The sequence below is a fragment of the Ambystoma mexicanum genome, chromosome 7q, assembly GCF_040938575.1.
Source record: "Ambystoma mexicanum isolate Mex_15411 chromosome 7q, UKY_AmexF1_1, whole genome shotgun sequence".
Classification (NCBI taxonomy): domain Eukaryota; kingdom Metazoa; phylum Chordata; class Amphibia; order Caudata; family Ambystomatidae; genus Ambystoma; species Ambystoma mexicanum.
The window spans coordinates 1,119,737,745-1,120,026,102 of NC_090941.1; the positions used below are offsets into that span (position 1 = coordinate 1,119,737,745).

At 49.8% G+C, this 288,358-nt stretch overlaps 1 protein-coding gene and 1 pseudogene across 1 annotated transcript; both read right to left on the reverse strand.

The window, feature by feature from the left end:
- Positions 1-26,786: 26,786 nt before the first annotated feature.
- On the reverse strand, positions 26,787-209,460 carry SMPD1 (sphingomyelin phosphodiesterase 1). Its single transcript, XM_069640538.1, has 6 exons — positions 208,253-209,460; positions 101,379-102,145; positions 89,433-89,604; positions 58,495-58,571; positions 56,800-56,945; positions 26,787-32,164 (listed from the first exon to the last, which is right to left on the reverse strand). The coding sequence occupies exons 1-6, from the start codon at positions 208,460-208,462 to the stop codon at positions 31,755-31,757; spliced, it is 1,782 nt and encodes a 593-aa protein (XP_069496639.1). The 5' UTR covers positions 208,463-209,460; the 3' UTR covers positions 26,787-31,754.
- LOC138528819 (Kruppel-like factor 18) lies at positions 168,652-178,719 on the reverse strand (annotated as a pseudogene).
- Positions 209,461-288,358: the final 78,898 nt, after the last annotated feature.

A 288,358-nucleotide genomic window follows, 5' to 3' on the forward strand; every position in this document is an offset into this window, starting at 1 on the left:
TGGATAACTCTTATCGGGTGGGCGTCTACGCCCTTCCCTCTACACCACACGTCATTGATGACACTACAAGTACGACGTCTCATTGGTTACAGTGTCTATAGGACCCTAGATTACATGGTCCCTTGTGATTGGGCAAGTTACACCCCTAAACATAAATCTCCATTTTAATTAGCAGCTTTAGAGTAGACACTCAGGTGCCTAGTGTCCCAAGAATCACCCTTCCTCCCTTCCATCAATCAGTGTTTTAGGGCGATGTGCCAATTAGTTGGTTGGGTATGGCCTCAGATCTGTAGTCTTATCAGGAAAAGTTATGGCATCCCCTGGTTCTGTATGACATCAGGCGGTGGTACATTTTCGCGCCTGTCTGGTCTCGTGTTGGTTCACCGTGAATCTGCTTCAGTTTCCAACCTTTTGTGCATTTAATTCTGTGTGCGCTTGGCCACCTGCATGTGCCTCTCTTATCTTTACCTTCACGGGTGGGCTGGTATTCTCTGTAGTTGGAGTCTCGTGAGCTCATGCTCACCTCCCCTTCTCTGGTTGACCTCGATCTCCCAGGCATAAGCCTCTCTTTGTTGAGTTTCGATTCTGCTCCTTCTCTGGTCTATGCTGGGTTTCTAAACTCGGCCTGTCAGGCCTTTGGCCGCCTGGGTACATTTCTGCTTTCACAAAATGGAGTCGCACGTGTACATTGTGCAGTATTGAGGTAGATATATGGTTGGCGCTTGCCGCTCTACTCTTCTACTAGGCATTGCAAGCAGTATGATTTCTTAGCCTCTTGCATTTCAAGCTTATTTACACGCATTCAGCAGGGTGGTTGCTTCCATCTTGTTTTATGGCACCATTCTCTTACGTTTTAACAGTGTCTCTCCCCTGCATCCATTATCATTATCCTTGCAGTTACTAGTACTGGCATTTGTGCTTTCAGTAGCCAAGTCTGTTTGTTCTCGGGCTGCTCGGGCCCTTGGTTTATTTTCATTGGCCTTCCATTAAGGCTTTAGGGGTCTCCTTGTGGACCGTGTGCAGGTATTCCTCATTTCGTTTCAGTGGCTGGTATGGCTGTCTGATAGGGTATCGTGCTGCCCAGGGTTGTCGCTTTATGGCTGCTTCACCCGGTATTGATCTCCTTACGTACAAGGGGCAGAGTACCAGTGCGGCTCTCTGTTGGTTCATTTGCTCCTCATACGTCACGTACCACGGCGAGTACCTTACTTGCAACTCGCAATGGGGGGCAGGGGTGCAGGTCATATCTGGGACCTCCTCTACCTATGGATATCATTCCTCTGTTTGCAGCAGTGCTTCATCACTCTCCCTATGGATATCATTCCTCTGTTTGCAGCAGTGCTTCATCACTCTCCCTATGAATATCATTCATCTGTTTGCAGCAGTGCTTCCTCACTCTCCCTATGGATATCATTCCTCTGTTGACAGCAGTGCTTCATCACTCTCCCTATGGATATCATTCCTCTGTTGACAGCAGTGCTTCATCACTCTAGCTACTGGCGCGATTCCTACCCCTTGGAAATAGGCTGTGGTTTCTCCACTTTTGAAGAAGCCCCACTTGAACCCAGCATTGGTAGTGAACTATCACCCCATTTCTCTTCTTCCGGTCCTCCTGAAATTGACAAGCTATTGTTACTGCATAATTTCCTAATTTTCTGGAATCCCAGCATCTCATTCACCCTTGTGAATCAGTTTTTAAACCGCTTATAGGTACTGAATCAGTGATGATTTCCATCTTGGATGATCGTGCGTTGCTTCAGACCGCAGCGAGGTTGGAGTTCTGATTCTCCTAGACCTCTCCCCGGCCTTTGATACGGTTGATTATGAGATTCTCCTGCGCTGTTTGGAAAACACAGGCATCTCTGGCTTTCCGCTCACAAGGTTTTTCTATTTTCTCTCTGATCGCTTTCAAACTGTGTTCCTTCTACCTTTTCAATCTGCCCCAGTGGCATTGACATGTGGTGTTCCTCAGGGTTGTGCTCTGTCGCCTCTTCTTTTTAAACTGTATTTGCAACCTTTAGCTGACCTTATTGCAGACCATGGTGTGCATTTCTAGATCTATGCAGAGGATACGCAAGTTTTTTCTGTCTGAACTCCACTATAACTGATACGCCATCCAAATTACGACATTTCTGTCCTCTGTTGGTGATTGGATGCTTAGGAATTGGTTAAAGCCGATTGTGGACTAAACAGAGATTCTTGTGGTCGGCTCCTCCAATTATAATTCATCTTGGAGATATGACTATTGGCCAACTTCTCTCGGACCTTGTCCTACTCCCAGTGAATCAGTTAAGAGCTTGTGGGTTAAACCTTTCCCCTGCGACTTTAGATAAGCTCAAATCTCCTCCGTCTGCCATGCCGGCTTTGCCAAATTGAAGGTCCTGATGAAGATGTTGCCTTTTCTTACTCCTGAGTCTTGCGTCAAGGTAGACTTCCATTATGGGGTCCTTTAATTACTGCAATGCTATCTACCTGGACCAACCATCTTTTCTGGTCCAATTTATGCAGATCCTGCAAAGGTCAGCAGCTCGACTGGCTCTGGGGCTTTGAGGGTCTTCTATGCCAGCTCAACTGGCTTCTGAGAAAGGGCCCGATAGATTTTAAGATACTTTGCATCACACACCATGCCATTTACACAGCCGGTACAAATTATCTCAGTTCTAAGCTGACTCTTTACCGGCCCACCAGAACTGCTCTTCATCTTCACAAATTCTTCTGAGAATTCCAAAATACAACAGTGTTTGGGCGGGGGGACGCTCTTTCTCAGTCCCGGCTCCTACTCTGGAATTCTCTTCATGCCCATCTCCAAAATACTGTAGACCATTTTCGATTTTGTAAGTTTAAAAACACATCTTTTTAAATTCCAGTAGTCTCCTAAATTGTTGGGTCTCCTAAGGCCTAGATGTCTTTTGGCATGAATTTGTGAGATGTTTCTTCCTTTTGTTGGAAGTAGACTGCATAAGAATGTGATGTCACTGCCCTATGTTGGGATGAGGACTGCACATGAATTAGTGAGATGTCTCTTCCTTTTGTTGGATGTAGACTGCATGCGAGTGAGATGTCACAGCCTGTGACTGCACATGAATTAGTGAGATGTCTCTTCCTTTTGTTGGATATAGCTTGCATATGAGTGAGATGTCACAGCCCTACGTTGGGATGTGGACTGCACATGAATTAGTGAGATGTTACTTTTTGGATGTAGTCTGCATGTGAGTGTGATGTGACAGCTCTATGTTGGGACGTGGACTGCACATGAATTAGTGCGATGCCTCTTCCTTTTGTTGGATGTAGACTACATGTGAGTGTGATGCCACAGCCTGGGACTGCACATGAATCAGTGAGATGTCACGTCCTTTTGTTGGATATAGCTTGCATATGAGTGAGATGTCACAGCCCTATGCTGGGATGTGGACTACACATGAACTAGTGAGATGTCATGTCCTTTTGTTGGATGCAGACTGCATGTGAGTGTGATGTCACAGCCTGGGACTGCACATGAATTAGTGAGATGTTACTTTTTAGATGTAGACTGCATGTGAGTGTGATGTGACAGCTCTATGTTGGGACGTGGACTGCACATGAATTAGTGTGATGCCTCTTCCTTTTGTTGGATGTAGACTACATGTGAGTGTGATGCCACAGCCTGGGACTGCACATGAATTAGTGAGATGTCACGTCCTTTTGTTGGATGTAGAGTGCATGTGAGTGAGATGTCACAGCCTGGGACTGCACATGAATTAGTGAGATGTCACGTCCTTTTGTTCAATGTAGACTGCATGTGAGTGAGATGTCACAGCCCGGGACTACACATGAATTAGTGAGATGACACGTCCTTTTGCTGGATATAGCTTGCATATAAGTGAGATGTCACAGCCCTATGTTGGGATGTGGACTACACATGAATTAGTGAGATGTCAGGTCCTTTTGTTGGATGTAGACTGCATGCGAGTGTGATGTCACAGCCTGGGACTGCACATGAATTAGTGAGATGTCACGTCCTTTTGTTGGATATAGCTTGCATATGAGTGTAATGTCACAGCATGGGACTGCACATGAATTAGTGAGATGCCATGTCCTTTTGTTGGATGTAGACTGCATGTGAGTGAGATGTCACAGCCCGGGACTACACATGAATTAGTGAGATGTCACGCCCTTTTGTTGGATGCAGACTGCATGTGAGTGTGATGTCACAGCCTGGGACTGCACATGAATTAGTGAGATGTCACACCCTTTTGTTGGATATAGCTTGTATATGAGTGAGATGTCACAGCCCTATGTTGGGATGTGGACTACACATGAATTAGTGAGATGTCACGTCCTTTGTTGGATGTAGACTGCATGTGAGTGTGATGTCACAGCCTGGGACTGCACATGAATTAGTGAGATGTCACGTCCTTTTGTTGGATATAGCTTGCGTATGAGTGAGATGTCACATCCTTTTGTTGGATGTAGACTGCATGTGAGTGTGATGTCACAGCCTGGGACTGCACATGAATTAGTGAGATGTCATGTCCTTTTGTTCAATGTAGACTGCATGTGAGTGAGATGTCACAGCCCTATGTTGGGATGTGGACTACACATGAATGAGTGAGATGTCTCTTCTTTTTGTTGGATGTAGACTGCATGTGAGTGTGATGTCACAGCTTGGGACTGCACATGAATTAGTGAGATGTCACGTCCTTTTATTGGATATAGCTTGCATATGAGTGAGATGTCACAGCCCTATGTTGGGATGCGGCCTACACATGAATAAGTGAGATGTCACATCCTTTTGTTGGATGTAGACTGCATGCGAGTGTGACATCACAGCCTGGGGCTGCACATTAATTAGTGAGGTGTCTCTTCCTTTTGTTGGATATAGCTTACATATGAGTGAGATGTCACAGCCCTACATTGGGATGTGGACTGCACATGAATTAGTGAGATGTTACTTTTTGGATGTAGACTGCATGTGAGTGTGATGTGACAGCTCTATGTTGGGACCTGGACTGCACATGAATTAGTGAGATGTTGCTTCTTTTTGTTGGATGTAGACTGCATGTGAGTGTGATGTCACAGCCTGGGACTGCACATGAATTAGTGAGATGTCACGTCCTTTTGTTGGATGTAGACTGCATGTGAGTGTGATGTCACAGCCTGGGACTGCACATGAATTAGTGAGATGTCACGTCCTTTTGTTGGATGTAGACTGCATGTGAGTGTGATGTCACAGCCTGGGACTGCACATGAATTAGTGAGATGTCCCGTCCTTTTGTTGGATGTAGACTGCATGTGAGTGTGATGTCACAGCCTGGGACTGCACATGAATTAGTGAGATGTCACATCCTTTTGTTGGATATAGCTTGCATATGAGTGAGATGTCACAGCCCTATGTTGGGATGAGGACTACACATGAATTAGTGAGATGTATCTTCCTTTTGTTGGATGTAGACTGCATGTGAGTGTCATGTCACAGCCTGGGACTGCACATGAATTAGTGAGATGTCACGTCCTTTTGTTGGATGTAGACTGCATGTGAGTGAGATGTCACAGCCCGGGACTACACATGAATTGGTGAGATGTATCTTCCTTTTGTTGGATGTAGACTGCATGTGAGTGAGATGTCACAGCCTGGGACTGCACATGAATTAGTGAGATGTCACGTCCTTTTGTTGGATGTAGACTGCATGTGAGTGAGATGTCACAGCCCGGGACTACACATGAATTGGTGAGATGTATCTTCCTTTTGTTGGATGTAGACTGCATGTGAGTGAGATGTCACAGCCTGGGACTGCACATGAATTAGTGAGATGTCACGTCCTTTTGTTGGATGTAGACTGCATGTGAGTGTGATGTCACAGCCTGGGACTGCACATGAATTAGTGAGATGTCACGTCCTTTTGTTGGATGTAGACTGCATGTGAGTGTGATGTCACAGCCTGGGACTGCACATGAATTAGTGAGATGTCACGTCCTTTTGTTGGATATAGCTTGTATATGAGTGAGATGTCACAGCCCTATGTTGGGATGTGGGCTACACATGAATTAGTGAGATGTCACGTCCTTTTGTTGGATGTAGACTGCATGTGAGTGTGATGTCACAGCATGGGACTGCACATGAATTAGTGAGATGTCCCGTCCTTTTGTTGGATGTAGACTGCATGTGAGTGTGATGTCACAGCCTGGGACTGCACATTAATTAGTGAGATGTCACGTCCTTTTGTTGGATATAGCTTGCATATGAGTGAGATGTCACAGCCCTATGTTGGGATGTGGACTACACATGAATTAGTGAGATGTCACGTCCTTTTGTTGGATGTAGACTGCATGTGAGTGTGATGTCACAGCCTGGGACTGCACATGAATTAGTGAATGTCTCTTCCTTTTGTTGGATATAGCTTGCCTATGAGTGAGATGTCACAGCCCTATGTTGGGATGTGGCCTACACATGAATAAGTGAGATGTCACATCCTTTTGTTGGATGTAGACTGCATGTGAGTGTGATGTCACAGCCTGGGACTGCACATGAATTAGTGAGATGTCAGGTCCTTTTGTTGGATATAGCTTGCATGTGAGTGTGATGTCACAGCCTGGGACTGCACATGAATTAGTGAGATGCCAAGTCCTTTTGTTGGATGTAGACTGCATGTGAGTGTGATGTCACAGCCTGGGACTGCACATGAATTAGTGAGATGTCACGTCCTTTTGTTGGATATAGCTTGCATATGAGTGAGATGTCACAGCCCTATGTTGGGATATGGACTACACATGAATTAGTGAGATGTCACGACCTTTTGTTGGATGTAGACTGCATGTGAGTGTGATGTCACAGCCTGGGACTGCACATGAATTAGTGAGATGTCCCGTCCTTTTGTTGGATGTAGACTGCATGTGAGTGTGATGTCACAGCCTGGGACTGCACATGAATTAGTGAGATGTCACGTCCTTTTGTTGGATATAGCTTGCATATGAGTGAGATGTCACAGCCCTATGTTGGGATGTGGACTATACATGAATTAGTGAGATGTCACGTCCTTTTGTTGGATGTAGACTGCATGTGAGTGTAATGTCACAGCCTGGGACTGCACATGAATTAGTGAGATGTCCCGTCCTTTTGTTGGATGTAGACTGCATGTGAGTGTGATGTCACAGCCTGGGACTGCACATGAATTAGTGAGATGTCACGTCCTTTTGTTGGATATAGCTTGTATATGAGTGAGATGTCACAGCCCTATGTTGGGATGCGGCCTACACATGAATAAGTGAGATGTTACATCCTTTTGTTGGATGTAGACTGCATGTGAGTGTGATGTCACAGCCTGGGACTGCACATGAATTAGTGAGATGTCACGTCCTTTTGTTGGATATAGCTTGCATGTGAGTGTGATGTCACAGCCTGGGACTGCACATGAATTAGTGAGATGCCAAGTCCTTTTGTTGGATGTAGACTGCATGTGAGTGTGATGTCACAGCCTGGGACTACACATGGATTAGTGAGATGTCACGTCCTTTTGTTGGATATAGCTTGCATATGAGTGAGATGTCACAGCCCCATGTTGGTGTAACGCTCACCTGATTCCCACGGAGGCGCAGGTCTGGCTTTGCGTGCAGATGGACAGGAAGGGCCCTCTACTCTGGCTTCTCTGGCTCGCAGGAATATTCCCCTGTGCGTGAAAAGGGAGTATTACCTACTGACTGAGTTATGCTCAAACCTCCCACTCTCTTCCTACCCTCCACGATACCCTTCCACGATTCCCCGTGAAGTCTCACCTTAGGGTCAGGAAGGATGAGCTCTCCATCCTGTTTCTGATGCAGGGGCGCGTTGAAACCCAGTTACTTCACTGGATTGAGGTTTGATGGGAGTTCAGGTAAGCTTGACTATTCAGGTAAGGCTCTGTAAAAGTTCTGTTGCAAGTTCAAAAGTCCAAGCTTAATAATAATGTTCATTGTCTTTTTGCAGCAAGCGCTAATGCTTATGTCTTTTTTCCCCTTAGGGGCCGGGGTTCGGAATGCCGGTGATATTGCGCCGACCCGAAGTGAAACGTGCAGTTCCAGTTCCAGTAAATGGCAGGTAAGTTCTGGATGAGCGCTCGGGAACTGACTTTGCATACGCTCATTCAATGTCCTTGTATTTTTTCCCCATAGGGGCCGGGGTCCGGAAAATGCCTGGAAGCGGCAAGACCCGAAATGAAATGGGAATGACCCAACAGGTAAGTCGTATTCCCTTCCTTCTCTCACCTCTTATTCTTGTCTTTTTCTCTAGGCTCTGGGAAGTGGCTGTGTATCCGGATGATCGCTGCTGAAGATGGAGGAACCCAGGAAAGGTGAGTGAAATGCAGCGCTGCAGCGATCGTAACAAAATGCTTTTAAAAATAATGTCTTCCCTTTCAGGATCATCGGTGATGTCTCCGTGGTGCAGATTTTGCTGGTAAGGTCTCTTGTCTCCCTTTGCAGGTGACCCAGGATGCTGACAGGCGTGGCTGAAGTCCAGATGCAGGAGTTGACACGGTGAGCGTCCAGCTGCGAGGAGCAGAACAACGCGAAGCGTGAGTTGCTGATCGGGTGTGGTTTAAATAGCTTTGGAAGAAGTTCCAAGTGTGTATCCTTCCTCTGATCAGGTATGTATCCTTCCCTGACCACACCCGGGTGGAAAGTAATCCCACAGGTAAAGTAGTTCCATTCAGGCCTCAAGAGGGCCTGATGTGGCAGCATGGTCTGCATCAGGTAAGTGCACATTAAAACACTTGAACACATGTCTAGCTTTATGAGCCTGGCGCCTAAGGCGCCAGGACAAGGGTCCAACATGAGCCTGGCGCCTAAGGCGCCAGGACTGCGTCCAAAGGGCCCCAGCTTGGGCCCGCTGGCACTCCCCTGGGGGAAATGATGCCTGCCTCTGGGGTTGCTGGGTCGGACCTGGCTCCTTGGAGGTAGGCATCATGACAGTTGGGATGTGGACTACACATGAATTAGTGAGATGTCACGTCCTTTTGTTGGATGTAGACTGCATGTGAATGTGATGTCACAGCCTGGGACTGAACATGAATTAGTGAGATGTCCCGTCCTTTTGTTGGATGCAGACTGCATGTGAGTGTGATGTCACAGCCTGGGACTGCACATGAATTAGTGAGATGTTACTTTTTAGATGTAGACTGCATGTGAGTGTGATGTGACAGCTCTATGTTGGGACGTGGACTGCACATGAATTAGTGTGATGCCTCTTCCTTTTGTTGGATGTAGACTACATGTGAGTGTGATGCCACAGCCTGGGACTGCACATGAATTAGTGAGATGTCACGTCCTTTTGTTGGATGTAGAGTGCATGTGAGTGAGATGTCACAGCCTGGGACTGCACATGAATTAGTGAGATGTCACGTCCTTTTGTTCAATGTAGACTGCATGTGAGTGAGATGTCACAGCCCGGGACTACACATGAATTAGTGAGATGACACGTCCTTTTGCTGGATATAGCTTGCATATAAGTGAGATGTCACAGCCCTATGTTGGGATGTGGACTACACATGAATTAGTGAGATGTCAGGTCCTTTTGTTGGATGTAGACTGCATGCGAGTGTGATGTCACAGCCTGGGACTGCACATGAATTAGTGAGATGTCACGTCCTTTTGTTGGATATAGCTTGCATATGAGTGTAATGTCACAGCATGGGACTGCACATGAATTAGTGAGATGCCATGTCCTTTTGTTGGATGTAGACTGCATGTGAGTGAGATGTCACAGCCCGGGACTACACATGAATTAGTGAGATGTCACGTCCTTTTGTTGGATGCAGACTGCATGTGAGTGTGATGTCACAGCCTGGGACTGCACATGAATTAGTGAGATGTCACACCCTTTTGTTGGATATAGCTTGTATATGAGTGAGATGTCACAGCCCTATGTTGGGATGTGGACTACACATGAATTAGTGAGATGTCACGTCCTTTGTTGGATGTAGACTGCATGTGAGTGTGATGTCACAGCCTGGGACTGCACATGAATTAGTGAGATGTCACGTCCTTTTGTTGGATATAGCTTGCGTATGAGTGAGATGTCACATCCTTTTGTTGGATGTAGACTGCATGTGAGTGTGATGTCACAGCCTGGGACTGCACATGAATTAGTGAGATGTCATGTCCTTTTGTTCATTGTAGACTGCATGTGAGTGAGATGTCACAGCCCTATGTTGGGATGTGGACTACACATGAATGAGTGAGATGTCTCTTCTTTTTGTTGGATGTAGACTGCATGTGAGTGTGATGTCACAGCTTGGGACTGCACATGAATTAGTGAGATGTCACGTCCTTTTATTGGATATAGCTTGCATATGAGTGAGATGTCACAGCCCTATGTTGGGATGCGGCCTACACATGAATAAGTGAGATGTCACATCCTTTTGTTGGATGTAGACTGCATGCGAGTGTGACATCACAGCCTGGGGCTGCACATTAATTAGTGAGGTGTCTCTTCCTTTTGTTGGATATAGCTTACATATGAGTGAGATGTCACAGCCCTACATTGGGATGTGGACTGCACATGAATTAGTGAGATGTTACTTTTTGGATGTAGACTGCATGTGAGTGTGATGTGACAGCTCTATGTTGGGACCTGGACTGCACATGAATTAGTGAGATGTTGCTTCTTTTTGTTGGATGTAGACTGCATGTGAGTGTGATGTCACAGCCTGGGACTGCACATGAATTAGTGAGATGTCACGTCCTTTTGTTGGATGTAGACTGCATGTGAGTGTGATGTCACAGCCTGGGACTGCACATGAATTAGTGAGATGTCACGTCCTTTTGTTGGATGTAGACTGCATGTGAGTGTGATGTCACAGCCTGGGACTGCACATGAATTAGTGAGATGTCCCGTCCTTTTGTTGGATGTAGACTGCATGTGAGTGTGATGTCACAGCCTGGGACTGCACATGAATTAGTGAGATGTCACATCCTTTTGTTGGATATAGCTTGCATATGAGTGAGATGTCACAGCCCTATGTTGGGATGAGGACTACACATGAATTAGTGAGATGTATCTTCCTTTTGTTGGATGTAGACTGCATGTGAGTGTCATGTCACAGCCTGGGACTGCACATGAATTAGTGAGATGTCACGTCCTTTTGTTGGATGTAGACTGCATGTGAGTGAGATGTCACAGCCCGGGACTACACATGAATTGGTGAGATGTATCTTCCTTTTGTTGGATGTAGACTGCATGTGAGTGAGATGTCACAGCCTGGGACTGCACATGAATTAGTGAGATGTCACGTCCTTTTGTTGGATGTAGACTGCATGTGAGTGAGATGTCACAGCCCGGGACTACACATGAATTGGTGAGATGTATCTTCCTTTTGTTGGATGTAGACTGCATGTGAGTGAGATGTCACAGCCTGGGACTGCACATGAATTAGTGAGATGTCACGTCCTTTTGTTGGATGTAGACTGCATGTGAGTGTGATGTCACAGCCTGGGACTGCACATGAATTAGTGAGATGTCACGTCCTTTTGTTGGATGTAGACTGCATGTGAGTGTGATGTCACAGCCTGGGACTGCACATGAATTAGTGAGATGTCACGTCCTTTTGTTGGATATAGCTTGTATATGAGTGAGATGTCACAGCCCTATGTTGGGATGTGGGCTACACATGAATTAGTGAGATGTCACGTCCTTTTGTTGGATGTAGACTGCATGTGAGTGTGATGTCACAGCATGGGACTGCACATGAATTAGTGAGATGTCCCGTCCTTTTGTTGGATGTAGACTGCATGTGAGTGTGATGTCACAGCCTGGGACTGCACATTAATTAGTGAGATGTCACGTCCTTTTGTTGGATATAGCTTGCATATGAGTGAGATGTCACAGCCCTATGTTGGGATGTGGACTACACATGAATTAGTGAGATGTCACGTCCTTTTGTTGGATGTAGACTGCATGTGAGTGTGATGTCACAGCCTGGGACTGCACATGAATTAGTGAATGTCTCTTCCTTTTGTTGGATATAGCTTGCCTATGAGTGAGATGTCACAGCCCTATGTTGGGATGTGGCCTACACATGAATAAGTGAGATGTCACATCCTTTTGTTGGATGTAGACTGCATGTGAGTGTGATGTCACAGCCTGGGACTGCACATGAATTAGTGAGATGTCAGGTCCTTTTGTTGGATATAGCTTGCATGTGAGTGTGATGTCACAGCCTGGGACTGCACATGAATTAGTGAGATGCCAAGTCCTTTTGTTGGATGTAGACTGCATGTGAGTGTGATGTCACAGCCTGGGACTGCACATGAATTAGTGAGATGTCACGTCCTTTTGTTGGATATAGCTTGCATATGAGTGAGATGTCACAGCCCTATGTTGGGATATGGACTACACATGAATTAGTGAGATGTCACGACCTTTTGTTGGATGTAGACTGCATGTGAGTGTGATGTCACAGCCTGGGACTGCACATGAATTAGTGAGATGTCCCGTCCTTTTGTTGGATGTAGACTGCATGTGAGTGTGATGTCACAGCCTGGGACTGCACATGAATTAGTGAGATGTCACGTCCTTTTGTTGGATATAGCTTGCATATGAGTGAGATGTCACAGCCCTATGTTGGGATGTGGACTATACATGAATTAGTGAGATGTCACGTCCTTTTGTTGGATGTAGACTGCATGTGAGTGTAATGTCACAGCCTGGGACTGCACATGAATTAGTGAGATGTCCCGTCCTTTTGTTGGATGTAGACTGCATGTGAGTGTGATGTCACAGCCTGGGACTGCACATGAATTAGTGAGATGTCACGTCCTTTTGTTGGATATAGCTTGTATATGAGTGAGATGTCACAGCCCTATGTTGGGATGCGGCCTACACATGAATAAGTGAGATGTTACATCCTTTTGTTGGATGTAGACTGCATGTGAGTGTGATGTCACAGCCTGGGACTGCACATGAATTAGTGAGATGTCACGTCCTTTTGTTGGATATAGCTTGCATGTGAGTGTGATGTCACAGCCTGGGACTGCACATGAATTAGTGAGATGCCAAGTCCTTTTGTTGGATGTAGACTGCATGTGAGTGTGATGTCACAGCCTGGGACTACACATGAATTAGTGAGATGTCACGTCCTTTTGTTGGATATAGCTTGCATATGAGTGAGATGTCACAGCCCCATGTTGGTGTAACGCTCACCTGATTCCCACGGAGGCGCAGGTCTGGCTTTGCGTGCAGATGGACAGGAAGGGCCCTCTACTCTGGCTTCTCTGGCTCGCAGGAATATTCCCCTGTGCGTGAAAAGGGAGTATTACCTACTGACTGAGTTATGCTCAAACCTCCCACTCTCTTCCTACCCTCCACGATACCCTTCCACGATTCCCCGTGAAGTCTCACCTTAGGGTCAGGAAGGATGAGCTCTCCATCCTGTTTCTGATGCAGGGGCGCGTTGAAACCCAGTTACTTCACTGGATTGAGGTTTGATGGGAGTTTAGGTAAGCTTGACTATTCAGGTAAGGCTCTGTAAGAGTTCTGTAGCAAGTTCAAAAGTTCAAGCTTAATAATAATGTTCATTGTCTTTTTGCAGCAAGCGCTAATGCTTATGTCTTTTTTCCCCTTAGGGGCCGGGGTTCGGAATGCCGGTGATATTGCGCCGACCCGAAGTGAAACGTGCAGTTCCAGTTCCAGTAAATGGCAGGTAAGTTCTGGATGAGCGCTCGGGAACTGACTTTGCATACGCTCATTCAATGTCCTTGTCTTTTTTCCCCATAGGGGCCGGGGTCCGGAAAATGCCTGGAAGCGGCAAGACCCGAAATGAAATGGGAATGACCCAACAGGTAAGTCGTATTCCCTTCCTTCTCTCACCTCTTATTCTTGTCTTTTTCTCTAGGCTCTGGGAAGTGGCTGTGTATCCGGATGATCGCTGCTGAAGATGGAGGAACCCAGGAAAGGTGAGTGAAATGCAGCGCTGCAGCGATCGTAACAAAATGCTTTTAAAAATAATGTCTTCCCTTTCAGGATCATCGGTGATGTCTCCGTGGTGCAGATTTTGCTGGTAAGGTCTCTTGTCTCCCTTTGCAGGTGACCCAGGATGCTGACAGGCGTGGCTGAAGTCCAGATGCAGGAGTTGACACGGTGAGCGTCCAGCTGCGAGGAGCAGAACAACGCGAAGCGTGAGTTGCTGATCGGGTGTGGTTTAAATAGCTTTGGAAGAAGTTCCAAGTGTGTATCCTTCCTCTGATCAGGTATGTATCCTTCCCTGACCACACCCGGGTGGAAAGTAATCCCACAGGTAAAGTAGTTCCATTCAGGCCTCAAGAGGGCCTGATGTGGCAGCATGGTCTGCATCAGGTAAGTGCACATTAAAACACTTGAACACATGTCTAGCTTTATGAGCCTGGCGCCTAAGGCGCCAGGACAAGGGTCCAACATGAGCCTGGCGCCTAAGGCGCCAGGACTGCGTCCAAAGGGCCCCAGCTTGGGCCCGCTGGCACTCCCCTGGGGGAAATGATGCCTGCCTCTGGGGTTGCTGGGTCGGACCTGGCTCCTTGGAGGTAGGCATCATGACAGTTGGGATGTGGACTACACATGAATTAGTGAGATGTCACGTCCTTTTGTTGGATGTAGACTGCATGTGAATGTGATGTCACAGCCTGGGACTGAACATGAATTAGTGAGATGTCCCGTCCTTTTGTTGGATGTAGACTGCATGTGAGTGTGATGTCACAGCCTGGGACTGCACATGAATTAGTGAGATGTCACATCCTTTTGTTGGATATAGCTTGCATATGAGTGAGATGTCACAGCCCTATGTTGGGATGTGGACTACACATGAATTAGTGAGATGTATCTTCCTTTTGTTGGATGTAGACTGCATGTGAGTGTCATGTCACAGCCTGGGACTGCACATGAATTAGTGAGATGTCACGTCCTTTTGTTGGATGTAGACTGCATGTGAGTGAGATGTCACAGCCCGGGACTACACATGAATTGGTGAGATGTATCTTCCTTTTGTTGGATGTAGACTGCATGTGAGTGAGATGTCACAGCCCGGGACTACACATGAATTACTGAGATGTCACGTCCTTTTGTTGGATGTAGACTGCATGTGAGTGTGATGTCACAGCCTGGGACTGCACATGAATTAGTGAGATGTCCCGTCCTTTTGTTGGATGTAGACTGCATGTGAGTGTGATGTCACAGCCTGGGACTGCACATTAATTAGTGAGATGTCACGTCCTTTTGTTGGATATAGCTGCACATGAATTAGTGAGATGTCCCGTCCTTTTGTTGGATGTAGACTGCATGTGAGTGTGATGTCACAGCCTGGGACTGCACATTAATTAGTGAGATGTCACGTCCTTTTGTTGGATATAGCTTGCATATGAGTGAGATGTCACAGCCCTATGTTGGGATGTGGACTACACATGAATTAGTGAGATGTCACGTCCTTTTGTTGGATGTAGACTGCATGTGAGTGTGATGTCACAGCCTGGGACTGCACATGAATTAGTGAGATGTCAGGTCCTTTTGTTGGATATAGCTTGCATGTGAGTGTGATGTCACAGCCTGGGACTGCACATGAATTAGTGAGATGCCAAGTCCTTTTGTTGGATGTAGACTGCCTGTGAGTGTGATGTCACAGCCTGGGACTGCACATGAATTAGTGAGATGTCACGTCCTTTTGTTGGATATAGCTTGCATATGAGTGAGATGTCACAGCCCTAAGTTGGGATATGGACTACACATGAATTAGTGAGATGTCACGACCTTTTGTTGGATGTAGACTGCATGTGAGTGTGATGTCACAGCCTGGGACTGCACATGAATTAGTGAGATGTCCCATCCTTTTGTTGGATGTAGACTGCATGTGAGTGTGATGTCACAGCCTGGGACTGCACATGAATTAGTGAGATGTCACGTCCTTTTGTTGGATATAGCTTGCATATGAGTGAGATGTCACAGCCCTATGTTGGGATGTGGACTATACATGAATTAGTGAGATGTCACGTCCTTTTGTTGGATGTAGACTGCATGTGAGTGTAATGTCACAGCCTGGGAATGCACATGAATTAGTGAGATGTCCCGTCCTTTTGTTGGATGTAGACTGCATGTGAGTGTGATGTCACAGCCTGGGACTGCACATGAATTAGTGAGATGTCACGTCCTTTTGTTGGATATAGCTTGTATATGAGTGAGATGTCACAGCCCTATGTTGGGATGCGGCCTACACATGAATAAGTGAGATGTCACATCCTTTTGTTGGATGTAGACTGCATGTGAGTGTGATGTCACAGCCTGGGACTGCACATGAATTAGTGAGATGTCACGTCCTTTTGTTGGATATAGCTTGCATGTGAGTGTGATGTCACAGCCTGGGACTGCACATGAATTAGTGAGATGCCAAGTCCTTTTGTTGGATGTAGACTGCATGTGAGTGTGATGTCACAGCTTGGGACTGCACATGAATTAGTGAGATGTCACGTCCTTTTATTGGATATAGCTTGCATATGAGTGAGATGTCACAGCCCTATGTTGGGATGCGGCCTACACATGAATAAGTGAGATGTCACATCCTTTTGTTGGATGTAGACTGCATGCGAGTGTGACATCACAGCCTGGGGCTGCACATTAATTAGTGAGGTGTCTCTTCCTTTTGTTGGATATAGCTTACATATGAGTGAGATGTCACAGCCCTACATTGGGATGTGGACTGCACATGAATTAGTGAGATGTTACTTTTTGGATGTAGACTGCATGTGAGTGTGATGTGACAGCTCTATGTTGGGACCTGGACTGCACATGAATTAGTGAGATGTTGCTTCTTTTTGTTGGATGTAGACTGCATGTGAGTGTGATGTCACAGCCTGGGACTGCACATGAATTAGTGAGATGTCACGTCCTTTTGTTGGATGTAGACTGCATGTGAGTGTGATGTCACAGCCTGGGACTGCACATGAATTAGTGAGATGTCACGTCCTTTTGTTGGATATAGCTTGCATATGAGTGAGATGTCACAGCCTGGGACTGCACATGAATTAGTGAGATGTCACGTCCTTTTGTTGGATGTAGACTGCATGTGAGTGTGATGTCACAGCCTGGGACTGCACATGAATTAGTGAGATGTCACGTCCTTTTGTTGGATGTAGACTGCATGTGAGTGTGATGTCACAGCCTGGGACTGCACATGAATTAGTGAGATGTCACGTCCTTTTGTTGGATATACCTTGTATATGAGTGAGATGTCACAGCTCTATGTTGGGATGTGGGCTGCACATGAATTAATGAGATGTTGCTTCTTTTTGTTGGATGTAGACTGCATGTGAGTGTGATGTCACAGCCTGGGACTGCACATGAATTAGTGAGATGTCACGTCCTTTTGTTGGATATAGCTTGCATATGAGTGAGATGTCACAGCCTGGGACTGCACATGAATTAGTGAGATGTCACGTCCTTTTGTTGGATGTAGACTGCATGTGAGTGTGATGTCACAGCCTGGGACTGCACATGAATTAGTGAGATGTCACGTCCTTTTGTTGGATGTAGACTGCATGTGAGTGTGATGTCACAGCCTGGGACTGCACATGAATTAGTGAGATGTCACGTCCTTTTGTTGGATATAGCTTGTATATGAGTGAGATGTCACAGCCCTATGTTGGGATGTGGGCTACACATGAATTAGTGAGATGTCACATCCTTTTGTTGGATATAACTTGCATGTGAGTATGATGTCACAGCCTGGGACTGCACATGAATTAGTGAGATGCCAAGTCCTTTTGTTGGATGTAGACTGCATGTGAGTGTGATGTCAAAGCCTGGGACTGCACATGAATTAGTGAGATGTCACATCCTTTTGTTGGATATAGCTTGCATATGAGTGAGATGTCACAGCCCTATGTTGGGATGTGGACTACACATGAATTAGTGAGATGTCACGTCCTTTTGTTGGATGTAGACTGCATGTGAGTGTGATGTCACAGCCTGGGACTGCACATGAATTAGTGAGATGTCACGTCCTTTTGTTGGATGTAGACTGCATGTAAGTGTGATGTCACAGCCTGGGACTGCACATGAATTAGTGAATGTCTCTTCCTTTTGTTGAATATAGCTTGCCTATGAGTGAGATGTCACAGCCCTATGTTGGGATGTGGCCTACACATGAATAAGTGAGATGTCACATCCTTTTGTTGGATGTAGACTGCATGTGAGTGTGATGTCACAGCCTGGGACTGCACATGAATTAGTGAGATGTCAGGTCCTTTTGTTGGATATAGCTTGCATGTGAGTGTGATGTCACAGCCTGGGACTGCACATGAATTAGTGAGATGTCAAGTCCTTTTGTTGGATGTAGACTGCATGTGAGTGTGATGTCACAGCCTGGGAATGCACATGAATTAGTGAGATGTCACGTCCTTTTGTTGGATATAGCTTGCATATGAGTGAGATGTCACAGCCCTATGTTGGGATATGGACTACACATGAATTAGTGAGATGTCACGACCTTTTGTTGGATGTAGACTGCATGTGAGTGTGATGTCACAGCCTGGGACTGCACATGAATTAGTGAGATGTCCCGTCCTTTTGTTGGATGTAGACTGCATGTGAGTGTGATGTCACAGCCTGGGACTGCACATGAATTAGTGAGATGTCACGTCCTTTTGTTGGATATAGCTTGCATATGAGTGAGATGTCACAGCCCTATGTTGGGATGTGGACTATACATGAATTAGTGAGATGTCACGTCCTTTTGTTGGATGTAGACTGCATGTGAGTGTAATGTCACAGCCTGGGACTGCACATGAATTAGTGAGATGTCCCGTCCTTTTGTTGGATGTAGACTGCATGTGAGTGTGATGTCACAGCCTGGGACTGCACATGAATTAGTGAGATGTCACGTCCTTTTGTTGGATATAGCTTGTATATGAGTGAGATGTCACAGCCCTATGTTGGGATGCGGCCTACACATGAATAAGTGAGATGTCACATCCTTTTGTTGGATGTAGACTGCATGTGAGTGTGATGTCACAGCCTGGGACTGCACATGAATTAGTGAGATGTCACGTCCTTTTGTTGGATATAGCTTGCATGTGAGTGTGATGTCACAGCCTGGGACTGCACATGAATTAGTGAGATGCCAAGTCCTTTTGTTGGATGTAGACTGCATGTGAGTGTGATGTCACAGCCTGGGACTACACATGAATTAGTGAGATGTCACGTCCTTTTGTTGGATATAGCTTGCATATGAGTGAGATGTCACAGCCCCATGTTGGTGTAACGCTCACCTGATTCCCACGGAGGCACAGGTCTGGCTTCGCGTGCAGATGGACAGGAAGGGCCCTCTACTCTGGCTTCTCTGGCTCGCAGGAATATTCCCCTGTGCGTGAAAAGGGAGTATTACCTACTGACTGAGTTATGCTCAAACCTCCCACTCTCTTCCTACCCTCCACGATACCCTTCCACCATTCCCCGTGAAGTCTCACCTTAGGGTCAGGAAGGATGAGCTCTCCATCCTGTTTCTGATGCAGGGGCGCGTTGAAACCCAGTTACTTCACTGGATTGAGGTTTGATGGGAGTTTAGGTAAGCTTGACTATTCAGGTAAGGCTCTGTAAAAGTTCTGTTGCAAGTTCAAAAGTCCAAGCTTAATAATAATGTTCATTGTCTTTTTGCAGCAAGCGCTAATGCTTATGTCTTTTTTCCCCTTAGGGGCCGGGGTTCGGAATGCCGGTGATATCGCGCCGACCCGAAGTGAAACGTGCAGTTCCAGTTCCAGTAAATGGCAGGTAAGTTCTGGATGAGCGCTCGGGAACTGACTTTGCATACGCTCATTCAATGTCTTTGTCTTTTTTCCCCATAGGGGCCGGGGTCCGGAAAATGCCTGGAAGCGGCAAGACCCGAAATGAAATGGGAATGACCCAACAGGTAAGTCGTATTCCCTTCCTTCTCTCACCTCTTATTCTTGTCTTTTTCTCTAGGCTCTGGGAAGTGGCTGTGTATCCGGATGATCGCTGCTGAAGATGGAGGAACCCAGGAAAGGTGAGTGAAATGCAGCGCTGCAGCGATCGTAACAAAATGCTTTTAAAAATAATGTCTTCCCTTTCAGGATCATCAGTGATGTCTCCGTGGTGCAGATTTTGCTGGTAAGGTCTCTTGTCTCCCTTTGCAGGTGACCCAGGATGCTGACAGGCGTGGCTGAAGTCCAGATGCAGGAGTTGACACGGTGAGCGTCCAGCTGCGAGGAGCAGAACAACGCGAAGCGTGAGTTGCTGATCGGGTGTGGTTTAAATAGCTTTGGAAGAAGTTCCAAGTGTGTATCCTTCCTCTGATCAGGTATGTATCCTTCCCTGACCACACCCGGGTGGAAAGTAATCCCACAGGTAAAGTAGTTCCATTCAGGCCTCAAGAGGGCCTGATGTGGCAGCATGGTCTGCATCAGGTAAGTGCACATTAAAACACTTGAACACATGTCTAGCTTTATGAGCCTGGCGCCTAAGGCGCCAGGACAAGGGTCCAACATGAGCCTGGCGCCTAAGGCGCCAGGACTGCGTCCAAAGGGCCCCAGCTTGGGCCCGCTGGCACTCCCCTGGGGGAAATGATGCCTGCCTCTGGGGTTGCTGGGTCAGACCTGGCTCCTTGGAGGTAGGCATCATGACAGTTGGGATGTGGACTACACATGAATTAGTGAGATGTCATGTCCTTTTGTTGGATGTAGACTGCATGTGAATGTGATGTCACAGCCTGGGACTGCACATGAATTAGTGAGATGTCCCGTCCTTTTGTTGGATGTAGACTGCATGTGAGTGTGATGTCACAGCCTGGGACTGCACATTAATTAGTGAGATGTCACGTCCTTTTGTTGGATATAGCTTGCATATGAGTGAGATGTCACAGCCCTATGTTGGGATGTGGACTACACATGAATTAGTGAGATGTATCTTCCTTTTGTTGGATGTAGACTGCATGTGAGTGTCATGTCACAGCCTGGGACTGCACATGAATTAGTGAGATGTCACGTCCTTTTTTTGGATGTAGACTGCATGTGAGTGAGATGTTAAAGCCCGGGACTACACATGAATTGGTGAGATGTATCTTCCTTTTGTTGGATGTAGACTGCATGTGAGTGAGATGTCACAGCCCGGGACTACACATGAATTAGTGAGATGTCACGTCCTTTTGTTGGATGTAGACTGCATGTGAGTGTGATGTCACAGCCTGGGACTGCACATGAATTAGTGAGATGTCCCGTCCTTTTGTTGGATGTAGACTGCATGTGAGTGTGATGTCACAGCCTGGGACTGCACATTAATTAGTGAGATGTCACGTCCTTTTGTTGGATATAGCTTGCATATGAGTGAGATGTCACAGCCCTATGTTGGGATGTGGACTACACATGAATTAGTGAGATGTCACGTCCTTTTGTTGGATGTAGACTGCATGTGAGTGTGATGTCACAGCCTGGGACTGCACATGAATTAGTGAATGTCTCTTCCTTTCGTTGGATATAGCTTGCCTATGAGTGAGATGTCACAGCCCTATGTTGGGATGTGGCCTACACATGAATAAGTGAGATGTCACATCCTTTTGTTGGATGTAGACTGCATGTGAGTGTGATGTCACAGCCTGGGACTGCACATGAATTAGTGAGATGTCAGGTCCTTTTGTTGGATATAGCTTGCATGTGAGTGTGATGTCACAGCCTGGGACTGCACATGAATTAGTGAGATGCCAAGTCCTTTTGTTGGATGTAGACTGCATGTGAGTGTGATGTCACAGCCTGGGACTGCACATGAATTAGTGAGATGTCACGTCCTTTTGTTGGATATAGCTTGCATATGAGTGAGATGTCACAGCCCTATGTTGGGATATGGACTACACATGAATTAGTGAGATGTCACAACCTTTTGTTGGATGTAGACTGCATGTGAGTGTGATGTCACAGCCTGGGACTGCACATGAATTAGTGAGATGTCCCGTCCTTTTGTTGGATGTAGACTGCATGTGAGTGTGATGTCACAGCCTGGGACTGCACATGAATTAGTGAGATGTCACGTCCTTTTGTTGGATATAGCTTGCATATGAGTGAGATGTCACAGCCCTATGTTGGGATGTGGACTATACATGAATTAGTGAGATGTCACGTCCTTTTGTTGGATGTAGACTGCATGTGAGTGTGATGTCACAGCCTGGGACTGCACATGAATTAGTGAGATGTCACGTCCTTTTGTTGGATATAGCTTGTATATGAGTGAGATGTCACAGCCCTATGTTGGGATGCGGCCTACACATGAATAAGTGAGATGTCACATCCTTTTGTTGGATGTAGACTGCATGTGAGTGTGATGTCACAGCCTGGGACTGCACATGAATTAGTGAGATGTCACGTCCTTTTGTTGGATATAGCTTGCATGTGAGTGTGATGTCACAGCCTGGGACTGCACATGAATTAGTGAGATGTCCCGTCCTTTTGTTGGATGTAGACTGCATGTGAGTGTGATGTCACAGCCTGGGACTACACATGGATTAGTGAGATGTCACGTCCTTTTGTTGGATATAGCTTGCATATGAGTGAGATGTCACAGCCCCATGTTGGTGTAACGCTCACCTGATTCCCACGGAGGCGCAGGTCTGGCTTTGCGTGCAGATGGACAGGAAGGGCCCTCTACTCTGGCTTCTCTGGCTCGCAGGAATATTCCCCTGTGCGTGAAAAGGGAGTATTACCTACTGACTGAGTTATGCTCAAACCTCCCACTCTCTTCCTACCCTCCACGATACCCTTCCACGATTCCCCGTGAAGTCTCACCTTAGGGTCAGGAAGGATGAGCTCTCCATCCTGTTTCTGATGCAGGGGCGCGTTGAAACCCAGTTACTTCACTGGATTGAGGTTTGATGGGAGTTCAGGTAAGCTTGACTATTCAGGTAAGGCTCTGTAAAAGTTCTGTTGCAAGTTCAAAAGTCCAAGCTTAATAATAATGTTCATTGTCTTTTTGCAGCAAGCGCTAATGCTTATGTCTTTTTTCCCCTTAGGGGCCGGGGTTCGGAATGCCGGTGATATTGCGCCGACCCGAAGTGAAACGTGCAGTTCCAGTAAATGGCAGGTAAGTTCTGGATGAGCGCTCGGGAACTGACTTTGCATACGCTCATTCAATGTCCTTGTCTTTTTTCCCCATAGGGGCCGGGGTCCGGAAAATGCCTGGAAGCGGCAAGACCCGAAATGAAATGGGAATGACCCAACAGGTAAGTCGTATTCCCTTCCTTCTCTCACCTCTTATTCTTGTCTTTTTCTCTAGGCTCTGGGAAGTGGCTGTGTATCCGGATGATCGCTGCTGAAGATGGAGGAACCCAGGAAAGGTGAGTGAAATGCAGCGCTGCAGCGATCGTAACAAAATGCTTTTAAAAATAATGTCTTCCCTTTCAGGATCATCGGTGATGTCTCCGTGGTGCAGATTTTGCTGGTAAGGTCTCTTGTCTCCCTTTGCAGGTGACCCAGGATGCTGACAGGCGTGGCTGAAGTCCAGATGCAGGAGTTGACACGGTAAGCGTCCAGCTGCGAGGAGCAGAACAACGCGAAGCGTGAGTTGCTGATCGGGTGTGGTTTAAATAGCTTTGGAAGAAGTTCCAAGTGTGTATCCTTCCTCTGATCAGGTATGTATCCTTCCCTGACCACACCCGGGTGGAAAGTAATCCCACAGGTAAAGTAGTTCCATTCAGGCCTCAAGAGGCCCTGGATGTGGCAGCATGGTCTGCATCAGGTAAGTGCACATTAAAACACTTGAACACATGTCTAGCTTTATGAGCCTGGCGCCTAAGGCGCCAGGACAAGGGTCCAACATGAGCCTGGCGCCTAAGGCGCCAGGACTGCGTCCAAAGGGCCCCAGCTTGGGCCCGCTGGCACTCCCCTGGAGGAAATGATGCCTGCCTCTGGGGTTGCTGGATCGGACCTGGCTCCTTGGAGGTAGGCATCATGACAGTTGGGATGTGGACTACACATGAATTAGTGAGATGTCACGTCCTTTTGTTGGATGTAGACTGCATGTGAATGTGATGTCACAGCCTGGGACTGCACATGAATTAGTGAGATGTCCCGTCCTTTTGTTGGATGTAGACTGCATGTGAGTGTGATGTCACAGCCTGGGACTGCACATTAATTAGTGAGATGTCACGTCCTTTTGTTGGATATAGCTTGCATATGAATGTGATGTCACAGCCTGGGACTGCACATGAATTAGTGAGATGTCCCGTCCTTTTGTTGGATGTAGACTGCATGTGAGTGTGATGTCACAGCCTGGGACTGCACATGAATTAGTGAGATGTCACATCCTTTTGTTGGATATAGCTTGCATATGAGTGAGATGTCACAGCCCTATGTTGGGATGAGGACTACACATGAATTAGTGAGATGTATCTTCCTTTTGTTGGATGTAGACTGCATGTGAGTGTCATGTCACAGCCTGGGACTGCACATGAATTAGTGAGATGTCACGTCCTTTTGTTGGATGTAGACTGCATGTGAGTGAGATGTCACAGCCCGGGACTACACATGAATTGGTGAGATGTATCTTCCTTTTGTTGGATGTAGACTGCATGTGAGTGAGATGTCACAGCCCGGGACTACACATGAATTTGTGAGATGTCACGTCCTTTTGTTGGATGTAGACTGCATGCGTGTGTGATGTCACAGCCTGGGACTGCACATGAATTAGTGAGATGTCCCGTCCTTTTGTTGGATATAGCTTGCATGTGAGTGTGATGTCACAGCCTGGGACTGCACATGAATTAGTGAGATGTCACGTCCTTTTGTTGGATGTAGACTGCATGTGAGTGAGATGTCACAGCCCGGGACTACACATGAATTGGTGAGATGTATCTTCCTTTTGTTGGATGTAGACTGCATGTGAGTGAGATGTCACAGCCCGGGACTACACATGAATTTGTGAGATGTCACGTCCTTTTGTTGGATGTAGACTGCATGCGTGTGTGATGTCACAGCCTGGGACTGCACATGAATTAGTGAGATGTCCCATCCTTTTGTTGGATATAGCTTGCATGTGAGTGTGATGTCACAGCCTGGGACTGCACATGAATTAGTGAGATGTCACGTCCTTTTGTTGGATGTAGACTGCATGTGAGTGAGATGTCACAGCCCGGGACTACACATGAATTGGTGAGATGTATCTTCCTTTTGTTGGATGTAGACTGCATGTGAGTGAGATGTCACAGCCCGGGACTACACATGAATTAGTGAGATGTCACGTCCTTTTGTTGGATGTAGACTGCATGTGAGTGAGATGTCACAGCCCGGGACTACACATGAATTGGTGAGATGTCTCTTCCTTTTGTTGGATGTAGACTGCATGTGAGTGTGATGTCACAACCTGGGACTGCACATGAATTAGTGAGATGTCACGTCCTTTTGTTGGATGTAGACTGCATGCGTGTGTGATGTCACAGCCTGGGACTGCACATGAATTAGTGAGATGTCGCATCCTTTTTGGATTAGGCAGGGCCGAGGTTAGATGGGTGCCAGCTGCTCACGTGCCTGCATGGCCACCCCCCCTTTATCACACTATTGCTTTGGCCCAACGTTGGGGAAATGACCAGTGCAGACCTAACACTGGAAGAGTTTACACATATCACAGTACATGAATAAAGACTGCCCCCTGCTGGTCTGCGCTTTAAGTCACCTCTTTCTCCACCAAAACGTGCACTGCAAGGCCCTTGTCATCATGTAAAATCACACATTTCACCAGACTATAAATGCAAACACACAACCTATGGCACACAACAGAGGTGCTCTCCTCAGAGGTACTCTGCCTTTCCTCGCCTTCCCCCAGAAGCTCATGGTATCCCAAGCTCTGGTTCTCTCTAGCTTGGACTATTGTAACAGCCTCTTTCTAAATCTACCTGCCTCTACTCTCCGCCCTCTGCAACTATTCCAGAACAGGACTGCAAGACCTGTCCTTGGCCTCAAGCCCTGGGGTTGTATCTCTCCAGCTCTGAAATCTCTCCACTGGCTCCTAGTGGATGCAATTATTAAATTCAAAACCCTCTGCATTGTCCACAAGGCTTTCTGGGGCCTGGGTCCAAAATACCTTCAGCTATCCCTCCGCAAATACCTCCCCTCTCGAGCTCTTCGCTCCTCTACCTCCAACTCACTCAGGGTCAGTCATTTTTCTTAGAAACGAGCAGAATCTGTCTTCGGTTGGGGCCTCCCTCTGGAACAGCCTCCCTGCCACTCTAAAACTTGAGGAGAACCATCTCCGGTTCCGGAAGCACCTCAAGACCTTCATCTTTTCTTCTGCCTTCGCTCCCCCTCTCCCCTGCTGATCTGTTCTCTCTTGGCACCGTGAACCTGGCCACCCTCTATCCTTCGGGCCCAGGTACCTGCTCATCCTGCCACCCTCCCACAATGCCTCCGGGCCACCCCTTGCACTGGGGTCTGTATCTGTACCCATACAGACCCCCTTTTTCTTCCTGCACTTATCAGATCTACCCTGTCTGCTGCCTTAAACATAGCACTTGCACATTGCTGGCTGCATTACCACTGTTTGTTGTCTTTATTATTTATTTATTGTTATTTATCTGTTTCTCCTCTGCTTCGCACTTTCCACCTCTCCCCCCTTCCATGCACTTTCCACCTCTCCCCCCTTCCATGCACTTTCCACCTCTCCCCCCTTCCATGCACTTTTCCCCTCCCCCCTCTCCCATGCACTTGCGTGTTCTCAATGTCACTGGGCCTAGTAAGATCGCTGTTTTGTTCTCACCTGTTCCCCTCCCTTGCCTTGTCGCACTCTGAAACACTTGTGTACGAGCGCGATAGAAATAAAATATCAATCAATCAACAGGTCGAATGGCTTTTTATTGCAAAGCACTAACAGAGTTCCACTGCCCACATCACAAGGCCAGCGTGAACACCTGTGTGCCTTTTATCTCTGTTTAGACGTGAAATCCATTCCACTGTAAATAGCGATTGAAATGTCAAATTGCTGTTATTAACCGAATTAAACGGCATCTATTATTGATAGATGCAATCATCCATTGTGTCCCGCTGTAGACTATTTACACCTGAAAGCGGGAGACCACTCACCCAGTCCAGACTTTGAAATGCAGAGCTTGGACCCAACGGTGTGCGCCCCGCCTTCTCCACAGTCGTCATCTCTGGGAGGGGCTCTTCAGATGGGGTCCCCGGGCCCCGTGCCAGCATACCTGTGTCTGGGGTTCTCGCTGCTTACCACTGGCCTTCTGGAACATTTCTGCTCTGGGAGGGAGGGAAAGAGAGGGGGTGGGGGGAGAGGGACAGGGAGAGGCAGAGAGAAAGAGGGAGAGGGAAAGAGAGGGGGAGATGAGGAGAGGGGGGAGAAGGGGAGAGAGGTAGGGAGAGGGACAGGGGGGCAGAGCGAAAGAGAGAAAGGGGGAGAGAGAGGGAAAGGGAGAGAGGTAGAGGCTTGTGTTTTCCAGTATTTTGATGTAAACCTGGATCCTGGCGGAATTTGTCCCACGATGGCATCAGCACACAGTCGGTGCCCTGGCATGGTGGAAACGGGATGGCGCCGAGTCATGAGTGGTGGGGATCCAGCGTGGAGCGGCAGGACAGATATGGCAGCACTTTGGACCCCATAGCCGGTGCCAGCTCTAGACAAGAAGCTCTAATGCTGTCTGCACTCCCACTGAGCCCCTGTCCCGCTCCGCTGCCCACTCAGCAGGGTGACGGACAGGACGCTGCCCGGGAAAGGCAGCAAGTGAGCGAGTGGCCAGGGAGCGGAGTCGGGAGGAACACTGGATTGGGAAACAGGCCTGCTGCTTACTCACGACCTGGGCAGACAAGGCTTCCGCCAGCAGAGCGTACAGAACTGCCCCATCTACGGGGTTTCTCATACACCCACTTCACCCTGGCCACCTACCCGCCCGCATGTCGGTTCCATGACAATGACAGCTGGCGGTAGCGGGCCCATCACGCCTGCCTAGTGTGCTCCTGATTTCAGTGTCACAAACCCTGCCTGGTGGCGACTGTCCTCTCCTTTCTCAAGGACAGAGGGCGACCTGTCATGTAACTGGGTCTTCGGGAGCGCAACCTCTGGCATTTGAGCAGGTTCCTGATGCTAGAACCCGGAAGGGACGGGAAGGGATGGAGTGAGTGGGAGTTCATCTGAGGTGCTGTTGAGTGCAGATCAGAAGCGCACACGCTCTCTGTGCGCGTAACATTCTAGTGGAGTTGAGTTACGCCATGTGGGGTGTGCGTTGCCAGAAGGGGACCCAGGTGGATATATTCCGCTTGGTTGCTTGTTAATGAGTGAGCACGGGTGTTTGTGTGGTGGGTCGGTCGATGTGGATACGCTGGCTCGGTCCCGTCATAACTCCAGTGCACGCTGCCAGAGGCAAGCACTCCGGGTGCCCTCCAATGCATGCTGCCAGAGGCAAGCGCTCCGGGTGCCCTCCAGTGCACGCTGCCAGGGGCAAGCGCTCCGGGTGCCCTCCAATGCACGCTGCCAGAGGCAAGCGCTCCGGGTTCCCTTCAATGCACGCTGCCAGAGGCAAGCGCTCCGGGTGCCCTCCAATGCACGCTGCCAGATGCAAGCGCTCCGGGTACCCTCCAATGCAAGCTGCCAGAGGCAAGCGCTCCGGGTACCCTCCAATGCACGCTGCCAGAGGCAAGCGGTCCGGGTGCCCTCCAATGCACGCTGCCAGATGCAAGCACCCCGGGTGCCCTCCAATGCACGCTGCCAGAGGCAAGCGCTCCGGGTACCCTCCAATGCACGCTGCCAGAGGCAAGCGCTCCGGGTGCCGTCCAATGCACGCTGCCAGAGGCAAGCGGTCCGGGTGCCGTCCAATGCACGCTGCCAGACGCAAGCGGTCCGGGTGCCCTCCAATGCACGCTGCCAGAGGCAAGCGCTCCGGGTGCCCTCCAATGCACACTGCCAGAGGCAAGCGGTCTGGGTGCCATCCAATGCACGTTGCCAGAGGCAAGCACTCCGGGTGCCCTCCAATGCATGCTGCCAGACGCAAGAGGTCCGGGTGTCCTCCAATGCACGCTGCCTGACGCAAGCGGTTCGGGTGCCCTCCAATGCACGCTGCCAGAGGCAAGTGCTCCGGGTGCCCTTCACTGCACGCTGCCAGAGGCAAGCACTCCAGGTGCCCTCCAATGCACGCTGCCAGAGGAAAGCGCTCCGATAACCCTCCAGTGCACGCTGCCAGAGGCAAGTGCTCCGGGTACCCTCCAATGCATGCTGCCAGAGGCAAGCACTCCGGGTGCCCTCCAATGCACGCTGCAGAGGCAAGCGGTTCGGGTGCCCTCCAATGCACGCTGCCAGAGGCAAGTGCTCCGGGTGCCCTCCCATGCACGCTGCCAGAGGCAAGCACTCTGGGGGCCCTCCTATGCTTTTCCCCAACATTGGTGTCCATGTCTGCTTTTTCCGACACAAGATCCTCTCTTTCCCAAAGCACCCTCATAGAAGCAGCCTAAGGAACCCCGGAGGACCCATACCATATCTGCCCGCCTGTCTGGTGCCCCGCAGCCTGAACACACCTGCAGAGATAGAAGCCACAACGCTCTACATATTGGGCAATTGTTCCGTCAACATTGAAAATTAAAGGATATTTCCACAAGTGTTATGAGGTTTGTCGGCCCCGCAAGGCGGATCATGACTCTCGGCCGCCCACAATCCCAAAGTGTCCGTCTTTATTTAAAGTGGGTAACAAAGACCTTCTTCAGGTGTCTAAATGGCCCTCAGGAGGTACTCACAGTGGCCATCTGGCTGCCTCATGATGGCGTGGGATGACCTGCTCCACTTCTGTGCAATTCATGGCAGCTCAAGCGCCTCAGTCAACTTCCTGAGGTCGGACCGGCCCACCACAAAACACTGCTAGCAAAGCACCTCTGAGTACTTTACCCGGCTTGGGTCTATTTGACCTAAAACATTTGATCAAATTTATTTGACCTTTTCTTCAGTTTACACTGTCCCCCCCACTTCCCCTCAACCTAATCTATACCCTTACCCAGCCCCATATATATATATATAATTAAATTTGACCCAAAAAAAAGGTAAAATAAAAAAATTTGATCAAATGTTTTAGGTCAAATGCTTTTAGGTCAATTATGGTAATACCCTGTACCCACCTTCAAAGTATGTTTTTATGACATGCCCACCCTTGACGTGTCAGCTGGTAATACTTTCATGAGGTCCACATGCCACTGCAAACAATTGCACGTAATGAGGTTGGCACACTTGGAAAGCCTCCACAATCTGGACTGCCAGTCCAAATGTGACCCAATGGAATGGGTCTGTAATTGAAAGTCAGTGGAGTCGTGCCAGTAATGTTAATACTAATCCTGTCAACCCTTGGTTGGTTCAGGAGATCTTTCAGATAAGGAATGGGAGAGGGGAGGTGAACACTGATCTCCCAGCAGAATTGGCACGAGGCACATACACAACACCTTTAGAGATCCCTTCCCCTACAGTTGGCACAAGATTCAAGTATCTGATTGGCCGGCATGCCCAAGATTCAAGTATCTGATTGGCCGGCATGCCCAAGATTCAAGTATCTGATTGGCCGGCATGCCGTGGTAGAGCCGCAGGATGGTCATTAGTTTAGGCCAGCGGTTCGCCGGCAACTCCTTCATCTGCACGGAGGCATCAAATAAACAATTTATCTATATATAAAACACTATAATATGGTACACAAATGAGGCCTACTTCTATAAAGGATGATTCAAAATATTATTAAATTATTATATATTAAACTATATGGTGTGAAGCATGAGGCGGTACCCTACGGCTCACCGGCAGCGGTCACAAGGCAGAGCCTCGCGGTTCCTGTTCCCAGAACGGGACGTGACCATCTGCAACGGGCAAAGATCAAGTCCAAGGCTTGACACCTGAGGAACTAAAATCCTGGCGGCTCCATGATCAGGCAATCAAATAATTAATTAAACAGGGATCAGGCGCCACAGAGGTGGTGTTGAGGAAGTACAGTTTGGAGGCAAGTCAAAAGACCCAGAGGGAGGGAATAAACAGTTGAAAAGGGGAAGTATCTTGTGAACAGGGCCATCATGAGGAAGGCTGGAGAATGGAGTCCCCTCCGAGGTGCTTGCCGTCTTGAAGCCCCTTTTGCACAGAGCTCGGTTGCTTCCTATATAGTAACACGCTTTCTAAATTCCATACAGAGTGCCTTTGAGGTTCTGTTAGAACTGCCTTGTCTTGGATGACCTGGCCGTGGTGTCCAATGGCCGGTCAGCAGTCATTCCATCCACATGTGCAGGACGCTGGTAGCCATGTTGGATGTAGCAGTCAGGAACACTGTATCTTTAGACGCTTCAGAAAGTGCTTTTGGCAAGGACCACAGAGTGCAGCAAGAGGTCCCGAGCTACAGAGGGGTAACACTTCTATAACATACAACCAAGAGACGGTGCTATGACCATCAAGCGTGAGGTGACGGCTTTGGGGTACTGTACATGTACAGACTGCAAGCAAAGGAACCAATCACAGCTTGAATGAGCACAGCTGACATGATTCTTGGCAAGCCTATCGTTCATCGGAAGGAGGCATCAGAGAATTGGGAATGAGGAATGATAGCTGGAGAGTGAAGAGAAACTCAGAGAAGCACAGGTGGGAGTGATATGGAAATGTATGCCACAAGAGAAGTACGGTCAAGAGTAGGGCGTTTGGGAAGTCCTCTGTTTTCCAGTTTGTGTGAATGGATACCATGAGTATTTTCAGCCCCAAACCTGAGTATGGTGACCATTGCATGAGTGGAACGCTGGTTATCTACCAGGTTAGAAAAACAAAATGGCCGCCCTTGACATTAGCGCATTCAGCAGAAACTCTTTGGCTTCCAGCTGCTCCGGCTCAAATCAAATCGCATTTCCTTCTCCAGGTCCTTGCAGAGCGCTGGGTCATGTGAGCGTCCCGTACGCAGCCGGCACATTGTTGACGTTTTGCAGGCCTGCAGACAGACCTCCTGAACGTGGCCCTTGTGGTGGAGGTACCAAAACTTCTGGAAGAGTGCATCGTCCCGGAGGAAGGTCTTCAGGAGGTTGTCCCAGTCAACTGGGAAGGCGTTCTTCAAGCCGAAGGCTGCTCGCGCGCCGTACAGGGGCTTCCACTGTGGGGTCGCTGCACGGTTGACATTGGCCTCTGTCAAGTTCAGGATGTAGGTTTCGTGATCCAGTACCATGTGAGAACTCGTGGTATAGTTTCCATCAATCTGGTAAACACGGTAACCTGGAAAAAGGAGCAGGAGAGAAGCTGTTACTATAGAACACATCTGTACCACAAAAGGAAATTTATCAATCATACAGTATGGGGGTTTAACACAAAAGAAAATGAAGTCTTCCCTGCTGTAGACAACATTACTGGCTGTTAATGCCTCCTTCTGAAGGTCACATGACTGAGCAATCCAGATCAAGCATTCCCAGCATCCTCTCCGGTTTTCCTAGTCCCACATAACATGTCTGATAGTGCTCCCCAGTGCTCCCCAGGCTAGCATTCACCCAATTTAAATATAGTGGGGGTGTGGCGAGGGGGGCATGTTCATTTCATCTGTGAGTTGCATGGAGGGGACGACTTCGGTTTGTACTTAAAGTTTCCCTCTGTGCAATTTTTAACTTTTCCAGCACTCAGTGGAAAAGGAAATAGTAAAATAAAGGCAAAAGCGCCCTTACACTTAACTTGTTCACTCCATTTGTGGCAGTGTACACATCTGACGCAATTAACGATTGGAGACGGCCCTTACAATGGATTCCCTTACAATGGATTCCTATGGAATCCGCCTGCTATACCAGATGGCAATTCGAGACGGATCCCAAAGGAGCCCAGTGATTTACCGCCAGCATGGAAATACACCATGGTGGTAACCTAGGGGAAGTGGCAGGGGGAGCGGGACTAGCAGGCGGACATGTTACGTTCGTCCTGCTCCCGAAATCCACCCTTTGAGCAGCAGAAAATCCCCATAGATTGGTCAAAAAGAACGTAAAGGGCATCACCAGGTTAACCACTATTTTTAGCGCGGGATTCGGAAAAAAGCCCCGGTGTAGTGTAAAGAGGTGAAAGGACGGAGGACTTTAAAAAGAGGCCGGTTTGTGCAAAGGCGGAGGACGCAGTGCAACACAAACTCTTTCATATGGCACGCAGTCCTAACCGCCCGCCTCACAGGCTGCAACCTTACTGGTCATGTACGGTGCTTTTCCCGGTAACCTTTTACCAAAGTTTCATTATTGAAATGTTCATTACATTTAGACGATGCATTCAATGGATTGTCACTTTTATTTCCTGCACTTCCCATTACACAAAATCCTGGCCTGCTCATGAATTCAACATGTTGCTGTTTTCACAATATTGACTTCCTTCAGTGTACCCTTTTAACAGCCCTTGCCATGTTTTCCATGTTACCTACCCTGTGCAGTTTATATTGTATTTATTTCAGATGTTTTGAGTGTTCTGTTTTTTAATCATTAATAAATATAATGGCAAGCGGTTACATGTCTTTATACAAAGTCATTTATAAAGAATCCACAAATATCGAATATTTTTTCTAACGAAAAATGTAATAGAGAATGCACTTTTCTTTTTGGGGGCGGGGGTAGGTGGAGGGTACCCCCCCTTATTTCCCACCCCTAAAAACCCACCCCAACCGTTTCCCAAAAATATTTAACCCTTAACCCCACCCCTAAATGCATTCTCTATAAAACTGTCCTAAAATATTCGATATGTTCTTTTCTCTATAACATATTCGATATAAAGACTGTTTACCATTGCAAGCCTGCCTCCTCCTGCGCAATGCATGGAAGGCCCTCGCAGGTTGGGCCTTCCTTCTTTCATGCCCTGCGCAATGCATGGAAGGCCCTCGCAGGTTGGGCCTTCCTTCTTTCCTGCCCTGCGCAATGCATGGAAGGCCCTCGCAGGTTGGGCCTTCCTTCTTTCCCGCCTTCTTTCCTCCTGCGCAATGCATGGAAGGCCCTCGCAGGTTGGGCCTTCCTTCTTTCCTGCCCTGCGCAATGCATGGAGGGCCCTCGCAGATTGGGCATTCCTTCTTTCCTGCCCTGCGCAATGCATGGAAGGCCCTCGCAGGTTGGGCCTTCCTTCTTTCCTGCCCTGCGCAATGCATGGAAGGCCCTCGCAGGTTGGGCCTTCCTTCTTTCCTGCCCTGCGCAATGCATGGAAGGCCCTCGCAGGTTGGGCCTTCCTTCTTTCCCGCCCTGCTCAATGCATGGAAGGCCCTCGCAGGTTGGGCCTTCCTTCTTTCCCGCCCTGCGCAATGCATGGAAGGTCCTCGCAGGTTGGGCCTTCCTTTTTTGCCCTGTGCAATGCATGGAAGGTCCTCGCAGGTTGGGCCTTCCTTCTTTCCCACCCTGCTCAATTCATGGAAGGCCCTCGCAGGTTGGGCCTTCCTTCTTTCCTGCCCTGCGCAATTCATGGAAGGCCCTCGCAGGTTGGGCCTTCCTTCTTTCCCGCCCTGCTCCATGCAGGTTGGGCTTTCCTTCTTTCCCGCCCTGCTCAATGCAGGTTGGGCCTTCCTTCTTTCCCGCCCTGCTCCATGCCCTGCTCAATACATTGAAGGCCCTCGCCCTGCTCCATGCCCTGCTCAATACATTGAAGGCCCTCGCAGGTTGGGCCTTCCTTCTTTCCTGCCCTGCGCAATACATGGAAGGCCCTCGCAGGTTGGGCCTTCCTTCTTTCCCGCCCTGCGCAATGCATGGAGGGCCCTCGCAGGTTGGGCCTTCCTTCTTTCCCGGCCTGCGCAATGCATGGAGGGCCCTCGCAGGTAGGGCCTTCCTTCTTTCCCGCCCTGCGCAATGCATGGAGGGCCCTCGCAGGTTGGGCCTTCCTTCTTTCCCGACCTGCGCAATGCATGGAAGGCTCTCGCAGGTTGGCCGGGGATCCCCGGGGATCCCTAACGTCCGGGGAAGGTTTTTTTTTTATGTGAGGTCGCCCAGTTGATATTTCTTCTGAACCCAGGAGGCGTCTGTGATCTGGGTAGCGGGGGCGGACAGCTCTGCCGATAAAGTGGAAGAGGCCCCGCCAGGATTAGAAGGTCCCTCCGCTGCTTCACTCCAGCACACTGGCTACCCCATCACCCGTCAATCAGATGTAGAAATAACCCAAACGAAACCCTGACGCTAAGGCAGTAGCCAAAAACAAGTTGCCCCGATGCCGATTTTAAATCAAATTATGAGACGACATATTGACTCAGCATTTTGTCCAAATGTCTGATTTCATCATTCCAAGCAGTGTCCTTCGTAAGGAAACAGGAGTATAGTCCCGATTTTAGGAATCCACCTTCTCTGCACAGTCGATATCTAAGTAGGATTAATTTTAGATTTGTGTTATCACTTTCATTTTCTATAAAGCAGATGTTGCCTCCTGATGAAGAGTCCATCCGGCACTGCTGGCAGAAACATGCAGAACACAGGGAACAGGCTTGCCTGAACTAAAGGATAATTCCATGCCAATGGTGAATAAGTGACACGCCCTGGAAAACTATGGACATTTCTATAATCAGGATTTTTCATAAAAGCTAAATCAAGATGTTGGCCGACTATTGATTTTTTAGTCGCAGTTTAGCGCGCACGGCCACCACTACCTATGCTTTGAACCGCCCGTGGAAGTTGCGTTGGACGTGCTCCGACACAGGAGGGACACAGGGACCGAGTGTGTAAAACATCTCTTTGTGACATTGTGGAAATGGAACACTATTTGCATGTTTAATGATTAATAAATTATATAGCAACTGCACCCGGCGCGTCATATGCTGCTCTAGCACTCTCTTCCACTCTACCCCCCTCTCCCACTCTACCCCCCTCGCCCACTCTACCCCTCTCGCCCACTCTACCCCCCTCTCGCCCACTCTACCCCTCTCTCGCCCACTCTACCCCTCTCGCATACTCTACCCCTCTCTCACCCACTCTAGCCCCCTCTCGCCCACTCTAGCCCCCTCTCACCTACTTTACCCCTCTCTCACACTCTACCCCTCTCGCCCACTCTAGCCCCCTCTCGCCCCCCTCTCGCCCACTCTACCCCTCTCTTGCCCACTCTACCACTCTCTCACTCTAGCCCCCTCTCCCACTCTAGCCCCTCTCTCCCACTCTAGCCCCTCTCTCACACTCTACCCCCCTCTTCCACTCTGCCCCACTCTGCCCCTCTCGCACACTCTACCCCCCTCTTCCACTCTGCCCTTCTCGCCCACTCTACCCCTCTCGCCCACTCTACCCCTCTCTCGCCCACTCTACCCCTCTCACTCTAGCCCCCTCTCCCACTCTAGCCCCCTCTCCCACTCTAGCACCCTCTACCACTCTAGCCCCCTCTACCACTCTAGCCCTTCTCGCCAACTCTGCCCCCCTTTTCCACTCTGCCCCACTCTGTCCCTCTCGCCCACTCTAGCTCCTCTAGCCCCCTCTCTCCGACTCTACCACCCTCGCTCACTCTGCCCTTCCTTGCCCACTCTGCCCCTCCTCTCGCCCACTCTGCCCCTCCTCTTGCCCACTCTGCCCCTCCTCTTGCCCACTCTGCCCCTCCTCTCGCCCACTCTGCCCCTCCTCTCGCCCACTCTGCCCCTCCTCTCGCCCACTCTGCCTCTCCCCCACTCTGCCTCTCTCCCCCACTCTGCCTCTCTCCCCCACTCTACCCTCCTCGCCCACTCTGCCCCCCACTCGCTCACTCTGCCTCCCTTGCCCACTCTGCCCCCTCTCGCCCACTCTGCCCCTCACTTTCTCTCCCTCTACTCTTTGTCCAATTTCTCTCCCCTCTGTCTCCCATTTCTCTCCCATTTCTTTCCCATTTCTCTACCCTCCCTCTCCTCTCTCTCCCGGTCTTCCATTTGTGTCCCCTCTCACGTCTCTCCCACCATCTCTCTCCCCCTCTTTTCCCCTCTCTGACTCTCCTGCTCTATCTCCCTCCTTTCTCCCCTTTCTCTCCCTCTTCCCCCCACTACCCTCTCTCTTCCCTCTCTCTCTCCCCACCCTCTCTCTCTTTCTATTTGAGTGACGCTCCCTGTGGCGCTGCGATGACGGGCGTGCACGCGGCGGCGTGACGTTGCACGCCGTCATGTGCAGTACAAATAAACGGGGCGTTTCCCAGCCGCATTAGTGCGACCAGGAAGCCCGAACCAAGACGGACATGTGTGCCTCAGTCCTTGGTGCCGGGGCTTGCGGTGATGCGCACGGGGGGCGCCAGTCTCCCCCAACAGTGGCGACGAGGATGGGATAAATGATGCCCGGGCCCGGCGGTGATCATCGGAACAATTTTTCACCGAAACAAGGTCGGAATAAAGACTTAGTTTCACGCCGCGGGTAGTGCGTTGCCCACGCGGCTGGCGGCCATTTTGTGCAACAGGCTGTGGGACTTCAAGATGCTCCGGTTTGAGCCCTGAAGCGACCCGAGGCCTAATTTTTGGAAATCCTGGTAGCTGACAGCTACATCTACACAAGGTTTTTCCTGAACAGTGCATCGACTCAATTTTGGGTTTTCTACGTCGAGTGGATGCCAGGAGAAGGCACATCTTGGCTGGGCCTGCATAACCCATTTGTCTTTTGGCACAATTTTTGGAACAGCTAAAGGCAGAGTGCCTTTTTCATCCCCTTCATCATCATCCTGGTGGCCCCACCAGCCTTCATCCTCTTCATCATCACAGAGGTGTGTTGCAAGTGACTGTATCCAGGGGTGGTCCATGCTGGGGGTCATTTTGGATTGGGTGTTTGAGTTGCGGCTCCTGGTCAACATTCTGGGGGTGCCTGTGCGCTCAAACTCATGAGTGACACCGAGGATCAGGACGGAGCACACAGTGCGGCGGCGCAGCTACGTCCTCGTGCGCCAGTGGCCCCGCAGGGTCGACAGCCTGCAATGCAGCAACCAGCAGCACCAGTAGGTGGTCAGGCAGCGGTTCCGGCTCTTCAACCCCCAATACAACCAGCTGCAGCACCTGTTGTTCAACAAGCTGCACCTGTCATGGCCCAGGTACGTGCACATGCTGCTCTGCAGCCCATCCCTGAATTCGATGTGTCGGGCCCGCCCTCCAGCTTGGGGCCGAGATGGAGAAGGTGGGTGGACCGCCTGGACATGTACTTCAGGGCTGCACATCTGGTTGATGACACCAGGCTGGCTACGATGTTATACTCGGCAGGGCCCTCTGTCCAGGAGACCTTTGAATCTCTGCCACAAGGGAATGGAACTTATGATCAAGCAAAGGCCGCCCTACAAGTGTACTTTCTGCCCCTTGCCAACGCGGACTATGAGCAGTTCGTGATGCTCTCTGCCAAACAAAAAGATGATGAGACCTTGGACACTTTTTATGGGCGCCTGAGGCGTCTGTCGCTCGCCTGTGCCTGGGGTGACGCAGAGGACATGATCAGGACCATGCTTATCCAGGCGTGCTCATCAGGCAAGCTTAGGTGCCAGGTGCTGAGGGAGCCCGGGATAACGCTCCAGCGCATCCTTGAGCTAGGAAGGTGCCACGAGGTGTCGGAGGCGAGAGCTGCAAGAATGGAGGCCGGGTCGCGCCCTATCAAAACTGAAGAGGTCTGCGTGATGTGGCGAGGGGGAAGTGGTGCCAGGAGGTTTGGCGGCAGCACCCGAGACAGAGCCGGGAGGGCAGGCGAGATTTGCCAAAAATGCGGGTATGACCTGCCCCACCAGTCAGAATGCCCTGCAGCTGGAAAGACCTGTGGACGGTGCGGGCTGCCGGACCACTTCTCAAGGGTGAGTAGGGCGACTATGCCCGTATTGGTGCCAAGGGGCCAAGGCCGGACTAGTTCCACTCGCCAAGGTCGGCCGTCCAATGTCGCTCAAGTGGACCAGAGCGAGGAGGAGGCCCAGGTGGAAAAGGCAGAGGAAGAAGACGAAGAGAACATATTCTTTGTCTCAAGTGTGGGGGTTCTAAGAAGCAGGAACCGACGACAACCAAGGTGCGTGGTTGAAGTGAACCAGTCTCCAGTCCCTGTCCTCGTGGACACAGGGGCGTCGGTAAACGTCATGGCCCGTGAACACTACAACGCCATGGATCAGCCGCCCAGGCTGGTCACACCCAAGGCCCGCATCTTTGCATTCGGTGGTGTGGAGCCCATCCCGCTGGACGGGGCATTCGTAGCAAAAGTAGAACACGATGGCTCTCACATCACAGCACGCTTCTACGTGACCCCAGTGAGTATGAATACTTTGTTAAGTTGTGCAGCGGCAGAAGCTCTCGGCATCGTCAGCTTCGCGTACTCCGTCTACCTGGAAGACATTAATGACTTACTGGAGAAGCATGATGCTCTGTTCAAGGGGATCGGGCGGATGGCCGGGGAGCCGATGCGGCTGCACATCGATGAGTCGGTGCAGCCGATCGCCCTGAAACATCGGAGGGTACCATTCCACCTCCGTGAGCAGGTCGACAAAGAACTGGACAGCCTCGTCGATCTAGACATCATAGAAAAGGTTGAGGGCCCGACTCCCTGGGTGTCCCCTATAGTGGTGGCAAGGAAGCTCAAACAACCGGGTGCAGTCAGGATCTGTGTGGACATGAGGATCCCCAACAAGGCCATCAAGAGGGAGAGGCACCTCACCCCGACGCTGGATGACATCATTGCGGAGGTGCAGGGCGCTCGGTTCTTCTCGAAACTCGACCTCCGGGCCGGCTATCACCAGGTTGTCCTCCACCCCGAGTCAAGGTATATTACCACCTTCACCACACACCGGGGATTGTATCGCTATAAGAGGCTGAGCTTTGGGGTGTCCTCGGCGGCTGAAGTATTTCAGAACATCATTCGGGGTGCCCTAGCTGATCTCGAGGGCGTCCTGAACATAAGCGATGACATTCTGGTGTTTGCAAGGACGGAGGTGGACCATCTGAGGCATTTGGCGAAGACATTTGAGAGGCTGCGGTCATTGGGACTCACCCTCCACAAGGAGAAGTGCGAGTTTCTACGCCCCTCCCTGGAGTTCTTTGGGTTTGTGTTCAAGGAGGGGGGGTGTCTGACCCCAAGAAGGTACTGGACATACAGAAGGCACAACCACCGGAGTCTGTATCGGAGGTGCGAAGCTTCTTGGGCATGGTCACTTACTGTGGGCGGTTCATCAAGAACCAGGTCTGAGCCTCTCAGGGCCCTGACAAGAAAAGTCACTATCTGGAATCGGGGCCCACAGGAGCAGGCGGCTTTTGATGACATTAGAAGCGCCCTCACGGCCGAGGACACTATGTCGTTCTTTGATCCTGCATTACCGTCGGAGATCATCGTCGACGCCAGCCCATTTGGCCTGGGTGCTGTATTGACACAGATTGACCGTGACGGCGGTGCCCGGTCAGTTGCGTATGCCAGCAAAGCACTGTCGGACGCAGAACAACGATACTCGCAGATTGAGAGCGAGGCGCTGGCAGTGCTGTGGGGATGCCGCCATTTCCGGCTCTATGTACACGGACTCCCGGTGACGGTGGTAACTGACCACAAACCACTGCTACCCATCCTAGCGGGGTCGTCATCCAAGCCACCAGCACGCATTGAGGGGTGGATGCTGGCTCTTTTGGAGTATGGTGGGACTCTGGTATATCCACAGGGGGCGAATAACGCAGCCTGGAGGAGGGGATCGAGACACCTGTGAGGAAGAAGCTGAGGAGCATGTCCGAGTCGTAGTGGAAGCAGCCACGCCGAATGCCATGCCTCTTCAGGAGCTGGAGACTGCGGCGGCACAGGATGAGTGTTTTAAGGTTCTGAGGCAGTCCATGCAGCAAGGCTCCTGGAAGTCAGCGCTCGAGGCCCTGGCGGGGCGCACTCAGGAGGCCCGGACTGGGCTGGAGCAACTATGGAAGGTCCGCGAAGAACTGTCCTTCTCAACATCGGGCCTGTTACTTCGGGGTGATCGGATTGTAGTTCTCCAGTCAAAGGTGGGCGAGGTGATTGCACTGGCGCACCGAGGTCATCAAGGGGCCGCCAAGACCAAGGCCCGCCTCCAGATGAAGGTGTGGTTCCCCGAGTTGGAACGCAAGGTGGATGACTTTGTGGCGGCCTGTGTCTGGTGCCAGGCAGCATCGCCTGTACAGCGGGAGCCAGTCATAGAGGTAATGCCGAGGGGGACCCATCCGTGGAAGGTAGTTCATGCCGACTTCGGGTCCACCACCATGGGAACCCACTTCCTGGTCCTGGTTGACGAGTACTCCAGGTATCCCGAGGTGGAATTCATGGAGTCCGTGGCGTTTGAGCACGTGGTTGTGGCTGTGGAAAAAGTGTTTGCGGCTCATGGGTTTCCACACACGCTGTGCTCGGACAATGGTGTGCCATTCCAGAGTGAACAGTTTGCAGAACTAATGGTGAGCTGTGGGGTGGTGCACCGGAAGATCACACCTCTCTGGCCTCGAGCAAATGGGGAAGCAGAGCGTTTGATGAGGACTCTCAATAAGACCTTTAGGATCGCCCAAGGACAGGGGCAGTCCCTACAGAGAGCCCTTTACCAATTCTTGATGGTATACCGCACCACGCCCCATGCGTCCACGGGGATGGCCCGACGGAGGCGCTGTTCAGGAGGTGTCCTCGAGGATTGCTGCCAGAGGAAGGAGAAAGAGAACCTGCGGTGATCGATAACCAACAAGTCGAAATGGACCGGCGAGTGAGAATTGAGCAAGAGAATGTGCGGAGGGGGCTTCGCCCACAACAGCTGGAGCCGGGCGATGAGGTCCTCATTCGCAATCGACATCCGCATGGAAAGCTCTCCCTGCCGTACGAGCCTGAGCCACTGGACGTTGTGGCGGTCCGGGGCTCCATGGTAACTGCGTCAGATGGCCGGTCTTGAAGTAACTCACAATGGAAGCTTCTTCAAAAAGCTTAGGGATCCCAGAACTGACCCACCTCCTGATCCGGACCTGGGAGGAGTCCCGGAGGACGAGGGAGACCCACCCTGCATGCCGGAGTCCCCAGCCCGGGGCCCGTCGGTGGACAGATCACCCGTGCCGGAGGCGAGCCAGAGGTACCCCCAGAGGGCTGGGCGAGGGAAACCTGCCTCACTGATTACGTGCTGGGACAGTTGGCTGATGATCCGAAGGGTGAGAACTGTTAGCTAAGGGGACCCGGGTGGATACTTATAAAGGCGTGTTCATGGCATCGGGGTTTGTGACTTGTTCTGTTTGCAGTGTTGTTTGGTTTGCAGTGTATAGTTGAATTGTGCTCGTTGGTTCTCTCTGAAAAAGGAGGAGTGTGGCGCTGCCCGATGACGGGCGGGCACGCGGCGGCGTGACGTTGCACGCCGTCGCGTGCAGTACAAATGAACGGGGCGTTTCCCGGCCGCGTTAGAGCGACCGGGAAGCCCGAACCAAGAAGGACATGTGTGCCTCAGTCCTTGGTGCCGGGGCTTGCGGTGATGCGCGGGGCGCCAGTCACCCCCAACACTCCCCTTGTCAGTTACACATTAGTGCCACCCCTATCACTGGCAGCTGCGCATAGAGAGGAAAACAAACCGAGCAGTTGTGGAGGAGGGTGGGAGAGGGGGTTGGTTTGTTGTTAAAGCATCTATTCAACTTTTAAAAAAAAAGAGAATGACTTTCATGGAACTAATATTGGAGGCTGGCTACGTTTAAAGGCTTCACATTGTTCATTGAAAATGGTCACGTACAGCATTGATTTTCATCATAACCTCCAGGGCTAGAATTCCACGGCGGACCGTCTACTCCACGGCCCTTCGGAATAACCCAGCCAAGGCCGCAGCTGCTTTGCTGAACACCTAAGAGGACGTGTAGCCACACAGAGATGCCCGCTGCTCTCTGTATGCCTGGGATGCAAGCTCCGTGTGCTTGAATCACGGAGTACACGGTACCCACACTGGGCTGGGGCTCATTGCACTGCTTACGCCCCTCACCCTAGCATTGAAAAGTTGGCAACATTGAAGCACACATACCGCTTCCGGCAGCAGGAGGCCCCGGAAGTCAGGACAGAAGGAGGAGAGAACAGAGCATGTCCAGGACAGGAAATTATTCTTTTATTCGGCCCGTTTGATGAGTGTGGTCAGGTGATTTCCCTGGGGTGATATGTGTACGATTACTCTCTTTCTGGGGGAGACATGTTCCACAATACGTCGAACAAACTTCTTCAAAGGTTCAAGCTTAAACAGCTAACAGCGGCCACACCTGGACTGCCTTCACATGTACTCAGTGTGACTGCATCATTAGCCACTTCCAACACAGGTATTCTTAAAAAAGGGGGGTGGGGGGAGGTTGGGGAGAAACCCCCAAAAACAATGAAAGTGTCAGGACAGGGCTTTTTTTTTCTCACTGATTCCAGCATTGTGCAGGTCTTCTTATAGAGTTCACTAGTGTTTGAGGCGCCCCCCATCCCTCACACTCTCAAACGGTACTCTCACTGGGGTGCCGATGGCTGCGCTCTTGTCAACGATGGGACACGACAACCTGTGGTCCTCCTTGTAGCTTCTGTAAATGTTGCCGTGTCCACGTCACAATTAGTAAATACCTTTGTAGCATCTCCTCAACCACAAGACAGCCCCACATAGGTTTGCCTTACCAGTGTCCGAGGCCAACCTTTAGAGGGCTCTATAATTTCCCTCTCTCCGGCTCTTCATTTCGTCCCTCTTCACAATCTTTCTACTCCTCTCTTCCTGCAATTTCTTGACGCCAGGTCACCTTTTCCTGGTTCCTCTTCGCATTGTGTATTCAACATGTTCGAGGTGGGGTCGCAACTTTATATCTGCCTTGGACTAAATATGCCCTCTCGTACTTTCCTGGTCTTTATAGCTACAACATTCCTAGGCTCCCGCCTTTCTTCTGCACTCTGCACTCCAGCCAATTCCTTACACTATGCTCTGGCCTCCACTTACTGACTCCCGCTAACAACCTCCAGATGGCTTCCATCTTCCTCCTGTTGACTACCACCAACCTCCTCTAGAGGACTTCCTCCCTGCTCTTGCTCTTTACTCTCCCAGTCTCATCTCAAATCACAACTGCCTCTCTCGTTTGTCTCGCCAAACTCCCACCACAATATCCTTCAAAAACGTCCAACTCACTTGAAACTCCTGCCACAATCTCCTTCCTCAAACACCCGCCCCTGTCTTTGGGTACTACCCAATTTGATCGAATTTTATTGATCGAAGTGTACATTTGGCCCATTTCGGCCAGTACCATTCGATCCATTTGATTCGATCCCATTGGCTAATCAATACCGAACATGGGTAGCAGGGGTGTCCTCCACTCCCCGTGTTCGGTATTGATGGCTTGGGGAGGTTGCAGGGGTGTCCCCCCGCTTCCTGAAGATTGGAAGTGGGGGAGGAAAACAAAAAAAGGGACCCTGTGACGTCAGATCTGTCCCACGTTAGAGGGGCAGAACTGACGCCTGAGGGTCACGAGAGGCAGCAGATGAGGAAAAGGTAAGCGGTGGGAATGTGGGGAGCATAGATTTGCAGAGTTTGGCTGCGGTAAAATTGTATTTGCGGCGAAACTGAATATGATCAATTCCGCCGCAAACAATTCTGCCACGGGCAAACGCAGATCCCAGTCTTTCAGCTGGGTTTTTTACACTCTAAAGGCTACTCCCCGCTTTGGTAATCAGGTTCTGGTGTTTGCACTTGTTGGTGATAATAACTGCAACCCCAGGATTGGTCCTGCTCAATTTAAAAAGCGTTGTTACACATGCAAAGGATTCACTAGGGGGTGTGTGGCCCACAGCTTTACAGAGCCCATCCGCCATCTTGGATTTCGGGATTGTGCGGGTCCGTCCATGTGTTTGGCATCTGCTGACCACAATGGCGCAATGTCTGCATCTGGAAGATTGGTGAATGTCACAAGTGCTGGGCTGTTCTCAAAATCATTGTTAGAGAAGCAGGACCTTGTATCGTTTGATGCCCGATTGATTTAGGAAGATTGCAGACAATAACACCAGAATTTCAGTCGCTTCTAAATACCCTTAAAGGGCCAGTGGTCTCCTTATCCAGCATGGTATTGTCCCCAGCCCAACGCCGGGGACTACGTCAGGGTGAACCCGGGATAATACCCCCAGTTCCATCATCAACTAGCTCTGGGAGGCACCCAGCTCCCTTGGCCACCCCGCTAGATGTCCCAAAAGTAGGCCAGGAGACTTCTTCACAGCCTCGATAGGTGTAACATCCAAATGTGTTGTAAACAAGTATGCTAGAGGCCCTTAGGGTTGCCATAGGCGGAACCTCCCGACGAGTAATAAAAAGGTAGGAGAGTGGTCCCCTGGGAACTGTAGTTCCTCTGAGCGTCCATAGGTGGAGCCTTCACATGCGTTATTCACAGGAATGAGAGAGTGTCATAAATTAGTGGAGACTTATGAGTATTTGCACCTGGATCCTGGTTATCAAAATCTATGTGATGGTTGCTACCCATGTGTTTGTATCCAGAAAGTGACACCCATACCCTGTGCCTGGGTATGAAATAAATGGTTTGATTAGATAGGTTATTTATAACAGCTTAATACCCAGAGGTTTCTGAGCGTGGAACTGGGGATGGCACCTGTGGTGCTCTGTGTCGTGGCGTCTTGCTTCCAAGGCAAGCACGTTGCCCCCGAGCTATCCTCCCGAGTTTGAATCTAACATATTAGATAACACTGTTGATTAATAATTGAACACTATTTACTCTGGACACGATCCAGAGATTGGAACGCAACACCTGGATAGGATTAGATGAGATAGCCATCTAATTGTGCTTACAAACTTAATAGGAAACGTGGAATGTTTGCCTTGGAAAAGCCAAACACGGGTTGATATTATAAGGGCAATTACAGTTGTTTGTACACATGTGCACATGAACGAAATCTTAAACTATTATTTGTGACCACTTCACACTACACTGTTAGGCACAGGGCAACAAAGTATCCAATGCAACACTCATGGGCTAGCAGGGGTGAAAGCGGGCCTCTGGAAACCGCCACGTGTTCAAGGAAGAGCTTGAATAAAGTTCCCCCGGACCTCCAAAGGTGCCATAGAGGTAGGACTAGGAGAGAGGTCTGTTGGGTCCCCCGATGGACCCTCCACAGGTGCCACAGAGAAAGGACTAGGAGAGAGGTGTGGAGCCATAGAGGTAGGACTAGGAGAGAGGTCTGTTGGGTCCCCCGATGGACCCTCCACAGGTGCCATAGAGGTAGGACTAGGAGAGAGGTCTGTTGGGTCTCCCCTGATGGACCCTCCACAGGTGCCATAGAGGTAGGACTAGGAGAGAGGTCTGTTGGGTCCCCCTGATGGACCCTCCACAGGTGCCATAGAGAAAGGACTAGGAGAGAGGTCTGTTGGGTCCCCCTGATGGACCCTCCACAGGTGCCATAGAGAAAGGACTAGGAGAGAGGTCTGTTGGCTCTCCCCTGATGGACCCTCCACAGGTGCCATAGAGGTAGGACTAGGAGAGAAGTCTGTTGGGTCCCCCCGATGGACCCTCCACAGGTGCCATAGAGGTAGGACTAGGAGAGAGGTCTGTTGGGTCCCCCCGATGGACCGTCCACAGGTGCCATAGAGAAAGGACTAGGAGAGAGGTCTGTTGGGTCCCCCCGATGGACCCTCCACAGGTGCCATAGAGAAAGGACTAGAGAAAGGACTAGGAGAGAGGTCTTTTGGGTCCCCCCGATGGACCCTCCACAGGTGCCATAGAGAAAGGACTAGGAGAGAGGTCTGTTGGGTCCCCCCGATGGACCCTCCACAGGTGCCATAGAGAAAGGACTAGGAGAGAGGTCTGTTGGGTCCCCCGATGGACCCTCCACAGGTGCCAGGTGCCATAGAGAAAGGACTAGGAGAGAGGTCTTTTGGGTCCCCCTGATGGACCCTCCACAGGTGCCATAGAGAAAGGACTAGGAGAGGGGTCCGTCGAGAAAGGACTAGGAGAGAGGTCTGTTGGGTCCCCCTGATGGACCCTCCACAGGTGCCATAGAGAAAGGACTAGGAGAGGGGTCCGTCGAGAAAGGACTAGGAGAGAGGTCTGTTGGGTCCCCCTGATGGACCCTCCACAGGTGCCATAGAGAAAGGACTAGGAGAGAGGTCTGTTGGGTCCCCCTGATGGGCCCTCCACAGGTGCCATAGAGAAAGTACTAGGAGAGAGGTCTGTTGGGTCCCCCTGAAGGAACCTCCACAGGTGCCATACAGGTAGGACTAGGAGAGAGGTCTGTTGGGTCCCCCCAATGGACCCTCCACAGGTGCCATAGAGAAAGGACTAGGAGCGAGGTCTGTTGGCTCCCCCTGATGGACCCTCCACAGGTGCCATAGAGAAAGGACTAGGAGAGAGGTCTGTTGGGTCTCCCCTGATGGACCCTCCACAGGTGCCATAGAGGTAGGACTAGGAGAGAGGTCTGTTGGGTCTCCATGATGGACCCTCCACAGGTGCCATAGAGGTAGGAGTAGGAGAGAGGTCTGTTGGGTCCCCCTGATGGACCCTCCACAGGTGCCATAGAGAAAGGACTAGGAGAGAGGTCTGTTGGGTCCCCCGATGGACCCTCCACAGGTGCCATAGAGGTAGGACTAGGAGAGAGGTCTGTTGGGTCCCCCTGATGGACCCTCCACAGGTGCCATAGAGAAAGGACTAGGAGAGAGGTCTGTTGGGTCTCCCCTGATGGAACCTCCACAGGTGTCCTTAAGAAGAATGAGAGACGTCCACTGCCCCCGTCCCCAGAGGTAGAACCTCCCCAATCATTGTAAGCGGGGGCCCCCGGGGCCTCCAGATTGGCAGCTTGAAGATGTGCTATGAATAGTCGTGGGCGAGGCCTTCTGACCTCCCTGGAGTAAAATGATCCTTCACACGCTCTCAGTGATTGCTAAGAGGATCCTTCACACGCTCTCAGTGATTGCTAAAATGATCCTTCATGCGCTCTCAGTGATTGCTAAAATGATCCTTCACGCGCTCTCAATGATTGCTAAAATGATCCTTCACACGCTCTCAGTGATTGCTAAAATGATCCTTCACGCGCTCTCAGTGATTGCTAAGATGATCCTTCACGCGCTCTCAGTGATTGCTAAGATGATCCTACACGCGCTCTCAGTGATTGCTAAGAGGATCCTTCACGCGCTCTCAGTGATTGCTAAAATGATCCTTCACGCGCTCTCAGTGATTGCTAAGAGGATCCTTCACGCGCTCTCAGTGATTGCTAAGATGATCCTTCACGCGCTCTCAGTGATTGCTAAAATGATCCTTCACGCGCTCTCAGTGATTGCTAAAATGATCCTTCATGCGCTCTCAGTGATTGCTAAGATGATCCTTCACGCGCTCTCAGTGATTGCTAAGATGATCCTACATGCGCTCTCAGTGACTGCTAAGAGGATCCTTCACGCGCTCTCAGTGATTGCTAAGATGATCCTTCACGCGCTCTCAGTGATTGCTAAAATGATCCTTCACGCGCTCTCAGTGATTGCTAAGAAGATCCTTCACGCGCTCTCAGTGATTGCTAAGATGATCCTACACGCGCTCTCAGTGATTGCTAAGAGGATCCTTCACGCGCTCTCAGTGATTGCTAAGAGGATCCTTCACGCGCTCTCAGTGATTGCTAAGATGATCCTTCACGAGCTCTCAGTGATTGCTAAAATGATCCTTCATGCGCTCTCAGTGATTGCTAAGAGTATCCTTCACGCGCTCTCAGTGATTGCTAAAATGATCCTACACGCGCTCTCAGTGATTGCTAAGAGGATCCTTCACGCGCTCTCAGTGATTGCTAAGAGGATCCTTCATGCGCTCTCAGTGATTGCTAAGAGGATCCTTCATGCGCTCTCAGTGATTGCTAAGAGGATCCTTCACGCGCTCTCAGTGATTGCTAAGAGGATCCTTCACGTGCTCTCAGTGATTGCTAAGAGGATCCTTCACACGCTCTCAGTGATTGCTAAGAGGATCCTTCACGCGCTCTCAGTGATTGCTAAGAGGATCCTTCACGCGCTCTCAGTGATTGCTAAGAGGATCCTTCACGCGCTCTCAGTGATTGCTAAAATGATCCTTCACATTATCCGTCATCTAATGTCTCAATTTGCTCAGCTCGTTCCAGGGAAAGGTTCCCTTTGTGTTGCCTTGTCTGGAGTAAAACAGTGCTGTGCAGGGATGGAGTATGAAAATCATTACTCCAAGCAAGAAAGCCAGAACCGTGGGCAAAGCAGAGAGGCTGCCTGACTCTGCAAGACAGCGTTCAGGGCTTTGCCAGTGAAGTACCTGTGTCCACCACACAACCACTGACCATTAACAGTGGTGGCATTACCATGGGCCGACACCTGCTACCAGTTGTTGCCCCCAGGGACGGTGTTGACTCATGGTGTGCACCACTGCTGCATGCACCCTGTGTGTCCTCGAGTCTGGGCTTACCTGACCCGTGTCACACAGCTTCATTTAATTGCACTTTCGTGTTTCATAACTGGGACAGATAAGCAAGCAGTGAAGGGGGCAGGCAATGAAGGGGGCAGGCAGCGAAGGGGGCAGGCAGCAGGCAGTGGAGGGAGCAGGCTGCGACGGGGTCAAGGCTGTGAAGGGGTCAAGGCAGTAGAGGGAGCAGGCAATGAAGGGGGCAAAGCAGTAGGCAGTGGGGGGAGCAGGCAGTGAAGGGAGCAGGCAGTGGAGGGGGCAAGGCAGTGGAGGGGGCAAGGCAGTGGAGGGGGCCACTGCGGGCAGCGGAGGGGGGCAGGCAGCGCAGGGGGGCAACGTGGGCAGCAGAGGGGGCGGGCAGCAGATGGGGCAGGCAGCAGAGGGGGCAGGCAGCAGAGGGGAGCAGGCCTGCAACCCCTCAGAGAGATCTACATGAATCCTGTTAATTCAGTCTTGGGTTCAAGGACTTTTCTATTCTGTGTACAACAGCTTTTAAGCACCTGCACGATGGTGAGGTTACCAGCTCCGAGTTATAATTATAATTGTTTTTTTATAATGCGCTTAATACCTAAGCGCGGACCCGGGATTCGAACCCGTGTTGCTCTGCGGCGTTGCCATGCTACTCGTGTCTAGTGTGAAGCAAAGTATGTGCATTTCGCTATATTGCAAAGAGTGTCTTCTATCCAGACGTGCTACTGTGAGTACTACACATATCTGTGCTTCTTTGATAAGTTATGTTGGCAGGTAAGGTGGCATCCATCGGGATTTAGTGCCCATGCAACTAGCAGGTAGAAGTGGGTGCTGTACATGACAGGGAATAGCTACAATCAGAGGAGGGATGGTGAGGGGGGCATAGGTAGAGACCAGGGCGGAGGGGTCGAGGCTGGTGAGCTTTAGGTGAGTCATCCTTTGACAATCAGGGTCTTGTGGTCCTGGGCTACAGGGCCAGGGACTTGACCCTATTGGGGCGTGGGGGAGACTGAGGACCACTCCCAACCTGCTGCAGGCAACCTACCAGGGAGTATGCCAGAGCCAATCCTACCCCATATTTAGGGCAGCGATTTGGGAGGACGCCTGTCCCTGAATCCCCTGATAGTGACGCGCATGTATGTAACCGTGGCACCACTGTGGGTCGCACCAGGGCTTGCAGCGCCGGATCTGGCAGAAGTCATCTCTCGTTTCTTACAGAACTGCCGGCTCCAGAAGGCAGTTCATCCCCAGCAGGACATTCTGTGGACAGCATCACCAACACCGAACACCTTTGATGATCTACGGGGTATCGGCACGCAGCACCCAATTCCCAGGACAGCAGGAAGGCGGCGTGAACGGCGTGAAACAACGGAACATGGCCTGCACAGGAACAAGGAGCTGGGCCATAGAGGGTTCATAAAAGCATTCGACTATGGCCCACCCCCTAGGGAATATGAAGCAAGAGATTGGCCCGAGAGGTCAGATGCCTGGGTATAAAAGACCTGCGCGGGCAAAGACGGATGAAGGGTGTTCGGGTGAGGTCAGGAGGAGAGGTGGTGGACTGAGTGTTAGGGAGAATTCTCATTCTATTGGAAATTTCCCTTACCTATAGAGTCCCCCAGCAGCTTTGCTGGATTTGAAGGGTTTGTTTTTTCTCCTGCCAGGATTGTGACTCTTTTTCCCACTCTTAGGCATGGTTGCTATATGTGTTCTAGGCTATTTTCTGTGTTTAATGTCTATGGGGTTTATCTCACCCTCATAGGAACCTTCTTTATCCACATGTGTTACACAGCACCCGCAGTGCAGTAACACAGGGGTGTCCTAGGGACCCCCAACCATAGACTCCATACCTTGGGACTGACTACTGTCTCCCAGGGCATGTAAAGTCCCCATTGACTTTACTAGTCAATCTTTATGAACTAAACCAGTACAACCCATCTTACTATGGAAGTACTGGAAAGGGTTAACAGTTGTTCCCTGGTGTTCATTTTCGAGAGGGTACCGTACAGTCCTTCTCTCAAAAGTTTCTGGCTGGTGGCAGGGGTTACTACCAAAAATATTCGACCGCAAATATTTCCCTATGGGATTTTCCCATTGTTCGAGGCTACCACTTTTACTGACAGCCTCTAATGAACCGCCGGTTTATATTTGTATTAACTTTAATCCAGTGTTTTTTTTTTTGCCAGAACTTTTATAATAATTCTTTCTCGTGTCTTTCTCTGTGATCCTAACCCATGTCGGGGATCTTTTGTTCGTCCTTTTGGCGGGCTTCTACCAAGAAGCCCTCCTCTCTGCGCCACTGAGTCTGGAGTAGACCTATTGTGTGGGAGGGGAAGTAGGCCCCCTGGACAGGGTTGCCTGAGCAACCCAAGTCGCACTCTGCCCTGATAAGCTGGAGGGTCTCCCGCCAGGATGACCACTCCACTGTGTGAGTGACAGCTAGGCTGTATGAATTGGGATCTTTTTGCATTAGAGCAGGGTCCTGAGAACTGGAAGAGCAAGACGTTGCCACTGGAACGAAGAGGAGAGAAGCCAAAGACATCTGCAACGACTGAACCACCGGTGAAGCCCTGCTGCAGCGTCTCACCACTTTTCTCCACACGACGAGAGAAGAGCTTCATCTGCAAGAGCCTTCTTCCCTTGAGCTGGTGGGGCCAACCAGTTTGCCAATCGCCGTCCAGGACCTGCCTTGGTCGAATCGCCAGTGCCCTGCACTCGGAGACTGGATAGCCAGGCACCCGTCCACCACGACCGCGATTTAAAGGAGCGTACCTTTTAATCCATTTCGGCATCACCGGGGCTGGCATCTTCCCTGGGCAATGCAGTAACTCGAACCGTCCTCCATGACGAGAGCCTCGCTTCCTCTGCTAGATCACCCGAACTGCAGGAACTACCAGGAACCACCGCCACCGCAGGAGCCGCTTCCACATTTTCAGGTACATTGTTCCGCCAGGCCCCCCGTTTCACGGGTATTGCTAAAGATGTTTGAATTCCTTTACCTACCTCCTGGGTTGGCCACCCCTATCAACTAACATTGTCTTTCACTTGCTGCAACCACCTTTTTGAATCATTTAACCAAGACTTGACTGAAGCTACAAGAACATTTTGCTCCCGGGCACTTTGCCCTGTACCACTGACTCTGGCACAGGCCTATTGACTCTGGCTAAATCTGTTACAACTGCCTTCTCTAGATTGCTTCTCACCTAGAAATGTGTTGGTGCACCTAACTCTTATAACCACCTTTTCCTTCCCTCTTTCTTTAAACTTGTGAAGTGCCATTTTGCTTGGGTTTTCACCTCAGTATTATATATCCTAAAGTACTGCCTTGCCTAAACTTGTTCACAATCTTATTGGGGAGTGTTGCTAGGGTGTCTAAGAGTATATTTCTGTATAACGTGTTCTTTCCCTCCCTTGTGAGAAATGGTTAGAGTGCCCTTTGTGTTTGGTTTTCACTGTGCCATTTTGCTCAGTTTTCACTCTTGCTCAAACCTGTCTACAATTTAATCAGGGAGTTGTGTATACTTTCCTTGACTGATTTAACTTGCTTTGATAATGGTGATTTGTATGTGAACATCAGAGTGTGTAAAATATATATATTCTTTTCGATACAAAGCTTTGGTCAGTGTTTCCTTGTTCCATAGTGCTGGAGTCCTAATGTGTAAACCTTGAATACTGCTCATCTCCCTCTTGAGGTAAGTCTGACTGCTTAGCCACAGCTACCAACTATATCTTTGTGGTACAGACTGATACCAGAGGGGATTTATTTTTCTCACCTGTAGTCCTAATCTGGTGTAGTGCTCCCTAAGGGAACTGCACAGGATTCTGCCTAACACTGAGAAACCACGCGGAGGAGAGAAACTGAGGCGGGTGCTGAGGACGTGGTGGAGCTTGTGGAATAGAGTGCAGGTCAGGTACTGTGTGTGGGAGAGAGCGTGGTCCAAAGTGCAAGTGTGGAGCGACCTGTGCAGGTGAGGGTTGGTGAGAGAGAGAGAAAGGAAGACATAGTGGAAGCGAGGGTGAAAAAGAAGAGCTAGGTGTAGAGGGCAGAGGAGGGACAATAGGAGGAGTAGGAGGGAGAGAAACATCGAAGGGACAGATACAGAGAGGGAGAGAGTAAGGGAAGGAAGACCAGAGTGACAGGCAGGACAGCAAGAGGAGAGAAAGGGAAAGGGGGAGAGCAAGCAGAGAAATAGAGAAGATGGGAAAGAATAGGAGTAGAGGAGAGACGTGGGAACAGAAAAAAGGAAGTAGGAGAGAGGGTAAGTGAGGGAGGGAGAGAGTGAGAGCAGAAGAGAGGGAGGTAGCAGGAGACTGGGAGCGAGACGGGGGATTGGAGGGGGAAGGAGAGAGGGGAGGGAGAAGGACAGAAGAGGGGGCGGGAAGAAGATGGAGCGGGGAGGGAGAGGGTGAGATGGAGAGCGAGAAGAAGGGAGATGACAAAGAGGGGAGTGAGAGGGGATATAGAGCGGGGAATCCAGAGTGGGAGGGAGGGAGAATGAGGGAAGGGAGAGAGAAGGGTGGGCGAGGTAGAGAGGAAGGGAAGGGAGAGGGGGGAAAGGGGGAGAGGCAGGGAAAGGGGGAGAGGGAGGGAAAGGGGGCGAGAGAGGGAGATGGGGAGGGAGGAGCTGGGAGAGAGAAAACGGGGAGGGGGAGGGAGCCAAATGGAGAAGAGCCCGGTGAAGAAGGCGGAGAGAGAAGGGATACGTAGGTGAAAAGTAAGTGAGAATGAGAGTACAGAGAGGAGAGGGAGAAACAGAGACACCTTTACCCTCCCTATCCAGAGGGGACATGGCATTGCTTGCACTCTTAGACACACATGTGCTCGCCACTCTACTCAGGACAACCACGGTTTAAGGGGCCTATGTGTGGAGAAGGTGCCCACCCAGGAGGTCTAGGACCCCTGTGGCTCATCAGAAGAGAAATACTCATTCTGATCCTGCCCACAAGGACAGTCCAGTATCAAAGTGCCAGGCAATTCTCCCGGAACAAGAGTGCCAGCATCCTTTGCGACTACAGTGCAGTTTGTGATCCTGGGCAAACACGTTGGATTCCGAACACTTGTGCACTTTAGAAGTGCATTCACGGGCATATTAAACACGTCGTAAACGAAGAGTTTGCCGTTTAATAGGCAGCAGTCTCTTATTTCAAAAACAATCAACGTGTGTCTGTCCTTCTGCTCCACGCCCACTTCCCTGACTTCGACTCATTCTCCAAAGTGGCCCTTGCGCTTGGGCCCCAGCGATGATTACGGGAGCCCGGCTTCCTTGTGCTATAGGCTGCCTGACAAGACGGGGGGAGCGCAGCAGTCCAAGTCTGATGCACGCCGCATGCCGGAAATACACTTGCATAGTGCCTGGGAGAAAGGTAAGCTTTGCTTTTTCTGCAAACAACATTTCTAACTGTCCGTAAAATGTGGGTCTGTGTGCGAGGTTTGGTGCAGCTGAACGCCTAGAGCCCCTATGAAGTGGCTACGGTTTGTCCGGCTGAGCCTTCAGAGTTACATACTTTGTACTATGCTGCCATCTAGTGGCCAAGTCTGCAATAGTGCTTGAAAAATGTTTAAATATACCACGAGTACTAGCAAAACGCTAAGCGCCCCCACAGGACTGATGATAGATGTGGCTTATATTGGGAAAAACCCCTGCCAGTTTTTCCTTGAATATTAAGTTCCAACAGTTCCTAGTTATACCTGCAAAATTAAGGAAATGGTATGACCCCCCGGCCTGACCCCTCTTTGACCTGACCAGTTCTGCACCGGTGGCCCCGAGCAGCACTTCACCCCCCCCCAAACCCCAGCATCAAAACCTGGCACTGCCACTGCTCAGGGCGCCTAGGCTTGTCTGGAAAGTCTTGTACCGTGTACCAGTCAACGCTCTCCAGACTGTGGCCTATGGGGTGGAGTATACGGGAAAAGTCATAGAGGTAAAAAGATGAACAGGTATATAAGACACGTGCCAGTCACAAAAAAGCCAGAGGGGAGATTCTTTTTGTTAGCTGGGGTGCACGATGCGGTCTAGCTATGGTGCATGATGGGATTTAGCTGGAGAGCATGATGAGGTGTAGCTGGGGTGCATGGTGGGGTGTAGCTGGGGTGTAGCTGGAGTGCTTGATAGGTTGTAGCTGGGCTGCATGATGGGGTGTAGCTGGGGTGCATGATGTGGTGTAGCTACGGTGCATGATGGGGTGTATCTAGGGTGCATGATGGGGTGTAGCTAGGGTGCATGATGGGCTGCATGGTGGGGTGCAGCTACGTTGCATGATGGGGTGTAGGTACGTTGCATGATGGTGCAGTGGGGTGTGACTCAAGTGTGCAGAAAGTTCACAGGGTACATTCCAAAGCTGCCTGCAGACCCAGGAGAATGGATTTGTGAGGCGACCGAGGCAAATACACTGATGACATAAAATGGAAGTCTGTGGCTGTGCGATGGATTTAAGATGCGCTCAGGGGACCCCTTGAAGAGGGAAGGCTTTTCATTATTTCTCTGACTAAACAAACACCAGTAATACCGGGACGGTCAAGGGAAGTCCAGGATGGGCTGTGTGATAGGTGAATGGGAGTGGCCATCTGGGGCAAGGAGGGGGTCCGATGGGGGCCCATCCATTGTATATGATGCAAACCTTGCCCCTCATAACTGTATGAAACATGTATTGCAGTGGCTGCCAATCAGTGGAGTCATTTATCTTAAGAGTATGTGGTTGAGAATTATGAATTACACCGATACTCATTATTGCAAAACACTTTGCTATGTATTATCTGACTAGGTAGTTCTCAGCATATTGTGGTGATACTTTTTTTACGTCTTCCACTCCAATATATACTGTTAAGAATCTGATTATTATTCTATTATTTTGACTTGTTATTTGCATAAAAGGCGTCATTGCCCAATGTAATAATACTCAATGTATCAACCTCAAAAGGATGAAGGGCTGAGTCAGCAGTGCCAGGATTTGAACCTGGGTTGTGCAGAACACAGATGTCTGAGATGGACACTTAACTTGATCCTGGCGTGGTCTAGTGGCTCAGTCGTTTACATTTGATCCATCTGGGACCGCTGGGTACTAAAGTGGGCTTCCTACTGACACATTGTTTGATCTTGGGCACATTGCTCATGGCCCATTACCGCAGTTCCTACATTTGACACATTCGAACAGCCTCTATGCTTGTGGAACGACCAGCATAACATATTACTAGTCATTAATATTGAAAGGATATTAGAGGTTTGCAATATTTGGCTCGCAAGATATTGAGACTACAACTCCCATCAGCCCTATCCACGTAAGTCAATGAAGGATCACAGGAATTGTAGTCCAAAACATGAGAGCCACAGGTTGCAGACCCCGGGTCTGTAGCCCACACCATCCAGAGTAAGTGTGTACATTAACCAAGCAAGATTTGGAAACTATGAAATAGCGACTCCAGAGTACATAGAGACACGTCCTCCTCCCACAGTGAACCCCCCTGAGCGTTCAGCCCATGGTGGGCAGAGCAATGGGAAAGAGGTTAGATTTGTAGGCCACATTGGTATAATGTTTCTCCTACCGCCCATTCCCCAGAACACCAATTCTAGCGACAGCCAAACCAAGAAGCACTGCCCATTGTGACCTTGGTGACAGATGCTTCCATTACTTGGGTGTCCAGGACACTCACCTGGATTCAGGTTGATGAAGGTTGTGACGCTCGGCGCTATGAAGGCCACTGACACAGGGCGGCTCAGTGTATCCTCATCATAGAAGACCTCAAACTCGTCCTTGTGCGTGTGCCCGAAGAACTGGGCAGCGATGGTGCCCTCATACCTGCAGAGTGAAAAGGGAAAGCATTACTAGATGAGGTGTGGTGGGTGGAGGCCTCCGCCCCACCACCGCTACTGCACGGCAAGGTCCATCCTAGCCGGTACTTAACACTTCACTGCCTATTCAAACATTCAATCTTGAGTGCAATATTCCACACCAAGGCTGCCTACCAACTCAGGAGTTTGGCACAGTGAAGGTGTTGCCTCCTTTATTCATTTCAGAGTCCCTTCCCACGAGGCGCTGCCCATATACCACCCTCACCTGGTACTCTCTTCTAATCATGGCCAGCATGGTCAGGTGGGTTCTCCTCCATTCATCACCTGTTCACCCAGGTCCATCCGGGTCCACCTGGGTCCATCTGGGCCCACTTTGGCCCACCTGGGTCCATCTGGGCCCACCTTGGCCCACCTGGGTCCACGTGGGCCTGGTCCACCTGGGTTTACCCGGGTCCACCCGGGTCTATCTGGGTCTGCCCGGGTCGGGTCCACCTGGGTCTGCCTGGGTCCACCTGGGTTCACACGGGTCCACCTGGGTCTAACTGGGTCCACCTGGGTCTAACTGGGTCCACGTTAGTCTGGTCCACATGGGTCCACCTGGGTCCAACTGGGTCCACGTTAGTCTGGTTCAACTGGGTCTAACTGGGTCCACGTTAGTCTGGTCCACCTGGGTCTAACTGGGTCCACCTGGGTCTAACTGGGTCCACGTTAGTCTGGTCCACATGGGTCCATCCGGGTCCACCTGGGTCTAACCAGGTCCACGTTAGTCTGGTCCACCTGGGTCCAATTGGGTCCACTTGGGTCCACCTGGGTCTAGTCCACTTGGGTCCACCTGGGTCCACCTGGGTCTACCGGGTTTCAATCAGCAACAGACCTGGGTTCTCCTTGACAGTGTTGTCCTTCGGTCCACGCCGCCTGCACCCATCCATTTGAAGCCAGTACCTGATCCCATTCCGAGCTTTAGGTTTTTAACTGACGGCTTCTTATTGACCCACCCAACATTCCCTTCAGGCTTGCCAGCTCCCCTCATACAACACTGATAGACCCCTTACCTCGCTGGTGCTGTTCGACCAATGCGATCTGCTCTTGTATTCAATGACAGGATGTCCTAGACACCCACTTGTTCATGCCTTCTGCCCCCCCTCCCCCCTGCTGCTGAAGTACCACCAAACCTGAGAACATCGGTTTCATTTAATAAAACCTCCTGTGGATCCTACCACTTACCTTTCGCTAAAAGCGCCTCCTGCTTGCCCCATCTATTGATGCGCTGCAGCCCGGCTTTCTTGGGTGCAGTCGCACTACTTCCATCTTTTGTCACTTAGCCTCTCCGGGTACCTGGCTCCATTAGTCTACAATACCATATCCTGCGTCATCAGCTGCCGCGTCACCTTCCTACTGGATCTCGCTGTCTCCGTTCCCTTGCATCAGGTCCCCCCTCCCAACTATCCCTTGGAAGTCCCCCTCTGTAGTGTCTTACTTGACTGCATGATGCACCCACCAAGGCCTCCTCTGCCCTCTCCTTCCCTCCCCTGCCACAGATTCCTCATTTCCCTTACCGGTTCACTATGCGGTAGTAATTCCAACTCCAGCTTTTCAAGCAGAGACCGGGGGGGATGTGGCCGATGATGTGGACCTGGAGAGGGAGAGAGAGGGGACATCAGAGTATGGTACCTACAACAAGCACTCACCATCGACTTTCCAACACATGGCACAAGTTCAGCATGGACCATCTCCACACCTCCAAGGAGAGGGAAGGACCCCACAGATCCCGCATAGGCAGGCAGTGCACGAGGCAGCGATACACAGCAGACATCAAGCCAGGACCCCAGAGATCCTGCATATGCAGGTAGTGCACGAGGCAGGGATACACAGCAGACATCCAGCCGGTGTCCCAACCGCCACGAAGAGGGAAGGACCCCAGAGATCCCGCATATGCAGGCAGTCCATAAGGCGGGATACATAGCAGACATCAAGCCGGTGTCCCAACCTCCACGAAGAGGGAAGGACCCCAGAGATCCCGCATATGCAGGCAGTGCACGAGGCAGCGATGCACAGCAGACATCAAGCCAGGACCCCAGAGATCCCGCATATGCAGGTAGTGCACGAGGCAGCGATACACAGCAGACATCAAGCCAGGACCCCAGAGATCCCGCATATGCAGGTAGTGCACGAGGCAGGGATACACAGCAGACATCAAGCCGATGTCCCAACCGCCACGAAGAGGGAAGGACCCCACATATCCCGCATAGGCAGGCAGTGCACGAGGCAGCGATACACAGCAGACATCAAGCCGGTGTCCCAACCGCCACGAAGAGGGAAGGACCCCAGAGAACCCGCATATGCAGGCAGTCCATAAGGCGGGATACATAGCAGACATCAAGCCGGTGTCCCAACCGCCACGAAGAGGGAAGGACCCCAGAGATCCCGCATATGCAGGTAGTGCACGAGGCAGGGATACACAGCAGACATCAAGGCGGTGTCCCAACCTCCACGAAGAGGGAAGGACCCCAGAGATCCCGCATATGTAGGCAGCGCATAAGGCGGGATACACAGCAGACATCAAGCCAGTGGATGTGCTTGCTGATGTTTACTGGAAAGAATTAAGCAGGGATCTGCAAACTTTGGCTCCCAAGGTAGTATGGACTAGGACTCCTATCAGGCTTAGCCAGCATGTTCAATGGTGAAGGATCATGGGAGTCACAGTCCAACACACCATGAGAGCAGCAGGTTGCAGACCTAGGCACTAAGATGTCCTTCCCAGGACATACATCACTCAAAGAAGAATTGTAGCTCACGGATAGAACCGGAAGGCTTTCTTGCAAGATGCACAGATATCACAAGAAGGTAAAACGCCCCCAGAAGCAGATTCGCTTTCGCTTTCCCTCCAATATCCGCCGACTTGGTCCAGGCCCCCAGCAGGTTCTTCTGAGTGTGAGGTCAGTGTGGTGGCTACAAAAATCAGAGCGACTTTGTAAAGAAAAAGAGGACATTGCCCCCTCCCAAATCTGCAAGTCCCTTCCCAACATTACACAATACGACCCTAACCGAGACCTAGCACTCAATGCAGAAAACAATGCCCCCAGCGAAGGCTATACCTAGAAGAGCCACACTGAGGGTCCTAGAAGAGCCACACTGAGGGTCCACCAAAGAGCTTCATCTCAGCTCTCAGGGCCCAAGAGCAGACTTGGCAAAGTCACTAGTGCACAGATGATGAAAGCAACATAAGAGGTTAATAAAAGAGGCGGGAGGCACTTTCGTGCCTCAGTAGAGGAAGCAGCCTCTAAAATGGCAAAATAAGTATTTGATATCTTATTAAAGCAGCTGATGGGCTCAATGGGCTACTGGCACCCCTGTCAGGCAGCCTTTTGTAGTGATCAACACCCTCTCCCTAAGGGAGAGGGTGTTGATCTCTGCATTTATTTTCTATTGGGTTGCCTGGCAGGGGACAGCGCCTCGCCTATTCAGCCTTAATGGTGGGGCTTCCCCTCGGCAGCTGGGGAGGGGCAGCGTCGCCATTAAGGCTGAAGGGGGGAGGCTGCTGGAAGCGGAGGCCGTTTTCCTGAAGACTGAAACTCACGGAGTTTCAGTCTTCAGGAAAACGGCCTCAGCTTCCAGAGGCCTCACGTTTCTCTCCACAATGGTGGCACCGGCCCACGGGCATCTCCTGCTTAAAGGCATGCCTCGCAGGTGCGGCACCACCATTATGGCTGAAAGGCATTTTTTTCTGGAGCCTGAAGCTTTCGCACACGAGCGAGAGCTTCAGGCTTCGGAGAAAAATCCTTTTCTTGTAGTGGCCGGGGCTGGCAGGGGAGATTAGTGGGCCCCACAGGGCCCCGCCTCAGATTGAAATTTCGGAGCCTGCCGGGGCAGAGCCCCAGCAGGCCGCGTCCCACTTAAAGCCCTGGCCGGTGGTAAAAGGCAATGTTGCCTTTGTGGGCACTTTTTTTTTTTTTAAAGTATTTATCTGATCGGGTGGCCACTACCAACCCCGCCCCCTCTAGACCACGCCCCCTCTTCCCCCAACTCCTCCCCCACCCGCACTTGTGGGATTCCCCCACCACATTTTTTCCATTTCCACCACTGCCGGGCCGGGACCGACGGATGGTCATTTCCCCAGACTGTCCCGGGAAAACCAGGACGTCTGGTCACCCTAATTTGTGTAGCACATCACCTGGCTCCGAGGGGAGAGGGCAGCCGGTCAAAACGCCTTCTCTCCGAAAGAACATGAGTTTGCGCTCAAGAATAGCTCAATAAGCAGGGGAGTTGCTAGGTCTGGAAAAGACCCGGGGCTAAGCTGATGTCGGAACTGTTGGGACTGGGGGCTAGCTAGTCTTTTGGCTGTAGCTCCTGAGATTCTATCCGGGGCTACAACCAAAAGACCAGGGGCTATAGCCCCCTTAGCCCCCCCCTAGCAACGCCCCTGTCAATAAGTAAGGACCATTTTGAGGTCGAAAGAGAGGACAAAGTCCATCGTGGAAATAAAGCTTCTGGACGTCTCAGCGACCCATACCCTGAAAAATTCTAAAAGGTTTGAGCTAACAAATATGCTGCAGCCTTAGACAGATCCTCAGAGCCCCTCCACGTCCTCAGAGCAGCAATGCCCGAGGGATACAATACACATAACGCCCGGCGCTGTGTGTTAGGCGCTTGAAATGAAACCGTGGGAACAAAAAACATGATTTGAGCAAGAAAATAAAGAGACAGTTCCATCACCTGACTTTGGACTTTAGGAAGGAGCACAGGACCCTCCTCTTCAAGGAATGGCTCCTCCCCAACACCGAGGTCCACACGCCCTCCACTCCCCATCCTACCTGAGACTGAGTGTTTCCTCTCCTTGCTGCCGACAGCCCACCCTCGCCCTCCCCTGTTAGCCCCTGGCTCCCTTGTATCCCTGCTCCCCTGTCTCTGTCTTTTCCCTTATGAAATAAATACCCTCAATAAATACCCTCAAAGTATTAACAATAGCTCTGCCTGCAGGGCAGGCAAATAATCTCGTACGAAAGCTTTGTAGAATGATAAAGTTCTTCTCTAGCAGCACACTGATCAGGATGGTGAAATGACTAGGATTGTCCTGGATTGACTATTTTAAGGCGATTTGACCTGGGCGCGCCTAAAACTGCAATAGGAAGCGGAATCCTGCCGCCAAAATGCTGTGCAAAGCTGAAGAGACACTGTGCCAGCTCACAGGCCGCAGCTGAAGAGACACCGAGCCAGAAGAGACACCGTGCCAGCTCACAGGCCGGAGCTGAAGAGACACCGAGCCAGAAGAGACACCGAGCCAGAAGAGACACCGTGCCAGCTCACAGGCCGGAGCTGAAGAGACACCATGCCAGCTCACAGGCCGGAGCAGAAGAGACATCGAGCCAGAAGAGACACCGTGCCAGCTCACAGGCCGGAGCTGAAGAGACACCGAGCCAGAAGAGACACAGAGCCAGAAGAGACACCGTGCCAGCTCACAGGCCGGAGCTGAAGAGACACAGTGCCAGCTCACAGGCCGGAGCAGAAGAGACATTGAGCCAGAAGAGACACTGAGCCAGAAGAGACACCGTGCCAGCTCACAGGCCGGAGCTGAAGAGACACCGTGCCAGCTCACAGGCCGGAGCTGAAGAGACACCAAGCCAGAAGAGACACCGAGCCAGAAAAGACACCGAGCCAGAAGAGACACCGTGCCAGCTCACAGGCCGGAGCTGAAGAGACACCGTGCCAGCTCACAGGCCGGAGCTAAAGAGACACCGAGCCAGAAGAGACACCATGCCAGCTCACAGGCCGGAGCTGGAGAGACACTGTGCCAGCTCACAGGCTGGAGCTGGAGAGACACTGTGCCAGCTCACCAGCCGGAGCTGGAGAGACACTGTGCCAGCTCACCAGCTGGAGCTGAAGAGACACCGAGCCAGCTCCCAGGCCGGAGCTGAAGAGACATCGAGCCAGAAGAGACACCGTGCCAGCTCACAGGCCCTAGCTGAAGAGACATTGAGCCAGAAGAGACACCATGCCAGCTCACAGGCCGGAGCTGAAGAGACATCGAGCCAGAAGAGACACCGTGCCAGCTCACAGGCCAGAGCTGAAGAGACACCGTGCCAGCTCACAGGCCAGAGCTGAAGAGACATTGAGCCAGAAGAGACACCGTGTAGGCTCACAGGCCAGAGCTGAAGTGACACCGTGCCAGCTCACAGGCCGGAGCTGAAGAGATACCGTGCCAGCTCACAGGTCGGAGCTGAAGAAACACCACGCCAGCTCACAGGCCGGAGCTGAAGAGACACCATGCCAGCTCACAGGCCGGAGCAGAAGAGACACTGTGCCAGCTCACAGACCGGAGCTGAAGAGACACTGTGCCAGCTGTACCAGCTCACAGGCCAGAGCTGAAGAAACACTGCCACCTCACAGGCTGGAGCTGAAGAGACACCGTGCCAGCTCACAGGCCGGAGTTGAAGAGACACCGTGCCAGCTCACAGCCCGGAGCAAAGAGACACTGTGCCAGCTCACAGGCTGAAGCAACACTGAGCCAGCTCACAGGCCGGAGCTGGAGAGAAACCGTGCCAGCTCACAGGCCGAAGCAACACTGTGCCAGCTGTACCAGCTCACAGGCCGGAGCTGAGGAGACACTGTGCCAGCTCACAGGCCGGAGCTGAAGAGACACTGTGCCAGCTCACCGGTCGGCACTGAAGAGACATGGTGCCAGCTTACCGGCCGGCGCTGAAGCGACACTGTGCCAGCTCACCGGCCAGCACTGAAGAGACACTGTGCCAGCTCACATGCCAGAGCTGAAGAGACATTGTGCCAGCTCACAGGCTGAAGCTGAAGAAACACTGTGCCAGCTCACAGGCCGGAGCTGGAGAGACACCGTGCCAGCTCACAGGCCGAAGCGACACTGTGCCAGCTGTACCAGCTCACAGGCCAAAGCTGAAGAGACACTGTGCCAGCTCACCGGCCGGCGTTGAAGAGACTGTGCCAGCTCACAGGCCGGAGCTGAAGAGACACCGTACCAGCTAACCGGCCGGTGCTAAAGAAACACTGTGCCAGCTCACCGGTCGGCACTGAAGAGACATGTTGCCAGTTCACCGGCCGGCGCTGAAGCGACACTGTGCCAGCTCACATTCCGGAGCTGAAGAGACACCGTGCCAGCTCACCGGCCGGAGCTGAAGAGACACTGTGCCAGCTCACCGGCCGGAGCTGAAGAGACACCGCACCAGATCACAGGCCGGAGCTGAAGAGACACCGCACCAGATCACAGGCCGGAGCTGAAGAGACACTGTGCCAGCTCACAGGCCGGAGTTGAAGAGACACTGGGCTAGCTCTCTGACCAGCGCTGAAGAGACACCGTGCCAGCTCACCGGCCGGCGCTGAAGCAACACTGTGCCAGCTCACCGGCCGGCACTGAAGAGACACTGTGCCAGCTCACCGGCCGGCACTGAGGAGACACTGTGCCAGCTCACAGACCGGAGCTGAAGAGACACTGTGCCAGCTGTACCAGCTCACAGGCCAGAGCTGAAGAAACACTGTGCCACCTCACAGGCTGGAGCTGAAGAGACACCGTGCCAGCTCACAGGCCGGAGTTGAAGAGACACCGTGCCAGCTCACCGCCCGGAGCAAAGAGACACTGTGCCAGCCCACAGGCTGAAGCAACACTGTGCCAGCTCACAGGCCGGAGCTGGAGAGACACCGTGCCAGCTCACAGGCCGGAGCTGGAGAGAAACCGTGCCACCTCACAGGCCGAAGCGACACTGTGCCAGCTGTACCAGCTCACAGGGCGGAGCTGAAGAGACACTGTGCCAGCTCACAGGCCGGAGCTGAAGAGACACTGTGCCAGCTCACCGGTCGGCACTGAAGAGACACTGTGCCAGCTCACCGGCCGGCGCTGAAGCGACACTGTGCCAGCTCACCGGCCGGCACTGAAGAGACACTGTGCCAGCTCACATGCCAGAGCTGAAGAGACACTGTGCCAGCTCACAGGCTGAAGCTGAAGAAACACTGTGCCAGCTCACAGGCCGGAGCTGAAGAGACACCGTGCCAGCTCACAGGCCGGAGTTGAAGAGACACTGTGCCAGCTCACCGGCCGGAGCTGAAGAGACACCGCACCAGATCACAGGCCGGAGCTGAAGAGACACCGCACCAGATCACAGGCCGGAGCTGAAGAGACACTGTGCCAGCTCACAGGCCGGAGTTGAAGAGACACTGGGCTAGCTCTCTGACCAGCGCTGAAGAGACACCGTGCCAGCTCACCGGCCGGCGCTGAAGCAACACTGTGCCAGCTCACCGGCCGGCACTAAAGAGACACTGTGCCAGCTCACCGGCCGGCACTGAGGAGACACTTTGCCAGCTCACAGACCGGAGCTGAAGAGACACTGTGCCAGCTGTACCAGCTCACAGGCCAGAGCTGAAGAAACACTGTGCCACCTCACAGGCTGGAGCTGAAGAGACACCGTGCCAGCTCACAGGCCGGAGTTGAAGAGACACCGTGCCAGCTCACCGCCCGGAGCAAAGAGACACTGTGCCAGCTCACAGGCTGAAGCAACACTGTGCCAGCTCACAGGCCGGAGCTGGAGAGACACCGTGCCAGCTCACAGGCCGGAGCTGGAGAGAAACCGTGCCACCTCACAGGCCGAAGCGACACTGTGCCAGCTGTACCAGCTCACAGGCCGGAGCTGAAGAGACACTGTGCCAGCTCACAGGCCGGAGCTGAAGAGACACTGTGCCAGCTCACCGGTCGGCACTGAAGAGACACTGTGCCAGCTCACCGGCCGGCGCTGAAGCGACACTGTGCCAGCTCACCGGCCGGCACTGAAGAGACACTGTGCCAGCTCACATGCCAGAGCTGAAGAGACACTGTGCCAGCTCACAGGCTGAAGCTGAAGAAACACTGTGCCAGCTCACAGGCCGGAGCTGAAGAGACACCGTGCCAGCTCACAGGCCGGAGTTGAAGAGACACCGTGCCAGCTCACCGCCCGGAGCAAAGAGACACTGTGCCAGCTCACAGGCTGAAGCAACACTGTGCCAGCTCACAGGCCGGAGCTGGAGAGACACCGTGCCAGCTCACAGGCCGGAGCTGGAGAGAAACCGTGCCACCTCACAGGCCGAAGCGACACTGTGCCAGCTGTACCAGCTCACAGGCCGGAGCTGAAGAGACACTGTGCCAGCTCACAGGCCGGAGCTGAAGAGACACTGTGCCAGCTCACCGGTCGGCACTGAAGAGACACTGTGCCAGCTCACCGGCCGGCGCTGAAGCGACACTGTGCCAGCTCACCGGCCGGCACTGAAGAGACACTGTGCCAGCTCACATGCCAGAGCTGAAGAGACACTGTGCCAGCTCACAGGCTGAAGCTGAAGAAACACTGTGCCAGCTCACAGGCCGGAGCTGGAGAGACACCGTGCCAGCTCACAGGCCGAAGCGACACTGTGCCAGCTGTACCAACTCACAGGCCAGAGCTGAAGAGACACTGTGCCAGCTCACCGGCCGGCGTTGAAGAGACTGTGCCAGCTCACCTGCCGGCGCTGAAGAGACACTGTGCCAGCTCACAGGCTGGAGCTGAAGAGACACCGTACCAGCTAACCGGCCGGCGCTAAAGAAACACTGTGCCAGCTCACCGGTCGGCACTGAAGCGACACTGTGCCAGCTCACATGCCGGAGCTGAAGAGACACCGTGCCAGCTCACCGGCCAGAGCTGAAGAGACACTGTGCCAGCTCACCGGCCGGAGCTGAAGAGACACCGCACCAGATCACAGGCCGGAGCTGAAGAGACACCGCACCAGATCACAGGCCGGAGCTGAAGAGACACCGCGCCAGATCACAGGCCGGAGCTGAAGAGACACTGTGCCAGCTCACAGGCCGGAGTTGAAGAGACACTGGGCTAGCTCTCTGACCAGCGCTGAAGAGACACCGTGCCAGCTCACCGGCCGGCGCTGAAGCGACACTGTGCCAGCTCACCGGCCGGCACTGAAGAGACACTGTGCCAGCTCACCGGCCGGCAATGAGGAGACACTGTGCCAGCTCACCGGCCGGAGCTAAAGAGACACTGTGCCAGCTCACAGGCTGGAGCGGAAGAGACACTGTGCCAGCTCACAGGCCAGAGCTGAAGAGACACCGCGCCAGCTCACAGGCCGGAGATGAAGAGACACCGTGCCAGCTCACAGGCCGGAGCTGGGGAGACACTGTGCCAGCTCACAGGCCGGAGCTGGAGAGACACTGTGCAAGCACACAGGCCGGAGCTGAAGAGACACTGTGCCAGCTCACAGGCCGGAGCTGGAGAGACACTGTGCGAGCTCACAGGCTGGCGCTGAAGAGACACTGTGCCAGCTCACAGGCTGGAGCTGAAGAGACACTGTGCCAGCTCACTAGCCGGAGCTGAAGAGACACTGCGCCAGCTCACAGGCTGAAGCAACACTGTGCCAGCTCACAGGACAGAGCTGGAGAGACACCGTGCCAGCTCACAGGCCGGAGCTGGAGAGAAACCGTGCCAGCTCACAGGCCGAAGCGACACTGTGCCAGCTGTACCAGCTCACAGGCCGGAGCTGAAGAGACACTGTGCCAGTTCACCGGCCGGCGTTGAAGAGACTGTGCCAGCTCACCGGCCGGCGATGAAGAGACACTGTGCCAGCTCACCGGTCGGCACTGAAGAGACACTGTGCCAGCTCACCGGTCGGCACTGAAGAGACATGGTGCCAGCTTACCGGCCGGCGCTGAAGCGACACTGTGCCAGCTCACCGGCAGGCACTGAAGAGACACTGTGCCAGCTCACATGCCAGAGCTGAAGAGACACCGTGCCAGCTCACAGAATGAAGCTGAAGAAACACTGTGCCTGCTCACAGGCCGGAGCTGGAGAGACACCGTGCCAGCTCACAGGCCGAAGCGACACTGTGCCAGCTGTACCAGCTCACAGGCCAGAGCTGAAGAGACACTGTGCCAGCTCACCGGCCGGCGTTGAAGAGACTGTGCCAGCTCACCGGCCGGCGCTGAAGAGACACTGTGCCAGCTCACAGGCCGGAGCTGAAGAGACACCGTACCAGCTAACCGGCCGGCGCTAAAGAAACACTGTGCCAGCTCACTGGTCGGCACTGAAGAGACATGTTGCCAGCTCACCGGCCGGCGCTGAAGCGACACTGTGCCAGCTCACATGCCAGAGCTGAAGAGACACCGTGCCAGCTCACCGGCCGGAGCTGAAGAGACACTGTGCCAGCTCACCGGCCGGAGCTGAAGAGACACCCACCAGATCACAGGCCGGAGCTGAAGCGACACTGTGCCAGCTCACAGGCCGGAGTTGAAGAGACACTGGGCCAGCTCACCGACCAGCGCTGAAGAGACACCGTGCCAGCTCACCGGCCGGCACTGAGGAGACACTGTGCCAGCTCACCGGCCGGAGCTAAAGAGACACTGTGCCAGCTCACAGGCCGGAGATGAAGAGACACCGTGCCAGCTCACAGGCCGGAGCTGGGGAGACACTGTGCCAGCTCACAGGCCGGAGCTGGAGAGACACTGTGCAAGCACACAGGCCGGAGCTGAAGAGACACTGTGCCAGCTCACAGCCCGGAGCTGGAGAGACACTGTGCCAGCTCACAGGCTGGCGCTGAAGAGACACTGTGCCAGCTCACAGGCTGGAGCTGAAGAGACACTGTGCCAGCTCACTAGCCGGAGCTGAAGAGACACTGCGCCAGCTCACAGGCTGGAGCTGAAGGGACACTGTGCCAGCTCACCGGCTGGCGCTGAAGTGACACTGTGTCAGCTCAACAGCCGGCGCTGAAGAGCCAGCCTTTTCCCCTAGCGGGCAAGTTGTCTTGGGTCACACATTTAGGGGGTGCATAATCCCTCAAGAAACCTTCTGTTTGGTCCATGCGTGCACGCTCCTGCAGATCGGGCAGCGTCTAGTGAAAAGGCGAGGGAACACTCTGCTTCTTAGGATTAAATCAATACCCGAGCTTCTTAAACTCTGGAAATCTGTAAAGACCCGGCTATGCTAGGAATAAGCTATCCAAGACGCCTCCAGTGCCTTTGTGTGTTGCTAGCTTCCTCCATCAATAGCGCCAAGTTACTGGAAGGTGGATACATTGGGCTCAATAAATCCAAATACACAGACATGGCCCCTTTAGAGTGTGGCTTATCTGGCTTACCCACATCCGGTCCCGTTTCTCCACCCTCTCACAGTGTGGCCACCTCCTGTTTCTCTGCTCCCTCACAGTGTGGCCGACTTGGCCACTTCCTTCCTCTGCTTCTCCTGCTTCTCTCACTGAAATAACTCCAACTCTATGGAATGCCTTCATTAATTACCCCACTGTCTGGAGGCCTCCGCCTCTTTTCTATAGTGTGGCTTTGGCACCAAGTGTTCCAATGAGAAGCGTAGTTGGTGGGTCTATTTCCCCACTGGTTTAGGCTAGTGCGATTGGCGAGTGCCTCATAATTCCACTCCCTACCCGTGTGCCTGCCCCGTGCCTTCACTGATGCTCAGGTCCGACGGTTCTCTAATAAATGAATTGGGCTTGTGTTCTGGTGTCGCCAGCCCGAGGGCGCCAACAGTCTGTCAGCCATTTGGAATCAGGCCCAGACCCAGTCCTCTGGCTGCCAATGTGTTCAGTAGGTTTCCTTGCTCACGGTCAGCGAACTTGTGCAGAGCATGTACGCTTAAACCGTGTTCTGTTGCTTTTTGCTTTATGTTTCTCATCGGGGTCGCTATCCGCAATCTGCAGCAGGGCTTGCACACCCTTCCATGGGTGGACATTCCAAATGTGGCCCAGAGCTCTCTGCAGGTCATCTGCTGGTCTTGTAATGTTGGCAAAACATCCCTGGGCTGATTTTCTTAGGACTTTTATCTGCTTCACATGTAAATAGTACTCTGCACTTCCCTTCCTTGATCATGAGTCTCGGGAGGATAGCTCAGGGGCAACACGCTCACCTTGGAAGCAAGACGATGCAGAGCAAGACAGGTTGGATCCCCGGGTCCACACTTAGAAACCAAACCTCTGGGTATTAAGCTCATTATAAATAACCAATTTTAATTATAATAATAATAATAATAATTAGAGACATTTCCTGGTGGAAGTTAATGGAAAGCCTCGTGGAAGAGTCAAGGTACCACCACCCTTACCTGATGGGGGAAGGAGTGTAAATAATGGGGAACAGAGCTAGCTAAAGCAGCAACAGGGGTGCAATGGTGGTAGGGAGGAATCCAGGCTTTAGTGAGACGGAGGAACAAAAGATCCAGGGTGGTGGGGAGGAATCCAGGCTTTAGTGAGACGGAGGAACAGAAGAGCCAGGGTGGTGGGGAGGAATCCAGGCTTTAGTGAGACGGAGGAACAGACGATCAAGGATGGTGGAGAGGAATCCAGGCTTCATTGAGATGGAGGAACAGAAGATCCAGGGTGGTGGGGAGGAATCCAGGCTTCATTGAGATGGAGGAACAGACGATCAAGGCTGGTGGAGAGGAATCTAGGCTTTAGTGAGACGGAGGAGCAGAAGATCCAGGGTGAGACGGAGGAACAGAAGATTCAGGGTGGTGGGGAGGACTCCAGGCTTCATTGAGATGGAGGAATAGAAGATCCAGGGTGAGACGGAAGAACAGAAGATCCAGGGTGGTGGGGAGGAATCCAGGCTTCAGTGAGATGGAGGAACAGAAGATCAAGGGTGGTGGGGAGGAATCCAGGCTTCATTGAGATGGAGGAACAGAAGATCAAGGGTGAGACGGAGGAACAGAAGAGCCAGGGTGGTGGGGAGGAATCCAGGCTTCAGTGAGACGGAGGAACAGAAGAGCCAGGGTGGTGGGGAGGAATCCAGGTTTTAGTAAGATGGAGGAACAGAAGAGCCAGGGTGGTGGGGAGGACTCCTGGCTTCAGTGAGACGGAGGAACAGAAGAGCCAGGGTGGTGGGGAGGACTCCTGGCTTCAGTGAGACGGAAGAACAGAAGAGCCAGGGTGGTGGGGAGGAATCCAGGCTTTAGTGAGACGGAGGAACAGACGATCAAGGATGGTGGGGAGGAATCCAGGCTTTAGTGAGACGGAGGAACAGAAGAGCCAGGGTGGTGGGGAGGAATCCAAGCTTTAGTGAGACGGAGGAACAGACGATCAAGGCTGGTGGAGAGGAATCTAGGCTTTAGTGAGACGGAGGAACAGAAGAGCCAGGGTGGTGGGGAGGAATCCAGGCTTTAGTGAGACGGAGGAACAGAAGATCAAGGGTGGTGGGGAGGAATCCAGGCTTTAGTGAGACGGAGGAACAGAAGATCAAGGGTGGTGGGGAGGAATCCAGGCTTTAGTGAGATGTAGGAACAGAAGAGCCAGGGTGGTGGGGAGGAATCCAGGCTTTAGTGAGACGGAGGAACAGAAGATCCAGGGTGGTGGGGAGGAATCCAGGCTTCAGTGAGACGGAGGAACAGAAGATCAAGGGTGGTGGGGAGGAATCCAGGCTTTAGTGAGACGGAGGAACAGAAGAGCCAGGGTGGTGGGGAGGAATCCAGGCTTCAGTGAGATGGAGGAACAGAAGAGCCAGGGTGGTGGGGAGGAATCCAGGCTTTAGTGAGATGTTGTAACAGAAGAGCCAAGGTGTTGGGGAGGAATCCAGGCTTTAGTGAGACGGAGGAACAGAAGATCAAGGGTGGTGGGGAGGAATCCAGGCTTTAGTGAGACGGAGGAACAGAAGATCAAGGGTGGTGGGGAGGAATCCAGGCTTTAGTGAGATGTAGGAACAGAAGAGCCAGGGTGGTGGGGAGGAATCCAGGCTTTAGTGAGACGGAGGAACAGAAGATCCAGGGTGGTGGGGAGGAATCCATGCTTTAGTGAGACGGAGGAACAGAAGATCAAGGGTGGTGGGGAGGAATCCAGGCTTTAGTGAGACGGAGGAACAGAAGATCCAGGGTGGTGGGGAGGAATCCATGCTTTAGTGAGACGGAGGAACAGAAGATCAAGGGTGGTGGGGAGGAATCCAGGCTTTAGTGAGACGGAGGAACAGACGATCAAGGATGGTGGAGAGGAATCTAGGCTTTAGTGAGATGGAGGAACAGAAGATCCAGGGTGGTGGGGAGGAATCCAGGCTTTAGTGAGACGGAGGAACAGAAGATCCAGGGTGGTGGGGAGGAATCCATGCTTTAGTGAGACGGAGGAACAGAAGATCAAGGGTGGTGGGGAGGAATCCAGGCTTTAGTGAGACGGAGGAACAGACGATCAAGGATGGTGGAGAGGAATCTAGGCTTTAGTGAGATGGAGGAACAGAAGATCCAGGGTGGTGGGGAGGAAACCCGGCTTTCGTGAGATGGAGGAACAGAACATTCAGCCGAAAGAAATGATTAAACACAGAGAGGGGTTTGCAAAAGACAGAGCAGGTATTCCACAATGGCGGCAGTGGGGAGGGGGGCGTATGTATGGTGGGAAAGGTTGGGGTGACCGAGTGCTTCTTTTATGGAAGGTAGCTGGCGCATGTGAGGTTAATCTGGGGTGGAGTAGGGCTTCTGACAGTTAATTAAACACAAACAAGCAAATTGGACATGTATTAAGTGTACAATGAGGAATGAAGTGGCGCACCAGCGAGTTAAGCTTAAGCATATACTATGACGCTAGAAATGGGTCAGGATATTCTTTGGTCATTGGGGGTATTATTGAGACATTAACCAGGTCTTCTTGCTTCAGGACTGTGATGAATCCTGTGGCGTCATCACTGAGTCCCAGCCTAAATTCTTCTCCCTTGTGGCCAGGGGACGGCAGCCGCTACCTGATCCTGACCCGGGGGAGGGCGTGGGGGGGGGGGTTTGAGGGAGGATCACATGGGAGGAGATGGCTGTCGGGGAGATGTCGTGACTCTACCTGGAGGGACACTGTATTCTTCCATTCTTTCTGAAGATTACCCTATAATAGCACATTTTCTGATGGCATGTAGTCATCATACCCATCCTCCCAATAGTAAAGTCCTTTTTTGCCAAACGCCCTAGACAGGATACCATTCATGCTTCCTATGTACATGATGCTCACTTAACATCTCCTGCTTATGTTGGTTGAAATGTGAACAAAAACCAAGGACAAGATAGCTTTAAAACGAGTAACAATTCTTTGGACTTCAATTCCCATAAAGCTGTTTGTAATGGGACGAAGAAGAAGCGAAAGGGGTTAATGTGGAGCAGAAGAACCAGCAACGTGCAGACTAGTTGTTTTAACTCTAATCAGCTGTGCAGGAGATTTAAAACTGGTTCGTCGTTCCATGGCATTAGTGAAACGGGAGAAGAGGGATGCAGAGTGAGCACAGCAGGAAGCAGACCTGAAAGCAGACCTACGTGAAAGAACTCTGCGGAGGAAAGCAGGTGCTTTCCTCTGAGATGGCGAGAGACAAGGAGAGCCAAGCGGGTGCCGCAGAAGGACAGTTTGCCAACCGGGAGGAGAGGCTGGCAAGGTCGTGGTCACGGGCAAACACAACAGTTTCACCAGCGGGTCAAGGAGAAGCTGTCAACAGAGCTGCGGGAGGATCTGAAAGGCGGGGAATGCTTTCTAAAGGCACGGAAAGCGCTGCAGCTCGACACCATGAGTCGGACACGCCAAACAACACCGGTGAGTCTTCCCAAAAACACTGTGAGCCCCATGGTGCACCGACAGGTGTTTAAGTTGGGAAGCATAAAGTTAATGAAAGAGAAAGATTGAATTTACACGAGTCCCCTTACGTGAGATGTTAATATCGGGAACCCCAGAGTTAATGCTGTGTTGAACCAATGAACTGCAACAGACCAATTTGCAAGGCAATAATTGTAAAAATCTCTATGTGACAAATCAATATAGGGAAGATTTGAACAAGCATTACCAGAGGTCAATGAATGACAACACTGAAGATGGCTATTAAACTTGAACAAGCCTCCATTACATGGGATGTCAATGTGGGGGAAGTTGGAATATGTGATACTTGAAGTTACTTAAGCACAACTGGGTTATACTTAAGGAAAGAGAGAACAGAGGATGCGAAGAGTGCACCAGGCGGTGAGACTTTGGGAAGAGAAAATACCTGGCAGAATAATACACCAGGGAATTTTCAATGCTCAGAGTACCTTTGGGAGAAAGATACCTAGCATGAGAGTACACCAGGGGATCTTCAAGGCCCAAAGGGGGATTCCTGACAGGGGCGTACACCAGGTAATCCATGTAGAGCTGATGAGCAGAGGAGATATTCTGAGAAAGGGTTCCTAGCAGGAGAATATACCAGGAGACCATCTTTGTGAATTGTTTGAAGGAACAAGATATTGAAAAGGGGGTTTCTGGCAGGAGGATATGCCAGAGGACCTTCTTTAATAAACTGTTTAGTAGAAGAGACATTGTACCATTCTTATAAAAAACTATCACTACTTGAAAAAGATACTCTTCGTCAACCTTAAGAAGGTATTGTGTAGAGGAGGCTTTTCCACTATTCTTGGGGAATTGTTGTTTGGGAAAGATAATCTTTGCATCATCCCTATGAACGTGTTTAAACATCAGTTCTTAAGGCCAAGAGACACTGGTCATCCTTAAAACCACCATTTGAACAAGACATTTATCATTTTATGCACGTGTCGAAGAGACATTTCAACTTCATTTAAAGAACTGTTGTCTGAAAAAAACATTTTCAACACTCCAGCTGGATTGAGTTCAGGGGAAGGGGATCATCCCGGATAAAAGAATTGGTTTGTTGAATTTATATCACACTGTTTATTGAATTTAAAACAAAGACATTTCCCTTGCACATTTTGCTGTTCATTTTTCCTGTGAGGGTCAGATAGGTTTTGCACACAGGGACAGTTTGTCTACTTTTGGCGATGAGACAAAGACAGATCCTTAGTTTTAGTTTCATAGGTAGGGAAACACTCTGTAGGATAAGGACAGGAAGGCCTTTATCCACAATGTCTACGGTTGAGAACATTACCACCTATGTCCGTCTGCCATTACTGACCCTCACAGGACTAGTGAGTTTAACCAGATTCTTGGGCTCACATCAGCCTCCCTGCCTTCACAGGGTGTAGAGTAGGTGAAAGACATCAGCCTCAATGGCTCTTTCCACTGTTTGCGGGTGTAGGATGGGTCTGATCCTTCAGCTCTCTCAGGTTGTAGGCTGGACCTAAGACTCCAGCAGCCTCACTGGCTTCTTCCACGGTTTGAGGGTGTAGGATGGGTGTGATCCTTTAGCAGCCTTACTGGCTTCTTCTGCGGTTTGAGGGTGTAGGATGGGTCTGATTCGTCAGCTCTCTCAGGTTGTAGGCTGGACCTAAGACTCCAGCAGCCTCATTGGCTTCTTCCACGGTTTGAGGGTGTAGGATGGGTGTGACCCTTTAGCAGCCTCACTGGCTTCTTCTACGGTTTGAGGGTGTAGGATGGGTCTGATTCTTCAGCTCTCTCAGGTTGTAGGCTGTGTCTAAGACTCCAGCAGCCTCACTGGCTTCTTCCACGGTTTGAGGGTGTAGGATGGGTGTGACCCTTTAGCAGCCTTACTGGCTTCTTCCGCGGTTTGAGGGTGTAGGATGGGTCTGATCCTTCAGCTCTCTCAGGTTGTAGGCTGGACCTAAGACTCCAGCAGCCTCATTGGCTTCTTCCACGGTTTGAGGGTGTAGGATGGGTGTGACCCTTTAGCAGCCTCACTGGCTTCTTCCACGGTTTGAGGGTGTAGGATGGGTGTGACCCTTTAGCAGCCTTACTGGCTTCTTCTGCGGTTTGAGGGTGTAGGATGGGTCTGATTCGTCAGCTCTCTCAGGTTGTAGGCTGGACCTAAGACTCCAGCAGCCTCATTGGCTTCTTCCACGGTTTGAGGGTGTAGGATGGGTGTGACCCTTTAGCAGCCTTACTGGCTTCTTCTGCGGTTTGAGGGTGTAGGATGGGTCTGATTCGTCAGCTCTCTCAGGTTGTAGGCTGTGTCTAAGACTCCAGCAGCCTCACTGGCTTCTTCCACGGTTTGAGGGTGTAGGATGGGTGTGACCCTTTAGCAGCCTTACTGGCTTCTTCCGCGGTTTGAGGGTGTAGGATGGGTCTGATCCTTCAGCTCTCTCAGGTTGTAGGCTGGACCTAAGACTCCAGCAGCCTCATTGGCTTCTTCCACGGTTTGAGGGAGTAGGATGGGTGTGACCCTTTAGCAGCCTTACTGGCGTCTTCCGTGGTTTGAGGGTGTAGGATGGGTCTGATTCGTCAGCTCTCTCAGGTTGTAGGCTGGACCTAAGACTCCAGCAGCCTCACTGGCTTCTTCCACGGTTTGAGGGTGTAGATGGGTGTGACCCTTTAGCAGCCTCACTGGCTTCTTCCGCGGTTTGAGGGTGTAGGATGGGTCTGATTCTTCAGCTCTCTCAGGTTGTAGGCTGGACCTAAGACTCCAGCAGCCTCACTGGCTTCTTCCACGGTTTGAGGGTGTAGATGGGTGTGACCCTTTAGCAGCCTCACTGGCTTCTTCCGCGGTTTGAGGGTGTAGGATGGGTCTGATTCTTCAGCTCTCTCAGGTTGTAGGCTGGACCTAAGACTCCAGCAGCCTCATTGGCTTCTTCCACGGTTTGAGGGTGTAGGATGGGTGTGATCCTTTAGCAGCCTTACTGGCGTCTTCCGTGGTTTGAGGGTGTAGGATGGGTGTGATCCTTTAGCAGCCTTACTGGCGTCTTCCGTGGTTTGAGGGTGTAGGATGGGTGTGATCCTTTAGCAGCCTTACTGGCTTCTTCCGCGGTTTGAGGGAGTAGGATGGGTGTGACCCTTTAGCAGCCTTACTGGCGTCTTCCGCGGTTTGAGGGAGTAGGATGGGTGTGACCCTTTAGCAGCCTCAGTGGCTTCTTCAGGACGCTCAGGGTGAAGGCTGTGTCTAAGACTCCAGCAGTCTCCCTGGCTACCTCTGCTCTTCTTAGGTCTAGGATGAATGTGATACTCCAGCAGTCCCAATGACTTCTTCCACTCCCTCTGGGTGTTGGATGGGTGCGAGACTCTCACATACTCAATGGCCTCTTCACACGCTCTTTTGCGCAGGTGAGACTCTGTAGGCTCCTGGAGTCCTTCCAGCTCTTTTTCAGACATGTGACTCGTCATTCTCCTTGCCACTCTGCACCTCCTCTCCAGGCACCAAGGGACCATCAACGGCTTCAGCACCCTTATCATTAACTTCCCAAGCTGGCTTGCTGTCTGTCTGCCATTACTCCCCCCCTCTTTGTTTATTGGTCTTTCTTAGCCTGCCTAGTTTCCGGCCTCTCTATAGGTTCTTGTGACATTTAGTCCATCCTGACTGCTCTGGAGCATTTGGGTGTGATGTTAATAGGGTTGAAGGAGAGAGGAAAAGATAAAAACCCTGTCCACCATTTTGAATTTCACTTTCCCCGTCTGCAGCAAGCAGTGCCTCTTCATCTCTCGCTCGCTCTCTTTCTCCTTTCAGCAGTGTGACCTTGGGCGGTCAGCACACATCCTAGCAGCAAACACTCAGTCAGTCGCTGCCTCTTGCCAGGTAAGGCGTTGCTTTTTCTGGGAGTTGCCACCGTGACCATGCATTTGGTAAATCATGTAGGCGGTGCACAGAGTATTTGTTTGTTAGAAAAGGAGATGCGCGGAATAATCCACAATGCACCGAGGCGGAGGAAGAACAGAGGCCGCGAGAAACCATCTGCTGGACTAGGCATGACATGATCCGTTGCAAAGGAGTCATGCACTTGTGTCCAATGGTGCCTAGACAGGTGGCTCCTTGCATGTGTCCCACTAACATCTGTAGAAGCTTGAGGCCATCGTGTGTGCCAGGAGGAGGTTTCAATTGTATTGTCATGGTGTGGATTTTAAATTCTTGAAAACACAAAAAAAACAACAGGTATAGCCACCTCATAGTGCCTGATGCTGTCCTTGGGCTTAATAAACTCGAGCGAAAATAGCTCTCCTTCGTACTACGGAAACTCTTTTCTTTTCTAATTTACTCTTTGCATATTATGTGTATGTCGACCGCTGCAATTCCTTTATGCTTTATATCTCCATAGATACAATTCTCAATTTATGTAAAAAAAAAGAACTTAATTCATAGCTTGTGAAGCCAAACTGGTTCCATGGCAAAACTGACTCCAAAGTCATAGAGTGATTACACGCCATTGCATTTCGGAGTCTGCTACTCCATCTTCATGGCTTATGACTTGGGTCTCTCCCCTTATTCGCTCCAACTTGCCACGTTGGAGTTCTGTGTTCCAAATTCTGATTATCTACGCCAGCTCCCAGTGCAACGAAGGCTGCTGCAGGACTCGCCATTTTAAACCCCCCCATAGAATTGCAACGTGGGCTAACACAAATATTTCTCCGTTTAACACTGCCCAAACCTCACGTGTCCTGCTTTCACTGCACCTATGTGGCAAGTCATGGAAAGTTAGGGTCTCTTCATGGCCAATGAAATGCTGGTCCAGGAGTGGTATGACCAACCATCATGGCAGAGGGGCCATTAGTATTGGACTACATTTTTCTGAGTTGTACGATGAGGGAGTGTACAAAATACTAACAGCGACCACCGTATGATAACCATGAATACTGCAAGGAAGTCTCTTATTCAGCATGGTCTTGGTAATTTGAATGTGAATCAGGCTACAAACACACTGAATTATTGGAATTGGTCAATGATTATTGGTGAAGGATCAATCCAACTGGCAATAGACTTCATACATAAGGCGGGTCGTGGGCAAAATGGGGGAAAACTACGCCCACATAGGTTTGACAAGCATATTCAGGACCTCTAGAGAGTCAGCAGGAAAGCCATCCCTGAGACAGAAAGTGTGCAAATGCATAGGTCAGATATGGCCTTACAGATTAAAAAGGTCAAACAGAGGTTAACAAATGTAATTATTGCGTATCGACATAAGCTACATCAAACTGATGGGGAATGTATGCTGGCCATTTTACAGGGGAAGAAGGAATCTAATGTTTGTGCTGTAATAAACGCAATGGAGGGATGTCAGGTTTTAATGCAAGCTAACCACATAATGGAAGATATTTGGGATTCAGCGTTTTACTCAAATTTATATGAAAAAGGAAGGGATGGAGGTTGGACTTCTCAATTACTGACATTGAGAGACTGATTGGGCGAACCAGTTCTTCCAGGGCAGGGCGTCCAAACCAGCTCTCTAACAAAATGTTTAGGCAGGCTACAGAAATGTGGGCTAATATCTTGCTCATATTATTTAGAAATATCATAGGTATAAAGAGTACAGCCAAATCCAGGAACTTGGCTCTAGTGGTTATAAATATATAAACAATGAAACAGATTGAACCCCTTAAATTATCAACCTGTGACACTATTGGACGTGGATTCCAAGATATTTTGTGCTTTACACCTGGAAAGGATTGAAAAATGGTCCCTGGACAATGGAATTCTGAACACATTTCAAATTGCTTTCAGAATAAATATGGGCACTGACTGTGGAGGGTACATAATGTCATTAGTGGAGAAAGTTGAATGGCAGGATTTACCCCAGCCTATATATGGGGTGGCCACGGGCCTATCCATGGCATTTGATATGGTGGACTGCAGACTTCGACAGATGAAACTACACAAATTGGGTCTTCCGGCCAACCTGCTAAGTATTTTAATTTACTTACATAAAGAAACATCAATACAGGTATGATTAAATAGCGAGGGGGTGCCGTCTGAACCCATTAGAATGAATAACGGTCTTCGGCAGGGATGCGTGTTGGCCCCCCACCCTTTTAATTTATATATGGCAGATCTGGGGAACCAACTTCTGAAGGCAGCCTTTCTATCACCTAAGTTAGGAAATCTGCGATTTAGTATGGGGAGTTTTGTTTGATCACTCTCCCATCGGTCTACAGAGACTAATGAAGGTATTTGAAGTACTTACGGTTAAACATGGACTGAGAATGAATCACGCTAAGATGGTGATAATGAAATTTTGCAAAACAAATCAGAAGAATAGTTTCTAATTCTCTATTAATGGAAATGTTTTAGCACTTAAGACTAACATGTTGCATTTGGGTTACCCAGTTACTGGCCACCAGTCAAAACCTTTTCTCAGAAACTAAGGAAGGAAAAAAAACCTCTAGATTCTCAAATGGGAAAACTAGAGAATAAATATCGCAAATCTTCTATATGTCCTGTTCTAAAGTTCTACATAGGTAACGTTATTCCTAAACTCCTATATGGTTTAGAGTTTATATCAATGTGGTTTATAGAGGAGCTAGAGTATTATGAAGCATTTATTTTGCGAAAGGTATTCCACTTCCTGCCTAGGAGCATACGTATTAAGGCAATTTGTTATCAACTAGGTATTCAATCACTGTACAGTAGAGTCTGCTGTTATCAGCAAGGTATTCAATCACTGTACAGTAGAGTTTGCTGTTATCAGCAAGGTATTCAATCACTGTACAGTAGAGTTTGCTGTTATCAGCAAGGTATTCAATCACTGTACAGAGTCTGCTGTTATCAGCAAGGTATTCAATCACTGTACAGTAGAGTCCTCTGTTATCAGCAAGGTATTCAATCACTGTGCAGTAGAGTCTGCTGTTGTAATCAGTAAGGTAATCAATTACTGTACAGATTCCGCAGTTATCAACTAGGTATTCAATTACTGTACAGTAGAGTCCGCTGGAGACAATTGGCTTCATATTACACACTTTTAAGCGCTCCTTCATATTCTCTCTATAATGAGTTTGGACTCTGAGTTCAATTGCGGTTTCATTGACAATTGCAAGAAACTTCTTGTAAAGATCGGAATTACAGAAGAATGCTTATTGGCCAATCCCCTTAAAGTTAAAGAGCAGGTAAAAAGATTGGACTGGATATTAACCATGGAAACATTAGCTGAGTCACCGCTTTATAAATACCTGGCTCTTTTACCCAAAAACAGACACCACAGACTATCATCTGGATAGATTTCTTGTCAAATTGTGCAGGAATAATAATCTAAGATTTAGATTGAATTGTGCTATTAATTAAGGAGGTCTTAACCATTAGAAACTGGATATCTCCTGAGCCATTGCATTGTAGATTATGTAACAGAAAAGCAACAAAAGGAAATCTCCATTTGTTACTATTCCTCCCGGCGCTCCTACACCAACGGATAATGTGTTTCAAAACATGTGTTTGAGAATTGACATCGGTTGATTTAGATAATCCGTGAAAAGCTATGCTACGGATTAAAGCTGGGTGGAAAATCTATGGCAATGAAAAGAGCGGTGGTTATATTCCAGCAAATGTGCGAGTTTTTAAAATGAGTAATTGATTTTATACTTTATATCATTGCAAAGGGATAATGTATGATATTATGTATTCTTTATGTATTTGTATTTTAAGCGGAGTACATTTTAATGCTCTGTTGTTCTTTTTTACTTCTTTTATCTTTTTGTAAAGGTTTTATTCTTTTGTAAATCATATACAGATAAAGGAAATAATGTGGCAAGTCCGTTAAAAATAAAAATGGGGTTAATTTTTGACAAAGTTGCTTTTCAGTATCATTTTGCCTCATCAAAGTGTACGGGGCGGCTACTTCGCTTACAAAATGGGCAGAGTCACTTCCAAGTACATCTCATGCTGGACGAAAATCCAAAATGGCCACCGGGTCTGCAGGCCGCTGATATCGGTCCGTAACAATTCTGTAGGGTGCTTTATCTTCTCAATGATTACAGTTACACAAAACCATGCAGGCCGACTATGGAGGAGGTACCCAGTAGAAGCTAGCTATTTGTTTTAATTGGAGGGGCCAATCATTTCCTATGAATGTGCAGAGCGACCAAGCAAGTAGGCCGGAAACAAAGGAGGAGGGTTCGTAGGGGTGCTCATCTTAGAATAATGGGCTAAAATGGTGCATTCTGCAGAATACTTTCTGTAAACAAATGGGTAAGAAGATGCAGTTTACAGTCACTTTCGTAGGGTAAAACGTGAAAAAATCCAATAGATGTCAAGTCACTAATAGTGCACAGAAGCATCTTACCATGCCATTTCAAGATGCCGTTGCTCACAATAGAGGCCATTATTCTGCCATTGTAAAAAAGCATGGTCATGCTGGCTGTGCCCATATATTCCCATGCTGGATCCACCAATACATTACAGTATTCCCTTACAGTATTCCCTAATGAGAACATATTCATATTTTCCTAGCCCATGAAGCCAGTATTGACACTTTAAGAAAACATGGTCATGCTGGTTCTGCCAATATATGCCACTATCCACGTGTAAGAATTCCAAAATGGCCGCCACCGTGATGCCCGAATCTGCCTGACCCTGTCTCCGAGGCTCCAGGCATCGAGGAATCTCCCCATTGGCTGTGCCCATCCACATCACTCACGCCCAATCACCGTCAGGCGGTAGCCGGTGGGCGGAGTAAGGCCTAGGAAGAAGGCCAACAGCTGACTGAGCTGACAGAGTGCCACAGGCGCTTCGGTGCCATCATGCTGGCCGCACAAGCGCCTCCACTTACAAAGGAACGTAGGTGAGTCTTCCGCATGCCACCCCAAAAATCCTTCCCTTGCAGCCCCCTGCTAGCAAGCCATTGGCCCCCCCTGACCCTTTCAAGTCTCAGGCGTAGCGTTTCACGTCACCTCTCCTGCGCTGCCCTCGAGCAAAAGTCTAACTTTTTAACAGCTTTACAACTATAATGGACTACCATGTTACACGGCCCTGATCCATTGTGTTACTGCCTGCCCCTAGCGACCTTGACCTATTGTGTACTGCCTGCCCCTAGCTGCCCTGACCTATTGTGTTACTGCCTGCCCCCAGCGGCCTTGACCTATTGTGTTAACTGCCTGCCCTTAGTGGCCCTGATCCATTGTGTTACTGCCTGGCCCTAGCGGCCCTGATCCATTGTGTTACTGCCTGCCCCTAGCGGCCCTGACCTATTGTGTGAACTGCTTGCCCCTAGCGGCCTTGACCTATTGTGTGAACTGCCTGCCCCTAGCGGCCCTGAGCAACAGCGTTATTGCCTGCCTGCCTGTACATCTATTGCCCACAAATGAAGCCCCTTGGCACACACCCCACAGCGCCTATGCACCTCCTTCCCTCATCCACCATCTTCATCATATCCCTCTCCCTTCTGGCCATCTGCAGCATGCCGCCTGCGCACCCAGACCAGCATGCTCACCCATGCCCCACTCCACCATCTGACCTCATACACACCACACCATCGTCTGCACTCCAATCCACACTCAACCACCGTACCAATCTGATCAGACATCACCCACTCCACCTCAGGCTCTGTAGACTAAGAACACGCACCATACCCCTCCTAGCTCTCCATAGCACTCCACTCTCCACACTCCTCAGGAACACCAGACTCGGCTCTCGCACCGATACATCAGTCGCCCAGCTTCACCTCTCTGACCATGCCAATTCCCCTAGCACCCATCACGTCGCCTCCATCACGCCCCAGCCTCCCACACCCAAACACGCACCCTCCACCTCCAGCTCACCCAACGCCAACACACACACTCCACTACCAGAATTAAGATGTGCACTCATCAATGTGTGCTCTGTCCATGCCCATGCCATCGAAATCAATGACCTTATCCCCACCCACAATCTTGACCTACTTGCCATATCCGAAACTTGGCTCCATGAAGCTTCCAGCTCATCCATCCACCTCGCCCTCCCACAAAACTATACCATCCGCAGACAGGACCGTAAAAACTCTAAAGGTGGTGGTGGCGGCGTCACCCTCATCTTTAAAGACACCCTTGCCATGAGAATGTGTAGTCAACAATGGGACAACAACCCTGATCGCCTCACCGCTAAACTAGCCCTCTCCCCTAACTGCACCATAAACTTCTTTATCACCTACAGACCACCAGGATCACCCCCCCCCCTGACTACCAAAAGCAACTCCTCCAAAACATAGGCAACAACCTCAAAAGCACAACCAAAAGCATCCTTCTAGGGGATATTAACCTTGGCTCATCTGACCCGAAGGACAAAGCAGCCGCTAATTTAGCCAAAGAACTATCACACATGGGGTTCGAACACAAAATTACCGCACCCAATCATAATAAAGGTAGATCCATTGACTGGCTAGCTGACCACAACTGCTCATCTGCCATCACCTCCATCTCGGCCCTCCCATGGACGGACCATCACCTCATTCAGTTCTCCATTCCTACCACGCCCACCCATAAAACTTTAACTCATGCCCCCCCCGCTAAAGTAAGAAGCTCCAAAAAACTCACTTCTTCCAACCTCGCCCCTCTCCTCGACATCCCTGAACTCAAGCCTCCATTTACCCATGACCCTACTTCTCTCGCCAACATCTACTCCAGTGCACTCACTCAAGCCATCGAACTCATTGCCCCTCTAGAAGATAAAAAAGGGAAAAAAATCAATGCACTGCAACTCTTGGTTCACTGAAGAACTATCTGACCTTCGCACCAAGAAACACAAAGCTCTATCCAGATGGCAATCAGCGCCTAACCAATCTTCTCTTAACGATTTCAAAGAGATCTCATTGTCCTACAAAAAAGCAATTTTTCACGCTTTATCCAAATCTTATAACCAGAGAATCGCTAATGCCAACTCCAAATCAAAAGAAATATTCTCCATATTCAAAGAACTCGCCACACCTGCCTCCAGCTCCGACGACATCATCAAGGATGAAGCATGGTGCACAGACATTCAGTCTGCACTTCTCAATAAAGTCAACACACTCCAAAACAAAATAGCCACCCAACGCAAAGCTCTCAACACCCCTACCTGCTCGCCCACACCTCCCACTAACAACTCTCTCTCACAAACACCCCTTTTCACTTTCAGAGAAGTCTCAGAGACGGAAGTCAAGGACCTCCTCAAAAAAATCAAACCTTCCACCTGCAAAGGGGATATCTGCCCACCCTCCTTAATCAAAGAGTGCTCAAAATCCCTCACCCCCATCATCACGGCTTTCATCAATGCCTCATTCGCATCTGGAACCGTACCACAATGCCTAAAAGAAGCTTGGGTTCGCCCACTCCTGAAAAAACCCTCTCTCGATCCTTCCTCCCCTAATAACTATCGCCCCATCACCACCGTCCCCTTCCTCCTCAAAATCCTAGACAAAGCTGCACACAACCAAATCCAACACTACCTGGAAACCAACACCATCCTAGGCAAAAGACAATCAGGTTTCCGCAAAAGCCATGGGACGGAAACTGCCCTTCTAGATCTAAAAAATCAAATTACCAAGATAATGGACACAGGCAAACCTGCTCTCCTCCTACTGCTCGACCTCTCTGCTGCATTTGACCTGGTCGACCACAGCATTCTCACATCTCACCTCTTCAACGCTGCACACTTCTCTCACAAGGCAACCACTTGGATCACATCCTTCCTTGAAGGTAGGGCCAGGAAAGTGTACTCAGACCAGGCCAGCGACCCCCCCCCACCACTATAAATTGTGGAGTCCCACAAGGGTCTTGCACAGCACCGGCCCTCTACAACTTATTCACCAAACCCCTCTTTGACTTATTGGACTCACTCAACATGGCCTACACAAACTACGTCGATGACAAGCAAGTTCTCCTCCCCCTCTCCGGAGACTACAACCAAGACTCAGAAGCCCTCCTCAAAATCTACTCCACCATCCAAACCTGGATGGCTATCAATGGTCTCTGCTTAAACGGAGACAAAACCGAAATCATCATCCTAGCCCCCAGCGAAACTCTAACTAAACTCAGCCCAGATTACTCTCACATGATTATCGACAGTATTAGCATACCTGTCTCCACTGCCGTCAAGACCTTAGGAGTCTACTTGGACGCCACACTCTCCATGACCAGACAAACCAGCGCCATCGCCTCAGCATCTGCTCTGACCACCAAACTCATTTATGCCATAAAACCCTACCTTACCACGCCCAACTGCCTCTCCATAGCCAGAGCTACTATAGGAACCAGATTGGGCTACTGCACTGCCCTCCTGGCAGGCACATCGTCTAAAAACCTAAGTAGGCTCCAAATAGTGCAAAACAATGCCCTCCGCGCTGCACTACACATCCCCAAAACTGACCATATTTCACAGGCCAGAAGACTCGTCCATTGGCTCCCAGTTAAGGAAAGAATCAACTTTAAAATTCTCACTTTCACACACAAGTGCATCAATCACACAGCACCCCCTTACTTATCTGAAACTATAACTAATAACTCCTCCATCCGTCCTAGAAGAAGCCATCACGCCAACCAACTCCGAGTACCCACTATAAGAAGAGCCAAAGCCGGCGGCATTGGCTTCCCACACATAGCACCTAAACTCTGGAATGCCCTCCCCAACTCACTCAGAGCAGAACCTTCGCTGTACTCTTTTCACAAATCCCTCAAAACTACACTATTCAACTAACTTCCTCCCTCCTTCACCTACACGTGCTCGCATACGTATGCTACGAAAGGTGCCCGGTAATAAAAATTGCTTTGTAACCATCTTCCTTCCATTGTAACCAGATTATGTCTTCATGTAACAGCGCCAGGATGCCCCCGGGCTGACGTGCGCTTTAAATAAATGTGAATAAATAAATAAATAAATAAGAATATACTCCTGTTGATTCTGCCCACAATGCAAGTAAAACATGCAATGCCACTGTAAGAAAACACATCCTTACTGGGTGCACCAATGTTGCCCCCAACCCCTAAGCCCCCAGAGCAAGAGCAATCCTCATATCTCCTCCCCCTACCACACACATGCTGGCTGCACATTGTCAGTGCCTCTTACTACCTACCCCGCAACCATGGCCCTCATCAACAACCTGCCCGCAAAAGAAGGGAGTTTCAACACTTACCTGCTATCGCCCTCAGCTCGCCACTGCTGCGTGGTGAGCCATACAGGTGGGGGAGCCAGAGCCAGCTCGAGCCTGATTAGCTGAGCCAGACCCAGGCATTTGGCTCTAGAGTGCCTTCGCGAAAGAAGAGCCTAATTGGAGCCGAGCTAATTATCAACTCATCTTCCATTACATTTGCAGAGTAAATTAAACTAGCACTGCGCCCCAGTGGCCGTTAAAAGTACTGCGTGCAATCATCTACTTTGTTTATCACTTGGCCACAAATTGCATGTTGGTGAAAAACTAAAGGTGCAATTGGACCATGTGACGCCTAGAAAGTGTACAAACAGAAAACCTGCTGTATATACTTCACCAATCTATGCTATCCTGGCAAATCACTCTGCTTAAATGAGTTCCATTTCCTTTGGCTGCCACAATTGGGATGGCTTAAAAAAATTATGCTGTTAAATGTGCACTGCACAAAATTCAGAACTTATATGTAGTGCATTAAACTTCAGCATTTGCTCCAAAGATAATAAAGACATTGGTCATTTATAATGCGCACACCAAAGGCTGAAGTATCCCTGTGCCTGCTCATTGCTCGGTCACGTATGTGCCATGTTTCGCTCCCAATGGAAAAGTGAAATTGATGATGTACTGCATTGTGTGATGGCCAAAAGGGTTCGTCTGGGTTATTTTTCTTTATTGTGTAATTACTCTTCCCCAATGCTATGGCCAGTGGCCTTGGGGTCTCCACTTACTACCAGTTAATGAATGAGGCAGTGGGAGGTGCCACTGGACCTGGGCGTAGGGGGCGTGGGGGGCTCGCCTAGACACGAGGTATTCCACCTGCCACACACCCCTCGGGTGTTTTTCCTCAATCTCCCCCATTCAGGACAAGCGGTTGCTGCCTGTTGTTCTCACGTGTGCTAGCTGGAAGACTGGGGATAGCTCCCTTAGGGTGTGAGCCTGCTAGAGGCTGTGTGCAATGAATAGCTCCACTCTGTGTGAACCAATGACATGTAGCCGACCTAGTCACACAGTTCTGCTGTGTGCGTCTAAGCCTTGAAATTACTGTTGCAAAACATGGAGGATTGTTTGGGCCAACATCACTTTGCATTCTGGTACATGTAGGGTTCCATTTAGGATGCTGAAAGTAATGCTACAATCAGTGTTTTTGTACAACATAAGCTTTTATATATTTGGCAGGTTGCTTTATATTGTGATTGTGTACTTTTCATTCATCCTTATGAAACAGAGCATTATTTTAGTTCCTTCCAACTCTACATTAACACATTTATTCCTGCTAGAGATGGGAAGATGTGTGGTTACATGGCTAAAGTGAAGACTGGGTTCAAATCCCACGTGACAGACAGAGTACGTGAACACATCACTTAATTTCACTGTGCCATATCTTCCAAAATTGGGATGCCAGGTATAGGCTTTCCTGTTATGGGGCAGGGAGGCGGGACAGCAGGTATGGGTTAATGTTGTGGGGGCTGGGGGGGAAAGGGGGGCAGGGAGGCAGGGCAACAGGTATGGGCTAGTGTTGTGGCGGCAGGGGCGAAAGGGACAAAGCGACAAAGGGAGGAGGATGGCAGGTTTTGGTGTTCCTGTTATGGGGGCAGGGAGGCAGGGCAACAGATATGGGTTAGTGTTGTGTGGGGGAGTGGGGCAGGGGGGAGGATGTCAGGTATTGGTTTCCGGTTTTGGGGGCATGGAGGCAGGACCACAGATATGGGTTAGTGTTGTGTGGGGGAGTGGGGCAGGGGGGAGGATGTCAGGTATTGATTTACCTGTTATGGGGGCAGGGAGGCAGGGCAACAGGTATGGGCTAGTGTTGTGGGGGCTGGGAGGTGAAGGGGAGCAGGGGGGAGGATGTCAGGTATTGATTTACCTGTTATGGGGGCAGGGAGGGAGAACAACAGGTATGGGTTAGTTTTATGGGGGGAGCAGGACAGAGGGTACAGGTTAGTGTTGGGGGGGGGGAGTGGGGCAGGGAGGAGGATGCCAGGTATTGGTGTTCCTGTTATGGGGGCAGGGAGGCAGGGCAACAGATATGGGTTAGTGTTGTGTGGGGGAGTGGGGCAGGGGGGAGGATGCCAGGTATTGGTTTTCCGGTTTTGGGGGTATGGGGGCATGGAGGCAGGGCCACAGATATGGGCGAGTGTTGTGGTGGAAGGGGGAAGGGAGGAGGATGCCAGGTATAGGTTTTCTTTTGTAAGCGATTGGGGGAAATGATGGCAGGTATGGGTTTTATATTTGAGGGTTGGGAGGCAGGCTATAAGGTATGCACTTGTTTCCGGCTTGGCTCGCATTTGGCTGTTAGACCCAAGCCAGGCCCTATGGCGTAACTCTGGCCCAGCTCTACACATGAATTCTTCGGCTCCCCCACCTCTAAGCCAGATGGCCCGCCCCTTACCCCCTGGATTTAGGGTGCATGATCCGGCATGCTATTTGGACACCGATGAAAGGACAGTGAGGCCAGACTGCCTACACCCCACCAGCCACTCCACATCGTGGTTTGCTGCTTTTGCATAGGGACCACTGCGCTCTGCAAGAAAAAAACTAAACTGTCCCTGTAGTTCCTGGATCCACGCTTAGGTAGCCTGGTCTTGCTGATGAGGGCACTGCTCCTTTCTGCCTCTTAACTTAGTGGCCAGACAGAAACAGTGACTTTGTCAGTAACTCCAGGCCAGGTAAGACCTGCTCGCCTAATTAAAAGTTGGCCGGCATCCTTTTGCCCCAATACACCAGCCGCAACCGATTTGATCGAGTTGTATATGAACATTTTAACCTTTGTTATACATTTCCACCAAATACAAATTGAAGAACCTTAAGACTTAATGAGGGGACATCAGAGGTTTCCTGCCCACCTTCTCCTTCTGGTCCTCCGCCGCCTGCAAGACCCGGATCAGCCACTGCAACTGGCCCGCAGGATCCGTGGAGTTGATGATCAGCCAGAAGTTCTCCTCTGGACAGAAGTTCATGTTGAGGGACACCAGGCGCAGGCCAGGCCGTATTCTCAGCGTATAGAACCCAGCCGCCCTGCAAGAAAAGGCACTGTGTAAGACACAATACGCCACCCGGAGACCACAATCTATACTGCCTCTCAGCACTGGACGATGGGTTGGTACTGTGGACCAAAGAGAACACGCAGACCTCCGTCCCGGTCTTGGGTCAGAAGAGAATAAGGTTAGAAAGGTACTTTCAAGAGTTTGTGAAAAGAACACGGGGCGGAGACTAAAAAAGACCGAAAAGGGGCGGGTCTGCCATGCCTTTACCCCCTATGATAGGCTCATGTAGACCAGGTTAAGCTCTTTAAAGATGGATCCTACTCTAAACTGGACAGAAGCTAATGCTTCTTCAAACTTGAGAGAACAGGGGGAGGGGCGAGAGAACAGGAGGAGGGAGTGAGAGAACAGGGGGAGGGGGCGAGAGAACAGGGGGGGGGCGAGAGAACAGGGGGAGGGGGTGGGAGAACAAGAGGGGGTTGAGGGAACAGGAGGGGGGTTGAGGGAACAGTAGGGGGGTTGAAAGAACAGTAGGGGGGTTGAAAGAACAGGAGGGGGGTTGAAAGAACAGGAGGGGGGTTGAAAGAACAGGAGGGGGGGTTGAAAGAACAGGAGGGGGGTTGAAGGAGGGGGGGTTGAAAGAACAGGAGGGGGGTGAGAGAACAGGAGGGGGTGGGAGAACAGGAGGGGGTGAGAGAACAGGAGGGGGTGAGAGAACAGGAGGGGGTGAGAGAACAGGAGGGGGTGAGAGAACAGGAGGGGTGGGGGTGAGAACAGGAGGGGTGGGGGTGAGAACAGGAGGGGTGGGGGTGAGAACAGGAGGGGTGGGGTGAGAACAGGAGGGGTGGGGTGAGAACAGGAGGGGTGGGGTGAGAACAGGAGGAGTGAGGTGAGAACAGGAGGAGTGGGGTGAGAACAGGAGGAGGGTGTGAGAACAGGAGGAGTGAGGTGAGAACAGGAGGGGTGGGGTGAGAACAGGAGGGGTGGGGTGAGAACAGGAGGAGTGAGGTGAGAACAGGAGGAGTGGGGTGAGAACAGGAGGGGTGGGGTGAGAACAGGAGGGGTGGGGTGAGAACAGGAGGAGTGAGGTAAGAACATGAGGAGTGGGGTGAGAGAACAGGAGGGGTGGGGGTGAGAACAGGAGGGGGTGGGAGAACAGGAGGGGTGGGGTGAGAACAGGAGGGGTGGGGTGAGAACAGGAGGAGTGAGGTGAGAACAGGAGGAGTGGGGTGAGAACAGGAGGGGTGGGGTGAGAACAGGAGGGGTGGGGTGAGAACAGGAGGAGTGAGGTAAGAACATGAGGAGTGGGGTGAGAGAACAGGAGGGGTGGGGGTGAGAACAGGAGGGGTGGGGTGAGAACATGAGGAGGGTGTGAGAGAACAGGAGGAGAGAAGAGAACAAGGGTGGAAACACAGAAGGAGGTGGTGGTGAAACACTACGAGAAAGGGTGATAAAGAAAGGGAGACTTCTGGAGCAGATGTAGGTGGGATACGCCCAGGGAAGGGGGCAGTAAGAAGGAAAGTAGAGAGTGTAGAGAGTTCAGCAAGAGGAAGCGTTGGAGGATGTAGTGGTAGAATCATTGGAGAAAGGAAAGGAAAGGAATTCCAGCCTGGGAAGGCAGAGCCAGAGAGGGAAGGCGCCGCAGATGCACTACAGGCCTGGTGGGCCCAAGTGGAAGGGAGGATGTACAAGCATGTGGGGGAGTGACGAGCAGCGATAGAAGTTAAGAGCAAAGGAAAATCTAGCAGACAAGACGGGGGAGGGGGAGAAAGAGAGAGAGAAAGAGAGAGAGAGAGAGACATGAACACGGCTAGACACATTTTAAGTGCCGTTAGAAGTGTGAGGTGGTTAGATGCCCCTTGGTGACTTTACCCCAGAGACCTTCACCTCAAGTTCCCACACTTTGATACAGGCTTCCTTATTCATCAAAAAGTCCACACACGTATCTGACACATTGCTGAACCTTCGCTACGGGCTCCAGCAGACACATTGCTGAACCGTTGCTCCAGGATCCAGCACATATCTCACACATTGCTGAACCTTCGCTCCAGGCTCCAGCACGTATCCGACACATTGCTGCACCTTTGCTCCAGGCTCCAGCACGTATCTGACACATTGCTGAACCTTCGCTCCAGGCTCCAGCACGCATCCGACACATTGCTGAACCTTTGCTCCATGCTCCAGCACGTATCTGACACATTGCTGAACCTTCGCTCCAGGCTCCAGCACGCATCTGACACATTGCTGAACCTTTGCTCCATGCTCCAGCACATATCCGACACATTGCTGAACCTTCGCTCCAGGCTCCAGCACGTATCTGACACATTGCTGAACCTTCGCTCCAGGCTCCAGCACGCATCTGACACATTGCTGAACCTTTGCTCCATGCTCCAGCACATATCCGACACATTGCTGAACCTTTGCTCCAGGACGTATCCGACACACTGCTGAACCTTCGCTCCAGGCTCCAGCATACAGTCAGTGTTTGCTGCTTGTCCCTCAGTATTAGATTCTTCCTGTAATTATTATTATTTGGGTATTTATGGAGTGCATTCCAATCATAGGGGGTGGAGAACACAGCAGAGGAAAGGGGACTGGGAGCTAACTGGGGAGGTGAGGTTGGGCAATTGGCAAATTGGCAGCAAGGGATCTACAAGCAACCAGGGGGTGGGGGGACAATGTGAAGCAGAACACAAAGTCCCAGGTAGGGTGGGGTGGGGAGTGCATGGTGTGTGGACCTAGGTGTTATGGAGGAGCCATTCTTTGAAGAGGAAGGTCTTGAGTGCTTTCCTGAACTGTAGAAGTGATGGGGCGAGTCTGATGTTGATGGGAGGAGGTTCCAAAGTTTTGGAGCGAAGGCTTGAATAGCCTTTCACTGTGTTCATACACTTGAAAGCATTTGCTCAGGTTTCAAAATAATTGCTCTATAGGCTCCCTGTTGCCACCACAAATTCCCCCCAAAAGACAACAACAAAAAAGATGCCACCACCTGGGGTAGGGCCTCAGGTGGGTGGAAATAGTGGGCGAAGCACCGGATGAAGCACCGGATTGACTGATCGCCCTTCCCTGGGTGCGAATATTGGATAAGCACTGGTGGCCCTAATGCAGTGTGGGTTTCTCCTCTCCATCTCTCCCTCATTAAGATAAACCAGAATACAAAGACTCTTGCTCATTTCTCTGAAACTGTTGTGATGTTTGTGCACTTGTAAAACATTCCCTGAGCCACTGGTTTAGTGCGATCTCTCGCCTCCTTCTCCTCACAGCCCTCACTGTTTGGACCTTGACTTCCGGTTGTGCTGCTGCCCGTCTTCACTGCAATTGCCCACTTTTTGGAACAGAGAACTTTTTGGGAAATATGTTGTAAATAGTGCATTTGAAAGCAGATTTGATTAGTAACATTGGCGATAATCAGTGTAGCAACTCAAGAAATGGACAAAGAAAGTGCCCTACTCTGCTCAGCAAAATCTGTTCCACAGTAGAGCCATGGGCTGGCACGTCGGGCATTGCCCTGTTGCCAGATAGGCCAGTCCCCTGGCACCTGAATTCAGCAGAAAAGCCCTCCCCTGGGCTCGCTTCCAGGCAGAAGGCTGGGCTGTCACGCGTAACTGCCAATATGGCAAAGGTGTGACCGAGCTGCCAGTCTTTCAGCTTGTGTATGTTTGGCAATTCATGTGTGCAACGGGCTTATAGTGGCATCTACATGCGTTTTAATGAGATGTTCAGTGACGCATGGAGGGGCTTGCGCAGAGGAAGCCTGATGGCAAATGCTGAACCCGATTTGCCGGACAGCAGGGGGAAGCTGGTTTTCTGGGTGCCGGGTCAGAGGAAGAGAGCGGGACTATGGAAGGGCGCCATGAATGAGAAGTTGCTGATAAGCAGCATAGAGCTGGAGCATGAGCTATGCATCCATCCAGGGATTCTACAGACCCTGCTCTGGCACCTCTCCTACCTTCCTCGGCTTGATGGGCTGCGATGGAGTGCATACAAGTGTGTTACACTAGATGTGTGACACCTGGCAGGCCTGCCCTGCAGACATGCATCGGTGCTCTGACGGGCTCGCTGATTGCCGCCTCTCACCAAGCGATTCCTTCTACAGCGCATCATCCTCTCCTGCTGCGTCTGCTCTGCTGGGCTTGCTTCATTCTTTGGAGGCCATTTTGTTTGGTGGTTCTCCTCTTCTGCTCCCATAGTGCCACGTGCCTCCGCAGCTTGCACTGTTTCCCTGGAGTCGGCTTCTGCTCTCCGCCGGCCAGGGGGTAGACAGACGTCCTTTTGCATCACATACATGCATAGACCAGGTACACAGACAGCGAGGAAGCCATTTTGATTAGCAAGAATGGTCCCTGCCACACAGGTGAACTTACTTTATTGCAAACATAAAGCATCCTAACTTGGTTATTGTTCCTTCTCTACATCAGCCACGAAGGTTCTGTGGGTGCCGGTGCCCCCAAACGCCTCACGGTGCAAGTAAGTCCCCTCCGTGCCATGCATGGCGCACCTTCGTCCGAGCACACCTGGCACAGTACAATACCATCTGGTATTCAGTAACTCAATGCATAAAGGTCTCAGGAGGATAGCTCAGGGGCAACACGCTCGTCTTGGAAGCAAGACCGGAGCAACACAGGTTCGATGCCCGGTTCCGCAGTTTGAAATCTTGGAGTATTAAGCACGTTATAAATAACCAATTACAATTACAATGTACATAGGCAACAGTGCTCAAAAAAGGGGGTCCAGGGTGGAGTGTGCAGAGGCTTGTGAACCATCTAAAATAAAGGCGGATATAAATAAATGCTCTCACCTATTCGATAGTGAACACAGTTCTGTGTTGTTGCCGGGAATTGGTCATGAAACCCCAGGTCTTCTCCTGCGTCCTCTCTGCGCGCTTCCTTTAGAAAATGGCTCAATTATGAACCACCTCGAGTGCCAATGCAAACGTAGGAACGGCAGGATTGTTTGCTCTTCTCGCAGAAGCAGTGTAGATGCTCCTATCAGCATTTGGAGAAGTGGAATTGCCACGTCAGCAGAATCTTGATATAGGATATGATATGATAATAACGTGCTTAATTCCCAGAGGTTTCCAAGCATGGACCCGGGGATCAAACCTGTGGTGCTCCATGTCACCTCGCTTCCAAGGCAAGCACGTTGCCCCCGAGCAATCCTCCCGAGACTATCAGCTTTAATTGCTCTGAACGACTTCAACATTTTTATCATGCAGCTTCCTGTATGGCCAGGTTCTGCAAACCTGCATCTCTCCAGATGTTCAAAACTGCGACGCCCATGATCCCTCACCATTGACCATGCCGGCTAGGGCAGATGGGACTTGTAGACCACAACATCTGGAGGCTGTAGACCCTTGCTCTAGGAAGCTAGCCGGCATATCAAACCACTGCTAATGGCGTCTCACCATGGAGTCCTTGCGAGGCTCAACTTTGCCGCGCCTCCCCGCCACATCAGGTTCGTCATTTCAGTATTTGACATAAATTCATAACTCTACCACTCAGGCCGGCCCTTTGAATCCTCAGCAGGAACAGCCTAGGCATGACTGTGATCAGTGTGCCATGCTTCAACAAACAGGCCATCTACACAGGCTGCGCTAGGTAAACCAGTTAGAGAAAGCTTGCTGTGGCGAATTTAAGCAAAAGTGGATGGGGAAGTGATCACAAACATGTGCATCTGGTGTTTAATTCAAATGAAAAGAAGTAGATTCACAAAAGAGATGACACACATGTTTTAAGGTTCATGTGTTCAAAGTTTAAACAAAGCAAAATAATCGTCATGACTAAAAGGATTCTATTATGCTATGTAGTGCCCACATTGTAGGGTTCATGTGTTCAAAATTCAATCAAAGTAAAATAAACACCGATACTAAAGAGATTCCATTATGCCATGCGATGCCAACACGTGTTTCAACCAAAAAGGCCGTCCTCATGGCATACAAATACATTTCACACTGGAACTGTAATATGCTTCCTGTAACATTGACTGTTATTTAACCCAAAACAGAGTAGGAGGAGTTGGTCGGAGCAAAAAAGCAGGAGGATGCAGGAGAGAAAAAAATATTGAAAAATAACGTTAGAGTGATGCATGTAATTACTAACTCTAGATGTTAACATATAAACAGATAAGTCAGGGCAGACCTTGTTGTGATTATGCTTGATTTGTTCTTAGTTGTGATTAGAAAGATTAGGAATTTGGAGATCCACGAAAACGTTTACTGGCCAAGTCAGTGGGCTGTAAAACCAATTAAGCAAATAACGTATGCTCAGTCTGAAGTTCTACACTGCCGATTTATTTGTGCAGTCGTAGTTATGCTAAAAAAGAGTGTAAAGGCTATAGTTACCTAACTCGGATTCAAGCCGTAGTTGTATCACGAATGGTGTGCTGCTAATGCAGCAAGCGTGAAATTGCAAGCACGTATTAATCGTGCTTTCCCCTTAATTTCAGCCGAAATCTACAAGACAAACAATACAACGTGTATGAGTTATTTAATATTATATACAGCCTATGTGAACTGGCAAGACAAAATGTGTCGAAACTAGCTTACCGGCAAGAGCTCTAAATATGCGTGCACAATGGCGGGTTGCTTCTAGAACACTGCAAGCATCGGCAGTGACTGGGGGTTACCGTAGTAACCACCTCTGAGGTAGTCAGGTGACGACCTGACGTGAACTGGTTGCTTGGTAACTGGTGCCAAGCAGGAAGTAAAGAAAATACTCATTCGATGTGCGCTTGTTAAAAACATGCACTCATTCTGTGTCTTGCAGTGGGACCGTATACATTAAAGGTGAAACTCTAACTTAAAGTGTATCAGAATTAATGTTGAAGTTACGTACTGTCACGGTATGTGACATGGAATAGATCCCGAATGCACGGGGAGTATGCATTACTAGAAATATAGTGCAGACATTGAATGTATTCATGTCTTAGCGGTCCATTAAGGAAATATAGTGTTTTTTTAAAAGATTACTATATCTTATGCGTTAGATGTATATGCCAGAATGAACATGAAAACTGAGCTAATGTGTGAAAAAGATAAATAGAATATAGAAGAGCAACTGATTGCAAGAGTTCACTAAACTATATATAAGCACCTAGGACTTGCCGGCACGTACTCCTATTAATCATGAGCCTGGTGGCGTGTGTCAAGGCATAAGAATGCAATATCAGCACAAACCAAAACCAAAATGGTTCCCATGGGAGCATAACAGATTCAGGTTAGCACAAATGATATAAGACCAAAATGGCCAGATAGTGGGTATATGAGCAAACAGCAAAAGACCAAATAATGGGACTAGTGCTAGTGCTAAGTCGGTATATGAGCAAACAGCAAAAGACCAAATAATGGGACTAATGCTAAGTCGTCGTATTAAATGCTGCACACGTTTTATCTGTAATGCAACTAGGTGTAAAGTGTATATTTTAAAACATAGAAGTGTCATGCATGCGGTTGTGGAAAATACTGGAAAGGATGTTATATCCAATGGGATTTTTGGGAATGGAAAGAACAGTAGATCTGTTAGGAGTAGTGATTAAACATCCAACATTGTATGGTCAACAGGGCAGTTACTGGGCATCATTGGTTGGATCTAACAAATTATACTTCCTATTGTATAGTGATAATTGTAGTGCACATTGTAGCAACAACATATACTGAGCACACAATAATCGTTTCAAAGTATATTGTTAATATGTACAGTAATTATTGAAGCTGAAGTAGTGGGTGATCCAAATCTATGGATGCTGTCAATATTAGGTAGACCTGTGACAAATGGGTTAATAGTTGACATTAAATATTCAGACTGAAAGTTAACAACATTGGTGAGTTTTGCATAGAATAGGTCATGGAAATAGTTTATCATAATAGACACTGGTAATGGTAAAGGTCTGTTGCCTATGGGAACCAAATGATATTAGTTCAATTTGCGACCAATTGGACTATCATAGTTTATAAAAACACATTCAGTTCATGGTCTTGGTTCAAGCCTAGTGACAGGCATCGAAGTTTGCAAATCATTCTTGCTTCCTGCTGCCGTAGGATCAATTCTCTGTTACCGCCTCTCTGATGTTGTTTGATGTGTTTGAGTCCGATGAATTTAATATCTTTGGTATTGTCCAGTTGATGATGTTTCTGCCAGTGGGAAGCCAATGGTAGTCTGACGTCCTGACTGCTGAGATTGTTTAGGTGTTCTCGAATCCTAAAACGTACTTCTCTAATTGTGCTGCCTGTATACATTTTCTGACATACACATTGTATGCCATAGATGACGTATTTCGTTCGACAATTGATAAAGTCAATTATTTTGGTTTGCAGTCCATTGTGACAGCTGAAGATTTTTGTGGGTGCTAAAGCATGCTGACAGAAATTACATGACACACATTTGTAGAAGCCTGCTGGTTTGGTCCTTGCGGTGAGCCAATTTTCCTGTCCAATTGGGTCAGGTTTGAGGAAAGAGGGACTAAGGATGTTTCTCAAAGTAGTTGCCCTCGTAAAAATGATATTAAGACGGTCAGTAATATACGATGTCAAATCCGGATCTAAATGCAAAATATGCCAATGCTTTTGTAATATGTACTGTATAAATTTGTGATCACTTGAATATTTAGTGATAAAGTTAACATGCAAAGGATATTTCTCGCTGGACAATTTCGTCTTTTCTGTCAATAACTGCGATCTTGGTACTTTCTTGACCGAATCTGTGGTTTTCCTAATTAGTTGGATTGTAGAACCTCTTTCCCGAAATCTGTGTCCAATAGACTTACATTCTGATTGGAACATTGCATCTTGGCTACAATTTCTCTTTGCTCTTAGCATTTCACCTCTAGGTATGTTTTGAATAACATTGGGTCTGTGACTACGGCTGGGATGCAATATTGAGTTCACAGCAGTGGCTTTCCTGAACGTGCAGGTTTCGATAGTGTCAGACACAATATTGATTTTGAGATCAAGAAAAGTGACTGCTACTGCGTCCATGTATCCTGTGAATTTGATATCGAAAGTATTATCATTGAGATAAAGCATGAATGCTTCGAAGCCTTCTCTGCTACCTTCCCAGATGGCCAGGACATCATCAATGTACCTTTTCCAACTAATAATATTATGCTTGAAAGTATTATTCTGAAAAATGTATCTTTCCTCAAAAAAGGCCATGAATAGATTGGCCAGAGAGGGCGCATATTTTTCCCCCATTGCAATACCTTTGATTTGCGAATAATAATCTCCATTGAAAAGAAACTGGTTATGCGTGAGTGTGAATTCCAAAAAACTTCTGATCATCTGAACATGTGTATAGTGGGAAGCTGAGTAAGTTCTGAAACTGAAGTCAATCGTTTACAAAGCTAGTTTGTGTTGAATTGATGTATATAGTGCTGCCACATCTAGAGTCACTAAATTGTAAGTAGGTTTCCAAATTAACCAGTGTAGTATTTGCAGAGTGTGTGTGGTATCTTTAAGGTATGCTGGGATCTCAGATACCAAGTGTTTAATACTACTATCAATGTAATCAGCAAGTGCTTCTGTAGCACCTCCCTGTCCACTCATGATTGGTCGAACTGATGGGAGAGACAAAAAAGGTTTATGAACCTTAGGTAGAAAGTAAATTGTTGGCATAAGTGGTTTGGAGATCAATAAGAACGCTTTTTCCTCATCAGAAAGTAATCCTTGGTTATACCAGTGTTGAAGTAAGGTATGTAGTTCTTGTATAGTTAGTACTGTGGAATTGGTGGTGAGTTTCTCATAACATCCCGGCGTAGCAAGATGTTCCATTGCCATTTGGATGTAATCCGATTTATTAAGAATGACAATGTTGCCACCCTTGTCGGCTTCCTTGATAATGATTGAGCTGTCTTCACATATATCTTGTAATGCCTGTCGTTCCGACTTCGTTAAGTTCTGTTTCTTGCTACTAAAATTTTGTTGGAATCCGTCAATATGTTTATGAATTTCCTTAGTGATTGTTTTGTAAAAAGTGTCAATAACATTGTCTCCAGTAATAGGTGGCATGAATTTTGATCTGTTCTCGTGTTCCTTGATATCCATGTTACGTTGGTGGATACCGAGTTCTGCATGAATATCGCTCACAGTTTTAGTTTCCTCTCCCATCAGGTTGGAAAGTAAGTGAATATTTTCAATTTCTTGTATGCTTTTGGAACTGGTGGATGGGAGTTGTTCCAAGGGCCTGTACGTTTCAACCTTATTATGAAAGAATTTTTTCAATCTAAGTTTTCTTGAAAATGTATAAAGATCTATTTGGAGTTCAGTCATGTCGGATGTGGCATGTGGTGCAAATGAAAGGCCATGATTGAGAACAGATAGTTGTTGAGATGAGAGGTGCTTGGCAGACAAATTGATCACTAGACTTTTAGTATGGACTTCGGTTTGGTTTTGTTGAAGCTGGATCTGGTGAGTCTTTTGTTTGTATCTCCCCCGTCCTCTCCTTCTTGCTCCTCTTCCTCTTCTCCTCTGAGGTTGTTGGAGTAGGAAATTTTTTGCGTCCTAAAGGGACATATTTTTGAAAGTGTACTTGTATGTTTTGAAGATTATATGATGATTGGTTACCTTTGTGATGACGAGACCCTTCTGCATTTGCCTGTTCTTCCTCATTGTTGGGGTTGGTTATGGTTTCAGTTTCTGAGTCTGCATCTGATGTAACAGGTGACGCTGTAGGCGTAGCTATTTGTGATAGATGACCATCATATTTAGGTTGGTAAGTATAGACTCTGTCATTTAGATAATCTTTTTCATCTCTATAAAATTTTCTGAATTTTCTCAACTTAATTTCGTCCTGGTATTCAACTAGGATCTCATTCATTTTGGCATAGTTCTTGTCTTTTGAGCTGGCTGGATTGTTCATTTCTGCAATTTCAATTTTAAGTTTATCAATGGCTTTGGTTACTCGGGCATGCTCGCGTTCAGCATGTGTGACCAAGATTTTCATCATGTTCTCCGAACTGACTATCCAGGTCATGTCATCATGGCCTAGCGGTAGGGGGCCATACAAGCACAGCCCATACTAGACCAAGGCAAACACTTGCTTAACATTTCTCAAGCCCTTATAAAGCATGGTCAATGTTTAAATAACAGTTCCCAAGCGGTAATAACCATGACTACCCTACAAAGAGTTAATATATATTTTAAGCACTGAGTAAGCTACTTATAAAATATTCACTCCGTGTTTATTTATTACCATTTATTAAACGGTTACTTAATAGTACACACTAAAGTCTTAATAAATGCTTACTTGCGGAAGCACTTGGTGAAAAAGCAGTTGATGATAATTTTGCTTTTTCGTGCTCTATACATGCCTGGACAGGGCTTAGAAAGTGCTTAGCATTAAGACTACCTGCTCGCCTCAGAGCTACCCATTTAACCTACCTCTCATCTGCCTTCAAGCTAACATGTTTCCCTCACCACTAATGTGCCTCTGTCCCTCACTTCCTCTGCCTCCACTGTAGCACTTCACCCATCATGCTCACACCCCGAGCACAGCTGGCCGTACCGCCTACCTGCACTTAAACATGTCTCATGTTGATTGTCCTTAATCTATGTAGGTCAACCCATGTATTGTCCCCCGTGAGTGTTCCATTTACTCCCCTCCACAACCTGGTCAGAATGTCAATCACACTCACCCCATTGTGAGAAGCTCACTGCTCTCATTTCTTATCAAGTGTAGGTTTATCTATGATCAAAAGAGCACTGTTCCTCCCTGTATACAAATAATTCAATTCTGTAAAACACTTTGCTTATTCAATGCTTAAGAAAGGTCTTTGATTTTGACTGTTCTTTCCAAGCACACACACATTCATTGTTACCTGAGCATCTGTAGAGCCTCGTCGGGGAGCCAGTCTTGCCAGGCCTCAGCCATCGCCTCGTACAGCCAAGTGGATGACTTGTTCCCATGGATGAACGGAGGTGGGAAGCTGTTGACAGGGGAACTCTCATGGTTCCCGACTGCGGGGTAGACCGGCACATGGCCCAGGTACTTCTTTATCAGTCCAGTTATCGTGTTAAGTGCCAGTATCTGGTCACTGCGGGTTTGCTCCCACACATTGTGCGCGGGGATGTCGCCAGTCCAATAGACCATGTCATAGGGCTCTGGGGAGGAGGCCAGGTGCTGTAGCAGGTTCTCGATGGTGTGGAGAGGCAGGTCGCAGTTACTGTATTCCCCCCAGTAGCCGGCGTGGTGGTGCCCCTTTTCGGTCTTATTCCGGCAGCAGAGGGGATCCTTGCATCCGGCATTGCTCCCTGGGGTGTAGTGCCGGTCCCAGTGGATGTCAGTGAGGTAAAGCACTCGGCTGATGGGGGCCCCTGGCTGTGGCGGCTCAGGCGGCGTCACAGGCGGCTTTGGCGTATCCGGCAAGGTGACATTCCAGTCAGAATAGATGTCCCAATGGCCGCAGTCCTTGCCCACGAGCAGCCCACAGATCTCTGCGGGCCTGAGGAAGGAGTGGATGCAGGCGGTGATCACATCTTGCTTGAAGAGTTGGATGGCCTGGGCGCACACATACGCTTCCTGAAGCTTCAGGTTGATGCACACCTTGGTCGCCAGCTCCGCTACACGGTCCATGTTACCTTCCAACTGAAAAACAAAACAAGAAGATGAAAAGGGAATTCTGAGAACAAAAAACAGCGATGTTGTACGGTCTCCTCCAGTTCTACCCTATGATACCTAAAGGAGCATGATCTATTCCTGCACAGTATCAAATCCCTGCAAATGGATTAATCCACCATAGGCTTCACGGTGGCTGGTAAAAGTTAGCAGTTCAGTGAATATTTTTGGTTACAGATAATTGAGGACATGAAAAAAGCATACGCTCCAACGTGCCCAATCGTTGTGTATCTTTGCATCGCCAGCAATGTGGATTATCACCAATTCGTGCCTTATGCAATGTATTGCGATTGACCTTACCGACACCATGCAAAAGAGCCTGTCTCTATTCAACTGATTATCGTTAATGTGTTCTAACATTCTATGCATTTTCTTAGCATATTGTGGCTCCCCTCTGCGTACCTGCAGCCTGGTCCTTTACTTACATATTACATACTTTCTCACTTTGTCATTTAACTTTGACATATCGTCTAGAAAGCAACCACTTGCTTGGAAAAAGGCAAGATGGCTTCCGCCCCAAGCACAGCACAGAAACTGCCCTCCTGGATTACAAAATACAAATGGACTCCATCCGGGACACTGTTAATGTAGCTATCCTTCTCTTACTCGATCTCTCTGCAGCCTTTGACTTGGTTGATCACAACATCCTATGCCAACACCTTAACCAGCACTGCCACATCTTGCCGGAAGCCACTTAGTGGATCAAATCCTTCCTCAGTGGTCGGACCACGCGAGTTTTCATAGGGGAATCAGCTGCTGATGATACCCCAGCCCCACTTGGTGTACCACACGGATCCAGTGTTTCGCCCACCCTCTATAACACCTATACAAAACCACGTTTTGACCTCCTTGATTCTAGAGGAATCATCTACACCAATTTTGTGGACGATACTCAAATTCTCGTCCCTCTCTCGGGTGATCACGACACCGATACCATCAAAATGAATGCAGTTTATAGCACCATGCAAAACTGGATGGCCACTCACAACCTATGCCTGAATGAGGAAAAAAACTGAGCTCCTGATCATTGGCTGCCGACACTGGATTAGACACCTTGACGCCACTTTTTCCTCATTCTGTATTGATGGCATATCCATCCTGGTTTCAAAGCAAATAAAAACCGTGGGGGTTTACCTTGAAGCAGACCCAACCATGAACAGACACATTAATGCCCTACTATCAGCCAATGCCTACGCTGCCAGACACATTACTCTGAGTAGGCAGTTCCTCTCAACGAGCAACTGCATCACACTTGCACAAGCCTTGATCCTCTCCAAACTCTACTGTAATGTCCTTCTTATGGACACTTCGAACGCCAACCTGTCCAAACTACTCCAAAACAAAGCACTTCGCTCTGCGCTTGGCCTAAAACTATCAGACCACATTTCAGCTGCCAGACGCGACTCCCATTGGCTCCCCATCAAAGCTCATGTGGAATTTAAAACACTATCCATCCCTCACCACTGTGTGCACAATGTTGCCCAACAGTACCTCAACAACTGCATCGCCCAAATTGCCCCTGCACGCACGCTCAGATCCAATTCTAGTATTCCACTGTCTACCTCCCCTCTGCCCCCACCTGCTTCAAGAGAAAAAGGGCAGGCGGAGTCAGCTTCTGCATCACAGCTGCCACACTCTGGACCACACTGCCTGCCCACATCTGCAATGAACAATCATTCTCCACCTTTAAAAAACTAACCAAGACACGGTTATTTGACAAATACAGTTCGGGCATTGTCAAGAATTTAAAAATAAATCAAATAAATTGGGCCTCATTATAAGTTTGCAGGTCCAGAAACAAGGGTGCTGGTAAGCTTACTGGCACCTTTGATTCCAGGCTGGCAAACTACAAGTCTGCCTGCCGGGGCCAGTGTGCCCAACAGGTCTGGACCCTGCCGGGCACAGCGGTCATGGAAGGCAGACGTTTTACGGGAGCACTGGCACCATTTGCAACGGTGCCGGTGCTTTCCGTGTCCCCACTCCCATAGAGTCGCATAGGACACTATGGGAATGGGGATTAACAAATATACCGGCGCCTGACTTCCCGGCCGCCGGACTCAGAATGAGCCGTTGGCACTGGGAGGTCAGGCGCCAGTAAATTATTCCGAGTCCGGTGGCAAGCCGCCAGTAGCACCGGCAGGGTTACCGCCAGACTCGGAATTAGGCCCATTGTCTCCCTCTGCGAGGGCCTTGGCATTAGATATGTAATGTCAATTGTTATTTCTGTTGAAAATACAATAAAACTTTTTGAACTAAAAAAAAAAAGTTAGGAGTTCAGCCCACCCCTCCTGACCAGTGATCATGGGTACCTTGCTATCAGAATCGAAACGCTGCTGTGCAGGCAAAGAGAAGCCATTGGTGTAAAGTATCATTGGTACAAGAGTAACATAGCTCAGAGGACCAATAAACATTGCCAATGGGCTGTAGTGCAAATCTGCAGCACGGTTTGTCCGCAAATAAAGTAGATTTTAAAAATGAAGTTCAGGTTTTTGAAATGGCCCACGAAGGTTAGAAATCACCCTCAGATTCCGTAATATTTGGAAATTATCGACAGATTCGCCCTCTGTGTCTACAGACTTGATCTTGCTGCCGGAACTTCCGGTCGGAGACAGGATGGCACACGAGTAAGGCAGAAGAAAGTTGCATTGCTGTGGCCAAGCAGGTAGGAATGGGCAGATATATAGGGGCGTTTGGTGCAGGAGAGCTCAAGAGAAAGACTTCGGGTCAAAGGACTTTGAAAATCCCTGCCCAACCAGCGGAGAACAGCAGCTATGGCTGTGGTGTGTTTCCCTCCCAAGTGTGTTGCCCCTTTAAGGGAATGTGTCCCTCCCACGTTTATTGACCCTTTAACATGGGCCATGACTGTATCATGGATCAAGCTAATAAAAGGAGCCCCTGCAGGCACGTGCAGCAGAACGGCTGCAGACTCCCAAAGAGGAACGACTGAGTCCCGCTCTCATTTAGGCCTGCAAGGCCCACACCGTGCGGGCGTGGGCCTGCAGGCCATGATGCTGCGAGGCCCTCGTGCCCGCAAGGAGGCTAGGGTCCGCATGGTCAGGGTATGGGCAGCCCTGCCCCCACTCAAGACCGGGTGTCCCCCAGGAACCCCCAAAGATACTGGGACTCGAAAGGTACCCCCACGGTTTTTATTTGCTTTGAAACCAGGATGGATATGCCATCAATACAGAATGATGAAAAAGTGGCGTCAAGGTGTCTAAGGCAGGACACTGTGGCGTCAAGGTGTCTAAGGCAGGACACTGTGCCCCCTAAAGGTCAGATATATGCAAACGTGGCTTAGGAGGGGGGGGACTGAAGGGCAAGGACCTTCTACATTAGGATGCAGGGTGGCGGAGATGGAATTGCTGCAAAGGGCACAGACTAGGACTGCAGAAGCACACATGGAGGGCGAGGAGATACATTCTTTAAGGGGTTAGCCTCACTATTGCCCGAATACAAATGGGCTCACATTGGATGTTTGGAGGCATTTCTGCTAGAAATACCACATGCGGTAATTATTATTTCTGCGCTATTCTTAGTACAATGTATCTTTCTGCCCTTAGAACAGCACAATCATGACCAAAATGTTGTGTTATTGAAATACCGCATGTGGTATTTAAAAAAAGACCTCATCACCATATAAATTATACATTTTAAAATACAAAGTATACCGGATGGGACTGCAACAGTTCAAACAGCTGATGTTCCATGGATAACAAACACACAAAACTGTGAATGTTAGCATGCTAAAGGTCAGGTAAACCAGTAACCAATATAAGCTCAAACTCTGCATACTTATCTCACTCAAAAAACTCACACAACCATCTCTCGCACAACAAGCCGCACGCACTTCACAACACAAGACGGAGCAACAACACACACGGACTGACACCGATCCAATACCCGCACCAAAGCTCAGCACCCGGTGTATACCGAGTTGAGCTGCCAACAGAACACCACTCCTCTCACTATCCTACTCCCTCTTCACCTTACTAACCGATCCCACCTTATCGTTTACAGATCCGCCAGAGCGCCTGGGGACCAATTCCGTTGGTGACGGTGCGCGGTACAAATACCTTTAACATTTAATGTGCTGTACATGCGCAAGGCGGGTGAGACAGTGAGCATCAGAGATGCTTGCGTGTTCACTTCCTTTGCCACCCCCTGGATCTGTTTGTTGTGAAAGTTAAGGACATCCATTTGCTTCTGGAATATAAGGTTTGTCACATCCAAGGCAATACTGATCAAAGATTAGCCAACTAGAAGCTACAAGACACCGATAAGAGGTGACTCAAAATTCTGGCTGGAGTGTAGAGTCAGTAAAGACACATAGGACAGAAACAATGTGTTTCCCCCAGCAAGTTTACACCGCCACTCAAAAAATGGCCCCGCCCTTGATGTAGAAGGTAAATGGAATTTAAGAGTACTCTGTGACCAAGTTCCCTGCCTGGAACCTCATCTGGGGAACATGAGACGGGTCACTCAGGAAGGTAGGCACCTAGCCGAGACAGTGAGTAGAAAATAATGCTCCTCAGTACCACAAACCAAGCCTAGACCCGACCTAGGAAGCGGAATTAGGGACCAGGGAGAGAGAAAACCTGGCAAAATACCCAGTCAAGTCACGTACATATCTCCTCAGGGCCCAACCGCTAAACCTGGAGAGCAAACCACCTTAGGATGGACTACATCTCCAACAATGCCCTTCTCTCCCAACCGGAAAACCCGAAATGGATCAGGGAAATTAAATGTTACCTTCAAGGATGCAGAGACCATATGAAAACCCTTCAAGGGCACGAAGACCCTGGGAGAAACCTAAACGCTCCTAAAGGCCCCAACACAGTCACTTTACCATCAGCAGTGCAGCAGAACATCCTCAACACAGGCAGCAACAAAGGGCGCCACTGTCACTCCTACCACCATATTCTCATATGACCACAACAAACTGGTCATGTAAAACTGGATAAACGACTAGTGGTTTATGTAGGATATGATATGGCATTTATAATGCGCCTGCACACAAGTGTTTCTACGCGCAACAAGACAAGGAGGGGAAAAGAAAGGGAGGACAAAACAACGATCTTTCTAGGCCTTGTGTCAAACAGATCGCACAAGTGCAGGGAAGAGGGAGGGGAGAAGTACAGGCAACACAGTAAGTGCAGCCAGTGAGTGGCTCATAAGTGCAGAGAGGAGGGACTGTAGGGATGCAGATACAGACCCTTAAGTGCTGTGGAGCCCGGAGGCAGTGTGAAGGCAACTGGACATGCAGGAGCCTGGGCCCGAGTTCAGAGGGTGACCAGGTGACTAGTGCGTGGAGCAGTCAGGCGCATCAGCAGGGGAGAGGAAGAGAGAAAGCGGAAGCAAAAAGGAAAGTCTTGAGTTGCTTCCGGAACTGCAGGTGGTTCTGCTCAAGTTTGAGAGAAGCAGGGAGGCTGGGCCAGAGGAAGGCGCCAGCCGAGGAGAGAGATCTGCCCCCAACTCTACTTGGAAAAGCGTCTGACCCTCAGAGAGTTGGAGGTAGTTGAGCAGAGAGCTCGAGAAGAAAGATGGTTTGAAAGAGAAAGTTGGGAGGTAGAGTGGTCCCAGGCCCGAGAAAGCCTTGTGGATGATACAAAGGGTTTTGAACTTGATCCTTGCAGCATGGGGAGCCAGAGAGGAGATTTAAGAGTTGTAGAGATACTATCCCTGGGCTTGAGGCCAAAGACAAGTCTTGCAGTCCTGTTCTGGATGATTTGTAAAGGACGGAGAGTAGAGGCAGTAAGATTTAGAAAGAGGCTGTTGCAGTACTCCAGCCTAAAGAGGACAGAGCACTAGAGACAGTGAGCTTCTGGGTGAAGGTGAGGAAAGGAAGAATACCTCTGAGGAGGTGCAGCTGGTAGTTTGACTTCTTAGAGACGTCAGAGATGTGAGGCAAGGAGAGGGTGTAGTCAAAGATGATCCCAAGGTTTTTAGTCTCACAGGAAGAGGGCCCAGAGTGGCTGGCCAGGGTGTGAGAGAGGAAAGGAGGGAGCAGGTGTCCCTATGAAGAGGATCTCAGTCTTACTGGCATTAAGGCAGAGATCATTGAGCGGCACACCATTCCAGAATTGCAGCCAGACAGAGAAGGAGCAGAGGGGGCTGAGGGGAGCAATACAGGGATTAAAGAGTAGGGGTGCCAATATGCACCCCTGTTTTAGTCCAGAACGTGTATGAATGCCTTTGGATAATGTTCCGGAGACACTTAGCCTAACTCTCACATTTGCTTTTGTGAGCCGCAAGAATAATATTTTTGGTAACCCTGTCACAGAATGCCATATGTGAGGGCGGAATAGTCTGAACTTTAATATAAAATGTTGCAGGTAAATCAGTCTCTGAAAGTGAGGTCTGTTAATCAGACCACACTTAAATAATGCTACATGGTGCAAGTATGGTGCACATATGTAACCATACTGCGCCTCTCCACTTAGCAGCTACCTTATAATTTGGCAAAGTTACATTTACAAAGAGGCGTGTGCATTCTCACCAAAAACTTCTTACAACCCAAAGTTGCAGCAGGGAAAGTCTGCCTTTAACGGTCAGCAATCTTGATCCTAAATTAACTTGCATAACTGTGTGCCTCCATAGCCTGGTGGCAGATGAAAGTCTAAATATAATCCAGGTCTAATTTTGACGCAATGGCCTCTGGGAAGCTATCACTATAGTGACCAACGTGCATTATTTTCAGCTGACTTGCTAGTGACTTGTGCACTGACAGGGGCGTCTATGAATCGGCTACTCACCCAAAACAAACATTTGGGATCAGTCCAACCCTCCCCCCTTACGGATTTCTCTGGGGAGGCCAGGTGCCTTCCCCAGAACACAGAAAATCTCTGCAGGGGGCCAGCTAGGAACACATTCTTCCAAGGCAAGCCATATCGGGTCAACGGAGGTCACAACAGGGTGGCAATTAACAGACCCCTTCATGTAGGCAGACGAGGTGGTATACAGTAGTAGCCCAGCAGAGGGCTTTTCACCAAGCGGGAGGCTCTGCCATCTTGGGAGTTCCCAGGGGTCCCAAATGCACTGCATCCCCCCTCACCACTCCCCACAGATAAATCACGGTGGGGCACATCTGACCAGGCTGAAGATTCTGAACCAAGCAGCCAGGATTGGACCCCTTACAGAAGGCTAGGAGGAGGATGGGGGCTAGTCTGCAGCTAAGATTGCCTATTTAAAGAGACCCCCGGCCCCTCTTGTGATTCAGTTTAGATTACTGAAGAAGAAGGATTTATGCAGGCTGTTCCAAAGTCCTCTTCCACAGAGGGGAGAATAAAGTGTCCCCCCTCAAGCATCCCAGGGGAATGTTTGGGGTGACCTGCATGCTCCCCAAGGCCTAGTGCAATCTGTTTTCCATCCTGGGCACCCGTGGTCTCAGAGTCATTAAGTATTTTAAAAATGCACAGAAAGCTTACTCAGCAAAAATCCCTTGCTAACGGACTGAAGGTGTCGACGAAGGCACCACAAAATGGAGGAGGCACCCCCGATAACCCGGGCTGTGTCCCTCTCCTGACCTCCCCTCTCTGGAGAAAGGGGAGGCGCTGGGCTCAACGCGGCAAACACCAGCAAAAGCATGCGGTGCCAGAGAACAAAGGTGCAAAAGGGGCTAGGTTTTTACAAATACAGGATGTCCACTATTCAGAGCTTCAAGCGACTTTATGGTTAAAAAAGTCAAAGACGGATCAAGAGGGCAAAGGGTGCACTGTGTCATTACATTTCATCGCAGGAAGCGCAATATGCCCAGTCAGGGCGGTGTCAGGATACCTCAGGCTGAGACCTCCTTCAGGAAGGGAGGCCCCACTGCTCATCCACCAGGATGGTTCAGCTCTAAGTCGCTTCCAGTTTAAAAGGGTGATGGATCTGGCTTTAGAAGGTATTGGGGAGACGGAAGGGGTTTTTGGGACACACTCATTCCGGATAGGGGCTGCCACATCTGCAGCAGCTGTTGGCATGGGGGAAGTGGTGATCAAGCAGATTGGGAGGCGGAAACCTGGTTGTTTCAAGAGGTATATCAGGCCCGATAAAATGTAAGGTTGTTTTCCTTCTTTTTCACCAGCGCCTGCTCGAAGAAGGAAGAGATCGGTGTGGGTGGTAGGACACTCTTTTGTGTCTAGAGCAGGGGCAAGCTGGACAGAGGAACAAGAAAAGCTGATGGCGGGCGAGTTCAGGATAGGTTGGCATGGTGTGCCGGGGATGAAATGGGCACAATTGCAGAAGCAGGTGCATAGGTGGTGAGCAATGAGCGAAAGCCAGACATACTGGTTATCCACTTAGGGGGTAACAACCTCACAAGCTTGGGGAGGGGGGCTCTGATGCGTGAAATGATGTCCTCATTGCAGGAACTAGCAGGACAGCTGGGGGAAACAAATTGTTTGGTCTGAAATCATCCCGCGGGTGGAATGGAGAGGGCAGTTAAGCACGAAGCAGTGGAGAAATCCAGGAGGAAGCTGACCCGCGCAATGGCAAAGTGCTGCAGGGGCCTTGGGCAGATCAGGCATGGGCTGATTAATCTGAAATACCCAGAGTACTTTCACAAGGATGGTATACACTTGGCCCCGTTGGGCATGGAGTTATTCTTGTGGAATATCTGCACAAAAATCCTGGAAAGGTAGGAGGAAGGGGGGAGCCACGGTGGGCGGTAACCCACGCGTGGCGTGGCGGTGTTTGGCTGGACAAACACATGAGACAGACTCCGTATGAGCCAGGGGAAAGCAAGAAGGGTCTTTGCTCTTCTCAGACCCAGCACCCCATGGGAGCCTAAGCGGCAGGGGCGTCTGGGAGGAACAACTAGGGCTCAGCTTCCCCCAAGAAAACGGCACTCTCCCCGCCCAGGAGAACCTGCAGGGGCAGGAGAGGCTCGGACGCAAAGGTTGGGAGAGTTGGGCCTATTCAGGACGCTTGGGGAAGGAAAGGGGGAAGCAGGTTATTTTGGACACGGAGCAGTCGCCGCATCTTATGAGTAATTGTTTCCACAAATGTGTGCAGTGTGGTTTTGGTTTGCTGTTATTGTGGAATAAATCTGCGGCTCTTTATGCCAAAAAACAAACAGGTCTCATTCTACACTTTTCTGGGGGAAAAGGGAATGAGCTATGAAATATTGTATATGAATGGACAGATGCCAGGGTTTTCTCCTCAGAACATCTGTTTCATGGAGAAAAAAACTGTAAAAATAGCGCTTATAAAAAAAGTATGTCTTACGCATTTTTTGTTTAAAAGATATTTGAGGGCGATTCCCCCACAACGTCCGGTTAGTGCTTCCTGTTTTGACATAGACTGGACCGGAAGTGATTCAAGTGTGCTCAGCTCCACTGTGTTCCTGTTGACTGATAGTTTGGGGAGATAAGGTGCTGACAGCAGGCGCTGCCATTCTCACGTGCATGCAAAAGGAGTTGCACAGATGCACTAATTTGGAGGGTGGGGTTAAGCATATGTTCCCGGGCTGCCATATCTGCCCAAACGTGGAGCGCTTAGAAACTACTTAAACGCTATCCGGCGCTGCATGTAAATATGGCCCTGTGCACATCACAGGCGGGTAATTCTGCGATAGCTACGCTATTCCAGTGCCTTCACGCACACAGGTGGCCTCGGCGTCATGGACTGAGTTCTCATACACACACACATAATCGGCGGAGACACAGGCCACAGCCTGTTTTTGGCAGGGAAGCCCTTAGAGACACGCCGGCTTGGAAGGAACACAGCGCATGTCGACGCTTGTCAGCCCAGGCACCGGGTGTGTGGTTGCGCAGCACCGCCTGCACGTGCTTCCTGCTGCAGCAGGCCGCAGTGCACCGACTCACTACACATGCACCACCGCAGAGCCGTGCTGACTCACACACCACGTCCCTGGCCCAGAGGAGGCAGGGCCCTGGCTGGGGAACCCCAACGCACTTACATGACAGGCTCGGGGACAACGCTAAACCGTCGCGCGTTGCACACTACTGACCATACTAGTAGCACCCACCATATCGCTGGGGGGCAAACGCAACTGCAGTAACTGTTTAGGGGAACACTGCCTGTGGTAACCCTAGCTGTCAAGTATCATAAGGGACACCTCAAGCCAGTCCTGTTTCTTCCCATTGCGTTCTGGGACTTGTAGTTTTGTTTTCCCTATTATACTTATGGGTCTATAAAGTCCCAGCATGCAACGTTGAACCCTAGGACTGGCCAACAGTGCGACACATGACAAATGTAGTCACTTGGCAGCTATGGTCCCTATTACCAGGTGAAATACCACTTAATTGTCTGTGGTCGTATGTGAGAAGGCCGTTCAGTCATGTTTTTGCTTGGAATCTTGGGACTTGTAGTTTCCCTAAATTTAAAAAGATTTTTTTTAAACTACAAGTCCCAGAATCCTAGGGAATAAACAGGGCTGGATGGGCTTTTCGTACATGTCCATGGGAATTTTGAGTCTCTGAAAACCCGCCAATTAAAATGCGATCCTGTACAGAAAGGAAGCCTGCCCATTTCCCTTCAACATAGAGAAAAACGTTTTACTGATGTCCACAGAAAAAAAGTAAGAAGTTGCCCTATTTTGTACACAAAACAATAAGTAGTAGTGTGAAGCACCAGTGCACACATTCCATTTCTGCCCTCAAAGCGAGGGTGCAAATAGATAAAAATACTCTGCACTACCACCTCTGCCAATACCGCCTGTGCAGCAGTGTTCCAGTAAAGAGGGGAGTATTTAGAATTCCCCCCCCCAGCCGTAATGGAAACTACCCCCAGGGGCAATCTGCACAGCAATGGGTCCAACCTGAAACGAGGCGCTTAGTCTGAGAGCGAGCAATCTACCGGCAAGTCCGGGAGCAGGTGCATTATTTTAACCACCCATTATGCCATATCACTCGGATTGTGTACTGTGCAGAAGCGCCACAATAGTGGTTGCCATGCACCAATCCTTGTCCGAAGGGTTTTGTACCAAGCTCGGCTTCACCCGACCTTAGTCTGCAGAACAGAAGAAGCTATTGTGACGTAAGAGGGAGGCGGGTAAGGAGTAGCAGACTAGCCAGCTAGGTAAGGCAACATTCTTGTGTTACTATGTGTGCATGTTTGCCTCCTCTCCGATGTTAAACTCTGCCAAAACAGAAGTGCTCTTCTTCCCTGTCAAAAACGCTCCCTCATTTCTTCCCCTGCCTACCCAGTTCCCGCCCAACACTCTCCTCTACTCCTCTTCAGCTAGAAACCTCAGCGTCATCCATCACCCTCCTCACCCCTTCTCTATCAACTCCAAAACTGCCACAGCGGCTCCCCTCAACCTCCTAAACATTAGGAAAATCGGGCACCTCCTCCTTTTCAAAATCGCCAAGCATCTCTTAACCGCTCTTGCCTTCTCTAAACTGGACTCCTGTGTCAGCCTTCTCTTTGGTCTCCCCAACTATGCTATCCATGGCAAGGTACCACTCTATCTCTCCTCCTCTACCCGACTCTATAAGCCTTCTCGTAATCTCTGCTCTGCCTCCTCGATTACCTTGATGGCTCCTCGCCCTCCTTGCGCTTCCTATCACGTCAGTTGTTTCTTTCTTCTTGCTCCACTTGCATGGAATTATCTTCACCTGAACATCCGAGAAACAGTCCACGCAGATTTGTTCAAAATCAAACTAAAAACCTACCCCCTCACCTCAGAGTTACCCTCTTAACCTACCTCTGCCTGCTAGCCAACATGTTTCCCTCACCTCTAACCTGCCTCTGTCCCTCACTTCCTCTGCCTCCACTCCAGCACTTCACCCACCATGGTAACATCCCGAGCACAGCTGGCCGTACCGCCTACCTGCTCTATAACATGTTCAATGTTGCTTGTCCTTAATCTGTGCATGTCTACTTTTGTAGTGTCCCCGGTGACTGTTTCATTTACTCCCCCCCACAACCTGGTCACAACGTCCCTCAAACTCACCCCATTGTAAGAAGCTCACTGCTCCCCGTCAAATCTGATTTCCTGTCTAGTGTGCGTTCATTTGTGATCCTGCATATTAATATAAATTATAAATGCATATAAATACATCCTCTAGAGAAAAGCAACACAGAGTTTGAGCCGTATTGAGTACATGTGCGACTCGAGAATTCCCGAACAATAGTTGCGAGGCTGCCAAACTAGCTCAGAAGGTGGCCTAATCCAAGGTTAGGACGTGGGGAGGGGAATGCTGTTTGTAACAGGCAAGGGGTCAGACGGAGGAAATACATGAAGTTAAGCCTGGCCCTAGAAGGAAAATAAAGGCTGTGTTGTGCATAGTGCATTATGGCACGGTAAGTCCACCTGAGAGCACAGTTTCCGTCCCGACTCCGAGACACCTTGCAGGCTGTGCGTGGAGGATGGATGCCTCTTTCAGGTCATGCTTATGAGCCGGGGGTGGCTTCCCCTGGCTTCCCCCACTAGGTTCCTCCCCATCTCACGGCAGGGCTCACTCACCAGAACCCAAAAACAAGTATTGGCAATGACACCAGACTGGGCTTTTGTGTAGGCATGGGAAACGCACTTGCCAGGCACTGCCATAGTGGTATTACCTGACCATGGATGGTAGCAGGTGCAAAATGTGGCACGTACCTGGGCATCTAATTACAGTGCCTGGCAAATGCCTAATCCTTATACACAGGCCAAAACTGTTGGCTTTGCCAATGCTTGTTTGTTAACAGGACGTCAGTGAGGGACATGCAGAGGGCTTGATCTGGTTTAGGCATTTTTATAATGAGCTTCCCGGGCCTTGCCTCCAAGAATAGGAACTCTCTACCACTGCCAGTGAGATCGGAAAAATCTTACTGGACCTTCAACATCTTAAGACACTGCAATTTTCACCTAGCTCGACCCTCGTCTGAGCTATCTTTCAGCCCGTCTCCAAAGTCAATTGTATGCTGTCCTATCTGCTAACATGATGTTGTAATCAGTGCCTTGATGCCTCCGGGTGTAGTGCGTTTAATAAATGCAAAAATAAATAAACACCAGTAGTTGGTTTACAGCTCCAATTTAGTTATTAACTCTCAGAAGACAGTTTTGAAAAAACACTGGGAGGCAACTTTGAGCGCACAGTTTGATGGTAAGGCTTGAATAAAGCGAGCACTAAGCGTTCACATGAAGAGGTGCTGTGGGCAGGATTACCAGGGGAACATAACCAAAACAACACCTACAAGCAGTGTGTCCCTCCTCATATGCCATTCCTCGCCATCTGTACTCTAATGCAATAGCTTCGGCTTACAGGTGGCGCAAGCGCCGGCTAATAGCCCAAACTAATAACACGTAGTGCATCACCTGTGTGGGGAAGGGGGACCCCGGGAGGAACGCGAAGCGTTTCCCCCCGGGGAGTTTTTTGGCGCTCACACGGCCAGCGAGTGGCCGTGGGGGTGCAGAGCGCCTCCATAGGGGTACTTAAGGGCTCAGGGAAGGTTCGGGAGGCAGGCGACGGTTAGGACTTGGTGATTGTCAAGTCCTGTTGCCTGCTCCCGAGCCTTCCCTGTAGTACCTGGGCCTAGGTGCGAGATAGAGCAGGTGAGGTAGGGGAGTTGTAGTAGAGGGGGCGGTTAGGTAATTTTGTTAGTTCATATAAAAAAAAATATATATTTTTTATCTAGATAAGTTTGTGCATTTTGTAAGAGGGGTGCCGTAGATAAGACACCCCTCGCTGCTTACCGTTGGGTCCCCGTGTCTCCGGGTGTGCGTCGTGGGGAAATGCAGGTAGTTGGGGGCTTGAGGACTCTGGGGTGCCGTTAGGGAGTTTTTGAGGCGCATCCTTCCTCCGTAGTGTGGCGGCTGGGCGTGGGGTTAAGAGTAGGATTAGGAGCACAGGGTTAGCGGCTTTCCCGCAGCTCCTCAGTGGGATTCCCACTTAGTCCGGTAGTGTTTCTCTCCCGGCGACTGCGTGTGTGGGCGCGGTATCAGCGCCGTGTAGAAAGGGGGCAGTGCAGCGCCGTTAAAGGGACCGCGTTTGTTTATTGAGGGAGTGGTGCGGTGCTGCTTGTGCACCGCTAGGTGGCAGTGTGCACGGCAGTTATCCAGCACTATTTTGTGCTCGTTCTGGGGGTTTGGGGCTCCCTTTGCTTCGGGGATTTTCTAGGTAGAGGGGAGGGGTGCTTACAAGGGTAGAATATTGGAATAGGGTTTAAAAAATATATATATTTTTTACAAAATAATATAAATAAAATAATAATAGCGATAATACTAGTAATAAATAGGTAAGCATATTTTTGGGGAGTAGTTTTCTGTTATTAATAATTAATACTATTTAGGTTTTTTTATTGGTTAGCACCCCCTGTGTGTGTTTTTGTTTCTGGGGGTTTTTATTTTCTTGTTCAGGTTTCACAGTGCCAGGGGTACTGGTCCACGGGTAGGTACCGGCTCGGGGGCTTAGAGTACCTAGTTTAGCTTCAAGGGGCATATTTTTCGTGCACACTCGGACTATTGTGCACAATGGCAGGCAGGGGAGCAAGCAAGAAGGGGCTGGTGGATGCTGGGGCTCTAAGGAAGGCCCTGGAAATCATTAGCAGGGCAACTAAGGCCCAATTGGAAGGGGCGGTAGGGGAAGTAACGGGAGAAGAGGAGGTAAGTGGGGGCAGGCCGCAGCGTAGAGCTGCGGCAGACGGAGCTCTCGCAGCGGTGGTGGCTTGCACCCCTACGGCGGGGAGAGGGGAGGTTTGGGAATCCAGGGGCAGGAAAATGAGGAGGGAGATAGACAGGAGGGCGGGCGAGGGAGAAATGATGTCGGGTGGGCAGCCAGGGAGGGAGGAAGGGATCGATAGCCCTAGGGAAGCTGGGTATGTTCAAAAGGGAGGGGCTCGAGGGAACAATAGTAGGAGCAGGGATGGGGCACAGAAGGGGGTGTCAGGGCAGAGGGGAAGAGGTGGTAAATACCCGCAGAAGAGTGCAGGTGGGAGAAGGAGGGAGAGGTCCCCATCAATTGAGGAGGGTAGAGAGGGGCGCGGAATGGCCCCCCCGGGTAGGAGGAGTGAGGGCAGAGGGCGCTGCGCAGTCCCCGCTGGTCAGGTGGAGGTTGAGGGTTTCAGTACGGCCCCTCCTCGGTCAACGCAAGGAATGCCTAGAGGGCGCAGCACAGCCCCTAGCGATGAGGATTCCAGGGTGGAGGTCGGAACGCCTCACCCGAGAGAAGAGGACCAGGCAGGGGTTTCCACAACCCCGCCGAGAAGACGTCAAAGGAGTGGCGGGGCGGACGCCCCGGGCTCGCAAGAAGATCATCAACTCATCTCGGGCATGAGCTCGCATCCGCAATGGTATTTAAGGGGTGATGAAGTTGGTTGGGAGAAATATGTGGGGCAATGGGAATGGGAAGATTACAGGGCGGAAAGGGAATGGGGGGAGGAGAGAAGAAGTTCAAGGTGGGATAGGGAAAGGGAAGGGCACGGTGGACGGGGTGAAAGGGGTCAAGGGAACTATTGGCTCGGTGAGTGTGCTGACATGTTTTGTTCCCGCAGTAGGAGCCCTCTAAGAAAGGAGAGGAGGAGCATCGGTGTGGACGCCAGACCACAGGCGGCAGGTGGGGAAAGAGGTGAGCGGGAAAGGGAATGGTCATCTGCATGGCAGAGAGGGGTCACAAGAAGGGGGACAGGGGGTGAAGGGTCTGGTCTTCAAGGTGTAAGGAAAGAAGTTGGTGGGCAGGCCATTGGAGCCGAGGGGGTTGAAAAGGGCATTTGCTCAGTGGAGGTCCAAACGGACAAAGTGGTGGAGCCATTGGGGCTCGAAGTGCAAGCTGGTAAAGATAAGGAGGTGGAAGTGAAAGGAAAGGAGAAAAAATTGCCATACATGGGGATAACAAAACCATTGGGGGCACACTTGATGGCAGCGACCAGGGAGAAGATTCAGGCAGGGGAATTTGTGGATGTCTTCAAATTGCTCCATAGGGAAGTGAGAGCGAAGGAGGGGTCTAAGGAGGAAGGGAGGGAACTGGCTTCACGCCCAAGGGTCCCGGTGACCATTGAGAATTGGACGTCGGCGTTTATCATTTATGCCAGTGTGTATTGCGAAAAATTCCCGGAGCGTTGCGTGGCCCTGCTTAAATATATGGATGTAATAAGGAAGGCTTTCACAAGCTTTGGGGGCTTTGCCTGGGTAAGGTATGATGAGGAATTTAGAGCGAGAATGGCAGAGGACAGTCAGGCGGTCTGGGGGGAGATAGATATGGATCTCTGGCTGCAATGGATGGCCCCAACGAGGCCTGCCCCGACATTACACACAGCAAGTGTGTTACCTGTGCCTTTCCGGCCCTTTCTTGGTCGCCCCGCCCATGAGGGGGCAGGGGGAGGAGGCAGGGGCCAGTCCTCAGCAGCGTGCTGGGGGTACAATAAGGATAGCTGCGCAAGGACCCTGTGTAGGTTCAGGCACAAGTGTAGCAAGTGTGGTGGAAAACACCCTCTCCGAAGTGTTTCCAACAAGGAGACAGGGGGAGGGGGAGAGGTGCAGGAAAAGGGGTTGGGGGAAAAGCTTTTACTCCAATTAAAGTGGGTGTGTTGGAAAAATGGTTGCAATTTTATCCGGATAGGGAAGGGGCTAAGATTTTGAGAGTGAGGTGTTTTGTCAGGGGTTCATTTTAGGTTACCAGGGTCCAGGGGTGCGTCGGTGGGCGGAAAATTTGAAGTCGGCAAGAGAGAATGTTGAGGTGGTAAAACAAAAATTGAGCAAGGAAATAGCGGCAGGAAGGATGGTGGGCCCATTTGATGACGTGCCGGGTGACTTATTGATATCCCCATTGGGGGTGGTGCCCAAGAAAGCTCTGGGGGAGTTCAGACTGATTCATCATTCGTCATGGCCGGAGGGTATGTCAGTTAATGATTTCATTGCCCCGGAAGAATGTGGGGTTGTGTATGCAAGTGTTGACCAGGCGGTTGAGCTGATAAGGAAGGAAGGGCGAGGGGCCTTCATGGCCAAGTGCGATATCAAGGGGGCTTTTAGGTTATTGCCGGTGCACCCGGAGGATTTTTGGTTGTTGGGTTTGCAGTTTGAGGACCGCATATACATAGACAAAGCATTGCCAATGGGGTGCGCAATTTCCTGTGCTTTGTTTGAACGGTTCAGCTCTTTTCTACAGTGGGCTTTCTCATTCAGCTCGGGGTGGGAGAGTGTGCTGCACTATCTGGATGATTTTCTGTTCATTAGCGGGGCAAAAAGAGAGGAGGATTGCACCGGAATGCTAAAGTTGTTTCAGGAATTGATGGAGGAGCTGGGTGTACCGTTAGCCAAAGACAAAACAGAAGGGCCGGCAGTGGTGTTAACATTTCTAGGAATTGAACTGGATTCAGTGGCCATGACCTCACGCTTGCTGCACGACAAGGTGAGCAAATTGGTGGTACTGTTGGAGAAAGCGGTGGGGGCCAAGAAAATGATGCTGGTGGAGATGCAGAGATTGGTTGGGCATCTGAATTCTGCATGTAAGGTGGTGGCCCCAGGGCGGACGTTTTGCAGGAACATGTCAAGGGCCATGGCGGGAGCAAAGTGCCCACATCATCGGATAAGAGTATCGGGGGCAGTGAGGGAGGATTGCAGAATTTGGCTGCGCTTCTTGGAGAGTTTCAATGGAGTGTCAATGTGGTTGCAGGGAGACCCGGTGACATGGGAAGTTCAGATACTCTCGGATGCAGCGGGGGCCAGTGGTTTTGGAGTGTTTTGGGGGGGGGGGAATGGTGTGCGGAAAAGTGGCCAGAGAGATGGTTGAAGGAAGGGAGGAGTATAGCATTTCTTGAATTTTTTCCATTACTAGTACCATTGGAGTTGTGGGGGAAGGAGTTGCAAAACAAGAAGGTGAACTTCAATGTCGACAACAAATGCGTGGTCCATGTGGTGAACAGACAAGTCAGCTAGGGATCAGAGGGTGGCAAGGCTGACGAGAGAATTTGTCCTGCGTTGCATGGAATGGAATGTGGTGTTTAAGGCAACACATGTGCCAGGGACGGATAATGGCATCGCTGATGCATTATCTCGTTTTCAATGGCAGATATTCCGTGGATTGGCTCCAGATGCAGATCAGGAGGGGCAGCAGATTCCGGAGGAGCTGTGGAAGATAGGAAGCTGAGAGCGCTTGCTCTGGTGGAGGGTTCATTGGCCGCGGCATCTAAGAAGTCATACAGGAGGGGCTGGGAGGATTTTATTAGAGGAGGAGCTTGTAGTTGGAAGGGTAGATGGGATGCGGAAGAGCGGAGGAGGGATGATGTCACAAATTTCCTTCTGAGGTGCATGGACAGGGGCTGGTCAAGGGCAACGATAGCAGGAAAGCTAGCAGGGATTGCCTTTTACGGGAAATGGTTTTGGGGTTTTCAACCAAGTGGGGGGGAGATGGCGAGTAGGATGTTGGAAGGATGGGCAAGGGAGAGTAAGAGGGACAAGGATAAGAGGAGGCCGATATCGGCGGAATTGCTGCAGAGGTTGATTGAGGTGGTGGGGGGAGTTTGCTGGTCGGTATGGGAAGGGGAACTGTTTGCGGCTTGTTTCACATGGTTATTTTCTGGGGCCTTCAGGGTTTCTGAGTTGGTCGGGGGAAAAGGGGGGGGTAGGAGGACTGCAATGGGAAGATGTTCAAATTACAGAAGAAGGTTTAGACATCAAGATTAAAAGGTCCAAGACGGATCAGAAGGGAATGGGCTCTTGGGTTCTGCTGGGTCGAGGGAGCGAGGTTTTATGCCCAGTTCAGGCAGGCAAGGTGTGGAAGGAGCGCTGTGGGGGTAAGTCAGGCTTGGTTTTTCAGCATGCGGATGGATCGCCGGTTACAGCGGCACAGGTGCTAGGGGTATTGCGGAAGGCGCTGGTCACGGTGGGAGAAAAGGCTGAGGAGTTCGGGACTCATTCTGTTAGGATGGGCGCAGCATCTGAGGGTACCAGACTGGGTTTTTCGGAAGACAAAGTGAAAAGATTGGGGCGTTGGAGGTCGGGGAAATACAAGGGTTACGTCAGGGATTTTGGGAAAGGGGATTGTTGAAGAAAGGTGGAGGAGGACTTTGTGGGCAAGATGTTGTTGTTGTAATAATTTGACTTGTCAGTAATTTTGTAATTTCTGTTTCAGATGCTGCGCAAAAGAAGGGGGAGTTGGCGCAAGTTTGGATTGTTGGCCATTCAATTGTGAAGTGGGCTGGGAAAGAGGCGGAGAAAAGGGTGTTTGGAAGGCAGTTGGGGTGCAGTTACAAAGAAGTGGTGGTGAGATGGCACGGTTTGGGGGCCTGCGGTGGGATCAGCTGCTGCCCATATTGGCAGGGATGAGGGAACGCTATGGAGTTCCAAGGGTGGTGATGCTGCACGCTGGGGAGAATGACCTGGTGAGAGATACGGGGGTGGCTCTGCTAAAGAAAATGAAGAGGGACTTAGTGTGGATTAGGGATATGTGGCCTCAAGCGGTGGTGGTGTGGACTAAGTTGTTGCCGCGAAGAGTGTGGAGGGGAGCAAGAAGTGAGGGAGCAAAAGAGCGGGCCAGGAAGGGGATAAACACGGAAATGGAAACATTTTGTGCCTCAGTGGCGGTGAGGGTCATGGACCATAAGGAAATAACATATGAGGGTTTTCTTATCTTTAGAGAGGATGGGGTACACTTGTCCGTGTATGGGAATAATCACTACCTGGAGGACTTCGGTTCTTGGCTGGGAGACTGGGTAAAAAGTTTGAGGTAGAAAAGTTGGGGGGGGGATTGGGGCAGAAAGAACTCCTCGGGGGAGGGTTTTTCTGGTGCCGGGGGCATGGCCCCTTTTGATGTGGGGGGAAGCACAATGGGGGAATGACACGGGAAAGGAGGGGGTGGCGCTGTTTGCACAAGCAGGTCACCCCGGGGGAACAGGTATTGAGCCTGGAGGGGCATGGCCCCTGGGAGAAAGCGGGACGCCTGGAAAAGGGGCAAGGAGACGGTAGGATCCAAGGGATCATTAGGGAGGAAATTGGTTATTTAATTATTTAATTGTTGGGTGGAAAATGAAAATGTTTAAGTTATTTAATTGATTGTTCAAATATCTCTTTAGCTTGTTAGGCCATGGAGCCAGTTAAGCGTTTTGATTGTAAGCTTTGGCCTGTCACATTAAAGCGACCTTTTCCACTTTTAAATGAGTCTGGGTTTTTGTGCAGTAAGCCAAAAGGGGGGTCCCGGGGGGAACGCAAAGCGTTTCCCCCTGGGGAGTTTTTTGGCGCTGCACACGGCCAGCGAGTGGACGTGGGGGTGCAGAGCGCCTTCATAGGGGTACTTAAAGGCATGGTCTAGTAAAAATGTTTATTGTCCCAACGGGTCGGCCATGTTTTTTTAGGCCTAAGTGGCTCGATTTTAGAAAACTTTCCTATGGACCTTACCCGAGTTTTCGTCCATTAAACGCAGGCGAAAACAAGCACCAGGGAGCCGCCATTTTCTGATAATCCTATCTTTTCCCCGATCGCCCTGGCTGACCTGCTTTTGCGGCACTAAATCAATTCCCCCGCCCCTGAGCCTGTCATCAGCAGACTCGTACCGCCCATTTCCCAACGCCAAAGCACGTCTTGTGTCAACATTCACTGTGCTTCAGCTAATGACGTGTCGCCATGGAAATGGCAGGACGCCTCTCTCCTCAATAAGTATAAACAGACCGTTTCACAACACACAGCAGCAGATTTTCGATTCCATTCCTCTCTCTGTGTTACTTTGAGTATTCTGTGACTCGTTTCAGTGCTCTGGTCAGCTACCTTCGCCGCTTGTAGCCTGTGTGAACAGATATCAGTACCACCGCTATAAATTATTTTAGTTTGTTTAACACACAATGGCTACAATAATGCCTTACATGTACGAGCCCGAGTATACCGAGGAGGAACTACTGGAAAGGGAAGCACGCGAAAACGATGTGGATTCGGACGGCAGTTGGCAGGACGAATCAACAGATGAAGAGCCTGGGCCTAGTCGAATGGACGGCGTCTCCACCTGGTGCACATGCAATCGGTGCGAGCTAATGCCAACTGAGGACGAGAACTGCTGCTGCCGAGAAAACTCGGGATGCCTGGCCTACATTTCGGAAGGCGAGCCATGACTGCAATGCATCACCGAGCTGCCAGACTTCAGGGCAGCCTGCCTCACACGGGCCGTGTTGAGAATAATGATGGTGCTTATGCACGAACTTCGAGCAACTGTTCGTCCTCGTAATCCGAGTAACGAGTAAGTATACTCTGCTTGTCATGCCACTCCTATTTCATGTTCTTCTACTATATCCAAAATTACATCTACATATCATTGTAACGCATGTAAGTCATTCAATAGTGTGCATTGTCTAGATAGCATTTGTCCGTGTAAAATGCCATTAGTTACAAGAATTGTCATTGACAACAAACATTTATTAAACTTATCTGGGTCATTTAAAAATCAGTTTGTTTCATTCCTTTTCACAGGTGGTACAGGCTGGTGGCCTATCGTTCCTTTACATGGTGGCTTCACGGGAGGCTTGGACACCGCGTTCGAAGAGTGATATCCGCCTGTGCCGTTCGTGCCATTAGAGAAACGTTCCCGAGTGACAGCGGTCAGTACAGGGGATTTTCTCTCGCTGTGCTGCAACCTGACATGTATAATCTTTAAAGTCTTGTATTTTTGTGTCATGAAAATAAGATACAAAATAAAACACCACATATATTTTAACAACGTTTGTCTCGATTGTTTAAATGAATCAAGTGTGTCTCCATTCAAGGATGGACGTCAGACACCTGTGCAGGGTGGTCACTATCTATCTAAGCTAACATAACATATTCTCGATAATGCATGCACTAAATAACACTTGTTCAAAGTCTTTCAGTAGGTTATGTCTCTATAGAAGTCACACATATATCTATACTAACAATTACCATTGGATTATACAGGCCCTAGGGTCTTGGCCACTATAATACACCGGTTGAAGTGTGGGTCTGTGCTCACAAGCATCTCCGGTATGTGGCATTTGTTATTGATAAGCAACGATATACTATCATTGATATAAAGGCGATATACTGTATATTGATATAAAGGCGGTCCGCGCCGGTGGATGCGCGCTGGCATGGGGGGCTGTGACGGGCGCGAAAGGCCAAGGTGCCAAACTACATGTACACTTCAAAAGGTGTCCCACGCCAAGGGGCCATCGGTCACATGGCCTCCTCAGACCCCGTGTCTCCAGGCAGGCCTCCCCTGAGGCAGGCCGCCCCCCTAATACCAAGACATACATACGTCATTCATTCACAAACACACCCCAGTTTCTAATACTTTAAAAACCACTCGATATGTCTCATGAGAACATCTTTGTGCTTTGCAAGTCAACTCTTGAACGTGCTACCTGGGAACCACTGAGATCTATGCTAATCTGCTTGTCGTCGTGCTATCCATGAACTCTGTGACCGACCGCTTCGAGCATACCCATCAGTGCGCTACCGGTGGCCATCCACCTATTCTCCCGCAACATACTGCTCTGCTTGCTGAACCCAACTGTTTGTTGGTCAAGGTAAGGCCATGTATCCTGGTTATATTTCGCAGATTTTTAAATTTCTATCTATTTCCAGTAGAGTACAAAATAGTGCTATGTTCATTGGTCTCATTGGTATTGACTTCAGTTTCCATTGCTATGCTATCAATAGATCTATTTATTTTCATCTGTGACTATTGTGATTGAATTGCATCCTTCGGGGGTCCAGTCAATAATGTTAGCATGTTTCCTTCTTGTGCAAGACAGAACATCCAAGGGACGAGTCACATGTTCAGATTTCAGTCACATCAATTATACATTTCTGCAACTTATGCAAATACTAAGCAGACCATAATGAACTGGTATAGTTCCTGTGACCAAAACAAACCTTCCATTGATCATTGTATGATTCATTTACTTTTGTATCAAATCTTTACTCTTGAAGATTGTATAATAATGTCGATATTTACTTTTCAGATTCATCAACAATGCCTGCCTGTTCGATTAGCGGTTGCCCTTCGAAGACCCATGCGAAATCTGAAGGAACTACAATGCATGTATTCCCGAAAACTGTTGATCGAATAAGAGAATGGGTCAGACATTGCGGATATCCACTGGAAGAGCTGGAAAGTAGAGTCCAACAAGTCTTAGAGGACAAGAGGGGTGATCGATACCGCATCTGCAGCCGGCACTTTTCCTTGGACATGTACACAACTTCTTGGGTAACAAAGAAGAATAAACGGCGAACGACACGGAAATTGCGCGAAAACGCTATTCCCACTCTATTCGTCCACATTCCGCCACCGGTGAGTCAAGTGTCCGGATTTAGCTTTAGGCCTTGCGGTAGTGTGTTAATTGACCTTTACAACTTCTTGACTATCCCTTGAATCTGAAGCAAGAACATTCTACATCCTTGACGTGGTCGCAGTTATCAACCACTTCTTGCGCGTATCAGGTAATCTTACTAGGCTAATCCGCTACAGACTTGTTTTATGCATGTCAAGTAATAGTTTTATTCTATCGTGTAATTATTTTACAGAATGTTTGGTTACTGCTTTCCAATTAATATACACCTTAGTTATCGTCCACTGGTGTTTGTTTTCAGTTATAATTAGTGTTATCCATACTAATGCAAGTACTGTCTTTCAGGGAGATGCTGAAGCGTCCGCCACATCTACAACGTTTCTAGATGTTCCTCACCAGCAGGAGGTATGGATACTGACAGCTCCAACGAGCATCATCATCAGAGCTGGAATTCTTGTCGTTTGATTGTTCTACACAATGTTTCATTCGTGGTTAGCCGTTGATATGTACCTGTGCTGTCTACCCCAGGTGTATTTTATGTTTTCGCAATTGTGATCCTCACTAATGCAAGTACTATGTTTCAGGCAGTTGATGGAGCGTCAACCCCTGCACTTGATGCAGAGCCTGACATTCAAGTATACAAATCGGTGCAACAGCTTTCGGAAGTGCGCACTACATTTGCAACATCCATAGATATTCTTCAGCAGCACGAGGTATGGATAATGACAGCTCCATCATGCGTGATCGTATAACGTGATTCCATTTGCTATACTTTCTTCCCTATTAACGCAAGTGCTGTGTTTCAGGGAGACGACGGAGCTTCCACCACAATCACAACATCTCATTTAGATGATGCAGATGTAAAGGAATCGTTGAAATAAGTCGATGAAATGTGATCATATTTGGATTTTCCTTGATTCTTTTGGACAATGCATCTTTCGCGGTTATCCCTTTATATGTACCTGTGCGTTCGACCCCAAGTGTGTGTTATGTTTCCAATATTGAAAACCATACTAATCCAAGTACTGTGTTTCAGGGAGACGACAGAGCTTCCACCACAATCACAACATCTCATTTAGATGATGCAGATGTAAAGGAATCGTTGAAATAAGTCGATGAAATGTGATCATATTTGGACTTTCCTTGATTCTTTTGGACAATGCATCATTTGTGGTTATCTCTTTATATGTACCTGTGCCGTCGACCGCAAGTGTGTGTTGTGTTTCCAATATTGAAAAGCATACTAATGCGAGTACTGTGTTTCAGGGAGATGCGGATGCCTCCTCTCCAATACAACCATTCATGGCAGTCCATGCAGAGCCAGAGGTATGGATACTGACAGTTCCATCGAAATAGATCATCACAGGTCGAATACTTGTCGTTTGATTGTTGCACACAATGTTTAAATCGTGTTTGGCTATTGAGATGTACCTGTGTGTTCGTCCTCACGTGTGTTTTATGCTAACAATATTTTGATACATAGTAATGAAAGTACTATGTTTCAGGGAGACGATGGCGCTTCATTCCGTGCTGTCTATGCGGATACAGAAAATATAGTCCTTGCAGCGCAAGAGGAAGGGAGGACATGCGGAAAGGAATCGGAGCTACAGCGTGCAGATGTTGAAGGTCGAGTCAAAAAAGTTGCAAAGAAAAAAAAACAAAAAAAGGTTAGTTACAAACAGTTCATAACTTTACATTTTTTTTTGTGGTGGGGACTATTTTATGTTTTTTTCCAGTCAATTCTACTACACTCCATCTTGTGTTTAAACTGAACATCCCTTTTCCAATATCTCCTCCAGTTACCCGTCAGTGTCAGAACTATACACACACAGACAGTGAAGCGAATGAGAGATGTGGCTTGCCAGACAGTGTACACTATGGAGGAACTATTAATTGAGGCGAGGCGTGTTCAGGCTCGAGATGCTCATGTCCAATGGCCAGAACATGAATTAACTGTGTTTGGAGACTACAGCAAAGTTGCATTGGACCATAGCTACAGTGCGACCGGACCACCACAAAAAGATGTTATTGAATGTATTGAAGATAGCTCTGAAGTAGTTGCAGATCAATTTACACAATCTACACCCGCCAAAAATTTGCCACCAAAAAACCTGTCGACATTGTTGTGTTCTCCCATCAATGTTGAAGTAATAGATGTTGAAATGACAGAGAATGAACCAGCCGCAGCATCCATAGACGCATCAGAACTTGATAGCAGCGATATTACTTTCCAATGTGTTGAAATCTCCACAACGTCAAAGGCCGAAACAACGTTGACGCAGGATGACAGTCTAATGAAAGAGAGCAAATACATTGTATTCGACAGTTGTTTGATGGAAATTATAAGTATGCTGAAATGTGTGCGTTCCATTAGAGGGAATGTATGTGGGAAGCCATTGATTAATGTGACTCGTCAAATAAAAGGCAGTAACGTCAAAATAAATGCCGCCTGTAGATTAAATCATAGGTTCTCATGGTCTGCACAACCAATGCTGGGGAAAATGCCAGCAGGCCATCTACTGTGTGCAGCTGCATCACTTTTTAGTGGCTCCAGTTTTAGAAAGTTAGAGGCTTTCTTTCAGTTTGTGGGACTCCATTTCATTTCTAAAGCGCTGTACTACACATACCAACGTGATTATCTGTTTCCGGCCATTAGTGATGCTTGGAAAATTGAACAATTGTCTCTAGCAAGTACATTCGAAGGCAAACGATTCAGGCTAGCCGGCGATGGACAGTGCGATAGCCCTGGATTTTCTGCCAAATACTGCACCTACCACTTTCGGGACATGGATAGTAAGAAAATTGTGAGTTCGGAGGTCGTGCAGGTAACACAATGTACATCGTCAGTGGCCATGGAGAAACTAGGATTTATAAAATCAGTGGAACATCTACAATCGAGGGGGATGCACATCGACCTCATAGCCACGGATAGACACGTTTCAATTGCCAAGACAATGAGAGAGCAGTTCCCACATATTAAACATCAATTTGACGTATGGCATCTTGCTAAATCAATCAATAAGAAAATCTCGGCTGCAGGAAAAAAAGGTTTTGAAAGTATTTTGCAGTGGTCACATTCTATCACCAACCATCTTTGGTGGAGCTCAAAAACCTGTGAGGGGTCAGTGGAAATACTACTTGAAAAATGGCGGTCACTGATGCACCACTGTACCAACGTTCACCGCTGGACAGCAAATACATTTCCACCAATGTGAACATGGCCCTTTGTCCCCAGAGGAGGCACGGAAGAAGAAGTGGTTGATTCCATCTTCACCGACACACAAAGCCATTGAGAAGATTGTTTTCGACAAAACTCTATCAAGAGATTTGAGAGGACTGACAGAATTCTGTCACACAGGAGATTTGGAGGTGTTCCACAATATGTGCCTAAAGTACAGGCCAAAGCGCTTGCATTTTAGCTTTCGGGGCATGAAACATCGCACTCTACTAGCGGTCTTGGCCCATAACAGCAATGTCGGACGTGAACAATCTAGGACTAGGGGTAAAGTAAGGATGCCTCGCTACACTAAGGTGTTTTCAAAACGAAGTAAGCAATGGGTGATCAAACCAGTCTATGATGAAATGCAGTTCGACTTTGTGAAAGGCCTTATTGTTGCTGTGTTAGAGAAGCACAGATATGGAATTTTGGACGTTTCTGTGCAGAGCAGTGATCCATTGCCACCGAACATTGCGACTGTGCCATGCCCACCCGAAGCACAGCTGGTTGTGAAGTACAAATCCCGGTTTAAATAATTGCAATACGATTGTCTTTTTGTAAATAAATGTTATTGTACAGTGTACCTGTAAACGTAACCCCTAACTTCACCATCATGGGTGGCGAACAAGCTGGGTGTCACCTTTGAATTCTCTCTATTCACCTCACATATGTGTATGTATATATTTTTCTCATGTCTCATCTCATGTAAATGTAAATGCTGCGCACTGTTAACGGAGGGGAGGCTTGCGTATTGCAAATAATAAAACAAACAAACAATAAATCTCACTTTTAACTCAACTCCTGTGGTACTTTATACTTTCCCTGACCTTCCGCTAATAATTAAATGTCTCAATTTGGGCTGCAAAGCTCGCAGACAACGGTGACAAAATTGGGGCACTTAGAACGCGCCAGCCAAGCGGGCCGTGGCATTTGGGAGAGAAGCCAGTTCCCATTTGCACATTGAGGCGCACTACATAGACGGATTCTAAACTTCAAGTTCTCATAGATGCCTATACTACGTGATGTTGCAAATAAAGAATGCGAAGGACAGCGCCCAGATGAGGCCCACAAGTCACACTGGAAGTATAAGGGTCTATTGTTTTTTGACCTTGAGACAGGGACCATGCCGAAAGAACTACATTTGAAGGGAGTGCGCAATAACGTAAGAGACGATAAGGCAGAAAATTCAGAAACTAGACCGAGTTTCAGTTTTAGGTCAGTATACGAAAAATCATTGTTAAGAGCACGGTCCGTTTTACAGACTGCATTACGAAGAGACACAATGGAAATTTCAAATATAATGTAAGTAAATCTTTACACGCTTTTATACCGGAATGAAGATTTAATGAATGGATGCATGAATAAATGAATGAATGAAGAGCTAGGAAAAGCAAGTAAAACTGTTCGTAGTGGGCACATGTGCATGCAGGTCCACTGGGCTCACCGATCTCGCTCCATGGCCCAGCCACTTTTCCCTGCACTACGGGACTGTCTCTGTATCCTTCAGCCCCTTCTCCTGGCATTTACCTTGCACTTGCCACCAGCTGGCCCTATTATTTAATTTGCATTCAACTAACCTTGTACAGCCCATCCCCATGCGCGATCAGAAAGACACCTGGCCTAGTAGGATCGTTGTCTGTCTGCCCTTGTTCCCCACCTGCCTCGTCACGCCTAGTAACACTTGAGTATAGGCGCGTTACAAATGCCATATCATATATCATATCATTCCTCACGCATGTAGACTGTCCTTTATCATTGTGTGTTGGCCTCGATTTATCTCGTTACTTTTCGCATTAATTTTAGAGACGAACATACTCCATTGAACTACCCTTGCAAGCAAATAGTTTCTGATCGGCCGTAATAAATAAAATCAGTAATATTAATGAAGTTCGGCTAGCGAGACTAATTATCATTTTTTTGTTTTCATAACAGGTATTTGATCCCTTACTGCCACTGCCATCTGTTTGAGACACCGGCGGATGGATTCTTCAGCAGACACCTGCAGCTTCGGGTCAACAACTGGAGCACGATCACCATATTATGGGACGATCGCCAAGGGCCCACATGCCCTTACGCTGTACTAGTGGCTAGAAGCAACATAACAACCTTTAGGCTGGACTAGTTCCTAGTTGATGGAACAGCCTTGCGGTTCACCGCGCTTCCAAAGTGATTCTTTTTACGAAAATGAACACCCTGTGTACCATAAAGGAACACCGCGTGACTCAAGATGAAACGGAACAGTTATTGCGGATACAGATAAAAGAAAATAAATGGCTTCCGGAGTTCATATGGCAATTGCTGAATATTCTCTAAACATTTAATGTCAAATAAATGTACTTTACCAAATGTACCGTGTTGCTGTTTCATTGTAAAGTACAGTTTCATATTCCGAATTGTGGCGCGCTGTGTTGTGAGTTGATCTGTGTTGGTTTCCGGGTTCTGTGTGGAGTCGCGCAGAAGACGACTGGGCGCGTTTGCCTACGCAGCATAGTAACGTCACGGGGAGAGGCGGGGAATATGAATGTTTTGATAATGTCAGGCTCAGGGGCGGGGGAATTGATTTAGTGCCGCAAAAGCAGGTCAGCCAGGGCGATCGGGGAAAAGATAGGATTATCAGATAATGGCGGCTCCCTGGTGCTTGTTTTCGCGTGCGTTTAATGGACGAAAACTCGGGTAAGGTCCATAGGAAAGTTTTCTAAAATCGAGCCACTTAGGCTTAAAAAAACATGGCCGACCCGTTGGGACAATAAACATTTTTACTAGACCATGCCTTTAAGGGCTCAGGGAAGGTTCGGGAGGCAGGCGACGGTTAGGACTTGGTGATTGTCCCGCCCTCCCACCCCTTCATTTCTGGTTTTAGGGTAATGTCGGTTATGGAATAGGGGGGGTGCATTGTTTATGGGATTATGCGGGGGGGGGTTTCTAGATATCAGGGGGAGTTTTTTTATGGTTTTTTGGGGTCTGTTATGAGGGTAGGGTTGGTAGTTTCGTGTGACAGGTCAGGGCATCGTGAAAGTTTGTGTGTAATATATGTTGCTGATGTGGCAGGTCAGGCTGGCTGCAGGTCATAGGAAGGGGGAGTTTGGTGTAGAGGGGAGTTTAAAAGGGATTGAAGTGGGTCGGGGCGCCGGGGGCATGGCCCCTTTTGATGTGGGGGGAGGGAAGCACAATGGGGGAATGACACAGGAAAGGAGGGGGTGGCGCTGTTTGCACAAGCAGGTCACCCCGGGGGAACAGGTATTGAGCCTGGAGGGACATGGCATTAGGGAGGAAATTGGTTATTTAATTATTTAATTGTTGGGGAGGAAATGAAAATGTTTAAGTTATTTAATTGATTGTTCAAATATCTCTTTAGCTTGTTAGGCCATGGAGCCAGTTAAGCGTTTTGATTGTAAGCTTTGGCCTGTCACATTAAAGCGACCTTTTCCACTTTTAAATGAGTCTGGGTTTTTGTGCAGTAAGCCAAAAAGCCCAAATACCCTGGGTTCCCAGGGAAACTCTGCCACCTTCTAAACATTTCTAAAATGCATTAGTTAACTCATCAAACACATTCTATATATGTTTTGCACGTATAGGAATTTCCAAGTTATTAGCTCAGTTTTGCATTCTTTATATGGGATGTGCAGGTGGGTGTGAGCAGTTCTGAACGCGGTGAGTTAGTTTAGGGACCGCACTAATTATTTGCCCGATATCCTTTAAATGGGTCCATGTCATTTTTCCAACAGTAATTGCTTCAAAGTAATTTACTTAGTAAAAAATCACTTCGAAAAATCACTTCAAATTATGTCTTTTTTTAATTTTGGCATGGTCACCCACAATCTCCCCTACACCAAGCCCCTCACCAGCCCTTTTAACCCCTTAACCCACAACCCCCTATATAAATCTAAGTGTTTTTGAAGTAATTACTGTCGGAAAAACCACAGGATACCGCTTATATAATCTAATTAAGCCACTGAAATGAATCACTTCCAGGTTAAATGTTTAATTTCCGGTTTAATTAAGCTGATCACTTGAGTTAAGGCACCTTGCACCTCAACACTTTAGTGGAGCCTTGCAAGCACTGAGCGGCAAACGTAAGCAAAATCCGGGAAGCAGGCACCCTTAACGCGCATCAGCGGCGCCTCGCACAGCCTTTGGTGGTAATTGCCGTTACTGGCTCGTGGGCACACAGGCGAGCCAGACAGTTGCTGGGGACGCCCAGCAGGGAACCATATTGCCGTGATCACACAGACTCACTTGGTTGCTGGAGGCATCCGGACCCATGAATGGAGCTGTGAGCACACAGCTGGACAGTGGCTGGGGGGCACCCTGGTTACACATGCTGATCAGGGGGCACCAAGATCAGTGGTGGCCACAGTAGCGTGGTCAAACGGCGTAAGCCTGCAGGGCAGGGTACAGGACCGTAATCACACGGCATCAGCCTGCAGGCCAGGGTAAGAGGACAGTGATCACACGGCACCAGCCTGCAGGCCAGGGTAACAGGATCGTGGTCACTCGGCATCAGCCAGCAGGGCAGGGTAACAGGATCGTGGTCACTCGGCATCAGCCTGCAGGGCAGGGTAACAGGATCGTGGTCACTCGGCATCAGCCTGCAAAGCAGGGTAACAGGATCGTGGTCACTCGGCATCAGCCTGCAAGGCAGGGTAACAGGATCGTGGTCACTCGGCATCAGCCAGCAGGGCAGGGTAACAGGATCGTGGTCACTCGGCATCAGCCTGCAGGGCAGGGTAACAGGATCGTGGTCACTCGGCATCAGCCTGCAAAGCAGGGTAACAGGATCGTGGTCACTCGGCATCAGCCTGCAAGGCAGGGTAACAGGAGCGTGGTCACTCGGCATCAGCCAGCATGGTAGGGTAACAGGACTGTGATCACACGGCATCAGCCTGCAGGGCAGGGTAACAGGACCGTGGTCAGCAGGGTAACAGGACCGTGGTCACTCGGCATCAGCCTGCAGGCCAGGGTAACAGGACCGTGATCACACGGCATCAGCCTGCAGGGCAGGGTACAGGAACGTGATCACACGGCGTAAGCCTGCAGGCCAGAGTACAGGAACGTGATCACACGGCATAAGCCTGCAGGCCAGGGAACAGGACCGTGATCACAAGGCGTAAGCCTGCAGGCCAGGGTAACAGGACCGTGATCACACAGCACCAGCCTGCAGGCCAGGGTAACAGGACCGTGATCACATGGCATCAGCCTGCAGGCCAGGGTAACAGGACCGTGATCACACGGCATCAGCCTGCAGGCCAGGGTAACAGGACCGTGGTCACTCAGCATCAGCCTGCAGGGCAGGGTACAGGACCGTGATCACACGGCATCAGCCAGCATGGCAGGGTAACAGGACCGTGAGCACACAGCATAAGCTTGCAGGGCAAGGTAACAGGACCGTGGTCACTCGGCATCAGCCTGCAGGGCAGGGTACAGGACCGTGATCACACGGCATCAGCCAGCATGGCAGGGTAACAGGACCGTGATCACTCGGCATCAGCCTGCAGGGCAGAGTAACGGGACCGTGATCACTCGGCATCAGCCTGCAGGGCAGGGTACAGGACCATGATCACACGGCATCAGCCAGCATGGCAGGGTAACAGGACCGTGATCACACGGCATCAGCCTGCAGGGCAGGGTAACAGGACCATGATCACACGGCATCAACCTGCAGGGCAGGGTACAGGACCATGATCACTCGGCATCAGCCTGATGGCCAGGGTAACAGGACCATGGTCACTCGGCATCAGCCTGCAGGGCAGGGTACAGGACCGTGATCACACGGCATCAGCCAGCATGGCAGGGTACATGACCGTGATCACACGGCATCAGCCTGCAGGGCAGGGTACAGGACCATGATCACTCGGCATCAGCCTGCAGGGCAGGGTAACAGGACCGTGATCACACGGCATCAGCCTGCAGGGCAGGTTAACAGGACCGTGATCACACGCATCAACCTGCAGGGCAGGGTACAGGACCGTGATCACTCGGCATCAGCCTGATGGCCAGGGTAACAGGACCGTGGTCACTCGGCATCAGCCTGCAGGGCAGGGTACAGGACCGTGATCACACAGCATCAGCCAGCATGGCAAGGTACATGACCGTGATCACTCGGCATCAGCCTGCAGTGCAGGGTACAGGACCATGATCACACGGCATCAGCCAGCATGGCAGGGTAACAGGACCGTGATCACACGGCATCAGCCTGCAGGGCAGGGTAACAGGACCATGAGCACTCGGCATCAGCCTGCAGGGCAGGGTAACAGGACAATGATCACACGGCATCAGCCTGCAGGGCAGGTTAACAGGACCGTGATCACACGCATCAACCTGCAGGGCAGGGTACAGGACCGTGATCACTCGGCATCAGCCTGCAGGGCAGGGTACAGGACCGTGATCACACAGCATCAGCCAGCATGGCAAGGTACATGACCGTGATCACTCGGCATCAGCCTGCAGGGCAGGGTAACAGGACCGTGATCACACGGCATCAGCCTGCAGGGCAGGGTAACAGGACCATGAGCACTCGGCATCAGCCAGCAGGGCAGGGTAACAGGACCGTGGTCACACGCAATCAGCCAGCATGGCAGGGTAACCGGACCGTGGTTACACAGCATCAGCCAGCATGGCAGGGTAACCGGACCGTGGTCACACGGCATCAGCCAGCATGGCAGGGTAACAGGACCGTGGTCACACGGCATCAGCCAGCATGGCAGGGTAATAGGAACGTGGTCACTCGGCATCAGCCTGCAAGGCAGGGTAACAGGACCGTGGTCACACGGCATCAGCCTGCAGGGCAGGGTACAGGACCGTGGTTACACGGCATCAGCCTGCAGGCCCAATAATGAGATACAGAAACAGATGGGCCACTCATGGAATCTGCCGCCGTTCTGCTGCATGTGCCGGCTGAGGCTCCTTTTATTCTTAACACCACAACGATGATAGACACACAAAGAGGACAATAGCAAAACTGGAAGCGGGCTTAAGAAGAGTGACGAAGAAGAGGCACCGTAGAACATAGCTCTCAACCATTTCTGTTGCAAAGGCGGGTGAAATCACCCGATTTTGTTTTTGGCGGGTGAGACGCCCATTGGAATTAATGGGCGTGCAAGTGGCTTGGCGGGTGAGTCAGCCCTTTACAGGGCGGGTGACACCCGCCAAAAGCGTGTGAGTTGAGAGCTATGGTAGAGTTCCTACAAACAACCCACGACTCGTCGATGCAAACAAATCTTCGGATGTTGTTGTAGGTCAGGCTGTTAATGTCGCGAGGTACAGCGCGGCAACAGGAGGAACAGAGTAAAGCAATATAAAGCAGGCCAATAAATCAGGAGCTGAGACAGGAACGTCTTGACTGGTCTTTAATCTAACTCGAACTGCCGAACTGGCAGTAATCCCGCCTTCCCAATCACGTAGGTCGCAGCCCACTCATAACTGCAATAAACAGAGGACTGTTCCTCTCAAACACAATAACAACAATGGAAGTAGGACATTACATCTCCCCCTCCTTAACAAACAATTTACTAGTGTTCAGTTGAATTCCTCAATCCATCTCATGGGTCTGCGAATGACCCGTTTGGATGGGCTGCACAGAGGTGGGGCCTGGTTCACTGGGGTGCCGTCACTATCACTGCCGCTATCGTCAGCATCTCTGTCCTCTTCATGATACTCAGAGTCTATCTCTGAAGACTCATTTGGCAGTGTCGTTGAAGTGTTGATGAGGTTGTCCGTGTTATTAAATGTCCTGAAGAAAGATGAGTTCCTGGTGACCGTGCCCTGTGAGTTGGCTGCCGTTATCATCAAGCCCTGGATGTGGGTTACTATCAGGGGATGCGGCTTGAAGGCAGGCATATCCTTCGTGACTTGTTTTTGTCTTACTAAGACTTGATCCCCGACTCCGATTTGGCTCGGTCTGGCCTGTCTCCTTGTATCTGCATATTTCTTCATTTTGTCTTTGCTCTCTCGGTCTTTGCTTCTGGCGTTCTTTGCATGCAAGTCTTCGGCCTTGGCTCGTGTGTAGTGAGGGAGCCTTGTTTTGATGACACGTCCGAACATTAGCATTGATGGGCATTCCCCTGTCGAGCTGTGAGGCGTATTCCGGTATTCCCGCAACAATGTGAGGATGGCTTGCATGAACGATCCATTTGTGATGGAACAAATCGGGAGCGTGCGTTTGAGATTTCCCTTAAAACGTTCCACCAAAGTGGCCAAAGTGGTGTGACTTTGTGGTGCTGAAATCGTAGGTGTTCTGCAAACATTGCAAAGTCATTTCCAGTGAAAGGAGGTCCATTGTCTGATTTGACTCTGGAGGGAATGCCATAGTCCGCAAAGGTTTTGTCCAGTGCTGGTATGACGGCTTGTGCACTAGTCGAGTGGATCAGATGAACCTCTGGGAATCGCGACATTTCATTTATGATCACTAGCACATATTTGCCGTTTGCCAGAGGCCCAAACATGTCCACTGCTACTTCGTCCCACACCTGCAGAGGCATCACAGATGCTTGAACTGGTTTCGGAAATGTGCGAGGTGCCACCTCCTGGCACGGTAGACATTTCTTTAGTAGTTGTTCCACCCGCTCGTCTATGGATGGGAACCACACTTTTCTTCTTAATTGTCTTTTGGTTGATACTATCCCCCTGTGTCCAGTGTGTGCAATGTCTAATATCTGGTTCTGCAGGGCTGCAGGAATGACGATTCTGTTTTCTTTTAGCAGTAGGCCTTCCGGTGATGTGGACAGGGTGTCACGGACGAGTTTGAATGTGCGAAAGTGTTGTTCCTCCTCCGTGAACAAGAGTGATGCCCCTCTTTGTCTGTTCTGCCACTGGTTGGATTTTAGACATGACTGTACCGTCTGGAGCAGATGGTCTTTCTGTGTCGCCTCCAGCAGCTGTGCTGTGGTGACGGACTTGGGTAGTGCACTGTTAATCAGATAGCGCAGATATTGGTTTGCTTTGTGTGATTGCCGCTCATCTTGAGCCGGAAGTGGATATCGCGACAGAAAGTCTGCGGGATTGTTGTCCTTGCCCGGGTGGTGTATTATTTTGAATGAGTACTCTTGTAGTCTCAGACCCCATATGGCGATGCGTGGTGGCATTTTGGCTGTTGGTCTGCCATAGATGGTGGTGAGGGCCTGGTGATCCGTGATTATGGTGAACGGTCGTCCATGTAGGAATAAGTGGTAATGTTCACATGCCCATACTACTGCCAGGCTTTCCTTTTCAGGTTGGGAGTACGCACATTCTGTGGTGGAGAGGCTTCGGCTTGCATAGGTTACTATTCTCTTCGGGGAGTCAGGTGATGCTCCGCGTTTGGATTGCGCTAGGATGGCTCCTAATCCAACCGGGCTGGCGTCTACTGTGAGTTCCGTGTCCAGATCGGGGTCGTAGTAAGCCATGCATGAGGCTGTTGCAATCCGTTTTTTAATTTCTTGAAATGCTTCTTCGCAGGTGTCAGACCATTGGAATTCATGATTCTTCCCAGTGAGCAGTCGTAGGAGCGTGCTCACGGAAGCAAAGTCCTGGATATATCGAGTACAGTAGCTCGCCATTCCCAGGAATGAGCGTACTGCTGATACTGACGTGGGTGTAGGGGTCTCTACCAGTGCTTGGACCTTTTCCGGATCTGATTTTAGTCCATCTTTTGAGAAGATATGTCCGAAGAATTTGAGAGTGGATTTGCTAATCTCACATTTGTCTGGATTGAGTGTGAGATGGGCGTTCTCTAGCGCCATGCAGACTCCCCTTAGTGTGTCATCATGACTGTCTTGCGTGGTGCCGAAAATTAATATGTCGTCCGAATAGTTTAGACAATTCGGAATGTGCTTTATCACCTGGTGTATTTCGTTCTGAAAGATTTCTGCAGCTGAAGATACCCCAAAGCTGAGTCTTTTATATCTGAACAAACCCAGGTGGGTTGAGAAAGTGGTGATATATCTTGAGTCAGGGTGTAACTCCAGCTGATGGTATCCCTTATTTAAATCTAACTTAAAAAATACTTTGGAGCCATGCAGTAGGTGCATCATATCAGTCATTCTTGGGGCAAGGTGTCGTTCTCGCTCTATGGCCATGTTTGGGGCCCTCATGTCGACGCATATGCGAAGCTGTCCTTTTTGTCCTTCTTCGGCACAGGCACAATGGGGGACACCCACGGAGTTGGTCCCGATGCTGGTTCTATGATATCCTGGTGTAAGAGTGACTGAATTTCATCCTCTACATGTCTTTGTATGTTGAGGGGTATACCCCTGTAATGTTGTGCTATAGGAGGGACCTGTGGATTGATATGCAACTTGACTTGTTTGTCCTTCAATTTTCCTAGGCCTGTGAACAGGGACGGGAACATTTTTGTCATCATGTCCTTTGGGCTCGACGTGTATGCTGACATTATTTGATACGTTATTTGAATGAGACCCATTTGAATTGCCAATTTGAAGCTTAGGATGCTGCCGCCTGGTACATCCCCTTTTATGAAATAGATTTTGATCCTTTGACTCTTGTCTTTGTATTGACAGTAGGCAGTAAACATCCCTTGGCAATTGAGTGGCTTGTTAGAGCCATAAAGATAAATCAATGTGTCTGCTTCTTTCAGTGCCTTCTTGTGGGTGAGTAATTTGTATGTTTCATCATTTATGACATTGACTGTCGCTCCCGTGTCAATCAGAAATTCTCTGTTTTGTCCATTTACTTGTAGTAGCAGAGTGGGGCTGTATTCCGCAGCTATGCTGTTCCCAATAGCGTGTACATATCCCCTTTTCCTGTCTCCGCTGAATGAGGACGACTTAGACTCCCGTCTTCTGTGAGGCGAATCTTCTAGATATCTGATCTTTTGTCTGGAGTGTCGTCGTTGTGAATCATGTCTGGTATTGGTATGTCTTGAATATTCTCTTCTTTCTTCCCGCCTTCTCTCCTCTCGCGGGGTGTCGCGTGATGAATATTGAGATTTATGTCTGGAGGCTGTGGGTGAATGTCTCTTGCGGGATCTTGAGCTTTCTCTTGCCGAGTTTTGATCTTGCTGCCTCCGTGTGTCCCTGTTTGTGTCCCCTGGCTGGAAGAAGTTGATGTTTCTACACACTGATTAGAAGTGATTTTCACCTCCGCACTTGTCGCAGTTGTGTCCGATGGCAGGACATGGACTGACATGTGGAAATTTAAAGCCACACCTGTAGCACTTTTTTTGTTCCGCGGGGTGAGGGTCCCTTGATGTCCTGATGGGTCATACTGGAGCAGTGCAGGCAGACTGTGTAATTTTGTTGTTACCTAGAGATTCCGTCTGCTGTATGAGAGCGGAGTCAGCTCGTGCGAGTTGTAGTATTTCTTCAAGTGTTCTTCTTTTCTGAAGTAGCTTTTTCCTGAATTCATGTGACGCGCAGCCGGCAATGGTTTGAGATTTTAGTGCTTCATCCGTTGAATATTTGTCGAAATCGCAATATTTTGCTCTTTTCCTTAGGCGCATTACGAAATTGTCCATGGTTTTGCCGCTTTCTTGTGTTGACGTGTGAAAAATGTGTCGTTCATAGTCAACATTTCGCAGTGGTGCAAAGTAGGCATTCAGTGCGTCAATGATACCTTGGAATGTGTCTGTGTTGGATTCAGGCATTTCGAAAACGATGTCACGTACCACTGGGCCTAATGAATGGAGTAGGATGCCTCTCAGACGGCGCTCCTCCCTTACTCCCGATGCATCGATGTAAATGTGCAGTTCTTTGAGCCATCTGGCCCATCTGGGGGCGAGACTACTAGTGTCCGCCATGTCAAATGGTGGCAGAGCTTGTAATTGTAATGATTCTGAACCACTATCCTCTTTGTGAGTGGCTTGGCGAGGTGTGGAGCTGGAGGAAGGGCTCAGGATTCCACTGTCTGGATTGTCCTCCGACATGATTGATTACTACCAGATAACGGTAAGGCCTTGTTTGTGAAGCGCACGCACGTGGCTGAGCCGTGTGAAATAATGCAGTGTCCGTTTTATTTCCAAACGTGTTGCAACTGGATTTGCTTGGAAATGTCCCTGCACCGCTTTATGGGCGCACGCGTATTGATACGCCGACTCCCGCGTGCATTACGCGGTGAGTGTAGCACGTTTGCCGGCTGTCTCGGGCAGCTCGCGCGGGTGCCGTTAAGCAGGCGATGTACCTTGCTTGGATGAGATTCTTACGTTGTGTGGGTTGCAAAACAGCTCCGGAGACTGAATCAAGCGTGATGAGACGGTTTCAGCGTCGGAGTGGCTATTCGACTCTCCCGGCTCCGGTGCCGTTCTGCAGAAAACTCGTCGCCATTGTTGTAGGTCAGGCTGTTAATGTCGCGGGGTACAGCGCGGCAACAGGAGGAACAGAGTAAAGCAATATAAAGCAGGCCAATAAATCAGGAGCTGAGACAGGAACGTCTTGACTGGTCTTTAATCTAACTCGAACTGCCGAACTGGCGGTAATCCCACCTTCCCAATCACGTGGGTCGCAGCCCACTCATAACTGCAATAAACAGAGGACTGTTTCTCTCAAACACAATAACAACAATGGAAGTAGGACATTACAGATGTGGACTCCAATTGAGTGTGCAAAGACCACAGCAGAGACACACCCGCAGCAGAGCTGCACCTTTAAAGGTCCATCCACGCACAAAGGTCCACTGAAGTCGGACTTAGTGCAAAGTAACCGTCCAGCAAAAGCGCCCCTCATAAAAACAACCCCGAGGCACCCAGTCCAGGTACCACCTGCAATGTAACAGCCACGGGTAAGAAAACTGCTGTTCAAATCAAAGATTAGAAAACACACCACTATCGCTTACACACCTAAACCATGCACCTAAACCTCGAGGCTGGCGCATGAGAGGCCGTTACAGCAGTTTGGTGTGGCTGCGAGAAAAAGTAGGGCAAGCCTGGAGGAGGTGCCCGGTCTGAGATCAACACCAGAAAGGCAGCACTTCCGGTGTAATCATTTGTTGTGCTGCCCCCTCCTGGAGATCATATGTAAATAAGATTTGGAATTCTTGTCTCGCAGCGCCAATGCTAGAAAGGAAAACGCCCTTGTTCCTCGCCTGCAGTGCTGTGCATTGGGCCGGATCTTCCCGGATCTGGGATAGAGCAAAAAACGTATCCCGCATCCCAGATCCAGCGGAGATGCTTTCCGTCAAGGTTGGGAAGTGTGTCACCTCCCGACAGGAGTGCTCTGAAATCCCAAGTTAATGTTGCACTGTCTCGGGTGGATAGCTCAGGTGCAACGTGCTCGCCTTGGAAGCAAGACTACATGGAGCCACACAGGTTCTCCCCGGGTCCACGCTTAGACACCTCTGGGTATTAAGCGCGTTATAAATAACGTATCATATCATATCATATCATACAGGAACAACTGATGTACTTTTTTGTGTGGGTTTAAAATGTGTGCACATTTTTTTACTTTTCCTGACAAGATTTGAAGAAATTTGGCTATTCTGCAAGTTTTCACGATTTATCTTCTAAGGGGCTGAGAGGCAAATGTTTATGGGGAGACTAAAATAACCCCTGCTTTGCGCTGAAGCCCCTCACCCCATTGACCCTGCACTAAGTGGGTTGCACCAGTAAAAAAAGTTAATTCACACCGCTGCTCGCCTGGAGTATCCATGCTGCAGGCTTGGACTGTATATACAGAAAGAAGTGTTCAGACACTCCTTCAAATGAAACATGAAAAGTTATTGGAATTGAAATGAAACTTTTATATCAAAAAGGTAATACACATGGTGAAGAGTAACATGTGAGAACATATGCAATCAATGATATAATTAGCACATACAAATAATGAGTGTGGAGTCCTTCAGACAATAAAAACAAAGAATAGTGCATGAAAGAAAAATATAAAACAAAACTGAGCATTAACATGAATTAGTTCTTAATCATTTTGAAGTTCAGTGTCAAACAAACCAGAAAGAATATAGGTTTTGGATTGAAAAACAATTATCCTGATAATGACTGTGTTCTTACTAGAAGTTCACAAGTAAAGCAAGTAACCAGTATTGTTATACAATTGTGAAAATCCCAAAATCAAATCTTATTGTATGTTGGGATTGGGTCTGCCACCTATAGGCTTGGACTGGCCTATAGGACAGTAGGCTAATGCCGGAAGTGCAGGCCAAAAGTGTTGATAATGGCCGCGTTTCTTTCGTGAAAGTGGGACCGTTTTTTGCCAAAGTGGACCAGTGTAATGAGCTACTTCACTCTGCAGCTAGGAGTTGTGACCTGTGTTATTGAACAAATATTCTATAAAATCCCCATTTTTCAACAAATTTTACCCCAAAACTCCCCCTTGGGTAGAACTCGGCCTGCAACTCCATGCCACTTTTTCATTGAGCCCGAGCACATTTTAGGCCCTCAGTCCAAAGTTAGGGAGAGATGCCAAAGAGGCAGGGGTAGGGAAGCGTTTAAGAGAAGCGCAGATAAAAGCAGGGCCTGGCAGCGCCCAGAGGCAGCACTGCAGTGAAGGCAGCGTCTTAGTTCTCAGTAGACGGCGCCTGCAATAGGCTTGTGGCTGCGTGATGGGCTCCAGATGTGCTGAAGCAGGGTTTTTACCTAGATATTCACACCACTTGTAGGCAGTTGCCACTACATGCCCAAGTAATCTGAACCGTATGCCAGGTGTTGCCACTGTGTGCCTAAACACGGGCACCATGTGTCATGTCTTTCAATCATACCCAACATCCCTCTGCCATCAATGTTCAGGAATTGGCATCAATAAACCACATATTGCCATCAGGTAATCACAGCTTTTGACCACATGCTAGCATACAATGCCAGCGATTGCTATCCTGTGCCCAGCCACTCATACCATGGTGTTGCCATGATATGCCCAGGTACTCCCACTATTGGCCATGCATTGATATTATCTGCCGGTGCATTATACATCCACTTACTGGGGCCATTTGGTAGCCAACTTTTTTACAGTTTCTCACAAGCCTGGGTGAACGGGTCAAAAACCAAACACTGTTCTCTGGCAAGTGGGCAGCCTGCGCGAGCCCCGACAAGGCCAATTTAGCCTTCTGCCGACGTTCATAAATCCAGCACCATTAAACATGGGGTACAATAATAACACTATTACAGTGCTTAGATGATGGTTGAATTTGGCATGAGGAGCTATACAAGAACACAAATTATTCTTCTGACTAAAGCACAAAATTGGCATAGCTTTCGCAGGAACTCGCACCATTTATCAAGTACTGGCAACATATGGCGAGGTAGGGACTCCACTTTCAATAGTTAGACAGGATTGGCCAGAGCGTGCCAGAATAGTCCAACATCCACCATTTCATACACATCTGCATATTTGCAGAGACTCCTGGCGGTATACGCCTAGGCACTAACACACTTTCTCAAGTGCTGTTAAGTGCTGCACAGGGAAGAGAGGTGAATTGTATTAGCCCCTCCCCCGTTTCGGGCGCGACAGACATGAACGGTGCACATCGCTCCTGGCGTCTACTCCCCTCCCCACGATCGATCGTGACGCCACTCACTGAGGCAGCCCTAAAGACCATCACCGGATGACGTGCACATCGCTCCTGGCGTCTACTCCCCTCCCCACGATCGATCGTGACGCCACTCACTGAGGCAGCCCTAAAGACCATCACCGGATGACGTCACTGAGGCAACGAACCTGCAGGCGGTGGGAGAACTGAATGAGCTGTAATCATTAGAGACAAATGACGTCATGGCCAACACGGAGCGCATATCCATCCAAACACGAAGATACATGAATACTAGGTCAAAGTGCACTTATACTCGAAGAACATGCTTGCACCCACTAGGGTAGAAAACACATACTTTCTTTTCCATGCGGAAGCTCAAAGTGCATTTAACACACATTAAGCTTGCTCGATGCAGAAGGCAACTAGAAGGAGGGCCATGTAAATCAAGATGGTGGACGCAGTCGCATTAGGTTAATGGCAGACATTGGGAAAGCCTCATACGCCAGGGAAAGGAGGGAGGCAAGCCCGGACAGCTCAGATAGCGAGCACACAGTTTGCCAAGGCTATCGGGGGAAGGCAGGCTTGAGCCAGCATTGGAGAAATACAGACAGTAAGCAAATCCCAGGCGAGAGACAGGACTCAATCTGAATAAACAAAGAAACAAATGATGCAGAAAGGCAGGTTCCCATCAGCTCACACCTGACACCGAGGAGAAAGCAGCTCGAAGAAGCAGAATAACGCGAAATACGGTCTCCAGACGTGTGTCTTGCAGCTGCCAGAGAATCCCAATCATTACAGCCCGACATGGGGAGACAGGGACCTTCGTTCCCATCCCTCTCGTTGGGACAAAAGATACAATACAGTATGAGGTTGAAGGCTAAAATGTCCTGACTCGATGCCGGGGGAGTCAGAAGGTGGTAGCCTTGTTGGCAGAGGAAGCACTCTGGGGCACTTCTAACCACCCCCTATTGCTGGTAACAGTCCAGGATGACAAGGCTGAGAATTCATCCCTGACCAATCACCATCCTCCTTTTACACCCACCTTAACAGTGCTGCCTCCACCAATTAGAACACCCTGATGACCCGTTCCTCATGTATCCTTTTGTGGGCTGTCTCAGGTGGAGCCACCCGATGCGATCTGACCAATTAGACTCCCAACCCCATATGGGATGCACACATAGCCAAGCTATTTGCCCAATCCTGTCCCACCTTAGGTTTCTGTGCTGTGACCCATCACTCATGATGTCACAGCTCTCCAAAATGCCTGGCTGAGTTCAGAGCTGTGAGTTGCATGGAGATTTCCGCCTAATGTCCATGTGGTCCCTGTTTTATATGAATTTTGTTCAATGAAACAGTAGTTTGTTACAATTTTGGTCTCCTCTGTTTTTTGGGGCTGGGGCTTGCCCCTGGCATGTCTCTGCTGAATGTCTCCGCCTTTTCAACAGGTACACCACTTGCAATTCAACGACGTATGGTCATCTCTGCTCTGTGTATGCGCTGTGCATTACCCAAAATATTGGAAAGTCGCAGCAGGGCTTTCGCATGTCTCTGCTGAATGTCTCCGCCTTTTCAACAGGTACACCACTTGCAATTCAACGACGTATGGTCATCTCTGCTCTGTGTATGCGCTGTGCATTACCCAAAATTTCGCCACAACTGGTGGGTCTATTGAGCAAAAGGGGTTAACGCCGAGCAGAAACTGGTAACGTTAAGAAAGGCGTAACGCTTTCACGCCGCCACTCCCCACTCTGCCCCAGTTTGCAGCAGTGGCGAGAAGGAGTGCACGGAGCAGAGAGGAGCTCCCCGCCGTGCAGTCCGTCATCTCGAGAGTGTGCCACGGTGTATGCCTGCAGGCGTGCCGGGAAATGGATTCCTATGGAATCCTCCTCGGTTTTGAACACGCTCAAGACCAGGCGGAATCCATAGGAACCCAATAGTAAACGCCACCCGCAAAGCCTTTTTGCAGGCAGTGTTTTCCTTTCCGTGAGACGGAGTGGGAAATGAGTAGAGTAAACGCGAGTAGGCCTCACTTTAACTCTGTCCGTGCCCACTCCACCTCCTGCAACTGTACAATGACTGCAAGGGTCCGCACTGAACGCGAGTGCAAACGCCGCCAGTCCACTGCATGCCATTTAGATGATTTAAAATGACCTCATGGGCAGGCCTCAAAACGTGCACCCCCCATTAGCCACTGGCTAGTGATAATGCAGTCATTGCCCGCAAGAAATGCTGCTTTGTGTATCTGGAGAATCGAGCGGGCCAGTCCCTTTTTTTGCCTGGCTAGCGATCTTCCACTGGACATTTCCACCCCTGGCATTCGTGTTACTTTTGGGTTTTACTCTGAGGCTCCATTAAAGTTCTGGGGTTTAGTCAGTTCTTGGTACTGTAGTAGCAGAGACTTTCAAATGTTTCTTAAAATCATGGCGGCCAGAGTGGTGGTCTACCGCGCCTCCGGGTGCTCCGCTAAACTAAGCGGGCCACCGGGTTGCAGCAGGAGTGCAGAAGGAAGATGTGCCCTCTGGGGCAGAGATGCCGTGATCTGGCACCTTCCTGGCAGTACATGTGCAGATAACGTAGACTGATGTCTCGGGGAGAGACCCTTGAAGGTTCGCAACCTGGCTGGTCACACCAGGTCAATCATACATACAGGGCTGCCTGCAGCACAGGGAGCCTAGAGAGCTCACTGTGTGAAGAGACTCGAACATGGAACTGATTGCATTAGGCAGCCTAACCCCTAGAGGGCGAGGGCCTCTCAGAACCGCAGCCTAGCCCCGAGAGGCTGAAGCTGCAGCCCAGCCCAGAGAGCCTCTCGGAGCTGTGGGCTAGCCCCAAGAGGCTGAAGGACTCTCAGAACTGCAGCCTAACACCGAGAGGCCAGATATACATAGGAGTTTACAATATGTCCTGAAACAGTTCTACACCATGGAACCGAAACCCACAGAAAATTGCAGCCGCTACATGGGGCGCCACATTCCACATCGCCTCATTTCTGTTGCATTTGACAACTCTTTTTGGGAGGTGCTAAAGCGTCAACCAACAACAAAACTGGAAAAACTCTGTATTCCTGAGTGGGAGTCCAAGAACGAAATTCCAATAAATGTTAGTGAGGGTATGACCCTCTCCAGTAGTCGAGCCAAGAGAACAGCCGCCCTTGGGTTTGCTCGCCACAGTCACAAGTCTCCCTGACATCCGCTTGGCCGAGCAGCGTGCCTGGTATTCATTACATTGAATGCTGGAGGAGGTGAGAGGCGCAGTGGCACACAGAGGCTGCCCACTCCACCCAATGGGTGGCTGGCAACATAGTTCTGATCCCGGAAGTACACGTGATCAATCCACTGTGCCGGAGACTGGAGAGAAGATGGAATACAAGATCAATGTGTTTGAACGTATTTACTTTTTTTTTTAAAGTGTTTGCAGGCACGCATTTTTTGACTGTTATGCAATGTGGGTGGGTGTGTTCAATAAAGTCTGAAGGAATGTGCGCTTTAGTGAGTCTGTGCACATACCTATGTGTGTGCGTGCCTGTGTGTGTGATTGTGAGGTGCTGCGTGAGTGGGTGTGTGAAATGAGCATGTGTTTGTTTGGTGGAGGTGGGGACCGCACCAGTAGCATTCATGTTTTGCAGCCAATATGGGCAGGGCTGTCAGAAGATGTGGTGAGACCCGGGGCAAAACATTTGGTAAGGCCCCCTTACAATTGTTTGCAGTCGGCCAGCGGCGGCACCTTCATAAACAGGAGACTGGACAAATCTCCCTATGAGTTTGTGTGCAGGATCCCAAATATGGTTTATTACTACAACTCCAAATCAACTACAGCTAAATTAGATTTCTCTACTGAAGAAAGGTTTATGCCAGACTAACTTTTTGAATAAATATATCTAAGATGGCATGAGCTCTCCACTGCGCCACCTCCAATTTTCGGAGGGTCAGTCACTTTTCCAAGCAAAGAGTTGAGGGCAGATCTCTTTCTTGAGCTGGGGCCTCCCTCTGGAAACAGCCTCCCTGCCTCGCTGAAACTTGAGGAGAACCATCTCCGGCTCCGGAAGCACCTCAAGACCGGTCACTTTGCTTCTGCCTTCTCTCTTCCTCTCCCTTGCTGATCACCTGCCTGATCCATGCACTGGTCACCTGGTCAAGCTCTGAATTCGGGCCCAGGTCCCTGCCTGTCCTGTTGCAATCCCGCACTGCCTCTTGGCTCCCCTGCACTTGTGGTCTGTATCTGTAACCCTACATTCCCCGCTCTTGCTCTTATTCTCCACCCGTTTCCTGCACTTATGAGTGCCCACACTTGCCACCCGTTGGCTGCACTCTTGTTTCTCCTTTGTAACTGCACTTCTGCATCCTACCCCACCCTCGGCACTTCTCCCCTCCCCCCTTGCTTGCTGTTGCGCGATCTGAATCACACAAGGCCTAGTAAGAGCTGTGGTTTATCCTACTCTTTTGTTTCCCCCTCCTTGCCTTGTCGCGCCTAGAAACACTTGTGTACAGGCACGTTATAAATGCCATATCATATCATTAAGGAGCACCCTGCCCCTGTGTGCGCATTAAAACACACATCATACACAGTGACAAATGATGTACAGTGGAGGCTGGTACATTTCTGAACTTAACAGGCTGAAATGTCAATTAGGCAGGATCAACAGAGCACAGTGAGGGAGCCCAAACCAAACAAGGGTTGCTTGAGGGGGGTTCTCACTCCCAAGAAAATGTTTGAAACATTGGGTTAAAAGTATGCATTTTACAGCACTTTCTTTGCAAAATTGGGTAGAAATCCATACAGTTTGCAATTGGTTTTGTATGGAAGCACATGGAAATTCCCAATAGTTGCAAATCACAAATTGTATGCTAGTATAAAAATATATTCATGCTGGTTGTTCTAATTATGTCGATGCAGGCTATATGCCATTGTTACCATGTACGGACTCCCAGCCAGTAACAATGCCATGCCACAGAAAGTATATCCAGGCTGACTGTGTACCATAAGTGTTATTACTGGCTAGATTGGCCTACATTCAATGTGGGCCAATTTAGCCAAGTAGTATTTTTGCTTTAACCTTGATGCATAGTCCTGTGCATAAAGGGTAAAGCAAAAAGAGCACTGGCAATGCTAACAGTTTGGGCATTCGTGTAGGCATGGGAAAGGCACTTCTGTATTGGTATTACCTGGCCATTGATAGTGCCAGTGCAAAATGGTTTGAGTACCTGAGCAGCTAATATCAGTGCCTGGTAAATGCCTAATACTTATACACAAGCCAAAACTGTTGGCTTTGCCAATGCTTATTTTTAAAAGAACTTCAGCGAAAGACACGCAGGGTGTTTTTAAATTGAGTGGCCAAAGGCAGACCTGATTAAGACATTTTTATTACACCAGTTACGTGTTTACAACTCCAATGAAGTTATGAACTCTCAGAAAACTCCTTTGAGGAAACAATTAGTGGCACATTGAGGGCAAATTCTGATGGCAATGCATGTTTAAAGCTAGCTCAAAGAGTTCCAGTGAGTTGGTGTTTTGGGTGGGGAGGGCAGGAACTGGGCGAGAAATGCCATAGGCATTAGCATGGCCATGAGAAGTCATTTCACTGTCAGCACCGCATTCATATGCATACATTTTTAGGTAATTGAAATTGTGATGTGGGGTTAGCCCTTGCATGCTAGGGGAGTGATTAGAAGGGAAGTGGTGACATGAGACATCTCATTCTCACAGCAGTCCTTAAGTGTGATGTTTCAGAAATGAAGGCAAGAGGTAGCTGCTTGTAACATTGAAGCTTCACCAGAATAGTCTCATTCGAAATGTGGAAAGATGTTAGGTGCCCCCACACAAGGAAGTTTGCCCCTTCCTCACAGCCTCTGACGTTAGCGCCTCTCCCAACATTTGAAGTGTTAGTCCCCTTTCCCCCCTGACATCTTAGCCTAGGTGCACCTCTCATGCCATGAACCCACCCCTTAATGAAGTGGCCCCCAGGGCGGCTACATTTAGGGGTGGTGCTGAACACACACTCACAAAAAACACTTTCACCCATGCATTCATCCACCAGTTACACAACTCCATACATGCATACATGAAACCAAACACAGCATTGACACAAACATACACATATACATACTCATTTAATTTAAATACACATATACACTTTTAATTTCGAATAAAAAACACGTACCTTATCTCCATGCACCCTTAAAAAGCGTCCATGCAGCCGACACGTAGATATGCTGCCTGAAAAGAGGGAACTCCTCTCCCATCAGTCAGCGTGATCACGCTGACAACATGTACACACTGACTGACAAGAGAAAACTCGTCTCCTGTCAGTCAGCGTGGTCATGCTGAGCAACAAGACCACACTGACTGACAAGAGAGAACTCCTCTCCCATCAGTTAGCGTGATCACACTGACAACATGAACATACTGACTGACAAGAGAGAACTCCTCTCCCATCAGTTAGCGTGATCACGCTGACAACATGTACACACTGACTGACAAGAGAGAACTCGTCTCCTGTCAGTCAGCGTGGTCATGCTGAGCAACGTGAACACACTGACTGACAAGAGAGAACTCCTATCCCATCAGTCAGCGTGGTAATGCTGAGCAACTTGAACACACTGACTGACAAGAGAGAACTCCTATCCCATCAGTTAGCGTGATCACACTGTCAACATGAACATACTGACTGACAAGAGAGACTCCTCTCCCGTCAGTCAGCGTGGTAATGCTGAGCAACGTGAACACACTGACTGACAAGAGAGAACTCCTATCCCATCAGTTAGCGTGATCACACTGTCAACATGAACATACTGACTGACAAGAGAGACTCCTCTCCCGTCAGTCAGCGTGGTAATGCTGAGCAACGTGAACACACTGACTGACAAGAGAGAACTCCTATCCCATCAGTCAGCGTGGTCACGCTGAGCAACTTGAACACACTGACTGACAAGAGGGAACTCCTCTCCTGTCAGTCAGCGTGGTCATGCTGAGCAAAGTGAACACACTGACTGACGAGAGAGAACTCCTCTCCCATCAGTCAGCGTGATCACGCTGACAACATGAACAACTGACTGACAGGAGAGGAGTCCTCTCCTGTCAGTCAGTGTGGTCATTCTGAGCAGCGTGAATACACTGACTGACAAGAGAGAACTCCTCTCCCATCAGTCAGTGCGGTCACGCTGAGCAACGCCTAGTCTGGTGCCGTAATCGGCGGAGTGTGCCGGTCGTGTTCAGTCAGGAAGTGAGATGGCTGCCTATGTTGACCTAAACACTCTGCCGATTACGGCACCAGACTATGCTACCCAGCATCAACCGGGCACCCGGACCTGGGGGGACAAGCTGCTAATTCTACCAGGAGTCTGCTGCCACTTCACCTCTGCCTTGAGAAAGACTTCGGTTGAAACGCGCGTCGGCTGTTTGACCTCACCAATTCTGACCAAAACTGGCCTGGTTGTGTGTATATATATATATATTTTTTTTTTAACACGTTTGGCACAAATTACCCCATTGACTCTGTTGGTTAGTTATACCAATAATAATAAATAAACCACATGCACTAAAAACTCGAAGACTGGACTATGACTTAACATTAACAAAAGGCAGAATTGTCAATATTTGGACCCATGAATCCAGCCAGCGCCTTCTACTACAAAGGTTTGTCATCCCAACAAGCATCAAATTACTTGGGAACCTCGGAGTTGGTCCCCAGACAAACCATGATCCAGGCTGCAGGCTAAACCTTACCCACTAATAGGAGGTGCGCAGGGGACCGGGAGTCCCGACCCCAATAACTCCAACCTTTCTGAAACTTTATGTACTCGAACGTTCTGCATGTATCCAATCAAGGGCACCAGGTAGTACATTTTTCAAAACAAGGGAAAACACTGAATGCTAAATTAAGTCACAAAGTGGACTCTGGGTATGAAGCCGCTATAAACCAATTTAGCACTCCAGGCATCCATGTTGAATTCCTCTGGGACTTAGACTGTGCTCAAGCCAAAGAATCTAAACTCAACCCTAATCCTCACCACTTCGATGAGGAAACCTACGTAACAAAAAACAGCTCAGAAGAAATGTACGTGCATTGAAAAAGGAGGGTCTTGAAGAAGAAAGGAAAATATCTTAGCAATAATTATCGTCACTGGTCACGTGCGCAGAGATTGACAAACAATGTTACAAGCCCCCTTGCCAACCCAGTGTATAAACATCTGGCTGACCATTAATGGCCAGACGCAATCCCAAAGGATGCAACAATCATGTCCCATTTCAAATGCTTGATGGGTAAAGTATTTTCGTGAATACCCTGGAACACCTAGACTCAACCTAATTACTAATGGGGTTAAATCGACCTGGTCTCTCACTACATCTAAAAATTAAATGGAGTCGCTCATAGAAAAATCACTGAGATCTAGAGCTGTTGGACCTAATGGCTTAACCAATATGATTTTAAAATTAGATGTACCAACTTGGTCCAGCATTCTCTGGGGCCTCTTTCATAACATCATTAAAAATCAAATATTGCCTTAGTCCTGGAAACAAGCAATCGCTATTCCGATTTACAAAAAAGGGGATAGAATAGACCCTAGCAATTATCACCCTATAGCTTTCTTAGACGGTGACAGTAAAATGTTCTCACGTCTGGTGCTCAAAGATCTAATTAAATGGGCCACAAGTAGAAAGATTCTCGCCAAACAATAGACTGGCTTCCGGCCAGGCCTCTCCACCACACTTAATGGCCTAACGCTCTACACATTGGAGTAGAGTGGAGCGGCTGGAACCCTGTGGGACTCTGCAGGATATATTTTTGGTGTTTGAGATGAACGGTGGTATGTAGATTCTTTTGGTTCGGTTTGTTAGGAATAAGGTAAGCCATTTTTGGGTGGATTCCTGCCACATTCCATCAATCTTTTTATTTGTGTTGCAAGGCCGATTGTGTCCAATAAAAGGAGGGCTGATTGGGTGTTGTAAGAATTGTGTTGGATAGTGGTGACTCGCGCACAGTCTCCTTGTAGATAAACAAACAAACTGGTCTCCAAACGTATGATTGAAACAAAGTATTCCAAGTGTATATTCTCGAGATCTTGAGATAAGGGTGTGTCTGGTGTCGTGGGTGGATCATTTACTATTTGTGCCCCCAGTCCCCTCTGGTTCCCCATGATGTCTATGTGTGCCCCCACCCTCTGGTTCCCCATGATATTGCTGTTGCCCCAACCCCTCTGGGCCCCCCGTGATGTCGCTGTGTGACCCTTCTGGTCCCCGGTGATATTGCTGTGTGCCCCCGCCCCCTCTGGTCACCTGTGATGTCGCTGTGTGCCCCTTGCCCCCTCTGGTTCCCTATGATGCTGCTATATGCCAGCCAACCTCCTCGGGTTCCCCGTGATATCGCTGTATGCCCAGCCCTCCCTGGTTCCCCGTGATGTTGTTTTGTGCCCAGAGCCCCTCTAGTTCCCCGTAATGTTCCTGCATGCCCCCCCCTTCTGGCCCCCTTTTGTCCTCCCCCTGCTTTCCCTGATCTCTCCTCCCCCCTTTCTTCCATTCCCCCCGTCCCATTCATTGCAGGAGTTGTCTTGAGTCACAAAGGGTTGACCATCAATAACCTTTGCCAACGCTTGGATTTGACTTCTGGGCACATTGACTTGTGGTGCTTCACCCCCTACTCTCACGCTGGACCTCCCCTTAGCCCCGAGTCATGCTGTGTCCATCGCCACCATGAATCCTCGCCTACATTTCTGTTCCCCTACAACATTATGTGTTCTACTGACCTGTGCAACTGTACTTGCTCTCCTTCTCTGCTCTTTCTACTCTCCCCTCCCTCCCATTTCTCTCCCTCTCCTCCCCCCTCCCTTACTTTCTCTCTGCACTTGCTCTATCGGAAATGTCCCTGGACCTAGTATGATGGTTAGAATTGTTTGTCTCCTCCCCCGCATACTTGTTACCCCCCCACCCTGGCACTGCATGAGGTGTCGTAGGGGCTAGTGCGATGGTCGCTTGTTTTGTTCACCTCCCGCCTTTCTCCTCTCCTCTCCCCCACCACGTGTGATTCTCCGAAGAGGTCATCAGGCCTTGTGTGGTAATCGCCTGTCTGTTTCCATTTCCCTCCTGTCTGTGTCTTGGCACTTGCAATGTATGGGGTGTCGCTAGGCTGAGTGCGACGGTTTATCTTTGCATTCTTGCTGTACATGGCCTATAGGCATGTTCTTTGTGTTTTCCCTCGTTCCCTCCTCTGTTGTGGGACGCACTGAAACGCATTGTGTGTGGGCGCAGCATAAATAAACTATCCTATCATATCATATCACTACGCTTACTCTCTACTCGACATCATCACCCAATTAGAGTGCAGCTATACCCCTCGATCAATTCGGCCTATCTGCTCACATACGAACACTGTCCCATGAACATTTCATCATTCTAATAAAATACAGCTGCATCCCACGACAAACTGGCCTAGCTGCACACATCAGCGTCCCACAGGCCTAGCACAGCCAGAACCCAGGCTGGGTGTGCACCCGCCAGACAGCACACATAGAACCGATATCAATACCACCACACCTAATGCTAGGATGGAGCTCCCAGCAGGCAATTACATCAGCTGCACACTTAACTGGTGCACCCAAGCGCCCTTCGACACCTTACTCTCTCAACTGACCTGGACTACTGTCCCCGAGGGCGTTCAACCTACCGGCGCTTTGATGTCATAGCAATGATATATAGAGCGTTATATAAAATGCCAAATAACATAACATAACATTAAAAGATCTTAGCACGCGATCTAAACTCCAAACGACATAAAGTGCTATGATTGATCTTACTAAGGCCTTCGACATGGTAAACAGAGCAAAACTGTGGAATAAATTAAGAGGCAGGGGCATCCCAGTGGGATTGCTTGCAATCATAGCTGCCTTCCACCAATACACAACGTTTCGAATAAAACTGAATCTCAGTGGAGATCTCTCCTGCGAAAGACTGACTACGAATGGAGTAAGACAAGGATGCATTTTAGCTGCATATCTATTTAATCTGTATCTATCAGACTTGGCAGATTTATTATTAGCTCACTCACGTGTGTGCCCAAGAATGGGTAAATATCCAGTGCAGTTTATTGCATATGCCGATGATATAGCGCTGAGAGACCATACACCCATCAGCCTACCGCATCTTCTTACGGCTATGGAACAATACGCAAAAGTAAATGAGCTTGTGATTAATCCTTCCAAGTCACACATCGTTATCTTCGGTCATCAATTAAAAAGCAGAAAAGTACATAATTGGTGTCTAAATGATCAGATTCTACACGTTGTAAAAAAGATGAAATACCTAGGCTTCAAGCTTAGAATTACACAACGTGAAAAGAGAGGCAGGCTCAATCCCGGCCGAGGGAAGCCTGTGGTGAACTGTGGGAAAGTAACCATCAAAAGTAGAACTGTGTATTTATGTGTATTAAGGCAGAGGAAGCCTAAGGAAGAGATTGAACTACCAGAAGCTTGAAGCCCAAACGTGAACTGTTCAGTTGTTCCAGGAAGCCAAAGTGTGCAAAATTGATAGAACTGTGCCACCCACCTATCCTTTTTAAGAAACCCTCGAGACCCAGTGGTGCTGAACGTGGCGAAGGGAGTGGTTATTTAAGCCATTCTGACATTCATTTTGAGACCCTAGTTTCCTTTTGTATTCCCTTGACACATTTTCATTTTAGGAAGGAGGGCATGGTTCGTTTTATTTTAGTATTGGCCCTTTTTTATTTTGACTAGACTGACTTGGACTTGTTTTGTTATTTAATGGTCAAGACTACTCCCATTCTAGAGTTAGAGCCAGTTCAGGAATTCTACCAACCCAACTAAAATACCAAATAAATTGTCTGTGTCTGTGTCTACCATTGATACCATGCCTTCCTTACATCACCTTATTCACTAAAGGTGACCTGAGCATTTCAGGGGGGGCTGGGCGATAGCGCAAAGATGCGCTGTCCAGCCCCCCCTGCTGAGATTAGTGTTGGGAATGCACTCAAAACACTAATGTATGACAGGCAGCCATGTGGTTGCTGGACGTGCATTTCACAGAGACGTTAAAGGACCAGTCTCAGGGAAATGCACGAGAAAAAATAAAGCATTTTTAGCCCTCTTTGGGGGATAGAAATCAAAGTGCAACAGCTGCGGATGTCGCACTTGAAAAATAAAAATCATGACCGGGTCAGAAATCATTATGACATGATTTTCGCCTCCCCTGTATCAAGGGGATGAATTACCCTTATTTCTGGGCATTTAAAAGCAATTGCAGTTTGTGTATTCACGATGCGTTTTAAATGTCCTGAAATGCCTTATTTTTTGTGCACATGCACGAAGGATAAAAAAAGGTAACTGAATGGCCGCAACCAAGATGCGCTCATTTTGAGGCCCTTTGCGAATTGTGCTTCTCTTTTGGTGCAAATGACCACCAAAAGATTTGGGGTTCTGGGCCTTTGTTTCTGGTTTCCCACTGCGCGTTATGCACCTTTCGGATGACCCAAATGATAACGTACCAAACATAAGCTGGATAAGAATGGGAAAGGTAGGGTGCTATCCAGTGCTGGCATTGGGCCAGAATTTCCTGGCTCCAGGATCAGGCAAAAAAGGTCGCCCCCAATCTTGGGTCCAGGAAAACCTTATGTCCCAAATGTAGATGAACACTGCTTCTGTATCACAGTGCCCGCTCTCTGGAATTCCCTACCACCCAACATCAGAACCGAGCGCTCCTACCCAACCTTTAGAAAACTTGTGACAACCTGGCTCTTCAAGAAATAGGATTAATGTCTCCTTTCTCCATCTGTTGCTATACCCCTGTACAAACGCTGCGATACCTCCGGGTCTGGGCGTTCCATAAATGTAATAAATAAATAAATAAACAAACAGCAGCCAGTGCAGAAGCCGGGATTCCAGGCCGTTAGGACCAAGGGTGAGATACTTCCACACAAGACCACGCGAATATCTGATCTTAATAGCGGTGAAATCGCTCAGTCGGATTGCTCACCGGAGGACATATTTATATACAGCCTTTTAGGTTGTAATCAGTAGGAAATGCTCCTAAACTGTGCTTCTCAAATCTATGGCTGCCTACACAGGGCCACCGAAAGGATGGAGCAAAGAGCGGGAACAGAGGGAAAGTCAACTCTCGAGCACGACATGAGGAGCAAGCTTGTGCTTCTAATCAAAGTCACAAGGGGACCACGAGACTAATTTACCATGGTCTAGGCTCGTTTCTAATCGTGTTGGCATGAATGAGGCCGGAGGGACCCAACACTGGTAGTTCAAGGGAAAGCATGAGCGGATAAGCGTGCTTTCTTACACGCGGCTCTATTCCTCTACTTTCTGGCACTTGTTCTATTATAAATCCAGAACTACAAATCCCAGTATGAAGAGAGAGAAGCAGATCTGGACAAGCTTCTCCAAAGGACAACGGGGCGTATTGGCACATAGGCAGTTTTATTCATGTGCCAAGAAACTTAAGTGCCGAGTACACAGGGCACACGCCACACGGGGGCAATTTCCAATGGACCGCGGAGCCACACAACCGGCGCATCGCTTCATTTCTGCACCGACTTGAAATGAATCCCATCAGGCACTTAAATTCAATTCAAGTTACTCCCAGAATGAACTGCACGTGTTTAAACAGAAGCCCACAACTGGACAAATGGCGTTCACTCTAAAAAGGCTGCTCTTAGATGTGATAGCCCCTTCTGTCCAACCCCAAAAGCAAGGGCAAAACCCCTTTAGCAGCCATAGCTGGCGAGGGCAATCCCCATCGATTGTATGCTTCCGGTAGCGAGCGGGTAGCTGCCGAGGGCAATTCCCACCGATGGCATGCTTCCGGTAGCGAGCGGGCAGCCATAGCTGGCGAGGGCAATCCACACCGATGGTATGCTTCCGGTAGTGAGCGGGCAGCCGTAGCTGCTGAGGGCAATCCCCACCGATGTTATGCTTCCAGTAGCGAGCGGGCAGCCGTAGCTGACGAGGGCAATCCCCACCGATGGTATGCTTCCGGTAGCGAGCGGGCAGCCGTAGCTGGCGAGGGCAATCCACACCGATGGTATGCTTCCGGTAGGGAGCGGGCAGCCGTAGCTGGCGAGGGCAATCCCCACCGATGGTATGCTTCCGGTAGCGAGTGGGCAGCCGTAGCTGCTGAGGGCAATCCCCACCGATGTTATGCTTCCAGTAGCGAGCGGGCAGCCGTAGCTGACGAGGGCAATCCCCACCGATGGTATGCTTCCAGTAGCGAGCGGGCAGCCGTAGCTGACGAGGGCAATCCCCACCGATGATATGCTTCCGGTAGCGAGCGGGCAGCCGTAGCTGACGAGGGCAATCCCCACCGATGATATGCTTCCGGTAGCGAGCGGGCAGCCGTAGCTGACGAGGGCAATCCCCACCGATGATATGCTTCCGGTAGCGAGCGGGCAGCCATAGCTGCTGAGGGCAATCCCCACCGATGGTTTGCTTCCAGTAGCGAGCGGGCAGCTGTAACTGCTGAGGGCAATCCCCACCGATGGTATGCTTCCGGTAGTGAGCGGGCAGCTATGGCTGTACCCCGTGGTGTACTTTGTGATACTTCTAATAAGTCCTTGAGTAAGGAAGTGTTGTGGGCTGGAGGGGGAGAGAACAATCATCCCGTGCTGCTCGGGGCTTCCAAATGAGGCAGAATCCTAGAAGTGGACAGTAGGAACTCAGGGAGGGGGCAGGCAGGACATTGACAGGGGTTATAACCCGGGGAGGGGTTGTAGTTTTGCTTCAGTGCATATGGGAAAACCAAACACCATTTTAGATAATAGCAGCCATATTGAAATCGAGGCTTAGCTTTGCACTGCAAACAGGGTTGAGGCCCAAGCCTCACTCACACAGAAGTGTGTATGCGTGCGAGAATAGGGAATAGCCTGCACCACGGGCACCGGTGAGAAAGACCAAGACTACTGAGATTCATAGAGCCATCACTGTCTCAAGTTGCCAGTGTTTGTAAACCAGAAAGAACACGACCTGCAATTTCTCACCCCACTTAAAGCACTGCACATTCATATGCAACATACACAATGCACTCTCACACGGCACACACACAATGCACGGTCATTCACACATCTACCATATGCACAAACATGTAAACACCACCGTCACTCACATGTGCACATTCTCATGCACTTGTAATGTAATGTAATGGGCTTTATAGAGCGCCAACAAAGACCTGTAGGCATCAAGGTGCTAGCGGAGAGAACATCACCGGAGAGGAGAGAGGGGCGGCCGCCATTTAAAACAGAAAGGCTTCAGCTACTTTCGAAAAACAGTACTTTGAATGCACGCATGCATACAACACCCATACATACGAATATACACATGTATGTTTCTTTTCTAACTTTCATGACGCCTCAGCTGCAGCTTAGGACTCTTTGCTACCAACATGCGGCTTCAGATGGCCCACGTGCTCCTGCGCACCCGATAGGAACCAGAAAGCAGGCAGAGATGTCAAACACCTGTCCCTTCTTGGGAGCTGGAGAGCCACCATCTCGCAAGCCTAGGCCCTCGCGTGGGAACTTTGGAGCCTTCACTACCCCAGTATTCATGTCCAATGGGCCATACAAGACTGGGGAAGAAAAACACTCCTAGCCTTGCATGCCGTACTGGGCGTGTACTGGCTGGGGTCCTGACTGAAGTTGTGTGGGGGCCCATTTCAGTGGGGACCCCCAGCTGAGAGTCAAAACAGTCTGAGGCACCCGTGAGGTACCTGCATTACAATGGCAACAAAGATAAGGTCAAAAGCCGCCGATTCTCACGAGACGGCCAACCAACAAGAAGCTGAAACACTAAATGGCCACTGAAAAGCTCTAAACTCTTCTTTGTCAGCGAGTGGCCATGTGAAGGAACCAGTGCTAGAAAGCAATGAGGTGATTACACAGTTCTGAATAGCCCATGGGGACAGAAAACGCAGCTTTAGTGCGATTGCTGCAAAGCGCCCATGTTAAGCCCCTGAATGAAAATAGAGAAATTACTTGTTTGCCGTGTTACAAGAATGCTGACTGCACACATGGAGGAAGTTGTTGGGTGGGGCGGGGGTCTTTGATTTGAAAAACTTGAAAGGCCCCGGCGCCATTCCTGGAAACCATGTTTCCGTAGCAAGGTGACCATCCCAGGAGCACAATGGCGGGATGGTCAGCTCCCCATTGTGGATGGGCCGCCCCCTCATCCAATAGTTGGCTTAAAAAAATAATTTAAAAAAGAAGGGCGAAAGCACTATCCCTGCAACATGGAGTCGCCCTGTCTTCTAGAAACGTCTGAAGTTTGTCATTAAGCAATTGCCGCGATCCAATACCCGGAAATGAGGACCCACGGCGCCGGGTTTAAGGGCTCATTTCCGCGCAGGACTGGCACATCTGGGGTTTTTAAGCATATTCTCTGTGGAGTGAAGCGGGGACACATTCGCCAATCCTTGCTTTCGTGGCTATAACCCCAGCACATTGCTAGCATACGATAAGTATACGCTGGGATGTGGATATGTCTTCTAAGGAGACATTTAAATGAATTAATAGTACAATTAGGGTCTCCAAATGAGGTCCACTGAAGCCGTGGTATCGCCAGGTTTTGGGGATACCCACTGGCGATTTCAATAGCTCTCATTTAGATGTACTATATATTCCCATGTTTGAGTGTGGACATTGTGAACACCTTGAGGGAATTGGACTCTCTGGGGAGTTGAGCCTGCTACGGTAGTGTGGCGCTGCCCCGTGACGGGACGTGCACGCGGCGGCGTGACGTTGCACGCCGCCGCGTGGTGTATAAATAAACGGGGCGTTCCCGGCCGCGTCAGAGCGACCGGGAAGCCCGAACTGTAAGGACGTGTGTCGTGTGTGGTCCTTACAGGATGGGGGTTTACGGCACCGCATGGGGGCCAGGACTCACCCCCAACAGTGGCGACGAGTGGATGCGGATGCCCGGGCCAGGCGGTGAAAGTATTCCGAAATGTTTCTCCCTGAAAAGGAGCGTACGGACATTTCGTTTCATGGTGTGGCTGCGGATTGCACACGTGGCTGGCGGCCATTTTGTCAGCAGGGCCGTGGAACTTCACCAAGCTCCGGTTTGGATGGTGAAGGTGATCCAGGTCTATTTTTTGGACATACTGCTTGCAGGCAGTCTAACCTGCATGCCCATGCCCGTTTTTTGGATTTTCCTCCAGATTTGGGCCTCCTACGTCGAGTGAAAGCAAGGAGAAGGGCTAAAATGGCTGTGCCTGTTTAGCCCAGTTCTTTTCTTCGCTTAATTTTTGGAACTCCTACACCCCTGGGTGTTTGCTGCAGCGAAGGGGCATGGTGCTTCTTCATCCCCTTCATCATCAGGCTGCTGTGGCCTCTTCTTCACCCTCTTCATCATCAGGGTGGATTACTGCAGTGGTGGATCCTCAAGTTGGCAGGTTTCTTTCTTCTGCTTCTTCAGTTCTGGTGGCAGTCTTAGGAGTGCTGAGGACAAGATCACACCATCCCCTCCCCAGGTTGAACTGTTACTTTGACTGTGGGGGGTGTCCAGACTGTGAGGTGGTGGTGGGTGACTGAGTTGCGGCCCCCGGATTCCAAAGTGGGGGCGCCTGTGCGCTCAAACCCATGAGTGACTCTGGCGGTCAAGGCGGTGGGACCCCTGCAGCCGCACAGCTTCCCCAGGACGGTGGTCAGGCGGCAGCTCAACAGCACGTCCTTCAGGCTCCGGTGCTTCCAGTGCAACACCCAGTGGCGGCTCCACAGCTACCCCCTCAAGTCCAAGTAGGTGGTCAAGCTCCTCTGCCTCAGGGGCCACCGGTAGTACAGCCAGTTTCTGAGCAAGGACTTCCCATCATGGCCCAAGCACGTGCCCATGCAGACCTGCAGCCCATCCCCGAATTTGACGCATTGGGCCCACTATCCAGCATGGGGCCCAGGTGGAGGAGGTGGGTTGGGCGCCTCGATATGTCCTTCAGGGCCGCCCAGGTAACGGATGACAGCAGGGTGGCAACTATGCTATACTCCGCGGGGCCTTCGGTCCAGGAGATTTTTGAATCGCTTCCTACAGGGGATGGCTCTTATGACGCGGCCAAGGCGGCACTCCTGGGCCATTTTCTGCCCCTTGCCAACGTGGACTATGAAAGATTTGTCATGCTATCGGCCAAGCAAAAGGACGATGAAACACTGGACACCTTCTATGGTCGCCTACATCGCCTCTCCCTGGGCTGTGCATGGGGAGACGCAGAGGACATAAGGCGCATGATGCTAATTCAGGCGTGCTCCTCGGGCAAACTCAGGAGGCAGGTCCTGAGAGAGCCGGGTATCACTCTGCCCCGCATCCTGGAAGTAGGCCGGTGCCATGAGGTGGCGGAGGCTCGGGCAATCAAGATGGAGGCGGGGTCAATAAAGTCGGAGGAGGTGTGTGCCATGTGGCATGGTGGCAGAGGAGTGAGAAGGCCTGGTGTGGGACCCCGTGACCGAGCGGGGAGAGTGGGGGAATCGTGCCAGAAGTGCGGGTATGACCTCCCCCACCCGACGGAGTGTCCGGCGGCTGGAAGGACATGTGGTAGGTGCGGCCTGCCTGACCATTTTTCGAGAGTGTGCAAGGCAGCCCTCCCCGTGATGGTGCCGAGAGGCCCAGCTCGGACGTGGGTCCCGCGCCAAAACCGCCCACCAAATGTGGCCCAGGTGGACCAGGGCGGGGGAGGATGCCCAGGTGGACGTGGCCATGGAGAAAGTGTTCGCGGCCCATGGGTTCCCCCACACTCTGTGCTCAGACAATGGATCACCATTTCAGAGTGAGCGGTTCTCCGAACTCATGGAGAGCTGAGGGGTCCAGCATAGGAAGGTGTCTCCGTTGTGGCCCAGAGCAAATGGAAATGCTGAAAGACTGATGCGGACACTGAACAAGACATTCAGGATCGCCCAGGGACAAGGACAGCCACTCCAATGAGCCCTATACCAGTTCCTGCAGGTGTACCACACCACCCCACATGCATCCACGGGGGTGGCTCCAGCTGAGGCCCTGTGCGCTGCCCCAGGGGTCTACTACCCGAGGTCGGGGAGAAGGATCCCGGGGTGATTAACAATCAACAGGTCGAGGTAGACCGGCGGGTGAGGATTGAACAGGAGAACCTGCAAAGGGGTCTCCACCACCAGCGGCTCGAGCCGGGGGACAAAGTCCTCCTCCGTAATCGACACCCCCATGGAAAGCTCTCGCTCCCCTATGAGCCGGAGCCATTGGATGTTGTGGCTGTAAAGGGGTCCATGGTGATGGCCTCTGACGGAAGATCTGCGGTCACCCCGAATGTAAGCTTCTTCAAGAAACTGGGTGATCCAAGAACTGAACCGCCGCGGGAGCCGGACTTAGTGGAAATACCAGAAGATGGAGAAATTTCCTCCAGCACACCTGGGTCCCCTGTCCGGGGGACGTCTGCCAAAGGACTTCCCGTGCCGGAGGTAAGCGGGAGGTACCACAGAGGGCTGGACGAGGGAAACCCACTTACCTCAGTGATTACGTGCTGGGACAGTTGGTTGGTCAACCTGAGTGAAGGGATCCGGGTGGCTGACATTAAAGGGGTGTTAGGCAAGTGTGGTGTGAAATGTATTAGTTAATTGTTTAGTGGTTTGCAGTGTATATTAAAAGCATTTGTGTGTCCTCCCGAAAAAGGAGGAGTGTGGCGCTGCCCTGTGATGGGATACGCACGCGGTGGCGTGACGTTACACGCCACCGCGTTCTGTATAAATAAACGGGGCGTTCCCGGCCGCGTCAGAGCGACCGAGAAGCCCGAACTGTAAGGACGTGTGTCGTGTGTGGTCAAGGATCTTGCTTAGGGGAAGGAACATTTAAGCACCTTTCCGTCATCCGCCAGCCCCTTGGACCCAGGAATTCTGTGCTTCTCCATGTCAGACACACGGTCATATTTTCATTATTTGCAAACCGCCACTCGTCACGTTCCTTTCTTCCCCCATTAGAAAGTCCCAGTAAGCAACACAATGAAAATGGACAGAACCATTTCATCAAACCAGACCTGGAACAACTGCAGAGCTCCCCTGCTATGGCCGCGGGTTCTAGTATTTACCTCTGCTCACATGTCAATAAGAAATGATCATTTAAGAGAACCATGCATGTCGTAGATCCGGGTGTCCACTATATCCTACAAATCCCAGGATGCAGCGCGCAGCAGAATGCCAGGCGTAGCAAGCTTTCGCACGCGACAGGGCACCGCGCAGCAGTCAAGCGCTAGTCCTTTCGGCGATAGGCTGCCCCTCTGACACGGCAGCACGTGCAGGAACGCGCTGGCCTTCAACCAATCCCCGGCCTGCATTTTGCACCCTCCTCCTTGAGCCTTTCGGTTGGTATTTACTTCTCCTGCCAGGGTTTTATTCCTCAAGATCTGTTGACACTGACAGACACCACCCCCCTTAGCCTCCCGCCCCGCCCCCTGCCTTGCGCAATGTTTGCGTCTCCTGGTGTTTGCGGCTGAAGGTGTATACAAATAGGGCGAAGTGCAGTATTCTCCCGCCACATTTGCATGCACCCCCTCCCACTCCCAGCAGTTACAGCATCCCCCGAGGTATTTTGAATTTCCTGCGGGGCAAAGCCCTGGCGATAGGGTGACCAGATTAAAAAAAGTAAAAGACTGGGACAGGGCAACTAACATAAAAGTAGGACGACGAACTCTTGAAAGTGGCTGTCCAGGAGAAGGGGTTAAACGTGTTGCTGTTCAAATGAACACGTTATAATTTATTTATCACAACCCAACGTTATCTTACGTTGTAAAACGCAGCATTTCTTCTGTGCAAGATTGTGCATTCCTAAACAGCAACTTTGTCTCGGGAGGATAGCTCAGGGGCAACGTGCTGGCCTTGGAAGCAAGACGGCACGGCGCAACACAGGTTCGATCCCTGGGTCCTGAAGCCTCTGGGTAGTAGGCGTGTTATAAATAACCTATCATATACTATAAAAACAACTGGGAGCAGTGCAGTGGAAACAATCTGGTCACCCTACCCCGCGAAGTCCAGGCGAAGTCCCAGCTACTGTCCAGGGCTAGGCCGCAACCATATCGATCTACCCGAGACTTGCACTTCCCCAAGTGCCCCCTCCTCCTGTCCCGCTTGTATGAAGGACCAGTGTTCGTTCTCTCCTGGTGCTTATATATGGCGATATACTCTTCTAGATTCTTTGCCATTTTCCGCCTCCCCCTCTTCACTATGGCCGCCTTTCCTCTTCCCCAGGCCACCCACCTCATCGTGACTCTGGCAATCGCTCATATCCTTCTGTCATAAAGCTCCCTCGGTACTGGACTTGTCTCCACGCCTTACTGAAACCCGGCTCTCACCACCTAGCACGGGCATCGCTCTCTGAGTCGTCTTCTTGTCTCGCTCCCACACTCCCCGCCGAGCAGGGAATGGATCTCATGCTACATCTGAGCCCCTTAATTTTTCCATCTTTTGAGTATCACGAGTACTCTCCATGTTCCTGCTTATCAGTTCGCCATCTACCCCTGGATCTGTTATTACCTTCTGAGAGGACCTCGACACACTCCTGCCCTCTCTACTGCCTTCCGACCCCACCCCATTTTCCATGGGTGACTTTAATTTGCACCCATCTAATTTGCATTCTAATGTCCCACTCTTAGCAATTCTTGACCCATACCTCATACTCCCCATCACAAGTATCGAACCCCCCTCACACCGGTCTGGGTCATCCCCAGTGGTGGACTTAACGGTCAGCAGTCAGACAAATGGCGAGCGGGCCCCTGTGCCCTGTTCCACCCCTTCCCTTCCCAGTCTCTCTCTGAGACATACATTGCAGTCAGACCCGAAATTCAGCAGATGGTCACAGCGCACTGTAATGGAGGCAATTAATCTATTAATGGGCTTTAAACGCCCGCCGCGCGGTGCACAATGCCCACTATTACTCTGTGTTAATCACTTCCCAGTTGTCCACTGCAGCTCGGTCCAGGCAGTTTACTTCTCACCTTATCCCCTCTCCAGAAACGCACGCTCCCCTGCTCTAGCAAGTGTTTAATGTATTATAGTTAAGAAATAATGCAGACAGGGGCGTTGCTAGGGGGGGGGCTAAGGGGGCTATAGCCCGTGATCTTTTGGTTGTAGCCCCGGATAGAATCTCAGGAGCTACAGCCAAAAGACTAGCTAGCCCCCAGTCCCAACAGTTCCGACATCAGCTTAGCCTCGGGTCTTTTCCAGACCTAGCAACTCCCCTGAATGCAGATTTAAGCAGACCTGAATTCTGCTTGTTGTAATATTAGTGCAGAGCTGGATGTCTGCGCTCGGGCCTTAAAAATCACAACTTAAATAAAATGAATCCTGTGTCCCTAAAGTCCCTAAAGTTCATCTTTGCGCAACTCCGCCTACTTTGGGGCCCCGCCTCCAGGACCCGCCCACTTGAGGGCCCTCTGTAATTTTTGGCCACGGGGCCCTTTGCCTTAAATCTGCCACTGGTCATCCCTTCACCTTATCTATTGAACTGGCTCCTCTCCTCATCAGTCACTTCACTTCCTCTTTACTCATCGATCACCATCTCCTCTCCTCCTTTCTTCCATCTTTGCCCTCTTGCTACTTTCCTTTTTTCGTGAGCTCGGTTTATTCCACTTCCCAGCCTTTGCAAAGTCTCTTATGTCCCATCTCCCCTTTTGACCCGTCTGCATCCTTACTGATACAGATACTCTTTCCATCTCTTCTTCTCTGACTGATACTCTTCACCTCCTCTAATCCCTCTACTCCCTTTTCTCCTTTACACAAACCTCCTCAACCTTGGATGGCCCCGTCTCTTCGCTCCGCCCGTGAAAGTCTGTGCCGAGCTAAGCACCGCTGGCGTAAATCCTGGTTCAATCCTGGCCTGGCTTCACTGACTTTTCTCCATTCTGAATACGATTCTTTACTCCTTTCCGCTAAACAGCTTTTCAAACTCATTTTTAATTTCTTCTCCTCCACGTCAGATATTTCAAAATCTGAGTGGCAGTCCCCCCCCCCCCCTCCACCGCATCTTGGCTCACCCTGAAACCTTTCGGCCTCTGACTTTGACAACTATTTCTCTTGCAAAATCTCCCTTCTTTCCTCCTCGTTACTCCCTCCCTCCGTGTTGTCAGACCCTCCTAATCTTTCTTCCTCTCCCCTGTCTGGAATGACCACTATTCAATCCCTCTCTGAGACGGACGCCTCATCGCTGAGGCTCATTCAACTGCCTCTCTTTCTGATCCTCCCGCCTCCGCCCTTACCCCCACAGCGTTTCTTGCTGAACTCTTTAACTCTTCATTGTCATCTGACACTTTTCCAGTTTCTTTCAAGCACGCATCTGTACTACCTATGCTACAAGAGCAGTCTCTTGACCCTTCCTTGCCTTCCCTTCGTATCTAAACTACTGGAATGTGTGGTTTATTCCTAGGGGTCTGCCTTCGCTAATACTTACTCTCTCCTTCCTTTTCTTCAACCTGGCTTCCATCCCCCACACTCGACTGAGACTGCCCACCATGCGAGTTTCTGATTCCCTGCTCGCTATTCTAAACTCTCCTCTCTTGTTCTTCTTGACTCATCGGCTGCTTTTGATACCGTCCCCCATGCTATTCGCTTGTCAGCCCTGCACCAGCGTGGTTTTCCTGGTGCCGTTCCCTCTCTAATCGCGACTTTACTTCCTCTTGGGCTGATCATGCTTCTCCTCCTTATCCTATTTCCTACAGTGCCCCGAGGACCTGTCCTGGGTCCTCTTCTTTTCTCCCTTTGCACGACTCCTTTTGGCAATCCGATCTCTTCTTTTGGTTCCTCTTGTAACCTATATGTAGATTATTTCCAAATCTTTTCTCCCTTTCACCACTCTCCCACTGTATGCACCCTTCCCTCACTGCTTGCTTGCTCTTCTGCCTTTCATCAGTCTGACTGTATGCACTCCTCCCTCACTGTTTCCTTGCACGCTTTTCTCCCTTTCATCACTCTCTGCACTCCCCCCTCACTGCTTGCTTCCTCACTTTTCTCCCTTTCATCACTCTCTGCACTCCTCCCTCACTGCTGGCTTGCTCATTCCCCCTTTCATCACTCTCTGCACTCCTCCCTCACTGCTTGCTTGCTCACTTTTCTCCCTTTCATCACTCTCTGCACTCCCCCCTCACTGCTTGCTTCCTCACTTTTCTCCCTTTCATCACTCTCTGCACTCCTCCCTCACTGCTGGCTTGCTCATTCCCCCTTTCATCACTCTCTGCACTCCTCCCTCACTGCTTGCTTGCTCACTTTTCTCCCTTTCATCACTCTCTGCACTCCTCCCTCACTGCTTGCTTGCTCGGTTTTCTCCCTTTCATCACTCGCTGACTGTATGCACTCTTCGGTCTTAACCGCGTTTACAGCATGCTGCTCAATACTAACCGGGTCGTCTTCTACATAACGAACACTTAAAGTAGCTAATGTGAGCTTCACGTACCTAAACCACAGCCAGAGGCTCCCCGCGAGCTGGTTATCACCTCCATGATTGCTTGCCTGTAGATGACCCTTTGCCTTAACCATAATAGAATTGGCTTGAAGCCAGCAACCTATTGATACATGCCAAGTCCAATATTCCATTTTGAGAGATAAGTCGGGTTTTCCAGAGAGTTAGAATTTAGATGTTTTTAAGAGGTATTTTTTACCCTGTCCCAAGATGGCCCCCATAAATCTGCAGCGATACGGCTCTGAACGTTCTAGCCTTCCCAGGGACAGCCCTGCCTCCAAACGATTCGGTAAGGCTTCTACTTCCCTTCACTCTTGGATAAGTGCCATTCCTACTGAACCTGATCCCTGAGCTGTCGAACGGTTGTAGGGCTGGTCAGCCACTTTCTCATATGGCAAAACAGAGTCGCTGTTCTTGGGATTATTGCTAAATCCTTTAGGATTGCACAGTTGCTGGAGTAAACCCAGTTGCTTAACCGCTGTGCCACAGAGCCGAGCTCTGAGTAAAACAGACATGCACACCACATATTTGGAGGGCTGTGCATCACTTTATCTTAACAATGCACCTTGATACATAAGACCAGTGCTCCACATCAGATTTTTAACTGGTAGTATTTTACTCCCTATGTTTTAAGGATGGGAAAACAATTTTTTACAAGTAAAAAGTAACTCATTTCTAATGGGAGTACTTCAAAAGAAAGTCAACATATGTTTTAACTTCAAAAAAGAAATGAGGTTGTAATGCATATATTCCTTCTTGCACATTAAAAAGTACATTTGCACCTTTTCTGATCAAGCAGTAACAGGCCCACGGGAAGAGACTACTATGTGCACTTCCGGTTCAAACATATCCATGGAGCTGTGTGGGTGAAGGCAGGCGGACAAGCACCCTACGTGTCAGCTTCCTATTTTTTGGGGGGAATATTTGTAGCCCTTATTTTTATTTTTTGGGAGCATTTGCCTATTTTTAGGGAGTAAAAGTGGCTGATACGCCCCTTACCTGTAGGGCTCCGTGAGAGCCGTCTGCTTCTGTACGTGGCAACAACATACCTTAGTGTGTAAAAGCCGCATAACCGTATGAGGCGGCCACCTGCCTTAGCATATTGCTGTCGAGTGCCTCAGGATGCAGAAGTCACATGTTTCAGTGCGGCAGCCATTTTCAATTTTTCGAACACCCCTTCCCTGGGCTTCTTTCTTTGTCAAATGGCACAATTACAGCACGCACCACCAACCTCCACTATAAGCACGTTCTGCGAACTACTGATGGCAGACCGGTCCTTCTTTAAGCCAGCAGTGCTTTCCATGCTCTGGGTTATATGCATAAACTTAAAGTAAGAAAACAAAAACATAGAATGACCAGAATTGGGGCGGGGGGTGGGAGGGAGTCGGGTCATCTATAATGGGCGCTGGAGCGCCGACCTACCACCCATTATGGACAGGTAAAAGCCAGCCAACTGAAAATACGTAGCGCTCCCCCTTTGCTGCAGCACGCAGCGTAGGAACCGCTCCTGGACTGGCCTGAACTGTCAAAGGGAAACATAACCATCTAGCAGACTTCCGAGTTGCTCTAGACCACCTGTGACACCAATATAAAACTGATTGCAAACCGCCTGGCTTTTAACCCAATTATTCACAACAAGTGGGCTGTAAGATCGGCTGTCTTAACCCATTCTTTTTAAAATGTTCTCCGGCGGAGAACCCTACCGGAACCCCTTTTGAATGGTTAAATATCCCTTGCTATGCCCAGTCTCCCCTGCATATTTGCGGGCAATATTTACGCTCCGCCCCTACGTTACACAATTCCCCAGCTGCCACTGATCAGAACACTCAGTTATGACAGGCTGAAAGGGGAAGGAACTCACTTGAGAGATATTTACTAAGACTTTCTTCATGAACACTCACTGATACCCCCCACCCCAGCAGCCTTACCACCATGTCACTATGCATCCTGGCGCAACCACGCCAATTTCTGAACACAGGCGCGGGCGTTTACGCCAACACCCATCCATGACACAAGGCCCCCTTGGTCAGGTCCACTGTTTTCATACGACCACCTAATGCATTCTAGAAGTTGCAATGTTGGTTTACTTCCATCCATGGTAAGAATTGGATTATAGAATTAGATTGATTTCAAGATTCTCAAAAACTGTACAGCACTAGATGGGTATTCCAAGATGGCAGGCCCAAGGGAAACAGGGTTATTTTATGAAGGTGTTCGCAACATATCCGGTGGGACTGTTGCCATAGATACGGCTATTTAGACTTAAGAAGCAAGGATATTATAGGAGGTCAAATGTTTAGGCAAATGTGCAAAATGAATTGAGAATAAATGCAGATTACCAATGGGGACACAAAAAAGAAGGCACTCAACAACCCCTCAGACTCCCACCAAGTAATCATAGGTGTCGGGGTACATACACCATGTTTGTGGATTTTGCAGAGAAACAATGAACACCCACAAGAAGTTGATAGTCTGGGCAAATTAACCGAACAAACACCCTCTCTCCCTTTACACATCCGGACAATTCTTTTGGGCTGCTTGTCTGGCCGCTGCTCAAGTCAGAAGGTTTCAACGGCGTCTATACCAGGGATTGGAGACTGCAATTCAAGCATTCCGATTGGCTGAAAGGAGATCTATAATTCAATCCGCATCATAGCCAGATTTAATGAGACCCAATTTATTGACCCGATCCAAGAATGAAGGACTCATTTGAACCAGCGCCCCCAGGTTGCACTCAAATCTTGGCAGAGATGGCTACACACACAAACCTACTGATTTAAACCAGATTAAAATTGGATTTTAAGCCCAATGATTGGCTTGCAAAGATGCTCCAGTGATTAAAACATGGCACTTAGGTTGCTGGCCCCTTCCAAATTTCCTCCCTTCCTACTAAAACAAATTGTGAGTAACCACTTTGCTTTTGCAGTATGCGCTGCTTGACTAAAAACAATTGCTTTAAATTTAAAATCTTGTCATCCCGGCATATCAAAGATTTGGCATTACACGTACGTATGCGTTGCACTGCTCCTTTCATTTACATGTCTAGTTAGACTACAACGGTCTTCCTGAAGGGCGTTCATCCCCCCCACAGTGCTTCGAGGCCATAACAATGGCAGTAGGCGCAATACAAATAATAACAGAACATGCTACCTGAATGAGAGCGCTAATTGATACCTATTAAATTACAGATTCCCTTCCGAGGCCTTTGTCATCCGAGTGAAAGTTCATGTTGCGGCTATTGTGTCCCGGTAACTAGGAGTCACCAGGCAACCCTATCCCCCAGGGTGTGCGGTTCTGCCCTCCCGCGCAGCTGCAGCCTCCATCACAGTTACAAAGTAGCCAAGCTTCACGGGGCAAGGCAAGTCAGCGGCTTGTGACCCAGGTCACTCGATACTTTTCAAATCATCTAAAATAATGGGTAGATGGTTCAGCCACTAAAATGGGAGCGCTCCTTTTTCTCCAAGCAAAACCAAGAGGTACCAGGTGGAACTGTAAAGTTGTCCTAATACTCAAAACATATTAAATATAAACGGCACCAAGAATTATGAGGGTGGTGATGCAAAGTTACTGACTTGACCCAGTCGCAAGACCCAAAGAGGACTCTGGAGACCACAAGAGCCGAGGATACCAGGGCTCTGGAGCCAGTGCCTGGAGTTACGCGGCAGTGGGCAGGGTTGGGATCAGCAGAGTCCTCAACCTAGATCACACCCAGCCCCCAAAGGCCTAGAGACTCCACATTCTCTACCCAAAGTAGAGTTTCTTTATCCCCCTAACCCTGAACCCGGTTCCCCAGTTATATATACACGATACCAGTGATATCGACCTTTGATCTTCTAAAGAACGAGAACCAGCATTCTGGGAGACATACGCAAATGCCGGGTACCTCCACCGCGTAACCTGGACTCCGCGGGACCATGCTTTCAGTGTACACGCACCCCAGAGCAGACATTGCTCAAGAAGTCTGCAAAGAGATGGAGACACCAAAGCGGCAGGAACCCTGCAAGGAACAGATGCAGAGCCATGAGCAGGAGGGGCAGGGTGGACTTCCACCTGACCCCCAAAAAGGTTGCCCGTTCATTTAATGACTTGGTGGTGCCTGCTGGACCTACAGGCGGGCCACATTACCCACTAAGCTTTAAAGCCAGAGGGACTGGAAGAAAGATCAACAAGGCCTAACCAATACCAAGCCATGCTGGAGAAACATAACAACACGCACACCGACAAAAGGCTGAACCAAAACAGAACACGTAACCAAGCGAACGCAGAGCGACATAGATGCCAGGAGGAGGGGACAACATTGCAAAGAGTCTGCCTGACATTGAAGGGTTACCGTTCCAGGTTACACTAGATGAGCCTGCAAGAGCTGAGAAGCCAGGAGAGAAGCCAGGGGGCAGCAGAGAGCTCAGATTCCAGAAGGAGGGGGACAGCACTGCAAAGAGTCTGCCTGACATTAAAGGGTAACCTTTGCAGGTTACACTAGATGAGCCTGCAAGAGCTGAGGGGGCCAGGAGAGAAGCCAGGGGTGGGGGGGGGGCAGGAGCGAGCTAAGATGCCAGACGGAGGGGACACCACTGCAAAGAGTCTGCCTGACAGTGAATACTAACCTTTGCATGCTACACTAGATGAGTCTGCAAGAGCCAAGATGCCAGGAGGGACCAAGATGCCAGGAGGAGGGGATAACAATGCAAAGAGTCTGCCTAACATTGAAGGAGGACCTTTGCAAGAGCTGAGAGGTCAGGAGAGAAGCCAGGAGGGCAGGAAAAAGCCAAAACATCTGAAAGCGATAGGATGTCATGAACAAGCTGACAGGGCAGAAGAGAGCGATGAGTCAGGATGAATCAGCTTAAAGTGCTGAGTGGACAGGAGAGATCCTAGGAGCCAGGAGCGAGTGTAGAAGCCAGGAGACAGCCGAGAGGCCAGGAGACCTAAAAGGGCTGACTGGAGGAACCTTGTCCAGGAGGGCAGACCAGACAGAGGGTGAGACTATACGCAGCTGTGAAAGTGAGAAGGGCACTATATCACTGAAATTGGGGCAGGGACGTGTTAAGTGCTACATTTCAAGATATACAGCGAGCTGGGAACTATACGCACGGTACTGTAAAGAAATGAGCTTGGCACTATATCACGGGGGGTGAGCGTGGCAATGTATCCCTGGGAGCTCAAGCTCCTCCCAGCACCAAACCCTCCCCGTGTACCATCCCTGCTATACTGGCACCCCCCCCCCCACCAAGCTCCTCCCAGTACCAAACCCTCCACATGCACCATCCCTGCTATACTGGCACCCCACACCCCCCCCCCAACAAGCTCCTCCCAGTACCAAACCCTCCCCATGCACCATCCCGGCTATACTGGCACCCCCCCCACTAAGCTCCTCCCAGCACTAACCCCCCCATGCACCATCGCTCCTATACTGGCACCCCCCCACCAAGCTCCTCACAGCACTAACCCCCCCATGCACCATCCCTGCTATACTGGCACCCCCCCCCACCAAGCTCCTCCCAGTACCAAACCCTCCCCAAAGCACCATCCCTCCTATACTGGCACCCCTCCCACCAAGCTCCTCCCAGCACCAAACCCTCCCCATGCACAGTCCGTCCCTGCTATACTGGCACCCCTCCCACCAAGCTCCTCTCAGCACTAAACCCTCCACAAAGAACCATCCCTGCTATACTGGCATCACTACCACCAAGCTCCTCCCAGCACTAAACCATCCCCAAAGCACCACCCCTGCTATACTGGCACCACTCCCACCAAGCTCCTCCCAGCACTAAACCCTCCCCAAAGCACCATCCCTGCTATACTGGCACCCCTCCCACCAAGCTCCTCCCAGCACCAAACCCTCCCAATGCACCATCCCTGCTATACTGGCACCCCTCCCACCAAGCTCCTCCCAGCACTAACCCCCATGCACCATCCCTCCTATACTGGCACCCCTCCCACCAAGCTCCTCCCAGCACTAACCCCCCCATGCACCATCCCTCCTATACTGGCACCCCTTCCACCAAGCTCCTCCCAGCAATAACCCCCCCATGCACCATCCCTCCTATACTGGCATCCCCCCCACCAAGCTCCTCCCAGCACTAAACCATCCCCAAAGCACCATTCCTGCTATACTGGCACCCCTCCCACCAAGCTCCTCCCAGCACTAAACCCTTCCATGCACCATCCCTGCTATACTGGCATCCCCCCACACCAAGCTCCTCCCAGCACTAAACCCTCCCATGCACCATCCCTGCTATACTGGCATCCCCTCCCATGAAGCTCCTCCCAGCACTAAACCCCCCTTCCCCCATGCACCATCCCTCCTATACTGGCACCCCTCCCACCAAGCTCCTCCCAGCACCAAACCCTCCCATGCACCATCCCTGCTATACTAGCACCCCTCCCATCAAGCCCCTCCCAGCACTACCCCCCCATGCACCATCCCTCCTATACTGGCACCCCTCCCACGAAGCTCCTCCCAGCACTAACCCCCCCCCCCCCCATGCACCATCCCTCCTATACTGGCACCCCTCCCACCAAGCCCCTCCCAGCACTAACCCCCCATGCACCATCCCTCCTATACTGGCACCCCTCCCACGAAGCTCCTCCCAGCACTAACCCCCCCCCCCCCATGCACCATCCCTCCTATACTGGCATCCCCCCACCAAGCTCCTCCCAGCACAAATCCTCCCATGCACCATCCCTGCTATACTGGCATCACTACCACCAAGTTCCTCCCAGCACTAAACCATCGCCAAAGCACCATCCCTGCTATACTGGCACCCCTCCCACCAAGTTCCTCCTAGCACTAAACCCTCCCCAAAGCACCATCCCTGCTATACTGGCATCACTACCACCAAGCTCCACCCAGCACTAAATCCTCCCCAAAGCCCCATCTCACTTTTACACCACAAGCAACCTATGCCCATGCATACCAACGACCCGAAGCCAACCTCTTGTTCCACAACACCATCAATACCATGCCTAAGCTTGGCCAGGCTTCACCGCCTGGCACTACCGCACCTCAACACCACCCCCCAGTGCAATCCCACCTCCACCCATCATCACTCACGAACCACCGCTACACACCAACAGCCACATCGCTAGCCCTCCCCTCAGCCACACTCACACCCAACAGAAGCACCCCCACCTCCAGCACAAACCACTTACAATCCCCCATCACACCCTCAACCCCACTCATAGTGATCAACGCCAGATCAATCCCTGCCCATGCCCTAGATATACCCGCCATCCCTGAAACTGGGCTACAAACAGCAGCCGTGCCTGCCCTCTCAATCGCCATCCCCACAGGGTATTCCATCCGCCGGACGCGACAGAACTAGCCGCTATAAAGAAAACCTTGCCCATCAGAACCGTCACCACCTCGCCACCGCCCAAATCCCAACTACTATCTGCCAAACTCCCACTATCACCCACGATAAATACAGTAGAATGGGGGCACATCTAGCGCACATTTAAACATAACGGGTCATACACAGTGGGCAGAAAGTGTGCACCGCAAGTGGACGCTAGATTTGCGGCGCACTGGGTACTCGATCCGGGTTCCTCACTGGTTGCTCCTGCCTACTGGCTGGCTTTTAGCTTCTGCTCATTGAATCTTAATTTTGAACTCTGAGGGTATTTGTTGAGCGCAGACCTGGCGCCAGGAGGCACAGAGCGCTTTGCAATCATAGGGGGAAGAACCAGGTTAGGGAGCAGAGAAACCAGGGCGTGGGGAAGGGGGCATCTGCCAGCAATGGATCTACAAGCAACCAAGGGAGGAAACAGTGGAGAGCACATCACCCAGTCTCAGGTAAGGTGCAGTGTAGAGGGTGTATGGGCCCAGGTGTCATTGAGGAGCCGTTCCTTCAAGCGTAGTTGTGCATGCTGTGCTCTACTCTAGGGGCAGCGAGTTTCCTGGGGGCATTTTAAATGCTTGAAGCCGGCCATTTCATTCTTGGTTGCCATAGCTGTGAAGTGGTCCTATGCCCCTCGTGGCATCATTCCCAGTACTGGTGGTGGTGGTGTCCTATACCCCATGCACGTGACCCCCCATGCAACATCATTCCCAGTACTGGTGGTCCTATGCCCCCCCCACGCAACGTCATTCCCAGTACTGGTGGTCCTATGCCCCATGCAGCATCATTCCCAGTACTGGTGGTCCTATGCCCCCCCACGCAGCATCATTCCCAGTACTGGTGGTCCTATGCCCCCCCACGCAGCATCATTCCCAGTACTGGTGGTCCTATGCCCACATGCATCATCATTCCCAGTACTGGTGGTCCTATGCCCCCCACACGCAGCATCATTCCCAGTACTGGTGGTCCTATGCCCCCCCACGCAGCATCATTCCCAGTACTGGTGGTCCCATGCCCCCCACACGCAGCATCATTCCCAGTACTGGTGGTCCTATGCCCCCCCACACAGCATCATTCCCAGTACTGGTGGTCCTATGCCCCCCCCACGCAGCATCATTCCCAGTACTGGTGGTCCTATGCCCCCCCATGCAGCATCATTCCCAGTACTGGTGGTCCTATGCCCCCCCATGCAGCATCATTCCCAGTACTGGTGGTCCTATGCCTACATGCAGCATCATTCCCAGTACTGGTGGTCCTATGCCCCCCCATGCAGCATCATTCCCAGTACTGGTGGTCCTATGCCCCCCCATGCAGCATCATTCCCAGTACTGGTGGTCCTATGCCCACATGCAGCATCATTCCCAGTACTGGTGGTCCTATGCCCCCCCACGCAGCATCATTCCCAGTACTGGTGGTCCTATGCCCCCCATGCAGCATCATTCCCAGTACTGGTGGTCCTAGGCCCCCCCATGCAGCATCATTCCCAGTACTGGTGGTCCTATGCCTACATGCAGCATCATTCCCAGTACTGGTGGTCCTATGCCCCCCCCAATGCAGCATCATTCCCAGTACTGGTGGTCCTATGCCTACATGCAGCATCATTCCCAGTACTGGTGGTCCTATGCCCCCCCATGCAGCATCATTCCCAGTACTGGTGGTCCTATGCCCCCCCATGCAGCATCATTCCCAGTACTGGTGGTCCTATGCCTACATGCAGCATCATTCCCAGTACTGGTGGTCCTATGCCCCCCACACGCAGCATCATTCCCAGTACTGGTGGTCCTATGCCCCCCCATGCAGCATCATTCCCAGTACTGGTGGGCCTATGCCCCCCCATGCAGCATCATTCCCAGTACTGGTGGTCCTATGCCCCCCCATGCAGCATCATTCCCAGTACTGGTGGTCCTATGCCTACATGCAGCATCATTCCCAGTACTGGTGGTCCTATGCCCCCCACACGCAGCATCATTCCCAGTACTGGTGGTCCTATGCCCCCCCATGCAGCATCATTCCCAGTACTGGTGGTCCTATGCCCCCCATGCAGCATCATTCCCAGTACTGGTGGTCCTATGCCTACATGCAGCATCATTCCCAGTACTGGTGGTCCTATGCCCCCCACACGCAGCATCATTCCCAGTACTGGTGGTCTTATGCCCCCATGCAGCATCATTCCCAGTACTGGTGGTCCTATGCCCCCCACGCGGCATCATTCCCAGTACTGGTGGTCTTATGCCCCCATGCAGCATCATTCCCAGTACTGGTGGTCCTATGCCCCCCCATGCAGCATCATTCCCAGTACTGGTGGTCCTATGCCCCCCACGTGGCATCATTCCCAGTACTGGTGGTCTTATGCCCCCATGCAGCATCATTCCCAGTACTGGTGGTCCTATGCCCCCCACGCGGCATCATTCCCAGTACTGGTGGTCTTATGCCCCCATGCAGCATCACTGGTGGTGGTCCTATGCCCCCCACACTGCACCATTCCCAATACTGGTGGTGGTCCTATGACCCCCCACACGGCATTTTTCCTAGTACTGGTGGTCCTATGCCCCCCCACGCAGCATCATTCCCAGTACTCATGGTGGTCCTATGCCCTGCGCAGCATCATTCCCAGTACTGGTGGTCCTATGCCCCCCACACAGCACCATTCCCAGTACTGGTGGTGGTGGTGGTCCTATGGCCTGCGCAGCATCATTCCCAGTACTGGTGGTAGTCCTATGCCCCCCACACGGCACCATTCCCAGTACTGGTGGTGGTCCTATGACCCCCACACGGCATCATTCCCAGTACTGGTGGTCCTATGCCCCCCCCACGCAGCATCATTCCCAGTACTCGTGGTGGTCCTATGCCCTGCGCAGCATCCTTTCCAGTACTGGTGGTCCTATGCCCCCCACACGGCACCATTCCCAGTACTGGTGGTGGTGGTGGTGGTCCTATGGCCTGCGCAGCATCATTCCCAGTACTGGTGGTAGTACTATGCCCCCACACGGCACCATTCCCAGTACTGGTGGTGGTCCTATGACCCCCACACGGCATCATTCCCAGTACTGGTGGACCTATGCCCCCCCCCACGCAGCATCATTCCCAGTACTCGTGGTGGTCCTATGCCCTGCGCAGCATCCTTCCCAGTACTGGTGGTCCTATGCCCCCCACACGGCACCATTCCCAGTACTGATGGTGGTGGTGGTCCTATGCCCCGTGCGGCATCATTGCCAGAACTGGCTTTTAACCAACAGTACAGACGTTTTTCTTGATATGCAATAAGCGAGGCACTAAACGCCGTACTGCAAAGTGCAGATGGATTAAATATCAAATACTGGGCTTGGTAAGAATCTGCCCTGGGCTTGTTAGAGGCGCGTGTTCAGTTCAGTCACCACAGGCTTCTCCCAGGAACTGCTTCACTCGAATGAACCCAGTACTTAATTCCTGGTTGCGATGTGGCTCTCAGAAAACCATGACCGCTGTAGCACTACCTGCCGGCCCCAGCCTACAGTACAAACGTACTGGAATGCGAGTCATAATGTCGAAAGAAGCAACTACAAGTCCCAGAAGACATGGCTCTTCGATAACTACGAGTCACTCCTTGCCTGTGTTATTGCCTACGTATCTTGCCTGTCCTTACAAAACGCCGTGATACCCTTGGGTTTGGGCGTTAAATATGCCTAAATAAACAAAACAAACAAATACATACATACATACATACATAAATAAAGAGCTGCCGACTGGAAAGCCGGGACTTGTTTGGGATGTCACACACGACATGGAAACGCTTGGCAGCCTTGGGATGTTGTCAAACAAGGATTTAATCCGGTCATACACGATTTGCAAGTGTCACAACTCACACAGCGTTTGAAGTTGGGGGGCCTTTCTAGGCCTGTGATGAGATTGGCTCCTGCCCCAAACAGAGCACAAGGAATGCTGACCCCCTGGTCAACCCCCTAAAACGGCCTCTCCCCACATTCCAGCTCATTTTCGCAGCATGCGACAAGCATTGCAAGTATCTGGCAGAGGCCTGAGGAGACGGGGTTCCTGGGCCTCGGCGTTGCCACATCGCCACCGCACTACAGAGTTCATTGAGACACGTCCAGGATGAGAAGAGTGTATCGACTCACGCAGCGCTCCCCCTGGACACACAACCCGTATTATCTGCGGCAGATAACAGGGCTTCGGGCATACGGCGATAAAGAGATAGGCTCAGAATCACACAATGCGTGTGACCCGTGGTCGCCAGGATTATAACGCGAGTCTGTTGTGTCAGTAAGTAGTCCCAATCCTTTTACTGGGGTGAGACATCTAGGGGGTGGGGGTGGGGGGTGCTCAAACAAGGGCTGTTGCCTAATTGCTCTGCATAGTCTACGGTGCGACGGGCGTGGCCCCCAAGCAATACATCATAAGACCCGGCAAACTTTTATTTTGCGCCGCACCGCTGGGTCTCAAGGGGGTCCACTTGCATCGGTTCTGCAGGTTGGAAACACATACATCTCTGGTTCCGGGTGCAAATTAAAACCAATTCAGGTCATTCGGTAAATAAGTCATCTATACGAACAGAGTGGGGTTCGCCAGCATCAGGCCTTTGATCTGTCGGTGCCTGGGCAGCAAAACATATGCAACCCCCCTCCCTAATTTTCATATGTATGGAAATCGGTGTCGGCACAGAAACCGAGTCACAGCTCATGTCGGATACTTAAAGGGACCCTGGTAAATTAGAGACGCATGGTTTGGGGGGCGTGTAGTATATGCACGTCACTGGTATTATACATGGGCAATATCACGAGGGGGGCGGGCAATGACCGCGGAACCACTTCTAAGGACCTCTCATTTTGCCAGAGACGTCATCGTGAGAGAACACTATGGTTTGCCCAGGAGCACACGTTTCAGGTAAGCGGCAAAGCCAGGACCGGAGACCAGTTTGTAACGCCGGTACTTGACCACATATCTTCTCAGCTCTGGTTGGTAGGAATGTTTTGCCGCCTGACTTTCGGATGCGGTGCAACACCAATGTGCTGGCTTTGCGGCGCTTTCACGGTTGCTTTTCTATGTAGGGTGTATATGTATCTTTGCCCACACTGTCCCAGCTGGCAACATGCTCGGAATTCAGAAGCTCCGGCGGAGGATTATTTTCACTTTCTAATGAATCTCCAAGCGATGCTTTTATTATTTTAAAAACATAAGGCTCCAAGGTGGTGGGGGCATCAGGGCGTGGATTGACCCTGGTGCAGGCAGGGCAAAGGGCCCGCACTACAGAATTGCCGTATAGTCTGATCCAAGGGGAACCTATTTACCAGTGAGGGCCGGAAGCCCTCAGAGCAATGTCACAGGCCTTCAAATGTTACCCGAATCAGCACAGGGGGAAAACCCCTCCAAGCCTGCGACCCGAAGACCCCACATCCCGGCTCATTTCCCTCGGCTTCTTTCACCTCATCACCCTCATGATGGTTTTCAACAATACTCTTGTGCAGGGGATATAAAACAGAAACAAAATCAGTCTGGGGGCCACCAGGGGGCGCGCAGGCAATGGCTGCCTGAGCGTGCTGCTCTCCCCGAAGCCAGGCGTCCAGAGGGAATTGAGCCCCCCCTGAGACCCCCCCGGCGGGCCCAACGCGGCGAATAGGACGGGTGAACCCTCGGGGCGCCCCGCGAGAGAAAGAGCGGAGCCCGACGACCCCGGGGTTCCCGAGATCGGGTCCAGCGAAACAAGACGTGGCCTGAACACTTGAACGCTGCCCGAACGGGCCCCACGCCAGAAGAGGGACGAGGCCTTGACGAGAGGCCGGAAGTATTGCGAGCCCGGCGGCGGCTTGGGAGACGGGCTCCCCCCTCCCCTCCCCCCCACCGTCCGGACCAGAGAAGCGGCGGAACAGCGCCCCCCGGCCCGGGAGACCGTCCCAGAGCGCTTGCGGTTGGATCCGCTCGAGCGGAGCGCACTGGCGCTCAGACGCCCTCCGCCCCCGTCTGGAGTCCCCGGGGCGGGCCCGCTCCCCCGCTGGCGCGGGTGGGGATATCTCCCCGCACACCCGGATTAAGCGCGGGGGGGCCCCCCGGAATACATCGACCCCATCCAGGGGGGCCCAGTCTTGGGCGCCCTGCCCCCCCCCTACGGACAGAAGAACTTGGGGTGGTCGGGGTGTGAGGCCCCCGCCCGCTGTTGGTGGGGCGTGTGCCCGCCCCCCCCCACAACACGAGAGCCCTCGGGCAGGGCGTCAGGGTCGTGGTGCCCTCCGCCCCCTCCGGCCCAGGCCACACGTGACACCCTTCTACGGGGCGGCCAGAAGAAGCCCCGGACCACTGCGGCAGACATCGAGCGGGTTGTGAGGCCCCCACCCAGGGACGGGTGGGGCGTGTGCCCACCCCCCCCAAGAAAAGACTAACCCCCAGGTTACAGCCAAGACCCATCTGTTTCGCGAGCGGCGCGGCCTCGCCTGGCCTCCCCCCCTTGCACCTGCGCCCCGGGAGGGAGATCGAGTGCGGACCCGGAGTGGGCGGGGGTCGACACTGCGAGCTGCAGGCAAATACCAGGGAACTGGCGAGAAGCCTTACAGGGATACCGTTTCCAGGAGACCCCCAGAGGTAACATGAGTACGAGCCCCCAAGGAACTATGGCCCAACCCGAGGATGCAGCCCCCTCATCGGCAGCAATGGAAAGAGGCTTTGCCTCGATTTTGCAGGAAATCAGGGACATGCGTTCCGATATAGCCCAGAAGTTTGAAAAAAATGGACCAGAGGGTGGACAAGGTCGAAGATAGACTATTACAAGTGGAGGCCAACCAATCTTCAACAGCAGCCCAGGACATACAACTATGTATGAGGCTGGAGGCCCTGGAGAAGAGAGACGAGGAAAGAGCCCGACAGATGGATGACTTTGAAAACAGGGAGGGAGAACAACCTCAGAATTTTCGGGGTACCTGAAGCGGAGGGGGAAACGGAGAGGGACGTCACCCGAATAGTGAAGGACATCATCACCCTCCTATTCGCAGAGGAGATGACAACCGAGCCCACATTTGACAGAGTGCATAGGGCAGGGGACAGAGCGGGGGCCCCCCGGTCAATTTTGGTCCGGTTCCACTATTATTCGGAAAAGACAAAGGTGCTGGAGGAGGCCCGAAAGACCAGAGAAATCACCTACAACAACGCTCAGGTCTCAATATATCAGGATCTTTCCTCCTACACGCTGGCCAAGCGCAGACTGTGCCGACCCCTTACGCTACTATTCAAAGAAAAGGGCGTGCGTTATAGATGGGGCTACCCCTTCTCCCTGAACTTTGAATACATGGGCCAACACTCAACCCTGATCACGGAAGAAGATATCCGGAGTGCTATTCAAGAGTATACAGTGGATCCGCATCCCCGGAGGGGACCAGTGGGACCAGAGAACCTCAGAACAAATAGCCCCGGCCCGTCCGGAGAGAGGAGAAGGCGCACCGGTGCAAGGAAATTTCGGAAAATGAACACCCCATCACCAGCAAAAGCGGGGGAGCGAAACGACCCCGAGGACTGAGAACGGGGGTGACCCACCGAATCCGGGACGGATATGCGCAGATTCGGAGAGTCTACCACTACTACCGTCCCCACGAACAGCATGTACAGGGGACACAAAGTCGGTTTACAGCCGGGGGGGAACATTGGGGGCTCAAGGGTATGAGCTTTATGTGTGAAATGCCTGGCCGAGGTGGGCAGGCTGGTGGTTCGGCCAAAAGCCAGCAATGGCAGAAGGCCCCCCTCCCCGGCATCCAGAAGGCTGGACGCCGGGGAGGGGGGTGGGGGTGTTTACGGAGTTGGGGTTGTTCAGACACGGTTGGGGTACGGGGGGCAGTTGGGGTGTTCTAGGCTCACCCGGGGGGTGGGGGGAGGGAACAATGGGGACCACAAAGTAGACCCAAGGGAGCACGTGAAGAAAAGAGATACGAGGGTATTGACCGAGAGGGAGGGAATCGGGCACTATGGCTGATAGTCTGCCTGCCCTGGAAGTGGGCTCCCTCAATGTACGGGGCTTAAACACGCCCACAAAGAGATCCCTGGTCTGCAGAGAGTTTAGAAGGGCCAACCTCGACATCCTCTTTTTGCAGGAAACCCACTGGCCACGGGGGAAGGAACTCAAAATCCGGGGAGGAGGTATTGGGGAGGTCTTCAGTGCATCCCACAAAAATAAAAAGAGAGGGGTGGCCATCTTGGTGGCGAGGAACGTGGGGCTTGAGAAAGAGGCCGTGCTGAAAGACCCAGAGGGTTGCTACCTGATGGTGCAGGGATCCCTGCAGGGAGCCCCACTTACCCTAGCCGTTGTCTACAGCCCAAATGAAGGCCAAATTCAGTTCTGGGAGGAGGTGAGGGACAAACTCAAAGGCTTTGTCCACGGGGCGGTGGTGGTGGGGGGGGACTTTAACATGGTCTTGGACCCAACCCGGGACAGGAAACGAGCTGGTCCCCAGGCCACCTGATGAGATCATGGCAGGGGGCTTCCAGAGGGTCAACTCGGAGCTGGGCCTGGTGGACACAGTCCCGACCCCTAGAACGGACACCCCCCTCTTCACTTACTACTCATCCATACACACGTCATTTTCCCAGATAGACTATGTCCTGGTGGACGAGACCTTGTATCCATTTGTCACTGGCCATAGGGTTGACCCAGTCCCCTGGTCTGACCACGACTTGGTCCGAGTCACCATAGCAAGAGGGGGTCTTAATGAACACAGGGGAAGATGGAAGTGTAACGATTCCCTCCTGAAGGATGAGGTCCTAGCCCAGGAGGTTCTTGACGCCATTGCAGATTTCTTTGAACTCAATGACAATGGTGAGGTGCGAACACACACTCTGTGGGACGCCTTTAAGGCAACCCTGCGGGGTGTCCTGATCCAATTGGGAGCCCAGAGGAAAAGAGAAAGGGAAGCCCAGGAACGGCATCTGAGGAGAAAAATCGCCCAACTCCAACCGGGAGGCCCCCCTACGGAGCCCCTAAAACGTGACCGGGTGGCCGGCCTGGACGACTACAGGCTCCAACTAAAAGTCCTCCTCCTCCACAAAACAGAGAGAAGCCTCCACCTGGTTAAACAAAAGTATTATGAAAAAGGGGACAGGGCGGACAGGATCCTAGCTTGGAGACTGAGGGAGGTACAGAGGAGTAGAATGGTGAAGGCAGTGAAGAACGAGGTGGGGGAGCTGGGATATGATACTTCCGACATTGGAGAGGCCTTCCGCCAATATTATGAAAGGCTATACTCGTACGAATACAAGGGGTACGGGGGGGAGATCGAGGAATTCCTAAACTCCATACAGATCCCGTCCCTGACTAGGGAGATGGCGGAGGGGTTGGAGGGTCCGGTGACCGAGGAGGAGGTGGAACATGCGATCAGTGGCATGAAGGTGGGCACTTCCCCGGGTGAAGATGGCTACTCAGTCTACTTTTACAAAAGGTTTCGGTCGGCCCTCGCCCCCCACCTGGTCAGGGTGTTCAATGCAGTACTGGAGGGGGGCCCTCTCCCGGACTCCATGATGGAGGCAATCATTGTAGTGCTCCCCAAGGACGGTAGAGACCCCTCGGAGTGCTCCTCCTACCGCCCGATCTCCCTGCTGAATATTGATGTCAAGATCCTGGCCAAGGTCATCGGGAGCCGGGTGGAGGGGATGCTACCGAAGCTGGTCCACGGCGACCAGGTGGGGTTTGTTAGGGGGAGACAGGGCTCAGATAATATTCGTAAGACTATAGACTTGTTTCACTACGCCCAGGTGTCGGACCTAGACGCGAGCGTCCTTTCCCTGGACTCAGAAAAGGCATTCGACAGGGTCGAGTGGAGGTTCATGGAACTCACCCTTCAGAGGATGGGCTTCGGGACACACATCAGGGACTCGGTGGCCGCGTTATAGAGAGCCCCAAAGGCCAGAGTCCAAGTGAATGGTAGATTATCAGACCCATTCCCCCTATCACGAGGAACAAGACAGGGATGCCCACTCTCCTCACTGATCTATGTCCTAAATATGGAACCCCTGGCAATAGCAATCAAAACACACCCAGACATCAGGGGGATCAGGAGAGGGGATGTAGAATTCAAGCTCTCCCTGTTTGCGGACGATATCCTGGCCTATCTGGTGGACCCAAGATCCTCACTCCCTCCCCTCCTGTCCCTGCTGTCCGCATTTGGGCACTTTTCAGGCCTAAAGATCAACACATCTAAATCAGTCCTCCTCCCCATGAGAACTCGGGACCCAGGCCTGGACTCTCGGGACAGTCTGGGGGGAATAGCGGTGGGGAAGACCTCTATCCGATACCTGGGGATCTTTCTGACCAGGGACCTGTCCAATCTCGCCCCCGCCAACTATGACCCCGTTATGTCACAGGTCACCGCCGATTTAAGGAGATGGGGCTCCATGATCCTGTCCTGGTACGGCCGCATGACGGCAGTGAAAATGAATATACTCCTGCGCTTACTATACCTCTTCACCGCTCTCCCTACCAGCGTCCCCGACCAAACCTTCAGGGTTCTCCAGAACGCGGTAGGCGAGTTTGTATGGCAGGGCAGGACCCCGAGGACCGCAAAGGCCATTCTTACCTTACCTAGAGAGGAGGGGGGGTTCGGGCTGCCTGACTTCCACCTTTACTTCCGCGCCGCCCAATTGCGCGTCCTCCTGGAACACATGAGGGAAGGGATGGCACATACTGGTCGTACCTGGAGGACATGGATGCGCACCCACTCAAAGTGCGCGACCTCCTATGGGCCCCACATAAATACATCCCGAACAGACTCAAATCCCACCCAACATTGGGAGTTCTCTGGGCAATCTGGAGGGAGGGCCCCCAAACGGCACATCTGACATCATGGCCGTCCCCGATGTCATCCCTTTGGGGTCACCCACTTAGACTGGGAAGCAGGGGGTTCCGTAATGCACAGTCCTGGTCAGATTCAGGGATGGAATGGGCTGGACAAATGTTTAAAGAGGGAGAATTCCTACCATACGAAGATTTGAGGGTCGCCCTCGGCCGGGAGTCAATCTCCATATTCGAGTACCTCCGCCTGAAGGGTATCCTGTGTGATCAATCATGGGGCCAGAATCTAAAGAGACAGATGACCCCCCTTTGAGAAACTACTCGACACTGCAACCTCCAGGAAGGGGGCGGTATCTGAAATGTATAAAATCCTTAACACTGTTGACCTGGGGAGAAGGAGGGGGTTCCGCACTTTTTGGAACGACCTGGCCGGGGAAGAAATCCCGGAGGACTCCTGGTCGAGGATATTTAAAATAGCATTCCACGGGAACCTGTTCACAGCGGACATGGAGCACAACTTTAAGATCCTACAGGGGTGTCACAGAGACCCCATCAAACTGTCAAAAATGTTCACGGGAACATCCCCCGTTTGCCCGAGGGGATGCGACCAGGCAGGCACGAGGGGCCACATGTGGTGGCACTGTCCGAAAGTGCAAACATACTGGGAGAGGGTAAGGGGTTGGATTGCTGAAGTTACGGAGGACCTGCTCCCCCATAATCCCCTGACAGTGCTGCTGGGCCTTCCCCCAGAGGATACGGAGGTATACAGATACCCGAGAATGTGGGAAACAATGCTGAGGGCTGGGAGGGTGGCCCTGGCCCAGAAATGGAAGAGCAGGGAGACTCCCGCGAAGGAGGACTGGCTACTTAAGGTTAGAAACATGTTCTTGATGGAGAAGTTAACGGCGATGATGAACAATGACATGATCTCTTTCCAGACTAACTGGTATGGGGTACAGCAGATCTGGGGATGGGAGGTCCACTGATGCTCTGGGAGGGAACATGGATGGAAAAGGGCGCCCACGGCCCGGGGGACAGCGGATGACACACAGCCAAACATGCAGTTGAAATTCTCGCTCTTTCCCGAACTCCGGTCACATAAAGTTTGCAACGCGTCTCCCTGTGAAGGGGGTTCTACTGGGTTCAAGTTATTGGGGGGGAGGGTTCGTCTTTTTGGGAGGATGAGGGGGGGAGGGGTTCTTTTTCTTTTTTGTTCGGGCTTGTGACTTGTATACTCTATGGTAAAGCTTTCAGTCTGTTTGTTACATTACGAAAATGCTAATAAAATGAAGTTTAAAAAAAAAAAATCAGTCTGACCAATCTATTCAATTCCTTAGAGAAACACATTAAGCAAAAAGAGTTTAATTGTAGCTTTATTTCCTCACCAACCTGACTGGAAGACTACAAATACCAGAATGCAGTTCAGTATAAGGCTAAAAAATGGCCTGTGACTTTTCAACACATATTTTCAATACTTAGGGCCTCATCAGGGGTTGGGCGGAGCAGTAAAAATGCCGCTGCAGTACTACTCCGCCCAATCCCGATGGGCTGAAAGTGGAATGTTTACCTCCAGTTTTTTGCTGGGGATAAAACCTTCTTCATTCCGCCCATTTTCAGGGCTATTACCGCCAGCGGTAATAACGCCGAAAAGCCCCATACAGTCCCATGGACTCAGAGTAAATGGGGATTAACAGTGCCACCGGAGCTCGGGATCCGGTGCAAACTGCGCCGGACTGAGTTGCAGGAACACTAATAGTGTTGGGTGGCATCAAGGCACATTTACCATCGGGATACCACCCACCTCGTGATGAGGCCCTTAGACAAAAAAATAAATAAAAAAAGTAATTTGTGAAGAGCTAACTTGGCTGTTCTTCATTGCATGACAAAGGCACGCTTCGTATAGAAGGAGCGGAAAATGTGGCACTCTACCCAAAAACAAATACTTTTAGTTGTGTCAAATAAACTCATTCATACAAATAAGCTGTTACAAAACGTTTTTGTGTGCTGACATATAATAAGTGTCTTGAAAGAAGACATCTATTTCTGTGGCTAACTGGTGCTTTGCTGGGCTTTCAGCATAAAAAATTCCCCGTATTGCAGTTCTTATGGCTGAAAGGGAAGCCCTCGTGGAAAAGAATGGCTGCTGGAATGAGTGGCCTCTCATTGAAAAGTTCTGTTTAAATGCTCCCCTAAACAATTAAGTGCTGCTCCTGCTGCGCCCCGCTCCTGCTGCACCCTGTCTGCTGCACCCCGCCTGCTGGGCATGAAAGCAGCTCAGCCCCTCTACAAAAACACAATGGGACGGATTCTAACCTTGCTAGTAGCCAGGATACCGGCAAAGGCTTTTACCGTTTCCGACACTCGCTCCGGCTGCACTGCCGCCGCCGGATTCCGAGTGACAGAGTTAATCCCCATTCATGGAGTCACGGGATTTGCCGTCATTACCAGCAGCGGTGTCGGTAATGACGGCTTTTTAGGAAGGTGGGGCTTTTAGCTGGTGGTATGTCAGGTGCCCCACTGGCAAACCTGTAGTCGGCCTGTCCAGTAAAGTGCAGGTATACATCAATACCAGCACTTTCTTACCAGACCCAGCGACCTGGAATTAGGCCCAATGTGTGGCTTCTCTGAACGCAGGCCCCAGCTGACCAGAGCGCTCAAGAGCGATGGACCAGAACGTGGGCTGCTGCCTACTTCGCATAAACTCAATGTGCACTTTGGGAACACAAGAATGACCCCCAATTTGACAAATTTGACTGATAGCAATTTAAGCATAGCATGCAAACCTTCTGAGCACGTAATGCACACTGGGCTTGGCGCTCATTCCATTTGCCACAACACTCACCCCAACCGTGGCCTGTCTGCAAACCACAAGCCCTGTATACTCCTGTGGACAGCTACAGCATTCAGGCACAAGCAGTCCTGTGCCGCCAGGGCATAGCTGGTTCATTCTTTCAAAGCATGGCACACAGAAGACATTGCAGGCAGTCCCCAGACCGAGGGAGTGCTGGCAGCGACCTAGCCCCTGAGCAATATTGGAGAATGCCAGGGCTCTGTCCTGCCAAGCCCTGGCCCACCTAAAGGCTTGAGAGGTCCACCAATTGCCCACTGGATGGCAGGCCAAGTCCACCCTTTAAACAAGAACCCCAATAGAACATAGAATGTTCACTTCTCCTGCCACCTACACTGTTTGAAATCAGGTCTCCGGGTCGTCAGGGACCCAAGAAAAAAGGCCTGGTGGTCTCCGCCTGCTCAGCGGGGGGCTGGAGTCATGATCATATGCAACGACCATCGCAAGTCCCACTCCTTTGGGCACTAGCGTACAAAGCCTCAGCTGAGAGGCCAGGGTTTAAAAGGGCGCGGCCATGTCTCGCTCCCCTCACAAAAGGGCTGGAAGCCTGGAACACACTTGATCTATGCAAAGTGGCGCCATGCGGTCTACATTTAGTCCTGCTTTTGCACTCAACAACACTATGCATTATGGGATGTGTAGTTCCTCCTTTCAATTATAGGCCTCAAATCCAGCATGCAAAGTGATGAAGTTTGAAAAACCAGACCTGGCTGCGTGTTATGCATGCCATGAAGTCTCCTGGCAGCGTGGGCAGTGCCAGGAAGGCTGAGCTCCTGTGGAGGGCTGCATGGGTGTTGCTAGGTTTGGAAAAGAGCCAGGGCTATGCTCATGTCGGGACTCGTGGCAACCAGCCTTTTGAGTTGTAGCCCATGAGCTTGTTTCGGGGCTACAATCAAAAGACCCGGGGCTTCAGCCCTCCACCCCCAGCAACGTCTCACAGGAAAGTGGTGCCAGGTTCCACCACCCTAGCACCATAAGGCCGGGGTGGGGGGAAGGGGTTGGCAGGTGCATAGCGGTTACTATGCAATCATTTGTTGTGAAGCCCATTTTCGTCTGTAACGGGAAGAGGCAGGCAATGCCGAATGCGCGCCTCCAGTTACCATGTGGGATCTTTGGCGCGCGCGCCTCCAGTAAGTGCAAAGACGCGTCAGTCACCATGTGGGATCTTTGGCGCGCGCGCGCCTCCAGTAAGTGCAAAGACGCGTCAGTCACCATGTGGGATCTTTGGCGCGCGCGCCTCCAGTAAGTGCAAAGACGCGTCAGTCACCATGTGGGATCTTTGGCGCGCGCGCCTCCAGTAAGTGCAAAGACGCGTCAGTCACCATGTGGGATCTTTGGCGCGCGCGCGCCTCCAGTAATTGCAAAGACGCGTCAGTCACCATGTGGGATCTTTGGCGCGCGCGCCTCCAGTAAGTGCAAAGACGCGTCAGTCACCATGTGGGATCTTTGGCGCGCGCGCCTCCAGTAATTGCAGAGACGCGTCAGGCACCATGTGGGATCATTGGCGCGCGCGCCTCCAGTAAGTGCAGAGACGCGTCAGGCACCATGTGGGATCTTTGGGGCGCGCGCGCCTCCAGTAAGTGCAGAGACGCGTCAGGCACCATGTGGGATCTTTGGCGCGCGCGCGCGCCTCCAGTAAGTGCAAAGACGCGTCAGCCACCATGTGGGATCTTTGGCGCGCGCGTGCGCCTCCAGTAAGTGCAAAGACGCGTCAGTCACCATGTGGGATCTTTGGGGCGCGTGCGCCTCCAGTAAGTGCAGAGACGCGTCAGGCACCATGTGGGATCTTTGGCGTGTGTTTTCATGTCTTGAGATCCTGGGTGCATGCAAAGTTTGCTTGTGAAGAAGAGTTCTAGTTCAGGCAGTTGTGGGAGCTGGTTTGGCTCGTGGGTGCCAGTGTGTCCCCTCTGTGGCTCAGACCCTTAACCGAGTCATCTACTTGTGCTATCCTAAATAAAGCAACCTGTGAAAACGAACGTATTTCGGGAGGATAGCTCAGGGGCAAGGCGCTCGCCATGGAAGCAAGACCACACGGAGCAACACAGGTTCGATCCCCGGGTCCCCGCTGGGTATTCGGCGCGTTATAAATAACCTATCATATCGTACTTGTGGCTCCTAAAGTCTTACTTTGCAACAGTTGTGTTTTTGAAACAAACGGTGACAATTTTTAGTTGAATCAGCGAGCAAGGCCAGCTGCTCCCACGAGCTCGTGGAGGCCGGCTCCCTTTGCTGTCTGCACATTCCCAAAGGTGCAGAGGTATAATGTCAACAGAGGAATGGCAGTGGGGGGCCAGCCCCACGCTGGGGTCAAAGGTAACGTCTCCTAGGATATTGCGTCAACTTGAGCTAACTAGGCCGAAAGGCCACAAGTAGTCGTTAAGGGGCTTTTAGATGCTCGCGGGTGATCCGCGAGTCAGGCAACCCACGCGTGCACTCACACACACACAGGCATATCAAGGACACACGCCGGAGACGTGCGATGGCTCCGGTCTCCGGCTGCAACTGCCGGGCACCGCCTTTATTATCTAACCGCGCATGCGCGAGCTCCTTGAGCCTCGCGCATGCGCACTACGTGTACGTAGTACACAACACTCCTCCTCTTTCCCCCAAAACAGAACAGTTCAACATGAACACAACATTAACACAAAACTTGCTTGTCATCATGACCAGGACATGTCCTCGCCTTCTCCGCTAGGGAGCCGGGTCCATGATGAAGTCCCTGAACCTCTGAGGTAGTCTTCGTCCTGCCCGGCTCGGGTATCGTGGCGACGTCTCCTCAGGGATCTCTGCCACCGGCATGTCAGCTGCTGGAGGGCCCTCTGCCGGTCCTGGCACACTTTCTTGCGCCGGAGCACGATCCGCCGTCTCATCATCCTCTGCTGTCTGGATGCGCTTGAAGAAAGACACATTCCGTGTAATCGTGCCTCTGGCGTTGGCTGCAGTGATCATGGTGCCTTTTACATGAGTTACACTTAGCGGTTGGGTCTCATAGGTTGTCGATAATTTGCCCTCCGACCTTCGGTTTCGTACCAAGACAGTGTCCCCAACTGCTATTTGCTTCTCGGGTAACCGTCTCCGTATCGTTTCTCTCTCGTTCCTGGCCACTCTTTCCAACTGCACCTGCTCGTTATTTATCACGCCAGGTTCTCGCCCTTCGGTCTCGGGTATGAGCCCTCGCGGTATTCTTCTAAAGAGTGCCTCCGCCGGGGCAACTCCCGTGGATCGGTGCGGGGTTGTCCGATACTCCCGGAGAAATTCAAACAGGTTCCTCCGGAGGTCTTCCCCTCCATTTTCGGAAATCCAAAAAACCTTGTTTAGGGTGCGCATGAAGCGCTCTACCTCGCCGTTGGCCCTTGGCCATAACGGGGTGACTTTCCGGTGCTTTATCCCCTTTTCTTCGCAGTACCGTGCAAATACTTGCCCCTGGAAGGGCGACCCATTGTCCGAACACAACTCCACCGGAAAACCATGGGTGGCAAAGATCTTGTCCAGTGCTGTGATGGTGTGATCGCTGGCCGTGGATTCTACAAGTTCCACCTCCGGGTACCGTGACCACTGGTCGGTCACAACCAGGAAGTACAGTCCTCGACCGGTGGAGCCGAAGTCGGCATGGACCGTCCCCCAGGGTAGTTCACTTCTCGCCATGGATTGCACTGGCGGCCCTCTGTCAGCTGGGCTGGTGGCCTGGCATGGGATGCACGCCCTCACAAACTCTTCAACTCTTTTCTCTAAGTCCGGGAACCAGACCTTCAGTCGGAGACGTGCCTTCATCCTGGTCATTCCCTGGTGCCCATTGTGAGCCAAGTGAAGGACCTTCGCGATGAGGGATCTGGGAATCACAATCCTGTGTCCTCTCAACAGCAGTCCGTCGGTCGTCACGGACAGATCATGACGTGCACTCCACAAGGCCTGCAGGTCCTTTTGCACCTCCACGTTTCTCCTGGCGTTGTTCAAGAGGAGGTCCTTCCAGGCGCCCGATGTTACTGCTTCCTTCACCCTCAGAAACGCCTCGTCAGAGTTGGACTCATTGGCGATCACTTCCCTTGATAGCGCCACGGGTAGTGCCGACTCGACAACCAGATGAATGGAGTCCGCGCAATTCTCAACCTCTGTGGTCTCCCCTGACTGCCCTGAACAGGGATGGCGGGACAGGTAGTCGGCGGGGTTTTGGGTCCCTGGGCGGTAGACTAGCCTTACCCCGTATTCCATGAGGGATAACATCCATCTTTCAATCCTCGGTGGTGGTTTGGACGATGCACCCGCCAGGATGGGCAGCAGTGGCTTGTGATCCGTCACAACGACGACTGGCTTCCCCAGGATGTACAAACGGAAATGCTTGCAGCCCCATAATATTGCGAGGGCCTCACGTTCAATTTGGGAATACCTCCTCTCGGTGCTGGTTAGTGCCTTGCTGGCATACGCGATGGGCCTCATCGCTCCCTGTTGATCTGCCTGTAAGAGAACGGCCCCCAGCCCCACAGGACTGGCATCCACTACTATCTCCGATTCCCGGGTTGGGTTAAAGTATGCCATGGTGTCAAGTTCGGACAGGGCTTCTTTGATGGCCGTGAACGCCCTTTGTTCTTTACCAGTCCATGCCCAAGCCACGTCCTTCCTGGTGAGGGCACGCAACGGTTCGGAGATGGAGGCCAAGTCCCGAATGAACCGTCCGCAATACGTCACCATGCCTAAAAAACTGCGAACGTCCGCCGGGGACGTGGGTGACGAAGCCTCTCTGATGTCCTTCACCTTCTTCGGATCAGGGGAAATGCCTCCTGCGTGAAAGATGAATCCGAAGAACTCCAGGCTGTCCCTCATGAACTCGCACTTCTCCTGGTGCAGCGTTAGGCCAAGGTCGTGCAATCTGCGAAAAGTGTCCTCCAGGCGCTTAATGTGTTCCGCTTCTGACCTGGCGAATACAAGAATGTCATCCGACATGTTTATGACCCCTTTTAGCCCCGACAGGGCCCCTCTGATAGAATTTTGAAATACCTCAGCCGCGGAGGATATTCCAAAACTGAGTCTCTTGTATTGGTATAGTCCTTCATGGGTTGTGAAGGTCGTTATATACCTGGACTCCGGGTGGAGTTCCAGCTGGTGGTACCCGGCTCTTAAGTCCAGCTTAGAGAAGACTCTAGCTCCTTGGAGCTCGCCCACAATGTCGTCCAGAGTTGGTGTGATGTGACGCTCCCTTTTTATCGCCAAATTGGGCAGTCGCATGTCAACACAAATTCGCACAGCCTCCGGTTGCTTGGGCTTTGGGGCGACAACAATCGGGGAAACCCAGGGCGTCGGCCCTTCAACCTTCTCGATGATGTCTCGTTCTATTAGGAGTTGAAGTTCCTTTTCCACCTGGGCCCTCAGGTGAAAAGGGATGCGGCGATGTTTTAGCGCCGTTGGCCTGACCGACTTGTCAATGTGGAGCCGCACAGGGTCAGCCTTAAGTTTCCCTATCCCTCTGAAGAGTTCATGAAAACGTGCCAGTAGACCGTTCAGGTCCGACAGATATACAGCGAATGTGAAGTGCACCAAGTTAAGCGCTTCCGATGCTGCGCAGCTCAACAAGGAATGCGGGCTCACACTCGTGACGAAAAATCTCGCCTTGATGCTGTTCCCTCCGTGGGACACCGGGGCTATGAACACTCCTTGGATAGGTAGGGGGTCATCCTCGCCAAACGCGTATATTTGGGCTCTTGATTGAGAGAGTTTCGGTGGGCCCGCAAGGGCCTTATAGTGTCTGTCCGCGAGCACACACACCGATGCCCCCGTGTCGATGAGGACTGGGGTGGGGACTTCTCCAATATTCACGGTGCATGTGGGTTTTCGTCTAGTTCCGGGGCCACTTGCCATGCTGGAGATGCAGAAAATTTCACCTTCTTCTTCCTCTTCCTCTTCTTCGGCGATGTTCATGTCCTGTATCTCTTGTTCCAGAGAAGATATGCCCTTCACATTACGGGCACCATACCTCGTGAACCTCTCTGGTCCCCTGTTGGCTGCCACGGGCACAGTGGCCCTACACATCCTGGCATAGTGTCCGGGGGCCCCACATCTGCCACATGTCCTTGACTTCGCTGGGCACTCACCCCTGTGAGGGAGATCGTACCCACAGTCCGAGCAAGATTGGGACGAGTTCGATCTCGTGGTCCTTTCCTCCGTCTTTGGTGTCCATCTGGCCTTTCCCGGCATGAAACGCCTGACAGCTAGCGCTTCTTCCTCCCCTTTGGGGATGCTGGCTGCGTCCATCTTTGATCCTCTGGCCTCCGCCAGTTCATGCGCCCTACCCATGTCTAGGATCTGCCGGAGGGTTAGTCCTGGTTCCCTGAGGACTTGCCTCCTGAGTTTGCCAGAGCAGCATCCTTGCAGTAGTTGGTTTCTGACCATTTCCTCCTCATCGGCCCACCTGCAGGAGCTCGCCAGACGTCTCAGACGGGCACAGAACTGGTCTAACGATTCTTCGCTGCGTTGCCTTTCAGCCCCCATGACAAATCTGTCATAATCGACATTCGCAAGCGGCAGGAAGTGATCCCTTAACGCTTGCTTAACTGCGTCATAAGTTGCCACCGGAATGTCAAGGGAGTCGTATATCTTCTGGACCTCCGTGCCTGCCGAGTACATCATGATGGCAATTTTTGCCTCATCCTCTGTTTCTCCTGAGGCCCTGAACATCATTTCCAGTCTTTTAACCCATGTGAGCCATTTGGGGCCGAGTTTAGATGGTGGGCCTGTAGTGTCGAACTCGGGCATGGGCGCTAGGGTGGTGCGTACCCTGCGTGTTTCTGGGGCGGCGGCACCCTCTTCATCACCCATCTCCCTGGGTACTCACGGTAAGGTCTTGACAGAAAATTGGTGATCCGACTCCTGGCTGTGACAAAGATCTTCTCTATTGTCCTTTGTCTCTCCTTTTATCACAGCCCTGCTCCTGCTGGGCTGTGAAGTGTCCAAAAATTGTCCTATTTGGTTGCTGGTGACTCACAGATGGCGCACGAGCACCCAGAACGGGCCGCTACCACTGTGTGTGACGACTTCACTCGAACGCTCAAAATGGCCGCCGGCTGTTTCGAGCGGTCCGCGACTGCTTCGCGCTCCGTTCGTTCCTGCAGTGGTGTTGGAACGAGGTCGCGGTTCGTGTCCCGCCTCGTCGCCAGTTTTAGATGCTCGCGGGTGATCCGCGAGTCAGGCAACCCACGCGTGCACTCACACACACACAGGCATATCAAGGACACACGCCGGAGACGTGCGATGGCTCCGGTCTCCGGCTGCAACTGCCGGGCACCGCCTTTATTATCTAACCGCGCATGCGCGAGCTCCTTGAGCCTCGCGCATGCGCACTACGTGTACGTAGTACACAACAGGGGCCCTCAGCTCGTCCCAACCCCTTAGCAACACGCAGACTCGCCACCGCCCTTCCCTAGGCACCTGTACCTGTGCCATGGCGGACTTCGGGTTGGCGGGACTGTTTTTTTTAAAAAAAAAATGTTTATTTATTTATTGTATTTAAATTGTAATACAATTGTTTAGCAATTTGCTTTAAGTTAATATATAAAACAGCATTTAGAGCAATAACATTTTTTTTTATAACTCAGGATCAGAAGAAAACAATTCAGACTAAATTCAAATTCAGGTCACTGGGCCGGTCTCAAGAGAAATGTCATCAAGGAATTGAACTAATGCGATTACATTTTTAATTCGAGCACCTTTTATTAGCAAGTTCCACCATGCCATAGTGTCGGAAGATGTACATTCGGAGAACGGAGGTCTGTTTTTAGTTTTTAGCTATTGGCTGCCACTAGGAGACAAAAACCATTGCATTAGAGTACAGACAGGAGGGAGCTGGTTTGTGAGCGAGGACACAGGCTGAGGTGGTTTTCCTTTATACCCCCCCAAACCCCCTGCTGAACACTGGTGGCCATTGCCATCCCTTTGGCCATTTCCATCCACTACCTGCCCTTCCCCACCCATAACACACCCGCCTGGGATTCTTGGCACTAGCTCCATCCTGCCAGTGTTATTTCTAATCCGCCTTCTGGATGTTAAAGGCTTAATAGCAGCTGTAAATGTGTTCCTGTTGTAATATTATTATTGTTATTATTATTATCTTAACTATGTGTACCTTCAGCCACTTGAGTTATAAGCAACATGTGTGTCCTCACTACCGTTCCTGCCACTGAAGATCTGTTAAAAACTAACTTTGGGAAAGCCAACAGTATTGGGCTTTTGTAGAGTTAATAGGCCTCTGCCAGGCACCGAACTCATGTCCAGATACTCGCACCATTTGCCAACTCTTGCTCTGTTATGGCCAGCTACTAGGCAACTGCGTATCCCTCGGAAACACAAAAGCTTAAACCTTTGGCTTTGCCATTGCTTGTTAGATTTGCTTTTAGTCTAGGTAATGTATTTTTAAAGTCAGGGTTCTTTCCAATCCTGCATTAACTCTTTTAACTGTGTTCTCAATGGAAACCTTGTAGCATTATTGGAAGTTGAGTGTTTATTATTTATTTCCGTATTCTGACCCGCCAGAGCGCCGGGAGACCATGCAATTGGCGGCAGTAATTTAACAGCTTAGGCTGACGAAATAAAGTGGATCGAAGGTAATTGCAGACGTGCAGGGGTCGAAATTCTGATTTCCTGAGCAGGACCTAAAACCAGCCCCTGGGTATCGGGCATCACCTAGTAGGCAGGAGCCACCCCTGGGGGAACCAGGAGCGAGTACGCAGCTTGCTGCAAATCTAACTTCCGCGTGAGATACTAACTTTAACTTTTTGCCCATCACATACAACCTATTTTGCTTTAAAATGTACTGTAGATGTTTCTAATACTTATCTATGCAAATTCCCAAATGCACATACTTAATGTTTGCATAGCACCCATTGGCCTGGGGTGCAAAAGTAGCTCCTGGTAGGCTCTCACGGGCTAGAAGCAGGAGCTAAATGTCTCCCAGCAACATCGAAGCCTGTATACGGAAATGCAGGCCCATCCAAGCGATGCCTCCCCCTGCCTGTGCTTGACAAATACGGGCGCTTGCAGAAATGTTAAAGGGATGGTCTAGTAAAAATGTTTATTTAAAAAATAGATAGGCCACGTAAAAAAAAAATACTAGCATCCTCCGTTTTAAAACTTCCTATGTAAAATTTTGAGCTATTCAAGCTCAAAATTCGAAAAAGCAAGCACAGGGGCGCCGCCATTTTGTGAAATGGAGGCCCTCCTGTGCTGGCTTTTGCGGCACTAATGAAGGAAAAGCCAGCCAGCTGTAGTAAACAAAGTCTACCGCTGGGTGGCTTTCCCTTCATTAGTGCCGGGACTCGGAGGACGCGGACCGGAGACCAGAGCAGGAAAGCTGCAGCTGCATCTAGGTAAGTGCTATTTATTTTTTTTACAAAAATAAGCACTAGCTGCGTTTTTTTTTCTAAGTTTTCCGGGCTGGAGGAGCCCGGAAAACTTAGAAATAAAACCGCAGCTTTAAAAATGTTGTATTTATGTTTGCGGTCGCAAATAGCACTTACCGAGATTCAGCTGCAGCTTTCCTGCTCTGGTCTCCGGTCCGCGTCCTCCGAGTCCCGGCACTAATGAAGGGAAAGCCACCCAGCGGTAGACTTTGTTTACTACAGCTGGCTGGCTTTTCCTTCATTAGTGCCGCAAAAGCAAAAGCCAGCACAGGAGGGCCTCCATTTCACAAAATGGCGGCGCCCCTGTGCTTGCCTTTTCGAATTTTGAGCTTGAATAGCTCAAAATTTTACATAGGAATTTTTAAAACAGAGGATGCTAGTATTTTTTTTTTTATGTGGCCTATCTATTTTTTAAATAAACATTTTTACTAGACCATCCCTTTAAGCGTCAGACTGCAAACCGGTGGAGAGAGTATACTGTGAAGGCGCCGTGGAAGCAGCCTGGTGAGCAGAAAGCGGTGGTGGGGAAGAGTATACTGTGAAGGCGCTGTGGAAGCAAGCATCCTGGTGAGCAGAAAGCGGTGGTTGGTGTGGAAAGTGTTCTTCGGAAGTGTTGGCGCAGGCAAATGTCCTGGTGATGTACACCTGGTCAGCGGAAAGTGGGGGCTGGTGTGGAAAGTTTTCTTTGGAAGTGTTGGCGAGACAAATGTCCCAGTGATGTACACCTGGTCAGCAGAAAGTGGGGGCTGGTGTGGAAAGTGTTCTTCGGAAGTGTTGCCGCAGGCAAATGTCCCGGTGATGTACACCTGGTCAGCGGAAAGTGGGGGCTGGTGTGGAAAGTGTTCTTTGGAAGTGTTGGCGAGATAAATTTCCCAGTGATGTACACCTGGTGAGCAGAAAGTGGGGGCTGGTGTGGAAAGGATTTTCTGGAAGTGTTGGCGCAGACAAATGTCCCGGTGATGAATCTGGTGAGCAGAAAGTGGGGGCTGGTGTGGAAAGTGTTCTTCGGCGGTGTTGGCGCAGACAAATGTCCCAGTGATGAACCTGGAGAGCAGAAAGTGGGGCCTGGTGTGGAAAGTGTTCTTCGGCGGTGTTGGCACAGACAAATGTCCCGGTGATGAACCTGGTGGGCAGAAAGTGGGGTTGGTGTGGAAAGAGTTCTTTGGAAGTTTTGGTGCAGACAAATGTCCTGGTGATGAACCTGGAGAGCATAAAGTGGGGGTTGGTGTGGAAAAAGTTCTTCGGAAGTGTTGGGCCAGACACATTTCCCAGCGATGAAGTTGGCTTTCTTGGCCCTTCTAATCTGCCTATGGGAGCTCTCGAGTGAGACAGGTAGATACGTTTGGCCAATTACCAGTAAGATTGATGCCAGACTCATTCTAGTGAACTGGACCGAAGAGCAGATAGCCAACATTTCAAGGGGCGAACCTTGGCAAGACTTGTTTTAGGTAGAGATTTTGCCCAGGAAGATTGCTGAAGAAGGACGAGCTGACAGCAGGTCCAAGATCAAGGGATCCTCACGGGGCCCCACACGGGGCCCCTGCAGGGCAGGAGAGCAGCCGGGGAATGAGCGGAGAATAGCTTCCAGGTTATGGAGAAGATCCAAGTTGTCGGAGATGGAAGGGTTGAGGTGAAAAAGTGTATGGTGAACGAATGCCAAAGTGGTCTGAGAAAATGATCGGGATGGGATCTTTGCAGAGGATGGGGTGGTCAGCAAGTAGAGGGTATGACCTTCGGGGTGCATGGGGCTAGTGGTACCTTCTCCCAGGCCTAAGGCTTCCATACCTTGAAAGATATAATAGGTTATTTATAACGCGCTTAATACCCAGAGGATTCTAAGCGCGGACCCGGGGATTGAACCTGTGTTGCTCCGTGTCGTCTTGCTTCCAAGGCGAGCCCGTTGCCGCTGAGCTATCCTCCCAAGGCGAAGGTGCAGGACCGACAGGTTCACCCCAATGGTGCAGCCACCCTGGATGTCAATGGTGCAAAAGAGGGCTAAGGCGCTGGCCGCAGTGTCCTCAAAGACATCCATATGGGAAGCCCCTAGGGAATGCCACTCTGGGGCCTAGAGATCTAGGTATCCCCACACAGTACACACCCCTATGGAACGCGCTCCCAGTGCCTAAGACACCGATCACTGGGACCCTATGGATAGAGGGCCCCCCCAGTGGAATGCACTTCCTCGTTCTAGAGCAGAGGTCTGCAATCAGTGGCCCTCCAGATAGTTTGGGCCACAACACCCATGATTTCTCCCTGTCGACTATGCTGGCTAGGAGGGATGGGAGTTGTAGTCCAAAACATCTGTAGACCCAAAGGTTGCAAAGCTATGGTTTGACACCCGCCAGATAGTAGATACCATGCGCTCCATCTTTTCATCAACTACACTTACCTTGCTGACAAATATAAAAATTGCTCTTCCTAGGAGTTGAGCAACTTAACCATAACTACACGGCCGCTACCCACCCCGGCAGCCTCTGTTACCCACACACTCTGCCTGTAACGCCCTGTGATTGGTTGCTTCCTACCAAGGTTTGTGCGTTTATTAATTCCATACGTACGCTTTACCTGCTGGGACGTGTAGGCACATAGTACGACAACATTATTACTCCTCTAAAGGAGTATGGGGAAGAGTAGTGGTTAAAGCGCCTACTCAGACCAGTTTGGGATCTATTTGACCTAAAACATTTGACCTAATGACATTTGATCGAATTTATTTGACCTTTTTTTGGTATAAAATGCAGAGGGAAACCTCCTGCAGCCTGCCCTCAACCTAATCTATACCCTTGCCCACCCCCATATATATTTTTTATTACATTTGACAGTTAAAAAATGGTAAAATAAATTCGATCAAATGCTTTAGGTCAAATGTTTTTAGGTCAATTATGCTATGTTGGGTGTCCTGACCCACGTTTGAGCTATCATGCTGCAACATTTGGTGCTGTGGGCTTAGAAAATGCAAGATGGCCAAAAAGCCCACATGTGCGCCAGAATCCAGGAGAACCACGCAGTTTGTGCGCACACCAAGATGGTCACCCAAGGTGCCACCCATTTTTGCCTATGTTGTGAGCACAGAAGGGCACAGAGCCTAAAACCATTGTAAAAGGGGCAATGCTGATTGCCAAAAGCAACCCATAACTGTTGGGAATTCGTTTTCTTCAGGTCAAACATGGCTAATTTATGGGCACAAAATGATTTTACTGCAGAACTATACCAATGCCATTTGTTGAACCTGGACAATATACTTCCATGTAATATCTCTTGTTTGAAATGCTTGAATTCAAGACTGATCCAAAAAAATGCATGCAGTACCCGCTTTTGACTGAGGGCGGCGCTAGCGGTCTAAACTCTGACAGGGAAACTGCATGTCAGGAGTTGCAGGAGAGGCCTTTACATCAAAGGCTGGGAGTTAATTAAAATCTTAACCACATGCTGTTCCCAGAAGACAATCTGATTTAATTAACAGGCCAAAGGCTGGGAAACCTCTCACCTCCAGAGATTCACACCAGGAGTCAGAATCTCACATGACCTCTTGATTGATAGAAGGCAGACTGGCTGGCAGCCTCCTGGAGACCACACAATAGGCTCTTGCACTTGAATAGAATATGCTGATGTTGACTGTTGACTGTACACAAAGAGCTCCCAGCAGAAGACACATGTGATCACTGACCCACCCAAGTCTTGAAGGCAGACTCCAACACTCTGAGAACTGAATTGAAAGCAAAATATATATTTTACAGAAACACTGATAACTCTTGGTAATGAAATGACAGGAATGTATAAGAGTCATGGGAATTTACTGGAGTATGTATGGACAGGCCGTGTATATGTGTATAATTTTTAATGAAAAACCAATATTGCAAAACCAGTTAAAAAATGCAAAATGTTGCCGTTTCTGAATGCAAGCTCTTAGAAACATCAGAGTTTGAACAGAGTATACCTCATGTGATACGTGATGGGTGCATGTAATTTCAAACCACTGTGTATCTATGAAATATGTCTTTAGGTTAAATATAGATTTGTGGGCAAACTGACCAGGGGAGGATCCTCTGACCCATAAAATCTACAGCATCACTCTGACTCACATTTCCTTCCCCCAATCATGGGAGAGGGGAGAAATGGGCCAATGAAAAGTAGAAAGGGGCAGGCTTAGCTAGGCCCAGGCACACACCCACTTTCAAAACACATAAAAAGAGACTGCTGGGACAGGTAAGGGACACTCAATTCCATTTGCTGCGGAGCATGCTGACCGACGACTTCACATCCAGAGATCCAGACTTCAAATCCATCAATCTCCAGAACATGTAGCAGTACCCAGAAAGCAGTGTTACATCCAGAATCCAGAGAGGCTAGACCAGCAGAGCAGAGCTGACCCAGATCACTGTGAAGTGCCGAGGCCAGAACCGGAGTCCAGTCCAAAACCTGACCAGACCCGTGGCGAGGCCTATTTCAAAAATATATTGTGAGTACTTAGCAGAACTGTGCAGAACCAATCTCTTAGTTAAAATAATCTAATCCAAATTATTTTAATCTAACCAGAACTGCCTCCTAGAAGTTGTCACTTGTCATTTTGTAAAGTAAAGCTGTCACCTGTCATTTTCTAGCTGCAAGCTGTAACCTGTCGCTTTGAACTTTTAAAATTTCAAATCCAAAAAACAACCTTCACAAAATCGTTCATAACTCCGTAACCGTTTGGGCTAGGAACTTGGTTTAACTTTCCTCTGAAAGCTTAGAATCTTACCTTTCCAAGAAGCATAGAACCGACTTCCTACTCCTTATACCTTCTCCGCAATCACGATTCACGCATTCGCGAATTTTGCCGCGATTTGCGATTTGGCCTGATTTCTTTACTTGTAAAAAGATAGCTGCTTTTGCCTGAACTGCTAAATTTCGTTTGCCTCTTAAGAACCATCCCTGAATCATTGCTAGAGTGAGCCTGAACTAATATTAACTAGATACCACTCACCCTGAACCTCCTGAAGGGAATTAAAAGCATTTTCAGCATATTTCTCACTGCATTGTCACCATATTCAAAGCATTTTGGGCCTGTGTTTCAAACTTCTGTAGTCTAAGCTTGCTGGGGTGAACTGAATTACATTTGATTGCATTTCTAAGAACTGTGTGCTCTCCTCTTCATTTCCTTACATTGCATAAGGGGGGGAGTGGATTGCCAGAGAAGAGAAAAGTGATTACATTGTTTTGTTGAAATCATATTGAGTATTTTCTGTATTGCATTTTCATTCAACATTGCATCCATCTGAAACTAGATAAAGCATTCTCTACCACCTTATGCTTCTGTTCCTATTCCCAAGCGTGCTACCTCATCATTTATACTACTCCTGGGTAATCAAATCAGTTTGTTAGTAGAACATTACCCATTGTTGTTAACTGCTCATGTTCTGAAGTGTGATATTAATTATTAATTTATCATAAAAGTGTGATATATATATGTTGTTTAATTTTTCTCAAATAAACCTTTTAAACTTGCAAAACAGAACTACTTCTTGGCTCAGTGGGGTCAGGGGGATTCCAAGAGAGGGGTGTTATATAGGGGTAGTCATCCAGAACTCATGAACTGGACATAAAGATATATCAATAAGGGTTTCCATTCAGTATCCCAGACTAGGCATTGACTTAGCTGTAGTGTTGAATTGAATCCTCTTACAGCTAATACCCTCAGCCCCACACTACTTCTGCTAAACCAGTAGTGATCCTAATCAAAAAAGGGACAGCCTGCCAGGTGTACCTCCTTCGCCTCTTAGGGTAACGAGGGCTGGGGTTGTGAGATGGTGGAGAAGCCATCCAAACTACAGTGTACCAAGACAAAAAAAGGTGCACCCATGGTTACATAAAAAAAGGGTCTTCAATTAAACTAACAAAAATGCACAACTAATAGAATAGCTACTGGCCCACCCTTGTAAAGGGAAAACAAAAAACAAAAAAACTTTAAAATATATGCCATGTTTAAAAACCCACTCACCCCCTACGTTCCCCACAAAGATTTCAGCAGCAAAATGTCAAAGTTAATCAACTAGTCCCCAAAAAAGGTTGGGAAGGGGACTTAAACGTCAATATGGAGCTCCTAAGGTGGACGACGGGGACCAAACCACTTCATCTACCTTTAGTCATTGTCTTTCAGGGCTTAAAAGCATCAAGCCAGAATTCTAGCTGCTTTTCTGTAATTGATTAGCCATAGCTAGAGACTGGCCTCCCACTGGGTCAGGTCTAGTCGAGGACTTGCAACAGGTCGAGTCGGGTTGAGGCAATGCTTCAGCTGGGTTCAGTCAGTGTTCTACATGGGCGAGTCGATGGCTTCTATCTGGTCGTGTCGGCTTTGAAGTTACTTTGAGACAATGCTTCTGTTGGATCGAATCAGCAGTACAGACACAGTGACCCGTTGGCTTCCACAGAGTTGAGCTGGTATTCAAGTGGGGAAAGGCCAATGCTCTTCGATGGGTGGAGTCGGTGAAGAGATGGCCAGAGAAGCAGGCGGATCCAAAGTTGTAGTGTTAAAGGCAGTACCACAGGTCCTGCTGCAGCTCAAAGTGAGTCTGGCACTTTCAAGCTCGCTCGAAAAATATTCTTGAAGCGATAAAAAGGCTTTGTGCTGCTTCCTGAGAATTGCTATCACTGGGTGGGTCAGCCCAGGGTCTGAGGGCCAACATTAGTCCCTTTGCTTGCCCTTCCTCATCCAGGAAGGTTGGTAGCTAGCAATTGCAGGGTTACATCACCTCCTGTGCTGGGTACCTGTGTCTCAGCTTCAGTAGACCTTGTCCAGCAAGCTGGTTACCACAAATAGATCGTTGTGAAATTTATGGAGACACGCTCTCCTCGTCCTTGAACCTCCTGGTATTTACGTCTCTTTGGCAGGGGTCCTTTGGAATAGACGGTACTTCCCATCAGGTTCCAGTGAATCACTCTTGAACAGTGTTCCAAATATGACTCCCCTCCCACTGATATAGACACAATGATACAGCAGATTGGTCAACAACAAGCGTTTTGGGTGGCTGCTGTAGCAAGTGTCCTTTGGCTTCTGATGACATACCCACAGGTCTTTGTCTGCAGGGGATCGAGAGGGGGGACCGGGAAGTTTGGAGGCCCAAGCAAAATCCAAGAGCGTTTGACCCCTCCATGGACAAACTCTCCTCTGGGTTATTCTAAATCCATCCCCTTCCTCTTTCTGCCTAAATCATAAGGTCTTCAGTAATCAGCACCCTGATGTAGGATGACCAGTCCTCCAGATAAGGGTCGTACCAGGCCTTTTTACGGATGGAAATCTTGTAAATACGACAGCCTTATTATTTTCCTGTGTACATTCACACACAGGTTTAGAGCAGAGGGCAGTGCGAAGGTCAGGTTACTTGACAGAAACCAGACCGCTTCTTTTGATTTTTATCTACATGGATGTAATTGCAAGCCATGGAGAAAAGCCTCTGAAACTGAACTTTCTTCTCTGAAGCCTTTCAAAAAACAAACTGCACACTGTGATAAAAAGGAATGGTTTCTTTCCATTCAGCTTCTGCTGTGTTGTGTGTAGGTGCTCATGGAGCAAACAGATACACTGTGCATATTTATTTCCCTAGCATTTTGGGATTGAATAACTAATAAAATGGAAAACTAATTGCACTATTTTATTTTTCAGAGTTCCTGTGCTTTGTGCATAATCCTGCAGAGGCAGATAATGTGTACACGTATAATGTAATTTGCACTCTAATTATAAAAACAGTGTGTAAAATGAGGAGCATGCACAGTCTAGTCGGGTTTACATCCATTCAACCTTGCAGTCAATGGGGTACATTACTATAAATTGTCAGTGGCACCAGCGTCTTTGCTCAACGGTGAGTGATTGTCATTACAGCAATCACAGGTGTAGTACAGCAATCACAGGTGTTATGACCTCTCAAATCTTCAAGACTACAATTAAAACCTCCAAAACCTGACTCTCCAGGAAGAAAGTTACATTTGTAATTGAATTAGAAACTCAGCAAAACCTGTCCCTGTGATAATCCAAATAGGTATTTAAATTCATGTGGCGATTCATGCATGATTCGTCCAAAATCTAGGCACTGATTATTATATCTCAGTCGATACCGAGTTTACCGAAATCTGAAGGCTGTTAGCCAAAAAAATAGCTCAGGCAGTTGAGCGCTCGTTGCTGCAATCTGTGCATGATTTGTAGGTTGCAGGTTTGAATCCCGACAATGCCAACTCGGCCTTACATCCTTTTGAGGTTGATAAAGGAGTACCAACTTTGGTTTGGTGATAATTGTGATAAATATTTTCTATGTGCAGCGCTTTGCCTATATAAATGACAATTTGGCCATGAGATTAGGTATGGAATTTAGCATAGAGTCCGGGCCTCTATGCATTGTTGTATCATACCATTGACATACCGTTAGGTAGTAATAGTTCCAGGAAATGAAGATTAAACATCAAAAGGCAATTCTGCTATCGAACCTCAAAATACACAACACAATTCAGCTTTGCTTAACTACGTAATTTGCTAGGTTTTTGTGTATTCAACATTTAATTATGCACAGGAAAGATCAAATGGCCAGACCTTAGAGAAATAATGAAAGCTGTATTCTGTCACAATGCAGAAAGCTGCCACGTAGTAATGATTTCCATACAATTTTTGCACACATTGGCTACTTGAAACATACATTTCACTCTCTTGCAAAGGAGAAAACTCATTTGTACTCTCTTGAAATTACATTAACTCTCAAAGTTTAAAAATAGGGAGTAAAATACTCCCACTTCAAAATCTTATCTGGAGCACTGAGCATGGCCATTGAAATGACAGGCCTATTGATGAAGCAATTGTTCCAAGGGGACTTTGCGGGGTGTGTGTTCCTGTTTTCCAGAGGCAAGTGACAACCCCTTTCAGGGGAGAACAAAGAAAGGGCTTGCAGGCTTGGACCCAACAGAGTTGTTGTGCGACAAATAAATAAATAAACACACAGCCCATATGGGTGAATACACCCCCAGATCAAGTCATGAATGAGTCACTGTCCACCAAGACGTCAATACACGATTGTATAAGTATAATTGTGTAATCTTAGTAGTCAACATGCCAAAATCAGACATGGCTTATATTTAGATATTATTCTGCCACCAGGCTGTTGGGGTACACAATTATATTTTGAAACAAAAGAGCATTAGGCTTAAAGCATTCTCTGCTTCTGCTGGAATTTTGTATTCCAGGAGCTGTGTCCAAAAATGCACATGTGACCTTTGAACCTGCCCTGCCACCAATGCTGTGGATGTGAAGAGACCGTCGTAGCAAAGTGGACGCGTGCCTCATGTTTTTATTTTTCAATCGAGCATTATCCAAAGTGGGGTTGGATTAGCAAATCTCAATTTCAGAAACAGAATTACTAGCATCATTTTATTATTAAAAATTCAGACAGCTCAGTCACGCCGCCCTCACAGATGGCATTCTGCACAGATACTGCAAAAGCCCCAAAACGTAATAAGGTTGGCTATAAAGAAAGGATTGTCCTGCAGCGTCACACCTGTCACTTGGCAGCTTGTCCCTCCCCGCCCTCACTGTTACTCACACAATCCAGCAAAGTTATCGCCACTCACCTCAAGGCTCAAGTCGATGGCCGTGAAGAGGAGCTTGCAAACTGGACAGGTCAGGTTTCTCCAGCCATACTCAGCTCCTAACTTTGGGAGGAAGTACTCGAGTGCCATGGGCCCCGCATTCTCCAGCAGGGGGTAGGCGGATCCAGGAGGGCAGGCATGAAGAAGGAGGGATAGGGCGATGCCTACCCAGACGCCTGGCACATGTGCCATTGTCCTGCTGGCTCTGGTCTGCTGCCTGGCCCCTGATCGGCCTAGTTGGTTGACTTCTGTCTCCCTGGAATACTAGTCTGCCCACTCCGAAAACCTGTCTCCTCCGTTAGGCACTTTGGAGAGCCCTGCGGCATACTTGGGAAGCCAGTCTCCTGTGCTTCTGTGTCTGTGTTCTTGTATCTGACAGTCCAAAGGGCTGTGTATTTTGTTCGCTGTGCCTATCCCCGTGCCCGCCTGGAAGCCTACACTTGTGTTGCGCCCTGGACTCTGCGCCTGTCTCTGCTCTCAGACCTCGCTGGCTGTCACCGGGGGTCTCACGGCCAGTCGCTCCATGCCTGGCACTGCATGGTCTCCCCCGCTGTGCCTCTGCTATGCCCTGGTGCCGCTTTGTAGATGCCACCCCGCCTGTGCCCGGGGACCCGCATCTGTCTCTCCTGTGTCCAGGTGCCCCCCTGCGTTGTGCCTTAGTCTGTATTCTGTCCAGGCGCCCCTATGCAGACGGGAGGTCCCCTGTCGCTTATGTGCCTTGACGTCCCTCTGCTGTGTTCTGGGGCCACGGCCTCTACTGCACCCGGGCCCCTCTGTCCCTCTGTGTACAGGTGTCCCCGGCCTCCTCTGCGTCCAGGTGCAGTCAATCACTATTCTGCCCAGAGGTCCCCCTGAGTAGGAAGAAGGTGTTCCTGGCGTGTCCCTCTGCTGTGACCTGTTGCCACTCTTCTTTGCGTGCAGGTGTTCTCTGGATCGGCTGTGCCCAGGTGCCCCTACTGTGCCCAGATGCCCCTCTGCAGCGCCGCCACTGTCTCTTCCTTGCCACGGGTGGCTTTGCGCGGCGCCCAGGTGCCTCTCTGTGCTCGGGTGTCCCTCTGCCTCTGTGGCGGATCAGCGGTAAACACTGCCCTGCCTGCCTCTGCCAGCCTCTGCCAGCCACCGGTGCTTCCGCATCGAGCGCATGAGTCAGAGAAGGGGGAGGGGCAGAGGTGGGGGGAGCTGTGCAAGGAGGTGGGGCTGAGGTGGGGAGAGCCGTGCAAGGGGGTGGGTGGACTGAGGTGGGGAGAGCTGTGCAGACGGGAGGGTGGGGCTGAGGTGGGGAGAGCTGTGCAGACGGGAGGGTGGGGCTGAGGTGGGGGGAGCTGTGCAGACGGGAGGGTGGGGCTGAGGTGGGGAGAGCTGTGCAGACGGGAGGGTGGGGCTGAGGTGGGGGGAGCTGTGCAAGGGAGTGGGGCTGAGGTGGGGAGAGCCGTGCAAGGGGGTGGGTGGGGCTGAGCAGGCAGAGGAGTGGAGACGGGGAGGGTGGAAAAAGCAAAGCGAACAGCTACATATGTCCACTCGTCTGGAGGGGAGAGGGGGAATGGGGAGGCTACCACCAGTCACGAGCGGACAGGGCAGCGGGGGGCGGCTTGCGTGTCCTCAACGTGACACAGCACGCGCAAGGTCAGACTCGGTGCCAAATACAAAGAAACAGTGTCCCTGGACACTGGGCATAGCCCGTTACAAATGACTGACCACTACAATACAGAGTACCAGTCAAATCGAACTCCCAAAGTTCAAGAACTTAAAAGACAAGCTTTGGCGAAGAGCATCATGTTGACTTTTGCTGTTCTTTGCATTTGACATTTGATACCGGCATGGGTTTGTGCTGGCCGCTTAAGGGGCAAGTCTGCCCCAGGCCCCGTGGTGTGCAAAGCACGACACGATGGAGGGCCTGGGGGGTTAGGCGCGGGGTGGGGGACAAACGGCGCGAAAATAAGGGGAGGGGCAGCCGAATGGCGCCCCCACCCTTGGAGTCAGCCAGGGAAGGACAATAGCAGCGGAGGATAGGTGTGAGGTGTTAGCAGCAGGGGGGCGGCAGGAAATCCGGCCACCACAAGGCACAACAAAGAGGCAGGGGGGTATAAGAGACCCCAACGCTAGGCAGGTAAGCACAACCAGGCCAAGAAGCTCACCTCACTCGGGTAGGCTCCAAAGACCTGGCGAAGAAGGATAAGGAAACGTTTTTGCCTCTACGGGCTTTTTCGTTTATCCTGTTACTCTTGCTGAGGCGATTTTGCCTCTACGGGCTTTTTTCGTACTCTAGTAAGGTAGTAGCAACAGAGCGGCTCTTCGGAAGAACAAGGACTCACCTCTGCGTCGGACGGCGGCCACGGACGAAAAACCCGATCCGGGGAAGCGAGGAGACGGCCATCGGGCAAAGAATCAGGAGTTTCGGCGGGCAGCAGCTGGAGGCGTGGAGGCGGTCGGGGGACTTCAGGGAAGTAGCTACAGGACCGCCGAGAGCCGGGATCGCAGAAGCGGGCGTTCGGCGTCGCGGAAGCCCGCGAAAAGAACAGGAGAGACGCGACGGAGAAGGGGCGTGGCCGGCAACGATAGGAGCGGCACGCGGAGTTAAAGGGACAGACCGCCCGGCAAAAGAAGGGCGGATTAGCTCAAGTGGTTAGAGCATTGAGCTAACAACACCAAGGACGCCGGTTCAATCCTCATATTGGCCACTTTTTCCGCTATTAACCCAAAAGGCAGAGAAAGACAGTATAAAGCCCAAAGGAGCACCGCGAAGCGACAATATATTTTCTTGTTCAAGGTAGCAGGATGGCTGAAGAAAGGGCAAAAAGGGCGGAGGAATTTGCGCTTTGGGTAAAAAAAGCAGCAAGCGAATTTGGAGCAGAATGGGTACAGGAGGTGATGCAGAAGGAGGGCAAGGCAAGGGCAATGTCGCCTCTGCTACTCGAGGACTCCAGCAGTGGCGAAGAGGGAGCAGGATCACCATCAGGCCAGAAAAGGCGCGAGAGTCCTGCCTGGAGGATCGCAACAACAAACAGAGGAGCCAAAGAAAAAACAAAAGAAAAGCAAGGATGAAGGTACTGTAAAAATCAATAATGCAATGGGTAACAAAATTTTAAAAATGTTAAAAAAAAAAAAAAACAAATGCGTCACGGCTCAGGGTAAGTCACCCAGAACCCGTGGAGCGAAGAAAAACAAGCACAGGAAACAGGCAGAGGAAGGGGAGACAACCGAGTCAGGAAGTAGTGGGGACGAGGAGAGGGAGCATTTGAGAGCATGGGTAAAAGGGAAGGGGATAATAAAGAAGAAGAAACAGAAAGTGGTGGAGAGTCAAGGGGCAGGGGGGCCAGGGGCAGCAATCGATGTGGTCCCTCTAGCGCAAGGAACACCACAAGGCACTAAGGTTGGGCAGGACAATCCTACAGGAACACAGGGGACAGACACAGAGAGGACGAAATATGGCAGGCCCACAATCGGCAAAGACACGGCAGGCAGGGCTATGAAGGAACAAACATGGTATATTAGCGAAAAGATAAAGGAGAAAATATGGAGGAAGGAATTCATTGATGTATATACTTTGCTAGATTGCCAAAAGAGAGGACAGGATGTACCCATAGAAGACATAAGGGAAGATGAGAAAAGCTTATTGAAGATGCCAGCAGTAGCAAGGAACTTTGACAACTGGTTGGCCGCTTTTCAAATAATGTCCAATATCATTCTGCAGAAATTCCCAGAGGACGGGGTAGCATTAGTGACATACCAGCAGAGGGTGTTGAAAGTGTACAGAGCATTTGGGGGGGATGCATGGAAAGAATATGATCATGAATTTAGGAAAGAGATGGACTGCCTTCCCGATATAGGATGGGATGAGGAGAACTACAATCTGTATATATTTAATGTTTTGAAGGAGAAATGGGACACCAAGGAACAGAATGTGGGAGGGTATCAGAGGAGGCAATTCTGGCAAAATGAGTACAGAAGGGATTACAAATACAACAACAGGAGATATGATAACAGCTATGAAGGAACAAGGGAGCACAATTTTCGGAGCAAGCAACATGAGTCACAGAGAAGTTGGCAGAGCAGCATACCTCCAACAGCCCAAGGGGGGGTAGGGGTACGCAGGGGTCAACAAAAACAGAGGCAGGGCAATGTCGCAACTTTGAGAGCGGGACACCATGCAGTTGGGGAAAAAAATGTAAATTCAGCCACAGGTGTGAGAATTGTAAGGGAGAGCACAGTACCGCAAAATGCACCAGGGCAAGAGCAAGCACACCTAGAGGACCAGAGAAAAGAAATTAAGGGAGGTGAAGAGAAAGGGGCCACACCGGTGAGGATTGGGAATATGGTGAAGTGGCTGCGGGTTTTTCCAGACCAGGAAGGGGCAGAGACAATCAGGAGAGGCTTCCAGGAAAGCTTCACCATCCCGTTCAAGGGCCAGGGATCTCAAAACACCCCTAAAAATCTGAAATCCGCATTAGAAAACAAAAAGCTAGTCAGCATGAAAATCAGGAAGGAAATAGAGCTGGGGAGAATGGGGGGCCCCTACAAAACACCCCCGTTTAACGAGTACATGTGCTCACCACTGGGGCTGGTCCCAAAGAAAGAAGTAGGTGAATTCAGATTGATTCACCACTTATCATACCCACCAGGGGCATCAGTGAACGATGGCATACCACAAGACGTGGTGTCAGTGACCTATTCAGATTTTCAGGTGGCAGTGGACATGGTCAGGAAAGCAGGGAAGGGGGCATGGATGGCGAAGGCCGACATAAAATCTGCATTTTGCCTGCTACCAGTTAACAGAGAATCACAGAAATGGTTGTGCATGCATTGGGAGGGAGAATGATTTGTGGACAAATGTCTCCCGATGGGATGTGCAATATCATGCGCTTACTTTGAGAAAGTAAGCTCTTTTTTACAATGGGCAATCACAAAAAAGATGGAGGAGGCCCAAGTAGTCCACTACCTGGACGATTTCCTATTCGTGGGTCCGCAGGGATCCAACCTATGCAAGGCCACACTAGACAAATTCATAGCAGTAACGGAAGACTGGGGTTTTCCCTTAGCAGAGGAAAAGACCACGGGTCCTACACAAACAATACAATTTCTGGGTATAGAAATCGACTCGAAAGAGGGAGTGTGCAGGATCCCGGAGGACAAGGTGGTAGATCTTTTAGGAACAATCAAAAACATAAAAGGAAGAAACAAAGCTACTGTAAAAGAGTTGCAGTCCCTAGCGGGAAAACTTACCTTTGTAGGTAGAGTCATCCCCCAAGGCAGGATATTCCAAAGGAGCATTGAGCTAAAAACCAAGGGGGTCAGAGAAGGACACCACAGAATAAGATTAGGTGGTGGGATCAAGAGAGACCTGGAAGTGTGGGAAGATTTTCTGATGTCATTCAATGGGGCGGTGATTTGGCGCTCACCGTTAAATGAAGAGTGCAAGAGGGTGTTGTTCACGGATGCAGCCGGGGGTTTTGGCTTCGGGGCTATCATGGGGAGAGAATGGTGTGCAGAAAAATGGCCAACAAGATGGCGGGAGGCAGCATGGACAAACAACATTACATTGTTAGAACTGTTCCCCATATGGGTAGCGCTATGCGCATGGGAGGCAGACCTGAAAGATAAAGAGTTGAACGTATGGTCAGACAACATGGTGGTAGTGCAGGTCATAAATAAGGGAGGCGCATCATGCCCGCTGGTGCTGGAGTTGATGAGGGCAATAACGCTGGGTTGTCTGAGGAATAATGTATGTCTAAGGGCGAGACACATCGCAGGGGAAACAAACTTGGTTGCTGACGCCTTGTCTCGTTTCCAGTGGGACAAATTCAGAAAACTGAGACCAGAGGCAAGCAGGATAGGAACGCCTACGCCAGAAAAGGCATGGGTCCCATTAAGAAAACTGGAGAAAAAACGGTCAACTACAAGGTTGAATCAAAAGAAGAGGAAAAGCAAGGCCAGGTGATTGAACGGTTGGCAGCAAACGCCATAACATATAAAACTGGTAAGCAATACAAGAAACATGTCATGGAGGTGTTAAAAGAAGTGGGGGTACAAATGATTGGTGATATTACAACGGCTAACATGTGTGAATTTTTGGAAAAAGCATTTTCACAAGGTAGAAGGAAGAGCTGGGCTGCTGCACATTTGTCAGCAGTGGCATACACAACAAAGGTAGCCGGGCTGCCAGATCCCACAGATAGCTCACGGTTAAAATACGCTATGAGGAGGCCACCAGGGGGCGCACAGGCAATGGCAGCCTGAACACGCCGCTCCCGCCGTAACTGGGCTAAGCAGAGGGATTGAGCCCCCCCCGCGACCCCCCCACAGGACATTCACGGTCCGCGGAACCCGTGAACCTCGGGTGCCCCCCGGGGCGAAAGAGCGGCATCTGGGGACCCCCGAGTGCCCGAGAACGAGCCCTGCGGCCCGAAGGGAGGAGCCCCGGAGAGCCCCAGGCAGCGTCTCGACCATCGAGGGAGGAAGTGGCGTGCGCCGGCGGCCTGGATTCGAAGGCGCGCACGACCCCCTCTCCTCCCCGAACACGGAGCACGCCGGCGCCCCGGCAGAAGACCCGCCGGCGACACCCCTGCAGCACCCGACCAAGGAGCCGTCGCGGAGGGGAAGTCCCCCGCTGAGGAGCCGGAAGATACGCGGGCTGCGACCCGCTTAAGGAGAGGCGGCCTGCCCGCGCTCCCGAGTTCGGAGCCGAGGTAGGTGGGGGGAGCCCGCCCCAGCCCCCACGCAACCCTCAAGGACCCCGGGGGACCAGTCGCGGGGCGCACCGGAGGGCTCGGAGGGGCGAGTCGGCCTCGCCCCCCCTCCCCGTCGAGCCCAAAAAAAAAAAAAAAAAAATCAGGAAGACGAGGGGGAAAACGTCCCCAGTCCTGGAGGTGACACAAAACATTCGGAGGAGAGTATCCTCGAGCTCATCACTTCCCTAGGTGGAGGCCCCTGGGCTCTATCCCAGGGCGAGTGCCCGCCTGGGGGCTCTCGCGGGGGGAATCACACCTGAGAGCCCCCCAACAGACCGCTATTGGACATCCATGGCCGCTCCCCCCCCACCCTAAGAACTGCTGACCAAAGGCAGAGGACACAAGGGGGGGAGGGGGTGTGAGGCCCCCACCGGAGGTCTGGTGGGGCGAGTGCCCGCCCACGAGAGGCCCCCCACAGAGGGCCACACCAGAAGGAGAGAGAGCGCGCTCCCCGACCGGGCTCTGTCCCTTGCCCCCAGGGGCGCACCAGCGGAGGGGAGAAGTAGGAGGACCGAATGAGTTGGCGCCATACCCTCCAGGAGTACCGCTACCAAGTCACCAGCAGGGAGAACAGCGACCCGGACCGACAGACCGGCATGTCCCATTCCGAGACCCCACCCCTGCCCACCCTCACCATGGAAAAGGGCTTTGCCTCGGTCTTGCAGGAGATTAGGGACATGCGTGCAGACATCGCCCAAAAAATGGAAAACATGGACCGCAGAGTGGACAAAGTCGAGGATAGACTGTCACAACTAGAGTCCAACCAGTCCTCAGCAGCGACCCAGGAGCTGGACACGGCCCTGAGACTAACGGCCCTGGAAAAGAGAGATGAGGAGAGAGCAAGACAAATGGACGACTTTGAAAACAGAGAGCGGAGGAACAACCTCAGAATTTTTGGGGTGCCGGAGTCAGAGGGGGAGACGGAAAGAGACTTGACCCGGGTGGTGAGGGACATCATAACCCTCCTCTTCTCGGATGAGATGACAACCGAACCGACGTTTGATCGGATCCATAGAGCGGGGGGAAGAGCTGGGGGCCCCCGGTCAATTCTGGTCCGCTTCCACTACTATACTGAAAAAGCGAAGGTTCTAGAGGAGGCCAGGAAATCCCAAGAGATAACCTATAACAACGCTCAGGTGGCCATTTTCCAGGACCTCTCATCATACACGCTGGCCAAACGGAGGATGTGCCGCCCGCTGACCCAGATGCTGAAAACGAAGGGGGTGCGCTACAGATGGGGGTACCCCTTCTCCCTCACGTTTGAATGCGAAGGCCAACGAGTGAACTTGATTACAGAGGAAGATATAAGGGGAGCCATACAGGAATACGCAACGGACCCGACCCCGCGGAGGGAACCCTCCGGGTTCGCCGCGGATGAAGCCAGAGCGCGCCGGTCACGAGGAGAGAGGAGAAAAAAGACTGGCCCACGAAAATTAAAAAAATTGAACCCACCGTCCCCATCGACGGACAGGAATGACACGGAACCCGGCCAGGGTGGAGCGGGACTGTCGGACCCGGGGGAGGAAGGGTGCTGAGGCATCTCACGGCAGGCGACATCAGCCTCGGGGGAACTGTGTAAAGAATTCATCACGGGGACTCACCATCTGTTCCGGCCCGCAGACAGGCCGAACTCCAGGACCATGGGGTCCGAATTTATGTGGATCCTCCCGAAACAGCAAGTATGAGAGTTACATTGAGGGGGGGAGGGGGGGCTCATGGAGGCTCTAATATGGATATTCACCCAGCAGGAGGCGGTAGGCTGGTGGTCCGGCCAGCTACCAATAATGGTAGAACTGTTTGGCTGGACGCCGGGGTGGGGGGAGGGGGGTAGGGGGTTTGTTGATGTGGTTACGTTCACAGGGGGGACCAGGGGTCAGTTGGGGAAAGGTTTCAGGACCACCTGGGGGGAGGGGGGGAAGGGAAATGGGAGATCAGAGGATAACACGAAAAGAGCCGGACAAGGAAAGTGCCACGAGTCAGCTATCCAGCAGCTGGTTAATCTTAGACAATGGCTGATGATCTGCCTACCCTGGGCGTGGGCTCCCTTAACGTGAGGGGGCTGAACACCCCCACCAAAAGATCCCTGGTTTGCAGGGAATTCAGGAGGGCTTAACTAGACATGCTTTTCCTTCAGGAGACGCACTGGGCAAGGGGGAAAGAACCAAGGCTACGGGGGGGGGATTGGGGAAGTCCTCAGCGCCTCCCACAAGACCAAGAAAAGGGGGGTGGCCATAGTGCTAGCGAGGGACATTGGCTTTGAAGTAGAAGCCTCATTGAAAGACCCAGAGGGACGGTTCCTGCTGACGAGGGGCTCCCTGCGGGGCTCCCCCTTAACACTTGTAGTTGTGTACAGCCCCAACGAAGGCCAGGCGCAATTTTGGGAGGAAGTGAAGAACAGATTGAAATTATTCGTACGCGGGTTGATGGTGGTGGGGGGGGACTTTAACATGGTCCTGGACCCGAAAGTTGATAGGAAACGCTTGGGATCCCAACCCAACAGGGCTGCAGACGAAATTATGGCCCGCTCCTTCCAAAGGGTCAACACAGAGCTGGGCCTAGTGGACACCATCCCGACCCCTAGGGCAGAACACCCCTCCTTCACATACTCTGCAATCCACACATCATACTCCCGAATAGACTACATCCTGGTAGACGAGTCCCTGCGCCCATATGTCTCTGGCTATGAGGTTGACCCGGTCCCCTGGTCCGACCACGACCTGGTCCGTACCACCATTATAGGGGAATGGCGAGGTGGCAGAAAAGGGCGATGGAAGTGCAAAGACTCCCTGCTGAAGGACGATGTCCTGGCGCAGGAAGTGCAGGACGCCATTATGGAATACTTCAAGCTGAACGACAATGGCGAGGTGGGTGCGCATGTGCTGTGGGACGCCTTCAAGGCGACCTTACGCGGGGTTCTCATAAGAATGGGGGCTCAGAAAAAAAGGGAAAGGGAGGCCCAGGAAAAATCCCTTAGGGAAAAGATCGCACAGCTCCAGCCGGGAGGCCCCCCGGAGGCACCCTTGGCTATGGAACAGATCACTGCCCTAGAAAATTACAAACTTCAACTGAAAGATCTCTTGTTGCATAAAACTGAGCGCAACCTCCAGCTAGTGAAACAAAAATACTATGAGAAGGGGGATAGAGCCGATAAAATCCTGGCCAGGAAACTTAGAGAGGTCCAGAGAAGCAGAATGGTGAGGGCGATCAGGAACGAACAGGGCTCACTAGACCGTAGCACCCCAGTCATAGGAGCGGCTTTTCGACGTTACTATGAACAACTATATTCGTCAGAATATGCCGGGGAAGACACTCATATTGAGGAGTTCCTAGACTCCATCCAGATCCCGTCCCTGACAGGCGAAATGGCAGAAGGTCTAGAGGGAGGGGTCACAGAGGAGGAGGTGGAGAATGCAATCGGTGGGATGAAGGCGGGAACGTCCCCGGGGGAAGATGGGTTCTCAGTATACTTCTACAAGAGGTTCCGGTCCACTTTGGCCACACACCTGGCGAGGGTGTTCAATGCAGTACTGGAGGGGGGCACCCTGCCGGAAACGATGATGAGAGCCATCATAGTGGTATTGCCCAAGGAAGGAAAAGACCCCACTGACTGCTCCTCCTACCGCCCGATCTCCCTCTTAAATATAGATGTTAAGATCTTAGCCAAGGTGATGGGTAAACGGTTGGAGGGGATAATGCCCAAATTAGTACACGGGGATCAAGTGGGGTTTGTGAAGGGCAGGCAGGGCTCGGATAATATCAGGAAGACTATTGACCTAATCCACTATGCCCAGGAATCAGACCTAGAGGCTAGTTTGCTTTCCTTGGACTCCGAGAAGGCATTCGACAGGGTCGAGTGGAGGTACATGCAACTCCTCCTCCGTCGAATGGGCTTCGGGCCTCACGTCAGGACCTGGGTCTCCGCCCTCTATGGAGCCCCAACAGCGAGAGTGCAGGTGAACGGGGAACTCTCCGACTCATTCCCCCTCACGAGGGGAACACGACAGGGGTGCCCACTCTCTCCGTTAATATACGTCCTGACGATGGAACCTCTGGCCATAGCAGTCCGGGCCCGCCCCGACATCAAAGGGATCAAAAGGGGAGAAGTAGAGTTCAAGCTCTCCCTGTTTGCTGACGACATCCTAGCGTACTTGGTGGAGCCCAGCTCCTCGCTCCCCCCCGTACTGCGTCTGATGACAGCCTTCGGGCAGTTCTCGGGACTAAAAATAAATGCAGCAAAATCAAAGCTCCTACCCATGAGGGTCCAGGACCCGTGGTTGGACCCCCGGGACAGGTGTGCGGGGATTGCGGTGGGGAAGGATTCCATCAGGTACTTGGGGGTAACCCTGACTAGAGATCTCTCGAGATTGGCCCCGGTGAACTATGGGCCTATCTTGGCGGGGATTACGTCTGACCTGAGGAGATGGGATGGTATGATTCTGTCCTGGTATGGGCGCATGACAGCGATAAAGATGGACGTTCTGCCGAGATTACTATATTTATTCACCGCACTCCCAACGGAGGTCCCTGCCCAGTTGCTCCGTGATCTACAAAAAGCAATCCGCGAGTTTATATGGCAAGGGAGGGCCCCGAGGATAGGAAAGGCCACCCTAACACTGCCCAGAGAGGAGGGCGGGTTCGGACTACCGGACTTTCTCCTTTACTACCGGGCCGCCCAGCTGCGGGTCTTGCTGGAGCACATGAAGGAGGGGATGGGCACCTACTGGTCATACCTGGAGGACATGGACGCCCACCCTCTGAAAGTGCGCGACCTCCTGTGGCTGCCGCGTAGATTCATCCCTAGCAAACTGAGGGCCCACCCAACCCTGGGAATACTTTGGACAATCTGGAAAGAGGGACCCACAACCTCATGCCTCACGACATGGCCCTCTCCAATGTCTTCGCTTTGGGGCCACCCGCTCAAACTAGGTAGCAGGGGATTCAGGAGTGCCCAGTCCTGGTCGGACGGGGGTCTGGAATGGGCGGGACAACTGTTCAAAGAGGGCGAGTTCCTCGAATACGAGGCCCTGCGAGATGCACTGGGGCGGGAGTCCCTTTCAATCTTTGAATATCTGCGCCTGAAAGGCATCCTTTGTGACCAAACATGGGGCCAGAACCTACGGAGACAGCTGACCCCCTTCGAAAAGTTTCTGGACACGGCCTCATCAAGGAAGGGGGCGGTCTCCAAAATGTACCAAATACTGAACACTGTTAACCTGGAGGGGAGAAGAGGGTTTCGAGGGTTTTGGGACGACCTGGCAGGAGAACCACTCTCAGAGGAGGCGTGGTCCAAAGTCTTTAAGATAGCATTTCATGGGAACCTATTTACATCGGACATGGAGCACAACTTCAAGATTCTACAGGGCTGGCACAGGGACCCGTTGAAACTGTCCAAGATGTTTTCGGGAGTGTCCCCCAGATGCCCAAGGGGTTGTGGCCGAGTGGGGTCGAGGGGGCATATGTGGTGGTCCTGCCCCAAGGTGCAGGAGTACTGGGAGAAGGTACGGGGGTGGATGGCCGAGGTCACCGAGGAACTAATCCCACTCAACCCCCTAACGATGTTGCTGGGCCTCCCCCCGGAGGACACCGAACTGTATAGGTACTCAAGAATGTGGGAGACGATGTTGCGAGCGGGTAGAGTGGCCCTTGCACAAAGGTGGAAGAGCCCAGAGACCCCATCCAAAGAAGATTGGCTTAAGAAACTCAAAAACATGTTCTTAATGGACAAATTGACGGCCATGGTAAATAATGAATTGGGCCCCTTTCAGGTTAACTGGTATGGGGTCTATGGGGCATGGGGTTGGGACCCCCACTGACAATATGAGAATACTCTGGCGAGATGGCGGGGGGTGGGTTTGGAACGCTTGAATCAAGGATGTAGGAGTAGCCCAGGACCCGGAAGAAAGCGGATCCCACTCAGCCAACGTGGACGCGAGAGTATAGCATACCTCTGTGGCAACGTACAACGAGCAACGATGACAGCTCCAGCTGTTCGACTTTTGAAGTGACTCTGATCTGGGGGGAGGGGAGGAGTTGGGGTGGGGAGGGAGGGGGGGAGGGAACCTGTGGGTTTTATGACAATGTTAAAAGTGATGATTACAACGCTCCCAGCGTTGCCGTTTGTATTTTCTTTCTAAAAACTACCAATAAAACCAAAGTTTAAAAAAAAAAATACGCTATGAAAGGTTGGGGGAAATTGGAAGGAAAGAAAGCAGACAGCAGAAGGCCACTAAATTTCAGGAAAGTGATAAGGCTGTTACAGTTGTTGCAGGCCGCATGCAGCGACGGGTATGAGACACGATTGTTCAGGGCAGCTTTTGCACTAGCTTACCATGGGGCATTCAGGATTGGGGAGCTAGTAGCCAGCAACACGGTATCAGGGGACGGGCTGGCAAAAGATGACATAAGCATCGGGTCAAAGGGTATGTCAATACGGCTTAGGAAGTCAAAAACGGACCAGGAAGGGAAAGGGAGGCTAATAGAGCTAAATTGCATCAAAGAACAGGATCATTGTCCCAGATGCATAACACAGGAGTTCCTGGAGGTAAGACCAGTAGTTGGGGGGCAGCTATTGATTCATAAGGACGGAAGGGCACTCAGCAGATATCAATTCTAAGCAGTGCTAAAGAAAACTATCACAAGGGCAGGGTGGGACGCAGCAGAATTTGGCACCCAATCTTTTAGAATAGGGGCAGTCACATCAGCATGGGTAGGAGGCCTAGGTACAGAACGGGTGAAAAAAATTGGAGGGTGGAGATCGCAATGCTTCAAAAGATACGTGAGGAAAAGCTTAATATGATTCCTCTCCCTCCCACCCCCCACAGATACAGGCCCTTACAAGTCGGCATGGATAGTCGGCCATTCCTTCGTGACGAGGGCAGGCAGGTGGATTGAAGACTACAAGGAGGGGCTGCAATTCAAAAAGACAATCACATCATGGTGGGGCCTCCCAGGAATGCTCTGGGAGGACATCCACGACAGACTATCCGACCTGATCGGGTTCAGGGACCCGCCGGAATATCTGGTAATACATTTGGGGGGCAATGACTTAGTCAGGACCAACAGAGGGGCGTTGATGCATAGCATGTGCGAATCTTTAAAAGCCATTGCGCACTGCTGGTGGAAAACTGAGATTTTTATGTCAGAGATCTTACCCCGAAGGGTATGGTACGGTGCACATAGGAGGCACGCCATCGAGACGTCAAGGAAAAAGCTGAACAAGACAATAGAAAAGTATTGTAGAGGTACCGGCCTCCAGTTTATAAAACACAGTATGTCACAGAACAATCCAGAATGGTTCCACCAAGACGGAATACACCTGTCCAACAAAGGGATGGCAGTATTTACAGCTAACATTTTTAGGGCCCTAGCAGACCGGGGTTGTAGATAGATCTCGTTTTGGGGGGACCTGAGCGGCCTAGGTAACACCCACTCAGGTGTGGCGGCACGTGTCCTGGAACGGATGCCCCTGGGTAACGAAGAACAGCCTAGGACCAGGCTGGGCATCCACAAACCCTGGACACGAGGTGCCCAAAAGCGAATTATGTCATTTTGGTTTGTTACGATGAGTGAGTGGTTGTTATTTTCGGTAGAAAATAAAAACAAGCCTACGGCCAATAATTTTCCACGTACAGAATTGTCTGTCTCATTTTTGCCTACCAGCAGGTACCAGGGAATGTTGGGGGGACAGGTGCAAAGGGGGGCCCACACTACTCAGCCTATCGCTCTCAGCTCAAAAAGCATGTAGACTGAAGGGCTGGTCATTATCTGACTGCTATGTGAGCTGTCGGCCTCTGCTGGCTGATTAAACACTGCTAGTATTTTACACCCACACAAAGACTCGCGCCTGCACAGCCTGCTCCGTCCCCTGTTCAATCACCACTGATGCTGAAATACATCGGAGCTCATAGTAGGCTAAGTAGTGTAGGCACCCGTGTCCTCTTTCATACCCAACTGCTGCAGAGTTGTTCCCTTCTGTTTGCCGCGTTCTTTCTGAACCAGCATGCCAATTTGACCAGCCGCCCAGGCTCTCGCTCACCTCTGTGCTGTGGCTGCCTTCCGGGGTTATTCCTCTCTGGCCCATCCTTCTCCTTCTCTCCTCCTCTCTTAACGGCTCAGAGAGTCTACTGTCAGCTGAGCGAAGTGCTCGCCACGTTCTCCCCGCTCGCCCTGCAGTTAAACAGTGAGTTTGACCGCAAAGGCATGGGAGACCAAAATATGGGAAACTGAAACGGGGAACGCCCTGTTTCCCTCCTTCCAGCAAGCTTTACCCGAACTGGTTGTGTTTGCTTTTTATTGTGCTTGCTGCCTTCCTGGTAGCCCTTTTTATTCCTCGTCCTGTCTTTGTTATTCTCCTGGGGGCCGGGTCCTCCGCCGGCCACTGCTGCCTTTCTTCGCACCTTTCTTTTCTCTCCGGTTTGTTGCCATTTTGCCATTGCAATATATCAGTGATAGCGCCTCGTGGACACCCTCCACCTGTGAGCCCATCTGTCTACGCCCTCTATCTTCCCACCCCGTTGGGATGGTCCGGGGCCTGTGGCATTTTGCTCTATAACGTAATTTGGTGGTGGGGAGCCATTATTTGTAGACATACAATTGCATGCTGGAACTTGTAGTTTAGTTTTTCCCATTGCAAGGGTGGGTCTTCAAGTCCCAGCATGTAGTGTGAAAAAAACAGGACTGGCTCAAAGATTCTGCATGGAACTGGGAAACATGGCAGCTACGCACATGTATGTCGGGGTGGCCAGAAAATGTTGTTCCTATGCATGGCAGAGTGCAAATGTGCAGGGAGAAAAGACGTTGTACATGTGCGTACACCGCCGGTTGCCTTGCTCATTTATTTGCACTCCCCCGTGCAAATGAGTAAATGCTGCCTAACATGCAAGCATGGCAGGCAGTGTTTACGATGGATCCCTATGGTGTCTGCCTGCTTTATGTTGACTTCTAAAGCCAGCCGGCTCTCCATGGGGATCCCCAGCATATGCGCCGGCGTGAAAATGCAGGCCTGACCAAATGCAAGTGCATTTGTCTGGCGCAGAGGAAGGGAGGTGGCGGAAACGCAAGTTGCGTTCTGCCCCTCCTCTCTACCGTACAAATCAATGAAAATGGGGCGTGACGTTAGTGAAAGGAGTAAAAGCCTTACGCAACGATTTTACGCCTTCCATTAACGTTACTCCCCATCTCCATCGTAGCTCACATTGGCGGAAGCATGGCATGAATCTAGTGCGTAAAAGTCATGCATAAGGCTTTTTAGGCATTATATTTATGTTAGCCTCATTTTCAACCATTTGGAGGGGAGAAGGGGCAGATCATAAGTTACGATTCTGCCTCACCCTTCCTCTCTGCCATACAAATACTCTAGCAGTTGCGCCAACATGTATTCTCACGGTATACCCCGTTTCGGCATCGGCCAAAGTGGCGCGAAAGCCAGATCGGCACGAGGGTCATTTGGACGCGGCTGATATTGCAGCAAATGGGGCTCGTGCCAAATGTGCCCACCTGTGCCAATGCTGATCCTCTAGAAGTGATGGATTGTTGCAGAGAGGGCTGTACTGCAGAGTCCTAAAGAGGGAAGCCCATTTACTAATAAATGGCCCAACAGGAATACATGTAGAACAGGAGACACCCGGCGTAGAGCTGTCAAATGCTATGGTGTAAACAATACATTTAAACAGGGCTCAAGTCGAGGGCACTTGCGTGTCCCCACACTTTTTTAGAGGGCACCTTGATATGCTAATTTCTGGTGATGCCACTTTCAATTGGACAATCACTTTTATTTTAGGACTTGACCCCTGCATTTAAGAAAATAAATGTAAGAATATGTCTAGCTTACTAATGCTGTCCTTCTTATTTATATATTTAGCGCAAGAGAGCTTCGTACATAAAATTAGGCAATGATTCACTGGACAATGGCATTCCGAGCATGGCATTAACATGAGCAGTATTTTTAAAGTGCTTACGTTTAAAAAAAAAAAAAAAACTAAGATAACTTTAGGGACCAGTTGCCACAGTAAGTTTTTCCTTAATCTTCGGTTTCTTCACCCAGTGGTATTGAGGACATCTTGGACCATATTTCGGTAATATGCTCCTGTACTAATGGAAAATGTTGTGCTCCATAGCCACATTACTATAACTCATGGCACCCAGTAGCAATGGGTTGCGTGCATACTTTTCCTGAGTCGTTAGCTCAGCGTATATCACTTTGCCCCATATGGCAGAGTGACAGTTTAATCAGAAACTCTATTATAGTAATGTCTAAAGTTTCTCCCTCTCCCTCTCACTCTTCCGCCCACCCCCGTCGGGATCCAGGCCGCATCTGTTTACATCACGGTGCAGCTTTCCAGGCTAGGGTCACGTGACAGCTTTCCCGGCCTGCAGCATCTCGGTTGCCTGGCAACCACTGCTGCCGGTTACTCAGGCTCTATTTAAGCCTGGCTATCCCTCGATTCATTGAGTCTTATCGCTACCATGATATTTGGGATCTTTCTCCTTGCTCTCTTGTCAGCCAGCCTGGTCCTGATTTGACATCCTGCAATCTAGCAAACTCTTTCTTCCTGTCTTGTCTGCTTCCTCCCAATTGTTCCTTCCAGTCTGCCGTTCCTCCTGCTCGGTTCCTGTTCCCTTTTGTTCTCAGTGCCATCCTTGTCTGTCAGTGTGTGGCTCCTCTGTCAGACCATCGTCATCAACAGCACTTCCCGGTCCAGTGGGACCCTTGTGGTTCCACTGCCTTTGCACCACGTTAATTCTGGGAAGCAGCTCATCCCTTGGCGTTGGGGAACGGGTATTTGACCTTGTCCTGGTTAACATCAGCTTGGGATGGAAGGGGGCTGGGTGTCCTGCCTGCATAGAGCCCGGTTAATCCTGGACTATTCGCAACCCGGTGCCTCCAAGAAGAAAGGGAACGGATCTTCGCAGACAGGACCTGGTAAGCAAAGCATCTAAATGCCACCCGCTCCCCACCTAACGCAACGATTTTTGACAGCTCATTAATTATATTTAACCCACATATCAAAACAGATGTGACCCCTCCACTCCCTTGATTCCAGGTAAGAAAAGGGATTGCAGCTGTTAGGCAACTACTTTAATTGGTTCCTTAGCTATAAACCGAACAATTCTGAACCCCACACCCACAAATATTGGTCCACGACGTGTTAGGGCCCGCACTCGATTTTTGTATCACACTTACTAGTGCCATAGAGAAGCTGGGGCTGAAGTGCTGAAGACAAGAATAAGTCGAGGTAAACCGCCCACGGACACGCAGAGGACTGAACTGCACCCGAGAATGGAAGAGCCAAGCTGGAGGGTCTCTGTGTTGGGAGTTCTCCGGGGTCCACAGACCACACTCGCTCTGGTTGCTCTATCTTTTCACATCTCTATCAAAATACATAATTACTTCCTACGTTCACTTATCAAAGGCCTCCAGTTACCAAAACTAGCCTCTCCCGCAATGCGCGAGCTGTCCACCCCCCTTCCAAGGATTGATCTCCATAATGTTCCCTTTAGCCAATCAAAGCACAATGCAAGATATGGTTCCAAGCTTGAGTTATTGCAGGTATGATGCTGGTGTTATATGCTATTTGCATATTCCTAGCAGGTATAACTTTTGCAGCCCGGGCTTTAGATGGGCGTGGCCAGAGATTCAGGGTTCTGTCTGCCCACTAAAAAGCAGCTAAAAGTTCAAGCCCACCCTCGCTGGTTTAGTCTACATTTGGACGCCGAAATGTCCCATTGTTAATATTAAGTAACTCACAATCACACTAACCTGGTCAGACGGCCAACACGGGAGCAGCAACTGCAGAAAGCAAGAATCTCCCGGAGGAGCCTGCACCCCCACCGCAGCTCGAATACCCAAGGAGGGGAGGCACGAACCCCAGGGAAACCCTCTGGGGGGAAAAAACCCTGATGAAGCGGATGGAGGCTTCTCGGATGGATGGAATCCCTTCACATGTGCATCTTCAATGGGTTGAGGCACAAGCCCTACGGGAGAAAATAGGACAGGTAAGTGATGGATGATGGAGAGTGAGAAAACTATGAAAGGAGAGGAAAGGAGAATCCTTACAGGAGTCTGACCTGAACGGTCGTTAGTGATGGAGAGGGTGAGCCTCGTATTTGAAGCGCCGGGGGTGGAGGAGCCTGAAAAGACTGAACGAGTAAGTATGGGAATGTGAGGAGAAACCTGAAACCCAAGAAAGAGACACTCACTGTATGAGAGGGGCTCTGGGTCCTACTGAACACCGTACACTTGAACGAGCGTAACGGATAGGGGAGCGCGGGTGATGCCGGAAGAGTCTGGCGTGTTGGAGAATTGATAGTGAGAAAACCTGGAACAAAGTCTCTGGGAAGAGGGAAACAAGAGAGAGAGTGAGCAACGAAAGACAGAAAGTTGGTCAGGAAAGGTTTAACCCTAGATTCGAACTTACGGAGCGTCTCTGGCAACAGTAGCGACGCTTAGAGGCGAGTATAGACGATCCTTTAATAGGGTCACGTGACTCTCTGCCGGCGTGCGCTGACAGCGTGAATCAACTAGAGCGCTAGGGCTCATTCTGCCAGGTTCTGCAGCCCTCCGTCTTGTAGAATGTAGCATCTTTCTCCTATAGACCACGGACCAGCGTTGGAAAGGTGTAACAGTATGCCCCCTCCTCCTGGGTGGAGAACCCGGCTTCCATGGATGCAACCGAAAAAAACGCCGCACCAGGAGGGGAGCATGAACCCCAGAGGCCGGTTCCCAAGTCCTTTCCGCTGGAGAATAACCCTTCCAGTCGATGAGGAATTGGAGGCGACCTCTATAATAACGTGAGTCGCAAATGTTGGCCACTTCGTATTCAGTCCCAGTATTAGTAACCACTGGGGGAGGTAATGGTTTGGAGGACCGTAAAAACCGGTCCCTAATGGCTAGTTTTACTTGAGAAAAATGAAAAACTGGATGAATCTTAGACCACGAGGGTGGTAAGGCCAACCGAACCGCAGTAGATCCTACCATGGTTAATATTTTCAGTCTGCCCGTTGGTCTGGGGATGGTATCCTGAAGTAAGGGCTCTCTTAATGCCGAGAACGTGACATACCCTCTTCCAAAACCGTGAGGTATATTGAGGTCCTCTGTCTGATACTATGACCTCGGGTAAACCGTGACGAGAAAACACTTCTGATAGAAATATTGAAGCCATCTGAACCGCTCCGGGAATCTTAACTAAAGAAGTGAAGTGCGCGAGTTTTGTCAAGTAGTCAATGGTGACCATAATGGCCGTGTACTGAGAGGAAGGCGGAAGATCGACTATGAAGTCAGTAGAAATCATTTGCCAAGGTCTCTCTGGGATAGGCATTCGGGCGAGCAGCCTGTAAGGAGAGGATCGTGGGGTTTTGGACTGGATACAAGTAGTGCATGCTTTAACATAGTCTTGAACATCCGATTGAACTGTAGGCCACCAAAAATGTCTTTTCACGAGTTCTAGAGTGGACTGGACACCCCGATGTCCGGCAGCCTTAGAGTCATGGCACATTCGAAGCACTTCTGTTTGAAGGAATGTTGATGGCACCAGAACTTGATCCGCGTGAAAGTATAATTCTTGATTCTTACCAAGGTGATGAGTAAGAGCGAGATCCTTGCATAGGCGTCGACTTCTGGTTGTTTCTTGTTTGAGAAGTTGTAGGAAATCGGAAATGACTGCGATAAAAGTTGCTGTGGGAAACATCTTTTCAGAACAAAACCGTGAAGAGTGAGGTCTCTTCCGAGACAAAGCATCCGCCCTCAAATTTTGATTCCCTGGCAGGAAGGTAAATTCAATCCGGTAAGGTAGAAAGAAATGGGCCCATCTTGCTTGTCTGCTATTAGTAGTTTGTGCATGTTGCAAGGCCTTAAGATTTTGATGATCCGTGCGAACTTCTATTGCGAAGGGGGACCCAAGCAACAGATGCCGCCATTCCTCAAAGGCCCTTTTAATAGCCAACAGTTCTTTCTCTAAAACTGAATAGTGTTCTTCAGCGGAAGAGAAAGTTTTCGATAGGTAGGCCACAGGTCGTTCTACTCCTTGTTCCGTTCTTTGCAGAAGAACGGCTCCCAATGCATGTTGAGAGGCATCCATTTCTAAGATAAAGGGTTTGGATTGGTCTGGATTGAGCAGGATAGAGGCTGAGGTAAACAACTCTTAAGGTTTCGAAGGCTTGTTGCGCTGGTGGATCCCAAGAAAAGACTGTTCCTTTTTTAAGTAAACGGGTAATGGGGAGTATAATTTCTGAGTAACAGGGGATAAATTTACGATAAAAAATCGCAAACCCAAGGAATCTTTGTACCTCTTTCATTGTAGTTGGGGATGGCCACTCTAAGACTGCAGACCCCATTTGGGGGTCCATGGAAATTCCCTTCTTGGAAAGGACGAATCCTAGATACGTGATTTGTGTTTGATGGAATTCACATTTTTCTGCCTTACAGTATAACTGATTGTCTTGCAGACGCCTGAACACAAGGTTGACATGCTCGATGTGTTCCTTTAAAGTTGTGGAGAAAATCAGAATATCATCTAAGTACACGATGACAAAATGAAGAAGGAGATCAGAAAATAGATGGTCCATAAATCACTGGAACACAGCAGGCGCATTAACCAGACCGAATGGCATTACGCGGTATTGGAAATGACCAAACGGGATGCGAAAGGCAGTTTTCCATTCGTCGTTGGGAGCAATTCTGATGAGGTGATACGCCCCTCTGAGATCCAATTTAGTATAGAACGTAGCTCCCCGCACAGCTTCTAGAATGTCCTTTATTAAAGGCATAGGATATTTGTCTGGTATGGTGATCTTATTGAGTCCTCTGTAGTCTATGCATGGTCTTAGATCCTCTGTGTCCTTCTTGGGGATAAAGAATAAAGAGGCTCCAGCCGGGGATTTGGACTCAGTGATGAGACCATTCTGGAGGTTGGCTTGAAGATATTCCTTGAGGGCACTCTTCTCTCGTTGAGAAAGAACGTACATGCGTCCAAACGGAATAGGTTGGTCAGGCAGAAGGTCTATGTGACAGTCGTCTCTACGATGGGGAGGAAGAGTCGGATACTGTGGTGTTGAGAAGACTCTATGAAATGATTGGTGACATTCTGGAACCTTCCCTAACTGACCTATGTAGGGTACAGCAGGAGTATCTGTAATCACAGAAGGAAGATGAAGACCTACAGTGTGTTGGAACATGCAATGGGAAACACAATATTCAGAGCCCAAAAAAAGGGTTCCAGCCTTCCAATTTATATAAGGATTATGGAGGCGCAACCATGGAAGGCCCAAGATGACCGGAAAATGGGCGGCTCTAATCAAATCAAAGACTAATGTTTCTTGGTGGGAGGCAATCACACAAGTAACTGGTTGGGTTTGTTCCTGAATAGGTCCTGAACTCAAAGGAGAACCATCAACTCCTTGAATGGGGGTGGTAACTGTCTTAGTGATTCTAGCCAACCCATTTTTTGCTGCCCATTGATCATCTATGAAGTTACCTGCTGCTCCACTATCAAGCAAAGCAGGAACCCCTTGAATAGTTTGATCATGCAAGACAAGAGTCAAGGAAAGTACAATCATGGGGTGTTGGCTAGAAGATGGTTCAAGAGATGATTTTATTCTGATAGGGGAACCTTGATGCTGATCTCCTGCCGTGGTTCCCCTTACTGCAGGGATTTGTCGTTTCCCGACTGAGGAGGTCTGGGCTTACGGAGAGGAACTATAGGACAATCTTGTAACACATGGGAGGAAGACCCACAGTACATACACAGCCCTAAGGACCTTCTTCTCTCTCTTTCTGTAGCAGATAACGGTCCTCTGACAGAGCCTATCTGCATAGGTTCTTCAGCTGAGCAAGGTTTACTAGGGATTGAAACCGGGTCTAAATGCGAGCGATGTCCTTTACCCTTTCTCCTTTCTTGAGAGCGCTCTTGCAAACGATAATCGATTTGCATAGTTAGGGTTATCATCTCGGCCAAGTTAGCTGGTCGTGGAACCTTTGACACCTCATCTATTAATTCCTCACTAAGCCCCCGTCGAAAGAGTCAGTAAACCGTCATCAGGCCAGCCTACTTTGGAGGACAATTGTTTGAACTGAGTAATGTATGTAATGACATCCTTATTTCCCTGTTTAAGGTCCAGGAGTCTTTCCTGTGTGGATACCAAGATCTCTTGACGGCTAAACATTGATCTGAGACTATTAGAGAAAGCCTGGTATGAGTCTAAGATGGCATTTCCTGAAGTAACCAAAGGGGTAGCCCAAGCAAGGGCCGGACCTGTAAGATGAGAAATCAGAAACCCTACTTTGTCCTTATCAGTTGGAAAAAAGCAGGACTTAAATGTAAATTGGACTGTACAGCTGTCCAAAAATTCTTTCAGTTTGTGTGGGTCTCCGTCGAATTTGCCAGTAGGTAGGGCAACTGGGCGGGGGGGGGGTTTCAGAAAACGCACGGGCAACTTGTAGTTTTAACTGAGCATTATCATGTTTGAGAGTCTGCATTTCTAAAGTCATAGCTTGCATCGCTGCCATGAGCTGCTGCATTTGCTGTTCCATGTTCGCGATCGTAACCAGGATTTTTTTACAGGCGCCGCTAACTGTTAATATTAAGTAACTCACAATCACACTAACCTGGTTAGACGGCCAACATGGGAGCAGCAACTGCAGAAAGCAAGAATCTCCCGGAGGAGCCTGCACCCCCACCGCAGCTCGAATACCCACGGAGGGGAGGCACGAACCCCAGGGAAACCCTCTGGGGGGAAAAAACCCTGATGAAGCGGATGGAGGCTTCTCGGATGGATGGAATCCCTTCACATGTGCATCTTCAATGGGTTGAGGCACAAGCCCTACGGGAGAAAATAGGACAGGTAAGTGATGGATGACGGAGAGTGAGAAAACTATGAAAGGAGAGGAAAGGAGAATCCTTACGGGAGTCTGACCTGAACGGTCGTTAGTGATGGAGAGGGTGAGCGTGGAGTAAGGATCTGCTCGTGAGCCTGGTTCTCGAAGCGCCGGGGGGGGGGGAACCTGAAAAGACTGAACGAGTAAGTATGGGAATGTGAGGAGAAACCCGAAACCCAAGAAAGAGACATTCACTGTATGAGAGGGGCTCTGGGTCCTACTGAACACCGTTCACTTGAACGAGCGTAACGGATAGGGGAGCGCGGGTGATGCCGGAAGAGTCTGTCGTGTTGGAGAATTGATAGTGAGAAAACCTGGAACAAAGTCTCTGGGAAGAGGGAAACAAGAGAGAGAGTGAGCAACGAAAGACAGAAAGTTGGTCAGGAAAGGTTTAACCCTAGATTCAAACTTACGGAGCGTCTCTGGCAACAGTAGCGACGCTTAGAGGCGAGTATAGACGATCCTTTAATAGGGTCACGTGACTCTTTGCCGGCGTGCGCTGACAGCGTGAATCAACTAGAGCGCTAAGGCTCATTCTGCCGGGTTCTGCAGCCCTCCGTCTTGTAGAATGAAGCATCTTTCTCCTATAGACCACGGACCAGCGTTGCAAAGGTGTAACACCCATGCCGAAATGTCCCACGCCGAAATGGTCGCGGCCAAACGTCCTGCTCCCGGGTTCTCCTGCTGGTGCAAATACTTTGTTCTGCTGTAGAATCCACAAGCATTTTACACCAACAAGAAGTAGGCAGATTCCATAGGAATGCTTTTGAAATGCTGCCTGCCATGCATACATCGACGGCAGCGTTTACTCACTTCCTTATCTCTAACCCCCTCACTACCCCACTCTCATGGGACGACCACTCCCTCCTCTCATCCCTCCCAGGACCTCTCGGCCCTCTGACCGAGCCACCCCCAGCACTGCCAGCCTCCTTCGCAGTCATTCGACCAATGAAGAGAGTGTCATTTGCTGCTTTTGCTTCCACTTTCATCCCCCCTCCAACCCCTGATATTGACTCTCCCATGGACTCTGCCCTTGATAACTTTCATCTCGCTATCTCTAATACTCTTTCCTGCTCCTGTCATGAGGATACGCCTGAAACCTGCCTCCAAGCATAATAGCTAGTACGACTCCGATCTAGCCTCTCTAAAACGTGAGTGCAGAGTTGCTGAACCGAAGTGTCAAACCTCGGTTTCATCCACTGGCGAACTGGCCTGCTGCTTACTCCAAAGGCTATACCGTTTCTCGATCCACTCCAAGAAGAGGGCTCACATTCAAGCCAGCATCTCTGGAGCCACTAATAACAGGGCACGTCATATCCTTCAAGCAATCCCGAGCGCACCCCCTCCTAAAAAAGCCTTCTGCTGACCCCTCTTGCCCAGCCAACTTTTGCCCCATCTCCACTACCCACTTCCTGGGCAAACTCCTGGAGACGTTGGTCTTCCCCTAAGTCACCCAACATACTGAACTCGCTGGTTGCCTACACAACCATCAATCTGGATTCCAGGCATCCAGCGGCCCTGAAACTGCTCTCCTGAATACTATTGAAGCATTGCTCGCTAACCTTGATTCTAACTCTCCTGCTGTTCTCATTCTCCTTGATCTCTCCTCGGCCTTTGACACGGCAACCACTCTATACTCCTAAAACGGCTCACAGATATCCTCTGTATCATGGACCGGGCACTGGATTGGCTGACCTTGGCTGACCTCCTTCTTTACCAATCGACCAATCGTCCATCCCAGGTGCACCCGGGGCCCTTTCTCCCCCCCACCACTCTCTCTACATGTGGCGTTCCTCAGGGCTCTATCTTTTTGCCGTGGCTTTTCAACATCTACCTTGCCCCTCTTGCCCACCTGGTCTCCTTCTCTCCTCACTTCGAGTGCTACGCTGATGACACTCAACTCTCCTTCAAGCTTCCCTCTACCTCTCCCTCATTCCTGATTGCCTGTCTGCTATTCAAAAACAAAGAGGTGATGGCTGGAAGGTTTAGAGTGAATCGTAACCACTGGCATTGCTCTGGCCAACCATCCAGACCATCGTTCTTTGCCTGCCAAGCCATTACAGAAGGGGAAAGACCACATGCAAATAAGGCTGGGTCCCACCCCAAAAGGGGCAGTCCAGCCCGAACTGCTAGGTCACATCCCTTCTGCACGAGACCACAAGCATCCCCAAACATGTTTCGGCCTATGTGGGCCTCATCAGTGAGGAGTAGCTTGGGTCTCTAGGCCCAGCAGGCACGGGACCCACGTTTGGGCATACCCGTCCCACACAGGGTGACAAAGCAAAAACAAAGAGATGATGGCTGGAAGGTTAGAATGAATCTTAACCACTGGCATTGCTCTGACCAAAAGAAGATGTATGAACCTATGCTGAAACGATATGAAAATACTTAAGACTGACGATGTTACTGAAGCAATAAGAGAAACATGTACCTAAAGACGAAGTAATTGTGAATATAAAAAGATGAAGTAACTTGCTGGCCAATAACTGTAAATACGCTGTAACGGAAGGTAGAAAAGGCATATAGAAGCTTCATAAAAAGAGGTATACACATAACGTTTAGGACGGCCATTTGAAGAAAATGGACGAGGGCCTGTGTTAAGAATCAACCCTGCTACCCCAAAATACGAACCTAGATTTGCAAATTGAAGAACTGATGAATCTGTTTTCGTGTGCAGAAAAGGGAGTACCTTGGCCTGGGATCAAGGAGGCTATTTCGAGAGATGGGTGCAAGGCACAAATGGAGTCGAATGAACAGGCCATGAGCGTAAGACCTATTTCTGTTAAGATTAGGAGAGACAAGGACATTTGCAGGTGCCAAGTGTTGGATAACCACAAAGGCAAAAGCCTATGTTAGGTGGAATGAGCAAGTCTCTAAAGGCCAGAAAGGGTAATGGCGCCCTGTTTAATAAAATCAAATAGCAGTAAATGAGAGACTGTAATGGACAAATCATGGTCTCCTAACACGTGATGAAGAACTCAAAACAAGGGCTATTCATTAAAAGTCCAGATGGAGATAGGGGTGCTCATACTCCTTTTTCAAGTGAATGTAGGAGTAGAAACGAGATGGGGTATGACTACGGCCCACCACCCCAGGAATGCCCACAAGGGCCGGTGCCCAGAATGACTTCTATACCCTACTAGATGCATCGGGCCTACACGCAATTACCCTCACAGATACCCGGTCCACGTGCACAGCAACACCAAACAGTACAACAGCACACACCCCAGCACGCGTACCAGCAGGGAGGAGGTAGAGCCCCATTCAACGGAGCACCAAATGGTACGGTCGCACCCTTTCAGGTTGCATCCGTGGTGGGGGAAACACCTTTTTGTTTTCCAGGACAAATGCATATCCTGACTAGGACAGCCCACAGAGAAGCCTTGTGTGTCCGGTCCCGTTAATGTCCTCCAGCCCTGAAGAGGAACCCTTGGTGGGGGCAGAGATAGGAAACAAGCAATTTATTTTTCTGTTTGATTCGGGTGCAGCGAAATCATGCATCATTGAAGGGGACTTCCCATTATCGAGCTAAACTCTTGACACACTGGGCTTCTCTAGGGCTATTTCTACAGATTCATACACAAAAGAGCTATACGCAAAGGTGGGAGGGAAGGTGGTGCCTGCTCCCTTATTGTATTCTGAAAGTTCTTGAAGTATACAGTAGCCAGGCAGGTTTCACAAACTTTAGCTTATTCTTCAAGTATCATCTGAAGTCCCACCAGCAGCACAGCATCCCTCCTTTCAGTAGGCTCTCTATCTATCAGTCATCCTTTCAATCTAGATCCCTCACTACGCAACATTCCCTACATTACATCATAGGCACTGTGCTGGCTGGGACCAAGATACTACACACCTCCCTCCTGTTAACACAACATTAATACAACACAAAGTGTTTGAATCTCTCAGGCTTGCTGATCGACAGCGCCACATCTCAGACCATTGTCACTTGTGAAATCCTTTTTCTCGTCCACTTGCTCATTCACACTTACCATCCTATTTTTTGTCCTTTTTACAACTCTGTTCATGTTCCAAAATCTACCATCATCTGTTCTCACTGAAATATGCACAACTTTCACTATCTCACATGGCGAGGACCATTTCATAGGACCTTGGCTCAATGGACCAGGCAGTTTAATTCTGGCACAATCTCCTTCTTTCATCTCATTTTCTTTTACCGACTTCCTTTCATTGTACCTCCATTTGTTCTTCATTTGCTTTTCTCTCATTCTCTCCCTCATCTGCTGCACACTCACCCACATCCATCTTGCACGCCCCATCCACGGAGGTCTCAATTTGTAGTTGTGTTTTGTCTCTCTAAACAACTCAAATGGCGATACTCCAGTCGTGGTGCAGGGATAGAATCTGTACGCCACCATCCTGCTCATCAAGACAACCTCCCAATCTTCACCATTCACCCATGCCCACCTAATGCAGTTTTTGATCACTTTATTGAAGCGTTCCGCCACCCCATTAGTTTGAGCATGATTCATCAGAGTCATCTTATGTTGCATACCATTTCTCATTAAATGATCACTAATTTCTTTAGATTTAAATTGAACGCCTTTGTCAGTCAACAGTTCCATTGGGTACCCTTCTCTCCTAAAGACATCGTACATGAAAGTGATAACATCTCTATAGTCGTAATAGACTTTGTTATCTTCTCCTCTATCCATTTGCATAACATGTCAATCACCACAATGCAATATTTGTTGTCCACACCTTTTCCATGAATGGGTGCAACAATATCCATGCATACTCTTTCCCACAGCACGCAGGGAACTATAACAAGTGACACAGGACTTTCTCTTGGCACAATATTTTTTTCACTTAAACAGCTTGGTACACAGTCCCTTTCTGTCCTTTCTACTTCTAAATCACAACCCGGGCCACCAGAATTCAGCTCTCAATGCTTGTTTGGTTTTCGGGATCCCCTATTGTCCCTCATGAGCTGTTTCAATTATACTTTTCCTCATCTCAGTGGGTGGAATTACTCTATATTCCCTCATGACATAACCTCTTTCCACATGCAGTTCCTCACTCACTTTACAAATTCCTTCTAAGTTGGGTCCACCAACCATCTCTTTCTTCACCTATTCAGCTACCGCCAAACTTTCTTTCACTTTGAAAGGAGAAGGAGAATGCTATCTCCTTCTAAACTCCTTTCCCACTCGTTATCATCTTGGGCTCAACACACATTCATCCTCTTCATCCTCATTCATCCTCTTCCATGCACTCATTTTCATCTTCTCCATTCCCTCCAATGCGAGACGAACAGTCCACTTGTATATTCTCCTCTCCTGGTACATATTCTACATCAAATTGATGTTCTTGCAGTGCAATAACCCATCTCCTTATACGCGAGGATACACCTTCCAGACCCTACTTCCATAATGTCTCTCTCAAAGGCTTGTGATCAGTACGTATGACAAATTCAATTCCCCATAGAAATCTTCCAAATTTCTCAATTGCCCACTTGGCTTCTGCTCCTCTTAATAAACGTGATGCAAAAGCCATGACAAACTCCTTGTTGTCTTCGATCTGCATGAACACTGCACCTAGTCATGTGTTGCTGGCATCTGTTGTAATTATCAATTTTCTAGTTAGTTTGAAGTCTTTAAGAGAAGGCGTGCATTCTAATGCAGCTTTGATAGCATCAAATTCTTGGGCACCCTCCGAGCTCCATATGAATTGAAAGTTATTTTTAAGAAGCATCCTCATATTTACTGTCATGCTAGCAAAGTTGGTTATAAATCTCGAATAATACTCTGCCATGCCTAAGAACGTACGCACAGAATCTGAATCCTTTGGTTCAACAGCATTCTTTATGTTGTTGGCAAGTTTCTTCTTTACATTAACTCCATCAGCCTACACTGTGTGTCCTAAATATTCAATCTTTGGTTGATTAATTTTGCATTTTTCCTTACTGGTGTTTGGTCTCTTTTAACCAGCATTTTCATCACCTTTTCTAGCCTCTGATTGTGCATTTGTTGTTCAGGTCCAAATTACAAGATGCCAACTTGAAAACATATCACCCCTTCTAGATCCCTAAAGATATCATACATGATCCTTTGTAACACAGAGGCGGCTGAGATAAGGCCAAAGGGCATTCTCACGAATTGAAATAATCCTTCTGGTGTTACAAATGCCGTAAATTGTTTTAATTCTTGGTGTAACTTGACTTGATGGTAGACCGCTGTTAGATCCAATGATGAAAATATTTTTGCAACATTCATGGTTGATGAGGTTTCCAAGATGTTGAGAAGAGGGTGGCAGTACGGTATTACGCACTTATGCACGGATGTCTACACATAATCCCAATTTTCCATTGCGTTTGGTAACAACTACAAGAGGTGAAACCCATCTTAATGACTCAATTCTTTCTATAATGCGGTTTTCTTCCATCTTCTTTAATTCATTTTTGACTTCCTCTCGTAGAGCCAATGGAATTGTCTTTACTTTTAGAACAATCTTTTCAGCATCTGCCACAAGACGTATTTTGTGAACAAATCCCTTCAGGCAACCCGGTTTATCACTGAATATTTGATTCTGTAACTCTTCTTTGTCAACTTGTAGCATGGACTCTTCCTCATCAGGAGTAAGTTTGATTTTTGTATCTTTTCTGCTGTAAGCAGCTAAGTAAAGGTATTGGCCCCTTTTCTATGAAATAATCTTTCCCTGCAGATGTTCTTCCTTTAAATTCTAACAAGGCCTCGGACCATCCAATGAAATCTATTCTTGCACCACCAAAGGCTCGCAGATTGATGTCACCCTTCCACAACCTCTTGCTTGGGAATGTTTTTTCAAATATTCTTGTTGGTAGTAAAGTGTATTTTGCCCCAGAGTCTATCATCATCTTTATCTTCTCACCATCGATAGTCACCCAATCTCTGTATTGATGTCACCAGAACGGCAGTTTTTGTGAGGTGCCCTTGCCTTTTGCATTCCTGGTATCTCTCATCGAGAGCCGGGCATGTGCTACTATTGGCAAGATGACCGGTAGCTCCGCCTATGAAACATTTTCTCTGGAATTTCTGATTCATCTTGGTATTGAAATTACTTTTGTTCATATGGCTGGGCTTGGGTTTAGTTGAAGGTGTTACCTTACTTCCAGAGATGGCAGCCATTGTCTCAGCAGTATTAATATGTTTTTTTCTTCAGGTAATTTGATCTGGTGACCGTTGGCTTCAAGCGTCTTTACGCATTTATTTGTGTGCTCTACTTTTTTCACTATATGTAAAACCTCACCAAGTGGTGGGTCACTCTTGGACCATAGCTGTTCTCTTTTTTGCCGTCATTACACTCTAACATAAACTGGTCTAGCAAATGTTCTTCCGTCGTCAGTCCGAAATGTCATGTTCTCGACCAACCCCCTCAGCGCTGTGAAGAATGCTTCCACCTTTTTCCCTTAAATTGGAGATCTCTTACTGAATAACAGACCAAGTACACCTGTACATATGAGTATGAGTGTGAGTACGATGATAGAAAATATTTTTCCATTTGTTTTTATGATGATATTAGCAGTAGAAGTGTTGTGAGCAAACACATAGCGCCACATAAGAGAATGAAAAGGCAAGCACGGAGGGTGAAGTATGATGCCTGCCATGGGCTAGGGTTATGCAGTGTTTGTATCGAATATTTTATAGAGAATGAACATATATCGAATATTTTATAATTAACATTTTTTAAGAGAATGCATTTAGGGGTGGGGTAAAGGGTTAAATATTTTTGGGAAATGGTTGTGGTGGGTTTTTAGGAGTGGGAAACGAGTTCGGGTGGGACACCCCAAAAATAAAACTAAAAAGTGCATCCTCTATTAATGTTTTCGTTATAAAATATTCAATATATGTTCATACTTTGATGCTATTAAAGATGTGCGATGCCCTCAGATGACCAACAGTTGGTACATGAATATGACTCAGTAGGGAGGGAACCTGCAAATGGCAGCTGTTATATATGTTCACTAATCCTACACGCATCAGAGCACCCAAGGTATTCGTAGCACAAGAAGTACAAATCATAGAGGCACAGTGCCTGGTTCATCTTGCGCTATGTAAGTTTAAAGGCACCTTCCAGGGACACAGAGTGTGACTCAAGCTCATGAATCCAGATCCTCTGCAATGTAGCGATAATCTGCGAGACATTAAATGCTTGCAACAACCATATCTGGTTATCCAGGGATTGATATCAACAGCCAATGGCAAGATACCACCCTCTGCTGTCTGCCAAAGGGTTTCTTCGGGTACGGAGAGGAACTCCTACCTCAAGTGGAAGCAACCAGTGCACAAATCTGGACAGAGCACATCACAAATTTAACATGGATTGCAACAATGGAAAAACCATTGAGAAGAAACATATGAACTTTGCTTCCACAGCGAAGAAACTATCTTTACTTGCTCCAATGAAAAATGCAACAGAACACACCTGATTCCAGACATGAGAAGGGCACACATCGGTGATGGATTACTACTGGGTCTGTGGCCAACAAGCATACTTGCACCTCCCACCATCATGGAGGGGCTACTGTTTGCTGGCCACCCTGCACTCAGCCCGATTAGTAATCCCAGAAGAACACTTGCAAGGGGGTCCAATAACCGATACAGCCTGACCGTTTTTCCCACATTTGAAGAACAAAATCCGGTACCACTGCCAGCGTTTCACATCCTACCCGGAAGAGGGCAATATTAGAAGCTGTGGAGGAAGAAGAGATCAACATACCTCTCTAGAGATTCACCCACGTTGCTCGCTGAAATCTATGATGAATACAGACTTTTTAGCTCAGCGTAAACCTTTTTTGCCTCACTACTTCTACCCGGCATGCAGGCAGCGGCCAATGCAAAATGGCTGTATATTATATGCTGTGAACTGGTCCAGTTGGCAAATGACATCGAGCATGGGTTCAACGTCATAAAGGTCGAACTGCGTGCCCTGAGACTGATGATGATGCAGAACTGCTATGTCCTCGATATGTTGATGGTGATGGAAAGATGCGTGTGCCAAAAAATTGGAGATTCCTGCTGCACATTCTTACATCCCAGAGATGCAGAGAATGGGTCATTATATAATTGCAGCTGTACATAGTCTAAGGATCTGCATGAAGAAAGAAGGAGGAATACGAGGAAATAACTGGCTTGATGTCGCATTCCATTGGCCCCCATCCTGGTTGGGCGCCATCGTAAAGATGCTTGTGCCTGTCATAGTATTCATCTTGGTCATCTTCTGTACCTGTCAAATGGGCCTACGGTATTGTACAAAAGCAGTTCCTAATAGCGCAATGATGATGGTGTCAATTGGGATTTCAAAGGTGCCTCGCAATACAAAAGATATTGAAATACAAACTGACCACGCCATACCTCACATGGTCCCCATCCCCTACGGAGACGAAGAAAACAGATTGTATCATACCACTATTGTTCCACCCCCTGACCCTGAGAATTATACAGAAGGTTGAGTAGACCTGGCAGACGATGGGGGATGTATTTATATGACATGCATGCCTGAGGAGTATGCATGATCAGGGGAGAGCCTGCGGTCTGTGTATATGGCCTGGATACCAGAAAAGGCAACCCCACCCTATAAGGAAGCGGTGAGAAGGGAGAATGAGCACATGCATGGAGGGGAGTTTGTTACTGTAGAAGTAACGAAAGGGGAGAATGTTGGGACAGGAGCAAGACCATCCCATTCCCCTAGGCACTTTAAGATGAGGTGAACCCTATTAAAAGAACTGTAATAAATCAGGGGACAGTGGGGCGTCCTAAAAGTTCCCACACGATCAGAATATCATATGCAATTTAGATATTTAGACATAGTGCACATATATAAGCAAATACAATGTTTTAGATATTAGCAGCCATAGTCAAAGCACAGGGCATGCATGGCCATGGAATATTTAGTATGTTAGACACAGGCCGTGAGCCTGAAGGTGAAATCTGGACAGGCCCAAGCGCTGATGAGAGACGCCCGCACCGCCACCTTCCACAGAAACCCCTCTATATTTTAAGATTGTTGCCAATACATTTGTTCTAAGAAGAATGTGCCCTTCAAGACTACGAGACAGAGCTGGGGGCCGGGGTGTATATGTTATCGCAAACTGACTGGAGTAGGCCTCCGACCCCCACCCAGCTGACTACGAATTAAAACCCCTACAACTTCCCCAGTCCTGAGACCTCTGAATTGCAAGATACCAGTTGATCCCAGATCACCCACCATAAACCAATCGGCCATAAAGATCTAAGAGCATGGTTGTCCCACCTTTATTTATAATGACATGGTTTGTAATACGAGGTACAGGGTAGGATGAATTATAGTCCAAAAGTGAGGGTGGAAGCCCTGGGTGCGGATGCTGCGATCGGGAATGAGCGAAGCATTTGTGAGTCAGTTTGACCTTGAGACCCCCCCCTGTGCCAGTCCCCGAGCTTGCCAAGTGCACTGCATAATGATAGAGTGGTATTGTTCACAAAAGTAGCTAATCGCTTCTTCGCCCTTGTTTCCTTGGAGATGATCAGCCCAGAAGAACCCATGTGATGGAGATGGACCGACTGGGCTGGGATCAATTACCTGGGCTCCCTTATGGAGCAGGCCAACCATGAATAGGGTTGCACCAACCAGCCATGCGGGTTTCTACTGTATATGATGATGTCATCTATAATACTGTGTCTCTTTATAAGATTCTGCTTGTACACTTTTTGGCAGAACGTTCCATGGCAGAAGACTTCTTTGCTGACGCACTTATTTTTGTAGAACTAAACACTTGTTATCCTTGCAACAGTTTCTTGGGCCTTTTTCCCAAGCGGGTTGTATTTATTTTGGTGTGGGCATTTAGGGGCATGCCTTCACAAGGAAGGAACTGACGCATCTCAAGCACCTAGGTTTTGTTTTCACTCATGTGCTGCTAAACAAGCCGAACGTCAAGGGTTGGATGAGGTTGCCAACTAGTCATAAAGCCTGCCACGCACATTTACATAAAAAGTTGCATTTACCAATTTGCTGCCATATTCTCTGCTATAATCTGTATGTTACATATGTAGAAGTAGCTCAGGGCATGTCCTACAGACAAGTAGGACATGCCCTGGAGATCCTCCTCATCGACACACCTTCACCATCCTTTCCCCTCACTCTCTGGCCGGCCTCCCTTGGCCCTCTTCCTACCCCCCACCTGCGAGGCGAAGCATCTCAGGGTCATCTTTGACTTCATCTTTGACTTCACACTTTCCTTCTCCCCTTACATCTCTGATGTCTCTAAAAAGTCAAACTTCCTACTGCACCTCCTCAGAGGTACTCTGCCTTTCCGCTCCTTCCCCCAGAAGCTCACTGTCTGCCAAGCTCTGATTCTCTCTAGGTTGGACTCTTGTAACAGCCTCTTACTAAATCTACCTGCCTCTACTCTTCGCCCTCTGCAACTAATCTAGAACAGGGCTGCAAGACTTGTCCTTGGCCTCAAGCCCTGGGATCATATCTCTCCAGCTCTGAAATCTCTCCATTGGCTCCCAGTGGACGCAAGGATTAAATTCAAAACCCACTGCATTGGCCACAAGGCATTCTGGGGCTTGGGTCCAAAATACCTTCAGCTATCCTTCCGTAAATACCTCCCCTCTTGAGCTCTTCGCTCCTCTACCTCTAACTCCCTCAGGGTCAGTCGTATTTTCTGTCTTTGGCTGGGGCCTCCCTCTGGAACAGCCCCCCTGCCATTCTAAAACCTGAGGAGAACCATCTCCGGTTCCGGAAGCACCTAAAAACCTTCTTCTTAGCTTCTGCCTTTGCCCCCCCTTTCCCCTGCTGATCTGCTCTCTCTCGGCACCATGCACCTGGCCACCCTCTGTCCTCCGGGCCCAGGTACCTGCTCTCTCTGCCACCCTCCCGCACTGCCTCCGGACCACCCCTTGCACTGGGGTCTGTATCGGTACCCATACAGCCCCCCCCTTTTTCTTATTCCTGCACTTATCAGACCTACCCTGTCTGCTGCCTTAAACACAGCACTTGCCACTTGCTGGCTGCACTACCACTGTTTGTCGCCTTTATTTATTTATTTATTTATTTATTTATTATTATTATTGATCTGTTTCTCCTTTGCTCCGCACTTTCCACTTCTCTCCCCTTCCATGCACTTTTCCCCTCTCCCATGCACTTGCACGTTCTCAATGTCACTGGGCCTAGTAAGATTGTTGTTTTGTTCTCCCCTGTTCTCCCTTGCCTTGTCGCGCTCTGAAAAACTTGTGTGAGAGTGCAATATAAATAAAATAATCAATTCAATTCAAAGGGCAGCCAATCAGATATAAACCCTTATGTAATTCTATAAGTAGACATGTTCCCCTAATCCAATCCCTCCCATTAATAGTTTTTGCAAATGCCACGTAGGATGACGTCATTAATGACGTATGTAAAAGTATATAAACTCTATAGAAGCAAGAAAAAGTGTAAATAGGCATGCATCTATTTTGATAGCTGTTATATCTCCCTGCTTTCTTTCATTGAGATTAAAGCAGTATTTTACCATCTTTGTTGGGTATTTCCGGTTATTTGGTCTAAGATATTTACTGATAATTCCATCCACCACATAGAAGTGCTAGATCACACCTATGCCCTGCTGCATCAGTCTCTACAGGCCGCGCAACCGATGACCAGTGATACGTAGCTATGAACTTGTGTATATTCCCGGTCAACCTATGTTATGGGCCTCCTTACAATGCTACGTTTCTTTGACAGTTTTCTTGGTTCTCTTTCAAGCCTTCATCCAACAGAAGCCCTCCCTCTCTGAGCCTGTGCCCATGGGTAATCTTCGCTGCCTTTTTCACTTTGGCTGTCTCCTCTTTTCCATCTTGCCCCATGCGTCAGTAACAAACATATGCTGTGGTTGCTCCTTGGCGGTCTTTTAGCTTTCACACAACTTGCATCCACTTGCTTCTGTGGTGTATATCCTCTTCCACCACCTTGCTTTCACGTTGTTCGTTTAGGTTCAAAAACGTATCTTTCATGTTTGCTTTTCACTGTGTTCACAAGTATTTGTTACATGCTTTCACTTTGCTCATCAGCACCTCTTAGCGGTATTCACTACTTCCACAATAGCACATTACTCGTTTTCCACTTGTCATAATTTCACATTATTTCCATATCTTCTCTTTAGTTCGGTATTCAATATAGGTAGTGGTAGTTCACAAAAATACTTGGCAATTTGTTTGTTATTCAGTGTTCCTTCATTTGGGTACCAAACCCCATTTTCATTAGTTTCAGTTCGATCGCTCTTAGAAAATGTTCAACTCCTGCCCCTGCAGCACCCTGGTACGAGTATTCCCTGCCTCACACTCACCGGGGCTAGTCTATTCCTCCGGGAGTCTTCCTTTCATTCTCTGGCCTTCACTTCACACCCGGTAAGGGTTGGGGGTTCCAGCGAGCAGCGCTCGCCACTTGTGAACCTCGCAGCAGTAGCTCACGGCTCTTCGAGTCTTTTGGGATCCCCAGCTCCAGCTGGGAACACGCGGCACAGGGGACCGAAGGGGTTCCAAACTTTTCATGGCCCATTCGGGTTGTAGTACCTCTCTCACTCCTCTGCACTGAACAATGTACTCTTCACTGACACCTCTCCAGCCTGCTCCTCACCTTCCGCTACGTCCTTCTCACCAGGCAGGTTCCCCCTTCCATGCTGCTGTGCGCACCTTTTAAGCACCTATGGCTTTCAGTGGGTTGCAGGTGTGAGCCCTTTGCCTGAGCATACTTATAACAATTAGCTCGACATGCCTGACCCTCCATAGTCATCTTCATCATCCCAGTACTATAGTGGTGAAATTCACTAGAGGTGTTCATCACTCCTAATTGCCTCTTCCTCGTCCCAGGCACAAGATTGTGGGACAGTGTGTGTGTGTGGAAGGGATGAAGATAGATTGACAATACCCTATGAAGGCAGGGGGGATAGGACTCATTCACATATGGGAAAGAGGGATACCATGTCTCACCGGGAGACTTCCTCTGCTCACTCCCCGAGGTCCCGCAGCCCGGGTAATTCTCCCTCGCATATCCACCCAGAGGCTCACGATCCAAAAGCAATGGCCTTTCCCTGGCTAGCTGAGAGGAAGATCCAAGGGCAGTAGATGGGAGGGTGCCCTCAGATTCCTCACAATATAAACTGAAGAAATCACGATGAGAGAGTCAACCTCTTGAGTGTGTGAAATCCAGGGGAATAGAGTCCTGCCCCATGGACTTGAAACGAAGTGTATTGAAAATATGTGTTTGGAAGCAAAGGAAGAGAGGGTGCCAGACCGACAGAGGAGGGTGTGGAACTCACTCACTCTCATGCTTGTTAAAAAAAGAAAAAGGTGCATGTAAACGAGGAAGTCAAGAGGTGGGAGCCAACCACTTCAGTGTGTGAAAACCATAGGGAAGGAGTCATTCCCGCTGGAGTTGGGACCTGAGCATTGTGGCCTGGGGCACGGAGTCATTTCCCCAGTCAATTGGGAATTGTGTGTGGCCAAGAGAAGAAAGGCAAAATCTTGGAACTGTGAATATTATGATTAAGGAAAGGGAAACAATCCCCTAGTGGTTGGAAACATGTGAACTATTCCAAGGAGCCAAGACAAGAGGGATAACTTCTTGGCACTGTGAAGTGTGGAAGTGAGGTTAGGGGAAGACCATACCCCTGAAACCTTGGATTTTAATGGGTCTTAGAAACTCAGGGGAGGGGAAGCATCTCCCGAGGGTTGTGGAGCTTTGATTATTTATTTCTTTTTGCACCCTTTGGAACTTTATGATAGAACTCTGGAAAAGAGCTGCAGACGGCCAGTTGAAACACTATATCCCTTTTCACTTTATCTTGAGTTTAACGTGTTAGGGTCATGTTAAGAGTTGGACACAGGGCACACACTTTACTTTGGACATTCTGACGCAGACATCCTTTAGTGTCGTGAAGGCAGGGAAACCCCGCTTAGAGATGGGGCAAGATAGGATGTCTTCCAACCCTCGTTCAATTTTAATAAAAAGTCTTTACCAACCACTACAATGCCCATGTGTACGAGTCTTACTCCCGATTCCTTACAGAGGCTTTCCGGATGTTGACTTGCATAATGTAGAATGATGTTCCTATCAGTAGTTTTCCGGTAAAGAGAAACTGCCAACCCTCCTGTTTCCTTAATCAATAGATCTAGTACTAGAGTTTCATGCTGATTATATGTCCTAGTGAATCTTAAATTAGAATCTATGTTTGTCATCATCAAATGTTTATTCCGGATATGCACAGAACAAGGCTTCGTAGGGTGCCTCACACACATAAGGCAGGTCCTGTCTCCATCCCCCCAGACCAGGCCGCCACCACTGCCCATAGAGCGATACAATTAAACCGTGCCCTGGATATGAGTACGCAATCCGCAGGCAACTCTGCCCAGAACAGATAGCCCTGAACACCTAGGGACATGATTGTCATTAGCCAGCGGTTCTTAGGTGTCAATAATTCCATACTTTCTCTGTTCACTCTCAAAAGCCCATAAAAGTTGACAGTCTATAATTGTATCTCTCCACGCGAATGCATACTACAAGGTGGGTACAGATGCAGGATATTAATCGCTATCTCATTTTTCCTAATGTGAGACAGTCATGGGACCCGGCCTCCCGAATCCTTGTTGATCAGGGAGATAATCTATTCATGGGTAAGTGTAGCTCTCCCATTGCCCCATAACCTAAGCCAGTGCAGAACTGGCTGCAGAGAAACCACATCCCCAATCGGCGTACAGCCCAGTTCCCCATGTACTCCGAAATGTGGAGCTGAAGCTGGCAAGCCCAGCAGTCTCTTGAAAAAATGGTTCTCTGCTGTCTGAACCGCACTAACATTAGAGTAGCCCCACAGTTCCATCCCAGATCTGGCAACCAAGGCCGCCTTGCCCTTGTACAGTTGCAACAATGGATCAATTGGTCTAGCTATGAACAGGCACATGGCCCTAGAGACCCCAACCAGAGCCTGCTTAGACTGCACCGCCTGTTTAGTTATGTGGGTCGTGGCGCAGAAACTGGCAGAGAATCTAGCCCCCAGATAGTCGAAAGAGTCGACCCTGGGAATCGCACTACTCCTACAGAGCATATCCATGAATTTGATCTTTCATCTCCCCTTCCAGCAGACCATCACCGCTGATTTAGCTGCATCGACCACTAGATCTAGCCCCTCCATAATGTAGCATAGTCAGAAATTATGGGCCTGCAAGGCTCTCGGGGTACGTGCCATCAGAACAGAATCATCTGCGTACACAAGGGCCGGTAAGGACCGACCACCCATCTTCGGGACATCGGGAGAGGATTTTATGAGATGGTTATAGAGACCATTTATGTATAGACAAAAAGAAGAGGTGCCAGGACGCCTCAAAGGCATACCCCCAATTCAACTGAGAAAAAAAACAGTGCATTGCCCATTAGCGCCACTCCTGACACAAGCCTGCGTGAAGTCATGCAACCTGGTCAGAAGGTTCACCAGGGCCCGGGGGAAGTTTATGGACCTGAGCATGTCCCACAACTTTGCACGATTGACCTTATTAAATGCCGTGATCAGATCCATGAACGCCAGATAGATAGGCTCCTCCTTCAGATAGATTGAGTGTGCAGTCACCAGATAGAGGTTGAGCGCCTGCTCGGCCGTACCCAGCCCTGGCCGAAATCCTAGCTGGACGGGGGAGAGAACCCCACTACTCAAAACCCAGCCCTCTAGACGGGCCAAAATGGCACAGCTTAATATTTAAAAAATAGAATCTAGGAGTGATATAGGTCATATGAAGCAGGGGAGACCCAATGTCCCTTCTTATAGATTGGCTGGATAATAGCTCTCGACCATGAGGGTGGTATGGCACCACCCGCACATATTCCATTGAACCCCTGTGAAAATATTGGGGCCCATAGATCCGGGACCATGATGAATAAGTCTGCCGGGACATTGTCCGGACCCGGGGCTCGGTTACAGCGTTGGCAGCCTACGGCTCTCTAAATCTCATCCACTGAGAAAACAATACTTGCCTCAATATCCTCCCCAGCCAGACACCCCAAATGCCCCTTATCGCTAACCCACAGTGCTCAGCCCCCCCTATCACTGTATAAAGAGGAAAAATGCTACAACCAAGCCTTATCCAATACATTACTAATCAGAGTGTGCAAGTTAAATCTGTAAAAGGGACTCAGCTGGACAATCCCCCAGAATAATTTAGTGTAGTTGTCCCTGGAGGCACCCACCCAGGTCTGCCATGCTTCCTCCTCAATTACCCTTTTTCTAATAGCCAAAAGCGTCTTGTAGTGGGACCTGGCACCAATATTGGCATTGTTTGAGATACCTGCATGGCCCAATGTGGAGAGCAGATTCGCCCTCGCTCTAGAATCAGCCCCCCGCCCACGTGCTTGCCCTGTTCGTTTGCGTAGGGGCACCGGAGAACATCAGGGAGAGTTTGGTCAGCAAGGATCAAACTCCCCTGAGATAGTGACCTTGTCCAAATTCCCGACAGGAGATTCTCCAGTTCATGTGTGCTTCATTGGACTGCCTATCTTAATAGATCCTCCTTCCTATCCTCCCTTCATTTGAGCCTACGCCGGAAGGCATCCAAAGACACCTCCAAGGGATACGCTTGGCTCAGCATAACCGCCCTTGGTGCCGAGTGGATATCAAGCTTGATGGGAGAAATGGTCACTGCAGACATTATCCACCACACCGAACCCCTTTAGATGGTCCCAGTATGCAACTGGGACACAAAGGTAGCCAATCGTGGAGCTTCCCATTGTGGAAGAAGAAGTGACCCTACCTGGGATATTCGCACCAAGTCACCCATTTACAGCACACAGTCCCCATTATAATGACATAGGCGCAGCCCCTCCACACAAAGCCTAGAGTCCATCATAATAGGTGAGGGTATCCCCACCACCATGTCTTCTGTGTCATCATACAGTGTGTTGCAAGGCCCACTCCCCAGTTTTGCATTGAAATCACCCAATATCAAACACCAAACCCCAAACACACATTGCCCATAGACAATCCAGGGAAGAGCTCCTCCAGAACTGAAGCCAGCACAACCAGACACATCCTTGCCATGCAGTTTGTGTGGGGTTTTATAGATATTGACCACTAGTAGATCTAACGGACCAGGTCTATGGATCTTAACCACTAATATATATGGCACTGGGGTCTTCAGGGCCACCTGCTCGCTCTCCAGATACGTTTCAACCAAAATACATAGACCACCATAGTTTCTTCCTCGGTTATTTCCCTCCACCAGAACCAAGTATAAGACAACACCATCCACATTAATCTCATCCTGGGACCACGTCTCTTGAAACAGGACGACATCTGCATCTCCAAACATGGACCGTGTCTACAAACAGGTCAGCCTTGTTTTAATTCGGACTACGCTCCATGACAGCAATGACATGTTCTCGGCCTCCCACCCCCCGATATTGTCCATATTAGCCAAGCAAGCAAATTGGTTCTGGGAACACATGGAGCGATATACACTGCTCTCATGACCAGATGGACCCTTTCCATGCAGCCCGGGCCATATGCGTGCTGAGCTACATGGTTGGCACTTTGGCATGAACCAGGAGGCTCTTAAGGGAAACAACCTGTGCCCCTGGTGCAGCACTTCCTGCCTCCCTACCATGGGGCATGGGGATAGAATAAATCGAACGGGACCAGCCAAGCCCTGCGATTATGGCTGGGGGTTAGACTCAACCATATACTTAGTTACCTGTGCATGTTTAAAAGTCACCACCACACAGTACCCAGCTATCGATTTGGTCGTGGTACCCACCCACGGTACTCTAAGAGCCATTAGTGGGGCTCAATAGAGCTACCCCGGATATTTGAGTTGACCCACTGGGTTGATTTGTTAATCAGGGCCCGCAGTCCTCGTTACACCCAGCTTCCAGTATGGGTACATTCACTATCACTCCCACCAGTGGTTAGGCCTCTTGGGGCAACAGGAGGGGGTACCGTCTTGGGTCTGCCTTATCCTGTTCTGGCAATATCACCCCCCGTGTTGGCACTCGCCCCCTAAGGGGTCGCTCGCTCTGGCATCAAGGGGAGTGCATATTGGCAGGGGTGGTGATTAGAGGGGGCTTGTATTTCCACTGGGACCACTAGATCTTGGGTCTTAGTGTTCTCCATAGACTTCCCCCCTGACCTCCCTAAGCAAACAGACTGTCCGGTAGGTAGACTTACGGTTCCTGGGCCGACCTCCTATCCAGATAGATCACAGTTCATACATTGTCTATTCGAGATGCCTAATGCCTCAACCTCCTTTTTTAACGACCTTACCAGGTCATCTAAGATCAGCAGTGTGTTCATGATACCGGTTTTAAAATTCATCATACACTTCATCAGGCCGATCCTGTAATCCAGCTGTCGGCCGGGGAGAAATATCATTGCCCTCATGGGGTCTACTATTTGGGCCAACCTGGTTGATGTCACCTGTTACAGGGGGCAATGAGACTAGGACTGGGGCAACAGCCAAGCCAGACACCGGGTTGGCATCACCTGATTGACACGGATCATCTTTCGCACAGAGTACTGGTCTAGCTGTCTCTAGAGTGCTTGATGTGAGGGGCTTCCACCGAGTGGTCCACCTCCCAGTAGAAGTAATTGCCAACTAATTTAGTGGCCCCCTTTAGAGACCTGCAACACCCCGGGTACTCCCTCTGCCAGTGCCACCATATTCTCCAGCAGAGGAGATTTTTCCTTCTCTTTGACTTTCCTATGTTTCTTCGGGGCCCTGGGTAGCCATAAGGCTTGAGGTCGCTTTCACCATAGTCGCTGCCCCCGTGACTCAGTAGCTCTAGTATTTTAAAACTCTACAGTTCGGAGGATATCGTTAACTCTCCATAGCCCAGGTACTATATCAAACTTGCAAACAATTTGTTAAGAACCACTATCAACAAGAACAGCCAAATCGATGATCACTATACACATATCTAAAATACCTTGGAATGTCTTGTTCAGTCCTTATACGTCCAATAAAAGACGATATTTTAACCTAAAAAACCTTTGATAACAGATCTGTATCGGGTAGAGAAAAAAGGGGATCTGTTATCCAGGTGGCCAGGACACGGCCATTGCAATTAGATCCAGTTCCTGGGGGTGGACCAGTGAGGGAGGATCACCTGGATGGGGGGGATCCTTGGGGAGTGGGAGACACCGATGGGTGAGACGTGCAATACCTTTTCCCCATCCTACCACGTAGGATATTCTAAAACACTGCCCACCCCCTTTCCAACACAAACACTTTTGCACAACACGGAAGACAAGGGACTAACACCAGGGCAGTTTACCTGAGATGTCCTAATACAAGGGTCAGGCAAAGTCAGACAATTGAACAGAATCACACACACCTGACAGCCCTCTCCCTTCCCCACAGGGATAAAAGATGGAGCACGAAAGCACACAAGGAGCAAGGCAGACCGCACTAGCAGAGAGCTATCCACACCCGTCAGTTTAAGAGAAGGAGAAAAGCGGCAGAACCGAGAGGGTGACAAGGAATTAATCAACCTTGCCCTTTCTTTCCCAAACCCATGAAGCTGTAGTACGAGGAAACATAAGACTACGAACCATAGCCCAAGTGTGTTGCTACAGATGTCAGCGGTACCCTGAATGTGTCTATGCCGATAAGCCGGAGCGAGGATGACTCCTGCTACTGTGGTATCGGCCTTGACTCCAGATACAAGGAAAGCCAAGCGGCTCATCACAGCCGGTGAGTCAAGGAGAGAGCCGATAAGAAACCCAACTGTGTTGAATAAAAGTCGCAAAGTGGCCATTTGAAGGAAGCTCAAAGAACTGTGAATTGTAAAAGAGAAAACCTGCTGCAGAGGGGACCGGCACCAAGTGGGTGCTGACTCAAGAAACGCTGGTTATTCCCGTATTGAAAAACCACTCCGACCAGAAGGCTGGAGGCGAGCTGCCAAGACAGGTCAAAGTGGTCATAGAGGAGTTCTAGCAAAATTCCTGTACAGTTGAAAGTCTTTGACCGACAAACTGTTAATAAAGCAAGGGAAGTGAATCCTGCCTCAAAAGAGAAAACCTCAGAGAATGCAAAGGGGAGTGAATACCGCTAAAGTGAAAAGTGGCAAGAGTGAACCCGGAGGAGGGATGCTGATAAAGAGGGGCGAAATCTAAAGTACCAAGAAAAATTGTGTTGACAAAGGTGAGCCCGGCAGAGGGATGTCCATGAGAACTGTTTAAAAAGACATTAAGATTTTGTGAAGTAGAGGAAAGCTAGAGTGAACCCGGCGGAAGAAGGCTGCGATTCGAGAGTGGTCTGCGCCGGGAAGAAGGGGGACTCAGGGGTGAAGCCATCACCCAAGGTATATGTGGAACAGAACTTTCTGTTTGTTTGTTGAGCACATCGGGACCTCGAAGGCAAGAGACTTTTAGTCAAAGAGACTTGCCCATGAAAGAACCCGATAGCTGATGTATGCTCGTCCTGGGAAAGCTCAAGCGTGTGCTGTGCTCAGGAGATCCATCTTGTCCTGTGCTCAAACCGTGGGGTGGGGAGACCCCTGGAAATCACATCCTGACATATTATTTTATGAACACTTCCTTCTTTTGAAAACCCTATCCCGCACTCTTTCTATATTTAGTTGTAAGGATTTGCAATAGTTTTTTGTTTAGGATAGGCCATTTATTTTGACAAGACGCCACATGGACTGCCTCATTTTCATTTGATGGTTGTAACCTGCTCCCATCTTAGATTTAGGTTTAGATTGGGCGTTTTTACAACCCGCATATACAGTTTAATAAACACCCTTGAACTGTGATCACTTGTGTCTATCTTTACTGTTGCCACCACGAGTTCCTTACAATACCCTAATGTTCTACAACACCGAATGAGGGGTCGCAGCCGAATACACCCAGGCGCCGGTCCCAGCGCCATTTGGGTCCCAGATCACCAGGGTCTGGCATGGGAGGAAAGAGGCCATAGGAATAACATTGAGACACATTATGCCCTGAGAGGCCATGCTGGGAAGTTGGTGGTGGGAGGGGGATGTGGAGGGGGATAGTGTGCTGGGAAGTTGGTGGTGGGAGGGGGATGTGGACGGGGGATAGTGTGCTGGAAAGTTGGTGGTGGGAGGGGTAGGTGGAGGGGGGGATAGTGTGCTGGGAAGTTGGTGGTGGGAGGGGTAGGTGGAGGGGGGGATAGTGTGCTGGGAAGTTGGTGGTGGGAGGGGTAGGTGGAGGGGGAGATAGTGTGCTGGGAAGTTGGTGGTGGGAGGGGTAGGTGGAGGGGGGGATAGTGTGCTGGGAAGTTGGTGGTGGGAGGGGTAGGTGGAGGGGGGGATAGTGTGCTGGGAAGTTGGTGGTGGGAGGGGTAGGTGGAGGGGGGGATAGTGTGCTGGGAAGTTGGTGGTGGGAGGGGGATGTGGAGGGGGGATAGTGTGCTGGGAAGTTGGTGGTGGGAGGGGGATGTGGAGGGGGGATAGTGTGCTGGGAAGTTGGTGGTGGGAGGGGTAGGTGGAGGGGGGGATAGTGTGCTGGGAAGTTGGTGGTGGGAGGGGTAGGTGGAGGGGGGGATAGTGTGCTGGGAAGTTGGTGGTGGGAGGGGGATGTGGAGGGGGGATAGTGTGCTGGGGAGTTGGTGGTGGGAGGGGGCGGGCGGTGATACATGCACATACCTTTGTTAAAATAGTTGAACTGCAATAATGCAAGGACATTCCTGATTGTGTCACTGTTGTGTTTATATACAGAAGTGAATATCGCACAGTGATGCATGGCTTGTGCCATGTGAAAGTGTCAATAGAAATTGTCTATCAGTCCCTAGCGTGCCCTTCTCCCATTCCTCATGTCATCTCTGGCAATGCGTGCTTTTGCCTCTGCGACATGCACAGCAACCTCATCCTCTGTGGGTTGCATGTCCACGCCAGGGGGTAGCGTAACATTCCTCTGTATGCAGATGTTGTGCAGCATGGCACACACAAGGACTATTTTTCCTACTTTCTCAGGAGCATACATCAGGGCTCCTACAGTCCAGACGAGGCAGAGGAAACGTGCCTTCAGGAGGCCAAAGGCAAGCTCAATGCACACACGTGTCCTGCTGTGAGCGTGGTTGTAGGCAATTTCATTCATGCCAGCTGCAGGCATCCGGAGTCACCCGCATGGAGGGAGGCACAGTCATTAGTCACAGTGTTATGTGTGGGGGCACGCCTTACACAGTATCAGGACAATGGACATCATATACATGCATATGGTCTACATTGCATGGAATGTGTCTGTACAATGTCTGTGCATTCAGTGTCACTCGTTTTATTCATTGTTTATACTTTACGTGCACCCTGTTCCATTGCAGAAGATGTAACCTGATGTGTCTCTCGATGACATGTGAAGCTTACATGGTGGCTGTCTTGTGGCAGTGTGTTGCTCACGTGCATGTGGCATGCTGCGTTTTCTATTGGACCTCCCTGGGATTCTTGGGCCACTGGATCGGCATTGCGAGCTGGGTGTACATGGGCACATGGCTGTGATACTGGCAGGGTTGATGTTGTTTGATGCAATGTACCAATATCTTTGAATTGCTTTGGATTATGCATGTGACAGTTCCTAAGAACTGTAGGACAGACACCAACTTCAGCAGTGGGGGCACAGCTGTCCCTATGTAGTCCTGTATCATAGCGAGAAGATCAGCTATGGTCTTCCTGTTGAGCCGGTACAGGGTCACCAACTGGCTGTCATTGAGGGTCAGGGTGAGGGCCTGACCCAGAGGATCAGTGGACGCCTTGCTTGTACACCCCCCCCAGCCCTCATGCTCACTGTGCCCTGGGCTGGTTGTCTTGCATCTCTACTTCCAAGCACAGCATGAGCAGCTGCATGTCCCAGCTCCAGCTCCAGGCAGAGGCTGTTAGCGCGAGATTTCAGCCCTAACACCACGCATGAACTTGTGATCTGGCGGTGATTGTGCTCCATGTTATCGCGCAGATTCAGCCGGCTGTAATAGCTCTGCCTGTAAAAGCGCTGGCTGAATTTACGGTCGGTGAAATTAGCACTGACGTAGGATCCTGCAGATCCACTAATTCCATAACCGCCACTTTTAGGGCTTACCACACAGCTCGTGATGAGGCCCTATGACTTCTGTAAGTGTGCAGAAGTATGAGGCTCACACAGAGGTGGCATATTTGTTGACAGATACTTTAAAGATAAAAGAAAGTAAAAACCTATCTAGCCCTATTTCCAACAGGGGTTTCCCTACCTCAACAAAAAGACTAAGGACCATGGCAGGAAGGAAGGAAATGTAAAATGTCCCCCCACTGCTCTGTGTTCAAACCTATTTCCATCCCTTTCACACTAAGAAAACAGACCTTCTGGGTCCAGAAGAAGGCTCCTCCTGTTCGGGACTCCAACTAAAATGTTCAATTCTTAATGTACAAATCTTGACAATAAAACACAATTCTCAAATATCAGGGGGGACTCCCTTACCCTCTTCTTCTTGCTCACTCTACAAATGTCTTATACATTCTGGTTCACTATCCTACCAGACTTGATTTGCAAATCCTCTTGTTTTAGATAGTTGCACTTCCGCAAAACAAACACCACACAGAAAATCTGGTTCACTCTCTGTAGCATCGAGCTTAGGAGATGGTGCCGGTGGAATGTGGAATGCAGCAGGAGCGCTCGTGAGTGGAACCTGGAGCGCGGAGCACGGAGCGTGAGAGACGGTTGGAGAAGAGACTGGAGAAGCTACACGACACTCATGTCCCCTCTTCCCACTTTACTTAGTTTCCTAATGTAGTTGAAGTTAAACAATTATATGAAAGTGTAATACTTATTTATCACTTTATTAAATACATTAATTCACCTTCCAGTCTACGCCTCATACTACAGTGGTGACAAGGACATTCACCCACGACCGTTGAGAAGGATCTCGGGCCGGTTGCAGGTAGGGGCGTCACGGCGACAAACTCACATCCGAGAAAGTGTAATCCTTGGTATTAAAAGAAGAAGGGAGAAGAGAATCGTGCGCATGTGCGTACAGTGTTTCAATGTCAGAGTGAATTGGCAGAAATAGAAGATTACGCGACAATCCACCAGCCATTACAAGGTGAGGCACAAATCAGTAATCATCATTTGATCGTCGTCTTCTTCGGAGCAGTATATTTTTAGGACATCTTTGAAGTCAGGCATTGATCGGTAATCCTCATCCGATCGTCTTCTTCCTCATCACTGTATTTTTTTTCAGTAATCTTCATCTGTTCATCTTCTCCCTCGTCACAGTATTTTTTAGGATTACTCAAATATTCAATCACAAAGATTCAATTGCTGTAAAGAGAGATAGCCAACCAGTCAACCAGAGATACCATAGCGAATAGTGGGAACATAGTAAAAAAAAAAAGCATTAACCACTCACCTGGACACGAAAGAGTGAGCCAAATACCAACATACCAACAGCTGTATGCATTCTAGACGTCAAGCAACTTTCTAGACACCACGGCTCACATAGGTGGTGGTGATATGTCTATGCACAGTGTACCAGCCCCCAGATGTTCAAGCCAGACATAGGGGACCCCATACTACCATGGAAGAGGTGGCTCAAGGTGTTTAAGAACTATGCTAGTGTGGTGTGTGGAACCAACTACAGCGTAGAAAGAAAAAAATCCTTACTGCTACACTGTCTGGGACCAGCTGGTCAGGAGAAATATGAGGATTTACCAGATCTTCTAGTGGGTGAAAGTGGGGACATGAATGAGTATGAAGAAGCAATTCAAAAATTGAACAAACATTATGAGAAGAAGATTAGCACGATTTTGGAAAGATACAAGTTTTGGAAGAGAGTCCAAAAAGAGGGTGAAACAGTGGAGCAATATGTCACGGCATTGAGTAAGTTGGCAAGGACATGTAAATTTAACCAACAATTGGAAGAGAGAATAAGGGATCAGTTTATGTTAGAATGTAGCAGTAGCAAAGTCAGGGAGAAACATTGGGCTGAAGATTATCCTTCATTGGATGCAGTACTGAAAATGCCCAAGGAAGTAGAACACACTGAAAAGTGTGTGAGAACTTTGGAGAGCAGAATAAAGGAAGTGTCGATCAAGACATCGGTCAGTGTTGTGCAACCAGAGTCGGAGGAAATGCTTGCGGTGGTTGGAAATGAAGCTAGGAGAACAAATACCAATCATCAAACGGATGGGAGAATAACGAATGAAGGTAGACATAATGCTGAAAGGAGAGACATCCAAGATGGGAGATATAGGATCAGAAGAAAAGAACTGGAGCACCAGAACTGAGGTGGAAGTGCTCAAAGAGGAAGAGGGAGAGCAATGCTGAGAACATGTTACAGATGTGGGAGCCCATCACAATGGGCAAGCAGCACTACGTGTCCCGCTTTGAAGATTATATGCAGGAATTGCAATGGTAGAGGTCATTTTGCCAGGTGTTGTAGAGGCAGACGAGAGACATCAAATATTAATTGGATTAGTGATGACTATGATTAAGGAGAAGAATGTGTCTTCATGGTGTCAGATGAGGGTGAGAGATTGATAGTCCAAGAACAACCATTGCAGTAAATGGACATCCCATTGTTATGATGGTGGATTCAGGAGCCAGATATACACTTATTCCGGAGAGAGTATGGAAGAGTTGTGGACCAGAATTTCTGCATGAGGTGGATGTTAGACCAAGAGCGTATGTATGGCAGAGCCAAGATTGAGTCAATTGGTTGGTTTAGTGTCATTCTGACATTCAAGGAAAGGCAAGCAGAAGGTCGCATTTATGTTTTTAAAAATGGAGCATCCTCTTTGTTGAGTTTGACACACCAGAAGCTGTTAAAAGTTTGATTGGACCCCAATGCAAGTGATTCAGTGCTGCTCGTAGAAGGAACAGAAACAAATATGGAGAAAATACGAAAAGGCATTTTCAAAGAAAATACCATTGGATGCGTAAAAGGGGTTGCCCATCGCATCTTACTCAAATCAGGCACCAAACCGGTAGTTCAAAAGCTACGTAATGTACCGTTGTCACTCAGAGAAGAAGTAAAACTTGAGCTGAAGAAGTTAGAAGATCAGGGGATCATTGAGAGCATTGATGCGTCTGAATGGGTATCGCCAATGGTGGTGGTCAGGAAAAGTTCAGGAAAAATTAAGCTGTGCATTCATATGAGAGAGTTAAACAAGTGTATTATTCCCAGAGAGGCACCCATTAACGAACATTCAGGAATTAATTTCTACGATGGGTTCGGCAAATATATTTTCTACGTTGGATTTGACTGCAGCGTACCATCAGGTGAAATTACACAGGCAATACAAACATTTAACAGCGTTCATTACCCCAGAGGGGTTAGACCACTTTTGGAGAATGCCATTTGGATTTATCTCAGCAGACTTTGTCTTTCAGAAGATCATGTACAGGATTCTAGATGGAGAAAGTGGAGTGATTCTCTTTCAAGATGATTTCTAGGTATATGCAAACAAGGAGGAAGAGCACAACAAAAGGTTGGAGAGAGTGTTTAGAAAACTGTATGAAGCAGGAATGGCACTGAGTAAGGAAATATCGAAAATCAATAGGAAAGAAATTGAATATCTAGGGCATGTGATTTCTGGAGATGGAATTTCACCTAAGAAGGAATTGGCGGACTGTGAGGAATCCACGCTGAAGTGCCTAGGAGAAACTCCCATCAACGCTGTCTCTGGCAATACCAGGCTAAACAGGGCACCGAAAGGTTAGGGTGACAAAGGGTTAACTATTCTTGTCCGCTGGGAGGGGATAACTGACAGGGCTGAAAGCCAATCAAGTCAAGGTCTCAAGCTGTTGTCTCCTCTCTTTTGTTTTGCTGGTTGCCAGGATACGGAGTTGGAGGAGAATGAGGAAGACAGTTACAGTTGGACTTATTAAAAGCTCCTGAGGGAGCGAAGAAACCTGTAGTTTATTTAAAATAAGGAAAAGAGTTGCGCCGTTGCGCTTTAACAAGTTATTTGCGTGAAAGTTATGAAGCGATCTGCCGAGTGAAGCAAGCGGCGACCGAGGGCTGTGCCCTGCAAAGAAAAGCGGCCACCTACGAGGTGAGAGGTGAAAACCGTTCCCGGGATAAAGGAGGGGGGAGAGACCGAGAAGCGACCCACTTGTGGCTGCAGTTATAGTGGGAATAAAACCCCTCCCAACGCACTCGATCCGAAGATCGTTGTAACGGCAGCGGGAGAGCAAAAATGTGCCGCTTAAGGCTGGGGAAAGCAAAACAGAAAAGGGCGGAGTAAACTCGGAGATGCCGAGTTACATACAGCACTGTCGCTGAAGGAAAACGTACAAGGGTCGCCAAATTCGTCCATGTCAGCACAGCTGGGAGTAGAGCTTTGAACAACGCTACAGTGTTATGAGCGGCCCAGAGGAATAAAGACAGTCAGGCTTCATACGAATGACCGGCGTATGAAGGTGAGGAGAATCTGACATCAGATACGCTAGAAAGCACATTTAAGAGGGAACACAGCTTCCCAAGCCCCGGCGGAGAGAACGAATCAGAGAGAGAGAGAACGAGAGACAGGAGCCACAGTGCTTGAATGCTTGATTAACTCAAGAAAGAACGTAATTCCTGAAGTGATAAGAGAACCTAGAGGAAAAGAACTATAAACTGTTAAGGGAAGTTAAGGACTGTAGAAATTAACAAGCAAGGAGCCAAAGACACTGCGGACAGCAACAAGGAAGGAGAAAGAAAGGCACCAGTACTGAATGTGAGAAACAGAGACTGTATATTTCAAGGCGATATAAAGCAAAATACTTTCCTTAAAGAATTAATTGAAGAGTCCAGTTCCGCTGCAGGAAGCTATTCCCTACAGTTGAAGACGTCAACCAAGTTGAAAACGTATCCTTTTACCTTTTAAGAAAGGAAAGTTACATTAAAATAAAAGTTGCTTCTGGAGCAGACAAACACTAAACTTCAGTCTTGGCGTATTTATTTGCCATATGTAATACATGTTTACACGGACTCAATAAAATCCATGATAACAACTGAAAGTAAGGAAAAACTCAGAACCTTTTCAGGTATGGCAGAGTACTATGCTAAATTCATTAAGGGATTTTCAGATCACACAGTCATTCTGAGAAGCATGCTGAAGGCCAACAAGAAATTTGTTTAGGATGAAAAATGAGAGAGTGAATTTAACTTCATAAAAGAAGCATTGGTGGAGGCCCCAACGCTCCAAAATTATGTGAGAGGAAGAAGAACAGTGGTCACCATGGATGCAGGCAATGTGGGGCTGGGAGCAACTCTGGTGCAATTTCATGAAGGAAAGGAGTTGGTGATAGCATTTGCTTCACATCTACTTAAAGGAGTGGAAAAGGCTTATGCTACTATAGAGAAAGAGGCTCTTGCCATCAGATGGGCTACTGAGAAATTTAGGAGTTTTATTTGGGGTGTTAAGTTTGAAATTCACATAGACCACAAACCTCTTGTGGAAGTGTTTGCCACGAAAGGCTTGGACAAAGCTTCAAGCAGAATTTGCAGATGGGTGTCCAGATTGCAATAATTCAGTTTCATCATGGTTTATATTCCTGGTGTCAAGAACCGTGCGGCAGATTGTTTATCATGATTGACCAGTTATGACGACATGAATGAGGAACTCGATGAACATGACATGATTTGTGAAGTATCGAATGCAGCAATATCTAGACAGGAATGGGATGAGGAAATGACGAAAGACAATGTTTTGTTGGAAGTAATAAAGAGCATAGAGGAAACAAGTTGGAACAAAGCTAAAATGACAGAAGCTGGTGCCATTGCATTTTGGAATGTCAGACCAGAACTATATATCCAGAGTGGGTGCCTGATGAGACGTGACAAGCTGGTACCGCCGGAGGGTCTCAGAGAAAAGATCATCCAGTTGTGTTATGAAGGCCATCAAGGCATGATGAAAACGAAGCAAAGGATAAGGAATACGTATTGGTGGCCTGGATGTGACCTACAAGTGGAAAGAAGAATCAAAAACTGTATCCTTTGTTTGAAGAGTGATAAAGTGTGTGTGGGAGCAAAATATCTCATGGTGTTGAGAGACATACCGAAGGGGCCCTGGAAGAAGATTGCAATTGATGTGTTGGGTCCGATTTGGAATGAAGGAGGTTCTACGTACTTTATTGTAATGATTGATATGTTGACGAGATGGGCAGAGTTGACCATGGTGCCTCAGGTCACGTCTCAGAAAGTGATTGAGTTTATGGAAGAAGTGTGAGCGTGAGGGGTATCCTGAGGAGGTCGTGACTGACAATGGCTCCCAGTTCAAATCTAGAGAAATGGAGGAATATTTAAAAGAAAGATCGATTGTTCATAAGGTCAGTGCCATTTATCATCCCCAGTCTAATGGTGTAGTTGAGAGGTACAACAGAATAATCAAGGATGCCATTAAGTTTCCATGGTCCAATGGGAGAGATTGGAGAGCAGAAGTGAAAGAGACCGTAATGGCTCATAGATTCACACTGCACTGCACTGTGTCTCTCCATTCGAGTTAAGCAGAGGAAGAAAGGCCAATACAAAGTTATTTTCGGGATGGAGGAATGCAGTGGCTGGTAGATGTGTTGATTTGGATGATTTAAAAAAGAACATTTGGCGAAGGCAGTTGATCAACAAGGAACAGTATGACAATAAGAGATACAGGAGAGGGATGTTACCAGGTGTGGGAAGTTTGGTTAAAATCAAACTTCCAGTGGTGCTGAGGGAGAATGGTTGTTGATGGTCGAAACCAGTGGAAGTTGTGGAAGTGTTTAAGCATGCGGTAAGAACCAGTGATGGAAGAGTATGGAACAATGAGAGAGTAATGGTCTTGGAGAGAGAGGTAAGAAGAGATGTGCAGAGCAGAGTGGATGTTGGTTGTGGTTCTGGTTGTGGTTCTGGAAGGGGTGATTCCATGAGAATGTTTTCCTTGGCAGAGAATACAGATATGCAGCGGGAGACTTCAAGAGAGGCGTCACGGAAGTCATCACGAGCTAGCAGGAGTTACAACAGACCAAGACATTTATTGGACTATGTGGAGTTTTAAAATGGGAGCGTTCTTTATGAAAGAGAAGGGATGTGTAGCATCGACTTTAGGAGATGGTGCTGGTGGAATGTGGAATGCAGCAGGAGCGCATGTGAGTGGTACCTGGAGCGCGGTGCACGGAGCATGAGAGGCGGTTGGAGAAGAGACTGGAGAGGCTACACGGCGCTCATGTACCCTCTGCCCACTTTACTTAGTTTCCTTATGTAGTTGAAGTTATAAAATTATGTGAACGTGTAATACTTATTTATCACTTTATTAAAGACATTAATTCACTTTCCAGTCTATGCCCCATACTTCACTCTCCTACCAGATTTGACTTTCTTCACCTGCAGCTGTGTCTCACAAGAAAACAATAATCAAAATCAAAGTTCACAAAGTATAGCCTCAAGTTGGTTTACTACTCTGCCAGACTTGATTTTAGTTTTTATTGTTCCAGAAAGTATGTTTAACAATGGTCCCTCACCCCTTTATCCTTAATTCATCCTCTTAATGTTGTATGGGTCCCATACCCCTCTGGGACATCTCTGGGGTTCCCAATTTGTTTTGTCTTCTCTTTCTTTCAGGTGAGTCTCTGACCCTTTTAGGCTTTCTCTGGACTTCACTGACTTTGTGTCACTTTTGGTCAGGCCTTGTTCACTAACCTACCAGGCACTGTTTCTCATATGTCCGCTTTGTATTTGTAGGCTGGGAATGAGGGAGATGGGGATCCTCAGCTTTCCCCAACTGCCTCCTTTGTTCTTTGTGATCCTGCCACACGCTACGGTAACCCAGGTACCTTTCGTGGTGTTACCATCTAATTTTGGAGACTTCATGGGACCACCTCTGCTTGCTGTTGGCTTCTGCACACCTTCCAGGTCTCTCAGCGTCTCCTTGCCGTGCTTCAACGTCTGGTCCTCTCGGCTGGCGTTTCTTGCCTTGGTCGCATGGTACGGCTCCCTGTTTTTCTCAGACGTGTGATTCTCTAGCCAGGATCGATCGAAACACTGTGTTCAACAAGGCTTTGTCCCCTGTTCTCTGCTGTAAACCGCTCACCTTCTCTCGGTTCCTCCAGTGAGGATCTGTCCTTGCATACAGTCGTTCTTTTATAAGTGAGATTGAGTTTGATTGACTATACCGTGTATGTTGGATACTAGGTGGGCTTTTCCCTCCTTGCCCAATCTTCTTTGTGTCATAAGTAAGAGGGACTCCAACTGGGTAGCTCTTCCTCTTCCTTGACACAGTGTGGTCAAAGTGGATGGGGTCGCCTATCTTGCAGCAATACATAGACTTGTGGGGAATTATAGAAGGGGGAGTGGGTTGAGTGGACAGAGGGGACAGAGAAGCAGGAGGTGCATACAATGTTCTCCCAGGATAGTCATCACTGATCTCATGGAGGGCTTCCCACTTCATGAGATATACCCGCTGTGTGCCACCCCCAGAGGGGCTATTGGGAAGCGGACTCACCTACGTGACCTCATGGGAAGTGGCTTCCCCCAGGGGAGCAGTCTCAATGCCCTGGTATTCGTCACACTTTCCAGTAGAACTCTGTGACTGCACTGTACATGAAAACACCCCTTCTCAGGTTAAGTCTACTCTGACATTTGTAATGGCTCACACCAAAGCGCAGTACTTTCTGACGTAAATCGCAGTGTGCCTTTTCCAATGCAGAGCTCTCCAAGCCTAGAATATTACATCTATCCCGTTTATTGGGGAGCAGTGGTGACTTGAGCCGTGACCCAGTTCCATCAGCATCCTATAGATTTTGGGATGTGAGGGAACATGTAAGTGTTCAGAGCCATGCAGCACATTTGATTTCTTATATACATGCTGTAAGGGTGCAGAAGGAGGCTGACACAAAGGTGGCATGTTTGGGGTTAAAGACTTTTATTAAGCCAGAGGGGTTTCCCTGCCTCAACTATAAATAAGGTGTCGGTCAGGGTGTCTGTCAACTCAAAAGTGTCCACCGTCCTCTGTCAAGAAAATCTTACTTCTGTCCCCTACATTAGAAACTAAAGAATAAGGCAGTACTGTTCTGGTCCCTGGAGAATGACTCCCTTCTCCTGGGCTATAGTTCCTGGTTTGTCGAAACAGTTCCTAGATCTTAGAACAGTCTTGTGTCTCAGGGGGAATGACTTCCTTCCCCTGATAGTAAAGTTGCAAACAATCTTTTCTCACGTGTTGTCAGGGGGAATGGCTCTGTTTGCAAACAATCCTTTCTCACGCGTTGTCAGGGGGAATGACTCCCTTCCCCTGATAGTAAAGTTCCAAATGGCTCCCTTCCCCTGATAGTAAAGTTCCAAACAATCCATTGTCAGGGGGAATGGCTCCCTTCCCCTGATAGTAAAGTTCCAAACAATCCATTGTCAGGGGGAATGGCTCCCTTCCCCTGATAGTAAAGTTCCAAATGGCTCCCTTCCCCTGATAGTAAAGTTCCAAACAATCCATTGTCAGGGGGAATGGCTCCCTTCCCCTGATAGTAAAGTTCCAAACAATCCATTGTCAGGGGGAATGGTTCCCTACTCCTGATAGTAAAGTTCCAAACAATCCATTGTCAGGGGGAATGGCTCCCTTCCCCTGATAGTAAAGTTCCAAACAATCCATTGTCAGGGGGAATGGTTCCTTACCCCTGATAGTAAAGTTCCAAACAATCCATTGTCAGGGGGAATGGCTCCCTTCCCCTGATAGTAAAGTTCCAAACAATCCTTTCTCACACGTTGTCAGATGGTCCCATTCCCCTCAGTGCTTAATTTGTAACACAATAAGTGCTAGGGCACATAATGCTGATTGTGAGGCTGCCAACCATTGCCTCTCGCACCACCCATTGTTACTGCTGGTGAACCTCAATACGACCGGCAAACCCAACCACCACATGCAACCTTATTTCTCCAGATCAGAGCTCTGTTGGGCAGATGAATTTGGGTGAGTCAGGAATTGTATTATGCAGAAAAATATCAAAACCAGAGGACGCTTAAAACAACTGGCATTTTTACCATAAATGTGTACATAGTGACCATACAAAATAAAGCGGATTGAAACACCCCAAGCGAATGATGGTCCATGATAACATGATGTATGCTTGTGGTATTGTGTTGTGATTCTTTTAACTGGTGTGAGAAACCAGAGGGTATCTCACCTGCTAGTCCATGGAGATCTCTCTTTCAGGTAGCCAGGGCACGGCCATCGCCTTTGGTTCCAGACCCTTAGGGTGGACCAGTGCGGGAGGATCACCTGGGTGAGGGGTCTTCAGGGAGTGGGGGTGAGATAGCCAATGGTGAGATAGAGTATTCCCCCCTCTTTTGTTCCACTCCATCCTATTTTCTAGTATTTTCTGAAGTTCCAACCCCCCCTTTTTTACACAAACACTGGGCCGAGGAAGAGGGTGACTGAGAGTAACCAGACTAACTCTCTCACATCGTACCGGACATGTCCCGTTAATCGCGTTAGGCAAAGTCAGGCACTTTACCCTAAGTGCATACACCTGATACCAGTTAGCTCTCCTCACACGCATAAAAGGCAACACCTAAAGACACACTCTGAGCAAGGCGGAACACGAGAACGAGCAGAACTTCTGGGACAAAGGCACACCTACTGGAGAAGATCTACGGACCAAGGAACGAGAGCAGCGGGCCAAAACTCCCAAGGCTTCACTATTGGAGGTTGTTGTCTCCGACAGAGTGCAAAAGACACCTGGAGAAGGCCAGATCCCATAAGTGAAGATTGCATTGTGTTTCAAGGACACCAGCGACCCTCCCGGGTGAACGAAGAGTTGGGGAGGTGGGCCAATCCTGTGGTACTAACCTTGACTCAAAAATTGGAAAACCGCTAAACAAGAAAGAAGCGCACACAGCCAGTGAGTTGGTAAGCGACCTGAAAGACTGTAGTGTGTAACGTGAATGAAGTAGCAACATCATACCACAAGCGAAGTCTGTATGCATGTGGATGAGACGTGAAGAAAGACGAACCCGTGAATGAACCATAAAGTAAAATGCAGCTGTAAGATCAGCGATTCTAAGTAACGGAGTGGTCCGGTGAAAGGAAGTAGTCAATTTGAAAGTCTCCATGAAAGGTACATTGTTTGAAGCTAAAAGGCAAATAAACAGCAAGAGTGAAACTAAGATAGTGAACGTTGCATCGAAGTGGTCCTGCAGAGGGATTTATTTATTTATATTTATATAGTGCGCAAGAAGCCCAGGGGCATTGAGGCGCTGTTACTTGCAATAACTTAGTTACATGGTACAGGCATGAAAGCGATTGTTAACACATTATGAATACTACAAGATATCATACTGTTGTTACAGATATTGCATTGGGACGTATATTACAACTTATATGATAAGTATTCGTGCTGGTGTGTCGGGCCTTATGTGAAGAGGGTAGTTTTCAGAGTTTTGCGGAAGGTGGTGAGGGAGGCCTCCCCTCGGATAGTGGGAGGTAGGGCATTCCAGTGAGTGGGCGCTAGATAGGGGAAGCTGGATCCACCTGCTTTTACTCTTTTTACTAGTGGCACCGAGAGCATGTTGGTGTACGGTGATCTGGTTGGCCTGGTAGTGGAGACGGGGTGGATCCTTTGAGAGAGGTATGCTGGAGCAGTGAGGTGAATGCACTTGTGGGTCAGTGTCAGGGCTTTGAATACGATCCTTTCCTTTATTGGGAGCCAGTGGGCTAGTTTTCTGGCTTCAGAGATGTGTTCTCTTTTAGCAATGCCTTGGGCTGCCTGGAGAGCATTGTTCTGTATTACTTGTAGTGTCTCTAAGTTTTTGTTGGAGGTTCCTAGAAAGAGTACGTTGCAGTAGTCTAGCCTAGAGCCGGTGATGGCTCTGGCTATGTTGGTGCAGTTCTCTTTGGAGAGAAAGGGTCTGACTGCGTTGATAAGTTTGGCATGAAATGCAGCTGCTGAGGCTATTGCGCTGACTTGTCTATCCATGGATAGGCTGGAGTCCAGGTAGACTCCCAGAGTTTTGACAGAGTCGGAGACCTGTATTTTAATGGAGTCAATGGTGAAGTGGCTGAATTGGGCATCTAGATTTTTTAGTGTGTCGGGGGAACCTACCAGGAGGAGTTCTGTCTTGTCAGAGTTGAGGCATAGACCGTTGTCTGCCATCCAGGCATGGATGGTGTTGTAGAGGTTGTTGAGGGTCAGGGAGTCAGTGTCATAGTTCCCTGTGAGAGTGAGGAGGATATGCATGTCGTCGGCGTAGTTGGTGTAGGATATGCCCATAGCGTCGAGGATGAGGAAGAGGGGTCGTGTGAAGATGTTGTATAGGGTGGGGGAGAGACAGGAGCCTTGGGGATGTAAGAAAGCCAGGCACATTCGAAAGACTTCGACATTCAAAAGGGGTCCGAGTCCATTTGAGGGAGACCTGAAGTATACTAAGCTTGGGAAGGGAGCCCCCCTTGCAACTTTGTGTTGAACTTTATAATTTTAGATCTGAACCCTGCAGATGGGGAGCTATGAAAATGATGTGGTGAAAGGTCTGAGCCCAGCAGAGGAGGACCTTTATGAACGTTTTGGTTGAAACTTTAATTTCAAAGTCAAAGAAAGAGACTTTAACGTTGAAGGTCAGGTGAGCCTCGATCCACGGTTTTGAACTGTGTACTGTATAGGAAACCGAGCTAGAGTGTGTCATCCTGCCTACGAGGACGGCCTTACTCAGTAAGGACTAACACGGGGAGGAGAGCTGATTCAGCCACATTATCATTTAAACACTGATTTGTCCTTTTGCATTAATTTCTTCTTTTTACACTTTTGTATAAGAGATAGGGCAGGGATTAGGTTTTGTTAGCATAGGTCATTGTGATTTGACAGAATCCACTAGGACTGTTTTGATTATCGTTTGATGGTCGAGACTACCATTATCTTAGGTATAGGGAAAAATAGGAGTTTCTCCAACCCCAACATTTTAAATAAAGGTTTTTACTAATTGTATCCATTGTGTCAGTGCCAATACTTGTAATACCATGCCTTCCCTACACTGGGCACTGGCACACTGAAAAGTGAGCCACATAGAATTGAGTTTGAAAGGCTTGATCACATGGCATTTGCAACTTTTAAAATATTGCACCCCAAGCATGTGGCATAAAGCCAAAGCACAAGGGGGTTGTCGACATGCAGCTCCATAGGCAATGTTCCACATAGCAACCAGTTTTAAAAACACAACATGGCAAATTGCCCGATAGTTGTCTTTGCAAATACTCCAGCCGAAATGCACCAAATGATTCATCACCCGACACTGCATAAGTAGTCCGCCCAGCAATGTCATCCCTTTTTGCACTCGATATAACCCTACTTTCTGCTTTTGCATATTTTGGGCGGGGACGCTAGCCCATCATACATGAGTTTACACATTTTGAGTATTGCACATGACTGAACATTTGCAAAATGCTTGGCTTCAATCAAGCCCTTCTGCAGTGTGTGTCTGCCAGACAAGCCTCCCAGGAGGCCTGCAGGTGTTTGGCTGAATGAAGGCTATGCAAAGGGGAGGCCTTACTGCTGAAGTGCATGAGAGTTATATTTATAAGTGTGGAATAAAAATGGAATCATGGAAGTGGTGCCTGGACTTTGCTTTCCTTTCTAGTGTATGCTGCACGTAAAGTGCCCCTCAGGTGCTGCAAGGCGTTGAAGAAGTGTTTATGACATAAGCAATCGAAGCCCTCATTGAATTACACTGAATGCAATATTATTTTTTAACCTTAACCTGTACAATACTCTGCACAGAGAGCAATCAGGGGAATATTCTATCTCCCTGGTGTTCCATGTCCCTCTCTCTTCCTCTAAAACATTGATACATTGTAGATATTTGTTCCTGAAGTTTGACATGGAGATGGCCTGCAAGGGAATCCAGATCCTGGGGGCTTGAGTCGGGCAATTGCTGAAGCTTCTGTCATTGCCATGCCATCTGCCCTGGGGCAAGCTTCTCGTGCATCACAGCCAGCAAACAAACCCGTTCACAGGTGTTTATTGCAAAAGGGACGGCCGGGGAAGGCTGGTGCCTTTCACAGATGCAATAATATGGCTACATGTGAACACTGCCTACTTTCCGTCTGGCGCCCTTCTCACTTCAAGTGACCTTTGCTACAGTTTACTTTTGCAAAACGGCTCTGTGTGCGCTTGAAACGCAAAGCAGTTTTGGAAAGTAAAGTGTAAATCATTGCACAAGCAGCCGGTTTCACAGAAGTCCTGTCTGCTCTTTGAAGCGGGGCACGGCTCCGAGGAGAGTGCAGGCCGTGCGACAGAGGGATTCTGTATCTATAGCATGCTGTGAGCCGTATATGGCGGGTGGTCACCTTAATTTCAATTAACATTTAGGCACACGCGTTGTAGTTAATCAAGAGTTCTGCACCAAGTAGCCAGTTAGAGAGATTTTTTATTTTATTTATGACAACACTGACTGTAGGAAGCACCGGTGCTCAGACCCACCTCCAGGATATGTTGGAGGCCTGGGCACCGCCAAACACTGGCACAAATTAAGCAGTGTTTCCCCTGATAGTAAAGTTCAACAATACTTTCTTGGTGGGCCAGCAGAATGTCTCCCTGCTCCCGACGTCCCGTCTCAGATCGCCCAGGGGAATGACACTCTTCCCCAGGCCTTATTGGACCTTACTTCCGGTCCGGGTTACCAGGAGAATGACTCCCTTCTCCTGGTATCTTGTTACCAGTTCCTTACAACCAGGGGGAGTGACACCCTTCCCCTGGACTTCTTTTCATTAGACTTCACACCTACAACAACCAATTCTTAGTGTTAGGAGAGTCTGCGATCCGGGCGCCACTTCTTTGAACTGGCCCAATTGGTTTACGTCCCTGCCAAGTACTGCCACGAAGAAGATGACTCGTATCACTTTCTTGCTTCTTGTCTTCGTTGACCTGGCCCACTTGGTTCACTCCCCTGCCAAGTACTGCCACGAGGAAGATGACTCATATAACTTTCTTGCTTCTCGTCTTCATTGACCTGGCCCACTTGGTTCACTCCCCTGCCAAGTACTGCCAAGAGGAAGATGACTCATACCACTTTCTTGCTTCTCGTCTTCGCAGACCTGGCCCACTTGGTTCACTCCCCTGCCAAATAATGCCACAAGGAAGATGACTCATATCACTTTCTTGCTTCTTGTCTTCGTTGACCTGGCCCACTTGGTTCACTTTCCTGACAAGTACTGCCATGAGGAAGATGACTCCTATCACTGTCTTGCTTCTCGTCTTCGTTGACCTGGTTGCAAAAGGTCCTAGGGACAACAACATGCACCCTCTTGGTAAGCCGCTCTGCGTCCCCTCTGGGTCTCCCATGCCACTCTTTACCCTGATGGGGGTTTTGCATGTCGTTGGGGCCTCAGTTCAGATTCTCCCGCATCTTGCTTTCCCTCTGGCTGCGCGATGGTGTTCCATGCTGCCGTCAGCATTTTGGCCTCCTCTCGACACTGCTGGGCACTGGTATGCTTCTGAAGACCTTCCTATCATCAGACCCAGTAGATTGCCAGCGTCCTTGGAGCTCTCTCCCTCCAGATCAGCGACGCAGGATTGTATCTCCCGCCTTCGGTGTTCAGCACACCTGCAGTCTTCCCCGGCTGCCAGAGACCAAGTGTTTAGTCCATTGTTGATTTTTATACAATGTTGCCTGCGGTGTCTAGGCCCATTGTATAAGTACTTATTCTATTTCACAGGTTTAATCTTCATTGCTCTGTGGGGCCAACTCGTGCCAGTACTTTTATTAACTACGTTCCCGCTGTTAGTCTTGGTCTCACGTACCCGGAGGTACTCTGCCTTATAACAGTACTTTTGTCTACAAAGAGGTTATCAGAGGAAGGAGAAGTTAGAGTATGTGGGGGGGTGATGTTCTAATATGTGCTGTACCCTAGATGGTCGTCCTTATCCCCAGAGGGGGAGGCCCTCCCTATGAGATCCTCCCATATTATAACAACCCTAGAGGGACTATCGTGTAATGGCCTCAATCCCTGGCATCATGGGAAAAGTCTTGGCCTTGGGGAGAAGTGACGACATCTAGTGATTCGTCATAATATACAGTACAACACAGTGTAGTAGAGAATCCACCAACTGCCTCCTACAGTTTAAAACATACCACATTACTACCTTTTCCTGAAATGCACATTTATCCTCTTCGGTGAGTGTGCACTCCCGCAGTATGGTCATAGATAGCAGACCAAATGAGGGAAATGGCAATTGCTGGTTATTTTTAATGGTATACCCAGCAGCGAAAAAGTTCCCTCAGCTTGGCGGTCTGCCCATGGACGATGATTTTAAGTATTGTACTGTACCAGATAATGGAGCAGAAGGCATGCTACAGCTACCCTCCTCCATTTGGCCTAAACTGGAAGCATATTATTGGAGAAATGTCCTTGGCCTACCGTCTTCTACACCGATCGCCTCTATTCGTAGAGAATTGAGCTTGCTGTCACTTCAAGGGTCAGTAAACTGCCACTCTCTAAATTTATACAGGAAATGTCTCGCTCCAGATAGCCCTATCCTGTTTAAATTAATCAAATTGGAGTTGGACACTGGCTCCAACAAGATATTACAGACTTGGACGGAAAACATGCTGTTATTGCTTAGTTCCATCGAGAGTAAAGAAGAAGAATTGTTACTTAATTCATCAAAGATGCAAATAAAAATAAAAGACCTAGACTGGATACAGACGTTGGATGAAGCATCCGAAAATAAATTGACGTCCCACTTACCACCGAACACAAAAGGGCTGAACGAACTACAGGGATATATAAAACAATTCCCGAATAAACAAGCGAGAAATTGCCTGCTAAGAGCAAGATTGAATTTGTTGCCAACGAATGAAATTAAATTCATAAGAGGCCTCTCTGACACCAGTAACTGCAGACTTTGCCATAACCAGAATGAAAAGGAAACGATACGGCACCTACTTCTTAGATGCACGGAAATTGGGAAAGTGAGGTTCAGTTTTATGAGACATTTCGCATCTGACCTATCGCTGGAACCAGAAGTATGCTGGTGGTCAAGGCTGATCAGTGGCGATAGACCAACCTGGCTAATGGCGACAACGAAACTACTCCAATATGCCCTGAGTAAACTTGAAACCAGTCAGGAATAAGAACCAAATCAAAGGGCCGGAGGCCGGCTGAAGAGGTTAACTTAAAAGAGAAATTGAAACGCGAATGGAAAACTTTGTAAAAATCATTTATTTGATTGAAACAAATAAATAAAAAATAAAAATAAAAAAAAGTATTGTACTGTACCAGATAACTGGAGAGAACAGGAGGGTGATTGTTACATACAGGCCAAGGAAAGCCGTGTTTCCCTACCCCACGGCTTCCCTGCTGAGGAAAATGTATTCGCAAGCTCCCTTGTGGAGCAGATACAGGTTGCCATGGCCCCTGGGCACACGTCAGAGGAACTCATGTCAGCTGACATGTTCCGTGCGCAAGCAACGCGTATTGAAGCCACGCCCTCCTACAGCTTAAAAGTACCGTTCTCCTGCCGGCTCATTGCTGCTAATTGCGGTACTACGCTCTTACGGTTTCGTCCCGTACCCCTTGTGCTCTCCTGTTTAGAAACTCTATTTGATTTCCTGGTTACCAACCCCAGAACGTCTTCCTGGACTGCCTTTTGCTTACTGCCTCTGGCGTGTTTTGAGCCCGTTACGATTCCGACCCGGACTGTCCCTGGACTGCCTGCATTACTTCCTGTGAGTTTCCTGCATCTCCGGCTTCTGGGTTGCTCCTGCCCGCGCCTGATGCCTCCTTGCAGCTCATCGCCTTACCTCGTTCAGCACTCATTCAGCCGTTCAACGTCCGGTACGAGGTTGTAAGGTAATCCAATTCTAGTTGCTTCAGTTGGGAATTTTCCACAACCTCCGCTGAACTCCATAGGCATTTTCTACACTGCTGTACGCTGCTGCTTCCTTGTTTTCCTTTCTGTGTGAACCTACTGGTACTTTATTTTGGGACTACAACAGCCTTCTGAAAACAGCTCTCCAAGTGCATTATTGACGCTTACCTGTTTGCACCAACCCGTCACTAGTGCGACCCTCGTGCAGCCCGGGTCTACCTTCCTGAACTAATCTACCCCTTTTGTTATTTTTTCTGTCGTTGTTACCTTGTAAATTGGACATCATTAATCCTCAGGAGATACTCCATTCGGGTCTGAATTTTGGGTTATTGTTCCACTGAGAGCATCTATTAGGTTGCATTATTGTTTATGGTAATAGAGTTTTTCTTTTCTTGTAGGTTCTTCCCCATAGTGAACCGATCCCTTCTTTGCCCAGGTATTCCTTTAGTTGTGATCATTTTTCCTTTCTTCCTCAATTTTGCATATCTAATCCTCAGCACTGGTTTTGCAGTGTGCGTTCTCCCCGCTCTTTTAGGCGATTGGCAACTCTGCCTGTTCAGGTTGAAACAGCAGAGAAGCACCTCATAGAGAAGAGCCCCTCTTTCGAGAAAGCCTGAATCATGGAATTCAGGGGAGCTGGAATTGAGGCTGAATCACGAGTCCTTGCATAACATCCGTCTCCAAGGTCCTTTACCCAGATACAGTGACCTGCCTACGAGCGGTGAGTAACAGTGATGTAGCTCACAAGCTGAAATGCACAAAGAAAGTGCTCTTCAAAGGGATCCTTTAAAGCCCGAATGGGTAGAAGGAGGGTCTCACCGGGCACTTCAAAGTCTTACGTTTTGTTGTTCCAAAGAAAACCATGTAGAGTCCAGCAATCAGGGTTTGCTGCCTCGATAATCAGGACAATTTGGCCTTTACATCCCATGTGTTCATAGATCGCCCATTTAAAACCTCACTGCATTACCATTCACTTTGAAGTAGGTTAATGCTTTTTGAACTTGTACAGTGTTTATATGGCATGAGAACAATTTAAGATACCCCCTGAGTGTTTGGGTAGTGTTGATGTTGTCCACGTCCATTTGCGTAAATACGCACAGTCCGCGGACATCAAAATCATTAGCAGGAGGTTCAGTATGTTCTATGTTGCATGTATATAAAATAAGGGAATCCTAGTAAACATCTACCAAATTCACACTATGAAAATGCATATTCAGTAAAAAAAAGTTTGATAAAGGGAGGCTATGGTTAAGGTGTGCTACTAAAAACCCATGAAATTCAGTAAAAAAACGTTGTTAAAGGGACGTTATGGTTCCAAGTAAAACCGAAAAACCCCTGAAATACGCCAGTTATGGTAAGCTAAGCAACCATAACTCGCGCCACCACTGTGCACTGCTAAGACTAACACCCAGGACATCAAAGATGACATCACAAATGTCATTGATGTTGTCACACTGACCAATCGCTCATGACTTGGAGCTGAAGCTTACGAATAGAAAACAGGAGGGAACTGGTGGAGCGGGATAAGCCCAGCTCCTTTGGTTGCTCCTCTGTGGCACATTAAAAACACTATCAATAAATAGCCGAGAACTTTCAGAGAGGCTGTTTCACAAACACGCTCACATCAGGTCACAACTGTTTCCCAAGAAAAGCATTGATGCAGAGTTTCAAACCCAGCTGCCACTTTTTCAAGTTATGGTTTCAACTGTTGACACTTCCAATGCAGTGCTCATGAAAGGCATGGAGCTTCAGCTCAGAATGTTATCCTACTCGGCACCTCTCACCATCTTGTGGGTGGTATTCCGTGTCCAGCCTGCAGGACAGTAGATAATACAGCAGGCTGGGCATGGCTGGAAACGGGTGCACGGTCAGTGCGGTTTGTGTGTAGTGCCACCCCGTGGATAGTGTGGAGAGGTGTAGTTAGTTTTCCTTCAGGCCCATCTGTCCTGTTGGGAAAATCATACATGTGTGAGAAGCTGTTTACAGAGACGCAGGGTATTGTATTGCGACTAATCGCCCAGTGCGTGTCAGTCAACATTACACATGTTGATGGTAAGTATTGTGAGATGCTTCCAGCTCCAGAGATCTTGCTGTGAAAGATCGGTCCCCAGTGGCAGATGCGAATCAGCCTAGCTTGTCTAGAATAAGTGAGGTTTCCAACACACATAATATCTATGAACAGATCTAAATGTTACGGGGTAGTTACACAAGTCAAAGTGCATGGTTAAAATCCCTTTGGAAAATTCATGGGGCACAGGGTTCTGGGTTTCATAAGACATCATTGGTTATATGTGATATTACCGAAGCGGATTTCAGAGTAGTACATTTCACTGCAACCAAAATACCGAATTTCCTTTGTTTTCTTTTTAATTTGGGCCCGCCCCCCAAACCCATATATTTCTATTATTATAACCCCACCCCAACCACATCCTGCCCCATTTTAACCCCTTGCCCCACTACAATATACAGATTTATTTTAAATATTTAGGCATTTTTTACTTCGGTAAAATGACTGGATACCGACATCATTTGAATAACAGAGGGAACACAGGCTATTTCTCGATTGATGGGGCCACATCTGACAGAGGTTTGCAATAAGGTTTTGCCCCTAAGTCTGCCAGCTGCCATGGAGAAGGTGGGCTGTTCCTAAATCCTAGAACGGTTGCCTCCCTGGAGGCAGGGGGTCTCTAGTAACAGTTGTGGTCGAATGCTTTATTTTCTTGCCTTTTATTACTAGGCATGAACATGGCACCAAGGTGTGTAAGAGTGACCACCACTTGAGGGAAGCATCCCGTACCCCATTGTCCAGGGACAGTCAACACTTCAGCCTGGGCAGAATACCCCACATTGGCATCTCCGAACTAGATGCCAGCTGGGTGTCACCGGGCACTGCCAACATAGGGTGCTCATGAGGATTGTCCAGACCTGCCTACATTGTAAATCAAAAACCCTACGATTTCAGTTGTTTGCAGTGCACTCCTAACACCGTCCTTTAGTATTCAAACCTCTACCACTGCCTCACCCCGACGTGGTAAATATTTGTATATGCGTATATGTCTTGGGAGGATAGCTCAGGGGCAACATGCTCGCCTTGGAAGCAAGATGACACAGTGCAGCACAGGTTCGATCCCCGGGTCCGGTTATAAATAACCTATAAAATCAGCATATTTCGTTCATTTCCATCTGGACGAACCTAAATATGGCACATAGTTAATCATTTCATAATTAAAAAAACAAAGGCGTGTTTATTATATCATCCACGATTTAGTGCAAAAAACCACACGGGATATGTTGTTTATATTGGAATACCCTGTGGATACGGCGCAGAAGGATATACTAGTTGCCCAGGGTCACACACTTGAAACCAGTCTCAAACTCAAGGACTTAATACCATATTTTCTCAGGTCGAATTGGTACAAACGTGTTTAATGAGTGGATTTCAAGAATGCTCTGTTTTAACGGGATTTCGTGTAAACACCATAAATCATGATATACCAACTTGACAAGAGCATAAACCTGTGTTAAAATATATGCGGAAAAAGTGTATAATGTTGTGGCAGTGAAGGGATTATTGGTCAGGTCAGACAACTCTATACTTGAAAGATAGCACACTGAGCTGTGTGCTCTTTAACGTCTTGGGGCCTCATTACGAGTTTGGAGGTAACCATGCCGCTATTTGCGGCATGGCTGCCTCCAAAATCGGTCCGACTCTGGCCTGGTGAATGGAGCAATTACCGGTCCATTCCGAGGTCGGCGGGACTGGTAATTCCCCATTCACCAGGGCCATTCCACATTCCCATTTGAGCCCCATAGGGCTCAATGGGAAGGCGGCAATAACGGTACCACAAATTGCGGTAACATTATTGACCCCGGTGTCCCTTTGTGGGTCCCCTCCTTAACGCCTGCAAAAACCAGGCGTTAAGGAAGGACCCGCAAAGGGAACTCGTAGTAGGGCGGTAAGGGATTACCGGCACCGGTGTCCTTACCGGTGCTGGTAATCCCTTACTGCCCACCTCGTAATGAGGCCCATGGTGTCCAGGAGGAGATAGGTTTGGAGCCATTCAAACACAATTGATTCCCGTCAAACGCAAAACGTTTTTCTGCAACACAGGAATCCCAGAGATAACCAACTGCCTGTCTCCCAGAGACCCGGAGAATGGGGCTCATTACGAGTTGAGCAGTATACGGTAAAAGTGGCGGTAACGGAATGACCACACCATTGAATTATGAGTCGGCAGTAATTTCGCTGGTGGAATTAGACCTGATGGAAATAGCCCCGGTGGAATTGCCACCAACACATGGTGGTTTCAGCCCTGGCCCTTTACTGCCCAAACCTAAAACGGAATTTCAGCTGTGTTACAAGCAAAACCACCACCGAAAATGGGCATGAAATACACTGAAAACACAGTGCAGCAACCTCCCCCTTTTAGGTGGAGGTAAATGCATACAGGTGCTGGAAATGAAGCCGCAGGTGCACACAATCCAAGGATACATAAGGCACACACTTTCCCCAAAACACTTTTCAACACCATGCTGCCACTAGCCATTGCGACTTGGGACCTGCAACTGCCCTTGCTCCACATTGACATAGAGAGGCAGAAAGAACAGTGCAGGGTGCCAAAAGGAGGAGGAGGAGACACCATGTAAGGTGAGCATCCATACCCTGTGTCAGGTCCTCACCGGGTACCTTGGCTGACAACCAGCTGGTCACCCTGTACCGGCTGAACAGGGAGACCATAGCTAAGCTACTCACCGTAATCCAGGATGGCCTAGAGAACAGGATAAACAGGATAAACACAAGAACAGCCGTACCACCACAAGCTTGTGTCTGTCCTACAATTCCTGGCAACTGGCACCTTCCAGCACTCTGTGGCCACGCTGCACGGAATGTCCCAGCCCACATTTTCGAACATGCTCATGCAGGTGCTGGAAGCCCTCCTGTGCCATGTGTTCCACTACATCTTCCTGCCCACCAGCCGTACACAGGGGCATGCCAAGAAGTAGCCCAAAATCCCAACATCATTGCTGGCTTGGACTGCAGCCACATGCCGTTGCTGGCCCCTCCTGGGACCAGAAGAGGTATAATGCAACAGGAAGCAGTATCACTCCCTCAATGTACAGGTCACCTGCGATCCTGACCTCTTTATCAGACACTGCTCTACCTGCTTCCCTGGCTCCACCCACTATGCCATGGTCCTGTGGAACAGCACACTGCCTGGACACACAGAGAGGCACAGAGGCCAACGGACGTGGATCGTGGGTGAGTACAAGTGCCATCACAAGAATGTATCTTACAGCACTACAGAACTGCAATGTGAAGAGGGGCTTGGGGAGTACATACCCACAACATAACAATGCATGCCCTGCCAAAGCCCTGCACATGCAGGACCTGCCCTCTCACTGCACACATGACAGACTACAACGCACAGGACTTGGACATGATGGACAATGCTGCACGAAGTTGCCAATGCACATTGCCCCAACAGGCTACCAACACACATATGACTACAGGTACCACAATATGTATCCATAGTCATCCCTATTGATGAACGACAATGTACAATACTGCACCAAAGGGAAATAACACTTGCAAAAGTAATCCCATGTACCTGACTATATGAAGGCCTCATGGAATAGACGCAGACAGCACAAACGTGCAGAGATACAACCAACCATCAGGTCACATGCATGAGAGCAACACATAGGGCCTCATTACACGGATGGCGGAGAACCATGGTGCTATTAGCGCCATGGTTCATGCCGGTACCGGCACCGCCTTGGCGGAAAGGGGAATTACCGCCCCATTCCAAGGTTGGCGGGGCGGTAATTCCCCCTTCCGCCATTGCCCTTCCCCATTTTTGCCCCATAGGGCATAATGGGAATGGGGAAGGCGCTAATTACGGTACCGCAAATTGCGGTAATGTAATTAGCTCCATGGGTCCCTTTGCGGGTTGGTTTTTAACGCCTGCAAAAAGCAGGCGTTAAATCCCCCAACCGGCAAAGGGACCTCGTAGTAAGGCGGTAAGGATTTAGCGGTACCGTTATTTTACCAGTACCGGTAAATCCTTACCGACATAGACCCAAAACGGGCACCATGCCATCCTGCCATGACAATCACAGACCGAGAATGACAAATGCTGGCCATTGGCTGGGTGCATGGTGTTACACTACAATGCAAACACTGAATGATTCCACATGCAATTGGAGGATAGCTCAGGGTCAACGTGCTCGCCTTGGAAGCAAGACGACACAAAGCAACACAGGTTTGATCGCCGGGTCTGCGCTTAGAAACCTCAGGGTATTAAGCACCTTATAAATAAGCAATTACAATTGCAATTACTGTGATTGTAAGAGCTGTAGTGCAGCAATACTAGTGGAATGCAAGCCCAGAAAGTCAATCAACATGCCGCTGCAAAAGGCAACACACCCACAATGCTCTGTGACTGACACCTTTGCCCTTTGCCCTGACAGGTGACTCCGGATAGCCCCAGCTATCATGGCTAATGACACCCATGCAGGATCCACAGACGCCACAGAAGGTGTCCTACAACAAGGCACACGTCCGGCCCAGACTGTGCATTGAGTGCATCTTCGGCCTGTTGAAGGCTCGTTTCCGATGCCTACACCTGACTGGAGGGGCTTTGATGTACAGGTTAGAAAAGGTTGGACAAATTGTGCTTGCCTGTGCCATGCTGAACAACATATGCCTCAGGCGGAATGTCCCCCTACCCCCTGATGTGGACATGCCACCCCCAGACGAGAAGGACTCACTGCCTGTGGGTGATGTACTGCCACACAGTGGGTGGGAAGAAGGCAGGAATGGGCGTATCTTTCGGCAAGAACTCATGAACAATTATTTCTCAGCATATTGATATCCACATGCTATGCATGGGCTAAGCCTACATATTGTGAAAAAAGACCGAATGCACAATTAGTGTGCATTCCACCTGGTACAAATGATGGAATCCCATAATACTGAACAAGGGGAGCAGGGGTTGTGGGGGTATCCCCCACTCCCCTAGTTCGGTATTATGAGCTACAGGGGTTGCAGCGGTGTTCCCCACATACATCAGATGCCCAGCGAGGGACACACAACGGAAATCCCAAAAACTCGAATTACAAAATGCAACAAGTGGCCTTCACAATTTTGTAATTCGAGATTTTTGTATTTGTTTTCTTAAAGTAGATCTGCTACTCACCACTGTAAATATATTCATGCCAATAATATACTGAAAGAGGAATCTCCAAGCATTGCTTCAAGTGAACTGTTATTTAATGTTATGTGCAAACACCCTCCCCACAACACCATCCCCAACACAAACACCCGTCCCCCTCCCCACAACACCAACCACAACATCCCCCTTCCTCCCCACAAAACCATCCCCAACACACCCCACCAGAACCTTACCCAAAGCACCATCTCCTAAGCACCCCCTATACCCACAACACCATCCCCAACACAAACACCCGTCCCCCTCCCCACAACCCCAACCACAACATCCCCCTTCCTCCCCACAAAACCATCCCCAACACACCCCACCAAAACCTTACCCAAAGCACCATCTCCTAAGCACCCCCTATACCCACAACACCATCCCCAACACAAACACCCGTCCCCCTCCCCACAACACCAACCCCAACATCCCCCTTCCCCCCCACAAAACCATCCCCAACACACCCCACCAAAACCTTACCCAAAGCACCATCTCCTAAGCACCCCCTATTCCCACAACACCATCCCCAACACAAACACCCGTCCCCCTCCCCACAACACCAACCCCAACATCCCCCTTCCTCCCCACAAAACCATCCCCAACACACCCCACCAAAACCTTACCCAAAGCACCATCTCCTAAGCACCCCCTATACCCACAACACCATCCCCAACACAAACACCCGTCCCCCTCCCCACAACACCAACCCCAACATCCCCCTTCCCCCCCACAAAACCATCCCCAACACACCCCACCAAAACCTTACCCAAAGCACCATCTCCTAAACACCCCCTATACCCACAACACCATCCCCAACACAAACACCCATCCCCCTCCCCACAACACCAACCCCAACATCCCCCTTCCTCCCCACAAAACCATCCCCAACACACCCCACCAAAACCTTACCCAAAGCACCATCTCCTAAACACCCCCTATACCCACAACACCATCCCCAACACAAACACCCATCCCCCTCCCCACAACACCAACCCCAACATCCCCCTTCCTCCCCACAAAACCATCCCCAACACACCCCACCAAAACCTTACCCAAAGCACCATCTCCTAAACACCCCCTATACCCACAACACCATCCCCAACACAAACACCCGTCCCCCTCCCCACAACACCAACCACAACATCCCCCTTCCTCCCCACAAAACAATCCCCAACACACCCCACCAAAACCTTACCCAAAGCACCATCTCCTAAGCACCCCCTATACCCACAACACCATCCCCAACACAAACACCGTCCCCCTCCCCACAACACCAACCACAACATCCCCCTTCCTCCCCACAAAACCATCCCCAACACACCCCACCAAAACCTTACCCAAAGCACCATCTCCTAAGCACCCCCTATACCCACAACACCATCCCCAACACAAACACCCGTCCCCCTCCCCACAACACCAACCACAACATCCCCCTTCCTCCCCACAAAACCATCCCCAACACACCCCACCAAAACCTTACCCAAAGCACCATCTCCTAAGCACCCCCTATACCCACAACACCATCCCCAACACAAACACCCATCCCCCTCCCCACAACACCAACCCCAACATCCCCCTTCCTCCCCACAAAACCATCCCCAACACACCCCACCAAAACCTTACCCAAAGCACCATCTCCTAAACACCCCCTAAACCCACAACACCATCCCCAACACAAACACCCGTCCCCCTCCCCACAACACCAACCACAACATCCCCCTTCCTCCCCACAAAACCATCCCCAACACACCCCACCAAAACCTTACCCAAAGCACCATCTCCTAAGCACCCCCTATACCCACAACACCATCCCCAACACAAACACCCGTCCCCCTCCCCACAACACCAACCACAACATCCCCCTTCCTCCCCACAAAACCATCCCCAACACACCCCACCAAAACCTTACCCAAAGCACCATCTCCTAAACACCCCCTATACCCACAACACCATCCCCAACACAAACACCCGTCCCCCTCCCCACAACACCAACCCCAACATCCCCCTTCCTCCCCACAAAACCATCCCCAACACACCCCACAAAAACCTTACCCAAAGCACCATCTACTAAACACCCCCTATACCCACAACACCATCCCCAACACAAACACCCGTCCCCCTCCCCACAACACCAACCCCAACATCCCCCTTCCTCCCCACAAAACCATCCCCAACACACCCCACCAAAACCTTACCCAAAGCACCATCTCCTAAGCACCCCCTATACCCACAACACCATCCCCAACACAAACACCCATCCCCCTCCCCACAACACCAACCCCAACATCCCCCTTCCTCCCCACAAAACCATCCCCAACACACCCCACCAAAACCTTACCCAAAGCACCATCTCCTAAACACCCCCTATACCCACAACACCATCCCCAACACAAACACCCGTCCCCCTCCCCACAACACCAACCCCAACATCCCCCTTCCTCCCCACAAAACCATCCCCAACACACCCTACAAAAACCTTACCCAAAGCACCATCTACTAAACACCCCCTATACCCACAACACCATCCCCAACACAAACACCCGTCCCCCTCCCCACAACACCAACCCCAACATCCCCCTTCCTCCCCACAAAACCATCCCCAACACACCCCACCAAAACCTTACCCAAAGCACCATCTCCTAAGCACCCCCTATACCCACAACACCATCCCCAACACAAACACCCATCCCCCTCCCCACAACACCAACCCCAACATCCCCCTTCCTCCCCACAAAACCATCCCCAACACACCCCACCAAAACCTTACCCAAAGCACCATCTCCTAAACACCCCCTATACCCACAACACCATCCCCAACACAAACACCCATCCCCCTCCCCACAACACCAACCACAACATCCCCCTTCCTCCCCACAAAACCATCCCCAACACACCCCACCAAAACCTTACCCAAAGCACCATCTCCTAAACACCCCCTATACCCACAACACCATCCCCAACACAAACACCCGTCCCCCTCCCCACAACACCAACCACAACATCCCCCTTCCTCCCCACAAAACCATCCCCAACACACCCCACCAAAACCTTACCCAAAGCACCATCTCCTAAACACCCCCTATACCCACAACACCATCCCCAACACAAACACCCGTCCCCCTCCCCACAACACCAACCCCAACATCCCCCTTCCTCCCCACAAAACCATCCCCAACACACCCCACCAAAACCTTACCCAAAGCACCATCTACTAAACACCCCCTATACCCACAACACCATCCCCAACACAAACACCCGTCCCCCTCCCCACAACACCAACCCCAACATCCCCCTTCCTCCCCACAAAACCATCCCCAACACACCCCACCAAAACCTTACCCAAAGCACCATCTCCTAAGCACCCCCTATACCCACAACACCATCCCCAACACAAACACCCACCCCCCTCCCCACAACACCAACCCCAACATCCCCCTTCCTCCCCACAAAACCATCCCCAACACACCCCACCAAAACCTTACCCAAAGCACCATCTCCTAAGCACCCCCTATACCCACAACACCATCCCCAACACAAACACCCGTCCCCCTCCCCACAACACCAACCCCAACATCCCCCTTCCCCCCCACAAAACCATCCCCAACACACCCCACCAAAACCTTACCCAAAGCACCATCTCCTAAACACCCCCTATACCCACAACACCATCCCCAACACAAACACCCATCCCCCTCCCCACAACACCAACCCCAACATCCCCCTTCCTCCCCACAAAACCATCCCCAACACACCCCACCAAAACCTTACCTAAAGCACCATCTCCTAAACACCCCCTATACCCACAACACCATCCCCAACACAAACACCCATCCCCCTCCCCACAACACCAACCCCAACATCCCCCTTCCTCCCCACAAAACCATCCCCAACACACCCCACCAAAACCTTACCCAAAGCACCATCTCCTAAACACCCCCTATACCCACAACACCATCCCCAACACAAACACCCGTCCCCCTCCCCACAACACCAACCACAACATCCCCCTTCCTCCCCACAAAACAATCCCCAACACACCCCACCAAAACCTTACCCAAAGCACCATCTCCTAAGCACCCCCTATACCCACAACACCATCCCCAACACAAACACCGTCCCCCTCCCCACAACACCAACCACAACATCCCCCTTCCTCCCCACAAAACCATCCCCAACACACCCCACCAAAACCTTACCCAAAGCACCATCTCCTAAGCACCCCCTATACCCACAACACCATCCCCAACACAAACACCCGTCCCCCTCCCCACAACACCAACCACAACATCCCCCTTCCTCCCCACAAAACCATCCCCAACACACCCCACCAAAACCTTACCCAAAGCACCATCTCCTAAGCACCCCCTATACCCACAACACCATCCCCAACACAAACACCCATCCCCCTCCCCACAACACCAACCCCAACATCCCCCTTCCTCCCCACAAAACCATCCCCAACACACCCCACCAAAACCTTACCCAAAGCACCATCTCCTAAACACCCCCTAAACCCACAACACCAACCCCAACACAAACACCCGTCCCCCTCCCCACAACACCAACCACAACATCCCCCTTCCTCCCCACAAAACCATCCCCAACACACCCCACCAAAACCTTACCCAAAGCACCATCTCCTAAGCACCCCCTATACCCACAACACCATCCCCAACACAAACACCCGTCCCCCTCCCCACAACACCAACCACAACATCCTCCTTCCTCCCCACAAAACCATCCCCAACACACCCCACCAAAACCTTACCCAAAGCACCATCTCCTAAACACCCCCTATACCCACAACACCATCCCCAACACAAACACCCGTCCCCCTCCCCACAACACCAACCCCAACATCCCCCTTCCTCCCCACAAAACCATCCCCAACACACCCCACAAAAACCTTACCCAAAGTACCATCTACTAAACACCCCTTATACCCACAACACCATCCCCAACACAAACACCCGTCCCCCTCCCCACAACACCAACCCCAACATCCCCCTTCCTCCCCACAAAACCATCCCCAACACACCCCACCAAAACCTTACCCAAAGCACCATCTCCTAAGCACCCCCTATACCCACAACACCATCCCCAACACAAACACCCATCCCCCTCCCCACAACACCAACCCCAACATCCCCCTTCCTCCCCACAAAACCATCCCCAACACACCCCACCAAAACCTTACCCAAAGCACCATCTCCTAAACACCCCCTATACCCACAACACCATCCCCAACACAAACACCCGTCCCCCTCCCCACAACACCAACCCCAACATCCCCCTTCCTCCCCACAAAACCATCCCCAACACACCCCACAAAAACCTTACCCAAAGCACCATCTACTAAACACCCCTATACCCACAACACCATCCCCAACACAAACACCCGTCCCCCTCCCCACAACACCAACCCCAACATCCCCCTTCCTCCCCACAAAACCATCCCCAACACACCCCACCAAAACCTTACCCAAAGCACCATCTCCTAAGCACCCCCTATACCCACAACACCATCCCCAACACAAACACCCATCCCCCTCCCCACAACACCAACCCCAACATCCCCCTTCCTCCCCACAAAACCATCCCCAACACACCCCACCAAAACCTTACCCAAAGCACCATCTCCTAAACACCCCCTATACCCACAACACCATCCCCAACACAAACACCCATCCCCCTCCCCACAACACCAACCACAACATCCCCCTTCCTCCCCACAAAACCATCCCCAACACACCCCACCAAAACCTTACCCAAAGCACCATCTCCTAAACACCCCCTATACCCACAACACCATCCCCAACACAAACACCCGTCCCCCTCCCCACAACACCAACCACAACATCCCCCTTCCTCCCCACAAAACCATCCCCAACACACCCCACCAAAACCTTACCCAAAGCACCATCTCCTAAACACCCCCTATACCCACAACACCATCCCCAACACAAACACCCGTCCCCCTCCCCACAACACCAACCCCAACATCCCCCTTCCTCCCCACAAAACCATCCCCAACACACCCCACCAAAACCTTACCCAAAGCACCATCTACTAAACACCCCCTATACCCACAACACCATCCCCAACACAAACACCCGTCCCCCTCCCCACAACACCAACCCCAACATCCCCCTTCCTCCCCACAAAACCATCCCCAACACACCCCACCAAAACCTTACCCAAAGCACCATCTCCTAAGCACCCCCTATACCCACAACACCATCCCCAACACAAACACCCATCCCCCTCCCCACAACACCAACCCCAACATCCCCCTTCCTCCCCACAAAACCATCCCCAACACACCCCACCAAAACCTTACCCAAAGCACCATCTCCTAAACACCCCCTATACCCACAAAACCATCCCCAACACAAACACCCATCCCCCTCCCCACAACACCAACCACAACATCCCCCTTCCTCCCCACAAAACCATCCCCAACACACCCCACCAAAACCTTACCCAAAGCACCATCTCCTAAACACCCCCTATACCCACAAGACCATCCCCAACACAAACACCCGTCCCCCTCCCCACAACACCAACCACAACATCCCCCTTCCTCCCCACAAAACCATCCCCAACACACCCCACCAAAACCTTACCCAAAGCACCATCTCCTAAACACCCCCTATACCCACAACACCATCCCCAACACAAACACCCGTCCCCCTCCCCACAACACCAACCCCAACATCCCCCTTCCTCCCCACAAAACCATCCCCAACACACCCCACCAAAACCTTACCCAAAGCACCATCTACTAAACACCCCATATACCCACAACACCATCCCCAACACTAACACCCGTCCCCCTCCCCACAACACCAACCCCAACATCCCCCTTCCTCCCCACAAAACCATCCCCAACACACCCCACCAAAACCTTACCCAAAGCACCATCTCCTAAACACCCCCTATACCCACAACACCATCCCCAACACAAACACCCATCCCCCTCCCCACAACACCAACCCCAACATCCCCCTTCCTCCCCACAAAACCATCCCCAACACACCCCACCAAAACCTTACCCAAAGCACCATCTCCTAAACACCCCCTATACCCACAACACCATCCCCAACACAAACACCCATCCCCCTCCCCACAACACCAACCCCAACATCCCCCTTCCTCCCCACAAAACCATCCCCAACACACCCCACCAAAACCTTACCCAAAGCACCATCTCCTAAGCACCCCCTATACCCACAACACCATCCCCAACACAAACACCCATCCCCCTCCCCACAACGCCAACCACAACATCCCCCTTCCTCCCCACAAAACCATCCCCAACACACCCCACCAAAACCTTACCCAAAGCACCATCTCCTAAGCACCCCCTATACCCACAACACCATCCCCAACACAAACACCCATCCCCCTCCCCACAACGCCAACCACAACATCCCCCTTCCTCCCCACAAAACCATCCCCAACACACCCCACCAAAACCTTACCCAAAGCACCATCTCCTAAGCACCCCCTATACCCACAACACCATCCCCAACACAAACACCCATCCCCCTCCCCACA

What these genes read in the sequence shown, in the direction of transcription:
- SMPD1 (XM_069640538.1), bottom strand. Translation starts at nt 208,462, where the DNA reads ATGGCACATGTGCCAGGCGTCTGGGTAGGCATCGCCCTATCCCTCCTT. An exon ending in CGGAGGACCAGAAGGAGAAG is followed by an intron (nt 58,572 to 89,432) that starts GTGGGCAGGAAA and finishes CTCCCTCTCCAG; the next exon opens with GTCCACATCATCGGCCACAT. An exon ending in CTTCATCAACCTGAATCCAG is followed by an intron (nt 32,165 to 56,799) that starts GTGAGTGTCCTG and finishes TCCTTTTTCCAG; the next exon opens with GTTACCGTGTTTACCAGATT.